At 39.9% G+C, this 275,704-nt stretch overlaps 1 protein-coding gene across 11 annotated transcripts; it reads left to right on the plus strand.

The window, feature by feature from the left end:
* The first annotated feature begins 84,838 nt into the window (after positions 1 to 84,838).
* Positions 84,839 to 243,308, plus strand: COBL (cordon-bleu WH2 repeat protein). 11 transcript variants are annotated; one of them, XM_061369623.1, is made up of 16 exons: positions 84,839 to 85,232; positions 127,070 to 127,276; positions 134,169 to 134,379; positions 135,127 to 135,355; positions 137,421 to 137,465; positions 139,787 to 139,881; positions 143,204 to 143,287; positions 166,872 to 167,066; positions 190,371 to 190,509; positions 193,463 to 193,636; positions 218,030 to 218,342; positions 230,045 to 230,148; positions 231,373 to 233,396; positions 234,048 to 234,167; positions 236,304 to 236,567; positions 241,978 to 243,308. In XM_061369623.1, exons 1-16 carry the CDS (start codon positions 85,189 to 85,191, stop codon positions 241,993 to 241,995), a joined length of 4,266 nt encoding a protein of 1,421 aa, XP_061225607.1. In that variant the 5' UTR covers positions 84,839 to 85,188; the 3' UTR covers positions 241,996 to 243,308. The 11 variants fall into 11 exon arrangements, with proteins under 11 accessions (XP_061225607.1, XP_061225610.1, XP_061225609.1 ...); XM_061369616.1 differs by having other exon boundaries at positions 84,956 to 85,232; positions 231,376 to 233,396; XM_061369619.1 differs by lacking the exon at positions 84,839 to 85,232 and adding an exon at positions 123,258 to 123,362.
* The last annotated feature ends 32,396 nt before the right edge of the window (positions 243,309 to 275,704 follow it).

Consider the following 275,704-nt stretch of genomic DNA (forward strand, 5'->3'; position numbering starts at 1 on the left):
ACACTGTAATGCAGACTGTCCTGATCTCACTGCCAATTGTGGAAGGGTGAACCACAAAAGTGGAACTGCTGGCAGGTGATTTTCTGTGATCCAGAGCAGTGTCTCTCTGAGGGGGAATTTGATGGCCTTGGATGAAAACAAAGTGAGCTGGTTCTCAAGCTGGCAGTTCTCTCAGGACCAGCAGCAAAGTCCTGCAGCTCTCAATCTTAAGAGTGGCCTGGAGCCTACCACACAGCTTGAAAACTCATGGGTTTAGTTATATTTCTGAAGTCTGCATATACTTACTTTAAGCATTCTTTTGAGCTGGAAAAGACCAGAATACCTATGAAGTATACTAGCTTTGTATATAAAAAAATACTTGAAAGCAGCATGTTTGTCCACACATTTATAATTATTATTTCAAAACCAAATATATCTAAGGTCAGCATCACTGGAAGATGCTCAGATGCATGTCTGCTATACATAAACCAAGCTGCAGATATAAGGCATTCTATGACTGCTTATCTGTGTGTTTGCTCTATTCTTTTAGGCAAATGAGCAATATTGGACAATGCAATCTAAAATCAATAGCATTTAAGAAGGGACACTGGGGGCAAACTGCCCCCTGGCAATGTACAGTGTGCAGCTACTTCAGGGAGCTGAGCCTCTGATTTCCAATCTAAAGAAATAAATGTCAAAAGACAGGGCCTGCTCCTCTGATGCTGCTTTAATTACTTTATTTGATTAGATATAAAATTCTATTTAAATGGTGGTATTTCTTCTGCCTATTTTTGTTTTGACCATAATCAAAAGGAATATATGTAGACTGCTATCTGTGGTAAGAGCATCTTGGAGCCTCTTGGCTTTTTCATATCAAAATTGACTTAAAGGAATCCCAGGGAGTTTCATGGTATTGCATCATCATGTGATGCATCAAACACTGCCACTGTGCTAGGATGAATCGTAGAGTTACACTCTGTCCTGCAGCATGACAAATTCTGCATTAACTGACTTCTCACTTCCTATCTATGGAGAATTTAAAAATAAGGGTCTGTTTTAAGAAAAAAAAGCTTCTTTCTACTCTGGAAGAAGGGTAATTCATCCCCTATGTACAAATAAATGACAGCAGAGTATCTTTACTTTCAGATAGGAAAGACTCCACTAGTCAATTCAATAGCATAAGTTAGAAATTTTATCTTTATTCAAATTGCGCTGAGGTGTGAAGAAACTGTTGTTGCTGGTTTTACTAAGGGTTTTTATTTCCTATCACGGTTAGCCTGAGTGTAAAACAAAAACCTTATTCAAAATCTCATGAATATGGAGATTTTTAAATTAGGACAAGGTGATTAATTTTTAATGTTGTTATGTTGTTTGAATGTACACTGAAGCTTTTTGTTTACAGCTTGGACCACAAGCACAAAAGAAAGGAGAGAGACTGCTGGCTATCTTACTGGAGTAAAGTTCTCTATTTTCTGCTGTCAGACAATTTTCTTACCTTGTATGAGCCAACTTGAATCATCAGTACCTATGGTTCTCTGTAAGACAAAGTTTGCATCACTTTGTAAGTAAATCTCTCTGAGCACTAAATAAACACTCAAGACTCATCATTTAATTTGTGAAACATTCTAAGGCCTGTTCATGTAAACCTTTCACTCAGCTGAATATTAATAAATACCAGAAATACAGTCTGAGAAAATACAGCCACTCAAGATTTCCATGAAAAGTGGTGCTCAGACAACCTGTAGAGTTTTTCACTAAGCCAAAGAAACATCTCAAGTTTTTCATTGGTAATCCTATTGTGGTAAAGGTAGAATAGTTCATGCTCTCAATCTGTAGGTTCAAAGATGAACATGCTTGTCTGCTCCTTCTGAAGCTGGAAACAGCACTTTCCAGAGAGGAGGGATACACATACGAGCTGTTGGAAGGTTCTGCTGGCCCTTATTCCTTATTTTTCCTTTCTTCTTTCAACAGTTCCTACTAGTAATGTTGGGATACTGATTTTTCATTTCTATTCACATTGCAAAATTACATAATGAACCCTATCATGCGAGGTGCAGCAGAACACGATACAGTGTTGACATTAGGCTAGCCTACAACATGAAAGATAGAGGTCTCTGGACAACCTCAGATGGGAAAATTAATTGGGGAAAATTAGACAGGTCTTCTGACCAGTGCTGAGTAGAAGGGGAGAATCACCTCCCTTGACCTACTGGCAATACTCTTCCTATTACAGGCCAGGATGCCATTGAGCAAGTGTGAATTGCTAGCTCATGGTCAACTTTGTGTTCCTGTGTCCATCAGGACACTCAGATCCTCTTCTGCCAAGCTGCTTTTCAATCGCTTGATCCAAGCCAGTACTTTTGCATGAGGTTATTCCTCCCAAGTTACAGAGCTTGGCATTTTCTTTTGCTGAACTTCATGAAGCTTCTGTTGTTCCATTCCTGCAGACTGCTGGTGTCCCTCTGAATGGCCACACCACTGTGAAGCGTATTAGCCACTGCTCTCAGTTTTGTGTTATCTGCAACCCTGACATAGGTGTACTCTGTGCTGTCATTCAGGTAGTCAGTGATACCTTTAAACAGTACTGACCCCGGCATCAGCCCCTGAACTACATCATTATGGACAAAACTCAAGCTGGAGGTCATGCCATTGATCACAGTCCTCTGAATCTGGAAGGTCAGGCAGTTTCAGTCTGCCTTGTGGTCCATTTATCTAGCCCATTTTTCTCAGCCTGCCTATGAATAAGTTTTGAGACACAGTCTTACTAAAGTTGAGATACATAATATCCACTTGCTACTTCATTATTTCAGTGTACTGACTTCGAAATGCAAGAATATATGAGATGCCATAGGGGAAAATGTAATAAAATCTCTAAAATTGAGATGCATGACCTTTCTTAGATTTGCTCTCTCCAACACAGACAGTGTTTTGGGATAGTCCAACTAGGTTTACTGACATGCAACAAATTTGCCTGATTACAAAAGATGAAAAATATTGCTTAGGCAATTGAAAGTGATAGCCGACAAGGTCATGGTCCTGATTATGAAATGCTTTTCAATGGCTCTCTCCTGATGTACTAAGTTGCTATAGTGATTATTCATCTGCTTTTACAGCAACTTCATAAACATCAAGGAAAGCTAATCCATTTGCCTGTAATATTAATTCTGACTATTAAACTGTTATATGAAAGAGAGTGATACTTGATGCTTCTAGTTCATTAAAGGTTTCCCTGAGCAGATCTGAAATGATATTGCAGGGCATTATGGGCTGCAGACAAAAACTTTTTCAAACCTGCTAAGTGAAGTAAGAAAATTACCAAGAAGAGCTGATAAATCTTACCCAGAATATCTGAATTAAATTGTTTGTTTGTAGTATGTATACAGCCAAAGGAGACACTACAGTGTAGTGTTTATTCTTTGCAGGGGGTGGGTATTACCATAATACAGTCCAAGCGCACAATTTGAGGATCATGTCTCTGTTTTAATTTAATTAAGGAGCTTTGCATATTAGGACCTGCCATCTATTAACCCCATAAAGGGTGTAGATCCTATAATTCAGACAATAGCACAAGCGTCTCAGTGGACAGGGATCCTTTGTTCCCTTACCTTGTTGTGTTTCAGTACCCTTTCTTTGTAGCATAAAGCATAGACAGTAAAATAGAAGAACCTTCTCAAGCTCTTGCAGAGCACTTCAATAAGCAGATATCCACACATTTTGCAAGTAGACACCTCTCCATTGTTGCAAACATAGTACAGTGGATCCTGGAATGACATATAACTACATAGATATATGTATGTTTGTGTAGGTAATCATGCAGATAAAAATATTTTGCTTGTTTCTTTTAGAACATTGGCAGGGTTGTTTTAGCTCATAGTAGTTATATATTTTAACTTGAAATTACTCTGCATAGGACTTTGGAAATAATAGCTAAGTTTTTCAGATAACTCATATTAAAATAAGTCATGCTGTGACAGATAATTTCAATGACAAAGAGGCTTTCTGGTTTGTGCATGTGGCTTCTCACACAGCAGGATAAAATTCCAGAATTGGAGATCCTGAACACCCCTGTGATGCAATGAATAAATAATAGTGGCTGATCCAAAACCAATTAAAAACAACTCAGCTTTAAGTCATGCTGAAGCACAAACAATAGGTTGGGTACAGATCATAGCATCTTGCAAGACATCCAGCTGTTAGATCTTGATAAATATATTTCTTCTTACCCAGGCATTTCATAGCTTATATTTTCTCCCCAAGCTCTTTAGGAAAGTTGACAAGGGACCTCTCAAGAAGTAAATAATGTCTCCCAGTCCCTAAAATGAAGGAAGGGAAAAGGAACAAGAAGCATTTCTTGGCAAGTTGTCAACAGCAGCTTGATATTTTGCAGCCTAGTCTGAGGAACGTAAACTACTGGAAGTATCTAAAACTGTACATCTTCCCTTAATGCAGGAAGACAATCAGAGTGGGACTGTGTAAAGTAGGATAATTTTAATTTATTAGAACACTAAAATGCTTAAGAGACAGCAATCCTTTCTCGCAGCTAAAGACTTTTTAGAGATTTAAACCACTCAGGTAAACTGAATTTGTACATCACAGAGCAAGAACCCTGTCTCAACCAGGATTATATAACACAAGGACACGTATACATAAGAGCGAATTCAGAGATTGGTTGCATTTTTGGGAAAACCGTGCAACCTAGGAGAACTAGCTATTCATATTTGCTTTTTTTCTTTAGTCAGTGCTAAAAACAAGAAGAAATGAGGGAGAGCTTCTCACTAAGAGAAGAGATGTCTGATCTCCTCACCCTGTTAATCCCTTATGGTTTTTGATTTTATAGAAGAAAAAAGGCAGTAAGACTGTACCCAGCAAGTGGGCTTGTGAGAAATACATAAGATGTTGTGAGTGAGTGGGTACTTGCAGGCTATGGAGCAGGCAACTGGCATAAAGGACAACAGAGTACTTGGACAAGGATTCTATGTAGGAGATTGTGGATTTGCTTATGATAGATGGTCTAAGGGTTGATAAAATCAGGAATGTATGGCCATCTAACAAAGATAGCCAACTGTCCATATTCTAACGGCAGCAGAAAGAAGATGTATAGAAGAGATAAGAAGAAAAAAGAACAGAAGATGGGCTCTTAGTGCCCTTAGGATTGCAAGGCATCTGGAAAAGCATTTGGAGGCCCAGTGGAGAGAATATTTAGAAATGCATGCAGAGATGCTACCAAATCTAAGACCAAACTGTCAGCGCTGAGTTTTGTGATGCCTACATATGACTGCCTGGGAATGATGGCAACTAAATCCTACGATGAGGCATATAATTAGCACATCATGAATGTTTTTATTCACTATGAGTTTGCTAAATAGAAAGCACTTAATTCAGCACAGGAGCTGGTATTGAGTAAAGACGATATTGTCAGGTAAGTGGAACACTAAACCAAAGCAGCAAGACAAGAAATAGGTATTTACTTACCCATCCCATTATTCAGATATGTCAAGCAGGGACTAAGAGGCAGTGGCTTATCCTTCTCCTCACTTAAGAAGAAAGATAAAAATTAAATTAACCTATCTCAGCTCAGAAAGTCTAACTAATTTTCTGTGTTTGGCTATCTTTGTAAAGCAAAGAAGTCTCCTAGGACAGGAGATAAATCAAAATCATCTGGGTTTGCACTGGAAGAGAGTGGTACAAAGGCAAAATTCCCCAGATACGGGCCAGAAAACATGGTTTGGTTTGTTCCCATCCGTATAAAGGAAAACAAGTTTTTGTCCCTCGGTTCTGTTTTTTAGGTTGTTACACTCCTGAGCTGTACTATGGGCACAGCTATCATCAGCAAACAGCCTGAGCCAGTGTCACACCAGGACGAGTACCATTAAACTCTTACCTTTCACACAGTTTGCAAGCTCGCAGTGTTTCATGTCGTAAAAATACTAGGCGTTTGCAGGTACTCTCCCCCTTAACTGGCCTTTAAGTCCATTCACTTGGAGAATTACATGTTAACAGTGTTCTGTGGTCAGATATCCCCTGCAGCCACATGTCAGATTTCTTGTCTCTCCACTGACTAGCACTGGCACAAAAGGCTGTAGTTAGGGTTCTTGTGTTTTTTTCTCAACTACCTGTCCATCACACCTGCTAGCACCTTGCACAACACTGAAACTGAACACTGAATAGTGCCTTTTGGTGATACATATTTTACAGCAATGCAGCCCTTCCAAAGGAAAAAAAAAAAAAAGTTTTTTTGGGGTTGCTTTGTTGGGGCTTTTGTTGTTTTGTTTTGCTTTTTGTGGCTGATGTTTGTATAGCAAAATCTGCATCTAAATCAGGAGTTTGAATTTTTCTGAGAACTCTGTTTACCCATGGTTCCCCTTTTGCACTTGATACAGGTCAAAAATGCTCAGCAATGTTTTCCATCATCATCAGTAATTCACAAACTATAATGGAGCTAAGAATCATTTTTTATTCATAAAGCTTTTGTTTTTGCGTGGGAATTTCAGGCTTGGTTTGTATATGGCAGGAATAATGTATGACAGGGTGTGAACTTCAATGGCTTATAAGAGTATGCAAGCCTCAGATATGTTGTTGAGTGGAAGACTGTGAGGCCACTTGCACAGAAGGGGAGGATCTAACTCATTAGCACCGCAGACTCATACACTGTGTGGCTGCTTACAGAGATATATTATTTCCACTACATTGACCCTGTCAAAAAGTGTAGGCTTAACAGCTCATCTGCTGGTCCCTAAAATGTTAAGACATAGTCAGAGAATATGTCAGAGAAAAGATACATCAATATTGCTTTCCCTGAAAATACCTCCTTGCTTGGAGCTAATAGCCACTTTCAACTCAGCAGCAGTGAGAGCCTAGCTGACAGCATATGGCCCCAGGGTCCTCAATATCACACACTGGGGCAGGGAGCAACCCAACAGAATAACTTTGAAATGCAAGAGGAGCTAATGCTGTGTCTATATGGTATGGCCTTGTCTGGCTGCAAGGATATCAGAAGTCATTGACACTAATTTTGTGGGCTGTGATGTCCTTGCACAGACAAGACCAGAAGATGCAGGCATATGTCTGGTATCTTTAGGAGCTATGTGGCCACGTGAATCATGTGAGGAATCATCTTACATTATAGGGTTTTATATGAATGCATGACTATGAATTAACATCTAGATGACAGGAAACAGTCCTCCACCTCTGCTTTTCTCTCCACTGAGGACTGGCCAAAACTTATGGTTTAGATGATGATCTGTAAGTGAAGACAAATATTACTAACGTACCTCTATGTTCTCCACAGCTGCCCTTGTAAGAAAACAGAAGCCCTTGACCTAAAGATGTGATTTACGATAAGAAAACTTGAAGCCAGCTGGATTTTACGAAGCCCATTTTGCCATTTGTTAACTGACCTCTCTAGAACACAGCAACAGCTCACATCATTATTCCTGCATATAACATAAGCAAGCAATAAAACTCCCTTCAGCTTAATCTGTTTTACAGTGAATCTAGAAAAGGGACTTTTTCAGCTGTCTAACTAAGCAAATGAGAAGCTGAATGATATGTAACATTGTTTACTGTAGAAAATAATATTATGTAATCATCAGTCATGCAGTTTGCAAAGACAAATAATTGGTCTGCTGTAATTAATATCCTACTGCTTTGAGGCCTAGCCTATAATTCTGCCAGGGGAAGATGAACAAATTAAGCTATTCAGTTGACACATGGAGTTTAGCCAGGTCATCTCCCCAAAATTTCTCTGTTACTCAGTGGTGAGGCAAACGCTCTTCCTAGCAGCAACAGAGTACCAAAATCTATTTTCTCCACTGAATCACCTCTGGGAGAAGCCCATTTGAAGTCTAGTTGCTCGAAATTGTATTATTTTCTTATTTCCTTATATTTAATTACACTTAAATTTGGACACCATCTCAGTGAATACTCCCTGATATGTTTGTCATCAGTTTCAGATTAACTCCTTTCCAGAAGAGTAGAATCAATGAGTAAGGGGCTGATGCTGCAATCCTGGCAGTCAATTCTGTGTTCACAAAAAAAGAGAGAATGGGAAAGTTTCATGGTGGCAGTCCAAGCAAGAAAGTCTTTACTTCTGCAGTCCCCAGCTGCCAGAATGATGCTCACCAGGGAAACGTAACAGGAAATGCTGAAATTGTGTGTTCCTAAACTACAGGACACTTATTGAAAATCTGCACATATTTGACTGTCAATCATCCTATTAAATTATTATTTTATTTTATTTTTAACTCACAGTGCTGCTAACTCACCTTTCCTGCAAGGTCACTTTCAGCTAAATTTTTAAGTATTTTGAGAAAGCTACATATGTTGGATTGAGCGAAAAGAGAAACATTTGCTGTTTGTTTTTCATGAAAGACAGAAATACTGTTTGGTTCAAAATCTTACCTTGAGTTAAGCCATTTACTCATGAGTCATGTGTCAGGACTTTGCTGAATTTCTCCAGGGGCTGACTTTGGGGTTATTTGGGCAGCAGATATTCTGGACCACAAGTAGAAATAGCTAGGGACTGATGAGAACTACTGAGCTTGAAGGAAGCAGAGAGAGGGCAAGTCAGCACAGAATTACTGCTTCTTTTGTCTAGGGATCGAAATTGCCTGCTCTATCCCCAGTGCCTCTAGTCACCGGCTACACATGTAGTCTTACAGGCCTGGAGCTAACAAAGCATTTAAGTGTGTTGTCAGAGAGGGTTGAGACTGCACATAATTCACAGCCGATGACAAGATAGAAAGGAAATTACTTGCAGACTCAACCTGCAACGCTGACAGTCTGAGCAGAGGGGGTCACAGAGGAGACTACTTTAACCATATTCAAGTTACTCAACTTTTCTCTTCTGCCTGTTTCTAATCAGAGAAGCTGGTAGTCAGGTAGGTTTTAAGGAATATAAATGAGTCATCAGTTCCACTTTATGACTGTTTTTAAATCAGTCTTCTTTGTTATTAGGATTACCATGTTCTCAGAGTTTTTACTGGGATGTTATTAAAGAAAATTAAAATAAAAAAGAAAATCTCCTACAAAATCATCTAAGCAGGACTAAAGGCTGTTGCGCTCAGTCAGAGACAAGGTGAATGAAATATCCTACACTAAGGAGCTGTGTTGCTGTTCAGCTGCCAGTAGACAAAACCAAAAATCCTCCCCAAACCAGTAAAAACGAACATTGAAAGCAACCCAGCAGTACTAAATTCATGATCCCTGCTCTGTCACAGGTTTTCAAAATAATCTCAGCAAGTTACTGAGCCTAGATACTCTAAAGTGTTCATAGGTGTCCAAATCCCGGGTATGTCACTGGGAGTAATCATCATTTTGTGGTTCTGGGATTTAGTTTCTGTGTACCTCCTATCTTCATTTGTGAAATGAAATAGAGAATCAAGTTTTCACTGTAGCTTCCCCCTCCCAATGTGACATTATGAGATTGATCAGTGCAGAGCTGGTTAGCTGCTCTGCTGCAGCAGAGGAAACTTCCCTGGACTCAGTGCCTCCACTGCCTAACATATCCCTGCTCACCAAAGCACTTACTTAAGAACATATCCAAGTCCTCTTCTGAATCATAGCCTCTGGTACAAATTGGGAGGGGGGGCAGCTTTCATCATATTCTTCAGACCTCTGAGAAAAATGAGAGATGATACTGAGGTGAAGTGACTCAAATGAGAAGGTAAGTAATCAATACCAATGCACATCAATATAGCACAGTCCCAGATTCCTCCCCTCTGGAAATAATACTCATGGCAATCATTTGAAAGCAGACCAGATGGAGATCGTAGCAGCTGAGGAGAAAGAAGAAATAGTATATTTCTGTCTTTAAAATCACAGAAGAGGCAGAAGCTTAATTTACAAATAAAATATAATAATGTGCCTGTAAGTAAGCTGTACATTAGTCAGCGGTGCTCTGCTCCATAGCAGAACTTTGTGCCCGTAGTCACTGAGGTTTTGCTATATTTGACAATGATATACAACTACTAGTTAAAACCCTTAACTACTATTTTCTAAATCTGTATTTATATTGACACAGATTATTTATCTTTTTGACAATATTAATCACCCAAAATATAATCTGTAAATTAAAAACTATAATATTGTTATCCAGAAATACTGCATCCAGCTGAGAACATTTGTCTTCTGTGTTGTTTCTCTAATAGAAAAAAGTTATTACATGATTCACTTAACTATGTCTGTATTAATTATGACACAATTTTGCTATAGTTTTCTCAGCCTTCTGTAAATTAAATGAAAGACTTGACTCCTTGAAATCTTCTGCAACTTCTGTTGTTTGAGATGGTGGTCTTTTTTGAAGATTAATGTGTATCACAGAGTGTTAGAATATACAAATATTTTAAAGCCCACAAATCTTTACTAAGCTGTACAAAACAATCTAAAGCATTGAGCTTAAAGCTTCTGAGTAGCTGTGTTGATTAACATTCCCATGGGCCATTACCATACTGAGGGCCTAGTATAAATTATTTCAATAATGCATCATAGATGCTGTTGCTACTTTGCAACAATTTACATTTTCTCCATTTCTGCCACCAAAGCAGATGTTCTGTAGTTGGATCCAAGAAATGCCCACCTGTCGCCCTAGAGCAGTAAGCCACTGCAGAGTCCTTCCTGGACATCTTTAGGATCACATCACAATTCGCAAAATTATCAATAGGAAAGGAAAAGAACTGATTAAACTTGCAGGCTCCTACTTTGTCTCCAGAATCATCCAGTAGAAATCTTGAACATTTTCCTTGAAGCCTGAAAAAAAAAAAAAAAAGAAAAGAATTGCACCTCCCCCCAAAAAATCACTGCATTACCACTCTCTTAATCAGTTAGAATTTTATATGTAGCTGCACCATAGAATTTGAAGTCTTTGCCAACCTAAGTGCAAAATAGATTACAGAGAGAAACTGTGATTAATTTGTAATCTTCAGGCCTATCACACTAAATTCTGATTCCTTTTCTTTCTTTTTTTTTTTTCATTTTAATAGTAATTTTTGGCTGACAAATATCAAAGCCCTCTGAAGATTTCAGGAAACAAGGTTGATCTTTAGCTTGAATAATATGTTATGCCTATAGGTTAGAAATGATTATGAAGTGCTATGTAAAGTGACAGATTTTCTGTACTTTCAAAGTGCCAGCCTGTTTTTCAGATAATTTACTGTCGGTATGGCCACATTCATTCTCTGGCATAAGGAATTAGTTAGCACCGGAAAATATTCTTCACCAAGTTGGTTCTTTTAAATTGTTAACCCATTAGAACTGCCATGTAGAGAGCTGCTATAAAATAAAATAGTGTCTGTGCTTGTCAGGTCCAGTTCAAAGACTAAGTAGGAAGCAAATTAATAGAAGCCAGGCTTCATTTGTACTTCTACTGAGAGAGCAAGGAATTAGCTTTCAGATTTTAATTGTAATTGCATACTCAGCTCTATCTTGACCTTTTTAAAAGTTTAACATCCAATTTAAACAGATACTTGTGGCTTTGCTCATGCTGTTTTGCCGACAACTAGCAAATGCATGGTCCTCATCTTTTGCAGTTTCATAGATTTATAGAATTCAATGCAACTATGTTTGGTTATTTAGACTCCATCAAATTTCAGAGTCTGGTAAAATCACTTCTATAAAAGAGCTAGGTGTCTTTTTCTGTTCAGGTTTTTATCCCTCTGTAAAAGCTGCAAAAGAAAATATTCTCCATTAGAAGCCTAAACAAACCAAAATTTGAATGCTTAGCTGACCACAAAACATGAATGGTTCTAACACCTTTCCATCACTACTCTTGTGCCTGCTGAATGGGACAAGGAAACCCTCCACTGGTCTCACTAATCCCAGTGCTGTATTTTCATAGTGCACTCTGTAGTCCAGGGATTTGACTCAGTAGCCCCTGAGTATTGCTCTCTGAAGTTAACAGGATTTGTTTCAAAGAACTGAAAACCAATCTTAACCAGATTGATGAAAAAACATTTCAAAGCTACCTGTAGCTGTCATTTTTTTGCCTTTTTATAATCACTTTTTTCTTTATTTTGTACCACAAGCAAATTGTAAAAATCAATATCACTAATTATCTTTATTAGGCCTGATGCAATAAATAATCATGTTACTCTCTTTTTTCTGCCTCCTTTGGTTCATTCTTCTCCAACCTAAAGTTAATCTCTTTTCATTGTACTCAATAATTTTATTTGGATGTGAGACTCAAGGTGATTCAATTATGTTAAATCATTATTTTATTATATTTGCTCTCCATGAGAGATTATACTATTACTCACATGATTAGTTCTGCAAATCAGCAGTTTGCAAAATTTAAGACCTTACAGAAGCAGTTTGTGTGTACTTCATTTTAAAAAGTATAGTCATGAATAGTTTTTGTTACGCTATGTTATTTTTCAACATGTATGTGTGAGACAGTTGGGTTCTTAATAGGGGTCAATCAAAAGCCCTCCCCAAAAATCTCATGGTAAATTCAATGTCAATTTTATGTCGGGACATAGTACATAATCTACATTGAACACTAGAAAATATAAACAACATTGTAATGCTAAAACTTATCTATTTTCCTGAGATATTAAAGGAAAAGATTTCATAATTCTAATAGCTGTAATGAAAAACAGTATCTATGGATGAATTTGTACTCATTTTCTGTCAATTTATATAAGTGAAGACAGATTTTGGCATATATACATGTATGTATATACCTACAAATGAGGTATCTAGTGCACTGTGTGTTCATTCCATAGCTCAGCTAAACTGTAATAAAAATTCCAACTTTCAACTACCTAGTCAGTGTGAAAAGCTTTTAGTTACTCTTGTAGCTTCAAAAGATCATACTAGAAGAGGTTCTTTTTGAATGCCTCAGAGATGTGTGTCCATAAATCACTATGATCACAGAACTGAAATGATCATGTAAGGAAGGTTAATATAGATGCAATGTATGGCAAATATACTCACTTACTACCTTAAAGGTAAAATATCAGAAAATATCATTAAAATAAACAGAATAAGCATGTGTGTGCCTGAATATCTCCAGTGTTTGTTAGAAAAAGGTCCTTCTGGTTTGCTATTGTCAGAGTATTTTCAGTACTGTGTCAACAATCAGTAAAGAACTTGTGGAAAAGTATTCTCTTTTTAATCTAGAAAAGAATGACAGCTAAGCACAGGAAAACAAAATCTACCTGCAGCTACCGGTGGACAGCTCAACATAGCTTGTTGAAAGAAGGGCACAGACCTCCCATGGCCCTCACTGATATCAAAGGGAGTAAAGTCAGCTAAGAGACAGCTGTATGGGAGAAAGTTCCTTCAGCAAGCATCTTTACTTCCTACTGGCCGTGTGTAAGGCAGGGAGTAAACTGCTTTCTGGAAAGAGGTTGTATAAACTCTTCAGTTCTCTCTGTAAACCAAGAGTTGGGAAGAATATGTAAACATTCGTCCTCTGGTCTGCTGTTCAGATGGATTTCAAAGTCCTGCTATAGATCTTAAAGCTTAACTGGATGTGAAATGGTAGCCCTGCCTGAGGGCAGGAATATTTCAAAAAGGGTGAGGTAAAAACAGTGGTTATAGGGATTATGAGAAGCTCATGAGGTTTTTAATTGGACACTTGGGCACTCAGCCGCAGATCATTTAGCCACATGGGAATCACTGACTTCAGAGACGTTAAGCATCCTAAGTATCTTTGATGCTGTAGACACAGAGCAGGTAATAATAAATGCAGTGCCTTATTAATGCAGTGTCACTCTGCTAATGGGAAGTGGGTCCTCTTTAAATTGAAATAGGCCATGCCTTTATAGGGGGAAGGAGATGAAAGAGGTCTGGGGTACATTATTAAAAGGAGTACAGAGACTGAAAGGAAATAGGAATCCATGTCTCCTCAGTTACGTGGGATGCAGATGAGAGACAGGAAGAGCCAATTAGAGAGATTTGCTAATTTGGAATCAATTTTAGTAATGTGCATGCTTACTGGCTTGTGGGAAGTTTCTCAGCTGTGTAGGATATATTAGAAATTGTTATAATTCCATAGCATGTCCCCTTTCTTACTGACTTAGACAATTGTATCTCAGGAAAATAATGTGTAATGGCTATTATTGAAGAAGGGTACTGGAGTCCCCTAAGCTTCAAATCAGTAAAGCTTTCATTTTAACTCCCAGCTACCAGCAAAAGTTTTCATAGCCTAGCTGATATGAAAAGTGTGGAGAAAAAGGCAGGTGTTTCCTGTGAATTCAGTTTCACTTTAATCATGGGGGTTTTTTATGTCAGCTGATGAAACCAGACTGATTTCCACAGCTGAGGAGTGCCCCAGGATACTACCAATTTACTTTTCCATTGAAGCCACTTTTTTCTTTCTTGGACTGAGTTAGACATCCTGTGGAACTGTCAAAACGATCAGTGTGATCAGCAGATTGCAGAAAGGTAGTTTGGGCTTTTTCTTCAGACTGGTCTTCTGGAGACCAAGTTCACCTCAAACAAGTTGTGCAGGTTTATACTGTGGAGGAAGAATTTTTTCTAGCTTGTTTGATTATTTGTATACTACTTAAAAACTGTGGAGTGTGGCTGGTACATTTTTCTTTTTCCCTTTCCTTCTGCTGGACCTAACCTAACAACAGGAAGAATTTTGTCAAGGTATTAGCATGTAATAGACCCTATTTTTGTCCTTGTAGACATTTTAGTCACCAGAATTCCAGCTTGATTCCAAGCTCTCCCACTCTCACATTTAGTAAAACATCATTTGAAATCTGATTTGACAAACTGAGGAAAGAAATCACTTTATTCCAATTGTTCAGAGATTAAAGCCCTCATCCAAATTATGGGAGACACCCCCAATGCCAATAAAATCCCTTCCTCTCCCACAAAGCACTTGAAACTCATGGCTGGACTTAGCTACAAAGTGGAGCAGGTAATAAGAAATTGTGGGACATAGCTAATGCAAATGGAGAGATGACAGGGTCCTCTACCCCTTAGGAAATCCTTTGTTCTTTGAATCTCAATTTCTCATGAGAGTCACTTCTCCAGTACGCTGAGTTGACAAGTGGAGCAAGAGGTCAGAGATATGCTCTGTGTTGTTTTGTAGATGCTGTCCTGTAATTCAAATATAAAAAACAAATTAAACATTTGTTCAAGCTGATAGTTGGTGAAGTATCTTAACCTTCCAGGCTAAGGAGAGAAACCTTTCCTCTTAACTCACTCTGATCTCCCAGATGGACATTTCATAACTTTCTTTCTGTATAATGCTAACCAAGTTTTCTAAATATTTTTTAACTTACTTGTAGAACCACAAAGTTATTTTTTCATAGAGATTTGACCAAAAATAACTCAAATTGGCCTTGAGAAAATACTTTGAAAGGCATGCCAAAAGTAGCTCCTCAGTGCTGAAAGGTAAGACAAACCACAAGATATCTGTATCTGTCACATTTCGTTATATCTCATTAAATGGTCTGGCCACATACTGAGGAGCAAGAATACATAACTCTAGTAGTCAAGTACAAGACAGTGCACAGATATGTCAGCTTTTAGGCGGAAAGATAGGGAAGCAGTGACAGTAGAACACAGGTGTCAGTCATGTCACCACAGAATCAAAGAATCATCTGCCAAATCCACAAGACCTGACAGATCTGCGCTCACCTCTTTGTCACTGCTTTAAAATCCTATTTTTTTGTTTTGTTTTTCAGCTTCAGTGTCTGTGTGTGGTTTGCTGAGGTGTTCTGTAAGGCATGGCTGAAGGTCAATCTCCACAAATCCATTATCACATCAAAGTGACTGATTGCTGTCAAGCTGGCCTGAGTCAAATGTCAGCAATGTGCTGCATTTATTTATCACGCTGAGTGTGTGCAAAGTGTGGGGTAACAATAGGGAATGTAAACTCAAAGCGTGCATGGGCTTCAAACTGTGACAAGCATTTCATCAGCCGAGAAAGCACATATGTCCCTCTGTAGGCTGATGACATATTGATAATTCAATTAATCATGGAGATTTTCAAAAAGGGCATTAAGTAATGGCACAAAGACAGAAAAGCCACAAAACAGGAATATCCAATTACTTTCTACAGAACTTGCAGAATGAGCCCACTTTAGAAAAGGAGGAGAAAGTCCTGCTGAATTAGATCTTAACACAGCAAGATGCAATATCACTCTTCTTTCAGCTATGCATTTTCCAACTATAATGTCCATATTTGGATTTCGTAGCCAACTTTTTATTCTCTACTTACCTTAATCCAACTTAATATTGAAGGTGATTTCAAGGTCCTAGCAACACAAAGGTGTTGTTATCCATTCTTGCAGGTCAGTGATCCTTGTATCAGGGGACTGGACTTACCTACTTACCTTAATCCAACTTAATGTTGAAGGCAATTTCAAGGTCCTAGCAACACAAAAGTGCTGCTATCCATTCTTGCAGGTCAGTGATCCTTGTACCAGGAGACTGCACAGGATGGCAGTGCTCTGTAGCCAGTACTTTGCTCCAACAGACAAAAAAAGCAGCTTCTCCATGTACTTGCTGGGTCAGGGAACTAGTAAACATAGAGTTTTATGTGGCAGAAATGACCTGCTGCAATGGGAGTCAGCTTGGTGAATTCCCTGGAAGTGGTCATTGTGGTCCCAGCGGTCCCAGCTACCCTTGGGAGTTCATTTCACTGGGAGAGTGTGAAACAACCGCTTTATAAATTAAAGCAATAGAAGATTTTTTAAAGTGAGCCATACTTGTAAGTACCATCATTTTAGAGTGCGACCCAGCTAGACATCCTTTCAAAAAAGTGTTTTAAGAATGTGCTGCTCCATTTCTCCTTGAACTCTTCTGCCTTTAGATTAAGTCACATACGTTAAAACCAGTATACCCACTATTACCTGTGACTTATGAAGGTCTGAACCATAGAGATAAATCTTCAGCTATTGCCTAGGGGTAAATGGATTAAGACAGAACTTGGTAGGTAAGGATTGTTCCGTACACAAAGGAGGTGAAGCATCAGTTAAGGACTGGTATGTGACAGCATAATCCTACATTTACTCCTTTTACTGCAGAAAGGTGTGTGATGTAAGAAATCCTTGTGGCCCGTTCACACAGTTAAGTATAGAATTGAAAGTATGCTTTTTTACTTCCTCATTTTGAACTTTCTTCCCTTTTAATAGCTTCACACATAATAACTTCAAACTTTATAACCTAGGAATTGCCACAAGGAAAAAAATAGGCAGACAAACTGTATCCTTATTCTATAAACCTGATTGTCTTCACATTACTACTTACATATGTATATATATGTGTGTGTGAGAGAGTGTTAAAATTATGTAATTGCTATATTTCTGAGTTCTATGATTTACTTTAAAATAAAATGCTATTTTTTAAAATACATAGCATAATATAGATGTATGTATATATATATGTTTTACTCTGTTCCTCTTGTTATTAATACTCTTGAATCATGCAATCTGAAATTAGAGGATTGAGCCTCTTAAATGATCAAAGAGGGTGAAAAGGTGGTTAGCTTATTTATTTTCTACATCAAACAGAGCTTTGTTGTTCTAAAAATGAGCTGAAATCATTTCAACTGTTTATTCTCCCTCTGAAAGCTGCTAACCACTTCTTTTACTATTAAGCAGGAACTGCTTGCCATTTTCATTTACAGTCGTAGGTAATGTTAGCAAGCTCTATATTCAGTGGAATAGCTTCACTGCATTAGCCTGCCTTCTGTTGTTTTATATGGTTCTGCTCTTTCAAATACTTGTGTATCAAAAGGCATTTTCTTTTTCTACTAACCTGAATCTCCTACAAATGTCACCTTTTGTCTGTGGCATCATAACTACTCCCACAAGGGGAAGTTTTTCACAAAGAGTTGTGGTCTTCGCATTAATAAAGTCTAAATTTACGGACATACAAGGAAAGAGCACCCATTTACAATCATCCATCTTCACTAATTAGCCACTTGTAGGAAAACCAACCCTCAAATAAATGATAGATCCAAATGTTTCTGAAACTTGACTGAGCTCAAGAGTTCACTTCTAAAATACTCATCCTGCTGTCAAAGTGGTAATAATACCAAGAGATTGTTTTCAGAATCTGCACCACAGACATTGTGGGGTTTTTTATAAGAATAAGCTTTTCATAATTCTTTTCATAAGAATAAGCAAAGACTTTGAATTTTGGATAGTTATTAAAGGACCATTAACAGAGCAACACCTGCATTCAGAGGCTTAGGTATGTGCAGTGCCTTTTCAGTGAGTATATGGATAGTGCTTTTATTCAGTTGCTGTAGCAAAAGCTGCAGCAATAGTGATTGACTGACTGATTGATTGATTGATTGATTGAAGACACTGATGGTGTTGGAACAGGACTTCAACTAGCATAAACCAAAGTGACTGAACTGAGAACTCAGTCCATTATTTCAAAAAGCCTTTGTTCTTTTTCTCTACCTTTGGTCTGCTGCCAAATACTCTTAAGATTGCACTGATAACTGTATAAATTCAGCTGAACAGCAGCACAATACCAAAGCATGGCAGGTGACACAGAAGACTTGGAAGCAAGCAAGAATATCTATAGAGTTCATATGTCTGTTTGCCCAATGTTAATTTATCCACTAAATAATTGCTGTAGTTGCTATCAGGATGTTACATGATTGCAAGCAAATGAGAATGTGCCTGGGGCAAAGGGAAAGAGAAGCATCCACAAGACAACATCTGCACTACAACGTATTTTATGCTATTGTTTATGTTCCCCTACCTCTGATATTCTGTGCTTACTAAGGAGAATAGGAGTCTGTTTTAGGAAAATTTCTGCTTTTCAGTTTCTACACATTATATTTGAGTATACACCTGAAAATATTAAAACATAACGGAATTTGTGAATAGCATTAACTTTGTTGCGGTATTCCATGGCACATCAGGAATAACACATTAATGGCTACCGGGAATAACACATTAATAATGATACAAACTGCAGCAAATAAAAATAATACAACACTGCAGCAGTGTTGTAAATAGAAGTCATTGTTATGCTATGTGGAAAATACGTGCATACCGAAGAGATTTCCCTATCAATCACTGAAATAGAGCTTAGACACCCAAGGTTTTTCTAAAAATTTTCACTTTATTTTCAAATAAATGTTTATGACCCATACGTTCAGTACTAAAATATTTCTTCCTCAAATATGGATATGAATGCTTATACAAATGATTTTTACTATTACATTCTCACAGAGAGGCTAGCAAACATTTCCATACTAATAGTAAATTCTCTGGAAAATATAGCTCAGATATTCCAAAAGTATTTGTGAATTTACACTGAATTCGTTGAATATTTCCAGCTCAGAAGAGATATTCAGTCACAGAAAACTGATGGAGAAGGAAATGTGTGAAAAGCCCAGAGAGCCTTGGGGATTGTGTCTGATGGGGGAGGAACAGGAAAGGATGCAGGGGGAATTGAAGGACAGTAGTGGGAAGGTTCAGCTCAACCTCACCCAGTGATGTTTTTCATATTTTTCCAGCAATGCCATAAAATACATCACAGAAGTATTAAGATAAGCAATTAAACCCTGTTACAAGAGCAAGCATTTCCTGAGTAACTGGAAAGAAGCGTGCTCCAATGCCCCTTTAAATGCTATTATTAAGCTCTGCAGCACCAAGATGTGTGGTAGGGAAAGAGGATACAGGGGTTTGAGTTGGTTTTGGATGTTCATACTGACAGACAACAGAACAAATTACTGCAGCAATTTTCAGAGTATTTCACTTTTCCCCATTTATATTGTTGCAGTATATATCTGCCCAGGCTAATTCTGTGTTCCCTCTTTATTTCCTTGCAGCTTTGAACAGGAAAAAAAATGACTATAATTGCTTTGCCAGGTTGTTAAGAGGAGCAGATCTGCTGTCCTTTATATACCGCTTTGTAGATCAATCAGTGTTGCATGCAGTCAGCATCCCAGTAAATGAATAGGGTAACCATTTTTACTACACCTGCAATTAGAGGCAAAAATACCATATCTTCAGCAATTAAATACTTATTAGTGAGTCATCATGCTCATGAAAGTCTATTTTTAGATTAAATATTTGTACATACAGGCATATATATACAGACATAAAGATATATAAATATGTAGAATGAAGTAACTTTCCTAGAAGTCCTGTCAACGTTGTGCTAGCCACACACAGTGTATTTATGATTCAGTTTCAGCAAGGCTAAATGCCCACTTCAACTGGTAGTTTATTATGATTGCAAACTCCTTACTACAAACCACAGGCCTGACCCTCCTGTTATGCCAACATTATCAGGTATTTCCACTGCAGCTGCTCCCGCCTGCCAGTGATCTGCCTGACAGGCAAATGAGAGCCCCTTTTTCTCTGACAAGTTCCTGTACTACACTGTGGTAAGCCAAAGCCCAGTAACAGCTATGAGCAAAGAGCAGCAGCAGCAGTGCAAATGGGGAGCTGCACAGCCCTGCAGCATCTACTGTATGACAGTTTAAAATCATATTGATTGCTCCAGGGTATAGTAACGACTTGAGAACAAAGCTGTATTCCTGTCTATCTTTCTTGCTGTATATCTTTTCCTGGACTTTAAAAAGCTAGAACTAGCTGTCTGTAGGACCTGATTCTCACTGAAGCATCGAGTTCAACTGAAATATAAATAACTAGTAAAAGTAATTTTGAAAGCTCTGTGAGAAAAAGTTAAAGTTGGTACAAAACACATTTAACTAAATCTTTCATATAATTCTGTAAACAGTGAAGAATTTTACTTCACTGAGTTTAAAGTCCTGTGAAGAGACATAGTTCAGCTTCATCTTGGCCTTTCATACCTGTGAGATTTCAAGCAAGCTGCAGAGTATCAGCAGCAGAAGCTTGAAGCTCATTAATCAACATATTAGCATATTCCAGCAGAGCGTTAACAAAGCAGGGACTAAAATATGCAAACCAACACTAGAAAGGAGAGGTTTCAGCATACTTATGTTCTGCAAATGCTAAATAGCACTCAGAAAGTAGTTGTGGGTCTTGGACATAATCCACATGTCTTGTTCTAGTATTAGAAGTGAATTGTGCAAGTCTTTATCTCAGGAACAGACTGATCAGGATTTCCTTGTAAAAAATGAAAGACTCATCACCTGTTGCAGCTGTCTTGAGCTTATTTGGCAGCTGCTTATCCTTTATATAAATTTCAAGTGAAAGGAGTTTAGCAGCCAGAGAAGGTCTATGCAGCTGAGCCTGGTGGAATTGTTTATTAAAGGCACTCCAAAAGGTTTCCAGCTGTTTCTTCCACCTGTTCTAGTCTAAAGCCTAGTGCAGAAAAATGGGAACAGCTGAGACCAGATGCCCATTCTGGGCTTCATTTCACTGTGGATCAGCACAAAGCATCTTGGGCTTACACCCAGTGTAAGGTAGCTGCCAGTGACTCATTTGCATCCTTTAGATGGCACATTCTGATGTTTATGCAGGGAACAGTGAGTGAAAACTTTAGCTGCTTTTACCAGAATGTTCACTACATTGGCTGACTTTAAAGCAGTCTTAATATTGCAGACTGATACTCTCCCAGTGCAGTCTGGAAGCTAAACGTTTTTCCTCAATGTGATGAGAACAGGTATGTAAATGCTATATAATCTCTTTAGGGACTTATAAATGGTCCTGCTGAACAGAAGATCTGCAGAATAGGGAAAGAGCCAACAAATTTTCCCAGCTCCCTGGGGTGAGTTACAAAGCCTTGAGTCCAGAGTGAGATCCTTGCTGGTGGAAAGTACCAGGAGTAGCTGAACTTAAAAGGGCCTTCCTGAATGCAGAGAAGATCTTTCTCTAGAAATTAAAATAGCAAAAGCTGACTCTCTTTCTGTGTATGGGAAAGTGACAAAGTCTTTAATACAGCAGTCTAGATTGTCTGACTCTTCTGTTTATGAAGTCCATTAGTGAAGCTTTTAATTAGAATGGGTGTTGGTAGGGGCTAGATCAAGACCAGGTTGCTGCAGAAGGCAATCACTATCACTTAATCTAATGAGAATTATTAAACAAAAAACAAAGGTCATTACCTGGTAGATACTGATTTTCATAAGATCACAGCAGATATATACCAAATTAAAAATAAAATGAAAAAAAATTGTCTCTGCACTCATCCTCCCTATCAACAGTTTCTATCATTGTTAGTACCATTAGAGATGAATAGACTGTTTCTCTATTAGATCCAGTCTCTCCTGCTTGGCAGCTTCTTTCTCTGGATTTGTTATTTTACTTGGAACTTTGCTTTTCACTCTTCATTATTAGCTGTCTGCTGAAGTTTGCTTTTTCTAGTATCTGTTTTTCCTTATATCACTGCCTAGTATTTTCACACTCTCCTGTACACTCAGCATCTTTCCCTTTGATCTTTTGCTTTCTGATCTCAGTCTTCTCTCCAGTGCAAACTAATCCTCTCATTATATAACCACTTCTCAAATTTATACATCTAGTTTCTTATTCTGTCTTATTTCCTTCTGTCTCATACATTGCTTTTTAATGTTTTCTCATTGTAACTTACCTTTTCCCTACTTTCCTCCCTGCTGCTCAGAGTGCTCTATATCTAGTGCATTGACTTTAACCTTAGCTTGGGAAGGGCTTGCCCAAAACTTACTTATTTTTATTTGCATGTAGAAGTTTGTCAGTTAATAGCTTGTTTTATTTAAGATCAAGATGCAACAAGATTTGAAAAACTTCAGGTGTAATGAAAATATGGGTATTCTAGTAGGTATAATAATTTTGTTAAATAATATGCCACCTTCCTGCTTCTTTAAATATTTAAAATCACTTTGCAACTCTTTCCACACAGTACACAAGCAGAAAGCAATTGGGAAAAAATAGCAGTCATTAACTTTGGAGATGCACTAAGCACAGCAGGTAGTATATATGATTCAAACTCAAACTGCTACATCTCAGAAGTGAAGTTTGGAGGGGTTATGGTTTCTGCAGTAGACAGAGGAGGTGTCATCTGAATGCTCATAAAAGTAAAGCATAAGGACTGATCCTCATATCTTCACTGGGGTAAGAAAAAATTAATCTGGGACTCAGAAATATTACACTTAAAAGGAGGGGAAAAAATCTAAAAAAAAAAAAAAAAACCTAAGAAAAAAAATCTAGATTAATAAAATAAACCAAATATTAGTTAACTGTATCATATACTCAAAAGGATGGAAAGTTGACTTTTGCAAATGTGTGGTAGATAAAAGGTATTTTGAGGAAAATTGATTACTTCCCTTTTCAGTATGCAGAAGTAAAGTATGTATTAATCCAATACTGGTTTTAATACATTTTATGTCTCTTGAGGAAAAGATACGTGGTTCATATTTGTGACAGAACATAACAAAAAGTATGCTATTGCTTGGTCTTGCTGGTTGCACACTCTCTTTTTGCTATATTAGTTACAGTCACTGTCCTTTTCCACCTGCCTCATAACTCAGGTCAGAAGTTAAATTCCTGTCCAAGCTCGTAACCAGTAAATAGACCCCATTAAACACCAAAAAAATAATTTCCTGTGAAGGTCAGGTTTGGGTCCCTCATACCAGCAGGCCTGACCACAGTCCAGCTCACCAAAGCTACTCCTAGGACGCACAGGATGTTTGGCAGGAGTACAGTGACTCCACATAATTGGACATTCAGTGGTGCCATGAGCCTGTTGGGGAGCTCCAGGACACAGAAGCTACCGAGTTGCCCAAATTTGTTTCCATCCTGCATGACAAAACCAAGAAGGTTTTATTGCATTTCATATCCCTTGATCTCACAGAATCTGTGTTAGCAAATTTAAAAGTAACCACAACTGAAAGTGGGTATTCACTGTGAAAGTCATCATGGAAATGTTAATGAGACTGTAAGGACAGGCTGGACCACAGGCACAGCAGGCTGGTGTTTTACGTAGGTGCATATGCCATTCAGATGGGATTTCTGCAAAGCACTAAGAAACTTCTCTGTGAGCTCTGCCTGCCCCTAGCCATAGGGAGAATGTTGTTGTCTGTAATGCTACTTCAAGTGATCAAAAGACTGTCCACTAGCCTGGGCTGAAATAGAATGTGAGAGAGGGAAGGTTATCTTAGAGTTGTTTGGTATACAGAAAGTTAAAAAATGTACTGATAATCAGACTTTGAAAACTTTCCTGCTCAGAAGCCCCTTGTGGTGTTCTCCGTTATATGAGAAGTGTGGCTGGGTTTAGTCTCCAGCTTTGCAGGCAGCTTTCACCAAAAATAATAATAATAAAAAAATAATCCCAATTGACTTTCCTTGGTTGCAGCCTCAACAAAAGGTCAAGGATTAAAGGAAGTTGGGAAAAACAGAACTAACCTTCTGCTTGCAAGGGTGCCCTGACTACATATGGGAGGAAGGATGGTAAAGAGGGAGTGGAAGAAAGTTCACTTGAGCCGTATCCCATAGCTGCAGAAGTAACTGTCCCAAGGAAGGGACTAAAGGACTTCCATGTACAGGGAATTCAAGGCTTCACCTTTCCTGAGCGCTGTGTTTCCCTTATTGGTTTTTGTAAATAATTGTCGACATGCCATTAGCTATGGCATTACACAGTAGCCTTCACCAAGTCATCCCTCTCCATCTGTATCAAGCAGGATAATGTATTTCAATGTCAAAAGGAAAAAAGCATTAGGCAACATGATGGCAACTGCAACCCTTCCAGATATATTGCACCATAAATACTAGGAACCACTACAGTAGAGCTTTTATCAAATCCTGGGCCTGAATGTAAGAGACTGTAGCTTCCACAAATCAGAAAAATGGTACAACAAATCACTCTTCCTGATGTCATATTATTCTGAGCTGCCATCCCTAAAGAACACGGGATGGTCAATAGTTGGTATGATAAATGGACCAGCCAAGGTAGTATCTTTGAGACATACACTCATCCCAGGTTAATCAATGTAAAGGGAATAAAATATCCAACTCTTTGATACTGTTATCCAAAGCTCCTGTCTGGCAGAGTACTAAAATATATATGGCTAATTTGGAATTCAGATTACCTTCAGCAGCAGCCTTTCTCTGATTAAAGGTAGGCATGTATTTAAATGCCTTACAGAAATGGAACTTAGAAGGGAAAATGGGCTAATAAACATTTAGGATTCTGAGCTGACAGACTGACCAATTTCAAATTCAGACAAGCTTGGTGCTTTTCATATTGTAAGAAGGAAGGTACATATCGTTCATGTTTGCTACTTTGTAAGCAATCATACTTCCTCTGTTGGCACTGCCATTCCATAATTATTCCCCCTATCAAATTAAGGCTGCAGCTAAAATTCACCTCATAAATCTTTTGCCCCCAAACAATTCAATTGCTTTTCCTTGCCTCCACTGCGATTAGCTGAGCATGCACTTTTAAAGCCTGCTTCTTCTCCACATTCAAATGTGGGGTAATGTGCTGACTTCAACATGAATTTTCAAGCAAAATTTACTGCCACTTTGGCTTCCATGAATGGGGCTGTGAACCTGTGAGACAAAGCCATCATGTAACCAAGGGCACACAATAACAGTGATACATTTAAAAGAAATACAGAGAGATAGTTAACACCAACTCTTATGCAAGCATTGTTCAACAGCCCTGGCTACCTGACTACTCCGTGGCCAAAGTTATTATGGAAGAAGGCTTAGAAATGGGTGATGTAGGCTACATGCATGTTGTCTGAAACAGAATGGCCTCCACATATGTGTAGGCTATTATTTGCTAAATAAAATTTAGAAAAAAGCTTGTCCTAGGAGCTGTGACTCATCATCTCTATTTGTATCTAAATTCATACCAGCTGTTGTATCACATCAAACCTGCCATTTTTCAAATTGCTGGAATGATACCAAAATGAGGTCCAAAAAATGATGTATCTATTCTGTTGTTTGGGTGCAAAACTATAAAAGCACTGCAACAACTCTGTATGCATCACTTAGCATAAATTCCAGACAATGCATTTGGGAGGGTCTATTTGATATAAAGCAACCTTTGAAATTGCAGCAGTCTATGGAAATTTAAATAACTACTCTGTTTTGTTTTTAGGAGACAGACAGAATTTGCAGGGCTAACAGTGAATGATGATGGAGAAAAAAGCAAAACTTGTAATTTTATATGTAGAATGAAAACATTTTTATAGAGAAAAAAGTGTGTGAGGTGAGGAACTTATTACTGCATGGTACTCTTTCCGGTGTTTTTAAGAGATGACCCTAGATGAAGGGACATATTATGGAAAGGAAATACACAGCAATAAAAATATTTTATATATATTGTTGTACCAAATGTAATTTCTCTGGCTGATTCTTCTGAATTATGTAAAATAATACAGCAAGAACATGCCTGTTTGAAAGAGTGTCCAACTCAGTAACGAAATTAGAATCATAGAATCATAGAAGAGTTAGGGTTGGAAAGGACCTTAAGATCATATATTTCCAACCCAAAATGAATGGGTGCTGAGAGAAAACACCAAATCCTATGTTTTGATGGCAGCTCCTCCTGGTTTTAGCCATCATGATAGCTGTGCTAATACTAGCTCCTACAAATAGGACAGCCTCTGATTTGTTTACCTTGTTTCAAGTAGGGAGAACTTGATAGACAACCAAGGATCTTAGCAGGCTTAAAAAAAATAAGAAAAGATCTTTTTTTCTACTATGTTTTGAAACACACAGTAAACCAAAGAGTTTTTAAAAGGAAGAAGGGCACTAACTCTAAATAAACTTTACAAAATACAGTATTTTTCAAAATATGGCTTGCAAAATAACTGTTGATAGCAATAATTCCCACTTCATTACATTCTTACTGATGCTGAGGCATCTTTCTGTGGGGTGAGATAATCCTCTCATTGGAGGGTCAGGAAGAATGGTGGAGAGTGGAGAGTTTTGTGTTTGGCTCCTGCATATCTTCCAGTCTTCAATTCTCAGCATTTTGCTCTTATGGCTCTACAGTTTTACTATTTATGTGTGCTTTGATCCCATTTTGAATGGGCCAGTCTTTAACTTGCTCTCATCTTGAATTTTTCTGAAAAAGAATCCTTCCTCTCTTTTTTTCTTTATTTATGGAATAAAAACTAATTCAGATGGTTGTCTTTGAATGACTCTTGCTTTTTAAACTTGCAGTTCTGAAATTAATTGGTTTATTGAGGTGTGTCACACTGTTGGAATATCTCAAGCAATTCCATAAATTTTGTAAACATATGCAATTACTTGTATTTTAATCAGTGACCACGTACTTTTTGAATTACTATAAAAGACAGTCAAGGATCGTAAGGTTTTATGTCAAAGTATTTTTCCTTTGGGAAAATTTTGTCGACATTGAAATGCCTGAGAACTCTTCAAATCTGATACGCACAGACCTTTAAGTATTCACTGAGGATGAATGTGATAATAGGGAAAAGGAGTGAATATATTATTTGAGAGACCAAGGGACATAGCACATAAAAGGTTATACTATCTCTATAAAAAATTTCACTGTGACTGTGGCAGAAATCTTGTATCCAGGTTTGGAATCCACAGTTCACGGAGATCAAGAAAAAATTTTGAGGGGAAAAAAAAAATCCAAACCCTAAACCAAGAAGACGCTTTCTGAGTTGTTAAATTGCTCTATGCTAACAATTCAAGTTGTCAAGTATCAGAGGAATGTGGGAAAACTGATGGAGTGAAATGATCAGCGCCCAAATGGGGAGCATAAAGGTGGTAACAGAAAAGGTTCTTCAGTCTTACACATTCAACAAGAAGTAAGACCATATCTATTGGAGCTAGAAAAACATTCAGATTATAATCTTTAATGTTAATTAAATACTACTAAGATTTTTGTGAATTCTTTCACTGGCAGATTTTTCCATCAAGATTGACAGTGTGTGCTATAACTTGTGTTCTGTTTCATATGATGGCCTCTGGCTCTTTGTGGTATCTATTCTTTAGAATATCATTCTTTAAATATATGTTAGTATCAAAAAGTCTGAACTGAAAGGAAGCGTTTAAGGTGGACCATTTTCTTAATAAAGGTGGGTTTTTTAAGAGATCTCCACGTTCTTTCTTTGCATTCTTTGCATTTGCAAAGAAAAATTGCTGAAAATTTTACATTTTCTGTGAAAATTGTGTTGGATTCCCTCTTTTTGATAAGCCCTTTGAGTGAAACCCTCTTTAAAGGCTGTATACTGAAGACATTTTGAAAAACATAGACAGAACCACAACACAGTGAAGCAGTCACCCATTATGTATTCAAAGAATGTATCTTTCTCTCCTTATTTGTGTTTACTGTATTTGTTGGTGTTCTAACACTTGAAAGAGTAATTTCAAGTATGGTTATGCTATACTGACACCTTCATGACACAGTATCTGTCTTTTTTAATAGATGTTCTAATTTGTTTGTGATATATCCTCAGCAGTATTTATTGTGTTTTCAAGGATTAATGGAGGGAAGCCAGATTTGAAGGAGTAGGGTTTTCAGTCCTCAGTGCATGCAAATATTTTCCTACTGTGTCACAATCTCAGACTATAGTTATGGTGTGAATTTTATTGGGAGTTTTCTGTTTCATATTTTACCATGGAATGCTTGGCACATATATTTTCCTTTTGCTTTTTCTAGACATATTTCTAGCATCTCTGTACATTGTGTGATTCTCTAGGAAAAAAAAAAAAGTAATTGATCATATACTTTCTGCTGGCCTTAGCTCTTTTTCTACTCCCTAGTTTATGTGCCAGAGTTCAGAGGTGTACTCCATTACCTGTTTTCTGTACAACTACAGTATCTTACCAGTCTGTTGAAAGTTTCTCTCTTCCATACTGAAACTATAAGGTACCCATTTACAGCAATACCTGAACAGATTTGACTGAACTCTTGATTTTAATCAGATTCCCAGATCCAGATGCTCTTTGGGGAAAATTTAGGTTAAGCTCTACACAGTTTAGCATGGGTATACATGGGTTTCAAGTTCAATTTATAAAAACAATTTATATTACAAGTAATATTTGAGTCTAGTTATACTCTACACTTATTTTCCTGCTGATCCCTTTCTGGCCAGCTAGATGCAAATATCCATGCTTTTACCTGCATGTGGAAGAATCTAACAGATGTCTGGGTCTGGAGCACAACAGCTGTTCTCTGACAACTGCTCATTACCCAAGTAGAAACTTAGGCCTCTTCTTTTTGAGAATCTGTGAATAAGCTGATAGAGAGGAAAGAAGGTCTATAACCCTGTATGAGTAAGATAGAAATATTCCTTTAGCTCTAAATGGGTTTTGATTTGAGCACTCAGAGCTGTGGAGCATCCTGGGGAGTTGTGGGTTAGCTGGAGGCTGCAACTTTTTCAGCAAAGTGGCAGTGCTAAAGACTGAAACAAGTGAAGCGTACAAGAAGAAACTGGAATTAAAGGGAGCCCAGAGAAACCGCTGTTGACTTTTCTGGAGTGAGTGGAAAGACTACTTGCTACAGTTAGAATATGGAGTAGAAAATTAGCACACTGTCCTTAGTTGTGAATCAAGACACTACACAAATTAGGATGGGACAAAAAAAAGAGGCAGAAAACACATTCCCCAGTTTTAAAGATGTTTGACCAACAAACAGTACTGCATTATGGTGCTCCGGTAACTGAACTGGCTTGTTTGCCACTGATGCAGACCAACAAGGAATTGGATCTGCTAGTTACGGTACCGCTAGCTCCAAATCTTAACTAATGAGACACCATGCAGTCCACAAGTATTTTCATGCTGAAATAAGACAGGAGACATCAAAAGGGTGCAGCTCTGGAAGAAATACAGACATTGGGCAAATAAGGCAAAAGGCAGGTTCTGGGGGACTATAACCATCTTACAAGTCAGGCAAGGAATTAATTTTCCAGCTGAAGACTGACGTTAAGTTTCAAATGTTGCATTGGCCTATATACTGACCTTTTTCTAATGAAAGGAAAGCAAGGCTTGAGACTCTCCCAAAGCAAAACTGTTAATGAGACCTGGCTCAGGAAACAAAATGGCAAAGATTTCCAATGGCTATCAGAAAACAGATATAGACACACCCTCTCACCTCACAAAAAGGGAACCTAAATCCTTGCAGCAAAGTGGGAACTGGAAGTCTCAAGACGAGGGGCTGCTGCATTGTGTTAACTGGGATTTTAGAAAGACTACTAATATGAGAAGTAAATAATTTCTTTTGCACAGTATTTCAAGATTTTTAAATGTAGTTTCTTGCAAATGAAATTTTAAATGCTGGCATTTTCAAACAAAAGGAAAATAAGGAGATAGGACAGCAAGAAACTTAAGGTGGGGAAAGGGAGCTTACTGAATTCTTCCTGAATTATAACTATGTCATCTTCCCAGGGATTTCAGATACTCCAAGATCATGAAGCGATGCTGTATAAGGCATTGATCCACAGCTCTTTAAATTGAGGATTAACATTTTTCTTGGTATGTCCTTTCTAACATGCATATTATGTACAATCAGTCCACTGACTATTTGGGTGAACCTATAACTACAACTGGTTTAGCTCAAACTACCACTGTAATGATAGATCTTGCTTTCAGGTTGCAGGATGAGCCCCTGTTCTCTGGCAACAGTTTTCAAGTTACATGCACAGTACCTCAAAAATGAGAGTCCATAAATGGAAACAGTAAATACCACATATCTTTAACCCTTTTACATTTTTATTTCCTTTAATTTGGAACTTCTGTCATTTTTTCAAAACCATTGCATCCTAGTAAATTGATAATCTGACGATGGTTAAAAACAAGGAAGTGCAATGATTTCAATTAATATAAACATCACTTGTTTTTTAATCCTGCCCCAGTGTCACTCTATTCAAAAACTCTCCTGAGCACTTACTGCAAAATAACATTCTGTATTTTAGAAGCTTCCAGAGAAATAAGCCAGTCTAAATAAATTAGCTATTTCAAAGATACCATTTACAAGCAATATAGAAAGTTTTTTTGAACTTGTGATACTAATAACAACTGCTGTTTGTTGAACAAGCAATTAAGTGTTTTCCCAGTGAAGCACTACTCGGAGCTGGGGCAGATTATTTTTAGTGCTCACAGACCTTTGTATATTTATTACACCAAAAACGCAGTCAAGCAGTGACACCCAGTGGCTCCAGAATTCTCTCTTCATTTTCTATCACAGAGAAATATTGGTTATATCTCCTCGTTTAAAATCCAGTGTTACTCAAAATGGGTAAACAATTTCCTGTTGAGGTAGTCAGAATCCAGTAGTTATACATGGTAATCTGGACTTCTCTGCTTGACTAGGTAACTCTACATGAAATATTTAACTACCACAAATAGGGATACTAATCAACTCTGTGCATTCAGGGAGTTATTCAAGAAATACATTGAAATACACTGTGCAAATAAGCATTTAAGTCAGCCTTTGAATGATCAAGGGTAAAAAAATCTGTGCTTAAAATCCTTCACCTGTCAGAGACAGAGAGAATTCTTAAATACTTTTAAAGCCTTTGAAATTCATGAATGGAGAACACAGTGTAGGTGCAAAATTCTATTAATATGTATGATATCAGTAAAAATAAATAAGAGGTGATATTAGTACTGGCAGTTAGGATGACAACTTGACATTCCCGAAGTCATCTGGAACTTAAACTGCAAAGTAAACCAAAATTCTGACAAAACAAATTTTCCTATCAAACCTGACTGAACTGTAATTTCCACAGAGGCATACCTTAAAAATAAATTGTCTGCCTAACATGAGGAGTAAATATAAGAAATCTCATTTTGTAATCACTGTGTCTCCAACATAAATATGACATTTTTCTTTCTTCAATCAATAGCCTTGCTTTATCCAAACAAGCAAAATGTCTTAGTCACATAACGCTGATGACCACAAGAACAAACTATCAGATCAGACAGCCTTTAAAATATGGTCCAATAGCTGTTCTCAGTCTATGTCTCTGCCTAGGTATTATATGAAGCATTTGTAACCCCTAGAAGGTGCAGAAGAGGAACCTTAGCAGACTTTGTTTTGCAGAGATGCTTCTCTAGCAGTTCAGTGTAACCAGATAGGTGTATGGAAACGAAGAGGTCCAGTATAGGTCTTCCAGCTATAGGCTATATGATCTGATAGAAGTTTTACTAACTGAGCTCAGGATAAAGACAATGAAGTTCATGTCTGTTACACTCACACATCTGTCTGGATGCTTTGCCCCTCGCAGCCTCTGCAGAGCACAGGGGTCTGTGCCATTTGCAGGTGCTGGGTCAGTGCAGGGGGGTCACTGTTGATGCCATCTCATCCAGAATAGTGATAAGGTGGGGGCTGGAGCACAAGAGGGGAGGTGTAGAGCCTCCCCTGTGGAAGGTGGCCTCTGTTCCATGATCACCAGCACGAGTGACCACAACAGAACCAAGGCACACCACCATCAGCAACAGCCCCATAGGTGAGCCTTGCTCTGCTGAGCACGAGCCAGTAGTCTTCCCACTCTATAGTCTCCCCCTGCCCATGCTTCACTCCTTTGCTATTAGGATACTGTGGGAGACTGCCGAAGACAAGGTAAATGACATTCACTGCTCTACTCTTGTCCCACTTGGGCCAGCCAAGCAAGCTCTTAGGTCAAGCCTAGCATGATCCGCTCTTAGTGAATTCTCACAGGCTTCCACCATCTGATAGCTGCTGCTGGCTTGGGCAAATGTGTTTCCATTCAAAGGAAGCCAAAGCATGTCACACCATGGGTTGCAGCAGGTAACTTGTGGCTTCCCTTTAACTTCTTCAAACCTATTGCAATGTCACAACAGCTATATCTTCTTTTTTCTCCCACTACTTGAGGGCAAATTTAACTTCTGAATTATTGTGACCATAAGAGCCATCCATCCAATATTTTTATCAAAATAGGCTGGAAAGCTGTTCTTACCGCAGCACAGCTCGTAGTTCAATCAGAATGTGTCTTTGCAAGCCCATCACCAAAGGAATTTTAAAAATTTAAAACTAAAAATATGTGTGTATCCTACAGCTATTTACAGAGAAATGGATGAAAACCACAGGACAGCACTGAAGAGAAAAAACTCACTGAGAATGGGTCTTGGCTTGCTCAGAGTCTTGTTAGATAACAGCTTCAAAGGGATGTCTCAGGATAGAAAAAACGTTTGCTGACTGCCCTCTTCCTTTTTCTCTTCTCATAGCTAAAAGGCAGAGGGGACTGAATTCCCTTTAATGTGCAAGGTTTTGGTAGCTGGAGGAGGCTGCCAGGTGTCTGAGAAGACATCAGGAGCTTCCCCCATGTTGGACAGAGTCAGTACCAGCTGGCTCCAAGACAGATCCGCTGCTGGCCAAAACTGAGCCCATCAGTGATTCTGGTGGCACTCTGATAGCAATGGGAGGGAACAGTTGCATCTACTTAGAAATTCATACCAACTCCCAAGACAGAGGCCTGAAATAAAAACTCCCTCTTCTTATTTTTCTTCTTCAAAAAATACAGTGGAGTATTTGCTTTGGACAACAGATGCTGATAAGGCTTGTTTTATACTGAAGTGCCAGCTGTTCCTTATGTTCCAAAAACAATGCCAAACCTGCTGTTATGAGACTTATTATAGTGTCTTTTATCCAGGGGTAGGTTGTTCCAAGTGGGCAATTATTCCCACTGAAGTTTTTCCTCTTTTTAATAGACATGAGTTTTTATGCCAGAGGTCACTGCTGTTCTCATTACCTGTAGTGACTGGGTATTTGGAGTAATAAGCCATATGGCATTCTGTAAAGCAGAACTACAAGCAAAGAGCAAACAGAGCATTAAGTGAAAAGGGAAGTTTGTATTTCCATAACTGTAGCTACATTTTCACCTGTATTGATTGTACAAAGGTGGGGATCATGGTACAAATGCTGCTTTTAGAGAAAATCAGCTTTGCTTAGCAGAAGCGCAAGCTCTTTCCTGTGTACAGGAGTGCTCTCCCACCTCCGTAAAAAGACAGAACTTACGACCTTGCAAGAAAAGCATCAGTTCTCTCTGATTACATCTTCACAAAGAACCAGCTCAGAGAAAGCCTTCATTCACACATTTGATTGATCCCGTCTCTCATTTCCAACCTACCCCCTGCCCCAATCTCATCTATAACTCACACAACCAGTTTCTGGGGTGGGTTCAGTTTTTTAGTGTCAAGAGCTTGGGGCCCCTCACAATATCTGTGCTAGTACGATTCACAGCAACTGCCAAATACCTGGAACTCATCCCTCCAACCCTCAAATGTCTACTCACAGTCCAGTCACTCCAGAAGTACATACCCCAAGAGCCAGGTCCCTAGAGGTTTGTGAAAATCTCCCGAAACATAAGGTCCTAATTGTGTCTCTTTCGGAGGAGTTCAAAACATTCTTTTATACGTAAGCAGCTGTTTTAAGAAAGACAGCTTCTGTAGCTTTTTTGCTTCTCAAACTTGTTCCTGCCAAACAAGTCAGGATATTTCAGGAGTTTCCCAAGTGACTTGCTTTTCCTATTTCCATAACAAACAAATTTGTTTTCAAATGGAGGAAAAGCATTTTTTGTCCAGGAATGAAACCTTGGAAATATCAGTGTAGCAGATGCTAATAACTCAGGTGTCAGTATTGTTGGTGGGCATTTTTCTGTAACACTTGGGCACAAACATAGGGTAAAAATGCAAATCCATCTGTTTATTTAACAAAGCTCAGCCCAGCAAACATCTGATCCTGATCTGCATAGCTCTCTACTGGAAATTACTTGAACTACTGCTGTGGCAAAGACAGCAAACAGATATGAAGCCCTGGAATTAGTAAGGTATAACACCAGCTGTAATCACTGGAGTTTCTCCTCCTTAAACTCAGCCTGCATTTGACCACTTCCATTAAATGATTTCTCTCCTGAAGCTACAACATGCAATGCTGTCACTGAAAACGCTGAACTAGCTAAAGATACACTTCAACACTATTTACCTGAGGCTTCATGACTAATAAAATGTTCTCCTTACATTCTGCAGTATAGCTTCTTGCTTCAATCATGAATATTTGAGAAAGAACTGCTGTACCATTTTAAAATATGACAAACATACATAACATTAGGATGATCACTAGCAGTACCAATACACTTTTCAAGTTAGTGTACGTTATTTATACAGATTTTACATCCAAAAGAGGACAACTACTATATTCAGTGCTTACCTTACTTATGTTTGCAAGAAAATGGATCAAAGCAGAACACCAGCACATGTTCTGAAAAGAGGCAAACTCCAGGATTGTCATGTAATTCACCATCACTTCTTTTCAACTCCATTTCCTTTACATTGTTAGTGTAAACCTTACCACTTTCTCAGTCAAATCCCACATTTCTCTGGGCAGCAGAGACTTCAGCAATTTTGGGGTCTATATGCATACATACACCAACCCATACCTGAACAATCTCTTGTAGCAACATCGTAAAATACCCCAAAGGAAACAAACAAAACCATATAAATAAAAGTATCTTACAAATGGCTTTTTATTTACAACAAAAGAGGGACATGGACCTGCTTGAGAAAGCCCAGAGGAGGGCCACAAAGATGATCAGGGGGCTGAAGCACCTGTGCTATGGAGACACACTGAGAGTTGGGGCTGTTCAGCCTGGAGAAGAGAAAGCTCTGGGGAGACCTCAGAGCAGCTTCCAGTGCCTAAAGGGGGTCTAAAAGAAATCTGGAGAGGGACTTTATACAAGGGTGTGTAGAGACAGGACAAGGGGGAATGGCTTTAATCTGAAAGAGGGGAGATTTAGGCTGGATATAAGGAAGAAGTTCATTACTGGAGGGTTGTCAGGCCGTGGCACAGATTGCGCAGGGAAGCTGTGGCTGCCCCATCCCTGGCAGCGTTCAAGGCCAGGTTGGACAGGACTTGGAGCAACCTGCTCTAGTGGAAGGTGTCCCTGCCATTGTGGGGAATTGGAACTGATGATCTGTAAGGCTCCTTCCAACTATAACCATTCTTTGACTCTATGATATTTATGATACAAAGTTATTTTTCCCTCCTCAAGCACTAAGGTTTTCACTGCAAAAACAAAAACTGGACAGGACTATATGGTTTACTGAGTGACACATCTACATTATGAGGAAAGGAATGTTTTTGGCAGTTAAAATGATATTGCTTCAAATCTATGGCTATTCTCAGCTGGTTGGAGCAAGAGGCAATCAATGTTTATTTAAACACACACCTGAAGTGAATGCTATTAATGAGGATAATTGGCTCTGATTGAGATGACCAAGATCCTAGACTCTGTCTGAGCAACAACCAGAAGTCAATGTGAACTACAGAGCATTGATGCAAGCTTATGTGCTGGTAGATTGTTTAACAAATGATTCTGTAGCTTATGCATTTACATTATGTTTTCATTGTCATAATAAGTCATAGCCTAAAATACAGTACTCTACCGCACTGTCTGGAAACACACAGACATGGCAAAGTGTAAGCAATACTACAACTGAGAAGAGAAAGTTTCACTGGACATCCACGATGCCCACAATTATCTCTCCAAACTTTAGTAGAAAGAATCTACACTGAGAGTAAAATTAAAAGATTTGGTAAAGGAAATTAAATATGAACCATAAAATCTTTTCCAGCTCCTTCAGGTGAAAGGTATTTTTGACTCAGCTAAAGCCAAATGCAGTTGCCCCACCTTCAAGCCTAAACAGGGATTCCTACATGTAAGTCACGTCTTTGTACCACCTGGGTGTCCCAAGAAGTGGTGCTGATAAATGGTGGCTGGGTATTGTGTCCTCCTTTGAAAAACTGTTACAAGAGATGGAACCCGACATCATGGATTGGATGAACTCATCAGCTTTACAGAGATTGGTCCATGCACTAAGGAATGATCTCTCTTGTGTGTGGGGGGATGTATATATATATATATATATATATATGAGACAAGAGTGATGGTATATTGAAAAATGTGAGATCTGAGCATGACGTGAATTGAATAAGGGGTGGATGTTTTCCTGGGTTCAGCAGTAGCAGTCATTCTTCTCCTTCTCAGTAGCTGGTGCAGCGCTGTGGTTTTGACTTTTGGCCTGGGAACAGCATTGATAACACCGATGTTTTTAGTTGTTGCTCAGTAATGTTTACTCTGACCAAGGCCTTTCTGAGCTTCATGCTTTGCCAGGGAGGAGGGGAAGTCGAGAGGAAGCAGAGACAGGACACCTGACCCAAACTGATCAAAGAGGTATTCCATGCCACAGCACGTCATGCCCACTATATAAACTGGGGGCAGTTACCTGGAAGGGCTAGATCACTGCTCAGTCTGGCTGGGTAGCAATTGGCGGGTGGTGAGCGGTTGTATTCTCTTCCCTTGTTATTTCCCTTATAATTATTATTATTGGTGGTAGCAGCAGTCGTTTGTGATAGCTTAGTTACTGGACCATTCTTCTCAACCAGTGGGAGTTACATTCTTTCCATTCTCCTCCCCATTCCTCTGGGAGCAGGGGAGGAAGGGGTGGGGAGTGAGCAAGTGGCTGCACGGTTCTGGGTTGCCGGCTGGGCTTAAACGGTGACAACATCCTTCTTAACTTAGCTAATAGCTGTATTTCATCCAATTTTTGTCAAATAAGCACTTGCAAAGTGAAGCCCTGTTGCTTCTAGATATAGAGATTTCAGATGAAAGCCCTAATCTTTGTTATGACAAAGGTTTCAGGTGAGATTCTGTTGTCTTCTGTCGTGAAGGTGGGTCAAGAGGAGCTTTGTTAGTAGGGAGCTTCTGGTACTGAATGCAGATAGAGTTTGGAAAAGGAGCATGCACATGCATGGGATAAAAAGAAAATACAGAGTAGTATAGGCTGCTCAGAACCTGGTAAGGAGACATTTTAGTCTTAGTATATGAGTTTCTGTAGTTCATGTGAAAGCCCCCCCGGTAATCTGGAAAATCATAAGTTGTATAAATATTGAGAAAATGTGAGCAAGTTATCAGAAATTGGATATCCTTAAGAAACTTTTTTTAATAAGCAGCTAGTCTGCATTGCAGTCAGTATGGACTGATTGAAAAGGCCATCATTTAGAGTTAAAATAAAAAAATCTCAATTTTATCTTAACCAAAGATGATTTAAAAAATAAGTTGTTTTCTTCTTTTTCTGTAAATTTTATTTTGGTTGGAAAAGATATAAAATAAGCCAGAAGGCCTGCTTGTCCATTTGAATAGAAAGCAGGGAGAAAAATCTAACTGGGGGGAAAAAAATAAGGGAGAGGAGTAGTTCAAAGAAATCATCTTACACAAAGTGCTAAATCCTTCTTTAATACTTCATGGGACTAAATTTTGGGTGGCTGTTGCCTAATGTTAGTTAGCTAGAAAATGCTGCAAAATTAAAGTTAGCAACAATACTCCTGTAGGTGATGTTCCTCTTACTTGCATTTGCTAAATCCAGCCCTAAAATCCTTCAGATTAAATTCATCATACCAGTAATGGTTGTTTAAATAGAAATTGCTGTTCTGTAATTACCTTTTGCTCTTTAGGGTAGAAAATAGTCATGTTTATCTAATGTGAGTTCATTTCCTAATTTGCCTTTTCATTCTTTTCACTTCTAGCACTTTTACTTGCTCTTGAAATTTATGTTGTTAGTTATTCTGAAACATAGCTACCTGTACAAGTTTAAAGCAAAAACATTTCTAACGCCTTGAATGGTGTATTCTGTTATTGGCTGTGTTATAAAATCATGGGGATTAAAAAGGAAAAAAAAAAAAAGAAGAGAAAAACCAGTTTATATAAACAGCTTGATATTTTTAGAGCAAAGGGTCAAGCAGATCAGCTTTTAATTAGAAACAGATTAAACTTTGATCACTCCTGCAGAGCTCTCCAGCATTGACTGAAGGTAATCCTTACAAGCTGTGGAGTGAGTGCAGTTTGCCAGTGACTTTATATCTAAAATTGAAGGTCAGAGAGTCAGCACACTAAAGCTGAGAAGACTTAGATCCTAATGGGGCATGGACACAAATAATGTGCTGCTGGGGAACAGAAAAGAGCAGTCCAAACTACAAATCAAATGCTAAATTGCTCCTAAGATCTCAAGATCAGATCATTGATTTATGGTAATGTATGACTATATCTAACTGACATAAAACCGGGTAGTACTGTAGCTCATATCTGAGGAATGGAAATAATAATATCTATTTCTGTAGGTTTTGGTCACATAAGATAATGGTAGCTTCAAAATAGAATGAAAAGGATCAGGAGATTTGAGTAACTGTGTATATATGTCATCTGTCTTAGTCATTGAGATGTTTATGGTGTTTCTACAATGGTTAAATGCTTTAAATCATTCCATCCATTTTGTTCGATGTAGCAAAGCTAAATCTCTGACACTGTTAACAGTGAAAATAAAATAACAGAACTTTTGAAGAAAGCACAGTCCTTTGTGCTTTTAATTCATTATGTTTTGTCTGTTTCTGAAAGGTCTCTCTAAATGTTTAAACGGTCCCTGTGCTCATGGGAGCATACATTACTTAATAGTGCATACTGTGAATTCTCACTGAAGTTTTCTTCAAAGCAGTGCAGCCCAGTGCACAAGCCTGATGTGCATAAATTCTGTACCCAGCCTGGGGCAACAATTTTTCTTATTTCAGTTAAACTTTCCTTGGATACCTTGCCCTGTAGGAGTACCACAGGTACATGGATTTTAGGGGAGTTATGTTATTCCTTGCAGGTAGATGATATACTGGCCTATTTGGCTCTAACTGAAGTAGTGATTAGGTAGCACAAACGGGCACAGGCAGTGGTGACTGCTGTAACCCTCTGAACATCTTCCACAAGAGAGGTAGTCAGAAACGCATAATCAGGAAAGCACTTGCCTTGGTGCTTTTCACTTACCTATTCAGACTCAAATGCACTCAAGTACTTGAGCTTGAATGAAATTACTTCTGGAAGCAGTCTGGGTTGATTAATTAATTGAGGGTGTTTTTCAATGTGTATGCAGTCCTGTCAAGGTGCTGTCAGACTTGGGTAAGGCTACCTGGCAAATTGTGTGTGAAGTGCTAGAAAAACGCATCTGTTGACATCCTAAAGTGACCTGTTTGGTTCTCAGCTTTCTTCAATCTAGTATTAATCTTTCATGTTGATGTTTTGTATGTTAAATTGAAGTGAATTTAAGTTGGGTTTGCTTTCTTTTTGGGGGTGGGAGAAGGTGGTATTGGTATCTACTCTCAAGTTATCAGCCTTAGAATACACGAGTTAAGACTACAGATAGTAGTTGTTCCTTATACTGAGCTTTCCCAGAGAAAAATCTGACTTCACAGAAGCCAGGTACTCTGCTTGGTAAGAACGAGATTTTCAAGGATTTTTTAAAACCTAATTTTACAGGAAAGGAGGAGAAAGTCTGAGCAGAGTACATGCACTGAATTCCAATTTAGTTTTTCAGCAAACTGCATAGAAAGACTTTGAAGGATACACAGGCAGATGAGCCGGATTTCTTTCACTCTTCTTCAACTGCACGTTGACAGCAGTCCCTGGTCTCTTGTTCAAACCGATGCGCTATGACTGACGTTTCACTGACTTGCTCTACTTCACGTTTATATTTGTGACAGTTCCTTCCTGGCCGTAAGGCCGTCTTCTTCCACCTCAGGGCCTCCCGATAAAACCAAGTGTGGGGAGCGGTCCCTGTCACTAGAGGGAGCTGCACATCCAGATTTTATGATTCCTATTTTCCCTCCTAGGTAACTGACAGGTAGCGCTCTGGGGTGCGGTGTACCCAAGGCATTTTGCTGCCGTTGTGGTTCTGAACGTTCCGATTAGTTGTTGGATGGGTCTGATGACCCTGATAAGAGAAAAATAAGAGACTTGGAAGTGGATAGGGGATGTCTCTGCCTAGACAGAGTTTGACTGGAGATGCAGTGTGATTTTTATGAGCTGTTTTCTTTGAGCTTTGCTTAAGTATTTGTCTGCCTGTGACATCTTCTGGCTTTTTAAAGTATACATGGTTCAATTTTTGAAAGGAATTTTCCTCTAAGTCATTGAAGTATAAATAGGTTGATATTTTTAATTAGGTTCATACTTTCTTCCAGAAATCTTTTTAAGTAACTTTTGCATATGCCTAGCACAGCTGATTTTTCTGGTAATGTGCAACGATGGGCAAAGCAATTGCTCATGCTTATCATAGTGACCTGTATGTAAATGTTGTTACTTAACTCCTACAATCACCTACTGGTGTGTTACAGCAAAACATATTGTATCTGAAAACCAAGAGACTGAGCTATGCTGTGGAACAAATTAGATGCGCAGCTTGAAAAACACCTGAACCCAATATTATTTTGTTCCTTTTCTGTCACCACTTAAAGCAAGTATTTTCTCTTTCAAGCAGACATTAGCAGCAGTATGAATATGGCCATGTTACAAGATGCCCAAGCCAGCCTGAATGAGTTTGTATGGCTGGACAGCACGGGTGCTCCTATTCGAGCAATCTCTGGGAAATTTAACATAGCTGCTGATGTCTGGGGCTAACTTGGCCTCTGATAAGATTTGACTCTTGGCTGCAGTGAGTTACGTTTTGGGGAAAAAACTGATTGACGTACTGCAAGGGTAGAAGTGTTGGCACTCAGGTTGCCACAGCTGCAGGCCTTTCTAGGTTAAATCCATAGATCTTAGGGAGATGACTGACTGGGGAATGGTAAGGCTTTGGCACCCAGTTATCTTGGAGCTTTTGTCACGATTTGAGAAATAGGAGTATGTTGTTACTGCAGGGTTTGCTGGGTATCTCCTTAAGCTATCCCACTGCATCACTAGCTGAGCGACCTGGTGATTTTGTGCTGACTGATGCAGTGGGATTCCCAAAGTTCTGTACCCAGCCAAAGCTTGGTTCCCTGCTTTGCACTAAAAAACTCGGGAGTACACCATGGCTGTTGGGTGTTAGAAAATACTGGATTGTTCTGGAGCTTTTCTTTTTTAATACATTCTTTTCTATAGATTCAAGTTGGCTGTAGAGCTATGCTTGGGAAATACTGCTTCCAGTACAGTCAGGATACATTTCCCTTTGTTATATAAATGAAATGGGCATTTATCTAGAGAACTTCATGCAGGATTGTTCCATTGGTGAGGCACAGTCATGTTGAAGTGTATCATCCCACTTCCTCTTGGGCTGTGCCTAGAGCCCACACTGTGCTGGTAAGCAGCTTGTGTCCCTGCTTAGCAGTTTCTTCTGTCTGCTCCCTCTGTACTTCACAGTTAATTAGCTCTAATGGAAAATAAACAGAGTTCTTTTTGAACAGGGCACAGATTCTTTCCCGTACCTAGCAAGGCCTAGCAGTTCATGTCTGTTGTGTGCATGTATGCTGCGAGAGTTTGGCCTCTTCCTTTCCACGATAAAGAACAATAAATGCTAGACGAGTTTGCATACTTTCCCCCTTTTGACCCCAAGTCTGAAGTTGCTGTTTACAGTTCTTGTATCCTGTTTCCATTAGGTTTGTGACAGGTAAAGCAGCTAAGTGATGACCTTGAATCAGAACAGATATCACAAGCCCAGGTATTTGTTTCCAGCACTAGTTAACACCCACTGTTCGCCCTAAGACATCAAGTTAGCTTTTCTTGTGTTAGTTTTTCATCTAGAAGCTGGCCTGCAAACCTGATCTGATGCAAGAAAATAAGCTAAACTATGGAGAGGTTGCAGATAAAGTGAAAGCAATTTTGGTGCCAAGAATAGCTTAGACAGGATCCACATACCAAATCTTCCTGCGTCCTCATGGCTTGGAGCAGGAAAAGATTCAAGTGCTTGGTTAAGATTCACCTTTGAAGAACTGCTTCAGAAAACAGTTGACTTGTTTTGCTCTTGCAATGTGAATTCTGAGGAGAGATTATCATCCTTAAAGGATCTAATGGTTTAGGCTCTGACCACCTGGGCAAAACTTAATCGAGGAGGTGAAAAATAGGAGTCATCCATGCCATGCAGGGTTTTGGTACTTGGTTTTGAGCGTCCTGTGGTAGGAACTTGGATTTCCTGAGGTTCAAGGTCTGTCTTCTTGGATATGTTTTTTCCTCAGGAGTGTGTGCATGAAGTAGCTAATCAAAGTTTCCCTTGGGCTTGGATCTGAGATAGAGAGATTTATGTAAACTACCTCCACAGCTTAGAGTGGTACTCACATTTCACAACAGAGAAATAAACTGAGGGTAAGGAATGACTAATTGAAGCAAATCTCTGATTTGTTCAGCTGAAACTGTTGTCAGAAAGTCTTTGTTTAAGATTAAGGGGTTTGACAATTATTGATATTTCTTATGTAAACTTTGCCTCAACTGTTTAGTGGCTTTGTCAATGAAATTTTATCAGTGATTTTCTCATCACTCTCAGCATAATACCGGTTTTGTCTACTGAAGACTTTCTCTCAAATGGGAGCTTTCAAGTCTTAATCCTTGGATCTTGTTCAACCCCAATTGATTTGATTTCACATGAATTAAGCCCTTTTTTCACTAAGAAAAATAAATCTGGGGAAAGTGATTTTCCTCAGTACCCTCTATAATGTTATAATTGTCACTCGTCTGTAAAAATAATAATAAAAGCACATCACAGTTGCTAGCATATCATGACTGAGGCAATGTCATCCAATGCCATGAGCTACTACAGCGTAGGTCAAGTAACTCTTTTTGTTCCAATAGCATGCCTGCTTCTGCTCTTTGGCTTCATTTCTCTTGCTCAAAAATAGTGGATACTTCTGGACATTAGGGTATTCACAGAGATGCAGAAGGAATGGGTTCAATTCCTACTGTATTTGACATAGATAAGTGTCAGATCTATTTTTGCATTTGCTCTGATGGGTATTTTTGGGATGGCTTTGCTTTGGATTGGAGCCTCCTAAGAAACTGTGTCATAACCATGGTCAAAATTACAACATCCTTAGAAAAAAGTTTCCCTATCAAAACAATACTATCTCGCCTGGGGGAGAAGTAAAAAATTGACCAAATCTTGTGAGCACTATAAACTGAGGCACCAACTTTCCTCCATGTATCTCAGGTACTTTGATATTCTCTGGTTACTGTATTAGGACCTCCAATTAAGAATAAAATCAAACAGCCCCTCTCCTTCTACTCTGGTGGCTGGACAAACAACAAAATTTGGAAGTATTTACTGGTGTCTGTTGGGAATTCAGGGTAGTGAGAGATGCTTCAAGAATTACCTTTATTTCTATGTACTTTGAGTAATGGGCATTTTCCTGATAGCTTATGGCAGAATGTTCCCTTACTGACCTCTTTCGGCACAACGCACTGCATTTCCTGAATTGCTTTATTCTCTCTTTAATGCTATTAGTCCAACTAGCGTGTTCTCTACTGCCAGTGGAAGTGACTGGTGATAACCTTAAAATAGTGTAGCCTGACTGTACCTGCTGTCTGTTTTACCATCTATTGTTTTTGTGGGCCTCTGAAAATTGGGGCAGGTAAGCATCACAAACCCTATCTGTCAGTTGGCATGGGAGCAGCCCAGCTGCTCAACACAACTACAATGGGCGAAATGAGCTGTGCCTTGAAAAATGTTATCTCGTCTGTGAGTGATTAGTTCTGCAGCTGTACTCTCAAAAGTCAGGTACGATTCCTCTGAATATGAGACAGAAGAATTCTTTTGATCCACTGTGTAAATGCTTTAATTTCTTCTAACTTAATCAAAAGTGAGCCATAGCAAGTTTTAGCACTCTCCAGGGGAAAAAAAATGCAGTCAGTATCTTTTGTCATTCAGTTTGTCACTCTTACCTATGAGGTTGGGCCTGGTTTCACTAAACTTCATTAATTTCTTTTACAGAATATTTCACTAAACTTCATTAATTTCTTTTACAGAATATACTTGGACACCTCAGTGAAAGGTGCTTTCCTGTATTGTTTGTTTCTAAACACAACTGCTGATTGCCTAATTTTTTGGGTTTGGGGGTGTGTGATTTTTTTCTTTTGGCTTTTTAAATTATGATGTTTACAAGAACAGCAGAGCTGGGAGGCTTTGGAGCATCACCAAATTGCACCATCAGAAAGCCTCTGGATCTATATCCTAATTAACACGTCTCAAGAGGAGGTGACTGCTCAGAATTGACTCTTCTTGATGCTGTGCAAATAAAGGAAAAGGATTGCAGGTTGATGATATGGCAATTTTGCATCAGTAGACCAACGATAACGAAGGGAAAGAATCAATTCAGCAATTGACTTCAGAAGAAAAAGACTCCAGTATCTTTTCTGACATATCTGCTGCATCTCTAAATTTTTGAGATACTTGGGTTTTGGCTTTTCAGGGTAAGACTGCATCGTAGGAAGGGTCTGAGTCAAATTAGAATCTGTTGTTCTACCCATATGTGCTCTGTCTTTTTCAGTGTGATAGGCTTTGGTCCAAGCTGACCCCTAGGTAGAGGGTGACAAAAACTAAGGGGAGAAAGCATGGGAATATCTCAGCAGGAGGCTTCATACTGGGGAAGGATTTGCTTTGGCTGCTTTAGTTCTGTGGCCCTTCTCTGCAAGGGAGGGATCAAAAATCTGCCACTCTGGTTGTTCTGTCTGAAGCACTGGAAAGGATAATTCCACCTCCCTCCCCACCTCCTCCAGTTTATACAAACTTTCATTCCTCATGGCACACAACAGCAAGCACAAAGCTGTGAAAATGAGCTTCTTTCATAAAATGAAACTTGTCAATTCATCTCCTCCACAAATCCAAAGTGTGATGGTGCAGTGTTGGTCACTTTGTTGCCCTGTGAAAAGAAGCCTTTGTTCTTCATAGCAGTCTGGAAGCCAAAGGTTAAAGGCTGAATTCTTCCTATGCCTTTTCTCAGGCTGAATGTCACACAAGAGATGAACCAGATCCAGGCTTTTTGTCAGAAGCCCTTGCAAAAAAAAGGATGAGCTCAACTCTGGAATATGTGAGAGAAGAGAGGAGATAAATGATTGATAGGAGAAAAATTGTTTTTAACATCTCTTTCACTCTGACATATAAACAAAGCATCTATTTGTTCATTTAAGTTTTCTTTTTATAGTGTAAAACCAAGTAACAGAGAGAAAACTGTTCAGTCTCCTGAAAGTGATATTCCACTTCCTTGCAAGTGTGCCTGGAGTACAATATCTCTCCTCCAGCGCTACTCTAGACCCTCACAGAAAAGCCCTGGGTCTTTGAAGTTCCCTGTGCACCATTGTGTTTATTAGAATAAGTTCTCCTCTTTTGTTGTCTTGTTTTGTTTCCCAACTGAAATGGCACCTCTGCCACTTAAACACATCAGAAATGGTTGCTTCTCTCTTCACTGAAAGGAAGAAATGATACTGAGGTTTGGTCATCATCACTTCATTCCAGCCTTTCTGCTATTTTTGGACTTGTCACATTCAGTCTTCCTTGAACAGATTGCATGTGTGTACAGGTAAATGATGTGCAGGTAATTAAAAGCCTAAGATTTAAAACTAAGCTAATGTTTGAATTCGCGTAAGCTGTCTGTGCTGTGCAGGTCTTCAATGCCAGTCAACTTCAGGTAATAACAAGTGATGCTTGAGGGTGAAACTTTGCATCTTGCTATTTATTAGTAACTTCTTTTTACAGTAGCTAAATCTGTTTACTTGTATTCTTGTGGAATCTCAGGCTTGGACTGAAATAATAAATACATCCTATCCTCTGAAAACACTTTAATGCGTTATTTCTGGAAGTGGTCCTTGGGGTAACCCTGTAATGAAGGCACTCTGATTTGCTGCCCATATGGCTTTCTGGTGAACAAACTGTTATGAAATCAGAATAAAAGCTCTTCTAGAATGATTGAAATGAATTTAGGGAAAGGCTTTTACCAGCCTGGAAACAGGACACTTGCCAACTGCATCCACTAACAGCTGCTCCTGAACTTTTTGTACAGCATTTTCTGAAAATGGTGTATTAGATTATGTAGGAGTGCCCATTCTTATACAAGTTCCAATTTTCAGAGTAAATGGTTATGTTGAGGCTTGGAGTACTAAATTAGTAAGTAGAGCACTATAATACTCCATTAGCTAGTAAATACAGACCCTTTGTATTAAACCTAGAGCTGGAATTCAATAAAGAATTGCAATTTAAAGGACAGTTTGAAATGCATAATGTTTTTATATCGTAACAATTTCCTTGTGAAGTTTTATCTTACAGGCAGCATAACAGCACTGAAGCAGCTGCTCACATCTGAAAGAAACTGTGACACAGTATTTATTGATGGGGTTAGCCCCTTTTTAAAAAACAGTGCATGTATGCATATAAAACCCCCATGCTTTTGTATATAAGTATATATTTATACATATCAGCTGTCATAGCACTCCCAGAGGTCTAATTGTGAATTTTTAGCTGAATTGCATCTGTCTGGAAGTTCATTATTCAGCAAGTCCATATGTTGTTGTCATCCACACCTGAACCAAATGCAGATGTGCTGGAGCCTCATGGCTGTCTGAAAACTGGATCTCTAACAAGGGTCACAGTTTCTCTTAATGAACCCTGTTATTACACAGTGAGAGATTACAAGGCACTGTTGGACCAGAAGGCAGGCAGTGCATTTGCTGGAGTATTCAAATAGCAGATAGTCATTCAGGGCAACAGTGTGCCAAGGACTTCTTGTTATCATTTAAAACTAATAGTTAGGATGACCACAAAACAAAGTGAGAGGCACCATTTTTGCTGCTCCTTCAACTTTAAGCTTACTGGTTCATATTGATTAAAAAGATATGTAGTTTGATTTGGTTTTGGTGTGGAAAATTTTTCCTAAGCATGACAGTTGGCTTAAAATCTCTGCAGATAGGAAGACTTATAAAAATACAACTGCAAGTTACAGCATACAGCAACTCATGACTGAAGTTAGGAGACTCAGTACTACTAACAGTTTGTTGACAAACACCTGCCCATTAAATTACTTACCCGTCTGCCTGGACAGCACCCTTGTAAGCTTCCAATGTTTTTCTGGGCTAAGAAAAGCTCTTAGAGATGATTATTAAAGTCATGGGGAAATGGAGACCAAAACTTCATGCTGAGTCTTATGGAAATTCAAAATACCATTTGGGTGAGTTTTAGGGTAGAGGTTTATGATTCTTTCTAAAGCTTCTCAGGCTAGCAGTGTTGGGGCACACATGGCATCATAAACCTGCGCTGTGTACACAGCAGAGTAAACTAGCTAGCCTGAGGCCCAACAACAGCCTGGTGTTTCATCTTGGTTAATTAGATCTGCTTCTCTTCTAGTTGCCCTATGCTGTCCTATATGAGAACAGTTTCAGGTACCCAGATACCTGTGCTAGTTATGAATGAAGTTATCACATCGCTTCTGAACACAGATGTGTACAGAAGACCCAGTATGAAAGACATCCTGGTACTGTCTGTGTTTATTACCCTTTCAGGCTGTCAAATGAACCTAGTCTTGAATTACTGTTTTTTTAATGTTTTCTAGGTTACTTTTTTTTAACCTAATAAATTAAATATGCTATGGAAAAGCAAGCAGAGATTTTCTCCTTAGCCCAGGAAAACATACTGTAAGCATACAAGGGTGCTGTCCAGGCAGATGGGTAGGTAATTTATTGGGCAGGTGTTTGTCAACAAACTTTATTAGCAGTGCTGAGTCTCCTAGCTTCAGTCACGAGTTGCTCTATGCTGTAACTTGCTGTTGTACTTTTGTAAGTCTTGGAGCAAGGTGTTGTGTGTAGGACAAATACTACTTTATGTCCTTGCTGATGTCTGTCATTTGATTAACTTATGTTGTTTAATCAATCTTGGCTTGAAGGACAAGTCCTGGTCAGGTGATGTTGTCAAACATAGAGTCAGAGAGTCCTTGGGGGAGCAGGGGGAAGAAAATGGCAGGTTCTTTATTGTTTCTCTCCTGCCAAGAGATAGAGTTAAAAAAAGAGGGAGTAAAAATACATGTGAAAATCTTAAGCATGATCTCTATCACCCTTGCTCAACTGATGTTTATGAAAGTCCATTATCTATTGTGCATTTATATACTTTCTTTTGAATGTAAGACCACAATTACCTTGTAGTTTTAGAAGAGACCAGAGATTTGTTTTCAGTATCCTTGTCAGAGCGTGCTGGCTGCCAGATAGTCTTCAGGTATCAAGTTATAAGCAGAGAAGACACCAGACATGTAAACTCTGATACCACTTCAAGTTGGCTGCAAAGTGCAAGAGGAAACAGGGGAGAGATTCAGAAGCAAGTTCTGGGAAAAAAAAAATGTATTAAAAGCAGAAAATGACCTGTAACAGACACCAAAGCAAATATCCTATAAGAACAAGTAAACAAAAAAAGCTGTTCTAGGGTATTCCTGTGGTCTAGTTACCTTAATATATGTTTGAGGAGAACATCAGAGCTGTGGTAAGATTGGACACCAGATTTTGTCAGTCAGGAGCTGAGTGCACCAGAGATCCCCACTGCAGACAGGGGCACCCCTGGGTCCCTGCCTGCTCTGCCCCTCCCTGCCCGCTCCTGCAGAGTGCCATCAGTGCTGAGCCGTGGACTGAGCAGCCTAGTGTTTGTCTGCAAAGAGCAGCACTGAAAATGTGAATTGACAATTCTTGTCAACAAATTAGGTTATATCACCATTGAAATTGGGAGGACCAATGTGTACCTGTGTGAGCTGACAAAGAGAATTACATGCTGACAGCTTCATAGCTGTTAAGCAATGACACTGAGAGTTAACAATGTGGGCAAACTCCCAGTCTGCAGCCTGAAAGGCCTTTCACCCATAATGGAGAGGACTTGGAATAACCTGGAGAGGTGGGTGTTTGCATAGCGGTAGGAAAGATGCAATCCAGATCAGAACAAGCAAAATCAGAATCAGGCAAAACTAGAACGAAACATGCATGAAACTGTACAGACATGGTGAGACTCAAATATTTCAGTGTCTTGACTTCTGACCTATTTTTCACATCTGGTCTTTTCACTCTATAAACCAGCAGTCATACATACAGAGGCAGGGAAATGCTTCTATGTGGATTATGCCATTTCACTTTGTATTTGTTTTTTCTTGGCAAGAAATCTTCAGAAGAAATATAGTAATGTATGTAGGTGAGGCACTAGCAATAACAAATATGCCTCCTGGATAGAAAACTCAGACTACCTTTGACAGCCCTCCAAGATTTATGCTACCAGCCAAATTAGTAGTGTTCAATTAAAGCTGAAAGGTACACTGCCTAGCATATCTCACAGTTGTGAGGTAGGGTCTCAAAACTTCTCAGAAGTCCTCTGTGGTGGCTGCTGCTGCTCAGTGACCTGAGCAAGCTCATGCGTTGCAGGCAGCCAGGGTAAGTGGTAACTTCTTTATCCCTTGCCACTGCCTCTGTCTTCCCTATCCTTGATGGACCTCCCCTCCAAAGGTCAAGAAAAGAAGTTCCCTGGTTTGGGATTTTGTAGGGGTGGTTTTGTTTTGGGGTTTGGTTTTGTGTGCATGTTCTTTTTTTCTTGGAGGGGAGGGATGGCCCCATACCTAATGTGGTTTAACCTTTGAAACCAGAGGAACTGCTCTGAATATCCAAACGTGAGGAAGGTGCTGCCTTTGGACGCCTGAACTTGGATGCCTTGGTGCCTCTTTCTTAAGCCTTATGATTTGACTTGAACAGTTACTGATGGTGGGAACCATAGCCGGACAAACACATCTTTCCACAAATATTTATATGAATACTTACATGTGCTTTGTACTTGAGTCCTGTTTCTGTTTCTTTTCAGTAAACACACAAGCAAGCAGTATTACTTGCAGGAATATACTTGGGAACTTTTAATTCTTAAGAAGGGATTGGAAAGAGTTCACAGAAAGCAAGGTTTGATTTCAGAAATGCAGTGTTTACAGAGCAAAAAAAGGTTAATCATCTGAATAGGAAAATCGACATGTGCCGGGTGCATTTTCACAATGCCTTATATTTTAAGTATGGCTCCTGAATTATCCACTGGACAACTATTATACAGGATTTTTGTTAAAAAAATTAAACACAGAAAAAAACTGCTGAAAGAACTTTTTGACTGTATATTGTTGTTCTTATTTCATATCCTTATTTTAAATTATTTACATAGCTCTGAAATCCACTGTTTAATAAATGAATTATATTGACACACCAATAACATTTTTCCTACACAGGCAAAGCTACTTTTACTGAAGCTGAAAACCTGTTCTTATATGTCAGTAGTGGTTTTATATACTTTTAATACGATTCATAGACATCAGTGCAACAACAGCTATGAGAAAGCAATATATCTGCATAGCCTTTCTCCCTCTCAGTCTCCATTCCAAAGACAGTGCAACACATTTGGGAAGAGATTCGTCTCTTTCCCAATCACCAGTGCACCAAAAAACAAGTGCTTATTTGCAGACTGCCTACCAGCACTTCAGAACCACCTGAAGACTCAGCAGCAGCCATTGAAACTCGACAGAAATTTCTACTTAAAGAAACATTAAAATATGTTTTGATTCAAGTGGGGCTTTTAAGTAAAAAGAGTCCAAATGAACAGTGTGTTCTGTTCACAATCCCAGCATGGGAGTGGTCTTGTCACAAAAATGAATAAAGAATTGAAGATGGGTTTGCAATCCTGATTGGTCCAAGTTTCAGTGAATTTTCTGCTTTAAATCCTGTGCTAGAGCTTCTACATTTATTTTGTTTTTCCTGAAAAATTATTTGAATTCCAAGTCCCCGTATTTGTTGAAAGGATGCTCTCGCTTCAAAGATTTTAGAAGTTGATTTTGTTCTTTACCTGCATGTCATTTGGTTGCATTATTTTGAACAATACTGCCTTAGATCTCAAGCTGCTTTAGACCTCAACAGAATTCTTGACTTCCCATGCTGCTTACATGTTTTTGTAATAGATGTAATAGATGACGCCTGGCTCCAATTCTCCAGAAAGAATCTAACAAAAGTTTTTCTTAATGAAAACAGGTTGGTTGGATGTTTTCAGGTTGGCTTTGATTTTGTTTAATCTACTTTTGAAGAGTAACAGTTAAAACTATAGGCCATATTGTGGCGAGAAGCAAAAGTATGCTGGGTTCTTTTATTTAAAAATGACAGTGTAGATTAATTGCTCCTCTTTACTGAACCTTTCATGATAGCCATAACTTACTGATTTTTAAAAAAAGAACTTTTGCTGTGTATGAAAATATAAGCCCACAAGTTTGATTCTTTTCCCTGACTTAAAGTTGTTACTCTGATGACTTTCCACTGACCACCTATAGGTACCTCTCTTGCTGGTTCCATTATACTCTTTTTGAAATCAACATTTCTTCCAACATTTTCAGTAAATTCAATATTTATCTGAAAAAAATTAATGTGAGAAACGCTGAACTGCCAGCAGAGCTGGGTATTCCAGGGAAGCTGAAGGGTAGTTTCTTCCTTCTCTGCCTCCCTTTGCTCCCACTGATGAACAGTGCATGCCTACTGCAACTCTTGGGATGACAGAGATGCAGAGCCACCCCATCCTGATGCTGCTAGTTCACCTAACCCGCATATGCTCTGATATTTGTCCTATAAAGGAAATCCCTGGAGAACTCCCTTAGTGATGCTGATGGTGTGCCTCTTGGCTGGATTCCCTTGGATCACGAGGAATGCTGCCAAAAAAAAAAAAGAGGCTATTGAAAATCCATCAATCTATATGTAATAAAAGGCTGACTTTTTAAATTCTTAATTGTGGTACCTGAGGCTCTAGAGTAGACTGCAAAAAAAAAGCAGTGAAGGCTTTTCAGTTCTTGGAAAGAAGAGGGACTTGGGCAAAAAGTCAGGTTTTTTTTAATCAGAATTTGTACCACCTTTGTAAACAGGATGGGGGGGATGTGTAACAAATGTAAGTCTACCAATTTACAAGGTAAGTTTAGTAATTGAATCATTTACATTCAAGGAAAGAAGTAGCTGCAAGAAGTAAAATGGGAAATAAAAAAAAAAAAAAAAAGAAGTGGGAAACAAAGACTCTTTGTGGGCTCTCAAGAGCCAAAGAGAGTTTGTTTAAACCAGTCGGGCAGGTTAAATGTAGAGGTGCCCTTTCTTTCAACAAGAAATCCCCCAGAATTGTCAGTTGCCCTTAAACCTAGATAGTGAGTCATTGTCCACTGAATAAACAAAGTGGAATAAACAAAGAAAAACAGTAGTGAACATGGTGATAAAAATACTTTTGAGAAAATCCCAGGGTCTGGAGGGCTGAGATACAGTGCCAAACTGTGATCCACCTCCAGCCTTAGCTTTTCAGTAGCTCCCAGCTTTCCTCAAAACAGTGCAGGAGTTCTTTTCCACCAGGCACTGTAGTTTAGTATCCACTTGACTAGCATTGAATCAGGGATGCATTAGACGGGGGGAGAAAAAATGCCTGAGAAGAACATTTTTTAAAGTTGAAGGTTTCACAGTTACTCCACCTGTATGCTCACTGAAGGTCCCCTGATGTTTGCACAGTGCAAAACCAGCTTCTATATTAGCACAATGGAAAACAAAACAAATCTCCAAATGATAGTCCCATTTCAAAAATGGTCTACTCTTATCTGAACCTAGCTGGTTCCTATTAGTTGATTAGTATTTAAATCTAGTGATAAAAGTGTGGTGGAAAGAATGAGCTGTGCATTAGCCATCTTGATACAGCTCCTGTTAGATATTCTAACTTGGAGTGAATACAGAGTCAGAATACAGGAACAAAGTACTTAAAAACTTCTGCCACCTCTCAGGAAGTGAGCACTTCTTGGCAAAAAGACAAACTGTTCTTACTCTGGGCTGTCCTTTTTAGATCACTTAATAGATTAAAAGAAGAGAGGCTATTTCTAGTCCAAAATACACTGCCTCTTTGTAATGAATATTGGTGGATCTGGGAGAAATGAGTAAATATCTGTCAGGAGAAGTGTTATATTAGAAAAATAGGAATGTGTACATTAATCTCTGTGCACACTTCTTAAAGACTTCTTCTTATTATTTCAATAGTCAGAAAAATGAGGATTGAACCAAACACTTTGTCACAGTGCATGAATTCATCCCTACCTTGAGGTGGAATAGTCTTCTGGTACATAGAGCTCTTCCTGCCAGTGTATGAAAGAATCTATTCAAAACAGAGGGTTTGCCCGTCTAATGGATAGACTGAGTATAAAGTCTGAACAGATCTTCCAGTAAACAGTCTCCTTCTAGGCAGTACCCATTATCAAAAAGGTGCTCCTCTCTTAGCTATAAGAAAAGGTTATGTTACATTTTGGACAATGTAACATAACCTTTTGTAACAGTAGAAAAGACTCCTTTTCTCACAAAAATTCTCATGTGCGTGGAGAAGAATAAAACATTTCCTATTGTTATCCAGAATTCCTTGCCAATTACTGGGGGCAAGACATTAGGTTCACAAAGAAAAAAGTTGGTAAAATAAGGGAAAAGAAGCACTACTGAAGTATTCCACAGCTGGTTTGAGAAGCATGGGTGTCATCTCTTCATTCCTGATTCATCAGTCACCTTGAAACAAAGACCTCATGCATTTGACCTGCTATATTTATTTTTCGTTTAACTTTCATGACAAATCCAACCCTGAAGAGAGAGTGGATCAGAAGTCTGAGCAACTGTACAGTGAGATTTTGCTAAGTGTATGTTGGGTTAATAGAACACTCATTTAATGTGCCAGTGAATAACAGAATAATGGCAATAAAAACTCAATATGACAAGTTGTTCTCAAGCTCCAGGCACAACAGTCTTCTGATGAAATAAACTGCCCTACCCAAATTGTATAATGCCATTAAAGATTTATCGTTTGTTGTGACTAGGTATTAAATTATAAAGAGAAAGCTGGAAGACATTATGTAAAGACTGAAGCTACTGTTTCAGTGTCTTGTTCAGGCACTGCTCACCAGCTGATTTACTTATGCCCTGTGCCAAATTACGTAAGAATGTACTGAAGAGACAAGAGTGGGTATTTTCCTTAGCACTTGTAACTGGTTACAAACATACCAGAAAGTTCCCTGAGACCCAGAGGTATGTTAGTCTCTCTTAGGCTTTTCTTATTTGCACTTGACATGAAGAGCTTTTATTTTTAAGGGTGAAATATCAATGGTGAAGTGCTTGAGAGGATGCAGATACTTTTTTATTTGGTAGAGGCAGAACACAATGTCAAATGCTTTTAGCATTTTTCTCCTTGCTTGCTGTGTAGTTAATAGTAGCCAATACCATAATGAGCTTTGTAAAAGCCATCATTTTCACCATGCGAGTTTTTCTTCACAATTAAAGGGAAGAAAAAAAAAAAATCAGTATGTGTATACTGTTTCAAATTGAAAACTAGCCCACTACACCACCCACCCCAAATAAAACCCCTCTGAACATCTTTTCCTACTGCCTTGAGAACTCAAGTTCTCCGCTGCTTTCAGTGTTAGACACCATAACAGTTAAAGCAATATAAAAAAATAAGTTCTTGGCTGTTTGTTTTTAGATGCTGATGTTGAGGGAAGAACAAGAATATACAATCAGATTTTGCCAGGCACAAGTCAATAGGATCAATACTTGGCAAGCTCACAAAACTCACAGTGATTTAGATTCTAGACTAAATTAAACCTGAATTTAAGAACAATTACCTTCATTGAGAGCTGCTGACTTACAAAATCTGATCTGGGGACTGCTTTTCAGAAGTAGTTAATTACGAATGTTGCAGGCAGTCAAAACTGGTTTGGTGCAAGCCATGTCTGGCCAATACGTAAGAGAAGTGTAAGTAAAATTGCATGATTGGTTATGAAAAGGACAGAACAGCAGCATGTTTCAATCTCTATCCTCTTGGAAGTTTATATGCTGCTTCTGCAGTTCTACTTCAGTTGCAGGAAATAAGTAAGATACCTTACACCCAGTTCTACTCTCTTAAAATCGCAAAAGTTTCCCTTTCTCTTCCACTTGTGTTTGGGAAATGCAGTGATTGCCTCCTTCTGTTGTGTGCTAGGGCTGTTCTGCTGGCAAGTGTAAAACAATCCAGTCTTACAAGGCAAGAACAGCAGCCTTTGGGGGAGGAAGGTGTCTTTATCACCCAGTGGAGCCAGTAAGACCTGAGGTGATACACGACATTATCACCTGTATAAAGATGATATACAGGGCCATTCTTTGCCGCATGGAGAAACTCGTGTTGGGTAAGTGACAGATGTTCTGTATGACTAAACAGTTGAACATCTTGTGATTTTACTTTATTTTCTTGTTGTTGTTTAACTATTATGTAGTAACCAAATGCAGTGTTGGTCTGAACAACAGAAAGAGCCAAGAATATATGTTGCTTAATCCGTTGTATCTTTCTTTTTACTGATGTTTATTCTGGCCTGCAGTGATTAACCTATCTTTATTGGCTCACTTTTCTCTTCTGGAAAGCTGGCAAAATTCTCAATACCTGTACTGCACCATGAAAATATTCTGAAACTCAGATAAAGTGTTAACTGAGATGTCTTGTAAAGCACATGGACAGTCACCACTGAGAAGTGCTATAGTCACTCTGGACATCATTAACTTTTTGAAGGCCACCTGTACTTATTAAGATGATAAGCCAATGAGCTGAAGACTACAAAATAGAAACAGAGGTCCCATTGACATGTGTTTGTCTGTAAATTAGTAGGAAGCAATAGAACAACTGAAGAAAGCACTTAAATAAAACCAGATTTCTTATTCCCTAGTGTTTCACTGGGTACCAGCATGTATTTACAGCTTCGGTTAGGCTAACTTTTCTGGAAAACTGTAATGACTCAGAAGCCTGCAGGAAGAAACAAGTTACTGTAAGATGAGGTAGATCTTTGCTTCAGAAACTACTTTTTTATGCATGTGAAAATTGGTTCTCTTCTTGGTGCTTTACTAGGAAATAATTGCAACTCCGACAGTTTTAAACTTTCTGTTTGTGACCCAAGTTTCAATTTAAAACTATGTAAGTGCCATCATTCCAATACACACCTTTTGTTAACTCTTTTTTTTTTTTTCCAGTGCCTTCTACCGTATTTTGCCTTTTTGCTGCTTTTTCTCACCACTTAAAAGCCATTAGTTTCTTTTAAACAGTCACTCTTCCAGCTGAACAGATGCAAGCGTCGCATGAAAGCTGTGAGGAATGTTCCATGGCAGCATCTGGTGCTTCGCTTTAAAGTTTATTTTTAACATTAAATACTTATGAGTGTTCATTTGTAGTTGAAATGCTGTCCTGTCAAAGCAACGCAATTATGTCTGACCCTTCAACAGGAGGGACAAAAAATACAGTAATAATGTGTTAAGGTAGACCTGTTCAGGGCAACCCAGTGACTTTGCTTTGTTATTCATCACATTTGTGCAGTGGTGCCTATCTATGTACCTTCTATGCTAAGTGCATTCTTTGAAGCCAGGTTGTGTCATGACAAGCTGCATCTTCGAATCTTATCAACAGTTTTGGCAACCTGTTTTGGTTGTGTTTCTTTTTTAAAGTGTTTCTTATTCTAGCTTTCTTTTGTTGAACAAAATTTGGTGCTGTTAATATACAATTATCTCCTTTTGTAATCTTATGTGATATCACAGTGCCATTGAAATCACTGCTACTATTGCTCGGCATAAAACTGTGATGTCACAATGGTAGATATGATGACATAAAATGAGAACTGAGCTCCTTGGAGGAAGGGGGAGGCAATAATAACGGCTTTATGGTAGTTAAAATTCCTGGGGAATCAGTGTGAGCCTCAGCATGGCTGGAGCACTGGGGGAATGAGCTGCTGGGGCTGCTGGGGTGCTGCAGAGCTGCGCCCTGACATGGCTTTCCCCTCAGCTGTGCCCTCTCCATCAGGGCTGTGAGAGAGAGAGGGTCCTCTTACTGCCTGGAGCCAAGCGGCAGCTCCCATCATTCAAAAGGGAATCCCACACTATGCCTTACAGCAGTTTTCCAGTCCTCTAGTGCCAGGGCTGGTGGAGTGAGAGAATCTCTAGTCCATTATTTCCAGCCCTGCAAAAGGACTGACAGGAAACATATTTAAGCAGATGTCTTGTGTTTTAACAAAGTCTCAGTGAGTCATCAGCACACCCTTAGGCATTCAATGCACCAGACAGCTTTTTAATGGCTGTGGCATCTTGCTCACAATCTAATATTATGCACGCATTCCATATAGTTAAATAAAACCCACATCTTCTGCTGGGGAAGGTCCATAACACTTTGCTAATGCTGGTAAATGCGCTGTGCAACTGATGACCTGGCACAAGAAGATGATGCCCTGTACAACCTCAATCTAATTTGGTGTTAACAGCCAGAACCTGATTCTGGGCTGCAAGTGGCATCACTGTAGCAATCTTTTGGGCCACCAGCATTTGACATCTTCAAACAACCCATGCAGACAAAAGGCTTTTTGTGAGCTGGCTGGCTGCCTGTGAGGTACATATGCAGCTGTGTGCTACATTAATTTTCCCCTTCTTTGTCCCAACATGCCGCTTGGGGACTGACTCAAAGTAGTTAAAAGAAGAGAAAGATGTTATCCACATTAGTATTTCAGTTGTTAACAGCAGTAAGCTCTTTTTTTTTGTCTATGGCTGCAAAAATTAATGTCCTAAATTGGGTGAATCATTACTGTGTTGCATTTGACAATACAGTGGAGCAGCTACTGAGGGTGATAGAGAAGTTTCTATTTTTCATCTGGCCTTTTGATACTCACTTGTGCTCTCCTTCTCCTGTGAGTGAAAATACAGCCCCATGTCCTGCAGTCTCCAATTAATGACATCTAATTAATCAGTCTGATGCTAAATGGAAGCAGCAGAGGGGAGGACATGTATCCAGCTAATGATTTGGCTACTGAAAGGTCAGGTAAAATATTTACCCACAACTGTGGCTTGCACAGCTGGTAATGAACAGTCCCGCCTACTTGGTCCCATATTTCTGGTCTGCCACTAAGCCTGGATGTGAAGCTGTGTTTCTGTATCAGCAAGAGCAAAGCAAAGCCTCATTGGATGATTGCAAAACATTTGTTTCTATGTATATTGTCTGTTTCATACACCTGATAACCTGATGCCATGAACTGACATGAAACCATTGCTAGAAATAAACCCCAGCTAAATCAAAATGTATTACAGGAGCATGAAAAAAAAAAAAAAAAGAAAAAAAAAAGAATCCAACAGTGCAAACTTGTGTGAGAAATAAACAGAGGAATTTATGGCAATATTATGTCTAAACAGAATCTTATACTGTTGCAGAGCTGACCTTGGATTAGTATATCTGAGGAGAGGGGCTTCTGCAGACATGCTCTCCCTGTTTCGTGCAAACAACTCAATCACTTCCTTTGAAAAGAGAAATTAATGTTTTTTCCAGCCACTTTTTCCTACTTAGTCTGTAAAAATAGTTTTCATCAAATGTCATTTTTACTTATGATTATTATACCAGACTGCCTAAAGACATTGGGAAGTACGCTGTACTGCTATGTTTATGGAGGAGGATAACTTTGGAGACTGCTTTGCAAGTGCTGTTGTCTGGGTTTAGTGAGGATTTTTTTCTTAGGTGCACATTGCCTTTTTAACATCCATTTCAGAAGCATAGTCCATGTACTACAAAGAGTTGGTCAATCAGCCTCACGTAGAATCAAGCAGCCAGGGGTACTTCTTCTCCAAGGAAACGGGGCCTCTTCATTTCACCCTTTGATTAATTTGAGATTAACTTTAGTGGACCTTGAGCCTTGACTAGACTTTTCTCTGGACTCTGTGGGAACACTGCACTGCCTCAATGGTGCTGAATTGCTGATGGTTGCTTTCTCAGATTCTCTAGTGTCCTGAAAAGAATTTGCCTTAAATCCTAAATTGATGGAGGAGTGATCTTGCTTTCACCTGCGGAGCTATCAGACCTCTTCTCCTTGAAATCTCAAACTGCTGCAGCCTGTTCTGAAAGGTTTTGACTTGCAAATACTGTTCCTACATTGGAAACTGAATTATCGCCATGTAAGAGGATGGCTTGTCCTGCTATGTATTCTTTAGAGTTTTAGGGAGGAAAGCACAAATCCGTAACGAACAGGGGCGTTATTGCTGCTCTTGTAAAACTGAAATCATTTCTTACACATTTACTTTTGCAAAGTTTGTTGCAACATAACATCTGAGTTTACCTGTACGAATGCCTCATGCCAGTGTGCTTTACTGGCAGTAATGGGGAATCAACTTGCCACATCAGTGAAAAATAAAAACATCACCTAGCCTTCCTTGCTGTTGAATTGATTTGCTATGGAAGAGGGAACAATAATTCTTTCCTGCATGTTGTTTTTGAGTTGTTCTCTTGCTATGAGAAGGGGGATTTTTTTCATGCTGTGATTAGTAAACAGGTAGTGTAACTCTCTATATATAGTGTATTTCTTCATTCTTTGGTATGAAACTTGGAGTACCAAAGCTTCTACACACTACAGTAAGCAAATGTGTTAGGGACCATGAGGTATGTGGCATTTTAAAAGATGCACCTGAATGCACTGGTGGTGACATCCTTGCATTGTGGCAGATCAACAGCTTCAGCATTACATCCTATACTACAATTTTAAATACCATAGCTTTAATAGACATACTTTAATTCAAGGTTGAGTTTTCTTTGCGCTTGACAGCAATCATTATGGATTTTTTTACTCTGCCTCTGAAGATGGCCAGGAAACCTGGGTTTGCTGGTCTATGTCTGGGACCTATTTTCTGTTCATACTGATGACAAACGGGGCACAGTGGCTTAAATATTTTCCTGAAGGAAAAAAATAGTCAAGACTTAAATTGTATTTACTCTGAATAGAAACCTACTCAGTGAGGTCCTTGAGGACACTGTGATTATTCACTGAGTTGGGTGATACTTTGAATGTGTAACCCCATCTTTTTCATATTAAACAAAGGTAAAGAGATACTGGTGTCTGGCCCATTAATATCCTTAATCATGGAGATTCTGCTCAATATGATTAAGGCTGATGGAACCAGGGTCTTTGTTTTGAAAACAAAGCTAAACAAAATTACAAAACCCCACACAAACACTGAACTAATTCATCAAGCAAAGATACATACGAAGCCTAAAGCATCAACAAAAGGGATACGAATGGGGAGAAGCTTACTAGGGCATCTGTAAACTCATTGTCACTTGACAGTAATGATATATAAAGGCCTCATAAATAATATAGCCCGCAAGTACCTCTAATATTTATGGAAATTCTGCAAAGGAAGCTTACATAAGGGAACTGAAAATATTAATAGGAAGAGTAGTATGCTTTAAGGAAGCAAATGGAAAGATCATGAAATTTCAGGAAAATCTGAAACTTCACAGAGCTATTAGCAAATTCCACCCTGGGTTTGAGTTCAAATGTTTTTGTTCACACAATGTTTAGTGGAAAACAACTTAAGCAAGATGCACCATGCATCTATTGAAAAAAATTACATTAGCTGTGGAATCTGTTAGCTGTATTACAGAGAAGAGCAATATTATCCACTACGTTCATCCTTCAGCTGTTTGGAAATCAGCTGCTGCTGGAAAATATTAACTGGGAAAGAAATTTTGTGGCATGGTGCTGGTTTTGATAAACAAAAACGAAGGAGGATATCAGAAAGAATGTAAAACACCACACAAACCCTCCGGTGATTTGGGAGAGGATAAGTGCACTAGATTCAGTATCAGGGACTTAAAATCAAGGTTTCCTGCATTGACACTAGAGTCCTAAGAAAAGGGCAGGGTAATTGTGTGGTGAAATATGTCCCTCTGAGAGATGTTCCCTCCAAAGTTGAAAAGGCTTAAGTTTCTAACTAATGTAGAGCATAAACACCTTTGATATATGAATTTGTGTGAGACAGAAGTATTTAATTTCTGACTCTACACTGAGTACCAAATAACTGTTTGCTATACTCTTGCTAATATCCAAAGAGCCTGCAGTGATGCGCTTTGAAATTAATTCTGTTCTGATTCTCAGCAGGACTAGAGTGACAATTCTGTTTACATATGATCAGCTCTTTAATGCCCTTTAGTTTTTGATCAGAAGCATCACAGTATCAGAAAGACATACAGCTGAAAGCATCTAATCTCACACATGCAATAGGTAAACTTCAAACAGCATTAACATGTAGCATTATATGTCCATCATTCCTTAGAACTGAGGGACTCAGAGCTGTAGGACAGGTGTTAATTTCCTGTATATTGTGTTCTAACAGCTGGCTGGCAATTAATCAGTTTTCAGTGTCTGAGTAACAGTAAGCCCTATGTATGCACTTAATACTTTAACTCTGTAAGGACTGGCTTGAAAGTAGCAGGGTTTCGGACTCATTTCCTGAAATGTGCATCTCGGTGGGATATTGATAGTGACTATCTTTTGGCTAGAAGCTCTGAGTTAGTTTGCATTAGGAAGCTGTTCCTATTAAGTTTAATTTTTCTCCTTTTTTTTTTTTTCCATTTGTTTGTTTTCAGTAGTTGCTGTACAGATGTTTCCCTTCCATATTATTTGAATTGGTACCCAATGCTATAGGTCCGATGTTTTGTGGGTCCTAACATCAGCAGTAACCTAATCACTTTGTGGAGAGGTACGTCTATGTTATGGTATTCTTTTCTTTTTTTAATACCATCACTTCTGACAGACATCCTTGAATTACCGCTTGTTGAATTCATTAGGGAACTGGTGTTTGTTAAACATCAGATTTGGTTAATAAATGTTTTACATTCTTTTCAAGTCTTTTAAACTATGATCACGTTTATAAATGTGACTTATTTGCAAATCAGATAAGGCTACAAAGACTCTTTTGCCAAGGAAAAGCACAATACAACAATATTCCCTTTGCCAAGAAAAAGCAAAGAATGGATTGAGTTGAAAGACAAGAAGCTAAGGTAAAGGACTGTAACATACACTTTGTAGGCTTGAATGAACTTTCTTCCCTTTCTTATGCCCTAAAAAATCTTCTGGCCTTCATTTATTTTGCACCTTATTTGGACAATCTTTGCCATTTGATATGACTGAAATTTCAAGGATATTAGAAAAGACTTTAGTTTTTAGGCAAGTGACTTGCCAAAAACTGCTCTCTGCCTTTCTCACTCCACTTCAGTATTATCTGGTCTAAATTTTATTTATCAACTACAAAGTGGCTCTGACGCATGTTCTCATCCTGTCTAATAAATACGTCCTCAGCTATCGGAGTGATATCTCCCTTATACTTAATGGTGAAATAAAGAGTGATTCATCTTTCTCTGCAAACCAAGAAACTGGTGTGCTCTGAACTCAATTCCATCTCCTGGAGGCAACATCTAAAGTAAGAGAGGATGAACTTAGTTACCTAAGTTAAAAGCCTGAAGGTAACGATCCCATAATACCACTCATTTCACTAAGAGTTGAGAGTATTAATTAGCACCTAAGAATTATTCAAGTCTTTGAGAGCTCTGTCTGCTATTGAATAACTCAGATAACCAGCAACTACCCTACAGCAAGCAAGGCTTACTCTCAGAGCACTTGTACTTTACATGTATTTTCTTTTTCCTGTGGGAAGTCCAACTTACTTCAGAAGAAAACCCTGAACTATATTTACTGCAAAGACCAATGCAACCAAATACCAGCTCTGCAGTCACTGTCAAGCCATACATGCTGTTGTAAGATAAGGTCAATGAGGGCATTGCTTTTCTCTGCTTCTCCCTTCTCTCTCTGATGCAGTAACTTCAGGAATAAAGACTTTTTGGAAGGATCCTACACAATCTCTTGAATTTTAAATGAGCTACAGATTACTGTATTTAAAACTGTTCTGAATGCTCACCATAAATTTCATTCACTTTACACATAAGAGCTAAAGGATATTTTCCTTGTAGCTTTAGTCATGTGTAGGAAGAACAGGGTTATATGAGGTTATATGCAATGCTGTTGCTGCTATAAAGCTGAGACTTGCAGGCTACCTGAAAGAGTAAGGTTAGCACAGGAAAACTAAAGCAGTATTTTATAGCTGTAGTGAACCTTAAATTAGAATTATTCCTGTGAGCAAAGCATTTTCTTTAAGGAATACCATTTGTCTAAAGGTGATACACTGGGCTTCATTCTGCCATTGGATGCTTATGACAAATCCTTTTCAGCTATGCTCTTTTGGGTCACAGGGGCTGTGGTCTTCTACTGCAGGCAGGGATATATTGACTGATAATATTGACTGGGCAATCCAGAGAGTCTCTTCGGTATTTATGCACCTGGACTTTTGTGCGCATCTGCTCCCACTTTTCAGCAACTATGCATGCTGAAATGACTGCAAGAAGATGGAATTATGTTTGGGATGTTGCTGATTTTCTTATTATACACTGAAGAAAGCTGAGTACCCATGAGTGTGCATATTACCAACAAGGCATATGGATTAATTACTGATCAAGAGATTAAAGGTGATAATGCACATGATCCCATCCAAGATACTGCTGTCTGAGGGTTGATCAACAGTTTACGTGTTCATTTGGCTTCCATGTTCAGGAACTGATTGTATGCCTGGAAGCATACAAGTGTTCACTGTTGCTGTGCACCTGGTACAGAGAGCCTACAGGATTTATTTTTTATGTTGTTTGACTGTTTTCTCCAGTATGTGTTTCCTTACTGCCACGCAGAGGTGTTTTCAGATATATCTGAATGGGGCTACCCTCCATCAGCTCTGAAACATGAGCTAGTGAAATAAAAAAGATAGCTGTCTTGTTCTCTACAAACACATGGAGCTGTCTCCCCCTGACAGACTGCAGCTGCCTGCCTGGGGATGATAGTGCTGGGTTTGCTCTGTAGGGTTTGAAGTGATTTTGTCCAGGCAGTACAGGCTTCTTCCTTACTTACTAGTGAGGTGCCCTACTGATATTCTTAGGATTAGTCATGGTACCTTAAGTGCTTGCTTCTGTAGAGAAAAATTGAGGGAGAAATGGCAGTTGCCAAAAGAGTGTGACTCTTGGCTAATACTCCTGACAGCCCAAAGATGAATAATTTCAGAAGTGACATGAGCACTAAGCACACAGATGTGAGCTGAGTGTGATGTGATGTCTGCACGTGATCTTATCTCACTGCTTTCGGAGAGAAAGGGTTTTTTTAGTTGATGGGAATTTGATACCTAGGTCTCCTGAGTATTTGTTGGAAACCTGACTGCAAGGCTTATCTGAGTAGGCATGAATTCAGCAGAAATTAGTTTTGTTTGTGGGGTTTTAGAACGGGGGGATTTTATCTGACTAAGGACGGGAGAGGGGTGGGCTCCAAATTTCAAAAGCATATATTTATGTTGCAACAGATTCACTCACTATAAAATATAAAGAAATGCAGCTCACAAAATGTCCTTTAAATCAACAGCTGCCCCTCTGGGGAATTCTGACAGCAGTTATAAAACATTGCTGCTTACCTTATGGACACCTAAGATGTGGGGAAATTGTGCAGTGTGACTACAGCACCTTTTTTATGATGGACAATATTTTATTTTGGCTGTGCACAAAACATGTAACCTTTTCGCATAAGCCAAACAATGGAAATGGAAATATATTCCCTGGAGAAAGAGAGTAGCTTGTATCTACTCTGGTCAAATATGCAGTCACTATTCAAGTAACAAAATCTGAAGAGTGTGGTACTACTTCTGTGAGTGTAGTAACAGCATCTCTTTTGTATTAGCCTCTCTTTCTTGTTAAAACCATAGTAACCCAAGTCTCTGTATGTATTTTTCTACTGTGTAGAGAATTAAGAGATAGGGACCATTTAGCCCCATCCAGAGAGCTGCTTTTAGATCCTGAAACTGAAATTAGGGTTTTGTTCAAACCACTTCTGCCACTTCTGAATGAGGCAAAAAGTCTGAAAAGGGCATGGTAAAAAGCAGGTGGGACAAGAGATATGCATGAAATACCATAAAACATCATCCCTCTTTTCTGTTGGGAATAGAAGTATCTCACTTGTTCAGTCACATTGGTTGCTCAGGCATCAGACAAAGCTGGTATATGCAGACTGTTATGCATATGAGAAGGCTCCAGTTTAAATTTGGTATGCTTTCCCAGTGTATTCCTGATGACAGACAGGACTTTTTTCCTTGAGATTTCAATGTACTGGCTAGATGGGTTCCATTTGTCTTTAAATGCCACAGAACATATGCTGACAGTGTTATCAGTCACAGGAGATTATATTTTTAATTGAACTTAATATTTCCAGAATGCTTGAGTACTCTGTGGTGCTCTCAAGTGCTAATGTTTGTGTTAAGACACCATATTAGCACATATGCAACGTTCTCCATTCCATCCATGATACCATCAGGGCGTCCATCTGCCTACTAACCCTTCTCAAATGGGGTAGTGGAGCAGCATTTATAGTCAGATCTCATTTCTGCCTGAAAACAGACGACTATAAGATGTTCATGTGCAGGGGTTTTACAAACAAAATCCCTCTGGATCAGCCCTGCCACCTTTGTGGAGATTTATCTCCTTGCAGAAAATAGGAGCCACCAGCACGAACTCTTGTCTGCACAATGGAAATATCAAGCTGATCAACATTTCCGCATTGCTAGCAAGATAATCCTCTGTTTGAGCTGCTTATCTGAAATCTGTCCCATGAATCTGATGGGAGGATTTACCTTAAGTAGTTGATTATGCTGTTGCTAAACTTCCTTCTCTCTCCTTATTCCTTCACTTTAAGAAAAATCATGCAACTATACAGACTGCAGACCTCAATTAAAAACAAATGCAACATTATCTATATGAATACTCATTAGAGCACCTGAAATTATCATTTTATTTTCGTCCTGATCTACTCTTTTCCCCAGGTGCTCACTGCTGGTGGCCTCTTTCAGAGAGAGGACAGGGGGCTAGGTGGATTTTTAGCATGAGCTTATCTGGCTGTTCTTACAAAGTGGTAGGGTTTGGGTTGGTTGGGTTTTTACCTTTTTTTTTTTAAGTATATTTGGGAGGTTTTGTTTGCTTGGATCTTCGGGTTGTTAGGTTTGTTTTGTTTTTTGTTTTGTTTTGGGGTTTTGATTTGGTTCGCCTTTTTTGGTTCAGATTGACTGAGGGCACTTAGCTGGAGAATTCCTTTGTGTCAGGCTAAGCCCTGTCTGTTGTCCTGGCCTGAACCTGGCTGCGAGGGAAGTGCAAAGACAGAATAAAGACGTTGCCAGATTAATTATTTCTAGGGCATGTGAGAGCCTTATACTCTTCTGCTCTGACTTAAACTGCGGAGAGGAATCATGGTTAAGGAATTTGTTTTTAAGGTATTTTGTACCTGATTGAGACTTACGAGGAAGCTTTAGCGATTAAGTGCCACATTTGACCCTTAATGTGATGATGATAAAGAATTGCAAAGACATGTTGTTATATATGAAGTAAAAGTACCATAATATGGGACATAGTTTGGGGTTCATTTCTCAGGCATATAAGTTTTGTCCATGAAGAAATGTTTCAATGGTTATTCATTCTCTATAGGAAGATCCTCTTTAAGTTCTGTTTGCACACAAACTTTCTTTTTGCTCAGGATAAGCTAGTGCAGTGAGAACAATATCGTCCTCTTGGTGCAGCTACTGCATACAGTTCCACCATGCAAGCAGGTCTGGCTTAGGGTGAAGCTTCTTACATAGCTTAGCAAAGTGAGCATCTCACGCGTGTGAGAAAAAGACTCGAATTCAAGTAATAAAAGGCATTTTCATACCCAAGAAGAGGTACTCATAAGTTCTAAGTTTTACTCATATAGTCATAAAAGCTTTCATTCTCCTTTCACTGAGCTGCTAAACAGGATCACCCTTGATTTCATGCAGCGCTGCTGCGGCTTCCTGGGAAGCTGTTGGACATGGCCTTCCTTGAAAGCTCTCCTGCCCACAGCTGGGTGTACTGCTCTGTGCAACACAGCCCCCAGAGAAGGAGGAGCAAAACGTGCGTGATAGTTTGGGGCATGAAAAATAACAATCTCTGAGGAAGAAATGGCTCCTGTCCAACCTCCCCTCCTACTAATTCCTGAAAGAGGCTAAAGTTTCTGCTCAGAAGGTTTAAGACTTTGGAAATGTTCTGAAATTGCCTTTCATTAGCTTTGCAACTATAGGTTAATTCTGTGTGAATCACAGAAGTTCCCACTAAATCCTCAGGAAGTTTTGGGCTCTGGTATTTCAAAAGCAAAAGCATAAGTAAATGTTTTATGAAGGCACCTGCTTAGGTATTTTTTTCGTATTTCTTTTATATTGTTTTTCCTTTGCTCCCCATTCCCACATTTATCATGACAGGTTTTACACAGCTACCTCTTTCTCATGATCCTGGCTGCACTAAAATTTTTAGAAGCCTTTTCATATGTAGTCTATAGAATTTTCCCAAGTGTGAACCCATTTGAACAAATCAGTGTTTCTGACTAATTCCCTCAAACCAACACTCCCCAGGACATGCTGAAGTGTTGCAAAAGCTGTGCTTAAACTATGACCATAAGATGGTTTATTCTCCCCCTAGATTTTGACAGTATTTTTGTGCACAGCCATTTACATCACCATGTGCATAAGGCCAAGTACTGAATTATGACAGATTTAGCATGAAACACAGCTTACAAATTGTTTTGCATTTAGTTTCTACTGACATCTGTGCTAAGAGACTTTACTAGCCCTGAGGCAGTAGGATCCTACGTGTGACACGAGTGGTTTGATGTCCACAGAACTCTTCAGTTCATGGAAACCCATGTGGGACTTTGCTTGAAATCCAATTATGGTTTGGCATTTTTTTTAACTTCTACTGCTCCTTGCTACACAGGGTTGTCTTTTGATATTACATTTCACAGCAGTTTTGTAACTTGAGCAACAGATCCTGAAAAAAAGAATGTGAGGAAAGAAAATTACTTTTCTCCAGCTTCTTGTACTAAGAAGTTATTTCCTTAGGCTATCTGCTTAACTGCAGCTGCTGTCTGTGCATGGAGATACTAGAAGAATGGACATTATGGTTCAGCACAGCAGTTTAATCTCTGGTTTCGATTTCTTCTTTATTTATCACCAGGTCCTTTGGGCTGAGATTGAGTAGAGTGTTAAAAGCCCATGCAGTGGCTGCTTTTTTCCCCTGAACTGTTTTTCATGGTTGGTGGCAGGAAGGTTTCTTGCCACTCCCTTGTCTGAGGTTTATGAATTGATCATAGTCAGTGCTTCCTCTGAACTTGTTCCAGTTTGGCAGAGCTCTGCTGTTCCTGAGTCACCGTGACTCCCAGAGGAATATTTCCTGACTTCAGACCTAGGTAGGTAATTTCTCCTTAATGTGGGCATTTTGAAAACAGTCCCCAACAAGAATCAGGCTCTCAAAAAGATACTGAAACAGTGCCAATGTTCAGGCACACTCTGAGGCTGTAGAAGCTCAAAATACGGACCAGCTCTGAGTCTGGGACATCATGCTGAACTTGCTGCTCTGTGTGTTGTGCTTCACTGAATGAGATACTTGCTCTAAGTACATATTCTAGATGCCTCTGACTGATAGGGTCAGTGTGAATCTCCTTACATAAGTGTTTCAAAACATGTTGTCATTTATGCACTCTGTATTGTGTGTTTTTTTCTCATGGTCACTGATTTGCTTTCCCACAGACAAGTTCTAAGTGTATCACCATTATCCCAGCAAATCATCAAACTAAACCTTTCACCAAGAACCAATGATAGCAGATGTAATACTTCTTGACAGGTAGCTCTACCAGCTGCTTTTCCTGGAAGCCTCTAGGTACTGAGCAGATCAGCACGGGATAACACTGAAAAGCAGCCAAAGACTCTGCAAATTGGAAGTTTTTTTCTTAGTGATTACCAACATGGGGTAAGCAGAAAGCCAAACATACTGTAACAAAACAAGTAGTAAGACCTTGCAGTTGCCAGAGGATGTGATACTCTGCTGGCAGTCTGGTGGGCTTGTTTCACATCCAGTGGGTTTTACAATGAGGGTGCTGAGGCACTGGCACAGTCTGCCCAGAGAAGTTGTGGATGCCCCATCCCTGGCAGTGTTCAAGGATGGGGCTTTGAGCAACCTGGTCTAGTGGAAGATGTTCCTGCCTGTGGCAGGGGAGTTGGAACTGGATGAGCTTTAAAGGTCCCTTCCAACCCAAACCATTCTGTGATTCTATGAAAGCACTCCAAAGTAATAGACCTTGACTAAACCATAAAATCATCCCCACCCCAAAAAACACCACCCAAGTCTGTGTGTGGTTTGGACAGTGAAGTGCATTTGTCTAAGCATCCCCCTTGAGTTGTAACTGTAGGCCAGGCAGGGCTGCTTGCTGGCAAAAAGGTAACTCCTCTTTCTTTTTTTAGCTTCTTGAGTCTCTTTGGGTGTTTCTGATTCACTTCCTCATCTCCTGAAACAGAAAACTCGGCATACATATAACTACTTCTGCACTCACTCCAGAAGACACCAGCAAACATGGATATTCATTCACCCTCTAGCTCTCTGCGGAGAATTATTCCTTTTTCCTTTCCACCAACAGGTGGAGCAGAGACCTCTCGCCTATGCTGCTCTCGACAGGAACCTTGCATTAAAAACAGTACACTTGCTTATGTCCACAGAAATGACCCCAATCTTTAGGTTATTTCCCTGGCCTTTCCTGCCAACTTGCTTTTACCACATGTGATCTGTTCTCCACTGGCAGAATGCAAGCATACCGGATGGGAACAATCATCAAGGTCTTTTTTGCTCTCCTTCTAATAATTCAGTGGTTGTAACAAAATTCAAGTCACCTCTACTAAAAAAACCCCGAAAAGCCAAAACCAAACCAAACCAAACAAACAAACAAAAAAAACACAAACAAAAAACCCCCCCATAAATTAAAAAATGAAAAATTATTCACTCATTAATGTGTGTATTCCTATATTTTGTGTAGGAAAATTCCTGCCAAACCTATGATTTAATCCTAAACTACCAAAAGTCTCCTTACAAATTGCTAACAGATCCAAACAGCAGGTAAACAGGTTGCACAACATACACATTCCTATGAGTTAATATTTAACAGTAGAGTACCACTACTGAGATCCCTTTAAACAGTGCTTATTTATATGAGAACCCTTTGCATATCTCTGGCAGTGAAGAGAGGATCTCAGTAAAATTTGCACCCAAGTTACACTTAGAGTTGTTCAACTCTTCTAGAGCAGGAGAAAGCCTCCTGCAAAATGAGCATGTGACCTCAGAAATAATTCTAGGGGACTTTTTGTTCACCACTCCTTTATTTGTAATTTGGTTTAAACTATCCTAAATAAGGCTGCTGGATTTCAGCTGTATTTTGTGCAATTACCTTAAACCAAGAATAGAGTTCAGCTGTGAGATTGAGGTTGCACTCACGAAAATGCATATACACTTAATGAAAAGTAGAATTAGGTGTACAGACATGGGCACATACTTTGTCTCTGTTTGCCAAGTTCAGCTTGGGCTCCCTGATGAGGATCGACAACATCAAACCATTAATTGAGGCCAATGTCCCATTATAGTACCCAAAGATAAACACAGGGATGGAGGGGTGTTGATATCTTAATGGCCCAAACAACATTATAATATCTATATGAAAAAAGCACCCTTTTCTCCATGGCTACAGTAGATAGCATTTTGCTTGCCTGCATTTGGACAAGTCACCAGTGGATCAGGGCTGATGGGCTGTGACCTCTAGAAGTTAATATGTTACACAGCAATAGCATAAAAGTGTTGAGGAAGCAAATGCTGGAATGAGTGCTGACTCCAGGGGGTTTCAAGTCCAAGTGTCTCAATAAGCTCTCCTGTTTGACAGTACTTGGGGTATATTGCTGTACTGTCATCACTCCTTAAAGATGTCACTTTCACCACCCTCCATCCCCACCCCAAACCAGGAAGCCTATTTGGGATAGCAGAACCCTACTCTGCTGTTTATGGGGTATTTCCCCTGCTGTTATTAGGATAGATGTAACCTGGAAGGCATCATGAGGAAGCTGTAAGCATGCTTGGGAGCTGTAAGTGTACTTGGGAGCAGCAGAGCTGGTCCTCTAGGTGAACCACCTGCCCCATTGCATGCCACACAGAGACAAAGCTGCTCTGCATGTGAAGGGGGAGGAAAAAGAGGGAATAGCTTTGCTGGGGCCAGACATGCAGGCTAGACTGCTTCTTTCATAAACTGTGCCAGCTTAGATTAGCTTGAAGTGACTATGAAACTGCAGTCTAAATTAAGCTTCATCCCATGTACCTAGCATTATTCATACTTCATAAGAAGGAAAGAAGTTGGTTGGAGTCTGGGATGGTGTTTAGTTATTTCAATACATTGCCCTTTTTTCTTCCTAGATCTCCTTGTTTGCCTCTTTTTCTAATTAATAAGGTAGACTACAACACCTTAGTATATCCTCAGACTACATTTCCTTCATCCTACATACCAGTGGTAGCCGGGATCCTCTGGAAAAGGAAGAGTGCAGTCATTCCATTGGAACACTGCTCCTGTTGTTTAGAGGAAACCTTCCTGCCAGGATGTGACTGGCAGCAACAAAGTCTGGGTTCAAATTGAAGGGAGTTGCTCACAAAGTGGTCACTTGAGGCCACACCTGGACAACTGGGAAAATTATACTGAACCAGCTAATTTCTCCTATTGGCAAATATGAATCAGCTAACAAAGTTCTGGGTTTGGTTGGGTTTGTTTTTTTTCTAAGAGAGGGCAAAAGTATGACCATATAGATAACAGAGTGATAGTAACTGACTGTTACAGTTGTTTTTTGACTATAACAGTTCATAGTCTTTTCCTCTGAGGATGCAATTTGTAGCCCAGATCTTTTTCCATAATCTGCTGTAAGTGAAAGCTAAGATTTGCTGGGCAATACACTGCTTTGTAAAGTGATGCTCTGGCTCAGCTCTGCCTGCTGTGCCTCTTGCTGCTTCATCTCCATGGGCCCTGCCAGCTCTGCTTAGAGCCCCTCTGCTCTCAGCTGGCTGCTCCCAAGATGGCACAGCCACCCAAGGGACTCTGCAGCTGCAGAACTTCTGCAGTGCTTTAATGCTGAGAACTACCCACAGCCATCAGCTGAACTGAACTGAACTGAATGGGGAGAGGACATGGATCTTCAAGGAGGCATGGAAATTGTTATTTTTCTGCCTCCTATGCTGATTCAGTCTGCAGGACAAACTATTATCCCCTCCCAAGCTAGCTAAGCATAACCACTAGCTTTGCACTCATAGCTGCACATTAGCTATTGCCTTAGGTTGCGACAGCTGCTTACCCAGATAAATTTCACAAAGATGCAAATAAGTTACAAAACTATAAATATCATCACTACAGCTACAAACTTTTCCCTAGTTTGTAAACTGTTTCTCAGCAATGTCTCTAAAGTGTAGGAACACAATGTACAAAAAACATATTTAGGGCATGTCTATTGGGGCTTTCTGTTTGCCTCCCCCTTGCCCCACTGGATGGCAAAAGAGCCCTTCTCTGGTGGGGCTTCCCTCCCTGCTGGGGTTCAGAGGTGTCTGAGCAAGAGGTTATTGATTTTGGGGCCCAGCCATCACATTCAGGACTCAGAGGGACTGAATTGAGGACCATTCTGCTGTCCAGGTGTTTTCCCTTTATGTTTCTTTAACATAGAGTGCCTGGTCATACAAGAGACAAAACCACAACTCCTTCACAAGCAACTGAAATTGTTTCCCCACTGATATCACAGCTGACACCTCTGGCTGTGGGTGGGTTCAACCTGGCCACTTCAGGTCATCAAAGCAGCCACGAGCTCAGGAATTCTAAACCCTTTTGCTTGTTTTTGCACCTCTCTCTCACCAAAACTGGAAGCTTTGAGAATAAAACTACACAGGCCGTCCTTTCAGCTCCCTGCTGCAGCTTCGCTTTTATGATGGTGTTAGCAGGATCTTTCATCGTCCGCCTCCCCAGAGCGTCCTCTTCATGCCCACACAGCTCATTCCCATTTGAAGTAAAAAGTAAAAAGCTGTTTGGCTTTGTTTAGAGCATAGCTGGGGATTACAAACTCAGATAGCATGATCAAAATAAAGCCAGTCTGTTCTCTTTTCCAGGAGGTAGAGACACCCTGCTCACTTCACCACCTTGGGAAAGGAGTTTACCTCTCCACCCAGAGCTGCACTGGAGAACTGTTTAGCCCCATGTCCCTAGGGAGCTTTGCCAGAGGCCTCCCAGGGGAGAGCTGCTGGATAAAAATGTTTTAAAGCCTAATTGTGCAGTAAGACCTTGGGGAATTTTTGTTGTTTTGGTTTGGGTTTGTTTTCCTGCCTATTTCTCTCTTCCCTTTCTCAATCATTAGTCTTTTCCAAGCCTTAATCCAATAACTGAAATGTTATTAAGACCTTCATTGGCTGTTTTCTTGTTACAGATTGTCACAAGACTGTTAAAGAAAACCATGCTCATCAAAATCTCCTCTCCTGACTTTTCCACAGCCTGTTTTCTGATCATACTGTTGCTTACCAGATCCCTGCAGAACCACAGATTTAACTTTGAACTTCTGTGATACAATTTAAAAAAGGGACAAATTCCTATCTATTTTGTCGGCTCAGCTGCTGTACTCTATTTTGATTCCCTTAGGAATAAGTGTTCTGAATCCTGGTGTTCAGTTATGAGTTGACCTCAAACATCCTGTTTGTCAACGATGAAACAGATACTCTAACTTGAGTGCACAAACACAGATCCAAATCCTTACTTGGGCACTCAAGAATCACAGAGTGGTTTAGGTTGGAAAGGGCCTTTAACAATCATCTAGTTTTAAACCCCTGCCATGGGCAGGGACACCTTCCACTAGACCAGGTTGCTCAAAGCTCCGTCCAACCTGGCCTTGAACACTGCAAGGGGTGGGGCAGCCACAGCTTCTCTGGGCAACCTGTGCCAGTGCTTCAGCACCCTCATAATGAAGAATTTCTCCCTTATGTCTAATCTAAATGTACCGCCTTGTAGTTTAAAACTGTTACCCCTTGTGTTATCACTAGAGACACTGGTAAAAATTTTGTCCCCATCTTTCTTATAAGCTCCCTTAAGTATTGAAAGGCTGCAATAATGTCTCTCCAGAACCTTTTTTAGGCTCAACAATTCCAGTTCTCACAGTCTGTCTTCACAGGAGAGGTGCTTCCTCTGGTCATCTTTGTGGCCCTCCTCTGGACCCACTCCAACATGTCCATGGCTGTCTTGTGCTGAGGGCCCCAGAGCTGAATGAGGAACATCTGGTCAGGTCTCAGGAGAAGCCCCAGGCATCTGGAGCTTCCAAGTTAGTATGCAAAAAAAAAAAAAAACCAACACCCAACCCACCCCAAAGAAAACAAAATTCTAGAATTGTGAAATTATGTATGTACGGATAAATGCATGTATTTTGGAGTAGATGTTACATCCATCAAAAATTCTAGGTTTAGCCATGCTTGATCTTCATTCATCAGGAAGGAATGAGGTGTTCATAAAGCAGTAGGGTAACAAATGCAATTGTCAAGATCTGTATTAGACAGCAGTTTGGAAATTCAATTGTAATGTATAAATGAACAGTATTTTATAAATTTGTAAGGAGCCACATTAAAACTGAAAACATGGTAACAAAGTGTTTGAATTTGCAGTGACACTTGCAAATACCATTCTTTCCTGAAGGGTTAAAAGTGCCACGCCTCCAGTTCACAAATACTCCCCTATGACTAAGATCTCACAGAAGGGGAAGGTTATACCTGGGCTGGGGTGACCGTGCTCTGGAGGCCTACCTGTTGTTTAAGATACGCTGTGAGCTTGGCAACAGTTCAGCTGGGATTGGGCAACCCAACAGAGAAAGGTTTCAGTAGCAGTGAGCCAAGGCTGTGGTGGGAAGGGCATGGACACCTTCTGTTTTTCACGCATAAACATTTGCAGGTGGGAGCTGACCATGCTCCCTCAACAGGGCAGGACCAAAGGATATTTTCTGCATGTGCAAGAAGGAGGACCAGCACTGAGCACCCTTAGAAACCTCCACAGAAGCAATGACTCAGGCCACAGTGGTTGCTGCAAGATCCACAGCTGGTCATTCTTGTGCACACCTACAGAGTCTGACTCAAGCCAGCCTTCGCTTCGTAACCACTGGGGTGTTATGGTGTGTCAAATGCAAAGTATACATGAACAAGTGAAATGTCACCCTGTGACCTTTTGTTTTCTCTTGGAAGCTGTAGACAGGCAGACAGGTTTCAAAATACATCTTGAGTGAAAGTTTGCAAAGATTTCCATGTGTATTTTGGTTCATTAATGGTCATTAATGTGGGCTTTTGTGACCCGTGGATTTAAAACACCAGCCAGTGCTGTGAAAGCACATCCATAGTTATCACAGGCATCGATCTAATGCATTTTAGAATTATTTACACCTGAATTTGTTATATTCCAGTAAAAGAAAAAACTGTATGTACAGCTGTGGGTTAATATTTCATCATATTACGAGTAAGTATAAAAATTAACCAAACCAGTGTATTCCTTTAAATCTCTATGGACATGTGCCTATTTCCTAAAGAGATAGTTGTCTATATGCTAGACCCTTTGTGACTATTAAGGCCTTTCTGTGATAGACAACTTGCACTGGGAAAAATGGGTCTCTGCAGGACTATTGTTCTCCCTTGTCACGCATCTGTGTTGAGAGAGGGTAAGGTGGGGAAAAGGTGGGGCTCTGGTTGGCAGCCTGCTCTGCTGGAAATAAGACTTGTGCCAGACACCAGCTGCTGCAAGGAATGCTCTTGCCATGGGGCCAGAGGAGGAACCAAGCATCAGTTTGCTTTCTGGGCTGTCCTTGAAGCAACGGTGGCAGCACACCACTGCGTGTAGCAAACCCACAGGAAACTTTTTAATCTCATTACTCTAGTCTGCGACTGTGAACAGTAGGAAATGAGCTGTCTTTGTAAGTTAGAGGCGCTCCATATTTATTTTTCCAAAGGCACTCTAAGGACCTACTTTGTATTCCTAATGCCCTGCTAATTTTCACACTGTGCATTTTCTGGATACCTGCAGATGACTCACCTGAAGAAAAGGGAGTGTTTCATTTTAATTATGTCATAATTTATACCCCTCCCCTAGACTAAGATTGCAGGGTGAGGAGAGCTGGCAAGCCAAGAGAAGACAGAGAAATAAAAAGGTTCCAAAGGTTCATCAACCACCTCATGTCAGGTACAGTGTGTTTAAAGCACGTGTCAAACTTTTTACCTTCATGCTGTCTTTTGGGGGCCAGCAAACAGCAGGTTCCTGTGAAGATTCATGTAGCACCAGTACAGGTGGCTAGAGGTAGGATTAAAATGTAATTAACCACACCTTGGAGAGGAAGAGGGGAGGAAATGAGAGAAGAAAGGTTTTGTAAAACACCTTGTCATTACTGCTCATGTTTGCAAGTGATGTGAAAGATTTGGAAAAATCAATCAGAGCCAGTAGAAAACCCTTCATTAATATTCAGGCTTTTGATCAGGCTGGTGATGTTCTTCAAATAATCCGTATTTCCTTCACCCCTCTTCACTGACCAGTTTATCTAATCCCTTCCTTATTAATTCAAGGAGAGTTTTTCTTTATTCTATTTATGTTTTGCTTACAGGAGCAGGGTGAGGAAGGTGACTGCAACCGTTTCTAAAGACGGAAGCATTACCCTGTCTTGTCTACGTGACTGCATCTGTCCAATGACACTGTGGTGAACCAACTGTGTACTTCATCTCAGCCGGAGTTCTCCCGGATTAGTACCACTGGACATCTCTGGAAGACCTCCCTTCCTGTTCCTTTGACATACACAGTTAACCTGTATCTTCTGGAAAAGAGCAGCAGGATTGATCTCAAGGTATGCCAGCAGAAAGAAAAGCATTACTATTTTGTCACTTGTTGATATCAGGGTGTAAAGCTTCTTAATGTATGAAGGGAGAGTTAAGAAGCCTTTGCTGGCCTCAGGGGGATGTATGTTGGGGAAGCCACTTTTGAACCACTGATGGTGTCCTGACATGACGGTGGCTAGAAACAGTTTATTGTGCATGATGTCAATTCAAACATGCCCAGAAAGAATTCTGTAAAGTAAATTATATCATTATTTACCTCCTCACACTTGTAACCTAGGTCTGAATTATACATAAGGCTTTATAGATGTCAGTCTTCAGACTTCATCTGCCTTCTTCATATGCTCTCCTCACAATAGCATCCATTAAAGTTCTATCCTTCTGGGGTACGAGTCTCAAATTAATGTAGCTCAGGGATTTCAGGTTCATGAGGTCTACATTTGGGGTGGGAATGAATAAAAGGAAGGCCTTTGGGGATGCATGTAGTAGTTTAACAGTATGCAGGTATCCAGGTCCCTGTTCAGTTTACAGAGAATTCTAGAGATTATACAGTATGTCAAAGTGTCTTGAAAAATAATTTCTAGAGGATTAACAAACATAAGTATAATATTGGTGAGCTTCCATATGCATGTAAATCTTTTTGTGCTTTGAGGTGTTGTTCAGCTAAGGCAATCACAAATAATGCAACTCAATGGAAATAGCAGCAGCAGCACCACCAAACCTGCTACTTTTCTTTTTTTTCCCTGAGTACATAGTATTTGTCTTTATCTGCAGTGTATTAATTTTGATTTAAATACAGAACCAAACCCTGTTTTCATTTATGTTGCTATCAATCAGGATTAACTTGGAAGGTGCATCAGATGATGCAATTGTGAAATAAGAATTACATAACTATAAAATTCTACAAAATCTATGCTGTTACTTATCTATGCTGAAACTTGAAAATGAAACCTTGAGATATCACTACCTCCTGACCATAGAAACTTCCTAAATTTCATTGAAAGACAGTACTGAAAAAAAATCTATTTAGAAGTGGTAGAAGTTTAACACAGTCTGTGAACTAAAAGATAGTTGTGGGCATTGTTAATAAAGCTTATCTCATATGTGTTAAATATTTATAGAGAGTAAGTATAAGTAGATATAAGTAGATATAATTCTTCTGATTATAGCCTCTCTGTATTATATACATGAAAATAGAAATAGCCTTCTACAAATAGAAACCCTGGTATTCAGTATTCAGTACAGACATAGCTCACTTGCGAATTGTTTTCTAAAGGCATTTGGGTACTGCAGGGACTAACTTTAAGAGCAACTTCAGCAGTTAGTAGCTGAAGCCTCAGATGACAGCCAGCATTTCAAGGGCAGCAGGCACTCCTTGCTTCCATTGTGTGCAGAACCATCCATGCATGCTGGGAGAAGAGCTGGGAGGAGAAGGCTGTTTGCAACAGTGGAGCCACATGGTGTTGTGTGTGGTGTAAACAAATCTGGGAACATGCCATGTCCATACCTTACAGAGAGGGAGCTTTCTGTTTTCTAAATTGCTGCATCACCTCTGTGATGTCAGTCCTGCCTGGCTTTATGAAAACCTGCCCTGTCCTGTACCCCACTGACTGGAAAAGTGTCATGCCAAAGTCAAGTGCTCTGCTATGGCTTCATTCCACTTCTAAATGAATTGTTTTCAGTTCTGTGAAAGTTATTTATGCAGAAGGCTCATTAATGTTCTCTTTCAGCTAGTTCTGCTGGGCTGAGCTGCCCAAGAGCTCTACTTCTCTTTCACAAAAACGCTGAAAGAGTGGGTAATTCTAAGCATAGTACAACTTATTTTCATTAGAGGAGGCAGAAGGGGTTTTAGTGGTACCAGCATCTGGAAGGCAATGAGTCGCTTCTCTGAAATGTTGCTTTAACAATCTCAGTCTCTCCTTGGCATGGCAAACAAAGAGCAAAAACCTCATAGTGAGGAATAGCTGTAGCTGGGTTTACCCAGCTCAGTACAATGAAGATATATTTACATAAATTAGCTTATATTTTAATTCAAATTTAATTTATAAGCTGGTCAAGACTGCCCAGAGGCTCTTTTCTGTCATATAAAGTGACATGGACTTCAAGGCTAATTTTATATTTTCCCTGGATAATGGTGTTATCTTCTCTAACACTGTTCTTGGATGAGTATGACCCATGCAACTATTTTGATTTTGGGAAGCATCTTATATTACCATCTTGCCTAGGAATTTTCTCACAGCTGAGCCCAAGAACACACCAGCCCACTGGGTCTGTCCAGGTAAATATTCTTTCACTAATGTCAGTTTAACTGCAGACTAGGACTGGGGTTTCAAATCCTGACAAAAAAGTGCATGTAAGAGGATTAGTAGAAAAGAGAGGAAATAGAAGTCTACTTGTCAAAAATATATAGAAAGAAATGGTAGGGAAAAGCAACAGACTTTCCCCCAAAAGCAAACTGTTGGTTGAAAAAAGAGGAAGAATAAGCATGTAATCAATACTTACCCTTTAAAACAAAAAAAATCCGCGAAGTTCTGTGGTGCTTACATTCAAGACTCTGTCAGCATATTACAAAGACATATCAGCTTCAGTCTGGGTTATGTCTCATGTCCACTTTTAGCCACATTTAAAATAACCCGGTTTAAATTTCCTAATGACTGTGTCATTCACAGAAATTCCTCTTATTCTATTCTCATCCTGGTTTTAAACCATTTCCTCATCACTGTTCATGTACATCACATTCCCCGCTCTGCATGTGTGCTCTGAAATCCTGTCTAACGCAAAAAGACCCCCTCTTTCCATAATATTTTTACCTGGCATGACAGTGCTCGATGTGCCTCGTGAGTACTGACCGTCAGTGTTGGGCTGACAATGCATCATACCTCTGCTCATCTCTGTGCTGTGCTGTCCCTCTCTCCACCTCACCCCTTTCCAGACCACACCACAGATTGAAGGCAGGAGTGCACAGTCAAGCAAAGCAGCATTTTCCATGCAGAGACTTGGAAAGAGCCTCTAGCATTCTCCATCACACTCCTAATTTATTTTTCTGGGCATCTTAAGGCCAAATGCCCTCCTAACCTTCACTTACTTCAGGAAGTTTTGGGAGACAAAATCTCTGAAGGGATCTATCTTTCAAAACAAAACAAGTTGAGAGACAAGACAAAGGGCAAGCTTTAGTATTTCTACATATACAGGAGGTAATTACTTGGTAACTCAGAAATAATATAAGCTGTCTCACCTAAAGCTATATAAACCTATATCTGTAACACATGCTGTTTCAGATGGCTTCTTTGTCATGTTTTTGGATAATTGGTATCTTTTCGGGGCCTTTTCTTGGAAACCTCTACCGGTATCACAGACTTCTTACATGTAAGTCTCTAAAGCCATGCAGAAAAATAAAATCTCTGTTCCAAAAACCTCAGGTTGCCCAGGGTAGGAAGTGTCTTTGCTCTCTTCTAGATGCTGCAGAAGCGCAGTTTGGCACTGAGTCACAAAGGAGGCTCCTCAGCATGACACCAGATAAGTAAGAGAAAAAGAAGGATGAACTAGAAACTTGTCCATGATTTCCTATATGACTATGGGCAGATCCAAGCACAGGATCTTTGTTCACCCTTGAGTGCCCCACTTACGAAGTCATGGTGCCTTTCTGAAGCAAACTCAGCCTCTTCAGGGGTATTTGATAATACTGTGTTAGTCTTGCCTAGACCAGCAATGATGTGATACTTGTTCAAACCTACTCATGGTTTTTATTTGTTATTTCAACATGTTCTTCTAAAATTGGTATCATTTGCTCAGTTATTTCAGGTTCCTAATAAAAACAATAGGACCCATAGGGCCAAATCCCAAAACAACTTTCTGAATAAAGGATGCTCTGGGACTCAAGGAAATGGTCTAGCAAGGCCTGAAATTCTCATTTCCTTTTTTTTTTTTTTTTTTTCTTTTTTTTTATTTTCCTTTTCTTTTTTTTTTTCTGTAGATAGCAAAATAAAAATTTTGTGAGCTTGAGGCTACGCAGCTCCAACTGTTGTAATTACACAGCCAGGAATTTTGCAATTGTACAGTAAGTCAACTCTCTGATAGAGACTAATGGTTCAACTGCAATTTCTAGATTGCTTAGGATTTATGTGGTTTAAAATGTGTGTTTGCTACTAACTAGATGTAACTACAATAACTACTGCTCACAGTCTTTTTCTGCTATAAATTCGGGTTTGTTATGTTTGCTTTGGTTTTTAAGCTCAAATCTGGTTTCCAATTCTAGGACAGTCAAACTGCAGGAAGAGATACATGCTAGACTAGAGAGAAAGCTCTGGTTAACCAGTGCTTTTTACCTAATGATGAGTTATTTATTTGTTTTTTTCAACAAGAAACAAATTCTTTGGTATTAGACTTGTCCTACTAGATTCCTTACGTGTTCAGTTAAGTTTGTACTATAAACTCAAATTCCTGAAACACCGCAGGCCAGTTTTAGCAGAAGAAAAATGTAACCTTTAAGTTTTGATTCAGTAAAACTACTAACAGTGAAGGTGAGGAAAACCAGGAATAATGTTTTGAAGACAGTGTAAGAGCAGAAATGTGAAATTGCATTGGTGATTATTTTTATTTTTTTTTTAAAGGTCTGAACTATTTTAGAGCAAGGATTTTGTCATCTAACTGACTTGACTTTCTTAGGAAGTACACTGAGGAGGCTCATCTAAATCGAGATGAAGCTATACAGACAGGAAAAGGATAAATGCAGCCCAGGTGGGCTGAACATAGTCCTAGAGACATTTTATGAGATTGGCAAATACTCACAGAGCCCCTCTCCAAATGAATGCCATTTGCCTAAAAAATGAGCACAGCACCCCGATTGTAGGGATTACAATGTGCATAAGAAATGCCCCCTTTGCCCTTTTTTTGGAAGCTGGGCCCGGTGCCTAGGAGCTTGGAGAAAGGCAGATTCCTGTGCTGAATCTCAGTGTGCTCAGTGCATTTCACCCAGCTATTTTATGAGCTAAATGAGACTGAAGAACTGGGGCCATGGGCCGTCAGTGCTGCCGGCACTCTGGAGATGTACAGGATCATTATTTCAGTGATTAGTAGGGTTTCACCCTTGCTGTGCTATATAAAAAGTGAACATAATAAGCAAATACTATTTTGTTGTTTTGTGCTTTACACCTCTGCTCGGCTGTGTCACTGTAAAGCAGAAGTTACAGATGAGGCAAGGGAAGTTCTTTCAGGTTCTTGAAATATCTGGAGAGGTGTAGTTTGCTAATGATGCAGACAGGGGAAGGTTTGGGGGTTTCCACAGAGGTTTTGTGCTCATGAGTCTATTTCAGGATAGGAAGGAGTTCATTTAGATTGAGGTGAGATGAAAAATGACCAAATAGCTGATGAACAGAGCCATGAAATCAAGTTTCCATGACTTAACAGATCACCGTTCATTCCTGAAGCTATGGTAACTGACAGTGAGCAGTGTCAGAAGTAATCCGCTTGCAAAATGAACTATGTAAGATAGCCTATTTATTTTCACGAGGGCACAAATTAGGAATATGCATGTGGCTCAGATAACCAGGGTAATTACTAAACTGTGGCAACTCAGTCAACTTCTACCCATGGTAACACAGAAATTAGAGACCAGTGTTTTGCTTCTACAGATCTGTGTATTTGTTCCTCTACACACAGCTAGGACAGCCAGCTGTCTCTTGCCCTTCAACATCTGTACATATCAGGGATAGAGAGGAAGGAATTGAAAGGAGCATTCTTAACTCAGCTGAGAGAATGGGAATTAAGGGGAGACCTCAGGTTGTCAAAGTGAGAGATGACAAAATTACAGATGACAATAAGTGTGCTGTAATATGTTGGGGTAAATGCATGGAAATAAATACTTTTATAATAATGCATAAGCCTTGGTACAAGACAAAGGTAAAGGTTTACAGTAACCTTTCATTCATGTAGTGTAGAAAGGGTGATTGCATCCTTTTCCATTCTGTTACTGGCAAATTAACCCAATGTCTGAATGTTTCAAAACATTTCCAATCTGCCTTGGATGCAAGTTCCTTGCAGGCAGCTATGCCATTGCTCACATGCAGCTTTCTGACCCAGTTTTGCCAACTCTTGCTTGCTGAGGAAGAAACTCTTGCCTTTGGAACCAGAGCAGCTGCTTGCATTTACTCTGGTCACTGAGCTAGGCAAGACAGTTTCAAATGGGCAGCATATGCAAAGATAGGTGCTCAAGAATATGCTCAAAGACATATGCTTCCTCGAGGGGAAGGAAACATTTGAGGAAAGGGGTGAGGAAGAGAGGCTGAGAGAACTGGGATTGTTCAGCCTGGATTAAAGAAGGTTCTGGGGAGACCTCAGAGCAGCTTCCAGTACCTAAATAACTCTGGAAAGGGACTTTTTACAAGGGCATGTAGAGACAGGACAAGGGGGAATGGCTTTAATCTGAAAGAAGGTAGATGTAGATTAGATAATGGGAAGAAATTATTTCCTGTGAGGGTGGTGAGGCACTGGCACAGGTTGCCCAGAGAAGCTGTGACTGCCCCATCCCTGGCAGTGTTCAAGGCCAGGCTGGATGGGGCTTTGAGCAATCTGGTGTAGTGGAAGGTGTCCCTGCCTGTGACAGAGATGATGGAACTGGATGAGCTTTAAGGTCCCTTCTAATCCGAACTTCTCTGATTAACCAGAACCTGTGGGACTGTTGCCAAGGCAGATGGGTGAAAAGGCAGGTCGGGCAGCATCCCCTCCTTCCCCTCACAGTCCCCCACCTCAGTTTTTCATCATCACTTTACTCAGCTTGCTTGCTGAGTCCCCCCCATCTTGCAGTCCTCATGTTGCCTGTTGGCTTGAGCCCTCTTCCATCATCCTCTCATAATGACCAGGAAAGCCAGGGGAAGCAAAATGGAGACAGCTTGAGGGGAGCAGAGAAATCCTTAAATGTCCAAGAGAGGCCAGGGCTCCCAAGGCTGGGCACAGCGGACAGCACTCACGTGCTGCAGTAACGCAAGCCGGGCTCCCGCCTCCAGCTGGGTTCTCCTTTCACACACAACAGTTGCTCCCCTGGGCAAGCGGCAGGACGGGAATGTCTCTGAAACGGCACCCCAAGACTTCAGCGTGCTGTGAAGGCCGTGCCGGCGGGGCCTTCACACACTCGGTGTGAGCTCTGCCTGGGCCGTGAGGCTGTAGGTGCAGGGGGTCAAACACCCCTTAGAAGCCTGCCCTGCAGCCCCTCTCTTGACCAAAGCCACTGCTAATGGTAAAAAACTTGTGTCATCTCTAAGAAAACAGAAAAAACTCTGTGAGAGTAAAAGTAACGAGAGCCGAGCCTCAGGTGGCTTCACCAGGGGCTGGGCAGGGCGGGAGGCTCAGGAAAAACTTCCCGTCTCCTGCGGGGCTCTGCCTCGGGCAAGCTCTGGTTTGCCGAAGTTCATAGCGAAAGGGGTGTAGGGGGTTTGGTGCAGGAACTGGGCTCCGTCGCGTCCCAATCCTCCAGGTTTCCCATCTCCTCCTTCTCCCCTACCGCGGCGGGGTCGGCCCGGCCGGTTACATGGAAACGGGCTGGCAGCAACCCACCTTCCCGGGCCATTGAGGGGGCAGCGCCCGCCCGCCCGCCTCCTTAGCGCTGCCCGCCCCGCCGCTGACCCCAGCGCAAGCAGCCCCCTGGTCGGCGGTCGCAGCTGAGCCCCAGCGCGCAGCGCGACGTTACTCCGCTGCCGGCCTGCTAAGGTGGGCGGGCGGGGGCCGCTGTGTGCCGCCTGGGCAGGGAATCTCATCCCCGCCCGCGGGAGCGGTGGGTGGCGGCGCCCTGGGCAGTGCCGCCCGGCGGCGGGGCGGGGTGCTGGGCCGGGCGGAGGGGAGGCCGGCGCTCACTCGTTTTCTCGCTTCCCTCCCTCTGGATCACCCCGCTGCCGACCTTCGCCGCTGCCCCGCTGCCGGCCCGGTCCGTCCATTCAGAAGTGGCGAGAGGGGCGCAGCCATGGAGACCCTTGTGCGCCCCGGGGCCTGCAAGCCTCCCACTGGGTAAGCCCAGGGCCCGGGCCGGACCGGCCGCCGCTAGCCTCCGCGGGCAGGAGCGGCTTCGGACGGCGACAGCGGCCGTGGTGGCCGGCGGGCTGCGGTGCCGTGCCTTTCCTGCCTCCCTCCGCAGCCGGCACGCAGGTGTCGACTCCGCCGTGCTGAGCACAGCCCTGGGGGGCGGCTGATAGGGGAGAAGGGGACACGACGGGGAGTGGGGCAAGCGGCGGCACGCTGAGCAGGGCTGCAGGAGGGTGGAAAACGGCTGCTTCGTCTTTTCCTTTTGCAAGGGGCGCTCCGATCCCGCTGCCCCTCCGCATGGAAGACCGGGGCGGCTGGAGAGCGGGGTTTCCTTTGCTTTGGGGGTCATGTCTTGCAGCGGGCTGTGGGGCTGGCCAGGCGCGCCACGGCGCTGAGGCGGGCAGGAGGTCGCCGCCTGCACCCCTCGGCAGGAACCGCCGAGGTTCGGAGCTGGGGCAGTGGCTGGGGGGAGCGGGAGGGTCTCGGAGCGGGTGCACCCGGTCCGCCGGAGGGACCCGGGGCCGCAGGGGTCGGTGCGCCCGCTGGCCTGGGTGGTGGCGCGCAGCCGCTAGAAGCCTCTGAAAGGGTCATTCAGCCGTCTCGGCCGCGGGTCCCGCTGCCCGACCGCAGGGCCTCGGCGGGGGAAGGAGAGCAGAGCGCTGCCGGCCTCGAGTTAAAAGTGTCCCAGATGGCCAGAGGTTGGTGTGCTGGGCGGCTGTAGGTGCCCCCCGTGTTACGTGTTAGGCAGCGCTCTCCTAGCAGTAGTGCTAAATAGCAGTCAGCCCTTGGGTAACCCACAGGTGGATCTGGATTTTTATCAGGCAAACGCAGAACACGCTAGCAGTGGATTTGTTAGTCTGTTAATTAAGGGACGAGAGCAGTAGCAAGATGAAGTCCCAAGCGGTCTCTTGTCAGAGCAGGAGCTGGGCAAGTTTTAAGAGCTGCACTGTCTGCTCGCTTCAATTTACTGCTCTACTTCACACTGTCTGTGCAGGCTGGAAAAAGCTGTGATTGCTTCAGCAGCTTTTATAGTTTTACTTCTAATGTTTATGCCCTAAATTTATTTTCAGCGAAATAGAAAACAGCTTTAAAGTATGTTATGATGGGCTACCAGAATTTTGTTAGGTTTAATTTCCTTAGTTTCTGTGTTTGACAGAGAGTCTTGCAGAGCCTAACTCGGAAAGTAGAACAGGGAGCACTGTGTGAGGGAATTACGTTGTTAGTGCTTTAGTAATGAAACGGTATGTGTTCAGTGTTTCTTTGGCTTGCAGAGCATGACATAACTTGCTGTTTTTTTTGGGGTTTTTTTTGTTTGTTTGTTTGTTTGTTTTTGTGAATAAAATGGTTAACTCAAGTTAAAAATCAGCCTGTTCGGTTATGACCTTTTATGCTCACCTTCTATGAAGAGTAGATGCAATGCACCTCTCTTCTCTGTGTTTAGGTGATATAATAGTACATCTGCTTTCTAAAATCCCAGTAAATAAGAGATCTAGGATACCAATTTACATGTGTGCTTTGAAGAGTCCCTATCATTTCTTAGATGCAGTGCTGATTAGCAATTTGCCTCGATTGCTAGGTATCTAAAGATTGATTAGAGTTTGAATTTCCAATGAGAAGGTGTGTTGTCCCTGTATCTCAGAGATGAGCACTGGTGTCTGAGGACGTTTCTGAACAAACCTCATGAATCCTGCATAGCCAGTTTCATCTGTGTAAACCTGTTCACGGCCAGATTCTGATATCACATATATGATCAGAAATTACAGTAACTGCATTAACTTCAGTCAGATTCCTCCTGACGTGTTTCAAGGAGGCAAATCCAGTCCTAAGGTGAAGATATTCTTGCAGTATTGTGTAGCAAAGCGTGTGGGTGCTAATCCGCTTCACTGGAAGCTGATGACAACGCCATCATGTGCACCAGTGGGGATTTCCTGTCTGTTTTGTCTGAGTTGGTTTCATGTCTTTAAATACTACTTGTTGCCTTTTCTTGCAAGTCACAGGTTCCCAGCCTAGATGTGTCAGTGCTGTTAGCAGTGAGCTTCACATAATGGTTTGTAATTCTCTGAGTTGCTAACATCCATACTGGAAATGCGTGGACGTTTGGTCCCTGATCAGGTTTTACTCGCTCAATGAGGAAATCAGCTAGGGCCAGGGAAGTGTGGCAAGAGGACAGATTCGTCTGCCCTTGTTGGTGAATACACATGTGAGCTACATCTATGGAGCGTGCTGGGGAACACTAGCATTTAAGGCTGCTGTGGCAGAAACACCTTCCTTTCATGGCAGAAAAAGTGCTATGCACGTTTCCAGCTTATTGATTGCAGTTATGAAAGGGAGGTTAAGATGACCACAACTTCACAATTTTTAACAAAATTTAGGCAGACTTGTTTTGTCTCTGTAAATCATTAACAGCAACATTATGAGTTTCCTCTGTTAAACAGTGAACAAATTTAACATGTTGCTTGGTACAGGGTACAGTGGCTCTGCTGTCCTTTACACAGATAAATTGACTACGTGTGTTTCATGGTGCAGCTCTTTGAGAACTGCATTTGAAAGTAGGATACTATGGTGGGATTTTTTTTTGTTTTAAATGGCAAAGGAAAACTGCAGTTTGTACTGGTCTTGCAGAGCTTTTCCCATTTCTCAGCATCAAGGATTTTTATTACTACTAATTGCTAGGCATGAGTTTTCTAAAGCTTTACTAAGTCCACAGTGCTTTATTTAATCAACATTTATTTTGACTTACGAAGGTGAATTTAAGACAATCAGTAGAAGCAGCAGCAGCTGGAATTAGGATTTATTCTATGATAATGAAATGGGTGCTAGAAGAGAGAAATACACTTGTTTAAAATCTGCTGCTTTGGTGTCTGCGTCTGCTTTTACTCAGAATCATAGGAGAGCAGAGATGGGCTTCTCTGGATGTTTTGATCAGTGACTTTTTTGACCATAACATGGGAAGACAGACATTCATTGGTCATAAGTGGCATAGCAGGCCCAAGCTTAAAATGAGGACTTGAAGGGTCAGTTCTGTTTTGCCCTGTTAGGAACCTCACAAAGTGAAGAGCATCTTCCCCTGTTGCTGAAAGCATCTCCTATCTCTCATGCAAACTAGCCACAGTTCATGGCTCCTTCTTAATGCCTTTATGTCTGAGTGCAGAAGAGCTTCCTATGAGGGTGGTAAGGTACTGGCACAGGTTGCCCAGAGAAGCTGTGGATGCCCCAGCCCTGAAAGTGTTCAAGTCCAGGTTGGATGGGGCTTTGAGCAACCTGATCTAGTGGAAGATGTTCTTGCCTGTGACGGGGGTTGGAACTAGATGATCTTTAATGTCCCTTCCAACCCAAACTGTTCTGTGGTTCCTCTGGTATCGAGTAAATGTGGGGAAAGCCTCTGTGTTAATATGTATGAGTGCTTTCTTTAAGTAGGACCTTTATTTTCTGTGCTTTAACTCCTTCCCTTTCTCACAGGACCTAATAGTACTAACAAAGGCAGGCACACATTAGAACACCTGCTTTGGAGGGACTTACCTGTGGGATTGAAGCGGCCCTGGAAGTCAGATAAAGGCTATGAAAGGTCAGTAATGTTTACATGCAGAACTAGGGAAAGCAAACCCCCAGATGCAGAGCAAGTTGCGCATCTCAGCTTGTTGAAAGCTTTCCCGTTCTTTTATGCCCTCTCTGCATAGTTAAGTGGTCTACTTTGTGAAACTGCACATCCAGCTTAAGGGGAAAAGAAAAAGGTTATTTTTTTAAGTGTTTTCTTTTTTTTTTTTTTTTTTTTTTTTTATTGTGCCTGTGCTCAAGGTATTATTTGTAAATGTCTGCAAAAGCCTGGAGAGCAGAGTTCTCAGCAGAACATCTATGTGAACGTCTGTAACACTGGTTACACTATATCTTGCCTTCAGATGTTACAAGATTTAGGGTATAAAGAAACAATGATGTAGTTAATTTTTTTAATCAGAATTGGGAAACTGAGCTATCTGCATATGTTTCCTCTGTTTTGTATTAATATGAGATTTCTGTATAACATGCAGAGTACTGGATGGCAATGGGTGATGGCTGCAGTTAAAAATGTAGAGTAGCAGTGGAGTACTGGCTTTGGAGATTGCTGCTTTGGCTGGCTGCAAGGTTGGTGCTTGTGCTTTTGACATTATCCTTTATGCTGTGTCCCTTTTGGTATGTGCACTGCTCCCACAGACTTCAGGCAGTGCTTCTTATGTGTACATCTGAGATAAGGAGTTTCTCTGTAATACGTTTTTCTGGTACCACAGGCAATGTCAGCCCTATCTTCTTCTCACAGGTAGTTTGGGTCCAGAGTAGTTTTTTCTGTGTCAGTGGAAATACATCACATTAAATAAAATTCTGGTAATGGTGCACAAGAATTGTGCATGTTTTTCTGTAAAATGGAACAAGGCAGTTTTTACTGTTTTGCACCTCTGTGGGTATAACTGTTGAGGTGGAAGACATCTGTGTTTTCGGTCATGACTAATACCTTAGGATTGCTGAAGATAAGCAAGGTAATTGTAAGAAAAAGCTAAATGGTGAGTTAAAATGCAGTGTAATCCCATCCTGACAGCTGTTCTTTCTGAATTCCAGTGTCCCATTTCTCCTGTCTTTCTTTCCCCTTTTTTTCCTTTTGATTTCTTTCAGCAAACTGTTAGTTTTGTACTAGAGTACAGGATGAAATAGATGGCCTCTTAAAGTCTCTTCCATTTCTGGGCTGTCTAGAATATTCAGGGTTTGTTTTCACCTTCGCCATCTACCACTCATGTCTCTCATTATTTTCTTTCCTTGTGATATCTTTTGTAATTTTTCACCTTGTTCTTCTATGCCACTCCTGCTACTGTAAGATGAAATTGAACCTTCTCTTCCCTGCCGTCACCTGTCTTGTTTGGTCTTCCTGTCTTTCCCTTGTAATTTCAGATTCATTTGTCTGCAGATTTTGCTCCTGTAAGTTTACATCTTTGTTAAATTGCTTATCTTGATGAAAACACTTTACTGCTCTCCTGAAGGTAGCACTATGTTTTGGTGGGACAGATACTACTTACCACCCCGTCTAGGCAAGTTGCACTGAGTACGGGGAATTTCAGCATGTTGAACTAGATAAAGGTGGAGAGAGAGGGGTTTAGTTATAACTTAAAGCACTGTCACCTTTAGGTGATGGTGACCGTTAAGGAAAACCAACTACTGACATACCTATTTTGAAGTCAGTTCCCTAAACAGATGGCTGCTTTGTGTGTAGTTTAATCTTGCTAGGGAAGGGGTATATTGCTTTTTGCGGAATAATTCAGATCACAGTGCATGATTATAGCCAGAGTGAAGGGATTTTTCTTTTTGCATTCAAAGGAATGAGAATTATCTTGAATACATGTATTTATCCTTAAACATCTATGGTATTTTAAATGCTTAAAGACTCCTGTTGTCATAGACTTGAATTTTCTTACAAGCATTTGTGAAGGCTTCCTAACAATATTCTTTTGGGTTAAAGAATTACATGTAGGAGACTCCATTTTATTTATATAGGCAAAACACATTTGCATGACGTGCTCCAAAAGCAGCCAGGAGGCCTGTAGCAGAGTTAGGGAAGTACCTCATTTCTCCTGAATCGCAATTCAGTGCCTTAACAAGTATTCCCCTGTGTCTGGCCTTTAGCTACTCTGTTAGCATCAGCAAACACTTGATTTCCTGGAAAGCACTGTGTTCTGTATACTGCGGTTTTTGTGTTGCTCTGGCATTGTGGTTTCCATGAAAATTGACAGCTTCCACACTTTAATGCTCCTTCTAAGAGATTGAGGGGTCTTTAGAAATTTATTTTTCCATAGCACATTAAGCCAGCTTCTTTATTAGAGACTGGGAATTAGGAGAGACTTAAAATCTGTGTTTCCAGCTAAAATTATGATATAAGGACCTTTTAAAAGTAGCTGCATTTCCAGCTAATGGAAATTACAACCCTTATTAACATATTAAGCCTCTTACTGTATAGAGCGTTTCCAGAGCTGTTAGTTGCCCAGTGAGCCAGGCTGCTTAGCATTAAATAAGCGATGCTGGGAATAGTGTATTGTTGTCATAGTTTCAGCATGAGAGTGTCAGCGATGAGCTGTGGACTTAACCCATGCCAAGGGGTGAGTCACAGAGATTGCATGGCAGGGCCGCGCTGCGATGGCAGTGGCACACAGTGTCTCCTACCCACTGTAGTCCTCTTGCACCACAAATACTGTCTTTTTGGTTTCATTAATCCCCCAGCTAATGAGCTGCCTAAGATGCTGTGCATTTGTGCAGAGTAGTTGTAATCAGAGAAATGGGGAAGAAAATGGATTGAGAGCATTATTTCTGTGTTCCTTGGCTGTTACTAGAGCTCAAGGACTGGGAGTATCTGTGGGACACAAAAATTAATTTCTTACTGCTGGCCCTATAATTTCAAACTGGTATCTGCATGTTAAGCTGTGTTTTGTGTGTTCATCAGATGCGTAGTATGAAAGAGAGCTGTTGGTCTCCTCTGACGGTTTCAGTCATGAAATGTGAGTTATAAAGCTTTCTTTGGTAGTCAGTAATAGAACCTGGTATATGATTTCTTCTTTAAAGTAGTGAGGATCATTAAGGCAGGTAGGAAAGTTGCAGCTGAATTGAGAACTTGGTGTAGGCTGGGCCTGAGGTACTTGCAGAGGTGCAGTAGATGTGACTGTGGCTTTGGGTTCAGTTCTGTGTTCTCCGCTGTCTTATTTTTTATTAAAGGTGATTGACCTGTGCATAAATTTTAAGGTTGATCTGTGAGTTTCTCTGCCTCTCTCTGTGGGTTACAGTGGTGCATGCAGAGTGGAACAGATAAGTAGGCATGATGGAGAATCCTTCACCTAAGTGATCAGCAGCCAGGTAATTACGGAGTTTGCTTACAGAAAACCCACAGTCAAGGACCTGCTTGACACAGGAAGGTCTGAGGATTAAATCTGCAGTAGCTTTTACTACACCGAATTGCCAGGACCACCCAGCAGCCTGGAGTCCTCCTTTTTCCTTCAAGCAAGAAGCTGGCATGGAGCTTGAGCAAGAAAATTACATTTTATATTATCACTGCTCTAAATATAGTCGTACTACAAGGTTCAACAGCAAGTACCAATCTACAAGTACTTAATCAGATAGGTGATACTTTGTTTTCACCAAGGGCGACCAACAAGCAGTACAATTCTCTGTTTGCCATACCTGTCTTCCTTGCTGTGTGTTGGGTTTTATTTATAGAAATGCATATTGATCTGATCCAACTGTTAACTGATGTTTTGTTGTGAAGTTGAGCCAGAAAGGTAGAACTCTGTTGTTTTTCAGTAATTGAGGGTTAATGACTTACTTATTTTCCAAGACCACACAAATGCATAGAGATTTAAAATGGGTAACATTGATGGTTGATGAGATGCATTCTGAATTTTCAGATGTTGTTTTAATAAATGTATAAGCTGCCGTGCATCGTAAGACCTCTTTATAATTAATATAGATGATTTATAAATATTTATTATTATATAATTTATTATTTATATATTATTTATATGTGACTATTTTTTCAATGGTTTAATTAGACTAGGGGACAATGAAATTCAAGGGCTTGGGTACAAATGCGTCATTGATTGGTTGTTGCCATCTCCCAGGTCTGAGAGTTGTTCCTGGTAATCTGCTGGTCCTCCTTCCTCTGAAAAGGGAAAAGGCAGTTTGTTTTTTTGTGAGTGAGACTTCTCCTTGGTACTTGTGTTATGTGGTGTCAGGAGATGGTGTGGTGGTGACGTGAGCAGGAGTTTGTCCTCCTAGGTTGTGTGAAGGTCCTCATGCTGCTGTGTACGTAAGATCCACGAGATGCAGAAATCAGCTCTGTCAAATCAGCTGACTTCTCCAGGGACACAAGAGGAAAGCTGCAGAAGAGCTCTGGTTTAGATTATCTAGATTACTTCTGTTTTAAAAACTTGCCTCTTCCTTCCCACCCCACATACCCCACAGTGGGCATTCTTCTGTGCTCGTCCTAGAGGTCTCTTGAAAAAAAAATAAAGTAGTGAATTCTGTGCAAGATCCTTTAAAATACTACTACACCTTTTATTTCCATTGTGTAGTTTTGTTGAGTTACAATAACAATCGATTTTTCCTGCTTTAGCATGTTCCAGAAAGATAAATAAAACCTCCAAGTTATTTTATAATAAAACATTATTATTTTTTTCTTATTTCTGTGATTAAATAGCTTTTTTTTCTGCATTTTTCTTTTTTATTTGAGGTCAATGTGTGGCATATGCAGCAAAAATACCACCTATGTAAATATATCAAGAATGGCATGTGTGATCTTACTGTACAGAACTTGTATTTTCCCTTGTTTTTGTCTAAGCATGCCACAAGTGTTTGTCTCCAAAATCAGTAAAGACTTTCAGCCAAATTTGAAGAAAAAACCTGTTTTCTGTGCTTTTCTTTGATCTCTCTCATGGGAGTGCTTTATTTCTGAACAGCACAGCAGTGTTTCTGGGTGCTGATGAGAGAATGTCTGGGTGTGAATCCAGATGCCTTCTTTGTCTTGTCTTTTTTTTGAGTAACTTTTCATGGTACTTGGTACCAAGCTTACACTTTCTTGGATACCAGTTAAATTATTCCTGGGTTCCCTGGTGGTGCAGCTCATGTTTCAGTGTCAGCACAGCTTTCTCTGCTCTAGTGGAACTTGCGGTGTTGCTCCCAGTCACTTCAATGTTTGCTTTGATCTGGGACGTGGCTTTCTCCTTGGGAAGGAGACCAGCCTTTCACTTCTGCTGTGATTAAAATCTTGCTGCTGTGACACTTTCAGGTGCTCCAGAGACTGACTCTACCAATTCATTAAATAATAGCTACAAATAGGTCAGATCATGTTGCTAAACTGCTGGTGTTGTAATTAACACAATTATTAATTTTCTTTTGCTTTTAATTACCTCTGCTGCTTTGTGTGTGTTGAACTGGAGAGACACTTGGTCATCTCATAGCAACACAGAGCAGCATTGCATACTAAAATAGTATTATGACATCAGATGTGCATAGCTTTCTGCTTTTCAAGACACAGCCTTTTTACTGTCTTGTTTTACGGCTCCTTAAGGTCTGTTGTGCAGCTTCATTCCCTGAGTGTTGCCTTGTCCAGAGTGGAACAAACTGGAACCAGTTTCTGTCCTTACTGAGTCCTGAACCCTGCCTGTATCCAGTGAAGCTGCAGGTCCTTCAGTGCTGGGCTTGTGTTTTAGTGGACTTGCCTAAGATCAGCCTGGCACAGGGATGCTGGGAGGAACCAGCATGTCCTGAGACATCATCCTCAAACTCCATCAGGACTTCTATAGGCCAGAAGGTTTTTTTATGCCAATCCTTACATTGCTAAGTGGAGGATTGCTATCTTCAGATCAGATCTGTTACTCCTGAATATAGTATGGTAATGTAGAATTACTTTCTTCTTATCAAACCTGGCTTTTCCATTGTGAGACAAACACAGATGTATCTGTGTGTGATGGATAGACTCTCCAATATCAAACGTAAAAAGAAAGAAAAGTAAACAACAGTTATGCCTCACCTTCTGTGTGTAATTACAGGACAGTATTTTATCTTAAATTCAGAGATTTGTGGATTTTCCAAATTACCGTGTGTTTAGGAGGAGGATAAGAAGTTATACTTTATACAGTTTTAAGTAATAAATATAATTGGCTTATTTTGTCCCTTCATTTTAAGTCCTGAAGATTGTAACATCTTTGTAAAACTATCTAGAAAGAGACTATGTAAGCACAGGCTTAGAAATACATGTTGATGGTTAAGCTATTTCATGACAAAAGTGAAGTTGCTGTTCTTCCTAACTTCTAAATAAATACAGTTAATTATATTCCCCTTCCAACTCTTGCATGGGTTTGTAAGAAAAAAGAGAATACCTTCCTGAAAGAGCAGTTATTCTGGAACTGGCATTTACCCTGTTTTTAACCTCACAGGTATCGGGAAACATTAATCTTTCAAAGAACATTTATTATACTTATGGTGAAGATTTTTTTTTAAAGGTTTATTTTCCTCCAGCCTCATATAAGGCAAACCAGGGATTTGCTGATTAACTTTTTTTTTTTAAGCATCCTTTTTTAATATATATTTTGTTTATATTTATATATTTTTTTTTTTTTTTTTTTTTGTAAAAGGCTGTTAGCACAGTACCAAATGACCAGTAGAGGCTGGGCAGATATCAGTTTGTCTGTTCCCATGGTTTGACTCTTCTGGGACAGAGACTGAGAGTCTGCTTGTGCTTTCCAGAGAGCGAAGAGCAGAAAAAGCACTGGTTAATTGTTTAATGCAATATTGGAAATGGGGCTTTGGTCAGCTGCTCAGAAGCAGCTTGAATTTATATGACCCATTTAGCATGGAGGAGGGCGGGCATGGCTGTGCTCCCGTTCTGTTAATATTCAGCTTTCAAGCCAAAGGGCCCATGGGGTTCGTATTTGCTGTGCTTTACTTACCATGCTGAGGTGTGCAAATCCCAAGCAGCTCAGCTGAAATCTCTGGGTCTGCTCCTGCATCAAATAGGTGGGAGAGGGACCAGCATGAACATATCAGTAAAACAGTTGTAAGTGCACACTGACCTGGTCTGTTTACTGGGCTTCTGGTTTATATTTTATGTTGCCATAATAAAATCTGGGTATCTCATTTTAAAGGAGAATATGGGTGAGTGTGTTTAGGTAAAGACAGGTGAATTCAGTGTCTATATTCCCCTATATTCTTTGCCTGTGGTTGCTTGTATTTATTTACATGATGGTAGACTTCAAAGTGCCAACTTTCCATGAGTATTTTACAGCTAAAGACTTCTTGGCCACTAACAATATTTTCATACTGGTTAAGTATAAGGAGGTCACTTGTTTCTGTTCTCAGTTGTTCTTTTTTTGTGAGACCAAGTAGTACTAATATTTTTGTGAAAAGCCCACAGATTGTCATGCCATTATGCCAGCCTTATTTAAGAATACTGCTCATCTATACAACTGTTTATTGTTTATAATTGTGTATTCTCAAATTAGCCATAGTTATTTTGGAATGAAAACTCTTTGCATTCAAGTGGTTAAATCCCATACTTTAACCTATTAAAAATGAGATCCAGGTTTACCGGAAAACATTTTACAAACATAAAACTGCCTGAAGTATAAAACCTGTTTATAGATACCATAGGTTTCTTGCCATGAAAAGCACCGTAAATTCCCCATGTGCTTCATTTTCATAAGCAGCTACTTGGAAAGAAATATTGCTTGCGGTGCATTGCCAATTATCTATATACTAATTTGCTACCTGAGAATAATGTCAGATTTTTAAATTCATCTTAGTATTGAATTTGTAGGGGGGACAAAAGGTCCTAAACTACTTAATATTTTACAGTTTGGCTTAAATTTACCTGAAAAGAAACTGGCAACGCTGACATTTTTTGCGGGGTGTGGATGTGAGAAGGAAGGAATTAACCTTTTAAAAAAGTGGTGTATGTATGAACAGTTTTCAGTCATTATTATGTATGTAAATTCCCACTTACCTGTGTTGTTACAGGTTAAACAACTGTTCTGTATATAGAATATTAAGCTGTCTTCACTTAAGTAGTCTCTGTGTGCAAAACTTAGGTGCCAGATTTGAATAGCAGGCCAGGTACGAGGACTGGGAGCAGAGCTCTGTTCTGCCATTGTTCGAGGGGCACTGGTAGAAATCAGCCCTTCAAGTGAATGATCCAAATAGCTGAAAAGGGGAAATACATTCTCTTGCTTCTCTTTTACAGGTTATCATTTGTAGTTTGTCCTTTTGATTAATCTCAGAGAAGTAATGTAGCCTGTGCTGTTTTTTTCTCTAGCAGGTGTTAATGAACATGTCACTAGTGTTGAGACTGAATTTGCCTTTCCAGCTTGGCCAGGAAGGGGGTGGGCCGAGTTACTTGGGAAAACATAATGTGGAAGCTCAGATGTCACGAGAAACCCCTCATACTCCACTTAGCACCTGGCTATCCCTGTGCAACAGTATTTAAATGTTTATAAATCTTTCATAATCATTGTTTATTTGAAAACAAAACCCCAAATCAGCAATAGGGGTTTCCAGCATTAAATTGCTTTCACCAAGCATTATTGACAGTTAAATGTTAAAACACCCTAGGAAGTCTTTTCTCAATTTTCTATACTGCTTTTCCCTTTTACCAAGGATACTGTCACCATGTATAGAAAGAAAAAGCTGTAAGTTCAGTGACATTCAGTTGTACTGTAGCCATGCAGAAGAGACTAAAAACAGTATTGTTCCAGCAAACAGGTAAATTTTCTAATAAAATTCGTGGAGCTAAATGAATTGGAGACTTCACATTCCTTCATTTTCCATTTTCTGAGGTGCCTGTGATTTGGTCCTTAGTGCTTATCACAGAAAAGGCCTGAATTCTTCAGATTTAAATTGTATGAGCTGCTTTGTGTGATGTTACTAAGTAGTACACATGCAACTAAGTGCTTGAGAGTGGTGTTTGGAAGAAAGGATTGGGTATAAGTGCTTCATGCACAGCTCTAGTCCTTGCATACAGGTGGTCTCAGGAGCAAGCCTTTTTATCAGTGGGTACAGGGGAGAAGGGGCACATATCATTAGTCTGTTCTGCTGCTCATAGAAAAAAATAGGTTTTCCTTTTATCCTCCTGGGTTTGTAGGCTCTCTCAGCATTTAAAAGCAAATATGTGCCTATGTTAGGATTCTTTGAAAAATTATGGCCTATCTTTGAATTAATGTGTTCGTATTTCACATGTAGTTGCAGGTGGAAGATGAAAAGGTGTGCTTTGGGCAACGTGTGTTGAATAATATTGGAAATAAATGCTACCACATGGGCCTTGCTTCTGGAGCCAGCATGTCCAGTGTGTTGTACAGCTGTGCCATTCCTTCCAGAGCTGTTCTGCAATCTATTTACATGGAGCAAATGTTGCACTCATGGATGGATTTATGAGGATACTGATCTGGCAGTCCGTGCAGGCTTGTAGATTATAAAATTTGCTGTACACAGGGAAACCAAGTGTTCCCAGATAAAACTGCCTTTTTTTTTTTAGGGAGGTGGTACTGTGAGTTGAAACAAAATCTGGGACGTGGCATGTGTTCCTCAGAGCATGCGTGGGAGATGAAGAATGAGGGATATCTGTTTTTATTGCTGCACAGTAGCATGTGGACGTTTGATGAAGGCGCAAAATTGCCCGAAATTCTGGGTTAGCTTGTACAGCTCTGTGCTTAAGAGACATGGTGAGAGTGTTTCTGTGGTTTGGCAGTGGTGCCTGCAGATTTCCTGGTTTTAATAAGTTTGTCCTAATGCATGTATATGTCCCTGGAGCTCAGAGTAAATACAGCCCACTTGGAGAAAACACTTGGAAGAAATGAAACTGTCCCTTGATCGTGAAGTTTATTCCTCTTGGCCTTTTTTAATTTTTTTAAATTCCCCCTTGAAAGTTTCTGATTTTGCGGCATAACAGAAGAGCAGAGTTGTATACTTGAATTTGTATCTGGAGTAAAGTTACTGCAGCTTCGGAACTGCGTTATGAAAGTGATGGAAGGAGTTTTCTCTGCCATGGCTTGCTTTCTGATGGCCACGCTTTGCTCGGTCTCATGTGCTTGGGTCCTTCCAGGTCTTGTCCACAAGCCTGTAGCTCTTGGCAGAGCTGTAACCCCCCCCCCCCCACAAGTAGGCTTCAGCAGCACTTTGATCCACTAATGGTGTCCTTACTGCTGACATTGGACCATAAGATCCCGAATCCAGCAGACCGAGGGAGTGCATGTAGAGGGTGTATGGTAAAGGAAGGGTTTAGAAGTGCACAGATATGTAAATTGCTTTCTTCAGGCTGCTTGTATTTTTTATTTTTTTGTTTCCCTTGTACCTTTCAGTTCTCTCTGGTGTCTTCTGTCACTGGGGGTTCCTGGGCAGCAGAAAAAAGAGGAGAAAGATGTGTTCACAAAATAACAAGTTAACTTGTGTAGGTATAGTAATAATCATAAAGGTTTACATTATTAGATGTAAATTTTACAACCAGTATATTAGAAGAAACACTTAAAAATCTTAGATTTAGCTTATTATATGTAGGATTTAGGTAAGAATAGAATTATTTTTTTTCCCTACTTAGTCCCTTAGTTTTCAAGCTTAGACAATATAAGTGTATTCTGATACACACCTTTGTAATTACATAAAATTGGTAACATGCCATATGACCTCTGGTTACAGATCTAAATATTGGCATAAATTCATTTATTATGTTTGTGTGTGTTCTTAAATCAGTCTGTAATTCATAATGTGCCGTCTTTATTACAGTTTGCATAAAGTAATGTATTCTAATAGGGCAGTATTTCAATGAACACTTAAATGAGAGAACTGAGTAGGTCATAATACAGTTATTTTTTTACAGTGAAAAATGTTTTCCTTTTTAAATAGCATTTAATACTTCATTGCATTAACCTATTTTTGTCACGAAGTGGCTCAGTTAGTATGTACATATTCAGTAGATGGAGTTACATTGGTTTAGTACATTACTTTTTCACCCCACCTTGAAACTTCAAACAAAATCAAAACAAGTACATGTGCAACTTTCCGATACTGTTATATAAGTCACGAAGTTCCGTTTTAGTAATGACATTAAATGTAAGATAGAAAGAGCAGGGACCTTTTAATCTACAGAATTGACTTAGTCTTAAGTTAAAGTTCTGAACTGTACTGGTGACAGTTTCATTTTCCAGCAAAGTTGAAAGTAATGTTTTAATGTCTGAATCAATATTTTTTAATACATTTGTGAAAATAGGAGATTTTTCACTTTATGTAGCAGAAATACATGGCATATCTTGCATGTTCTGGTTTCATAGTAAAGAAATTCTAGTTAAAATAAACTGCAGTGACTTACCTTTTTGAGAAGGGGAGAAATGATTTTTTTTTTCTTCCCTTCTAGATCAAGTTTTAATGCCCAAAGGTTTTTGTCCTCTCAAATCTTTCCTGAAATGACCAAATAAAATACACTTCTGTTTTGCAAGGCCTGCTTTTGATTAATTTGATTGAGTTTTATTTACTCACTTAATCTGAACCATGCCTCCTTCTTATCATGTAAAGTCGCTTACTGTTGCTAAATATACCCGTGTAGTTTAAAGAAGCAAAGCTGTGCGTGAGTACGACCCATTCAGAGTGGGGTTGTGGGGTAGGGAGGGACCTGCTGGTAACCCGAGAGCAAGAGCAGATGCTAAATTAGCAGCTGGATCATTAGTAACAAGTCCACAAATGTCTGCTGGGAAATGATCTTCTTTGGACGCATAGTAGTGTGGGTGTGTGGGTTATTCTGAGTTTCTAGCATCTAGTTGCTCATTACCCATGATTCAAAGGAAGGTCGTGGAGCCATGAGGATTCTTATTAGTGGCGTGACTGGCAACTTGTTTTCATTGAAAGTACAGGCTGCATTTATAAGTTCTTATTATTGTGTGGCATATTTTTATTAAGACATCAAATTGGAAAATGACTGCATGTGCAAGGAGGTTGCTGGCAGTATTGTAGTTACAGACTTAAGTATAAAACCCCACTAAAAGACCTGTAGAAAAGCAAAACAATACGATAAAGGTGTCATTAATAATCCCAGGGTTATGTTCCATTTCCACCTTTAACATAAACAGGTATTGACCACTGACTGCAGTCCGCAATAGATGATTGTGACTGGATGAGAAACGAAATCATGACTGAATAACAGGGAGTAGTAAATGATGTGTGGTAAGTGGTAGCCAAGCAGGAGAATTGAAACAAATAAAAGATCAGCAGGGAAAAAAAGAAAAAAAAGCCGTCAGAAAAGTGTTCTTTATTTGGGAGACAAAACTTTAAATTAAGTTTATGTCTAAGTCTCTTGCTAGTACATGCTTTGAAATCTATCCGAATATTTAGTGTAGTTTGCCTTCAGTCTGCCCTTTATACTTTGAAAACCAGTATAGTTCTTTATTCCATAAATCAATGATTATGTAAATGTGTGCACCTACAAGTCACCATTTCGCACGTTGAAGAACACGTTTTTTATTTAGTGAAAATGATTCAATTTCCTAGTATAAACAGGGACAAAAATGATAGAGACAGATGGGAAAATGCCCCATGCCACGGCCCTAGTGTTAATGAAAAGGTTTGTGTTTTCTTCTTTAATTGGGGAAAAAAAGCCTTGTTGTGGAGGGGGAAAAAAGACTTCCAGCTGACTAGTGTGTCTATCAGCCTTGTCATCAAAAGGGTTATACTCAGTGAAGTGAGTTTATGGTGTTCGGGGACAGTGTCTGTGATTTAAATTGCCCCAAAACCTAAAACTCCCGAATGAACCCCCCTCTGAACTTTTGTCTAGACACCCCACAACAGGGATTTAACGACTGAAGGTGCTGTACCCCGTTCAGTTATCGTCTTCTGGTATTTCCATTCCAGTGCCAGGAGCTGAAGGTCAGGCAAAAGTTAAGGCTTTAGGGCTGGCAGTGAGGTTTTCGGAGGGCAGGAAAGGCTCTGTAGGTCATAAAGATGATTCTTAGAGGAGCCCCCTTCTCTATGCAAACCTCTCGCTTATTTCAGAGGGAGATGCACAAGCTGGATCTCAGTTTCAAGACTTTGCTATTCTGGGAGAGGATGAAAAAGAAACTTTCAAACAACCATTTTCATTTTAATATCCTCTGCTAAACAATCTGGCAGCTAGACTAGATCTTCTCTCGCTTCCCTGAAGAATTAAGGATTGTTGTGGAAGAGGGAGCAGGTTGAAGTCATTTGGTTACTGTCTGAGTACAGAAGCCCAGGCAAAAAAAGCATAGCCAGTTTTGGACAATGTAGTGGCTATTTATGTTAGGCTAATTATGGTAGAATATTGAGTTCATATAACTTGGCAGAAAAAGGTGGAGATACTGCTTGGGTTTTGTGTGTGTGTATATATATACATATCTAACATTACCAAGTTCTAATTAACATGTTAATGTCTATGGTAGAATAGTGCGTATGCATGAAGGCCATATAGTGTTACTCAGTTCCAAGTACACGTGTGGGGGTGGTTTTATTTTGGGAAGGAAGAAAAAAAAGTTACACTCTGGTAGGTGTTTGACAGGGAGGTTAAGGAGTGTGATCCTTTAGTTGCCTTTTGGCAAGGAGCTGTTTTTCCATCTTCATATACATGACCATAATGAAGCATTAATGGAAAAACAAAGTAGCTTGTTGTAAATCCTCCAGACAATACATCCCATTCTAGTGGAGATACAGAATGTTCTGCTGCATAGCTGATGTGCTGGATGAGGCTGCTGTCTGTTATGAAGCAGGTGGAATGGAGAAAGAATAGAGTTCTTTGTGGTAACCAGGCTAAGGGCAGCTACAGGTTTGGTGTTTGGGATTTGTTTGTTTTTAATATATGTTAAATATTTTTTTTTAAATAAATTCGTGTCTTCCCCCATACAGCAGTTTACTGTGAGCCTTTGTCACTAGCAAAGAGGATTCTTCAGAGTGCCACTAGCGCTCAATGAGTGGTTTGGCTGTTTTCTGCTTACAGTTGTACGGGTTAGCCAGTTCACTCTGTGTACTTTTGTCTTGCAGTATTTTCTAAATGGCAGTTCCATGCAGTTTTCTTATCTATACACTACCATGCTTTAAGCCAAAAGAAAAATTGGCCTTTGCATTACTGTCTGTAAAATCATGTAGTAACTCAGATAGTCATTGCTGCATTGATTTGTATCTGCTGTCATGTACCTGATGTGTTAGTTTTGAAGCTTAGGGTAATATCTGCTTTTTTTCATTTCCAGTGTTTAATGTGAGGTCTGAGTATGAGAATGCACTGCATAGTCTCAGCATGTGAGCCTCTGTATTCAAGTTTGATTCTGCTCGGTTTCCTGAAAGGCAGCTCATCTCCAATGTACCTTGACGCTTCTTGAACAATTTTGGTTTTGTCATAAACAGATCTTCTCTTCATTCAGAACCTGTTTGATCAAATTATTCTCTGTTTATTGGTACCAGTGTGTGTCACTTTCTAGTGCTTCCTAACTTCATGGATGATGTGTAATAACAGCATCATGAATGATCTGTAAAGCTCTGGATCACCTCCAAGTCATTTTATAGCAGACTGCTGTCCATTATATGTGCAGGGAAGAAAACAACCTTAAGCTTCACTCTTTGCTGATTTATACAGGGGTAGATTAGGAAGATTTCAGTCTAAATTAGTGATTTGAGAGACAGTGGTCACTGTGCTTTAAGTGTTGTGAACCCTTAATAGAGCATTTTAATATAAATTATATAGTAATTTTAAGAAAGCACTATTAATGCAGAGAAAATGTTTATGGTTTATCATCATTAAAGATCTGGGGGGACTGTGGGAGCTAGCCTGGAAGGCCTGACTCTCCAGCCTGAGGATTTGGCCTTCAACACAAGAGCTTGGGTTGTGTACAAAAACCAGCAAGATCAGTCTGCAGAACAAACCTTTTAAGATCACATGGGCATGAGTTTAAACAGCATTTGGGATTACACTGTTTTCCAGGTGTATGCCTCTGTATTCTGTCAAATTTCATATCTTTTTGAAATTGTGGTTAAAACAGACTCTTCTTTGGCAGTGGCTGATTGAAGTAAAGTCTCTCTGTGGATTTTTATGTAAAGACCCAGGGACTACTTAAGTGCTGCATCTTCTGGGAGAGAAGCAATGCAGAAATCATAGGGATTGTGTGGTTTGATGCCTCCTTTATCCTTATTCTAGTTGCTGAGCTGCTGCCTAAGCTTAAATACCTCAGGTACAAGTTAGAGCAGCCCCTTGGAAAGCTTTATTTGTACATCCAGGCATTGTATATAATGATTTTTTTTTTCTTTTTTCAGCAAACCCTTTGCATTGGGGTTGCAGTGGGAAATATTTTCCCTTAGCAGACAGTCTAATATATTTTTGTAAACCTTTTTTGGAAATCAGAATTGCTACACAAGGGCTAAGCTCAGAGGGGAATCAGTTTGTGTCTCTAGGACAGGTAGATTCTGTGAATGCAGGCACAACAGGAAATGCCCTGTAAACCCAGGTCCCACACAGCCAGCTGGTTTCTGTGTCTGCATTGCATCTTGCTGGTTGTGGATCTGGGACAGCTTATTACACAGTTCTGGCCTGCAAGTCTAGATTAAAATACAACAAAAATGAGCAAAATTCACTCCACCCTGCCACTGCCATTGGAAAAGGTGAACAGTTGCTCACCCTGTGTGTCTTTTGATGTATCTATTCAATCCAATATAGTATTGTCCTAGCCACCTACCTACTACCACGCAGTAGGTATCTAAGGGGTGAGTAAAGGTGCTGGTTTTTGCTGTTGGAAATTGCAGTGGATTTTTCCCACAGATCCATCTGCTGGGAAATCCAGTTTATGCATTCAGACAAAATCCTCATGTATTCTAACACATGTGAATGTAGGTGTTGAAGGCCGAAATAAAAAAATAAAAAAAGGCGGGGGGGGGGCTGGGGTATGCCAGTTCTAAGTTGTTTGAGTTTTGTTCCAGGTTTCTGTGTACAAAGAGCAAGGAGGCCTGACAGGGCTGAATGAGGAGGGAGGGTATTAAGAAATGCTCGTTAAAAGGTGTCATAAACCTCTGATTGGTATGGGAGCTTCTGCAGATACTCCCTCCTTAAAGGTGTTTCAGTGGTGTACCCATTTTTTTCTGCGTGTTTTAACACAGATCCAGTATAAGGTAGGATTTTTCTTCCTCCCCTTGCTTCCCCAACACATTTCATACCCATCGTGTTTCTCCTGCCAACTATATGTCTGTGTCCTGCTTTTTCACTGAGCTGGGTTTCTGGCACGTCACACACCGTGTGTTACTGGTTTGACTCCCTTGCTTCATGGTAAAGCCCACTTGATGCTGAGTTCAAAGCACCCATCTGGGTGATGTGCGCCTCTGTGCTCAGCAGGCAGGTGTAAAAAAAGTCTGCTCCTCTGTGCAGGATTATTCTTGGCCAGAGTGTTTCTAAGGTAACACAGGTGTTGCCATGTATAAACCCACTTCAGAGGGGAGGGTGTGAGCGGGCTTCGAAAGAAGCAGGGCGTAAACAAGGCAGATCCTGTACATTTCTGTGGCATTGTGATCCCATGAAACCTGCCCAGAAGAGAATCCAGCTTGTGGAGAAACTGCTTCATGCTGTGTAAACTGAGGTTTGCCTCCAGGAGAGTATTCCTTTTTTCTGTTTTTTCCTTTATTTTTTCTTTTCTTGGGGGTTGTTAACTTCTCTTGTATATCCTTGCTGACTGCAGGCAGAGTAGCTGTTGTGATTTAGCTACCAAAGACTTAGTGATCACCAGCTATGAATATAAATCCAAGATCAAGAAAAATAAAGCAGGGCTCCAGTGCCAGGACAGAAATTGTTTCTGTTTCATTGCCCTGGGAGGATGAATGAAGGAGGTGCGATACTTGGGCAGTTTGTATTAAACTGCTGTTTGGAGTGATTTCAGGTAAAATTTTCCCCACGTAGGTCACATGGTGCACGGTATCTACCTGGAAATAAAAACACCATTATAGGCAAAGTGGTATAAACGTGCACCCTGAAATGAGTCACTTTAGAAAAGAAAGCTGGTCTAACTTGTCTGGATTTTGTATTTGAAGTAACATATACAGCGATACACCTGAGATAACAGGCGAATGAAGTCTGTGCTTTTTCACCCACAGTTCAGTTGTGATTTCCAGCTTTCAGATTCATACTGATTTTTGTATGATGAGTTCCTCTAGTAGCAGGCAGGTAGGTACACATGCTGACTTGTAGGTTTGTGTTGAAATACAGCGGTGAGGGCACAAAGGAAGGTGTTCAGAAGCAGGCTGCTGCTCATAATAATAACTGATGTGCTTTGAACATCTTAGATCCTCCAAGTATGTGGGATTTTGATTTGACTGGAAAGGGTAGTTGAAAGCAGAGATTTTACAGAAGGTGTCATTTGCCAGTCTCAATTTGACCAGAGGTGAAAGCACATTGACAGCACAGAAGACCATCCACAACCACAAAACAGGCAATAATTTTTGTCCAGTGTCTCTTGGTGACACTACTGTGAAAAGCTAGGGGTTTTATTTTCTGATGCTGAATCACTTTGTGAGACAACATAAACAAATACTGTCTCATTAATGTTTTTGGCATTTTTTTCAGTTTGAGAAAATAAAACACGTGGTTTTTTTTGTTTGTGTGGCAGCTGTTACGTAATTTGTGATAGAGTTGTCTGTCCTTGCTTAATGCTAAATTTTCATCATAAAATACAGAACTAGTACAGATTGTCTTGGAGATTATGACAGATGGGGATTCAAAACTTTATATACAGACACAAACTTCGGAAGCATTTCTAAAGTGGTAGTGTTCTGTATTTAGTCTTAGACCAGACTGGTAATGGGAGAGAATGTGGTGCTCACTTCCAGGCATTAAAGCAGGCTAATGGAACCAAGGTTGCTTTGCTATAGCAGAATATCAGATTTTTTTCAAGGATAAATTTTTAGCTACATAAAAGAAACACTTCAGTGGGATTCCTTTTTGGCTCTTGGTAATAGCTAATCCATTACCTCATTGTGATCTGGGGATCCTTGTTTTAGCATATATTGTTTTTGGGGACTTTCATATACTTCACATGCTGTGTGCTTTCTTGATGAACTTGCAGACCAGAAGCTTAAAGAAATCTGGCTGTTGCTATTAAAAAACCAATTGTCATTTTGAACTAAGCCTGCAATGTGTCAACAGGGTTCTTTAGTTTTCAAGCTGCAGATCTGGATCAGACTAAATGTTTTATTTCAGTGTGTCAGAAACAGATCTGTACCACTGCTGTGACTGGTGAGAGCATTATTTCCAATTGGACAGATGTCAGATCTCTTTCCTTCCATTAATCCATCTTTCAGATCCTCTGCTAGTGCACTTTTTACAGTTTTTCTAATAGCAGAATGGGAAAGAGCAGTTTGTTTTAGGGTATCCCTAAGTGCAGAAACTATAAATATGCCTTGTTTTTTTTTCCTCTCCTTTGAAACTCATGTTCAAACTTGACTTTTCTATTAGTTTTCTATCTTAGTAGCTGGCATCAGATGGAGAGATATGAGAAACATGAATTATGAGGCTGATTGACTTCAGGTCAGACAGTGGCACTGCCAGGATGTCCTACTGTCTAGAACAAAAAATGAGTTCAGGATTATCTAGTCAAGAGTTAAACCAGAGATGAGTAAATTGATGTAAAGAAAAATGAACGACCACTGCTTCTGGATCTGGATCTAACTGTATGACTGATACAGAATGAAGTATTTTTCTGTCAGTGAGCACTTTCCACAAAAATACTAACAAACATTCAGGAAGTTGAATATTCTTTGTCTTTATTTAATAAATGAGTTTCTTATTCTCAGCAACATGATGCATAATCCCATTATATTGACTGTAAAAAACCTGCTTCCGTTTCCCTTTCTTGTTCCAAAACGGAGTACTGTAGAATACTTACTGTATATGCCACAGGAGGAGAGACAGTGGTCTTTTTTTTTTTTTTGCACACAATGGCTTACTTGTGATACTGAAGATTAGCTTTCAGCAGATTACTGACAAAAGAACAGATACACTGGGTATCTGTCAGTACTAGGTTTCTCTGGAGGCTCTTTTCATCTGGAAAGCGTGGCACTTTAAACAGCCTCCGGTTAGGTCTGTTGAGTGTGACTTCCATAATTAAAAACATAGAAGTGAGTTGTTTTTAACTGAGGGCCAAGCTGTGGAATGACAGGTTTCTTAGTATTAGCCAATGAAAATATTTGTAGGAGGTTAAATTCCGAAAACCCCAACTCTTGATCCTCCAGAGCAGCAAAATCTGGTAGTTTATGCATATTCTTCTGTCATCCCTGCTGTTGATTTTGGGGGGGAGGCACATACTCCCCACTCTTCTCAGTGTCTAGCTTACAAAGCTGGATAGCTTGCCTACCTGTTATTAATGGCTACAAATATTGCTGAAAATGTAAAACGTTACTCCGTACTAGGACACAGATAATTAATAGACATAAAATGTGATGACAGTGAGTGGTTCTGTAGTAACATATAATGCAAAATAATGAACACTTTCAGAGGGGACTTATTTCCTCTTCCTTGTTTCCCAGCTGGGTTTAGGCTTTTTCATCCTTTTATCAGTTCTTCAGCATTGTAGTACTCCACCGTTCTTTTCAAGCATACCTTTTTACTAGCGGTGGACAAGAGAGGAATGATGATGTGGCAGGCCACATACCTGTCTCTTCTTTCACTTTCTGTCTGTGTCTTTATTTTTATTGGTTTTGTTTCTGCAAGTTAACTTTTCATCTTTTTCCAGTTTGTACAAATACAGTGTTCATATTCTTTCATTTTCTCCTGATGCCTTCCGTCCTAAAATTGTGATTCATGTGCTGTTATTCTATTGTTGTACAATCAGGAAATTGTTATAAAAAAATCAACCACTGCTTTCCCATTCTCTAATAATGAAAAGATATAAATATATTTCATACATACATTTTTTTAATCATATACATTTTTAGTTCTTTGGTGTGTGTAGTAACTGGAAACAGTTGTAAACATCCATGCCTTGTGTGTAGTTTCCGTTAATAAATTTTGTGTGATTATTTTTTTTGAATATGTAAAAATAAACCTCTCAATGTCACTGTTAGCTTGACACACAGCCATTTTGCTCAAAAATAAAGTTTGGTAATAGGATGTGTGTGTTAAAGAGATTGCAGGGGCAGTTGCTTAAGTTAGAGTTAACATAATGGACCACGCTGTTCACATACCAAGGGGATCAAACATTTATCAATTTATTTTCTATAAGGATTGTTAACAAAACCCAGCCAGACTGTTGCTGTTATCCCCCTGGCTAGCCGAAATGCCTGTTTGCCTTTTGTGATTCGTGTCAGTATGTTCTAATGATGGTGTAATTAGCACAGTTTTGCCAAAGGAAAGGGGATTTCTCTTTTGGCTCTCGCATTGTTTTTCATGTGAACAGCAAGAATACATTAGCTAAAAATAGTGTTTAAAAGAACTGAAGCTGGAGCGGCCCCTCCAAAACCAGCGGAATAGTGCAGGGTGTGAGCAGCTGCTGCCAGCCTGCTAATGCTTGGGTTTAAGCCCAGGCAGAGCAAAGCCTTGATGCCCGCAGGTGGCAGGGCTCCCCCAGCCAGCGCCTTTGCTGTGTCTGTGTTTGCTCACATAGGTGTGCTCAATGAGAACTGCCCTCAAACACCTGACCAAATTGCTAATTCCTTAAAAATACTTAACCAGCAATCAGAGACAAGTGTTCACTATCAATATGGATAAATACTTCGTTAAATTTTTTTCCTCTCTCCTTTTCTCTACTCTCAAGAGAAATACAAAGCTCTGAAAACAGAAGCAATGGTATAAACATGTCATTTAAATATATATGTACTCCTTGATAATGTTTTACACATCTGTTTTGCCAACAGATGGCTATGGAAGATGATCAGGAAGCTCTCTTGAACTCAGTTGTGTTTGATCCACTTTAGCTCTCTTTTCACTCAGAAAAAGTATGTGAGGATGGGAGCAGAAGGATGTCTGCAGGAGTACAGATGTCTTGCTAGCAGTAGCGGATACCTATATGTTGTGAGGTGCCTTTTTTCAAGTGTCATGTTTTTGAAGAGCTTGAATTTAGTAGGAACATCAGAATTTGGCTCTTTGTTTTCAAGACCACTGCTGCTGACTTAACCTGTGTGAGAAGTTAGTATTTTAATGCTTCTGATCATCAGTTTACTGACATTTATTCGGTAACAAGGTAACTGAAAACCTGAAGTAAAAATGCAGGGATGGGGTTTGGACATCTGGGACAATATACAGAGCCTGTCTGTCACCATCCAGATGTGTTGCTGCCATCTCTGTATTCATGAAACTTCTGTAAGTTCATTTTAATTAAAGAAGGCGTCTAGCTTATTTGAATGGTAGACTTTTGAAGTTTGATAAAAGTTTGTCTTACAGTATTCATAACTGATCACTTAAGAGTAAGACATTACTGTATCACTGGCATGCTAGATTTGAGTGAGTGGGGGACAAAATGAGGGCAAAAATTAAGTTTGAAATACTTGGGGATTCTGTGTTGATAGTTCCTCTGTAGTTGTATCACCAGCCAAAGGATACAGGTAAGATGGAAGCCCTCTTGCCAGAATTCTGAGGCAGTGTGTGTGATCCTGCAGTGGTGGCCTTAGAATGAGGAATTCTGCCATTTCTGTGCTGCAGGTGAAGTTTCTTGTTGCCCTTCACAGTTTTCTTGTGTGGTTTCATAAAGCATGTATGGCATTCAGCGTAAAGCAAAGGTGAACTGAGTGGCTCAGTGGGAGATATGAACTGGCCCTAGGAGTTCTGCATAGTCTTTAATGTATTGTTGTATATGACCTGGATTTTAGTGGGATCTGCTGATCAGCTGCCCCTCTTGGTTTGTTTCTCTATAGCCAAAGGCTGTATTGCCTGACACAAGGCTTCCTGCTCATAAACCAGACACTTAACCATTTGTGGGCCTCAGGCAGCCCAGGTGCTGCAGATTGCCCTCTCAGTAGATCACTGAGACATCGTCAAGAAACCTCTCCACTTTCATTGTGTCTGTGCACTTTGTTGTACTCTGTGTGTCGCCAAAGGAGGAGGATGAATGTGGAGGGATCTGCCTGGGTTACAGAGGGTCTGCCTGCAGCAGAGGAATGGATGGGACCTTAATGTCCCGCAGCCTCTACTTGTGCCTCAGCTGCTGAGTCCTGGGCAATTTCCCTTGAGTGGAGAAGCTAGATGGAAAGGGAAGCTTCTTCTCTGATTCTTCATTTTAGCCAGTGGTGCTAATTATTAACAGTCCTGTGCATCACTGCAGGGAAGGTGTTGGGGCATGGCCTGCAGGGGCATTCCTTGTGTGGAGCGGTCGGGCTGGGGCTGCCTGTTGCTGGACACAGCTGGTTCCGGCTGGTTCCAGCTGGCTCCAACAGCCCCATCACAGGGTGCCACTGAGACCCTCAGCCACAGGCAGGCACCTCAGGGAATGCCTGACGTGTCAAAGGGCAGGAAGAGCTGAGCCAAGGGAGTAGTGGGGCCAGTCCTGCAGGAAGCACCATGGCTGAGGTGGTGGTGGCCTGAAGGCACTGCAGCCCATGGAGGAGATGAGTGAGGAGGAAGACAAGAGTGAGGAGGAAGGCGGTGGGAAGAAATGGCTGCTCACAACCCCTGTGCCCCGTGCCTCCCTTGCAGGACCAGTGTGAAGCCGTCTGGCTGCTGTTGGCTGGGCACTGGGAGCAAGATTCACCTTCCTAGTTATAGGTGCAGGACTGTGTATGTGTCCTTTAAATACTCTTCCTATTCATCCACCAATTTACGTAAAGAAAAGACCTAGGAAAATACTTGGAAATATGTAGCTGTGTTGGGCTGTGTGTGGCTTTTCTTCAAACTGGCTGAAGCAGAAACTGCTCAGTGGTTGAATTAATTAGCTGCACAAGCTACTTGTAGAATCATACCGTATGAAGCCAGAGGAGTATTTCTGCTAGCATTAGTTGTTTCTTCTTTCAAGTGAGGATGTTTTAAGGATTGACAGAAATTCCCTTTTAGTATGTGCGTGCATAATTAAAATGCAAAAGCACACTGCTTGTCTACTTGATGTTAGTTCCTTACGGGTGGAAGTTTGCTGAATCAAGGGAGAGATTGCTAACTGAGGTTAAGGTTAGGCTATTTTATTTTTATGAAGTGGTGTTTTTTCATGCTAGCACTGATTCTTTAATATTAACATACACATAGTTTTTTTTTTTTTCCCATCCTAAGCCTGTTCCATCCTCTGCAGCAGAAATTAAAACCAGTATTACGCTACATACTATTTTCTCATTAGTACCATGAGTATAGAAAGTTTTTTTTGTCTTTCTGTTTCAGATTTCTTCTGTCTTACTAGTGCCATCTACTACTACCAGCTATGCAGACTGAGTGCATGAAAAGGGTGTGTGGAATTACTTTGTGAGCCCAACCCAGATATTTTCAATTGTTTAGATTCTTCCAAGTTTAAAAATAAGCAGTTAGACTTGTTACGTGACACCGTGCATATATGTTTAATTTAGTTGTCATTTGCCATGATTATCAACATGCGGGGTATTTGTGAAAGATTAAACTTCTAATTCATTATTTGTTTTGAGAGAAGAAGTAATGGCAAAATTGAATTCTCACCCTTCTCTTTCTACCCCGTCTCTCTGAATCTAATCCTGTGGTCAAGGACATATATGATAAAGCATAGCTTGCTTTTAAAAGCAGTGTGGTTAGGATAATTGGAGTAAGACTGGTGCATTAATAAGTCTTTGGATATTGACAGAGAAATGGGACTGTTTGCAAATAGTATTTTGGCTAATCTCTGTGCATGTGCATTTATGTGTTTTATTCACCTGGGGTGGACTTTTTGTGTTGCTGCGTGTGTCTGGCTTACGTTAGGAGGAATCTGCTTCTAAGCATTGGTTTTCTGCGTCATACAAAACACAAAGGAGGACACACGATGTTTCATACCAAGTAACATGCTTTTTTGATGCTGTCAGGCCAGGCGAAACCTTCAGTGTACTCAGTTACTGTGCTTATGGACCTAGCAGACCAACTGCTCTGTCAAAACCAGCACATCCTCTTGTGAGAATCTGATACTGGCTGTGTAGCCAACAAGTGACTTCATGGTGTGTAAACGCCTCCAGTGTCTCTTCACTAGCTCTGAATGTGGGCAGTGATGACACATGGGTGGTAATGGATCTCATGTCTTCCATTATTGTGTGATAATATTTTGGTGTATAACAGCCTAATCAATCAGGGTGGGAGAAAATAAGTTGGGTCAAGCATTTTCCTGGACATTTCCATCCTTTGCTGTCTCATCCTGTTTCCTGATGCTGTGATATTGAACTTAGCCTGCTAGGAGGCCTGGACAGGCAGGGGCTAGTGTCTGCTTTGGAAGCATCCTTGTTTTGCCAGCATCATTCAGCGATGTTCTTCCATCTAGCAACAAGGAGCAATCAGCTTGCTTTGCTCATACTTGCATCAGTAGATGTCTCTAATAATTTCTTTATTCAAAGTACTGTAGATGAATATTGTATCAGAAGTTGCATAGAAGAAACAATGCTGCACAGAAATAGCTGGATCCAAATAATGAATGCAACTTACATAGTATTTAATACTTCTCATATATTACTTCTGACTCAGAAGCAGAAACAATAGCATATAGCCCGGTAACATTCTTACTACATCAAATACATATACACTGTATCATTTGTGTAGGGGGAAAACAGCATTTACATGCTGTATGTCCTGTGAAGGTGAGAAGCAGGCCTGTACTCTTCCCAATTACAGTATGCAGCAGCTACAGGTGTGAGATGCTTTTGTTTCCCTGAGAGTACAACAGAACTCTTCACCCTTCCCACACTGGTGTGAGTAGCCCTCAGTCATTTAGCAGCATTTACCCTGAAGGGCAGGAGCTGGATGAGCTTGCAGGAGTAACTCAGACAGCATCGCTGTTATTTCTTCAGGGCTAGAATTAGACTTAGGACACAAGCTTCAGCAGTGGTTGGTGTCCTGTGGAAAGAAGCTTGGTGGTCCTCGTGCCTGTGTGTCCTGGGTTCAGCTGTAGCAGTTATTTTTCTCCTTTCTAGCAGCTGATGCACTGCTGTGTTTCAACTTTAGTCTGGGAACAGTGATGATAACACACCAATGTTTTAATTGTTGCTGAGTAATGGTTACTGTGATCAAGGACTTTTCAGTCTCTCATGCTCTGCCAGTGAGGAGGGGCACAAGAAGCTGGGAGGAAGCAGAGACAGGACACCTGATCCAAACTAGCCAAAGGGGCATTCCATACCACAGCACATCATGCCCATATATAAACTGTGGGGAGTTACCCGGAAGGTCCAGATCGCTGCTTGAGTCAGGCTGGGTATCTGTTGGCAGGTGCATCACTTGTGCTTATTGTTTTCTTTTCCTTTCCCTTTTAGTTTTATGTTCTCTCTCCTTGTTATTTCCCTTCTTCTTCTTCTTCTTCTTGTATTAGACTTTAGTTATTGGACTGTTCTTATCTCAACCTGTGGGGTTTACATTCTTTCCTCCCCATCCCACCTGGAGTGGGGGGGGAAAGGAGGAGTGTGAGTGAATGGCTGTGTGGTTCTGTGTTACCAGCTGGGCTTAATCCATGACCCTATGTTAGTCAAAATTGATTCTGACCCCTCCACCTCAGTCTGATTTTGGTCACTCCCTGCTTTTCTGTTGGTTTCAGGATTCATTTGGCAGCTTAGGCTGATGACTGGTCCATGGGGCTAAGGCTGGGTGCTGCTTACCTTCCTGCTAAAGGATTGTGTTAATGATTCATTGTAGGCAGATGTGTGTGCCACTAGGTGCATGTACTCTGTCATACCTGTTAACCAGGTAGCCTGCAGAGGAGGAAGTTTTGGGGTTTGGTGCTGGTAAGAAACTGAAAACAAAATTTACATTTGTGTAATGAATGCTATCAGTGTTTTTGTTTGTTTACAAAATACATGAGCCAATACATGAGCCTTACAGCAGAACTGTCTGGGAATACGTCATGAGCCTGCGGTAGCCCACAGTGAAAGATTTTACATGGTCTGTTTTAGTAAGATAAAGAGAGGTGCCAAAATCTTGAAATAGAACTCTTGCAATAACATCGATTTTAATTAACTTGACCACTTGAGAAATCTACCTTTTGAAGGTATAATTTTGTGGAGAAAAATTGTTTTATTTATATAAACCAGTAACTTTTTTTTTTGCTTCGATTTATATTACAAAAGAGGGTGTGAGAAGGGTAAAAGCTGTATGCATGCCTTTGCTATGGCCTATATTCCAAGCATGGCACTCAAAAGAACATGGTAAATAAGATCTTACACTGGAAGTTATTACTTTTTCTTTGAGAAGTGAGGAAGAATATGCTTTTTTTTTGGTTTAGTTTCAAAATAAAAGGAGGTAGTCTTTCTGGAGGATCTGTCAGAAATACTGGAGCTCTATGTTACTTGTTGAGGGGCCAGCTATGGCTTTCAGAAACTTGAAATGCTGTCTTCAAATCTTTCAACTCCCTTTTCACCATCTGTGTCTTCTGTATTCAGGGTGGAAACCTCTGACTTAGTTAGGAAGGTGAGTCCCTTTCACTTTTGTTTTGGTAGATGTTACTCTGTGTTTCTCCTGCCTTGCTGCTTTGCTTTGGGTGCAGTTTGTGTCAGGCTCAGCAGAAGCGTTCGGGGGACCTTGCTCTATAGGCTGCATCCAGGATTTTCCTGGCCAGTAAAGTCCGGTAAACATCAGAGAGGATGCTAGATTTGCTAGCTGTTGAGTGCACTCATCTCTCTTTGGGAAGAACTGTGCCAGCATGTGTCAAGTGAGCTACTGTAAGGCCCTGGCTCAGAGAACGCTCTCTGTATGCTGATAATTTCACCAATTATCACTATGCCAATGACCTTCCTATTTCAGAGGAGGCGACCAAAGAGGATGTGGTGTGGCCGTTCTGACTTTATCTTGTGTCCTCAGATTTCCTTGACCTCTCTGACTCATTTTAGAATCGGAAATGATACAAGGTCGAGTGGTAACACAGAAAGATAGGCTTGCTTGTCTTTTTATTGGATTCCCCCCCTTCCTTTTCTTTAATACATTAGTTATATTTGATAGTGTCTGTTTTCAATAAGATGTAGTAAGAACATATTAGAGAACTTTGCAGATTTAAAAGGCAGCTAGTTAGATGCCCAGGGAAGTACTATGCAGTTGCCTTCAGCATCCCAAAGCTTCATTAGATGCCATGCTGCTGCTCAGCTTTGTCCTGGAGCTTGGAAGTTCTCTTCAGGCTGGGGCAGGCAGCAAGTGGGACTGTCAACACAGAGCTGAAACTGAGCTCTGCTGAGGTTCTGCCAGGCTGAAAATTGGGCTTTCTGCAGGGTCAGTGGTAAAACTCCCATTGACTTCACTGAGTCCCAGATTTCTTTGTTTTGGTTTTTATCGGTTGTGAGGAGGAAACTCTGTAGTTAATCCCTTCTTAACTCTTCTATTTCCATTGAATTTTCCCAGGTAGTAGCTTTCAGATAGGACAGACACCCCTGTTTCAGTATAGTCTGCCAACAGCTTGCACAGCCATGCAATGCCAGATCTTAATGTGATTTTCATGCAAGGGGAAGTTTATTTGATGATATTTTTTGCCTGTATTTTCTTGAAAGATAATTGATTATTTGTTTTTTTCAGCCATTAGTTTGATTTGAGTTTAATAGACAGAGGCAGAGATAAGCCTAATACAACAGCTTTTTATAAGCCTGTGTAAAGTTGGTGGATGGTAGAGGGAAGAGGCCTTGTAAACCACCCTACTCTGATGTTAGCAGCAGGATAAGGTCCAGAGTTAAGGCAGGCATTAAGTGCTCCATAATGGGAAAAAGCTTGTGAAACTTCTTACCTTTTTTGTTATCAAAATCAGTCCCAAGAAGACAAAGAAACCAAAGGGAATCAGACATTGTTAATACTGCTGTTTCACTGGTTTTGTCAAGGAGATGGAAATCTTTTCTCTTGGTTGAAAGAGTAGCTCTAAAGTACAATGGGTTTTGGTGCTTGCATTCGAGATGTGTCCTTTTTCCATTTCTAGTGTAACCATGGCAGTTCATGTTATAAGATGATCTGATATACCCTGCTTCTTGTGTGGGTTTTGTAGGCTCTGAGGAGTTTGAAGCTAGCTCAGGCATGTCTGCACAATCTTGCTGTCCCTGCTGTGATGCCCCACCAATACTTACAGAGCAGCCTCAAGCATGTTTGCATTGGGTTATCTCTGAGTAGCTTTTAAAGCTCCTAAGTAGTGGATACATCTGCTCTCTTGGTAATGTTTTCTCATTTATATCAGGTAACACCATTCCCATGGCTTCAGTCTGCTGATGGAGATGATGCAAGGTCTTGGTTTTACCCTAAAGTACATTACAACAGTGACTCTTGTCTGTCTCCTGTGTCCGGAGACAGTGCCACACATCAGTAAAATGCCCAGAATAATCATCCCTGATTTGAATGTGTGTGATAAAGAAGGAGGGTATTTGGCTGCTTCCTCTCTCATTTGATACTGTCTGGGTGTGTTAACATGCCTGATTTATCAAGATTTTCTTCATAGCATGCTTTGCACTGTGTGAGGCTGTTAAGTACTCAGTTGATATCACATCCTTTTTTGTTTTGCGTGATTTAAAATCTGTTAAGTACCACATGTGCCTACAGGATACATTAAATGGAATTTTAAATGGAAACTAACTAGACAAATGGGTTTTGCTGACATATAAAAATCATTAAAACATTTCTGTTCTTACTTGATGAATCAAAATGAAACTTCAGAGTCCTACTAATCAGCTGTTTGGCATTGTGAGTGTATTTATCTGTGTTAACATTTGCAGTTTTCTTTTTCATTGGACTGTCTGGTTTTATATTAATGTAGGTTTCTCAACTGCAGTAGAGTTGGAGTAGGGTTTATTGCTTTACGTTTAATTTGTAAATTTTCTTCTAATAAATCAAAATACATTTCAGTTTAAACTAAGAAGTATTCCTGTTTCACTCAGAAAGAAGAGAGTATTTTACAAGTGAAGGCAAAATACATGAGATCCTCATAAGAGATTCTACTAAGTCAGTCAGTACGAAGAAGATACACAGAAAATCGCCTGAAGCAGTTGGATTTCCTGATAAAAATACCTGTAGCATCCCATAAATATGGGGTCTGAGAGCAGTTTAGTGTTGTGTTGAAACTATGTTTCTATATCTCATTGACACTGAGTATTTGCTTCATTAACCTTTTTTTTTAATATATTGATGCACCTGATTTCTTACTGTGTGATGGAGTATGAAGTAAGACTGAATTATAAATGCTAATTAAGAAGATAATTAAGAGAAAGGAATGTTGTAGCATCTCTGATCTATTTCTCTACAAGTGAATGCAAAATGTATCTCATGAAAATTGTTAAATCTTTTAGGGAATTTGTTTTAGCTCTGAAGATAAGCTTGTCATCCCTGTAGTTATGGTGCTGGCAGTTTCCCACTGAAGAGCCCAGTAATCATAGAGCCACAGAACAGTTTGGATTGTAAAGGACTTTAAGATCATGTAGTTCCAACCCCTTGCCATGCAGGGACACTTCACTGTCTTATAAAACTAGGAATTAGCCAGCATAGTAAATTGCATCAGGATTTCACTAGCAATATATATTGGTTTTATCTGATTCTTTCAAAGCTATTCCATCTTCTGTGTCCCTTGTAAACAATCAAGAAAGCACTTTGCTGCAGTAGGGCCGTATCTACTGAGTCTTCAAGCCTCTAGCGAGTGGTTCATTCTTGGTAGGTAGTAGTGAGGTTGTGAAGTCTGTGTGCACAAAACCAAAGCACAGTCTGGGATACATTTGCTCAGTAATGCAGTGTAAACGTGTCTTGGAAGTTGCATCTTAATTGACAGTGGAAGTCACACTAGGAAAGCTTGTAAATCAGTGTTGCTTAGCAATATATTTTATATTTGTTTATTTAAATAGCCTTATTGAAGGTGGTTGTTGATAAGAGATAACAAAGGACAATCACACTGAAATATGTACAGCACCTATAACTTTAAGGGACTTGGCACGCAGTGTATTTCTGAGCTAGCCTCAGGCTTGTGTAAGCATATCTTTATTCTTTGACCCCTCTTGAAACAAATTATCATCTCATTGAAGAGAATTATTCCCATGGTTTACTATTAGGCCAGGTTGGACAGAGCCTTGGGTGGCATGGTTTAGTGTGAGGTGTCCCTGCCCATAGAAGGGGGGTTGGAACTAGATGATCTTAAGGTCCTTTCCAACCCTAACTATTCTATGATTCTGTGAAAACTAATGTAATTATTGGGTGCTCATAAAGCCTGTTCAATTAGTAAGTTACCTTTCCAGACCTTAGAGTGTTACTGGAGAGCTCAGTGTAGAGTTGTGGCATGAGGCACATGGGTGACATTTGTAGTGCCCTTGCAGAAGTACACTTGACTGGTAGCAGAGTGAGTGCAACTGAAGGATGTATGTTTACCTGCAACATGTGGAGGGTACAATGCCAGGAGTGATTTCAGCTTGCTTAGAAATGCTCTTGGCTTTGTTTCCATGCCATTTTTTTTCCACAGGTGAGCATGGTTAGTTAGAATGCAGTTAGCCAACATGAATCTGACTATAATTTCATGAATAATGCTAAAGAATCTCACTAGTTGTCTTGCTAGGTAAATGATTTGACCTTGTGATTTCTGCAGCTCAGCCACTGGATTTGCCGTCTGCAGGGAACTGGGTGTGCAGTATCTGTCTTTGTGGTTGTAGCCTTCTGTCTGCTGATCTGAGCATCCTTAAAACAGCTCAAGTGAAGATTTGAAACCACTGAGAATAGAACAGTGCCCTACACTTGGAGTATTAGCGTGGATACTAACCAATAACACTGTGCTTAAGCATCAGTAACATTAAAATAGAATCATTCTGTTTTCTTATTTAAGCATACCAGTCAAAGCAGCCTGATTTAGTCACAGTAAAGGAACTGAACAACGTTTCACATGAGCGTGAGCAATGTTTTCATTATTATTATCAATCATTTCTATTATCATCATCATCATTACTATTGCTTGGAATGGAGTGAGACTAATAGCTCAGTACTGTGTAAGTGGGGAAAAAACAAACATGTGTGAATAACAGAGGAAGAAGTAAAAAATACTGGTGGGAGTCAGATTGGGTAGTTGGTTACTAAATGCTTTGCAGTAGCGCATTGCTGATTCCCCTCAAGTCACTTTAACAGCCATTGCTTGGCAATCTTGATTTTGGTCAGTGTGAAACAGAGGTAGTTTTTGCTCAGGTGCTGGTGGCTAAACATATTTGTGTCCTAAAGCCTAAATGTCTTTTGCCTTTATCTGTGTTTTGGTTGATCTGGACCTTCTCTGACAGATGTCCCTGGGAAAAGACCATGGTTTCACCATCCCTACCTAGTGTGCTATTTTTCTAGGTTTGCTTTTCTAGACCAAATTTTTTTGAAGGCATGTTACCCAACCTCCAGTAGGAATTGTTAGTGGTCTTTTTTCTGATCACATCTCCTAGGCTAAAGAGTTGCAACTGTTGGTGTATCTCTGACTCAGATATGCAGTACTACTGCAGTTTAGATTGCAGGAATTTAATGTTCCAGAGTAACTCATCTATGCTTTCTTGCCTTTAACCGCAGAAGACTTCTGTTTTTCTTCAGCACATGTTTCAGCAGATGAGGCAGATATTTACATAATGTTACCTGCTCTCCCATTTCTCTCTTCTTTACTGATGCACAGCGTGGTGGAATTGCATGTGATGGCACCAGCTCGTAGTGTGGTCTTTGCCACACACTGAACATGTGGGTGGTATCTCAAAAGTCCTGTGATACAGCTATTAGTGATACAGACCTCACAGTGCTTATTCAGTCATTAACTGAAGTGGGCATCTGCCCAAATCCTGGGATTTGGCTGCTTTTTAAAAGATTTTCTCTAGGGCTTGTGTTCTATTTGTTTTGGGAACTGATACAGGTAGATATGTTAGGCTCCCTAGTGTGACTGTGATTAACAGGTGTGAAAGCATTTGTATGCTGTAATACTATTCTTTGATCAGTTAAAGCTCACCCAGCGTACAGCTCTATCCTTACTTTTATTCTGAGGGTTCTCAAAAGGAGCAGTGAGGTGAATTGCACTGCAGGTAATCAAGTGTTTGTGCTTATGACTTCTGGCCCTAAAAATTGACTGTATCATAAAACTGATACATGAACTACTTTGTACTGGATCTTGAGGGAATGTCTCAGTGACTGGAAGGAGGATTAGTCTTTTATTGGAAGATAATGTACTTTTAACCTAAAATGTGTTTGATGTATAAAAAATAAGTGTATTTGGGGATACCAGCCATAGACTAATAAGTCATTTGGCATTCCTGGCAGAGGATGAGCTTTTGATAGTTCAGCCACTTAGTGTCACTGCTGGAGTCTGCAGTCCCGGGCAGATAGAAGCCGATTTTCTCTTGTTTGGCAGGTGTGCAGTGCTTCACAAGAAGTGGAGCAGTCAGATCTCTGCCATATGTTGGGACACATCTCAGCTTCTCATGAAATGGGTCACATCTGGGGAGAGATTCATGGTAGCAAAATTTATAATAATGAGCTTACTCACCTTTACTGTTGAGACTGGGAAACTGCAGCACCATGTTTTTTCATGATTGGTTGGTTAAGTTTGTGAAATATGAAATTAGAGGTACAATGTTAAGGATTACTTCCGTTGCACTGTATCATCTCACCTTGACTTGTTTATTTTTCTCTAATTTTACCCTTGGGCAAGCATGGTCATGTACTTCCACCCCTGCTTCCTCTTCTGCAGATGCTTTCATTCAGTTTGCCTCTGGTCTTTTCTTTTTTTCCCTTCTGGCATTAAACCTGTTTTTAAAATACATAAAGCTGTAGGGTTTCTCATCAGTATAATCAAATGGAAGATTAAAAATATAATTAACTTTCATTTCTTTGCCAAAAACAAATTATTTTTTCTTGTCTATTTTGGGTGACTCTAGCACACCCACAAGGGAATCATTTCATCATGTCTGTCAGTGTGATCCTGCTTTAGAAATTGAATGATCTTTTTAAAAGTAATATGAAATTCAAATAAATATTACAAAAGAGAAAAGTGTGAAATAATTATATGTACTGTAGTACCCAGGAACTCAAATAAAGACTGCTTAAATAAAACAGTATTATTTAAAAAAATAAAGTAGCGTAAGGAACCATAACTGTTCCCTGAGCCATATCCACGTGGGAGTAATCCAATTCATTAGATCTTAGTGTCTGCTGAAGATTTCAGATGTTTAGAAAGTGCTGTACTTTTGTAATATTATAAATGTTACAAAATGTTGGAAAATAATGCTGGAAATAAGTTACTATAATATATTTTAGACCTGTACTTTACTTCTGTGTATGAGACAATTAAAGGCTGGATCAGCTCCTGCCTCTTTAGTAGTTATAGACACTCTGGTGCTCTCCTAGTTTCTCTTCTCCATCTCTGTCGGATTTCTTTAACTTTTGTTTTCCATTTTCAGAAGTCCTAAGATAGTTTCACACTGGTGCTAATAATCTGTCTGTATTTCCTTTACATTTGTATTGTGTTGTACTTTTTCTGAGCTGCTGCATCTAGAAGCTGGAGGGATTTTACTTACGAAGAGGAAACTTGGCTTACTATAAAGCAGGTGTCTTTTTTCCAGCCTATGATCTGAGTTTGCTTTGCCATAAGCAGCAAAGAGTTAAGAAGAAATGTTCTCTGAAGGTAGCTGCTTTGAAGGCTGGATTGCGAGGCAGGAGTGACTTCTGCAGTGCTGTGTGTGTCCTCATGGTTTGGAGTTCAAGGTGTGCCTCATGGCTGGGTTTCTAGCTGTGCAATGGAAGTCACCGGAGAGGGAGAGTGAAGGTAAGGTATTCATTGCCTTTTTTTTCCTCAAACAGCAATGTGCATGGATTTCCCCTCAAAAGACTACAGGAGTGCGACCACCTGAAAGCTAAGAATGTTTACTCCGTTTTCCACCCAAGGACACGCTGTGCTTAGCACTGAGCATTCATGCTTATTTGTGCCTTCTGATTACAAGATGGGACATACGTGAATTTCACAGAGTAACCCTCTGTAACTGTTCCAGGCTTGTGCGTTGACAAGACTGCAGATTGACTTGACCGAGTTGGAGGTCTTGTGTTAGTTGTTAGCTATGTCAGAAATTAATTTTGCCTGTAATTCTGGTGTGTTGAGGGTTGGTTGCTTTTTTTGGTTTGGATTTGATTGGGGCTTTTTTGTTCTTGTTTGGAGCTCTTGCCGAATTCCTGGTGATATCCATGGGTTGAAGTCTGACTTGTACCTGTAAAGCTGCCTTTGCTTTACAGGGCAGGGCAAAGAGGATTCCAGATTTTCTTGAGCATGGTGTGTGTCTGTGCACATTAGACCTTATGAGAATAAAGACAATCTCTGCATAGCATTCCCATGGGGGGTGGAAGTCCCAGGACCAATTCTGTTTGAAAGAGAGATCACCTTTTTGCAGGATTGGATTGTAAAGTCCAGGTTGCATCCTATTACTTGGTAGTTACATATTAATAAAGTGTAGGTCCAAAGGGCTTGTGTTACCTTGCCTTAAAGTTCTTCATCTGGTGAAACTTTTCTTCATTTTTGTTGCATTTCTTCTATGTGCTGTGCTACAGAAATACTGGTCTTATTGGTCAGTTGGCTTATTTTTCCTTTTCCATTTTGAGAATCCTGATGGTGTTTCTGGGACTAGTGCTGGTAGGTTATTTATATATTCTGCCTAATTATTTCCTGGCTATTTGCATGTTTTTCAGCTTATGGTAAAGTGAGATGAACTATTTCAAGCCTCAGAAAAAGGCACTGTACATTTGTGTATTAGAATCAGCTGATTGCTTTTACTGTGTTTTCCTTACGCTGAGTTGAAGCATTCGTGTAACCATGAGTGCATCATATGTTTGAAGTGTTCCTGCTTGTAACTTCATCTACAGACAGATAGGGGTCTTAACAAGTATCTTAGGACTGAGCAGAGGGAAAGATGTTTGTGGAGGAAAAATTTTTGTTGAGCTGAATTTACTTTGAATTTAACTTGTACTGAAGAATGGCGTGAAACTTTTTTATAGTGTGTTTTGTTTATAGAGTTGAAAGTACCCATGCTTAAACAGGCTTTTAAATCACATGCTTTCTCTGTGCATTTTAGTGGGGGGACAAAAAGACTTTTCTTACTGAGTGCTTTTTTATTGTCCTGTATGATCATTGTGACAGAGAAAGAAGGATTTCTTTTCTCACTCACATTCAATAGTATTAACAGGCTTCTCAGCACCTTCTCACTGCAGTTGCTAGAGCCTGTCAAAAGGCAGCTGCTCATGCAGTACCAACGTAGAGTTAGAGCTGTGGGTTTAAGTGTATGCCTGGTGGAGTTAGTTTCTGAGATGGTTCAGAAAGTTGGCTAGCAAATGCAAAACTGTGCCATGTATCACTCTACAAATGTGAACTTTAAAGGGATCTGCTTCCACTGAACTAGTTTGAGATATGTCATTTGGAAAATGTTGAAAACCAGTCATTTAAAGCAGTCACAGTGTTTCAAGGGAACATGTAGTTTCTATTGTGGAAAAGTTCATAAGAGGTCACCTGAACTGTTGCTAGGTTAGAAAGACTGCAGTGGGAATGTTTTCCCTTTTCCTTTCTCTGGTGTCTCTGAAGAAAATGGACCTGCGCTGTCCTTTCTGCACAGAAGAAAAGGGAAACTGACCATGTAGTGCCAAAAAGAATATGCATTGTTACAGATCTTACTGAGGTAAAGTGAACATCACTGGTCAGTGTGTAGCTGATGCTTTTGATGGTATGGTGCCTGATTTCCTGACACACACTGCCCTCCCTAGCCCTAAGCAGTGTTGTACAAGGTCTAGAACTGCAGATTTGGCTGTAGGGTACATAAAAAGTAGCCATATAAAAGTTGCACTCCTGTTTCAGAGCTGTAAAGTGGTATTGAAGTGCCTGGCCTTGTTTGCCTGTTCCTTCAGAAAACCAGGTGCGGCTTTATGTTATTGCTAGGGAGCAACCACTGCAGCATAATCACAGTTTACTTTCAGCTCCTTCATCAGGCTCAAAACTCAGTCATTCATCATTTCTCCCCTGAAGTTTGAAATCTCTTTAGTTTCAGCTGCTTTCAGTTTCATGTTTATTTTATTACCGTTGCTTTATTTCTTCTGTCTCTGTTCACTGTGAGGTCTGGAATTTACAAGTCCAGGTAAACCATAATTAAAGACCCCCTAGTTCTGCCAGGCTCAGGACACTTGCCGGCTTCTTTTCTTCCCACTGCCTTTTGTACTTTGGCAGAAGCACTGTATTGGAATTGTCCCCTCCCACATTATAGGACAAGCTTTAAAAACGAAAGAAAAGCTTGTTTTAAGAAACAAGCTGATGTGAATCTCTGTGACTGCTTATGTGCAGTTTCTGTTATGGAGAGCAAGAATTACATCATTTGTAAATTGATCTGAAGCCCTTAAATATTGCACTGCATGAGTAAAACTACTCTGGCACGATCTAGATTTATGCAAAACTCCTGTGCCTCTCCCCACCTGCTTACAAATAAAAACTTTAGGCAAATGTAAAGGGATCTGAGCAGAAGATGAAGCTGAACATACAAGATCAAGATGGACTTAGAAAATCAGGGTAGCTTGACAAACAGTAAAGGCTTGAACTTTTTATCACCACCTCCACGGGGAGCTGCAAGTTAGTGACTGATGACTGTGTGACTCATTGGGTGTATACAGGATAAAAAGTGAATGTTCAGGGAAAATTTCCCATGGAAGAGAGGTTGCTGTAAATGTGGAATGTGGAGGTAACTCTCCCTTTGTATTTGTAGAGGAATGCCATTTCTTATGCACTCATGAAATGAAAGTATCGGTATCACTGCTGATTTTGTAGTGTCCTGCTGGGATCTCACTGAAGAATGCATTTGCAGGGCGGTGTAGTGATTTTGTGCAAGTAGAGACATGCCATAGAAATTGTTGGTCAGATGCAAATGCTGATTAAAAAGTGTGGGGGGTTCGGCTTGTTTCTGAATTCTTTTGCGCGCGTGTGTGTGTTATGTGATGTAGCTCTTACTTTTTTTGGGGTTTTTTTCTCTTCCAGAAGCTGATACTGGTAATCCAAACTGTGTGTTAGTCTGTTTGTCTGTGAGAGTAGAGGTTATCTCTAATTAAAGAAGTGCTGGTTTGGTATTAATTCTGTTCAGTTTTTAACTTAATTTTTTTCTCCCTGAACACAGTTTCGCTCTTGACTGATTCAACCATTAAGCTTTGCAGGGTATTAAGCATAGAGTGTTTTCTCTGTACTCCTCTCTTCTGGACCTCTTTTTGTGTTGTTTGCAGGGTGAAAATGATACGCAGAATCATAGTCTATTCTCTTCCTGCACCCTAGAATCAGGCAGATTCAAAAATGCAGGCAGTAAGCCTGGGTAATAATTTCCCAGTAAATATTTTACTGCTTTTTCCATCTGTTACACTAAAATCTGACTTAAACTAGGCATAAATCTAGTCAGAAGAGGTCACTGGGATATTAATCATCAGAATTAATCCTCTTCAGACATGTGCTTGGTATAAGGCCAGCTATTCAGAAGTTTAACAGTACACATATGGCGCTTATCTCTCTGGCTGCTTGCCAGTGAAGTAAACTTTGAGTTTGTGGTGGTTATATAGCTCCGTGAAGTACACTGCTTGTTTGGTGCAAGTTATGCAGTTTTTCTGTGTTGAACATGGCATATAGCCTACTATTGGAGAATGAGTTCTCTTCAGGGTGCTTTCAAAAAGTTGTAGTCTCTTAGTATTAGTTGCATGGTAAGGAATGATTCCATTCACGTTTGACCTTTCCCTGCTGCTTCCCTATGAAGTATGATGAGCCAGATTTAATACTACTTAGAGCAGAGGAAGAGATGATACTTCACGTAGAGTAATACTGTGGAACCCAAATATAGCTGGATGAAACTTCACCCTACTTCCACTCCTGCTGCTCTGACTTGGAGGAAACATTCATGTACATAAATACAACTCAATTTCTTGAGTCAGGTCTGGACTGGACCCAGCTTTTCTGTTAATCTCTTCAGAGGAGTATGCTTCATACTCAACAGAATAATGATTATTTCATATCCTAATTATGGAACTGATTCATCCCCTGGGGCATGGAAAACAAACAGTAGGAGTGAGTGCATCATTAAAAAATTAGCGTATTTTTAGAGAGGAGGCAAATGCAAGTCCATTGAAAAGTTTCATTGTAAAGAAGAGTTGCTTGGATTAGAGAAGCTTTTTTTAAACAATCTGAGATTATGGCTGAAAGAGCATTTTTTTAATGTATTTTGCTCACAGGAAGTGATTAATTTTCTTCTTGTCTTTATTTCTCAAGGAGAAGAATGAAAGCTCGTGCTCCTCCTCCACCAAGTCAACCTTCTGCTGCAAGTAGAATTCAGAGTGAGCACAAGTCACCCACAGAGACAGCTTTGATTTCTGATCAGAGCCTTGTGAGCGTGAAGGAGAACATGATAAACAGATTGGTGGACTTCACAGTCATTTTACCCAGCGGGGTGGAGCAGAGGAACACAGTACTAGGAAGGTAAGGCTTTGATTAGTTCCCGCTTTCTGGAGCCCTCTGTTCCCAGTGGTGTACTTGCTGGTACTAAAGTCTCCATTTCTGAGTTGATGGAGTTTCTCTGCCATGCTTCTCTCTGCATTATTGGCAGCTTTTGTAGGAAGTCTTCTGAGAGCTATGTATAAAGGGCCCTTACTGCTGGAGCAGGAAGGATTTAACAGTAATTTTGTCACTCTCTTCCCATACATGTATGGATCTGTCTTTTCCATGTAGTGTCACTAGGCTAGTGTTGAGTTGTATCACACTGGATAATACAGAGTGGGTTTGATACAGTGAAAGTACCTGCTTCTGGCAAACAGAATTCCTGACATAATGCCTGTCTGGAGTCATGCCGAGAAGCAAGTTCAAAAGATGAATGATTCATTGCATTCAGAGCTCCTGCCTTCACAAACACGTTGTGTAGACAGCAAGGCATCTGCTGGTATTTAGGAAGCCTTTTTTGTATAAAAGTGTATTGTTTTTTTTTTCCACAGAAAGACAGATTCTCCTTGTCATAAGGTACAATCAAGGGCAAACTGTACTGGAAAGGCAGTTTTGAGCTAATTTTCTTCACCATGGGAGCTCTTCTTTCTCATTCTGTCTGTAAGAACTGTTTTGAAAGAGGAAGACTTACTTCAAGAAAGAATTTGGAAGTGTTCTAAAAATATATTCAATACTATGATGAAACCGTAGCAAACGACAGTATGGTCAAGAAACTGTACAAAGGGATAATACCAGATTAGGAGAATATGTAGATGACTGTTGATAAATCAGGGTCTGTGCTTATTTTACATTTAGGTTTTGCAGTAGTTTGTCTCCACTGCTGTGAAATTACTCCTGTTGGTCTGATATATTAGTCTGTTTTGATGGTTTGTCATCTAATGTGTATTGATGGCTGAGAAAGATGTGTATAGCAGAGTGCAGTGTCTGGTACTTTATTCTTCACCCTGCTTTTCTCGTAAGAATTGGTGTTTGCTTAGAGACTCTTAGGAGACAAGTGCAACCTGTGTGGGTCAGCCCCAAAACCAGAGTGATGTTAAAAGTTTTAAAGGAAAGCAGTGTTTATCAGAGCTCTCAAATTATGCATTCAATCATTGAGCTTTTATGGGGAGATTTGGACTTATAAGTGAAAGAGAGAAAAAGCCTAGAAAGTAGAACAGGACATGAAATGCACTGGTTGTTGGGTCCCAAGGAAAGGTAGTGCTATATTGGCAAATACAGGTCGCCTGGGAGCTAACAAGAGGCTAATCTTCATGCAGCATTTTGTATACTGAGATACATAATTGTCATATGGTTAGAAAATACGTTCTTTTCTCTGAGAAAAAAAACCCCAAACAATCCCAAGACTACAAGAGTAGTGTTTTAATGTGACCTGTTGAAGAATGTACAAGCTACAGGAGCAGAGGACAAATGGAAAATCCCTGTCCAAGAAACACACTGTCTCTCACAGGTGTTTTTTATTCTTGCCATTGCTAGCTGTCACATACACGGAGACTGCGTAATTTATTTATTAGAGTTTCTAGTTTGTGGACTAAAACCTGTAAGAAATGTCAAAAATTAAACCTTAGGCATTTCTCTGGCATTATTTGTATGGTCTATGTTAAACGCTCTAAGCAACCAAAACGTTCTCTTGGTTATTCTGTGAAGGTGCCCACTTCTCTCCATTGCCTGCATGACAGGTCTAGGCCCCTGATTTATTAAGTTCCTGCTTGTGCTGATTATCACCAGTGCCTAACCCAAGTAGTAGGTATTCTCCCCCAGTGCTGTCTTGAGCACTTGGAATGGAAAGTTAGTGACAAATACCAGGCACTAATAGTCGCCTGTGGGAAATGGAAGATTGTGGAAACTGAGCAGGGAAGTAGATCATCCCAACAAGTTATTAAATAAGGGTACCCTGTATTTAGCCCTATATTACAATTGCATCAGTGAACAGACCTCGTGTGCTGCTATTCTTTCTAACCGCTGCAACACGAAATTCTGTGTACATGAACACTGGTTCATGTTCTCAGAGATGTGGAATACAACAACAAAAAAAAAAAGTGAAATGCATCTGAAATATTTAGGGTATGGTCTGTCTTAAGTGTCCAGGTTTGGGTGAAAGTCCAGGCATTCTCATCTTTCTGCACTGTATTGACATGGCTAGCTGGACACCTACAAAGTACAATGATAAGCAGAGGTAAGCATTTAATGATGAAGACACTAGATTAAAACAAAGAAGTGTTTCATTTAGTCTGAAGCAAGTTTGGGAGCTAGTGCAGGTAATAAACTCTTTTTCCATGTTCATTCGTTTTATCTATGGTGATATCATGGAAGGACATTTCAGGCAAATTCTGCCATTGCTTATAGTGCTATAAATCTTGAGTATTTTCATAGCCATCATAAAAAGTGCATTCTGCAAAATCTGTTCTTGAGTACCCTGGGTAAATAGCTTCTCTGTTGCAGAAAAGCTTGTAAAACCTTGCCCTGGGCATCATCATAATGAAAAATGATTCTGTAATTTCAGGAATTCAGTTCACAGAAGTACTAGAGGATGTTTGCAAATAACTACTGTAGTTAATTAGTATCATTTAAGGTTCTTACAGATGAACCAAGTTAAAAGTCAAAAATGTATCTTTCGTTTACTGTACGTAAGCAAAGCAGCATGTTGTTAGTCTTACTTTGCTTTTTATAAAGAAAGTTCCTATAAATATTAGCAACAGGGTAGAAAATTGTCATTAAATTTCCTTGAAAGATAGTTCAAGAAAACAAGAAAATGTGTGCTATTTAAAGGTATTTTATTGTGATCTGGAGTTTTAACGTAGATTTATTTATAAAAGTTAACTCAAGCTGACAGTCTCTCTTTAAGAGTTTATTGCCATCCTGTAACAAACAGTTTATTCCAGATTTTGGAAATACATAGTACAGCTCGGTATTTAGTGTATACATTGCTGGTTGTGTAGGAAGACTTCTTATCTTTCCATGAAATGCTTGCTTTGCTTTGGAGCATGAGAAGATAATAATGACTATTTTCTGTTTTTAAATGAAGATTGTGAAAATATCAAAGACTTAGGTCATCCCCCTTACACTACTGTTGTTTTTCCAATCACTGGTCAGTTTAGATTGCTAATGTGTGTTTGGCATTGACTTAAATAAAGAAGATTCTTTCTTCCAGTTTGAGATTGGTTTTTAATGGATATCTGTAGCATGAAAGTTGGAGAGGAAAGTCAGTGTCATTTGATAGAGTACAACTTATCCTACACTTTATTTCCTAGATGTACAAGGCTATATTCTAAAATAGATCTGTCTGTGTGATCTAAGGAGATCAAGCCAAGCCATGCTCAAAACAACTCAGTTGCTTTCTGCCTCTTAAACTGTAGCTGTCTTTTCTCAACAGGACACAAGTGACCTGATGTGCTCAAACTTCATCGTGACTTCAGCCTGATAAATGTTGCTGACAAAGTAGTTATTCTTTACTGTCCAGAATTGGTGTTAAATGTCAAACAGCTTAGTAAAGAATATGAGAACAGAAAGTACTCTCCTTTGCTAAAAATAGTTGTCTGAATCTTAAATTGGGTTCATCCTCCAGTTTTATTGCTGTGCGGTAGTATTTGCATATCAGTCATTATTGCTTGGTGTCTGTCACCATTATTGCTTGGTGTCTGTCACAGTGTTTGGTTTCTCCAGCCAAAATTTCAGCAACATTTTATGAAAGTAAGAAAGTAATGTGTTTCTGAGTAGTTGGAGAGGCAGGAGGCATTTAACTTACTCATTATGGCTTTAGAGTTAATCCTTTATGATCAGACCTGCCTGACTTTTTAAAAATAATTATATACAAATAAATATAAAAAAAATAAAAATATCAGGTCTCAAAAGCAGGTTAAAATAAAGTGCAGATACATCTGAACAGGGTGGAAGCATATGAAGGAATAACTTTGCATCTTACAAGAACTATATTCAGCCCAATGTTAGACAGAAAAGTTGGTCTGGGACAGTAGATGGCTCAGTACCATTCTCTTGCTGTGCTTAGTGGCTTCTATGTGTGGCATATACATAGAGTTACTTAAAATGAAACTGTACTGTATTATAGTTTAGAAGGAAAATTTTTCAAGTTGCTGAAATTGAAATCTGATATAAGAATAATTTTGTTGCAAGGACTTCTCATACCTCTTACTTCTCTGGAAATGCATTAATTTTGAATTATGTTTGTAGAAATCCTCTGTCTCCCTCCTTTCTCTTCCCTTCTTCCCCACCCCCAAATTTTTTTCTATCCTTTTGAAGTTTCAAGGAAACTATTTTCCCAAATTTACATTTTGGGAAGAGCATGCTATTCACTTTGAAGTTGTTTCAAAAGCTTCAGAGATACTGCTTAGTTTGTATTCTTAAATGGTACAGACGAAGCCTGGGGATGCTTCTCATGGAGGAGTTGCATGTTGTGAGCAGCATGGCTGAGGATGGGATCTTGAAGACTTCCTTAAGTGTTATATTTAAAGCACATCTGCTGTGTTATCAGCAGTAAGATGAAACTTCAAATTTGGCTGGATTTTTGAATCATTCATTGTCTGGAAGAAGATTGTTTAACATGGGTGATTGTCTGCAACTTACTTTCTCAGGTGGCTGGTGTGGATTCTAATCTTGCAGTTGTATGGTTGCCTCTGAGCATATTTCATAGTTTCAGTGGAAGGTGCATGGAATCAAACTGTTATTTTGATGAACTATATTTAGAAAAAAAGTGCTGATCTTTTTTTAAAAAGTCTTTTTTAATAAAGTAGTTTGCATGAGGCAAGATAACTGTCCAAATTTGCATGAATTATCACAATATTATGCATTCCACTTTAAATAGAAATGTCTAGCACAAAAACACCATGTATTGCGGTTCTGCCAGGTTATTTGCTTTTGTCTGAAACAGTAGTAATAAGGCTGGGGGAAAAAACACATGAAAATTTTAGTTTAAACGAAATATGTGTAAGCAGACGAGCTAAGATTTATATCAGGTGGACTGACACTTTTTTAAATCCTGACTGCTGCACAGCTGAATGAATGAATATTCATGTAAATATTGGTGTAGGTGGGGCTCTCCTATAGTTTAGACTTAGAAAGTGTAAATGTTTCTTTTGGTTTGTGGTGTATTACATGAATTGAACATGGCTATGAAATGCAGACATTTGCAACTTGAGAACAGTGCCAAAGAAGTTATCACAAAGTGACCAGGTACAGTTTCAATTTAGGGAATACACGTTTCTATTTAGATGCTCTCTACGATAGCAGTTACCACAGTGCTCTGTTTTTCTGAAGCCTCCTATACATATTAATGACATCTGTTTTCCTTGTTTGATCTTCAGTCATCATCTTCTGTGTTCTTTTTTCACTGTGATCACCTATTTCAGAATTTCCACCCTTTGCACTTTTTCAGCTCACACTGTGTAACTCAGTTAAACTTGAAATAGGTTACTCTAAAGAAGATCCCTTCTTGTCTCATGAGCGGGAATAGTTGTCACCTACATGTGTTTTAGGCTTTCAGCTGTTAATAAGGGACTTCTTTTGTTTTCCATTCGCGTCATCTTTGCCATTAGCTCTCCAGGGTTCTTCACTAACTTACTGAGCACTTGTTGACCAGCAATATATACATAGAAGAAGATGGGTGGCAGCAGTTTCTCGGATGCCAACAGCTTGCAGTTGAGGGGCAGTGCTTGAACTACAGATACAATGGTGGTAGCCAATGACCTGTGAAAGGTTTTGTGTCTTTGACTTTTGCTTGTGTTTTGATTCTGTGTACAGTTTTTCCAGTTTGCACATTAGAAGAGATGCCAGCTCCTTTGGCAAATATGCTGGCTATGCACTTAGTTTCACTTCTGCTAGAAGAAAAATATCTCATGTAGATGACAGGCTTCGGGTATGGCTGGTAAATATTTTTTTTCAGTTTATATTGTTTTGTTGATGACAGATACTAGTTTATGAAACAAAAAGATTTCAGAAAAAACCCCTCCAGATTTATTAAACCTGTTTTCTCTGATCCTGGATGGAATTTTAGGAAGGAAGATTGAAAAAAACAAAACCCTTCAGTACCTTGGTAGAAGAGAATTTCTGGGGTGTGTAAGAACATGGTTCATATCTGCTATGTCAGGCAGTATCAATCTTCAGTGAATGTTGAGTTAGTGACATAAAATGGAGTAGCTCCATGCGGAGGTATGGAATAAGAGAGAGGCAGTGACTGACTCTTAACCTCATGGGTTAAGAAGCACATCTGCAGTAAGAGTTCTTGATGATGCAAATACTTGAAACCAGATGTTTTTATGCAAGGCTAATATTCTCACCAAAATAAATATGGAAAGGATCACTTGTACTTGGAAATATTGCTGGTGTCAAATGGATTCAGGGAACTCAAGTTGTAGAGCCAGAAAAAAAAAAAAATCCTGTCTACCTTTTGTTTCAAATTTAAATGTTCCATTTTGAGTTGTGCTATGTGCTATGTGATAGTTCAAATCTAGGTAGAGTTTACCATACTGGGAGTGCATCACTTACTTATATCTTGTCTTCATGTACAAGAACACGGTTTGAACTGGCGAATTTAATGTATGGATTTAGCTGTTAAGATGCACTTTGTCCGCTTTTGGCTTATATTTGTTAGTACTATTACTGGCACTGTTTTCTGCCTCATAGCAAATAGTTAATTGCCAGCTCATAAATGCACACTGAAGTGCGAGTATATTTAATTCCTAACAATTTATCTGATCTGTTTAGCATTTCAAAGCATTAGCACTGTTCCCTCCCAAAGATGGCTAACTAGTGACACATCCTCAGCTTGTGTTGTCTTTTTTTTTCTCCCGCTGTAAAACTGAGGTAAATTTTTTAGCTACTGCTTTTTCTCACACTAACAGTAAATGTTTTTTTTTCTGTACAGTAAAGCTGTGATGGATCTCCTGGTTGATCTATGCAGCCAGTATCGCTTAAATCCATCACAGCATAGCCTTGAACTGAAGTCTTCAGGAACCCAGCAACCTCTGAGTTACAAGCCAAACACTTTGATAGGAGCACTGGACGTAGAGACGGTACTTCTGAAAGAGAAGGTTCCTGAAGAGAAGGTGAAGCGACCTCTGCCAAGGGTCCCTGAGGTTGGTATTCTGTAGGGCTAAAATGGGACAATGAAACATTATTTCATTCCTGTGATTTCAAGCAGTTCCTCCAGTTCTTGGACCTTCAAACCAGACGGGAGAGGCTTGAGGTTGACTATAACCTGCTTTACTAGCATAACTGATTTCAGTGCAGTCTAGCAGGTGCCGGTCTGGACTCCAGCATTTAGACAAAATGTTACATTGAACATAGATTGAAATCTGTTCTTATAAAGACCCTTGATTGAAGATGGGGGTGATTGAAATTTGCAGTAGTGGCTGAATTGTGAGGATTGTGAGATTGTGTGGTGGGAAGGTAAGGTTTTGGTGATATTTCGTTTGCCGTACTTTGTTGAGGATAGGGGAAAAGACTTACTGCTAAAAAAGATATTTCAGACTATTATGAAAATTCAGAAGTAGCCATTTTCCAAATATGTTTGCTGAATCAGTATATGTAATCACACTGCCATGCCTTTCAGAGTGATACTTGTAAACATTCAAGGATTTCGTCTGCTTGATTCCTTTTCCTTATTTGCCTGTCCCTGTGAGTGTCTCCTTAGTGACAGAGGAGTTCTGAGATTTTTTTTTTTATTATTATTCTTTTAATAATTTTTTAATAGTGTGCATGTGCGGTAAGTTTACCTAGGAGTCAGGACAATATGGAAGTCCCTAATGCCTTTCTCACTGGGGAATGAGAAGAAGCCTAGCCATCACGGAGGGAGGGCTGAGAGTTTGTGTTTGTTTCTGCAGAAATCTGTGAGGCTGGTAGTGAACTACCTGAAAACACAGAAGACTGTAGTTCGAGTTAGCCCGGAGGTGCCTCTCCACAACATCATCCCAGCTATTTGTGAGAAGTGTGAAGTCAGTCAAGAGCACATTGTTCTTCTGCGAGATGGCATCACTGGGGAGGAGCTGGAGCTTACCAAGTCCTTGGAGGAGCTGGGGATAAAAGAGCTGTATGCCTGGGACAGAAAAAGAGGTGAGCTGAGACTGAAAGCAGTCACTGCAGGGTTAGATGATGTGCTAACAATATTATAGGTGACTTAAAAGCATTTATGCTCTTCTTGCTTTGGGGCCCAGCTGAAACAGCAGAGTGACATCTCAGTCCTGAGAGCTGCCTGGCTTTGTTCAGTGAGCCGTGCCCAGAGCGGCAGCCAGGACAGCAGTGTGCCCAGCCATCCCTGGCTGCTACTGGGCCTTGTGCCAGGCTGGGCTGTCCCCTGGCAGGGTGCAGGCTGGCCTGGGGCAGGGCAAAAGGAGGAGCTCTGCTACCTCCTGGAGCTGCTGTCAGTACAGGTGTGTATAACACAGAGGCCTTGTCCAGGCAGAGCTGTTGCCTACCTGTGCTGTGAGTTGGAGGGGAAAAAAGAAGCAACATGCCATAGTCATGGCACCTGCGAAAGCTGAGAGGCAGAGGCGACAGACCAGGGTTTATGAGAAGCAGACTGTGGGCAGGTCATAGAAAGTTCCTTCGAGCAGCAAAGCTACGGATGGTTTAGTGAAGAGGAGCTAAGAGGTATTTGTATTTTAAATTATATTCTCTTATTTATTCATTTGCACTTTCTGTTCTCATAGACAATATTGTAGCCTCAGCTTCTTGGACTCGAGTTTTATCAGCCTGATTGTGTATTCAAATAGCATAATTGTGTCATGTGCTTTAAAATGCACCTGCTTTAAAAATGCACTTCGACAAGCATTACTTCCTTTTGAGGTCAGAAAGTGATATTCATTAAAATTGTCTCCTGCAGTTTGTCTCTACTGATATGACTTGCAGCACAGTAAATACAGTAAATATACTTATTTATTGTTTAGCTAATGTCAGTCTTGTAGGTGCTGAGCAGCAGGCTTATTTTTTATTTATATACTTACTTATTTATGTTGACGTTCTGTCTCTTCTTTCAAACTCCTTTGGTAAGTGACGGTTCTATCTCTGTGTAAGTCAAATGAACTTAGACTTTTAAGTAAACCAGATGTCTCCTTTTCTTTTGAATTGCTAGGATGGTCAAAAAAGTGGCTGACAACATGTCAGAACTCAGTTGCATGTTTGTTCTTTAAGATACGTTTGTTGTAACTAAGCTAGCCATTTTGGAGCAATGTAGCGAGCATGCTGAGTATTCAACAAGATTCATTCCTCATAGTTCAAGGACAACGTCTACAGTAATTAGCCTAAGCCTTCCTTAAACTCTTTTCCTTTAAAATGAAAGCGATGGTGTATATACTAGTGTAGTAGTGGTCCTTGAATCCAGTTGTAGCTCATACAGTCAAAACTAAGACTTCAGTGCTGAATTTATAGCAGAAAATTATCTAAATTGCTTTCTGCATCAGTTTTTATATATATGTGTGTGTATATATATATATATATATATTCTTTTTTAACCTTTCAGTATGCCTTTCATTATAGTGAAATCCCCCTTATCCTGAGTATATTTCAGCCTTTTCTGCCTTCCTCTTTACTTTGCCCCATGGTGTCTGATGTGAACACTGGTAAATACACATAAAATTTACAGAAAGTTTTCTTTGTTCCAGCAAATTCCACCTTCTGTGTTCTCATCTCCAAGAGGAATAATTCCATTGTTTTCAGCAGCAGTTGGTGTATGAGTTGTGCACTGAGTAGATGTTCAGTCTGTTTAGTTATCAGAACAGATGGGTTCTTAAAACACATTCCCACTGGCAAGTAAGGCATCAGACATGCTGAAAGCCTAGGCTGTGCTTGTAAAAGCTGGTTTGAGAAAAGCTTGTGCTTGTCATTCTCTTCTTCCCTGAAACAGATACACCAGGGGCTGACGGAATATTAAAAGTCAAGCTCTGCTGCCACCTGCTTACTGAATTCGATTTAGCAGTTGAAGCAACTTCACAAGGGAATTAATATGAATGCAGATAAACTGCTTCTTGGAGCAGCTCTGCAGGACTATTGTCAGTCAACGTTTTTTTCTGTAGTATTTAGGAAAACAAGCAGTAGGAGTAATTAATGAATATTGTGGCTTATGAGGCGAATTAAACTTTAATATGTCTTCTCTTGTCCTTTCCTTGCCTACATTTTCCAGTTCCTCCATCAAAAACTCAGTCTGAACCTTCTCTGAACTACAGAGGTACTGTACAATGCTGCTGAGGGAAAACTGTATTTCCCTTCACACTGTGTTTATTGTGGGTTTGGTAGATGGATCTTTAAGAATGTTGCATAAAATGCTGTAGAGAAACAAGCTATTTTAGATCTGTGTTGTCTTTTTGCAAAGTGTTGTTTACATGTCTGTGCTTTCAATCAGAAAAAACACGCTTCTGTGCCTACTGCCTCTTCAGTAATTGCCATTAAAATGTCAGCAATTAACAAGTCCTGTCATTTAACTGTTTTGTGGTATGATGTGTTTCTTTATAGATTTCAAGCATTTTCAGGTTGCCTAAAGCATGACTAGTTGAATTTCAGAAATACTAACATTTCAGAAGTCTCTCGGATTCAAGATTTATTTAGTAGCAAATACATAATATTTTGAGATCTACGAAGTCTTCCACTGAATTCAATTTACATGCAGTGATGCATTTTAGTATCAAACCCATGTATGTACTTTGAGTAACTCTGAGTAGATTCTGACTTCTGAATTGCTATGGTAGGTGGGGTTTGATTGGGTTGCATTGGTGCTTCTACTTCTAGCTAAACAGAACATGTGTATATCCTTTCCATCACTAAGTATGTTATAATATATTGCTCTAATTATCCTCAAGAAAGGTATGGTTGATTTTTAATTGGGTTTACTACTTTGCATCACTAGTAAACACAGCATAAAATAAAAGTGTAGATAAATTCTTTAAGTTTTCAGGAAGGAAGGAATTCCACTAGCAAGCACATATTGCCTGAGGGCCTGTTATCTCTTGACTTCACCAATGCCAGTACTTTTCCTTCTAATCTTATGTCATTACCTGCTATACCTCTCTAGTACTATACAAAGCATAGTACTAGAGAGAATATCTACTGTATTTATTTAAGAAAAACTGATGCAGATTTATAAAGATTGTTGTTTTGAGATTACAGGCTATGAATTCCAATTTATTGGTAGTACACAATGTTTAATGGTCATGTTGATGATCAGCTGCTACTGGCATGGCTTATGCCAGCCTTTCATGATTATTGTCATAGTCGAAGACTATGTAAGGGAATCATGATCCACATTTAGTTGCAGCCCAGCTCTGAGCAGAAAAACATGAGTTTCTGGTAAATGAGCATAGGCAGCTCTTAGGATTCGAGGAAGGTATTAACTTATTGCTGTATGTTTTTTTTCAGTGGGGTTGCAGCCTTTCTTAAGGATAGTTTCTCCTTATTTTCCTCTGGATTCATCATCTTTGCCCTTCTGCTGTGCTTTGATCTACTGTATGTGCTTAACACCTTCTAGTACCTGACATTGTTGATATGCAAAAGTGATTTGTGTGAAAATCATGTGCTTTGTGTGAAATGCAAATCAGTTAACGGGACTTCTGGGATGAGGATTTTTTTTTGTGAAATAAACCTTTATTTTGTGTCAACAAAAAATTCATTTGCATTAGCTTCTTAACTCTTACTAAACAAAGCAAATATTTACAAGAGAAAGCAATTTTTTACTGTACATTAAACTTTCTGTGTGCTAGTGGGATACTCTGATACTCTGGGAACCAGGGAGAAATCTTTATAGCATTAGTGTCCACTAAAAAAAGCGGGAGAGCTTTACAGTCTGTACATTGAATATCAAACCAGTGGTTGTTCCCTGCAATGCATGGTTTTACCATTTTGCTTGGCTCATGTGGGGGAAATTGAAGGGAGACTAAACAATCTGAGAATTCATACAGTTCCTCAGCTAGTTCAAGGAGGACATGCATATTTGAGCTCTTACCACCTGAAATACGTATAAACTCACCACTTTTCCATCCAGAACTGGAAGCGCCAAGGTGAGAAAAGGAGTACAACCAGCTGGCCTAAGCTGTAAGGAGAACCCTTTTTCCAAATAAAAGGTCTTTTTCCTCTTCACGGAACTTTATCCAGATCCATTAACTTCACTGTGCTAAGTCAGCCCTGTGAATTGTTAAGGATACTTAACCATCAGTTCACCATTATCTTTTTTTGAAGGTCTTTGAGTACTCCAGGAGTGTTAAGTGAGATATCTAACCAGCAGCTCTGAAGACTTAGCAATTTGTTTTGTCTTCTGATGATTGCTAAATTGTGATTGAAAGCGTACTACAGTTTATTATTCAGTTATCCTCCATTAGATTTCAGAACAGCAAAAGTTTGATGAAAAAGAAAGTGCAGGATCTGCCAGTTACTGGGTAATTCAGTTCATAATATCTCCAGTTCATAAAAACACAGCTTTAACCCAGGATGTTTTAAAATACTGATCTTCTGAATCTTTATGTCAGAAATGTAAAAAATATTCCATTATAATTGTTTCAGAACCAAGTCGAAAGACTTCAGTAAGCAGTGATGCAATAGAAAAAGAAAAGACAAGACTTCTGGGATTGTTTAATGCTGATAGAAGAAGCAGCAAGGTAAGTATTCAATTGTGTACTACCTCACTAAAATGAATTGTTTCCTTTTCAGATGTATTATGTCTGTGGGTGATGGTGTTTATGGGTGGGTTTTGTCTTCCCTCCCTTCAAGGAGTAATCTGCATGAATGACATTTAATTAGTGCAATCTGATGGAGATATCAGCTGCTTATTGAAACAGCCAGTCACATTTACCATTTACCTTCTTTTTTAATTCTGTGGGTTCAGTAGGTGTTAACAAAGTGCAGGAGTTTCAAGCAACTTACGTCTGCTTCATAGTGCTCAGATTACAAAATGTGTTTATGAAAGAACTGATATAATATAGAACAATTATGGTATCAAGTAGAAGTGTCTTATTAACTCTGTTGTCTGTGGATGATAATAAGTTTTATGGCATTTATATCTTTAGAAGTTCTGTGTAGTCATGCTATTGCCATCTCCAAATCTGTAAAACCAAATAATCAGGTGTAGAAGAAATAACTTGCAGTACTAAACTGAAGAATCAGTATCTGATGGCGCACATTAGGCATTTTTAACTTTGTTTTTAATCCTGAGTTGGAAAATTAAAACCAGAAATTTTGTATAAAATAATTCTCTGCTGTTGAGGTGCCTTTATGAAAAATGTGTCAGTCATCACAGATTAAATACAGAAAAACTTTTTAACTGAAGGAAAACACCAATGGACTTTTGCCTTCATACTTTTTGCAGCCTTCACTAAAAATTTTGGTGTCAACTGATTTTGATTCTAAAGTATCCTATACTCTAGGATATAAAAGTAAAAAGGGAGTTTTCTTTTGTCTAGTTTAAAAAAGCCCTACAAGGCTTTTGAAGTGAAAATATAAAATGTGTGTCTAATCAACTGATACTAAGAAACTCATGCTTGCTAATGGACCAGCATTTCATCTACCCTTCTAGTTTTCTCAGTCATGTTTTAAAAATGAGAAAACTTTCCAAAATCTTTATTAGTAGTCTGCCCTTTTGGTTATGATCAAATTTGGAGTGCTTTTGCAGGGGAATAGCTGAATGGACACTGTTGAAAAATCTGATCTGTCATGAATGCTCAGCTATTCTTAACACCTTATAAAGGACACATGCAAAATATTCTATGAGATAGAAAGTCAGTCCCTTTCAGAGTGTTTATCCTGTGTAAGAAAATTATTTCCCCTGTAGAAGGAAACAAAAGCATAACTGAAGCAGTAATGCTGTATCTGCCTGGAACAATTGGGTAAGCAAGGGAGCTCAGCTTGAGCCTCTAGAGCATGCTGCAGGGCTGTAGTTCCCCTGGAAGAATTTGAGTATACTGCCGCATGCAGTTTCTGAACTTTAGTTTGTTCTCTGATTCCATATTCCTAAACTTCAGTATGAACTGTGTGCTCTTGGAGTTCTAACTCCTGCTGCAGCTCAGGTTTAACTTGTAAAAATATTTATGCTTGTAGCCTTAAAAAAAAAAGTTACTATAAAGCATCCCAATTCTGTGGTTACTGCAGTGTGTTTCTCACATCTGAGTTCAGGGTGATTGTCAAAAGATTGTAAACTCCTTTTTTTATTATTCTCTTCTTTATGCATGATAATCAAACACAAAGGAGGTGATATCCTGAGGATTTAAAAAATACTAATTTTATTAGATGCCAAGGATATTGAGGATTAATTAACAAGTTACAAGTAGTATTTGACCTTGGGAAAAGTAAGGACTCTGCAAACAAGTACGTGAGCTTCTAAATCTGAGGTAAAGGTGTAAGTTTTTCTTGCCACTAGTTCTGACAAGTTAATTGACTTTTCTTGGTCATTCCTTTTTTCGACTCTTACTTTCAGATGGCAAATACTCTGTAGGAAAAGAAACTAAATCAGTCACTTGGTTTAATCCAGCGAGGATGTCATTGTTGCCTTTTCAGTACAAACCTCTAGGAGTTTGAACCCAAATAGATAGAAGGGGTACTGAAAACTGGAGAACAGTGCAGCACACAGGAGCTAGCAGGTGTTAACTGGCCATAATACATCTGGGGTGGTACTGCGGAAGATTTCCAGCTAAAACAGCAGTGAAACTGCTGAATTTAACAGAATGAGGGCGAATTAAATAAGTTCTTAACAGAAGGATCTGGTGGGTTTATGAAGGGATTATATGATGGGAAGCCCAGTGACTTCAGGGCACTGAAAGAGAAGGCTCAGAGCTCCTAAACTCTGCTCTTCACATTTATTCTTACATTTTTTACTTCTCCACAAGACAAGTTGGCTCTTCTTGTTTTATTTTCTTTGTTTGCATTAGCAGCTATGCTTTCTCTCTGTGTGCATGTATGTGGTCACGCATAGTCTGTATTTTAGAACTATTTGATAGCAAGAACTGTCCAAAGTCTTGCACGGTCATACCACTGCAGAGCTGCAGGCATTTACAAGGGGAAGGCAGTTTTATTTTGCAAGGGAAGAAAAACATTAGCCCATGTTGCTAAGTGTCCTGGATCAGGTGTCACTGCATGCTACAGGCCTGCGCTCAGATTTCCATGCCCACACAAATGCTTTCTTTTTCAGCTAGCTCACTGAAAGCAATAGTTGTGGTATGACAGTACACTAGATCTAACTTCTTGAAAGAAATTCTACTATATTATAAACACAGACATAGACTGAAAGCAGAGTCCTATTCTCATGGTTGATACAAATTTCTTGAAAGTATTTCTTTGGTTAACTTTATACTGGCAGGCTTAATGCCAGATCAGGTATCATCTTGTTCTCTCCATTCTAATTTTATGCTGGATCAGTTGCTCTCTGTTTTTCTGCAGCTGGCATAAAAAACATAAAGGTGGCATGAGCTCTCTGTCTTTTTGATGTGAAATGTAGTCATGTGCCTGAGGCTGTACCCAGATAAATCGACACTGCTAAGCAATCCAGTAGAGGCAGAGGGCCTGGGCAGACAGTCATGGGTTGGCTTAATTAGGTAAGGTATACAGTAGTGCACAGAAACAGTCCCATCACTGACGAGGGTCAGGGAAGAAGTTCTCTACTTGTTCCCCTCGGTCTGTGGATATAGCAGAGACTTAGGCTTGGTCCCTGGTGATATACAAGTTGCTAACTACCTGTTTTCCTCCTTGCCCAAGAATTGTTCTGTTTCTTTGTATTCTTTTTCTTAAATCTTTCTGCTGATGGATTTCTTAGGGCCCTGCCTACATTAGAGAAATATTTCAGACTACTTTCAAGTTTCTCAGCAATCAGTTACAGCACTACTCAGAGTGTTTGTCTTGGTTCTGTGATGAGGTCTGGTGCTTTGCTGTGGCATGGGTTTGCTCCTTTCTTTCCTTTGCTGCTGCTGTGTAGGATACTTGTTTGTGTTGCAGACAGAAGAACACTTGGGGATGAACAGAGATTGTGGTGAGGAGGATGCTTTTAGTTCTGCATCTACAAGTGAAGGAAGCTTGGATGTAAGTACTAACACAGCTTGTAGATGCTATTGCATTCCTATTAGATCCCACAGTTTAAAGAAACAAAACCCACTGCTATTCCTGATGCTTGGCCAAGTAGAGATAGCTTTCTTCTTAGCTGGCTTAGTTATGTGAGCACACTGTTCTTGTATCTTGATGAACTTAAAATGCAATGCACTGTCTTCATATAGTACTTGTGAGCTTCACTATAAATAAAGTTTCTTTCAACAATAAATTCTAAGCAGTTGTGAGCAAAAAGTGTTTTAACCAAGGACATAGGTGTTGAGACTGTAAGACAGTGACTACTGCATGTTGCAAAAGTATGTTTGACTTATCAGTGACATTTAAAGGGAGCTTTTCTTTTATAAAAACACACCTCATACTTATCTCTTTGCATGTCTTCTGCAGCATTGCAGCATTCCATTTGTTTCATGAGTAGCTTGGAGGTGCAGAGCACTTTTTTTTTAAATACTGGAAATAACAGAAATAATTTTCCTGAAGTATTTCAGTAGGTTTTTGGGATACTAAAATCCTGTGAACTGCATTTAGGAAGTTTTTTTAAGGGCCTGACGGACTGCTAAGTTGTGAGAATTTAGGTATCTAATTAAGAAGTGTGAATTGTAAACACCTTTGTAAGGTTGTTCTGGTGGATTGGTGATCATAATAAATGGCATGTCTTTTTGTTGCCTTTTTTAATTGCTTGGCTTTTTGTTATCATACTTTCAAAACCTGGAGAAGATTCTGTTGATAACATGGTAGAAGCCTGAAATATAAGGTCCAGGTATGAATCCCCCTTTCACAAACAGGTATTTGGAAAAGGAGTGCTGATCGGTAAAACATACAGCCCACTAGCTACAGAGGAAGGTGACAGAAAATTGTGGAAAAAAAATGGAAGAGTGAGAGAAAAAATCCCAGATAAAAAGAAGTCAAAAGGGAGAAATGGATGGAGAAATGATTGGCTGTGAAGTTTAAAAAAAAAACTAACTTTGGAAATCTGTGAAGACTTCATAATGAAAGAGTGCTGAAAAGGAAAGCTGCTTGTGACACTAAAAATTTGGGTAACACTATAAAGAATGAATGTTTAGGGAGGCAGCTTTGTTAACAGAGTCCTAGTAGAACGTGATGTGGGTAACTGAAATATTCTAGGTAAAAATGTAGGAAATTAATTGGAAGCTCTGCCAAAATATAATAATCTCGTGGCTTATATTCACTGCCATTAAATGTTAATCTCAATATGTTGATACCCAAGTACTAGAAGAGGAAGAGAAGGGATTCCAAGTGAGGATAAGAAGATAATGCAGATACCCTGAACTAGCTTTTACACTAGTGTTCAGTGTTTTCCTCAGAAAAGAGGCATCTCAATTCATTTTTGGAGATAATCTTAATGGGCAAATCGTAAATGAAGATCTGGGTTTTTTTCCTTTGATGTTGATGAAAAGTTTTCATTACTGTCTTGTACATGTAACTGTCTCCTAAAGGCACAGGTGATAGGGAGAAAAGGGAACTGTTTTCTCATTATTCAGTTACATGAACATTCCAGAGATTTAATTCTTTTTCCCTTTGCTCTTAAGAGCAAATAATCTTCAAAAACAATGTAGCCCTTGTTCAGTGTTTACGTCTTTCACTCCTGGCTTGACACCTTTATTTGTATGAGCACCGATCCTGCTAAGACATAAGTGCATACTTAAATGAATGTGTTGACATAGTTCCATTTTAACTTGGTACGATTCTGTTAAAGCTTGCAGAAGATGTATAAATGTCTAACAGATGCATTCAGCAGCACAGAAGGTCCTTCCTTTGAACAGGTTAGATGGGCTTCAAGAAAAAACTCAAAAATTGTGACTTCTTAGATGTAAAACTCTAAAATGCTGTAAACTTGGCATAGGCAGTTGGCATAGATAACTTGTGTTGACCCAGGTTAAACTCAGGTGGAAATGCCAATGAAAGTACTTTACAATTTTTTAAATTCAACTTAACAGTTCCATATGGGCTAGACTTTGAAACCCTTGGTCATTCTGAGTAATTATTCCACTTGCTCAAAAGATATCCTCACTTACTTTGATGGAACTGAGTATCCTATTTAAAATAAGTGGTATCTTATATAGCCATATATATGTGAAATAGAAATTTAGAGCTCATTATATAGAATCCTGGAATCATAGAATAGTTAGGGTTGGAAAGGACCTTAAGATCATCTAGTTCCAACCCCCCCACCACGGGCAGGGACACCTCACACTAAACCATGTCATCCAAGGCTCTGTCCAGCCTGGCCTTGAGCACCACCAGGGGTGCAGCATTCACAGCCTCCCTGGGCAACCCATTCCAGTGCCTCGTCACCCTCACAGTAAAGAACTTCTTCCTTATATCCAATCTAAATATAAGATAAATAATAATAATATAAAAGTTTCATTAAGCTGGGATAGGACTTTGACAAAATGTCATCCAGTAGAGTCCTCCTCTTTAGTAATTTCATCAGATTTACTTTCTGTTTACTGTTTTGTGTCATCTGAAAGTATTTTGCATTCATTGTGCAGGTGTCAAAGCCAAAGTCTCAGATCTGTTTCGAAAAGAAAGTGGTTTGCCATTGCCTTCAGTATAGTGCCTGACTGTATCAGGAAAAAATCTTGCCTGTAAGGAAATAGGCAACTCATGAAGTAATACTGAGATAAGGGCATTTAAATCCTTCTCTCATTGTTACGTACTGGTGATGTGCTCTGAATTGTAGAAAAAAGAATTACTCCATTTTGCGTATTGACCAGTGTTTTTTGAAAACGGGGGATATGAAGGAATAGAATAAAGGTATAAGAAATAAGAGATCCTTAGCACAAGTTATATTCAGCACAAGTTATATTCAGTTTTTAACCACTGTTCTCAGAGCCATATTTACCTAATTATTGTTAGAATTATTAATGCTTCTAAAAATACTTTGGATTGTTGATGAGGAATCAGATTTTCAAAATCAAGATGGGAAAGACAACACTTAAGCTTGAGGTGAAAGGACATTTGTTCACAGTATCAGCAAAAATAAAGGTAAAAAAAGAAGACTTTGTTAACACCTTAGAGAGTGTAAAAATGCAATGGAATTCTCCATGACAGTCCTCAAGAGTGCAGCAGTTCATTATACCATACACAGGATCTGAAATGTAATGGAGTACTGTAAATGAAGCAGAAATCTTTTCCCTTAATCTGTTCCAGTTTTGTGTTAAGCAGATGAGCTTTGTATCTGGGTTGACTTTTCACGAATCAGATGCTCTTGAAATACACTGGTGTATACGTACCAGCATACAAATAAAGGAGTTGGAAGTTGCAGCACAGTTAACTGTGATCTGCTTTTTGTGTGCCAAAGACAGACAAAACTGCAATTTAAAACAGCTGGGGGGTGGGGGGGGGGGGGGGGAAGTAATTTAACTAATTTAACTCTGCCGCTTGGTGTCACTGTCCTCAAATAAACAGTTGATCAAGATGAAATTGGGTATTTGGAACACAGTACTAAAATTAGATGTTTTTATTTTGGGGGCCTTCGTGTTTTCATAAATCAAGGCCAAAAAAACACATCCCAGGTCCTGAATTACATGTAGCTCAGAAGTGGACTTTGTTTATGTAATAAATCAGCTTGGGAAAAAATATTTAGAAGTACATCCAGGGACACTTATCAGAGGATTTGGAACTTCAGCTCAAAGTCTTATCGCACAAGGTTTCCTTAGTTCACACAGGACTTCAGCACAGCAACGTTAGAGGATTTTCATCAGGACCATTTTTCAAACATCTAGTCTTCAGTGATTGTTTGAATATTGGTGGTATTCATAACACAATCAATGAACCAAAAACGAGGCTATAGTTCCCTGCTTAATGAATCTGTCATGGCTGTGATTATAATTGTTCATGAAGAAAACTGTCAGGGAAGAAACAATAGTATTTTAAATTCCAGTTTCAGATAAGTTTAGGATATGTATATGGGTTTGGGTTTTTTGGGGGGTTTTGTTTTGGGGTTTTTTTGTTGGGTTTTTTTATCATTATTTTTATTTTCACAGCACCTGTATAATTGCAAAATCATGTTCCAGAAGAGAATACTGTTACTAATGTTTGTAAAAAGTCATCAGGACTTCTAGTGCATTAGTAACCTTGCAATCACTTCTTAAGTGGTGGGAACAGCTATTTTCCCTATAAAGGCTTTTGAAAAATAATTTATTTACATTTTCAGGGCCTCGTTTGTCGTAATGTACTCTTAAACTTTTATGTCCTTCTTGATGGCAGGACATACCATTCATGATAAACTTTCCCAGTTCAGAAGTGGCTGGAAAGCAGAAATGAAGTACAATTTCACAAATGCTATTTAAAATGTGATTTCCCTTTACCCATGTCAGGTCCCAGGTGATCAGTTAATACCATCTACTGTCCAGGATTTCACCTCTCATGCCCAGGTGTTGTTGAGGGCAGTAGGAATAAGAATGCTACCCATGTCGTCTAAATGGAAGTTAACAGCCATCTACTTTTAATATTGCCTTGTGGCTGACAATCCCATTCACTTCAGATTCCTGTTTTCATATTCTTGCTTCTTGGTCTCCTGGCAATGCTTAGGATGATGTTGTTTATATGTGTTTATTTGTACTAGCAGAGTCAAATCCTGGGCGAGTTCTGTTGCGTTTTACCCAGTTATCTACGTACACTGTCAAAGGTGTAGGTTGTGATCTGGCCTTGGAACAATTTTGTTTACTGTGGTTCTGTTTGCAAAACATAAAATTCAACAAACTGAGTAGGGAGAGTTGTCTAAATACTAAGGCAGACTGGTCTGTTTCCCCCAGTCTTTTGTTATAGGGTGCCTGTAAGCCCTTAGTTAGATGCCAGGGGATTCCACTAGGGAAGATACAGTATAGTTACATAGTTAAATGTTTTCATTTGTGCAACTGTTTACATAATTAGAAGAAAAATAGATTTATTGAATACCAAATATCTCAGGATAAGGTTCACTGTCACGGTACAGTTACTTTTATTTTGAGATCCTGTGATACTCTGAGGAAAAAAAAAATAAGAAATCACTTTACTGTTAACTTTCCTTGATACGAAGAAAGGTTTGCCAGAGCCAACTAGCTTGAGACTGGCATTCAGAGAATGCCGGTAGCAGAGATGACAGTAGTCAACTTTTCCTCCTTGTCTACAGAGGGCAGGACAAGAAGTAAATTCCTTTATATACAGCAGTGAAAATTTAACAGGTTTTAGAGAGGGGAGAAAAATCTGACTGCGTGGAGGTTTCACAAGGGAGCAGGGTATTAAAGAGACTTATCATCGTTTAATCTGTAAAACCTCCAAAAATATCTAGAGGATGAGCTAGATGTACTTGATTCTTCCTTGGAGCAGGGGGATAGACTAGGTGGATGGTGGAGGTGCTTTTCAGCCAGATTATAGCTGCTGAAGAGATGTAGCTGTACCCACCTCCTTTTGTGGTGTACACTTACAGGATACTAAGTCTTTGATCATGTGAATCGCAGATACTTTCATGTAATATATCTTCAGATTCTTGCTGTATATGTGACATACGTGTATGTGATATGTGTTACATGTGATAGCAGAAGGCGAGACCTTGAAATAATGGTTTCAGTGGCATCAGACTTCAGTTTCTTGGTCGAGAGCGTGGTGTTACTAGATCTCTCCAAAGAAAAGATCTATGGGGTTAGTGTTTAGAAAATTAAAAAAAAAAAAAAAAATAAGATAAATAAATCATCCCAGAACCAGCTGAACTTGAACTACTCTCGCTAAAAAAAAAAAAAAGGGGGGGGGGGAAGCCTGAGGCAGACACCTGGAATGGAAAGCCTCAGCATCTATGGTTAAAGCATGGTAAAGTTACAAGCTATTAAAAACAGTATCTGGTGAGGAGACATGTCAGCTGACCCCTGTTGTCTGTTCTGCTTAGCTTGTACTACCACAAGATTGGCAGCTTCATGCATTGAAAAATCACTTGTCAGCTCTTGCCCTCACCACACAAAAGTGGCTTAAGATTACGAGATTGGAAAACAAATCATTTAGGGTGGACTTCCCTTCCCTGTCTTGGCTTCTCAGTGCTTTTTGTAGAGGTCCCATTTCTAGGCATTTTTTTTGCAAACATGGAGGTTTGATTAAAATCAAAAGTTTATCACATAGTTATTGGTTGCCATAACCTTCATCTTTACATAAAACTGCATGGCTCAGAGAAAAATCACTACAATGCATTGTACTGAAGTTGTTGCTTTTAAAAAGACAACTTGGAAACTTCAGTTTCTGCAGTGATTTTTACAGGATGTTTTGCAGGAAATACGCTCATGAAATGTTCTGAGATGAACAGAGAGAAATGGATGAAGTTGAATTGAAAGGGTTTGGGTCATACCTACAGAAAGAACTGGGCACAAGTATGCCTGGCAGTGACTGCTTTAAATGCTCATCAGTGTGGGCTTCTGTTGGACACTGGATCTAAGCATCCCAAAGTCAGATTTTTCAGGTTTTAAGCCACTGAAATCTGCACAGCAGGAGCTGCAGGTTAAACTCTGCACATCCTCTGTGTCTGCTACCTGCCTCTGCTCAAGACTGAAACCTTGAGTCAGCTACTAGATTTAGGCATTTTAAGCTTTTACTCTAAAAGCTCACCATCCACCACTGTTAGCCAAAATGTGAGAGTGCCAAAATGTGAGTGCGCCAAAATGTGAGAGTTCTCTACCTTTAGAGATACCAGCCGATTTTCTGTCTCTCTCAGAACCTTTATTGAGAGATCTACTTCCTCCTTTGCAAAGAAAACCAGAAAAGTTGCTGTGCTGGAGACTGCCTGGAACAAAGCTGTGAGGTATTCTTGATGTGGGAAGCACCCTTTTGTGAAAATACCCAAATATTCAGTGACTCAGAAAGAGACAGCAAGAGCAAGCTGAACTATTCAGACCAGTAACGAAATAACTGCGGTGGCAGCTCTGGGTTCCAGTGCCAGCGCTGGAGATGTTTTTCTATGTTTTATGCTAAGCAGATGTTAGATCCAGCAAACAAGTAGTCACTGGAGCCAGAACTGGAGGAGCCACATGACTTGCTCCCTGCCCAGTTGAGTGTCCTGATCTCAGACTCTTTCTAGCTATATTCCTGTCCTTGAACAGAGAATAATCTTGCTCTGCTCATGAGAGGGGGAAGTTTGTTTTGTCTTGGCTAGAAGAAGGTTTTGAACCTGGATTTACTACATTCTTATTGAATCACTGAATCTGGGGCAAGGGTAGGACAAGAGAGGAGAAAAATACCATAGCTGCTGCTTCTAACAGTTTTATTGTGGAGCCAGGTTTCTTAGTTTTGCTTTAAGCGCACCTATTGGATCCAGGTGCTGATGAAGATGGAGAGATTTATCAATTTTATGGATCTCAGTGGAGTTCAGGCAGGGGTTTAGAAGCATAGTTTCTCAGCAGTTTTCACACTCGGCACACCCAGAAGCAGAATTCAAGCATCAAAATGGGAGTAAGCGTATCAGAAGGGTAAGTGTCACAAACTTATTGAAGGGAAAGCACAACGTAGTGTGAGTTAGGGAGGCCCAGCCTAACACGAGCACAGTAAGTTAGGCTAGTGTGAGGCAACTGAACTTCCAGTCCTGAGCTGCATGGCATCGTTCTCCATACTGTGGATGTACCCAATTGGTCTGGCTTAAGTTGGCTCAGATATCTCCCGCGGATGTTTAATTAAGACCTGGTGACACACCCTTAACCACCCAAATCCTTTAATGTCTGATTCATGTTTTGTAACTGATTTCACTGAAAAGCTCTGGAAAAAATAGAATAAAGCAGCAGCTAATAAGAGCAATGGCTTTTAATTTGCATTAATAAAAGAACATTAAAACAAAAAACAAAGACAAACTTAAATTCCGTTTGAGATTTTTGTAGTGACATCTCAACCACTCAGGCTTTGCTTTCTTGGCTTTTAATATTACCGGAGCCCCTTAATAGTGCATAATAACCTTGTAATTCATATTCGCTCATAATTCATTCAGTATATTGTTCTTAGTGTAACTGGTAAGCATGTAGTGGTGTGGAAAATACCACCTTTAAAGAAATGTTTATCCCAGGATCAGGCTTTTCTACCTGATTGGATAAGCAGAGATGTTCCTTAAAAAAGTCACATATTTCTGTGTACGTAAAATGCTTTTTATGTTTAAGTCTGGGATGGTTTGGGAATGAGCCGGGGAATTATTAATTCCACTACAAAGTCCATTTCTGCTTTATTTAATGGTGGATGTCCAAATATTTCTTGTAAAGCTTTCAAGTATAACTACTGTAGTGAAAGGATTAGTGTGTATTTATGCTAATGCCCTTTATTAGATGAAATCAGAAATGGCTACTTGCATGTCATGGACTCCATATTTCTAATACAATGGAAACTTTTTTTTTTTCATACAGTAACACCTGTTGCTATAGAGGCATAATTCGAATCACATATAACCATAGATTTATTATATTAGTTTAAAATCCTATTAGCATATATAGATTTTTAGATACAGTGGAGATTTTCAACGCCAGTTAAGGTATAATTTCTTTCTTTTGCAAGCAGTTTCTGAGGCATGAGCACTAATAGGATTTGGTTCTTTTCCAGCCTCTTCTGTGGACAGTGAAGACTCGATTTCATTAAAAGTAGTGGCAAACAATATTTCTTTTAATTAGATGATCTCACGATTTCCACACATATTTGTTCTGCGCATTATTGTTCGTTGGCAAAACTTTGCTGCTTGGTAGCGTGTGAAACCATATGTCTCAATAACATCTTATGGCAGGTGAGGGAGGATTTGCAAAACAACATTTGCTGACAGGACACAATGCATTTCACTTTGATGGGGAAGTTTTCCTTAGTGAACTTTATGGCTTAGTTTTCTCATGCATAGTCAAACTTATGTGAGACTTAGTGGGCCTTGCAGGTCTCTCTTTAACTCAAAGAGGAGTTCTGTGAAGCCCAGTCTGACTAGCACAAAGTACTGTGCGTGCAGCTCATTTCTTCACCACTACTAAAAGACCTTTTAATGCCTGTAGCACGTGTTTCACATTCTTTCCACTTTTCTAACAAACAACTGTTAAATTGGATTTTATTGGTCTTCTGTGTGCAGCTCAAATACAGATCTTCCCCTTTGAGCTTAGCAGAAATGATTACAAGTAATTTCAGACATGGCTTTTTCTCTGGCTCTCCAGTGTTTAATATTTCATTTTAATTTTCATCAGCATTTTGGGATGCAAGCTGAAGAGGGGGAAGATTGACAAATAGCAGTCAGTCTTCTTAAAGACTTTTACAACATCATGAAGTAATAATAGCTCCAGTCAGATCTACTTTCTTCAATTATTATTATTTTTTAATATCATTTACACTTTTGAGCAGATCTCAAAATATATGGAGAAACTAAGGAAAGCATTGCTGGGTTTAGAAATGGTCAGCTGGAAGGCCAGAAGAAAAAGCAGATCAAAGCAAATAGCTGGAGGTAACCCTGCAGAGTTCTTAAATAGGTGAGTAGCTGTAGATGTTGGACCCACTGACTTTTTCAGTGTCATACCAAGCACCTGCTTCAGTGTTTTGCTGGTTCAGTACCTCAGTGACCTGGGTGAGAGCACCAGGTGCAACCGATGTCTAGGACATGAGCTGTGTAGGCAGGCTCTGAAGTATACTGACATGGTGAGATGGAGAGATTGCCAGTAGATTTATGACTCTTAGTATTTGGTTCCCCCACGCTCCCCTCCTCCAGTTATAACATTTTTTCTTTCCATCCCAGGAAAGGCTCAGGTACACATGTTGATTTTGATCTCTCTCAGTTTCAGCACAGAGATGGTGTGATTTCACTGCCTCTAAATGGAGCTTGTTCTGATTTACAGTTGTTTGCATAGGACAAGAGTCAGCCTATTAAAGTGCACTGTGGAGGTTTGCCTTATAAAAACTTAATGGCAGCAGATTTGACAGCAGGGGGAAGGGAAGAAGAAACATTTAAGACTATTTATTAATCAAGAATTCCAGGAGTGAGGCTTTTCTTGCCTTGACTCTGGCAAATGTACAGATGAGAGATACTGTGCAGGGACTGTTTCTGCAAAAACAGAGAAAGCCCTTTAAACGTAAACATTTGAGCAGCTGGCATGGGAGATTAGTGCAGCAGTGGCGGGAGGGGGTAATAGTGGATAGTGGTGCTGTCTAAATTTAACAAACGTTAAGCTAGATACTTGTTCTAGTTGAAGGATTACAGGTCAGAAAGACAATATCAACTAAAAATACTAGCAATTGTACAAGACAAAGTCATTAACTAGTATTTATTTAAAACAACTTGCCTTTCCAAAATTGTGACTCCCCCAGAAAGGGGAAAAAAAATGTTTTGGGAGAAAATGTTCTATGCAACTGGCTTGAATTAAGAAAAAAACCAAACAAACCCCATGCTTTATTTTGTCTATGGAAAAGCAGTGCTTTGAGACTCCTTAATGTTTTTTCTTCGGATTGTGAACTGTCTTAATGTAATTTTCTACTTTTAATTTCCTGTGGCTGAATATTATATCAAAAGAAAGCATCATGCTGATGGTGAAAGTAGTGTAGGGCCTGTTAGCTTTGTAAACGTGTTCATATGCTGTTTAACATCACCTGGGGGGGGTTCTGTTTTGTTTTTTTAAACCCTCACCTAATAGTTATGCAACTAGGCTATACATCAGGATATCTGATCATGCATTGGGGTTTTTGGTTTTTAATTTGTGTTTTGATCGCACTTTTAAAACAACTCCTTGGCTGTTAGCTGTGATCAGATTCACATGTGTGTTTTGTTGGAGGTGCTTTACTTTATTTCTTTAGCAGTAGAGACTAATGGTTTCTGGAGCCAAATTTTATGTTTAAAAAATCAGAGCTATGCTTTGTGTGCTGGCGTTGTTATGATTTTCATTGAGTTTGAAAGTATACTGAAGAAGAAGATCTCCTGGAGAAATGACAACAGCAGCACAGTTTGGAACATTACTGTCTTCTGGCACTGTAAAGTCGGAGTGACCATCCGAGACTTGATGGAGAACTCACTAGAGCCAGCGGAAAAATTCCTCATGGTTTCAGCTGGCTTTGGACCATGTCTTTTATGAGTTGTTGGCCATTACCTACATTAGGCCATTTAAAAATCATTATTTTGCTACTTCAGGTTCTCTTTTGCATGGACAAAGGTCCTCTGGCACTTTCACTGTCATCTTTGAAAAAGTGAACCTTTTCTGTGGACAGTTGACACACATAAACCCCTCAAAGCTTCTTGATTTGCACAGCATTTTCTCACTAGGGAAGGAGAAAACCCCAAAGTAAACATGTTAAGTCTTGTAGAAGATGCATTTCAAACAGTGGCAAAGGGAGTGGCTTTCACCAACCAATAATTTGTTGCAAAAGCAGGTTTTTCTTTATCTGAAGCACTGCATACCCAGAGAAGTAAGCAGAATTCTCAGTATGGCCTGCCCTGTTTAAAGGTGTAATTGTGCCAGTGAAAGTCCAAGTGTAGGTATATGTTGTAACTATTTACAGTTTTTAACTTCCCTGTCAGTTAAATTTGGGACTATGTTTGAAGAGTTTCTACTACAGCTCCTCACTGGGGAATGCACTCCAGTGCATTGAAATACTCCAGTTAGCAGGAATACATAGATATGAGAGCTGCGATTTTTTTTAATTATTATTTTTCTTTTGTATTTCACAGTTAATTCTCAAAAAGAAAACAAGTCTATACACAGTGGGAAAATTCATTTCTTAGGAGTAACAAACATTTTAGGAGCTAGGCTCTGGTGTCCTAAGGACATAGTACTGAATTTTTAAACTTGGAGAAACTTAGCTGGCTATAGTATACTGCAAAGAAGGATAAAAATATGAAATTATATATACGTGTATGTATATTAAGTGGGAAAAGGCTGAAGTAACTTGGGCTCTGGCACACCTGTACTTCCGGTCACTTTGCAGTATTCTATATTTTCACTTTATTTTTATTTAGAAGGTGGGGTAGCCTAGACAAAGTTAGAGTTAAAAGGATAATATTGCATGCTCACAATAAGAAAAAATAAAAAGGCCAAGGATGTTTCAAATAATGTTTCAGTATAATTTAAGAAAATTCAAAGAGGTCTGCTTCTTTGTTCTTAACCTGTTCTTCTGTGTCCGGTTACTGAACTTGCATGATTTTTGCCAGCATGTACAGGATATTGATTATCCTCCTAAGAGGATAGCTTTTCAAGAATCCTTCAGGATGGAGAAGAAACTTGAATCTGAATTTCATGCTCTTGCAGGATTGAGGTCCAGAAATTAATTTCCTTGTGACTTCTTTGGAGTATAAGCATATGTCTTTTTCTATCCAAATTGCTCATCTCTTTTAAGGAAATAAGCTTCATTTCTGTAGGTAATGATCTATGGGTATTATGAAATAGAAAATGGATGTGCTCTATCCATTGTCCAGGAGGGAGAGTGTTGTCTTTGAACCTTTTCTTTACCCCTGTACTCTTATACCCTGTCCTCCTTAGTCCTTCTCTTCACCCTTGTACTTGTGATCAGTAATGTTGGTCTGGGACTAAATATTCAGCTGTTGTAATCCAAAATGGTTTGTTGGCATCAATACCTCAGCATCAAGCTGTGAGCACGATGTGTTTGTCTTTTTTAGGTTTTTTTTCTCTTCTGCAGCAAGCTGTCATATCTTCTTAAGGGGTTAGTCTGTTCCAGTGCTGTTATTTGCAGCCAGAAATTCTCAACATGAAAGCTGCAGATGCAGTCTGGGGGCTTGCTTACGCCACCCCTTAGGTTTTCAGGCTCAGCCTATTGTACTCAGTGTATGTAAGTACGTGTACATACAGCCATCTGAAAGAGCTAATTGTACTAGCAAATTTTGCCTGTATTTGTACCTGTTTTTTGTATGTAGCTACATGCATGTATACACACAGGCTATATGCACATACGTGCACGTATGTAAGAGCTGGTTGAAACAGTAAAATTCCTGGCTGTTGACTTCTGATTCATGTTGCTAGAATCCTCATAGTGACTCTGTAATTATGATTTGTTAACATTTGCACTGATTTCAGAGTTCAAAAGCTGAGTTGTTCTTCTAATTTAAGTTTTAAAATCTTCAGAGCTTGCACTGTTTTTCAGTAATATCTTTGGCAGTGTATTATCATTAAAAAATGTAAAGCTTCCTTTTTGAAAATGTGCTTTGACAGTTGGGTAGTTTTCTCTCCCTCTAGCTAAGCACCTACAGTTACCATAGACTTCAAAGGGAAAAGTAGTTGCACAACGTCATTCTAAATTAACAAAGCTTTTGTGTCAGAATCGGATTATGAGGATTGGAGCTAGAACTCAGTTCCTTGAGCTCACTGAAAATCAGAGCAACTCCTTTGACTTTAGAGAAGTTCTGCAGATCGTGGTGAAAATTTGCCTTTGGATTTGAGTACAGATTTCCCCCATTCATCAACAGCTATAAGAAGTAGAGGTTTTTCAGAGGCTGAAAGTCATGTGTGTTAGAATTTCAGCAGACACTGAAAGATTATGAGAATTAATAATGAATGTCTTTTCGCTGGAGAACTAGTCTAAGGAAATGTTTTCATTAAAATGGGGAAAAACACTTTACCTGGAATAAAAATAATTTTAATAAAACCCAGAAATAATTTCTTCAAAACTGAACAAATACACAGCCAAAAAATTCATGCCAGGAAGCTATTCCTTTCATAATTCTGGTCCCCATAAAAACTGGCTATGCAGACATTTAGAGCAGATATTCTTAAAATTGTATGTTTTATGCAAGGTTTCCATCTCCTCCTCCAGTAAAAATGGGCATATCTACAACGAAAATACAATGAAGATGATCAATTCTAGTGGTTTGATAGTTCCTGTATGTTAAAAGAACTTGTATGAGAAGTTCTTGTCAGTAGTTTTTCAAAATATTTTGAATTTCAGAAGGACATATATTGCAAATGTAACAACTCCTATCTTCAGTGAACCAAACGCATTAGCTAATTGATTCAAAAGAATGAGTAAACCTAGAGAAAATAAATCCGTATTGCAATGATGAATTCATTTTGTCCCAAGACCTCTGATCCTTTTTGTGGTTATTTATGGTTGATGAATGCTTAACACCAGTGTAAATTACAAAAATGCCTTTTTTTTTTGCTGTTGTTGGTCTTTGACCTTTTGAACTCCCTGTTTCCTGAAGTCTCTTCCCAGGGCATTAATAACAACAGATTTTAATTTTCAGCTTGGTTGTTCAACACTGTTTGATTGAGTTAATCTGTTTTCCCATAGTGCAGGAGTGTAAGCGAAAGGAGAAGCCAGCCTTTTTAGACTTACAGAAATTTGGCTTTTTTCATCCTCACACTTCCAAGATTGCTCTCACTAGATCTGCTAATGGCCTTCCAAGGCCAAGTGTAATTAGCCTCTTTTCAAATATTCTTTCTTTGTTTTCCTTCTGGCTTGATATTTTCCTATCTTCTTTCTATACCGGGTTTGAATTGAATTTTGAAGTCTGTGTGATTTTTCCTAAGTAATTTATTTTTTTTCAGGTTTCTTTAAAATGCATTTTTCCACTAGGGTCTGTCATTGGCTTGTGGGCAATTTTTTTGGTACATTTTAAAATGTTTCTGTGGTTATTTTCTTCCATTCTGCCTCATTCCATATCTTAGGATGCAATAAATCCATTCCACAGAAATATTTATTATGCATTCACAAATCTATATTTTAATCCCCTTTCAGTACTAAATCTTTACCAGTTTGAGTTCTGTTCATGTGACTCTTTCCCCACTGTCTCCCCTGCCATCTTTCTGGGCTCATCTCAATGAGCAGCCATTGAGTTTTCTTACAAAATAGAGTTTCCGTCCTGCACAGTCTCTGTCATTCATTGTTCCTTCTCCAGGATATGAGCCAGTACTCTTGCCATCATGTTCACTGAAGTCTTCTGCTTTTTGTTTTGCTATTCTCCTTTTCCAGATTTTTGTCTTTCAGTTTCTGAAAGGACTCCCACTCTGATCAAATCTGGTGTTCATATTCACTTCATTTTTCACCATAATGACTGTGGTTTTGTTTCTCTCCTCACTTCTTCCTGTGTTCTTTCCTACTTATTTTTCATCTACTTTTGTATCACTTTGACAAATATCCAAAAGAGACTTGTAGAGTTTTCCACATTTTTTCTCATTCCCTTTTATAATTCACCAAACTCCCTGCATGTCTCTCGCTACAAGCCCGTCTTCTATCCCCATTTGATGAGACATTTGATCTTTAAAAGGTAGCACTTATCTTTATAAATTTTATATATAAATTTATTCTGGTACTTTCCCAAAATGATATTTAAAACAAAAAGACAGTATTCTAACAAATGAGACACAGAGTTGTCCACACACTTCCAAAAGTCAAGATATAACATTTTACACTTGCGTTAAATGCAAACAAACCTTATCCTAAGCATCTGCCATCATCCCAGACCATGTCATCCTGTGGTGCAGCTTGACTGTGGAACTCACTTTAGATTGCATCTACATCCTGTACTCGTACCTCCCACCGAAGTGGTGGACAGCAATGTTGGCATTAAACTAAAAAGTAGAACAGAAAATATCCAATGTGGAAATGTTGTCTGCATGTTAATGAGGAGGTTTTCTCACTAGGAATGTGTTGCCCAAGGAAGTTGTGAGTGCTTCATCCCTGGCGGTGTTAAAGGCCAGGTTGGACAGAGCCTTAGATGACATGGTTTAGTGTGAGGTGTCCCTGCCCAGGGCAGGGAGGTTGGAACTTCATGATCTTAAGGTCCTTTCCAACCCTAACTATTCTATGATTCTAGGGTTTACATATAGGGAAATTTAGAATCTGGTGGAAAGCAGAATATTAAGTGGAAAATATACTGGCTTGTGTGGTTATCAGCTGAAGTTTTCTTTTTTGAACATATGCCTACTTGCTTTGCCACTGACATTAGTTCAGAAGAGAATGGTCAGCAACCCAGGTTTCTTCCACTTGTGGCTGAATAGCTTCAGAGTTCAGCAAAACAATTTTTCATCCTTCATAGGACATGCAGTGACAGAAATTAAACAAATTATGCATTAGGAAAGTCCGTAGCAAGTGTATTTTCACTGCATTGAGGCTGACTTGTCAATGCTAACAGCTCTGAATCAAAGAAAACTTTCTTTTCTTCTGAACAAGTTGCTTAGCTCTGATTCACAAAGTTCACAGGATATGTGCTTGATGGTTACTGCAATGACGTCAGTGTCCAGATTGATAGGAAAAGACACAAATGATTTGTGTGTGCCTTCCAAACATTGATTTATACACTTCGGTCTTCTCATCAGCACCAGGCAGCATTCCAAGTTGTTGAAACACAGCTCTGCCTTCTTTCCCTTTGTCCCACCATTTAGAAAGGGAGTGTCTACCTTCTTCGGTCAAGAAAGTTTATTTTTGTTCATTGTTCATTTGATACACCATTATCACTACTGGTGATCCTACTTTTTTAAAAACTACAAATTTATTTGGAGCAGGCTGTCACTTAAACTCAAATGTAAATCAAGTTAGTGTCTCTTCCCTTCTCTGCATGTATTGCTGCAATGGAAAAAACATTGCATCTGTTTCCCTTGCTACTATGACTGTCACTTTCATTCTACCAGGGAGACTTCTTCAGCTTGAAATGAGCGATTTGGGGTAACAGCAATAGACAAAGGTTTTGCTAAGCGTGAAGTGTAATGTGTCTTGGGAAAATGTGAAGAGCAAGATGTGAAAACAGGAGAAATTATTTGAAGGAAATACACTGAATTTTAAATCACTGAAGGTGATTTAAAAGTTTCTATTCTTGAAGCATTCAGGAATCAAATTTATCATAAAATCTCTGAGTTACTTGAATATATTATATATATATACACACATACGTATATAAACTCATTGTTGGTTTCATATATCTGTATCCCACTGCTTTAGATGTGCCATGGTAGTTTATTCACTTTTGGAGAATTCACAGTAAACTTGTGATCTCAGACTGGCTGAATACTGAGGGAGGTGGTAGTAGTAGGTGTTACTGATATTAGCACTTAGGCTTGGCTTTACTGCATCAGACTATAAATTTGCAAGAATTTACAGGCATGTTCATGCTTAGCTGGAATGCCTGTATTCCCAATCCATGTTTTCTAACCTACAGATGACTTTAGTTAGATTACTAAATTTCAAAGTAGACTGTTTGAATGTTTACAAAAGAAACACTCGACTTACTTGTGATTTTTTCATATTCATTCAGTATCCATCTGATTTTCAAATGGATAAGGACTTCTGAATATTGCTTCACACACAGGAAGTTTAAGAAGCACTAAAGAAGGTTCTTGGAAACTCTCTCTGGTTGGGCACCCTCTTGTGCACTGTCTGCAGTGTAGTGCACAGGGTTTGAGTTAATATCCACACTTGTTCCCTCTTCGAAATTCACAAACAGTTAATTGAAGTTTCTTGGTCTGTTTCAGAAAGCTTTTTCTCTGGAGGCTTCTACTTTTCTAGTTCCCTCCCTTGGGTGGTTGTTCTTTTAGCTTTTCTACTGCAAAAGACGTTGCACACCACGGGAGGTGCGAAGTGAACATAAAGCAGTTGAAGCTGGAAATCAAGGTCATGCTCCTAGCTGTAGAGGTGCTTTACATCATGTGACCTTACTTAAATAAGAACAGTAAGTAATCAGATAAACTTCTAGGAAGGGAAATTAAGGTGCGAGGAAAAAAAAGTAATGATAAGGATAGTTAAGCAGTAAAACAGCATAATTGCAGGTAGCGTGGACCTGTGTCATAGGAAGGTCTTAGTAACCTCTGCAATGACAGATTGGTCTTGCTACTTCAGTGCTGGGAGATAACATAGATGACTTTATAAAGGAGGTGACCTCCTTGCACCTGGCACTGCTCTGATTTCTGTTTAACAAACTGTATTAAAATGAGAGGAATGTGGTCACCTATGGTGAGGGAGAACTGACATGGGAAGGGGAACATTCTTAGGCATTTCTGATTCTGGCTGTGTTAATGTCTGGTGTCTACCAAATGGGTCCCAACCACAAGATCTGGAATTGCTAGCTAGATACTACAGTAGACTTGTACAAGTATAAGATAGCACCACAGTTGTACAAACTTAAAAGTATAACTTAAAACTTTTACAGTAAAACATCAAAAGCCTACTTGCCAGACATACAAAATCATCATGGTACTGCCTGTGCGAGTTACTGTTCTGGAGATGAAATAGTTGTTTCTTGTTTAATATTGTGATGGGTGACCAGATCATTTCAGTGGCAAAATGCAATTAGAAAATAAAGCAACATAAATAAATTACATAAAAAATCCCTTTTTTTTTTTTTTTTTTTATCTTCGTTCAGAGCAGGAGCTTTCTCTTTCTGCAGACTGTATGCAAGTACCAGAATCACTAGTGCTTCAGGGAGTACAAAACCCAAACCGTATTCAGTGTAGCTGGTTAGAAAAGCAAATCTGAGTAGTTAGATTTTGTTGGGTTTTTTTTAACTGTCTCCAAGCAGTCTTATGACCACAGTATCATGCTTTGCTTTGGAAGCAGAGGCTTAGATTAATTCAGTTTTGGTGTTGTCAGATTTAGTTCTAGTATAAGGAATTTCAGAATCATGTCAAGGCAAGCAGCCTCTGACTTCAATTTCTGCAGTAGATCTGACATAAACTACCTGGTGTTTCAAGTGGTGAGTTGTAATCAGTTGTGGTGGTGTCATTCAGCAAATCCATAAAAGTTCACGTTAAGTTTTGACATTTGGACTTTGAATGTCCAATGTGCATAAATATTCTTGCTGTCACTGAGTAGATGAATTTGTCTGCCTGCTCTAAATCTTAGCTTTTGTGTTTACCCAAGGTAAAAAAAACCACCACCAAACGTTATTTCCTGCATAACACTTTTATTCTTATGTTTTGTCTCTGTTTTGGAAAAAATAAAACCCCTTTTTGATGATGCATACGGTACTTTGAGTGTTTAAAAACAGCTCAGTTGACTACTTCTGATTTAAAAACTTCTCAGAAGGAAATTGCATAACAAGACTGGGAGTCAAATATGTTGAGCTTTGGCAAAGAGCTGCGGAAGAAGGGCCTGGCTGTAGCAACCTAACAAGAAAAGAACTTGACATTTTGAAAGATTTTTATTGACCGGTGTGGACAGGGAACGGGAAGTCAGATCACTCTCACAGGCAAGCTGCAGTCTCTTCCTTGCTGACCTTTAAATGCCACTTAGTGTCATCAGAAAATCAAGGAAATGCTAATAACAGGGCTTTGGGTAAGAGAGTTATGTATGAGGGATATCTTCTGAAAACAAACATGAGCTGACTTCCATTTTTATTCACATCTGTTTTTGTAAGGGGCAATTCTCACAGCAGTGCACTTTTAATACATTAATCTTGCATTATTATCATTACAATTTTCAGATGTATCCATAAGATGTCAGAGTTTTATAATTGCATTCTAGGTTGACCTTGGAACACAGACTGGCCTCTGCTTTAGGGTCTTAATCTAGCTTGTGTTGAGTTCAGGATGCTATGGACTTTTGTAGTCTTGTAGAAAGTTGACTTCTCATTGTCTTTTGAATGACTTGTATGCCTCAATCACCAGATTACTCTGAGTCTTTGTACTTTTGCATTTTTAACAGCTCCTCTTTGCCATTCCAAGAAGTCTTTGGAAGCTAGATTTCAGCTTCAAGAACTAGCAGGAAAAAAAATCCTAAAAATAAACTGCTAAGCCCCAAAGAAAGCATCTTGTGCATTAGAAAAAAAAAAAAAATCCTTAGATTTCAGCAGTTTAATGAGAGGGAGAAAGCTAGCCGGCAAGTGCAACATGGAACGATGGATCCATGAAACCTGATGGCACTATATGTAGGCATTGCATATTATTGCCTCCTTCCAACATCTACTTCATGGAATTGAAATGAATTTAAGGCCATGGTTGTGATTCGGTACATGTTCAAGACCCTTGCTCAGCTAGAGTCTAACTTGACTGTTGACTGTGCTGGTGTATCTGTGTTTATGCCGGGTTTTCTTTGGCTTAATAAAAAAGAAAAAAAGGGAAGAAAGAGGAAGCTATTTCTTTTCTCTTACTAGCTTGCGTTACTTGGTTGTTTTTTGAATTCCTAGGAAAGTGCTCTAATCCTAGCGATCTACCAGACACTGTGATTTTACAAGTTGGGAGACAGTTTTGAAAGCTTGCTATTTAATTCATTGGCATGAATTTTCTTTTTCTGACATGATTTTTCTTTTTTTTCTTTTTCTTTTTTTTTTTTTCACAATACAGTTACAAAACACAGATTGTAGGAACTGATTTTGACTCTGAACAGAACATTCATGCTAACCTGTTTTTCAAATGAAACAGAGGATAAAGGCTGACTTTTTTAGCTAGCTACATTGGCTGCAACACTTCAGCTTGTCTTTCCTCTATTACACTGCTGTAATTTGAATAGTTCCACTGAAATTAATGCATTGATACCAAAATTAAAACAACAAGAAATAAGAGACAGTTTGGGTAAGTGGCATGTACATACCAGGTCCCTGCAAGTTTGCTTAATTAATGTTGTATGTTCCTAATAGTTGCCTTGCTAACCTGCCTGAACCCCAAACATCCAAAATCCATTGATTTGGAAAGAAGCTGCACTGCATCTAACACAACATAAAATAGAAAAGCTGGGTAAGCCATTGTCTATCTAGATTAGGTTTACAGCGAAAGATGAGTCATGCCAAAACCACTTGTGTCAGTGGTTTGTGTCCAATGTGTTGCTTTTTTCTTTTCTTCTTAAAGCCACTAGGAAGCACTACACATGTGGAAATCTTGGAAGGTCTGCCTTCATTTAGACAAAGCTCTCATTGCTGACTGATGGGGCTTTCAAAATGACTTTGAAGTTGTGCCTCATTTCACTCCCCTGGAAGCCAGAGCAAGTTTTTCTTTGAGGGGAAGAGTCTTAACATGAGCATCCTTGAAATGCTCACTCAGTATATAATGGGCTTGATATAAAGGTTGGACTTGGAAAAGAAAACATTGATGAATTTTTCCAAATGTTAGGCTGTTGTTTTTTTCCTTTCATTAAAATCTTTTTATTATAAACTATTGTCCTACATGACAACTATTTATAGTGCCATGTAAGAATTGCATTTTTTTCTTGCATCTTCTGTTAGAAAATCCAAGCTCAAGAAAAACCCAAACAAAACAGATTTAAAACGGTTAGTTGTTCATCACTGTATTCCTTCACAGTGATCTGTTGTCTAGAAAAGGATTCTGATAGGTCTTCAGCCACAAGGCCTAGAGGTAGAATTGAATAGGATGGTACTTTAAAACTGGATATATCTTACCTTCTTACTGGTACCCTGTATTTGTAATTCTGTGAGGGAAGTCTTAATGGGTTTTTATTATTTCTATACATATTTATATCTCTTCACAAAATTTCTCAACCTTTTTATCCAGCAAGGAAAATCAAAGAACTGTCACAGAAGCATACCTATAGAATACACTTTAAAATTATTTTGTTCTTTCATTTTATGAGTTTGTGAAAAAAGAAGAATACTTTATATTTCACCCTGTGAATCTTGTCATTTCTTTAGGAGTAAACAAACTTTATTTGATAGAACCAGGTACAGTGTGCACTGGAATGACGTGAAACTTGTAGGTTACAGATGAGGTCATTATTTTTTCCACTGCCTAAGATACAGGGCCAAGAAAAGAGTATATTTCTTTATAAGATTAGACCTAATCTTTTAAACCTCACCTTCCACTTCGAGCTTTTGTCTGCATTTGCTAAATAGATGAAGAAGCTATTGTTGCTATTCAGTTCATAAAAATTGTCAACGAAGAAAATGTGGCAAATACTGCTTGACATTAGTCAATCGGAGAATACCAGTAGCATGCCCTGTTTGTGCTAAATATGCTAGTCCAAGATGTAGTCTGCTGTGCAGTGTGCTACGTAAAAGATAACAGGCGTCCAGCTGGTAGTTTTAACTCAGTGATGGTTATGTAGTCAGTTTTCTGTCTGCATTTAGCACTTTCAGTTGCTGTTATAGGAATCTGTAAACCATTGAACTTCTACCAAGCAGTCAAGATATGTACTACATAAATCCTTTTGCACTGTTACTTTTTTTTTTTTTTTTTTAGCTTTTTATGCTTCATCAGTGCTTCCTCAACAGTTCTGAAATGGAAAGAATTGCCTTTTTGAGCTTGCTGACCCTTTTTTTTTTTATATTTTTATCTAAGATTGCACTTGGCACTTGTGGAAAGGAATTATTGTGCCATGTCACTAATCAAATTCACTGAAATTTACATTCTTACAGTAAGCCACATATCCACCACAGCAATGCAAAACATTTTCCAGCACTTTCCAGGCTTGAAAACTTAGTTTTAAGGAATTGCCTCTTTTATTTGGAAAGTGATGGGATTTGTGGTGGTCTCGAGTTTCCTGCCTCTATGTATTCTCTAGTTTTGAACCAAATTCTGCCTAAGAGCTTTATGTCCTCAATGAGTGAATTTTGTAACTGTGGTTGCATGTTCTGTTGTGCTAAGAACAGCATTATCAACCATGGTCATCAGCCTGTGCTTCCGGAATTGGTATCCTGCTCCAGCTCGTGGTGAATTGGTATCTGGTGATTTCACAGAAGCCATTTCTGAGAAGCGACCGTCTCATAACTTAATTAAAAAGTAAAATCTTTAATTTAATATGGATGCTTCTGTTAATTAAAAATAGCAAAAGGTGACTCACAGGTTTTGAGGGAAAAGTTTTTGCTTAGGTCTTTATTAGCAGATCCAAAAAATTAATTATGTTGAATCTTAGTGTCAAAACTAAATTAAAAATGCACATTTTAAAGCAATCATGCTTCCCAGTCTTTCCTATTGTAGATTTACTGCTATAAGACTGCATATATTTCTGTATCTTGATATAAAAATATATGAAGGCCTGAGTCTGAAATCAGTGAAATTTTTTCATTGGTTTCATTAAGTTTTTAGTGAGAACTAAAGTAATTTTTAACATTAAGGAATAATTAAATATTTTCTGCTCTTCTTTCCTCTGGGGTTTATTAAAATCCAGAGTGGTGCCTGTCCACAGGGCTTCTTTTGATCATGTTAAATAGTTGTTTTCAGTAGACTGTGAATTATTATGCTTGATCATGCGTATTGGAAATTGATTACAGCAGAGTTTCTCTTACATAAATCTGCAGAGAAGACTCCAGTAAATCAGGCATATTGATAATAAAATAGACAAGTCTGGGACACAGACAGCATGTGATTAATACAGTGTTCCAATTTACGAGCATATCTTGACTTCAAAAATGTTTATTGTTTGTAATTTAAATACAGCTGTGAATGCATTTGGATAACCATAACTATGTATCCTGATGAAGCATATATTTTAAATGGCAAGCAGCAGTAGTGTTCCCATCAATACTACTGTTAAACTGCAGTAGGTGCTTATCATGCCTCCTGACTTACTGCCTATAAGCTTTGTTCCAGTTGATCTTTAGAAGTTCCCAAAAGTTACAGTTTGCAATTCAGCAGGTTTGGCAGAGAAACATACATGATTATTCATATCACTGTTTAAACGCTAACCAGATGTGTCTTGTTTTCCTTCTTTCTTTCCCATTGTTTTTAGAAAGTGATGTTAATCCAAGATGTTAATCCATTTACAGGGTTTTTCCACTGCACCAAATTCCCCTTCGGTGAATTCTCGTTCCAGTAGCCTGGGTTCATCACTGTCCCTTGGTAACATCTCAGGAATGACAGCAAACCCAGAAGTGAAAAAGCGCAGAGCACCTCCTCCACCGGTTGTGACACCTGCAGTGCAGAATGTGGAGATGAGTGGACAAGAAAAGACGGCAGCACAGGTAACAGTGACACCGCAGAATGAGCTGCTTTGCTTGAAGTGCTGGCTACCATTAGTTCATTTGTCAGAGCTAAAGTAATTCGCAGATACTTTGGCTAGCCATTAGCTGCGGCTCACCAAAACTCTTGATCTTACAAAATAAAATTAGCAAAAGTCTTGGAGTTCTGTACATATTTACTGAGCTTTCTTGAGACTGCCTCAAGTTTTATCCCATGTCAGGACTCTTTCTAAATCATAGAATCGTAGAATAGTTAGGGTTGGAAAGTACCTTAAGATCATCCAGTTCCAACCCCCCTGCCATGGGCAGGGACACCTCACACTAAACCATCTCACCCAAGGCTCTGTCCAGCCTGACTTTGAACATCGCCAGGGATGGAGCATTCACAGCTTCCCTGGGCAACCCATTCCAGTGCCTCACCACCCTCACAGTAAAAAACTTCTTCCTTATATCCAATCTAAACTTCCCCTGTTTCAGTTCAGAAACGTTTTGTGAGGCCTTAGGCTAAAAGAAGGAGAGTGAAGAAAAAATAAGGCAGAAAAGCTGGAAATTGCATCTTGGTATCCTTGTTGGACAGGACAGTCCTTGAAAATGGGTGACAGTTCTAGTGACTGACAAAAATCTCCATTGTACCTTTTGCCCAGAAACTTGTTAAGGCCTACATCCCTGTTTCGGGTGCTACTGTGGGATACCAGAAGATCTGCTCTGCTTTCTGAGTCGTGCCATGTGACCTTTCAAAGCAGTGCTCTGGTTTTGCTTTTAGAAAAGGTCACTTTTCCTCAATCCAGTTATCAAGAATTAAACAGAAATGGGGGAAAACCTTTCAGAGGACGTAACCCTTTGAAAAGAATAGAGTTAAGGGAAAAGGAAATTGTTCTTGTTTTTATAGTGACATTCAGGCATGTATGTTACTAGGAATGCACAAGCACATTAAGACTTCTGGTTCCACCCTCAACAAAAGTATTACATTCTAAATATAATACTGTAAAAGTTAGTATATAAAGACCTGCCAGATAAGAGCGCAAGGAGCCAATACCTTCAAGGTTGTGTAATGTGGACTGACTCTTATCTGCTTAGGACTTATCACCTCTATAGCAGACTGATCTTTTGAAAGCTGTCTTAGTGCAAAATGGAGTCAGGAATGAATCTTTTGAGTTCAGTATAGAGGAGGAGACTAGGGCTCAACCTCACTCCCTGTGACTCTTGCATATCTGCATTAAGACATACGGTAAATAAATGCCTTCTCCAGTGAATCATTGTGCAACTGAAGTCAGTACATGCTCTTCGTAAAGGACTGTGGAACCTTATTTTCCCATTCTTAAGATCTTTAAAAGTATGATTGCTGGAATATACCAGTGTTTTATCTTTCAGAATCGGACTAGGTGCCTTTGAAATAGCACTCATGTATAGACACAGCTGAAGAGAAACAACAGTGTTGCAATGTTTGGTGCACTTTTTAAAATTCCCTTTTGAAATTCCTACTGTAAGTATTTTGACGAGGTTTCCTGTGTGTCGTGGTTCAACCCAACCAAACAGCTTGTTAACATACTCCCCCCCTCCCCCCTTCTTGCCCTCCCCCTACTCTCAGAGGGACGGAGAGGAGAATCAAAAAGAATGCAACTCCCACGGGTTGAGATAAGAACAGTTTAGTAACTAAGGTATAACACAAATCACTACTGCTGCCACCAATAATAGTAATGATAAAGGAAATAACAAGGGAAGAGAATACAACACCTCATCACCAGGTGACCGATAGCTCGCCCCCCCCAGCCCGATCAAGCACTGACCGATACCTCCTCCAACCCTGCCGTCCACTCTAGCCCCCTTCCCAGTCCACTCCCAGTTACATCCTGGGCATGACGTGCTGTTGTATGGAATACCTCTTTGGTCAGTTTGGGTCAGGTGTCCTGTCTCTACTTCCTCCCGGCTCCCCCTCCTCCCTGGCAGAGAATGAGGCCCACAAAGTCCTTGGCCAAACCAAAACATCATTGTTTTTCAGCTCTGTTCCCAGCTGAAAGTCAAAACACAGCACTGCACCAGCTACCAAGAAAGAGAAAAATGACTGACACTGCTAAACCCAGGACACTGTGTTTTCCAGAGTTAAACATTATATTTGAAATAAATAGATCTTTTACTGCAAAAGTACTATGGCATTATAACTCTTAAGTCTATACAGGTATGATAGCCACAGACTATATAATTTTGCGATTCTCTTAGGCTCATCTCCCTGCAGTGTGGCCATGATATCTTAAATTCTGTTGCACAAAAAACCTGAAAATATAAACTCTCTTTAAACAAGTTAATGTTTATATTTCCAGCATGGCTGCTGATAGATTAAAGTGCTGACTTTCTGAAGGCATTAGGAGGAAAGTACTTTATTTATCACAAGTAGCGTACAGTACAGTGTCAATTTCAAATTCTCTTAGTCTAAAGGAAAAGCCATTTTGAAGAAGGGAAACAGATGAAGGTTGCATCAGAGGTTTTTCTGTGACAGAGTTAATTTTGGGCAATAGAAATGTCTTGTGTAGTTGACAAAGGCAATGAAGAGCAAAGCATATTATGGGCACAGTTGTTAGAGTCTGGTTGCATCTGTTGGGTAAAGGACATCTTTCTGAAAATGGTTGCATAGGTCAAAATATTAAACAGTTATGGTGTGCCTCTGAAGTTCCTAGGCTGAAAGCTGTTGCAGTCTGCCCTGCAGTTTGAACAGAAATGTGTGGAGTACAGTTGAAATGAAGCACAAGTTCCATGAACCAAGTGAAGAGATTAAGTATTCAGTATTGTGTGGCAAGGTAGCAACAGAGGTATTGTTACAAGAAAATCCAAATAGTTCTGTTTTATCTACGTGCAGACTATCCAGTTTGCTGTGAAAATAGAGGAAAAAATCTCAGGGTGTAAGTTGATTTCTTTAGTTTATGGGAAAAAATTAGCAGTGGTCTTTTTTTCAAGGAAGGACGTCAATTCCTTATTAATGAACTTCCTTCCATAAAAAGATAAGATGTTTGTTTAGAAAACTTTATTTATGTGCAACTGTTACTAACAGGAAGATCCTACAAAAGGGGAACATGTTTATTTCCAGTGAAGCTAGCACATTAATAGAAAATGAAAAAGGTAGTTCAGAATGTTTTTACTTTTTTAACTATCTGATCCCATAAAGCTGTGTAGAAAAGCAGATACTGTAGCTGTTATGAATACCTGTAGTTTTACTTCCCAACACAATACGCCTGTTATTTTTAACCTGTTGTTCAGCTTCAGAGCATTCAATTTTCTTTATATCAATGGATTCCTTGAGGAATATGTATCTCATCTCCTTGCCTAGTGGTTGCAATCAGAAATTTCCATGTGTATGAAGACTGGGGTGTTTTAATTTATGCTTTATATATTTAGGTTTTCTCCTTTCACTTTTCTGGATAGGCGGACTGCTGCAATATAATTTTACCATATTGCAGCTTTTGTTTATGTGGGGCTTACAGTAATTCACCTCCTTGAGGGCAAAGCCCCTGCAGTAACTTTAATTACTTTTTAGTGCAGCATCATTAGTTTTCCATGTCTGTTTGAAGGTAGTGTTTCCTCTGTAACCGTTTTAAATCTCCTCTAGAAAATACTTATTTCTGGTCAGAGCACAACTGAACAATGTTTCAGTGTGCTGAACATGCATCGAGTAGTTTGCAAAGGAGTGCAAACTCAAAGAAAAGAGTCTGCAGATTTCTTCCCTGGAGACTTCCCCCCTGCTTACCTTAAACATCTTCCAAGTGATGCTATTTAGGATAATGAGAAGTCACTTGAAAAAAAATGGTCCTCAAAAGAACAGGGTATGGCAACATTACCAGTATGAAAATCCAGAAGGCTGGATACTTTAGAAGCAAGGAGGTTCGCTCCTTCCTTAAGTTGGGAGATGAAGCCCACGCCATTCAGAGAGTAGAGCCTGAGCAGTGCAGGAGTGAGGAAAAACTGGCTCTCCTTTGCAAGCAATACCTTTTCTCTATCACAGCACTTTAGATGATGTGCTAGCAGAATTATGAAGTCTCCTACACGCACAGTGTAAAGAGTCTGTTATAAAAACACACAGTTTTCAGGTTTATTTCCATGTTTATATAGTTTCCTAGGTGTGCTGTAGATAAACTAACATAGGTTCCTCTCCATCCAGCTCTCAAACTTGGGCTGCTGAGGACAGTTGTTGAGTCCCCATTCTTGGTCAAGGCCATATCTTTAGAGAAGACTACCTGCCCTCTGTGTTTGATCACGGCAGATGTTTTCTCACCAGGAATAACTTAGCCATTGAAGAGGTTTACTCACATAAATAAAAAGGAATATTGCAGCCAAAAAGAGTCATAGGCTTGCTCAGATCATTGCTGACAGGTTTCTTTCTTCCTACTTCTAGTTTATTTTTCACCAATTTTATGCCTAAATGTGAAGTTCAGCTTTAAGAGAATCATTTTAACATGAACAAATATAAAAGAGACTATTATACCTTTTCTGGAGGAGAAAAGGTACACACACTAAAAATTTGCCAAATTTCTTGTTTATAAAGAGGTGACCACCACACAGGATTTTTCTCTTTTTTTTTTCCTTTTCAAGTGTTTCTATACTTCTGTTGGAGATAGCAGCCTCTTGCGATGTGTGTTCCCCTGTTCCCAGTGCATATTGCACTGAAAGAATTATGATTCTGCTGGCAATCGTTGTTAGGAGTGCTGCGGAGCTGGCAGGACACTGGGTTAAGCATCCTAGTTATTTAGTAGCATTTTTATGCCTTTGATAGGGTTGCTTTTCTCACAGCAGAATTTGTGTTACAGTACTATTCACTGTCCTTTTATAAATAAACCAATATATGATCAAAAGCTTAGGTCCCCTCTGGTTAATTGAGAATTTTAAGACTGTGTCAAAAGAAGGAGGTACTCTAGTGAAATGTCCTGCTGAAAGCCATTGAGCCCATATGCAGGCAACCTTGCAGGCTTTAAATGACATTTCATTTTGTTCAGCCTAGAGAAGAGAAGGCTCCAGGGAGACCTTAGAGTAGCTTCCAGTACCTAAAGGGAACCTATAAGAAATCTGGAAAGGGACTTTTTACAAGGACATGTAGTGACAGGACAAGGGACAATGGCTTTAAACTGAAAGAGGGGAGATTCAAATTAGACATTAGGAAAAAATTCTTTATTGTGAGGGTGTTGAGGCACTGGCACATGCTGCCCAGAGAAGTTGTGGCTGCGCCATCCCTGGCGGTGTTCAAGGCCAGGTTGGATGGGGCTTTGAGAAATCTGGTCTAGTGGAAGGTGTTCCTGCTTGTGGCAGGAGGTTGGAACTGTATGATCTTTAAGGTCCCTTCCAACCCAAACCATTCTAAGATTCTGTGATTTGATGGCATGGAAATGATCACAGCATATAGTGGAAACATACCTAGAATTCATTCTGCCAGCAAGAACCATGGAATAATGTTCAAGTAGTAAAAATAAAGGACAGGCAGTGAACGAAATACATGAATGAAATGATATTGGAATCATTATTAACATACTAAATTTGTTCAAAGCATTATTAAACCATAGGCTCACCCAGATTTCCAGAATCAGTCCCTGAATTTGCAGTTCTCAGATTTCCCACGTGTATGTGTCTATGCTACAGGCATGGACTTGGAAGCCACCTGAAATGTGACTCATTATCTTCTTTATAAGTAAAATGTATTCTGAAACAGCGGCCAAGTGTTTTAGAAATGGTTAGCTTAGCTGTCCATAATTAGGAAGCTGAGTTTGTAGCTCGAGGTTTTCTGAACTTTTAAGATGTCAGAAGCTACGTCTGGTTGCTCAGCAACTCGGTATCTGGCCCCTGTGATTTTAATATCATATTATTTTTCACTATGCCACCTTCTGTTGCAAAAGGAGTTTAAATTGAGATTGTTAATATAAAAATTTGAGCAAAGCCAGCATTTCTTCCACTAATGTTCCCCCAGCGCAGCGGGGTTTGGGTTTTTTTTTGCACAGATATCTTTCTTTCATGTTTTCACAAAATGATTATCATTCTTCCACCTTACTTCTTCATAATTTAATGCCATGGCTTTGTGGTTAGCTGACTGCAAGGATAATCTTGATCGGTATTAGGTCACACTGTTACTGCTGTTCTCCTCAGGTTTTCAAAATGACACATTTTCCTGTGGCTGCAAATTAATCTCTAAATCATGAATACAGGTCCTGTAGAACAGCGTAGAGTAAGGTATATTCCTAATATGCACATTTGTGTCGGTAAGGATGCCATCAGTAGAGCTGTCCATCTGTGTGCCCTCTGAGTTAAAGTTTCTTAAATCTGCGTTGAATCTGGGTTTTTTGGGTGAATCTGGTATTTCAGATAGTAATAACACTGCAGTTGGCTTTCCTTCTAAGAAACAGATGAGTGCTTAGAAAGAGCCTGTGTTTGTATGGATGACAGACTTTTTTACTCCCAAAATTTTCTTTGACTATCAAAAGCATTGTTTTATGGGAGAGGCATGGTACCAGCAGGCAATGCAGTTGTAGGAAAGTTGAGGGACAGAACAAGCACAACTGGGTAAGAACATCTACTATGGTTTCCTACAGAACTGAGATTTATCATTCAGGTGTCTAAATCTGCTTGATTAACATATGCTGTGAACACCTCCAGAAGCACCATACTCTCACCAGCTTACTGCCTTCTACCTCTTCCTTTGTGCATCTGCTGTAATTCCTTATTGTGAAAGCTTTACTCTTATCAGAGTCCTGTGTCCAGAGAAGAAAAGTTTCAATCTGCTTTAAGTTTGCCTAGTTGGTTAATCCTGGTTTTGTAGAAATAATTGTGGTTGTATTTCAGGGAGGGGTTGTTTGGATTTCATACTTCAGCAGAATAGCCTTATGCTGTAGGTATTTTCTTCCCTTTTGCCTTATGGGTTTTTTTTCCGTATAAGGTGAAGTGTGTATGAATTCTTGTATTATGCTGCTTTAAAATGTGGAAAGTAGGGAGCAGTTCATGGTGGAGACCATCTGACAGTTGTATTCAGCTTAAATTAGGAGCCAAGAATTCAGTAAAAGGCTGGATGGACTTAGATTAGTTATCTCCCTTTCTTAGGTTACACCTAAGCCAGAAATGTCTACTAGAAGTCAACAAGATATGAGTGCATGTTTTTTTTATCATCTTTCAGAGAGGAAGGGAGGTTTCTTTAACTCAGAGGTCTTCTGGGTGAGGTCTTCTCAACCTTTCTCTTATGACACATTTCCTTTCTCAAGTGTTCTGTGAATATATTTTTGTTTTGCTTTGTTGTTTTTTTTTCTGTGGAGCATCCAGAAGTCTCCTTTGAGAATAACAGCTACTTTTTTCACATTCTGAGGAAGGATGCAATGAATCAGTTTCTGCTGTAGGAAAAAGCTGGTTTTCATAATGTCTTTTACTTCTACAAAATACTGCATCTTCTAGGTTATGTCTTAGGTTTTTGTAAGTTCCCTGAGGATACGAAAGCAGGGTTTGTTCCGAAGGAGAACACTTGACTGATTTTTTAATGTTTTTTAAAATGTTGATTTTAAGTTATTTAATAACTGGGTTTGTTCTGGTTCTGGTTTCATTTTCTTGTTGTGCACAAAGAAGTCCTGAAATGTGTATGCTGTGTGTTTTTAAAAGCTCCTTAGCCTTTGTTCATTAACTGAGGGTACGACTTTGTTGCTCAGTTTTCATGGTAGACTTGCTAGAGTTCCCAGGTGATGTGTGGTATCTCTTAATAGCATGTTTGTGATGAGGGCAGGGATATTGAATCTTTATGAAAAATGCTTTTTCTCCAAAATTCCCAGAGTTCTTGAGATGATAGAGGGGTAGTACAGCTGCTAAGAAAACTTGTTAAGTCATGCTGCCTTCCTAGGTTTTGTATTACAGTTTGGGTGTTAGTTGCTGGAGTGCACATAGTACTGCTGTGTGATACCAGACTGAGAGGCTGGGGACTTCTTATACAGTTGGCATGAGGCAGTATTTTGGTGAGGTCAAAGAGTATCTGAGTCTTTCTGTGTATTGATATATATGTAGTTAATAGGTAAACCTATTACAAATTGAGATTGCATCTATTTCTCTGTATTTCACATCAAATTCATGTAGCCGTCACTTAATTTTGGATGTACTAGGCTGTAAGTACTTTTCATTAGGTTTTGAGTATCCATCTCTCATTGGGGCTTTTATTCCAGTTATTCTGTCTGAAATTTTCCTTAGAAGCTTTTTTACTTAATTTATGCATTTCTATAGATGTTGAGAGTTTATGGGGTCTTTTTCATTTGCTTCATGGGGTCTTCTTCATTTCCTCATAAAGACATCTATTTTATAAATAAATATGTATTTTATAAAGAAATAATTAATTTTGCCACACAGATGTAAACACTGCCTTGCTCTTTGGCTAGAGAGTTGCCTACTGTTCTCCTAGGATGATAAAGCACTTCAAGTTTGCTTTACATTTTTCACAGGTTAAGGTTGTCCACATAGGCAGATAATGAACATGGAGCTTGTCCAGTAACATAGATAAGGAACATGCTTTAGTTCCTTTGTCTGAGGAGTGTGCTGTAATTCCTTTGTCTGAGCAGCAGCTGTGCAAAGTATTCTCAGGATGATGCACCAGAGACTGCAGTGCTATCTGAAACAGAAAAGATTGTACAAAATAACTGTGTATTAAGTCTCTTTCTACTGTGTGGAGCACAGAAATAGAGGAAATAGAAGAGTGTTGCTAAATGCTACCAGTGCCACATTTTGGGTTTTCATAGCGAAATTCAGAGGAGGAAAAAAAAAGTGAGAGTTGGCATTTACAAAGTTTGCAGGAAATAAAACCCTAAGTCTTCCAACATGGCTTATACTGGAAAAATTAATAGAAATGTAATAGAAAATTTAACTAGTTGTTGTCTGTGAAGATAATGAACAGGGTAAATATAGCTTTATTAAACCAGAAACCCTACCTTACAGCTCTCTAAGAGTGCTCTTGATGCATGCAGCAGACAGATGGATATGTGTGATATGGTTGATACAGTCTGTCTGGGTTTCTACAAAGCTTCCACAAAATTCCCTAACCAGGGATTTCTTAAGGAAATCAAGTCTCCATTCTGTAAGGAGGATGGTCATTTTACTTTTAAATAACTGACAGTAAAGAAGAGAAGAGTCATGAGTTAGGAGTCCGCTCATCTAGTGGTGGAACGTTGCAACAGCTTTAGGGTATTTAAGGATCCATGTTCATCATATTAAGAAGTGACCTGGAAAAAACAGTGAAGTGCCAGTTTGTTGCTGGTACTTTAATTATTCAGGTAGTACAAAGGCTGAGAAAGAAACTGTTGAAAGACCATATGAGGTTGACTGCTGGTAGCACTTGCAGGTGAAAACCAAGTAAAATTTGATGGAGGTATGAAGCGATATACATGAGAAAAACACCACTCTGAATTTTCCTTAATACCTTGTAAAATACTGGTCTCTAAGGTGTCAGTAACCAGTTAGGAAGATCTTAGGATCGTAAGACATACTTCTTTGAAAAAAAGTCAGCTCAAACATCAACAGCAATCAAAAAAGCAAATCAGATGCAGAATGTTTTAGGAGAGGAAAAGAAGGTAAAATCAGATCTTTATTACACCACTGTATTGTGAGCTTTATTATGCCATCTTAAATACTACAGTAGTGTTCCCCTTGTTTCAGATTTTCTGTATTACAGAATGGGAAGAGTCTCATGGAAGGGCATCAAGTGTAATCGAAGGCGTAGAGTAGCCTAATACAGAGACAGCTAAGTAAACATTCTTCATTTGACTCTTTGAGATTTGACTATTCAGCCATTACAAGAGCATTTGAAGATATTAAGAATGAGGCAAACCCCACAAAGCCAAAGCGTGTTGTTCTTTATGCAAGCAATAGATCCATGGAATGCCTTGCCAGGGGGTGATGTGGGTGCTAAAAGTTTACTTAGGCTCAAGAGGAGAATGAACAAATGCTGCAAGGACGACCAGTCTGTGTGAATCTTTAAATATAAACCACACCAGGAAGTCACCAGTACAAAGATGGTTGGTAGATGTAAAAATACTAGGGAGGAGGTAGTAGTGAACATACCTTCCCTTCTCCTGCCCTCCAGGTGCTTGCTGCAGTCTGATACAGAAGCCTGAGCAGAACCCTTGATCTAACCCAGTAGAGCTATTTTTGGAGAATACTGAAGAGATCTGTATCTAAATATTTGTCTCATATGATCTCATACCACTCCAGGAAAGTCACTGGCAGCATTCTCAATGACTTCACTTGGTCTTCTTATCACTGTAATTTGATAACAAGGCAACATGTCTCTTCTTAGAAACAGCTGTCTTTGATTGCTGGTCCCAATCATTGCTCTCTTTGTTTTGTGCTCATAAGTGCAAAACTTTGCACTTGCAGAATGAGGCTGTAAGTTTTGCAAGAAAATCATATGAGCAAAAAGAATTTTCCAGCATGAGCCCTAAAGCAACTTGCCTGGTATACATGTTGCAACTTAGTATTGTAAGTGCAATATCAAAGAGCGTAACTCTGAGGGTCATATTTGCAGCCCCCTGGATTGCATTTCAAAATGCTGGGATGCAGGTATGCGACTTAACTAACAGGTAGCTGGGATCTGTGTGAGTGATGTCTAGTGCACTCTATTAGACATATGCCTTTCACTGACAAAATAAAAAGCAACATGAAAGACTTGATCCCATTCTATTTGCAATCAGTATCAGAACCACATGCATGTCAGATATTCTCTAGTTTCCAAGTCCTCTGAGGAAAGAACAGCTGGGACACTTCTGTCTTGTGCAGTGATGAGGCTATTGTTTTTCTTAGCAAATGATGATATTTCTACCTTTCAGGAGATAGCAAGTCAAATTGATCCTCTATGGTGTGCTGCTTTCCTGGATCTGTCCACTTGTGCTCAAAGGATTGGTCAATATTTCTTTAAGAAAAGTGTGTAATGGTGGAGCTTTTCTTATGACTTTCAGTTAATTTCCTTTTGTTGAAAAAAAGCCATGTACAAACTATTGCACTTCATAGGCATGAAATTCTGTGATGACATGCATTAAGTGTTATAGAAACAGTCAGCTTTGTAACCAGTCGTAAACCTGAAAAATGTTATCTTTTTAGTATTTCCATTGGAGCTGAACATGGCTTGTGCTCTCCTATTGCAGATTTCATTATCAAGATGTACCAGAACCAGTAGTAGGAATAAGAGTGAGTAGTACAAGAGGTCTGTGGTCCTTAAAATGCCCTACATCACAGTAAATGCCTGGGAAATTAGAACAGAAAACAAATAAATTCAATTTGAAGTTATCTGTTCAATTTTCCCTAAAGAGCTCTAAAGCTGACATTCAGTTAGCTGAATGAGAGGTATCCAGACTTCTTCATGTCTGACAGAGCAATGCTCACATGGCAAACATGAAACCAGCCAACAGAACATCAGATAGTATTTACTGTGCAATCTTGATGCTTTATTTCATTGAGCAAGTACATTCTAGTTTTGGTAAAGGATGCAGGCCTAAATTAAAAGAAAGTAGAGAAATGTGCAGTGGTGGCTGATGCTTTGTATGGTGCTTTACATGATGCTGTTATGTAAAGCATCAAATTTAGGAAGGCTCAAAAAAAAGCTGCTAGTGAGAGGAGTAATTTGTACTTCTTTTTATGAGAAAAACAGCTGTAAAAATTAATTCTGGTATTTGTGCACTTAACCAACATGTTAATTCTTTAAAAGTAGTTATCAAAGGCTACAGCTAGATGACACATGCACTGTAGTAACTACTTTTTCAAAATCTTCAAAGAGTGTTAGTTAAGGGTATGTTACATTTTAATACTACTTCTTTGTACATCTAAAGAAATTCCATAATTTCAGTCCAAATTACCACCCCTCCCGTTTAGAGCTCCTAATGATCATGTTGCTGCACATTTGTTTACTAGCAGAGCAAGTCCCATTTTGAAAACAAAGTTCCAGAAAGCATTTTAATAACTTTAGGCAAATGGTTTTTAGCCAACCAACTTATTTTCCAAGAGGTGTTGTGTAATTAATACCCTTATTTTCCAACTCTTTTGTCCTGTAATTTTAAATAAAGTAAGGTGTCCCAGTGTGATGAATTAATTAAAAGGAATCTTAGTTTTCTCAGTCAAGAAGTGATTAAGTAGAGTTGATTATATTTTTCTGAAGTTTGGACAGTATCAACAAGGTGCAGAATGTCAGTGGAGGTTTTGATGCCAGCCAGAGAGTGCAGGCTCTCAGAAGTGCAGGGGGAAGTAAGACTGCATTTACACTGACTCTTTGAGAATCTGTTGTAACGTGGTTTATGGTCAAGTAACAGGTTTTGCACCAGAATAACTTAGAATTTTAAAGTCTGCTTTAAAATTATGTCTGTTTCTAAAAGAGTACTGCTTCTTCAGCCTCTGGAAAAAAATCTGCTGCTTTGTAAGAGGAGTCCACTGTGTGTCTTTATTGCATTACTAGAAATAAGTTTTTTGCAACTTTGACCATAAAATAGTAGCAATGTAAGTTAAGAATAAGTTTTTTTGCAACTTTGGCCATAAAATAGTAGCAATGTAAGTTAAGAGTGATTTAAATTGCTTATCTGCTTTAATTGAAGTCTGGACTGTGTGAAGAGCTGAGTGTTTCATGCTTTGGATGTAGATAGGCAGTTACCTACTGTAGAGGGGTGGAAGAGTGTAATTTCAGACTTCTGGCAATTTCCTCCATGGTCTGTTGCCCTGTTTTTCTCTGCAAAGTAGTCCAGTCCTGCACTCTTAACCTGCGTAGGTATGACCTCTGAATCAACATCAAAGTGAGAGTGACCTGGTGATCCTTGATATGTGTACAAGAACCCAGGCAAGGTGGCTTGCAGTGTCTTTATTTTACCATTTCACGTACATCACATAATAATCATGCAAGATATGAGATTTGTTTGACAGGAGGGCTTCTGATTTAAGATAGCAGTTAATAAAATAGATCCTTTTATTTTTTTGCAAGAAAACGTACATCTTCAGAGTTGAGTCATAGAATTATGTGCAAGAAAAATTCTCGGAATAGTCTTTTCGCCAACATCAATAGCATTTGTGATCTTTTGCAATAATCTAGTTTCTTCTGGCTGTGAGTTAGTTCATGGATCACCTGCCAACTGGTACTAAACAGACTATACTACCTGCCTTGGGAATAATACCACAACTTACCATCTGGTGAGATCATGATACTATCACTTGACCTCCACATGTGGTCTCTGTCAAGCACTTCATTGAAAACTGGAAAGACATCAGGGCCGGAACATACTGTTCTATGCAGCCCTGAATTTTGGCAGGGTTGCAACATTTACTAAGTAAACTTCATCTGGCTTGCAAGTTACAGACAAATAGGACAGGCTGATGTCATCATAAGCTTTAACTCTCATTAAAAAGAAAGTATGTGTCAAGTAATTATTAGGCTTTGTTGGGCAAGGTATTTAGGGGAAGTTAATAGACAAAGATGATTTTAAGCAGTGAGGCTTCTGAAGAGCTGGCATTCAGTAAGCAATGAAACATGACCCTAACCCTGTGCTTAATTTAGAAACTGGCTTTGTGTCGCTTTTCACATTTTGCTTGTAACTCCACCTTTCTTAGATCCTAAATTAAAATGGTAAAAAATTACAGAATAGAAAAATTAACTATGTAAATGCATTCTGTGTAAATCAAGTTTTATTTAATGGCTTAATAGCGTTGCGTTCAGGTCATTGTTTAGCCAAATAAAAAAGCAAGGAAAAACATCACAAGTATTATCTAATAAAAACTGTTCTCTGCTACTTCAGGCTGTCGTTTGAGTTATATTCACAATAATACCCAAAAGTAAGGGGAGAGGGTAACACCAATACAGTTCCTCTTACTGCATATCACTTCAGGTTTTCACCTTTACAGGATGAACAGTGCAGGTCACTGGGAGAAATAGGCACCTCATTTTGTTTGCAGCATGCTCATCTTAATCAGAATATCATAGCTCAACAGACAGCCCGAGTCTTGCTCAGCTCTGTGTTGCTGACACTTCCAGGCAGGGATAGCAAGCAGAATGCCATGGTGGCATTTTCTAACATGTCTTTGCAACAGAGTCTGTTTGCAGTTTTGGATGATAAAAATCTTATACTTGTGGGAAGGCAGCTTGATGTAGAGCCATGTTACTTTACAGTCCTCATTAGTATTTAGTATTACTTATTGACGTCATGGTACCACTTTGCTTATTCCCCTCTCCCTGCTTTCTGAAGATTGTAGAAATAGAGGCTTCTGGCTGCCCTTAAGTGCTGGAAGGAGCTAGACTTGAGTGGAAATTTGCAGTGGGGCAGTAGGAAGGGATGGCAGGGACTAGATGATTCTACATTCTCTGATTCTACAAAATTGGTAAAGAGTTGGAAACTGTGACTTGACTCACCACCCAAACTAGGTTTCCCAGGCATTCTGTGTGCCTGCAGATGCAGAGGGCTGATATAAGAGGGTTGAACAGAGGAAATAAGTCAAATATGTTTTTCTCTAAATTGAGAAGACTTCTGAGGTGATTGCCTAGGACTTGGTGCTAAGCACAGAAATTCAACTTGGCTATCTCTACAGAAGAAAATTTGAAGTGTGGAGGAAAGCTTAAGCTCCAGGGAGGTATGTCGCTTAGTGGCAATAGAAAGGGTATGGTTCTCCTTGTTCCTGGTCAAACATTTCTGTGATTGCCTTCCACTTTCTAGCCATAGCACATCTAAGGCAACAGCCCATCCTTTTGGCAGAAAATTGGACAAAGATGCAGACTAAATTTTGCAGATCTTCACTTGACTCACAACATCTCTGTGTTTTTTAAGGGCAAGCAAGCAGACCAATCTGCCAGCCTGTAATCCTGGATGTGACACTGAGAAAGAAAAAATGGTATAGAAAGCCCTTCGGCCAGTGCCTTTCCGAAAGGCAGTGACTCACAGAAATTACATTGGTCATGTCAAACTCATTGGCAAAATTATCAGAAGAAATACGAGCTGCAGTCCTGCTATGTATTTTAAACTCTTACTAATGTTCATTTGTTGTATTAATTGTTTCGCTTTAACTAAAAAGATAAGCAGAAATATGAAATGAAAATTTGGAGGTTTTTGACTTTTTTTGTTTAACTTCTCTAGAGGAGAAATGAATCTTAGTAGCAAACTGCTTTGTGGTGGGTTTAAAGTGTAATTTTTAAGTGAGAGTTTTTTTGTTGTTTCCTCTCCCGCCCCCCAATGAAGACATAAATGAGGAGGATTAAATTGTATTCAGAGAAACAGAGGAAGTTCAATTCTTTGCCAAAGCAAACATCCGCAGACTTGTGTAGTCTACATGTTTCAATGCATGTGAAAATATTTGGTGTTGTAGAGTGACTTCCCCGAGTGGAAATAATATTGCAGCAAGCAATGAGATTTTGCAAAAGAAGGAAATCACAGCTATCTTAGTAATTTAACATCTCAAAAAATCGTTTATAGATAGTTTCCTGTCTGACACATGGAAGTGAACAAGTTAAAGTGTTTAAAGATTAGAATGACATTAATTTTTAACTGCCCTTGACCATGACTTTTCACAAAGGGTGTGTTCAATAAAAACAGATGGAAAAATGAGCTTGCCCCTTCACCTTGTAGTGGCTTTCATGTGTCAACTGATTTAGCTTTCTGTTGCCAGTCAGCTGAGTATTCAAGGACATCCTTGGCTTTCACCTTTTTTATTTTATAAATAAAATGGCAAGAATGTAGTAATTTCTGTAAAATCCAGCAATGCCATGCTTTTTTTTTTATGAAGACTGAGATATTTTTGCAGTCACAGCTTTTTTTTTCCTTTTTTTGATAATGACTACTAAATTTCATTACAAAACTCTAATACCAGAATTGACTAATGCAAAAAAATTAATTTGAAACTAAGCAGCATAAAAGTAGGCAAAGCTATACAATATTTCATGGCATCTGATTAAAACATTAATTACAATGTATTTGCAGAAAAGCAATTCAGTTTTCACTCTATAAGATAGACTTCTCACTTAACACAGTGCCTGACCCTTGCAAAGCAAGCTCAGAAGCTAAGGCCATGAGTATGGTCAGGGTGCAGCCACCACGTTGTCCAAACACAGTACAGGAAGGCATGGTGCAGAGTTTGAAACTTAGGAGGGAACACCCTGATACAAAGCAGTGTTATGTCAGAACGCAAACGTGGTTGTCCTGCTTGAAGAGTTAGTTGGTGTTATACTGTGGACTTGAACTTATGTTGGCAGCAGCTTGGGCATCTCTCATCTAACCTTGTTCCATGTGAGAGTGGTGTGTCCAGAGTAGCACAAGTTATTGGGTCTGGTCAGTTCTTGCTATCACACCATGCTTGTCTATACAACTTATTTTAAATATCCCTTTAACTTTATGATTTATTTTATCTTCAGGTTTGTGAGATCTAACACTGAAAAACAAGATGTACAGAACTAAAATTGCCAGCGAAATTGCTTGCTATTTGTAAAGCATAGTTATTTTATGCATCTTATCAAATTATAAGTTTTTCAAATAATATCCTCTTTTAGTATTGTTTCCATGTTCCAGATTTTTTAGTATCTCTGTGTATTTTGGTTTTGCATTATGTCTCTGGATTGCATGGGATCCTAGTAAGCATTTTAAATAATCCACACAAATTCATTCTACAACATCAGAACATGTTTCGGGAAAACACCAGGCTGCTGTCTTTGAATGCCATTTGTAATGTATGTGTGGATTAAACACTCAGTTTTTAATCAAATGAAATGGGTACTACTCAATAAGGAAACAAAGTAGAGAAGTGCTGAATAGACAGTTTAATACAATGAAGCTCACAGTGGTCAGCCTCATGAATTGCTCATGCACCCAGTTTATTTGAGAGCTCCTTGAATTTTCCTTTGTCAGTGTATGCTGGCGAAAAGCCTAATAATGTATGACCTGTCCAGGGAATATTAGACATATGAGTAAATGTTGTTTAAGACACATTAACGTTCAATTGGGACTTCTTGTGGTTTCTAGTGCTAGGCATGTTGAAGCATCTGTTGCCCTGTGAAAATGCAGAATCAGCTGGATAGAAGCTTTTCTATCATCAAGTTTAGTGGACAGATTTATGTCTCCATTCTGCAGCTGAAAGATTTATCTCTCTGGTTTTCTTAGAACGGCTCCTCTTGGATCAAAATATTTTCTTCTCAACTGCTTTAAATTATGTACAAAATCGTAGCAAAATATTGTTAAAAACTCTCAAACCATAAATCTTACTGACATACCAACCTACCGCTTGTCTTTCATACAGTGCTATAAAGCATCAGTGCAGTTATGGTTATATCAGGAGTTTAAAACTGGTTAATAAAATACGTGTATTTTCTTCTTTCTTTACTTATAAAATGGCTCTTAATTATGTCAAGATTTCTTAAATTCTTTATGAAGGGAAGAAGGTTGGGATGGTCCCACCCATAGTTTGGGATGATACCGTTGTTTGTTTAGTTACAAATTAGCTCTGATTTTTTTCTGCGGATCATATTTAAACGCTCTTGTAATTCTGCAGGCATTCTGACCCCACACGATATCATCACCAGCAGGTGTATCAGAGTCTGGCCTGCTTAAATCAACGTGTGTGTCTAGTCAGTGTTGGATGATGGAAACCAGTTTTTAGTCAGGGCATGCTAGTGATTGAATCCATGTGTTCTTTTTCCAATCCTTTTTATTGACTTCTAAAAATAATTTCTGCAAACAATCACTCACTGATTCCCTGAACAAGACACTTTTGTATACAAATCAGACAGAATGTATTCTGTAACACAATAAAAGATCCTGATGTGTAATATTGCACTAAAAAAAAAATAAAATATAGAAGCAAGAGAGTATCTGAGCTGTCTGAACACAGTTTATATCATATGCTATGTAATTTTTTATTTGTATGTGCTAAACCACCATGGGATATCCCTTAAAAACAATCCTTTCCAGACATAACCCTGTTGCTGATAGAGTATGTTTATTGCCTGTAGCTATGATGTATGAGCAGGAAGAAAATAGCTGTAAGGATGGTTTTGTTAAATAGGAAACCTGGAAAGTTGCTAAGTTTTCAAGTTTCCATTTCTCCTTTTTTATGGCAAAATAATAGCAGTGAGACTAAAGGAAAAATCTGTTGCCATAAGACAAATGTTTCTTGTAACGTTTGTGAAAATATTGGAAAGAGTTGTTTGGATTTTGAAGCACAAAGTATGCACTTTTTTTGTAACATCACAATCACATTTTGACTAGATCCACTGAGGAAGTTTCTGTTAAAGCATGGTTAGAACTGCTTAGATCTGTCAATTATCCAGGGTTTCTCCATCAAGTCTGCATGTCAGCTACTACACAAATACCTGCAGTTGTTCAGGGAAAACCTGTTCTAGGTAACTCGGGAAGGTTCTGACTGCTTTTAGTGTGCAAGCCCAAGAAAGTCTTCCCATGGCAATTTTTCAGTTGTTCTTGTATTCTTAGTTGTGTTTCTGAGCTGATTGCTCAGCTTTTTTTCAGGCTCTTTCTCAGACCTGCAGAAAGTACATGTCTCTTGTATATCTATGCTTCTTCTAAGATGTCAGCTCTCTTTTCCCTTGTTCTCCTGATGTCTGTGTCCCAACAGAGTAGTCCTTGAAGAATATCAAGCCCCCTTCAGCTAAATTCAGTAAATGGGCAAAATGTATTGGTTGAAAGGCAGTAGCTCACAGAAGGCATCCAAGTGGCCTTCAGCATCTAGTTGAGAAGTTAATGTGATGTTTTTCTAGTGTTAGCTTAAGAATTTTTACCTCACTGTATCATCATTTTGGAGCACCTTAGTAGTTGCTATGTTCTTTACTAATCAATATATAACTGCAGTTAAGAACAACATTACAGTACTTAGTTATTTAATAGGGATGCACTGTGTGCACTTCCCTAGGTTGCATTAAGCCCAGTCCCTTTTTCTTTACCATCTATGTCAAGAATGTGTGGGCTGTCCTTAGCAGAACACATGTGTGTATGTGTGGCTCTCTGATCATACTGTTAACGGAGTCTTTGATCTGTCTTTGGAGGCAGTAGACTGAGATTTCCTTCTTGGTCAAAGTACTGATTCAGACAACTGAGATACGTAGTCAGTATCATCAGGTGGGTTGCAAATGTTAGTAGGTAGTGGAGGGACAGAAGAGCACAAATTCGTGATACAGTTTCTGTCTTACAGAAGGAGGCTTAGCTTCAGGAGTAATAAATGTGCAGCAGATAGGCCTAGTTTGGACTGTGAATAAAGGAAAGCTGGTATTTACCCCATGACTTAGGGGTTTATCTTGCATTACTTGCATGATAAACATTTCCGTTAGAAAGATTAATAGGAAGGGGTCGATACAAAACCCTAGTGTCTGACTTCTAAGTAGAGGACAGGCAAGGCAAAGGAGTGGAGCTCACATTGGATATGTGTGTGAGAACTTCCTTGCCTTCGAATGCTTCATGAATTGGTGGTGGTGGTGGCTTTTGCTTCTTTGGGCCTCCATTAATATTCTTCATGAATCCATATTCAGTGAAACTTAACCCAAAGAAAATATTGGCCTCTTACAAAATGAGGAAACTCAAACTCAGTTTATGCATCCACTCTTGCAGTATGCGCAGACCTTTTGCAAGTAACATGACTGTCAAATGTTACTGATTGAAAATTTCAAGAACTAGTGGTTTAGGATTCTTTTCCACACAGTTTTGACACATAACCTCCCCGTGACATGGTTTTGGTCTAAATATATTCTAAAATCTTATCTAAAGCTCTCAAATCTTAATAAAGATGTTGAGCTTTCACAGAAGGAAAACACATTCAGCACATTGCTCAGATATTTTGTCTGCAATATTTGAAGTGGTTTTCAAACAGCATGTGAGCCATGACAGTAATGTAATGGAAAATTTGTTTTTTGTGTCATATATGGTCTTAGCAATATAAGAACAGAAGTGACACTGTCTGAACTAGGTCCTTTTGGCCCACTTTATTCATTTCTAGCTCACTTGATGGTATTAATTATAGACAAAGAACACTTGCTAATATCTTTTAAAAATATGTATTTGTTACGTGACAGAAGCTGGCCTAATAATTTCTTCTAGTTAAAAATGCTACATAGGTGACACACAGGTGTTGAGACTAGGAAATACTCTGCTACATCTACAGAGGAGCTCCTGTAACAGATTTTGAATGGAAAATTACTTTGGGTAATGTTGTTAAGGCTTCACTTCTTTATAAAAGAAGAGGCCAGCCATAACAAATTATTTTCAAGTTCAATTGGTTTTATATATACAATTGCAAGAAAGAAACAGCATGTTCTTTGTGTGTTTTTCCATTTATGTTTAGCATCATAGGTTTACTGAATTTGGCGTTAAAGAACTACTTTTAACAATTTTTATGACCTGTTCTTGAACTAGACACTTCTTATATACGTTGGCTTTAAACAAGCTTTTCATCTTCTTCATAGTGTTTTTAAAGTGCACTCCACTTAGCTGACAGTAGGATAAAAGCATTTTTGTGTGTGTATTTGACCAAACTTGCGTTGTTGTAGTTGTGCACTGGCTATTTTCTAGCCTTTTCTTTAGCTGTAGCAGCACGTTCATCCATACATCTAATGCTCCTTGACAGATTCAACTAAATAGGAATGCATAGAGTTGAAACGCATAAGCTGCCTTCTAACACAGATCCGTTCTTCTTAGTAAAGCAGTAATGTATCTTTGAGGAATTTGACTACCAAAGTAACATCCTTTACTCATCTAGTACTTGGGGAAAGGTGATTAGTGTTCTCTGTAATTTCAGGGGGAAACTCAAGTTTCCTTACCTTCTGCCTTGACTCTCAAGATTTCTTAGACTTTTGAATCACGAACCCATCATTTTTTTGTCCTCAAGTAAAATGACCTTTCTGTCTGGAGAGACAGGAGTGAATGTGAAAACTGCAAAATGCCATTAAATAACAGCTAAAGTTGTGATTTGTGCTTGTGGAGTGTTAGGGAGGTTCAGATGCTGCCGGTCTCCCAGATGATTGAAGTTCTTCACAGCTACTGAATTTTGGAAACTTTGCAGTCATATTAATTGGAGTCCCCACTTGGATAATTTTCTCTTCTTTTGTAATGCAGTATCCTGAAGAATCAAGACACGGTATTAAATGCTCATGTCTTCAGTTATTTGAAAGGGAGTGCAGACGAATGTAATTTTTTTCCAAGCACCTATTTGCCTCCTCTGTAAACCAAAGCCTGATGAGTCTGTTCAGTTTCCCATGTTCAGCTCAATACTGGGTATTCTGTTTTATAGGAACTGGGGGGCGGAGGGATGAGATACAACTTCAGTCAATTCCAGTCAGTTCCTAATCCCTGGAGGGCAGTTGCTTCATCAGGAGAGGTGATGCAGATATTCACTTCCATATTTGCTTAATATGGAGCAAATTCAGAGCAGAAGTTTTTCAGAGGAGCTCTAAAATTTTGCTGTACCCATTCCTGAACATTTAACCTTGTACTGTTTTCTGGGGATAAGTAGAATTTTTCAAATTCCATGCAGTTTTGTGACCAAAATTGAAGTCTGCAGTATCACTAGTTACTGTTAACATTCTTGCTCATTTACTGTGCCTAAGTTTATCTAGATTGGCCTCACTGGTTTTATCTAGTGGACATTTAATGGAAAATGCAGAAATAATACATGGTACTAGGAAATAAGACCAGGACGCCTCACTGTGAGGGTGGTGAGGCACTGCACAGGTTGGCCAGAGAAGCTGTGAGTGCTCCATCCCTGACAGTGTTCAAGGCCAGGTTGTACGGGATTTTGAGCAACCTGGCCTAGTGGAAGGTGTCCCTGCCCATGGCCTAGATGATCTTTAAGGTCCCTTCCAACCCAAACCGGTCTATGATTCTGTTCTCTAACACCTTTCTTTCCAAAGACCCAACACCTTTCTGTCCAAACATCCAGCCCCTCGGTCTTATAGAAGCTGTTTGGTACAAAGGTGCAGCACATCTTGGTTGATGTGCTCTATTGTCAGTGCAATTCATTACCAAGTTTCTTCATATACAAGATACGGGTTCACCAGGAAGGGATAGAGGGTGTCCATCTGTCATGTGGCACATTGGTTAGAGCATTATCCTGAAAGGTGGGAACAGAATGTTTGTAGTTTATAACCTAACACCCTCCTGAGTGCTTTTAAAAAGTAAGGGAGGCTCTATTCATGTCCCCTCTTTGTAAAATTCATTTATTCTCAGAGTTTTCACCCAATGTGGGAACAGATGCGTATAAATTAGTGCCTTTCCTCTTAATTCTGATAATAGCTTTGAGCAGCGTAAAGCTATTATTTGTTAAATGAAATCTTCCACAACAAATGTATTTTAAGGGTTCATTAGTCCTCTGGATCAAAGAAAATACTATTGTTGTTGCTGAGGCCTTTGAAATACTAGAAAACCACCAGGCAGTTCTGTATATTAGATATCTTATGCTATGGGGTGTATCAGGATGAACAGAGCAGTGAAGTCACGCAAGTGAAGACTCAGGAACACCAACAGCATGCCATGTGTGGGCAGCTCCCATTGCCCTCTGCCTCAGCTAAGCCTGGTTCCGTCCAGTGTTGTCAGTACCCTTCAAATATAAGAATTCAACAGATTTTCCTACATGGTTTTGTTATTATTATTTTTCCAGAAAAAAGAATTAAGAGCTAAGTTACAACAAGCTACAGAAAATATTATGCAACCCAGTGAAACCCAAGTCTCTTGCAGTAAATTTTGTCATATTTTTAAAAGCAGCAGAAATAGCAGTGAAGTCTTGGCTTGCCAACCAGCATGTTGCCGTTGTTGGAAACTGAGGTGTTACGGATCTTCAGAAGTATGTCTGTGAAGTCCAGTAGGCATAAATAGAGTACAGTATGATCTCATATCATCATGCAAGCAAACTTTCAGTTATGATTCTTCTTTCAGAAGTCCTTAAACAAAAATTTGAGAGGGAAAGAAAGGGAGTTTATTCCCTACACATACCGATTGGATTATTGAAACATAATTTAAGGTTTGAAGAAACCAGTGGAAAAACAAGATTATGCTATGGCTTGAGCTTAGCAACACATGTAGTGTCATTCTATGCATTGTTGAATGTTGGGCTCTCTAGTTCTCTTTTACCACAAACATCAAATGTCTACCAGATTGGTGTTACTGATGGGACATTCATCTGCAGTTCTTGTCCCTTTCCTTCTCCAAGTTCAATGTTATTATACCTCTTCTGTCTTTTTAATCTCTTGTTGGCACTATAAATGCTCATTATAAGTATACTATGCTCAGAAATTAGGTCTTAACGACAAATACTTTGTTGCTAACAACTTACAACACCAACAAAACGTTTCCTTTACTGTGCCTATTCCAACTTTGCTAGATTTCACAAGGAGGATCCCTAAACGATTTACAGAAAAAGAAGAGGCGTGCCCCTCTTCCACCCACCACATCTGCTCCACCCACTCCTGCCATCCCAAACAGGACAGAAGAGAGGGAAGACAAGAGGAAGAGCACAATGGGTGAGAGGCGTTCTTTTCTGCTGTGTAATCACATGCATGTGCTTTCGGTGCTTTCTGTTTGAAGTTTCCTTAATTCTGTTATGCTGTGCGTTTAGAAACTTTTGTAACTTGGGGGAAAAAAAGCCACATTTCTCTGCAGAATGAAAGTCTGGAAATAAGTGCTTTTGTATTACCACCTTTTTTTAATGGCACCATTCAGAGTACCATAGGTAGTAAAAGGTAGCTAATACTCATCAGATAATTTGAATGTTTGGTGCAAGCTGCATACCCAAAAGCACTAGCTTTGGGCCTATTCTGCACCTCTAAGGTCATGGTGGTTTTGGTAGCAAATGGTAATTTGGAAATGGTAAATGGAAATGCTAGTAAATGGAGATAGGCCAGGCAATGCTGAATGCAGCTGAGGCCACGGGGCTTTGTTAAGAGTAGGAAGTATTACAGTCAACCTTGTTCATTATCTCCCAGTGTTCTTAAAGCCTGAAGACATTTTCTTTTGCTGAAGTCCTGCAGCAGTTTGATATCAGCTGCCCATGTTCAGTGAGGTTTTTCCTTTTGAATTTGGTCCTCATATTTTTAATCAGTCAGTCAATTGATTAATCAATCAATCTCTGCAGAGTCTTTAGCTAATCAGTAGAAGAGAACTGGTGCTCTCAAAGGAGTGCTTACATGGTTGGGTACAATAAAAGAAACTCTAGCGCTCAGCTGTTCATGACACCATGTTTACTCCTATCCAGGAAGACTGAAAAACATTCTCCCAGACCTCTGTTGTTATCTGAATGTTAGTTTGATCAGATCAGTGGGAGCTTTGCCCAAGTGAGGACCCCAAGATTATGCTTTTAGCAAACAAAGTGATTTTATGGTGGGTAAAGATATGAGATAATAACCCCACATATTGGAACTCATTTTTCAGTACATTAAGAAAATTGTTCTTCAAGTGCCGTAACGCACGCGGTGCACTTCAGTTTGTGCCTTTGACCTCATGTTTCGTAAAGTGCCTAAGACATACAGATATGACATCCTGTCATACATAATTGCTTACATTACAAATGCCTCACAGTTTAGAAAAAAACCTCTTGGCTTTGTTCCAACATTTATTTTCAGAGAATGCCTCACATTTAATGCCTCAGCATTTATGTAGCAGCAGGAGTCCATTATCTTGTGACATGTTCGACTCCACTGACATCTCTTACTTAAACCCTCTAAGGGGAACGTTATTGCTGTGCCATATAACACAGGAGTTTTCAGCAAATTGGCTTACTTTAACCACCACAGATGTCGGTCTGATGCTCCTGATGCTTTGCCCTACTGCTGGTCACTTAGTGATGACACTTGGTGCTTAAACTTTTAGCGGTCGTTTTATTTTGTATCTGTGCTCAGTATGTTACAGATGAAATAAAGCAGAGCAGAGCCACTTCTAGTCCGTTCAGTAGTGTGTATATAAATGCTTGCTGGACAGACTCTGCTGATGCAGGATTCTGTAGTATCATTTACTTTAATGGAGCCTTATTATTTTACACCAACAAAGAACTTTCCCACATTCGCCCTATCTTCAGAATTTTTTCTGTACATTTTCTGCTACTTTCTTGAATGAATGCGTTCATTAACAAGAAAAAGAAATGTTAACAGCAAGGGAAGTTTGGTAAAACAGCCTCTCTTCAGGGTCCTTGCAGGAAAACAATGAGAAAGCACAGATGGCTCTGAGAGCGAGAGAGAAAAGCTGTGAAAAAAAAGGAAGACTGTAGTGAAGGGAAAATGTGCTGCAAGAAATAGGCAGCCACATGATGGAAAAAGGATTATAGCTACCTATGTATCTCCCAAGTTAGCTACATGAATCAAAGCAAAAGATCGTACCAAAAATACTCTCAAACTGGCAAATTCACTTCAGTATTAAATACTGAATCACTTACTGTGACCCTGAACTATTGTGCTCAGTTTTCTTAAAGCAGTAAAAAGAAGTCTGCACATTTGCCAGAATTAATCTGTGTTTTGAATTTCTGGAAGCTAGCAACTAGCTAGAAAATCATAATGGTTTAATCTTTTTTCCTCCCTCTCAGTTCTGCTTCACTTTTGAGCAGCACAAGAGCATGAGCTTTAGAGTATAGGAATGACCAGAATGGATCAGACAAGAGATTTTCAGCAGTGACGATAGCAGATGCCTGAGTCAGTGTATGAGAGCAGAATGAGCAGGTAGTCATGGTTCTTCAGTGTAACCGCAGCATCTAAGGACTTTCCAAATTGCAGTAGCTCTATGTTTGTACACTAGAAACTAACAGCAGGTTTTTAACATTGCAAATGGTTACCATTGTATAGTGCAAAGTTGGAAGTATTTATTTAGTGGTTGCACATAGTATTTAAATAAGCCCTCAGCCAAAGTTATGAGTATTTCTTTTGATAACTTAAACACTTAATCATTTTCACAATGTCAAAATAATAAAAAACCTACTCAGAAAAAGGAAAGAAAAACCTGTCAAGATATTTCAAAATACTGACCTGAAGTATCGTCGTCTTTCTCTCAAAGAGTCATGAAAACAGTCATGTAAACTATCCTAGAGGTCAACAAATGCAGGCAATTTGGCACTTAAGAAGATAAAAATAAACCACGTTTTCACATTTCCTTACATAGCTTATTTCTTTTTTTTTTTTTAATTGAAATTTTTTTCTTCTCCTTTATGTCTGCCAAAACTGATTCTAACTGTTAGTTCTGATGTGCACGTAGGCCCCATGCTTGATTCTGGTCCTGTTGCTATTGGTTTAAAAGAGACCTTTTCCTTCTCCTTAATTATTTGGGGTAAATAAGAGCAGATTTAGATCCAGAGAGATTTTGGATGTGGGTAAAGGAATATCAATATGTGTTTGAAAATAGTAATTTTCAATAAAAATAACAATTAAACAAGGAAAATTAATGAAATATTCATTATCTTGCAGTGAATTAACTAGCCAATTGATCCTCCTGTAGGTGATGGACGGCAGGTGCCACAAAAGCCTCCTAGAGCTAGCACCACTCGAGGTCCACCCCAGTTAGTGATCCCCCCACCCCCACCTTACCCTCCTCCTGACAGAGACATTGTGGATCCAACAGTGTGTTACAGAGAAGCAGATGTTACAGCACCAACAGAGCTGGTACCTAAACGTACGTTTGAAAATACATGTATTTGCATTTCCAGTCCTTTGATGGTTACTGTCAGGGGTGGCTTTTCCAGACTTTCCTCTCTGCTGTCTAGACATACATGTCTGTTTTTTTCCCTTTTTATCCAGCCTGTTGTTTTCTAAAATGTCCAATGCAGTGTAACTAATTAATACAAAGTAACCAAAATGTTTGTTTGGAGACACTTTTTTGGATGATACCTGGCCATTGTATGGAAATATTTAAAAACAACCGTCAAACCTTGTGACTTTGTGCAGCTGGAAGCAAAAAGCTGTTCTCTTGTATTAGTTGTCCGTGTTTGGTTTTCTGGACTAATGTATTTTCTGTCTCTGCAGATGAGAATTCCTTTGAGAGTCTATAGGTCTGTCAGTCTAGGTTGAAAACTACAGGATGTTTCCGTAGCAAAATTAAACCATTTACAGGAGGTGTATGCTGTTAAAGGCCTTCCTGTCCTAATAGGTACATCTTCCTTGCGGTCTCTGGGTAGTCTTTTGTGTGATTCTACCCCTTGTGGCATAACGGGTATCAGACAAAGAAATACGCTCTTTTCCACATCCTTGTGTATTTGTGAAAAGCATGTTTTCATGCTACTTTTTTGTACTTATCCATTGATTGTCTTTAAATCTTTGTACACAGTCCAAGTCTTTGATCATGTATCGTGTTCCCTGTGGGCTTGCCCTGCACACCCATGTAGATCCTGTAAAGGCAGCGAAGCTCTGCATGTTATGGCTTCTCATGAACACGCTTTCTTTGAAGGTCAGGAGGGTGTTTCCTAACCATGGTGTAGAGAAATGTCTCTATTATTTGACAAAACTTTTTCCAGGACATTTTCTTTACCAAACTTAATCTGCAGGTAGCAGTTCTCTGCTGCATGAATGTTGGTGTCGTGTTGTTGGACAGCCGTGAAATCTGTAGCATTATTTTCAAATCTGTGCTGAGGAAATACAGATTGACAAGTTTTATTGGTGGGAAAAGAAGGAAATTAAGGAGATCATGCTGACAGGAAACCTGAATCTTATTGAGGATTAACCCTAACTCATTTTTACTCACATATGCACAGAAACCATATCATACTTAAAACCTGTTTTTTTTTTTTTTTTTTTTTTTTTTTAGATACCATCAGCTTCCCTAAAATATTTTTTTTATTAAAAATCCATTGTGGCCTTCTTTTCATTAATATTTATACTTCATTTGAGTTTCTACCACTGTTATTTTGCAATGCTTTTCTCATCTACTTTGGTGATCAGATACCCTTTAATCAATGCAGCCCTGATTTTATCAGCCTTGCCGTTTGCTCTTAAGCACAATATCCCATCTGAAAGGATTTGATGAAGCTTGTACATGGAAGCATAGCATGAGCTTTTATTATTCTCCAAGAGCAAAAAAATAGTGCTTTGTGCGTACTTACTTTAGACTTAATGCATGAGTGTTGAAGAGAGACAACTTAAGCTTTGTAATTACACTGTGCTCTACTTAGATAAAGATACGTATAGAGATTTACACAAGAGAAATGCGTGTAGATGTACCCATGAAAGAAAGAAGCATGTATGACAGATGCTAATTATATTGCCTAATGCCATTCAGAAAGGTGCTTAGATACTGTAGTGATTGAGCAGTATAAGAACAGAGTTTTGCAATGATGTTTTTTATTGCCTGAGAATGCCTCAAGCAGTGCAAATAGGACTTTGGCGGTGGATTCAAAGAACAACAGTTTTCAGTCTTCCTAACTAACCTCAGTAAACGTGTTTTCTCATAGAACAAGGTGGTAAAGTGGATAAGCTACTGATATAGCTATTGATGAAAGGTATGTTTGTTCTAAAATCACTCTTAAAACAGCTTTCTCAGATGAGGATTGCAATCTTCCTTCACTGAGTGGGTGACTGTCAGCAGCAGTTTATCTTTCACAAGATGAAATTCCAAGTCAGAAATTAAAATTCTGTAATCGTGTGGAGTTTAAGTTCCTGTTCTGTACCATCTGCCACTGTCTGTGGGGCATTGTGCTTCACCCCTTGTTCCTTCCCAGCAAACACACAGTTGTTCCACTGTGCTCTGGGAAACCCGTGTTGAGGAACTTTGATTTCATAGAGAATGGTGATAGTCAGTCTTCATGGAGTTTCCCAAACTTATATAGAGTGTAAGTCATTCATGAATAGAGCTTTTAGTAAGATACTTGGGCTTTTTTGACTCTAATGGTGAGAGTCTTTTCTACAAAGCAAGAGTGCAACTGCTGCTCATAGTTTTTAATCTTTCTGTTCTCATTACGTGACCTTTCCTCTTAACTTTAGGTATGGTAGACCCTTAGCTGCATGTTGTATACATGTCTAAAATGATACGGGATCCTATCTCTTTCCCTGTCTTACTAATCAAATTGTTCATGACCTGTGATTCTAAGACTAACTGCACTTTGGGAATGCAGAAATGGAGATTGTCAGCTCTGTTGCATGGTGTTTTATTATGTCACATAGTTTGTGAAGTTCCCACTAAGTGAGTCAATCGTAAGCTCTGTGCTACTTACCTCAGGTAAAGAATGTACATACTGAAAGATTGCTGCGCCTGGCCAAGCAACAAAAACATGCTGCCTTGAAACGTTTTCAACTAACTAATTAGAATAACTGCAGTATTCACGTGAACCCACGCTTAGCCCTTTATTTCACTTATTATGAGCTATCATTAAAAATTGCACTAAGAAGTTAAAAGCTGTTTGAAAAATAATAAAAAAAATCACCTTCTTTTAGAGCGAGATCCTGAAGCTAGAAGTTTTCACTGTGACAGTGGGTAAAGTGCTAGTGAATTCAGGGTTCACACTGGGTAAGGGTTTGACAGCTGTTTGATTTTTAAATTGCAGAATGTGCTCTGTCCTTAAAGAAGTGAAATCATGATTTGAACCTGTCTTCGGTTTTAACTATAGATGAAAATAATCAATCACCACTTAACCAGAAAATCTGAAAAGGATGAAGGAGTAGGTATAAGCATTTACCAGTTGTTTTGAAGAGATGATATGTCTGCTACTAGTTGATGGATAATAGTAGGTTAACAGAAAGGAGCCTTGCCCTCATATCTATTTTTTAATGTTTTTCACTGTATCCTTGATATATTAATAGGTAATACAAGGCAGTTGACAAAAGCTGTGACAATTTCACAAGCAATTCAGTCATATTTCATCAGTCACCTTAGGTATATATCTAGTCTTTCACAGTCATTAGGGATAGTTTGTAAGGGTTGGACTTCGTTAACCTGAAGCAAAAACAGGTAGAGAAACTCATAGAGAGGAAACTACATTTTCTTACCAGTGGTTCTAAATTAATTGAGAACTGCAGGCTGCTGTGTAGGTAATGTTGTGGGTCCCTCATAGTGCACTGTCTCAGAAGACATCTGTGAAGTGACCCAGCCTTTTCTCTTGGAGATGGTCTTTAAAGCAAAAAACTTGCAAGTGTGGCTTAGGAGACTTACAGCACCGCCATCACTCCATCTAATCATCCAGCCTGATCTGAGGCTGAAGAATGGAGTCTGCTACATCATCTATCTTGTACCTTCTGGAGCATGAAAATTCAGGCAAAGTAAAGAAGAATTCACAGACATGTTGCGTATCCATAGGTGTGTTGTGCTTTTGGGACTGAGTTAGCTTGCGCTAAGGGAGTTAATCTCAGAGCATCTGTTGAATTTTAATGCATGTATCCACATCCTTTGGGTGTCTGATTCTTTAATGTTACTAAGCATCTTAGCCATTCTGCTGTCTCACCTACACAATATTTATAATTTTATCCTTTTACTCTTTTCCCCCAACAGTTTACTGTTGTGCATCATTCCCTTCATATACCAAGCGAGTCTGACAGACCTTGCCTCTTCTTATGATCTTCATACCTCTGAACCTTCTGTTGCCTCTGCTACCCTGATTCTTCTGTTGCCTTCCTTCCTCCCCTGCTGGAAAAGAACCCTTTTTTTTTTCTGACTGAGATTTTGGCTTCCTTTATTTTTAAACTTGCACATTTCCAACCCTAACTATTCTATGATTCTGTGATTCTCTTTTCATTACTATTGATTATTTTTGGCTGTGGTTCATACTTATTTGTGAGTTGTACGCTCCAGAACTGAATGCTGTGTTACATAAATCTATATATCAGCCTGAAAAAGGTTATCCGCACATTTGTCTGTTCTTTTTCAACAGATTCTTTTTATTTTGAGCCATGTTTAATTTGATTTGGGTTTGCAAAGATTGTGTTTTGGGATAGGGGTCTTACTTTCAATACTGTTTAAAGGTTTAATGAAAACTTCTTAAAAGCATTTTCACTTTTTTTCTATTAGCCTAGGTATAACATTTTACATTCTCTAACATGTTCTATTTTTCCTTCACTCAACATGTTTTGTTCCTTTGGAACAAAATAAGAACTGGGCATGGCTTAGTCAAGTTGAAGTGCAAGATTCTTTCTATATCTTGGCTATTAATCAAGCTGCCAAGAAAAAAGAAACAGATCTGTTGGATCTGTAAGGGGCCTAAAAGGAATACTAAGAACCACTACCAAATGCACTGATTCATAGGCTTTACTTCTGCTTTCATCCTGATGCTTAAGATGAGTAATTTTATCTTGATGATGGAGACATCCTGTGGAAATCAAGGTGTGTGTTCTATTTCTGTACCAAAAAATGCAAACACTGTTTGCTCAAGATGTATCTTGTTCCACAAGTCTGCTTTTTACAGTTGTACTAGGAATACTCAGTGAGTTATAATTAAAATATCAACAATAGGATTGTACTTACCAAAAACTTCTTTGTGCTGAAGAAGGTCCTTTATGTGAATGGCCTGTAAGACATGTATTTTTAATCATTCTGAACTATAAACATGGGTTTTATGAGTTGCAATGGTGCACACACCCAGAACTATTCTGACCTCACATGTACGGTGATTTAAGACATTTATGTTATTTAAATGAGTGAGTTGCGATACATAACTCTAATTTAAATAATGAAAAATTATTGTTTTACCCTCAAGCAAATAATCATGCTCATTTTGAATCCTTTCCAGGTAGGCAAAATGGAGAACAAGAAAGCAAAGCATTCCTACAGATAATGCGAAACATGACTAAAAAGGGTTTTGACAGTTTTTAATACAAATATAATATGTTAGTTAATAAGTGATGCTTCAGAAAGTATACTTAATACCCTAAGGGTCTTCTAATAAAACTGGAGCAGAATTGAACTCTCTGTGCTGCCAGCTACTTTGTAATAGCTTCTTAAGACAGGACAATGATTTAATTGTAAGTCTTCTCTTTAAAAAAAAAACTTAGTAGGTGTTCACAATGTGAAGATTAAGAACCTAATTTACCCATTCTTATTACTCTATTTACATCCTATTTGTAACTCCATAGACTTACATGCCCTGTGGAGTTCAGACTAGTATAAAAATGGCATAACGAAGTGGTGAAACAAAGCTTCTTACATTGTGTACAAGTGTGTTGTAAAAGCAGCTCTTTGCATTGACACCAGTTTAACTTAAAGGAGGTTCAAGTTTTCAACAAAATGAGATTTTTGATGAAAGTTTCCTTGCCTTGAAGGAATACAACTACGCTCCCTCTCCACAGAGCAGACGAGTTTGCTGTGAAAAGCTCTGATTTCAGGTGGTCTGCTCAAAGTCGTAAATACTCTTGGTGAAAACTCAAAAAGTCCCTTACTTGTCCTTAACTTAGTTTTGGGTTTGTTTTTGGATTTTGGTTGGGGCTTTTTTTGTTTTGTTTTGGGTTTTTTTTTGTTTTGTTTTGTTTCTAATTAAAATGCAAAAACTGCCTCTAAAAATACGTTTGTGGGGATTATCATTTTCTGTAAAATTCCTGTGTAAAATATTTTAATGACCAGTTTAAGCTAGCCAGCTCTCCCTTTCTGAACTAAAAAAAGAAATTCCTTGCTTGTGCCAGTTCATATCCTCTGTTTCATAGTTTCATAAGTGCCAGGTATATATAGTATTAAACAGAACTTTAAAACAAGAAAGAAAGAAGAAAACAAATTATACTTGTAATATTAGTATGTTAAAAACCTCCCAATATTATATACAGTGTGGGAAAAACCTTTCAGTGACACTCATAAAATCCAAATCTGTTCAATGGAATTGCATAGGTACTCTGTTTCACAACTGTAAATTCATTAATGGTGTGTGTGTGCTTAAAGTGTGTTTGTGGGAATGTGAACTTGCTGGAAGTTTGGTTCATGAGCATCAGCTCAATGCTGAGGTGCAGCTGGGGAGTCCCCAGTTGTTCCAGGCTTCAACCCAGGATTTCTAATGTTGCCTCAGTTGTAAACTCACAGTATGCTAGAGATTGGAAGGGACCTCAAAAGATCATCTAGTCCAATCCCCCTGCCCGAGCAGGAACACCTAGATAAGGTTACAGGAATGTGTCCCGGCAGGTTTTGAATTCAGATTCTGGAAGAGAATGAGAGTTCTTCTATCATTTCCAATGAGAGGAAGATACGTCAGTTTAGGTCAGTTTGGTGGAGTCTTAGGTTAGCATTGATGTGAAAGGCCACTGGTTTTACTCCCTTTTATTTTAACCATGGACACACTAGAAGTGTAATGAAAATGGCGTGGAGAAGTTGGTAACAAACTGACTATTATACTGCAATTTTTCATCAAAATGCGCTTACCAAAGTTAGTAAGAAACACATTTAATATATTCAGGATTTATCTGCACTACCAAACAGCATTGCTCAAATACTGTCCTTCATGGCAAAGTACCTGGGTGAAAAACCAATAAAAAATAAAAAAATAATAAAAAAAAAACCAACAAAAAAAAAAAAACAAACAAAAAAAACCAACCCAAACTGAAAAACACTGTTGAGCCCTTTCAGGACAAGTAAATGCATAGATAGCTTATAAATCAAAACAAATTCCAGTATTATGACTCCAATGGCAGTGACATTCAGTGCTCATAGGAAATAAGGGCAGATGTATAATTTATGATTAAATCCATTCTGATACCTGATGAATGGGCTCAACTCCTACGAAATCCAGTGAACTAGAAACAGATTCAGTTTCCTGGTGCACAGATTTTACTGAATGACCGTATAAATGTTTTTTATGTTGACCACCAGAGGGAGCCGATGTTGTCACACATCTGTAGTAGGTAGCAAGGAGGAATAATGCTAGAGTTGTAAGCTAATATACCGCACTTACACAGAGATTTTCAGTTCTTTAAGTGTGCCATGAAATTAAGCAGAATTTACTGAGTCGTTTTGTTCAGCAACCAAAAAGAAAAAATACCTGTTTTTTTTTTTTTTTTGATTTTTTTAATCAGTTTCATTGCAAATAGAAAAATTAAGATAAAATCATATTTGGAGGTGATGCCACAGTGTTGGCATCTTCCAGACGTAATCTCAAACTTTTGCTCTAGGCATTCTTGCAAGGGGTGGTGGCATGTTGGGTTGGTTACTACATTACATAGATATTGCCGGTGTATTTATGGCAGCTGTGTCCAAGGTGTGGAAATTAGTGCATATGGCTGGTGTCTGTGCTTCAAAAAAGTGCACAGGAGTAGGTCAGGTTTAGTGCCAGTATAGGAAGACATGTTCTGCTTGAAAGATTTATCAGCTTGAGTTTTAGCATTTTAAAAGCATGAGCAGATTGTGTTAGTATCTATCCTCTTTCACAGAGAAATGACTTCATTACCAGCACTTCAGTCATTCACAGGCTCAAATCTAGAATTCAGAGCTCTCCAAACATCCTTAAATGCCTTTTCTACATGCAGTGCTTTCTTTTTTTTTCCCTTAAGATTGAAATCTTTGAGGATTGAAATGAATGTTGTCTTTCTCACTGAGCAGCTGGATTTTTTCATTTCAAGTGACAAGGATGTAGAATATTAAACTTTGAACTCATTCCATTTTTATCTTTAGAAAATATGTTACTGGTCCAGAACTAAAGTTTTTTTCTGAGCAGGTAAAATACGGAGAAAATATTCTGAATATATGAATGGAAAAAATAAATATTTCTCTTTTTTTGTTCATTTTTAACTGGAACTATTTAAAGGTGTCCATGGCATCTAGAGTTCTCAAATAAGTGCCAGGGGAGAGTGACTGATATAGAACTCATCCAGTCCAAACTGTGTGATGAATTGCAAAGACCTACGATGCATTTAAACATATGGCCATGCAATCTATCATATGCCCATCATCTGTCCCTGTATTCTGCATTTATAAAGTAAACTCTGTGGTTGTGATTCTCATACACTCATCATTTAAGTTTACAGCCATTTTAAGCCCTCTTTATTGTTCCATCCCAGTATAAAAGTGCCTCTTTGTGAGAGCTGGGCCGTGTGTGTGTGTATAAGACAACAGTTCTGTCTTCTGTACTTGGCTTCCAGTCACTACCGTGACTCTCAATATATATTTAGTACATGCAGTAGGCACCATTTAACTTTCCATACTAAAATACATGTTATTTTAGAAGACAGAATGTAACTTATTCCATCCCTTGAAAATTACAGCCATGTTGTTTTGTAATGTCACTGCAAAACTATGAGCTCCCCCCTCAAGGACAGTGAGACAAACTTGCTGTAACTGTTTACACATTTCTCATTCAGGTATCTCATATACGGTACACAGATAAGCTTCTGTATTGCACCTTTTCTATGGCTAGAGAAGTCCACTGTTAAAATTCATAAGAAGTTGAGAGAACACAATGTGACATAGTTAATTCTTTGTTTATCCAGAAGAGCTTACTCATAATAAGCTCTGCTGATTTTTGCTGAAGTGGAGAAGGGGGAAGGTGATCCTGTATTTTTCTATGCAAGAATCAGCTCTTTATTCCTTGATTATTGCATATTCTTCTGTAATGCTCTGACTTCAAGTGGTAAATGAATGTTGAAAGGACCAAGCCCATTAGCAAGAATGAACTACTTTAAAGTTAATAACACACTGAATAGGTATCAACTACTGAGTCCTTTATATCCCTTGAATGTTCCTTGAACATGAAAGTTTGTTGGTTTTGGTTTGCCTTTTTTTTTTTGTTTTGTTTCCTGTTCAGTTCTAATAAGAAAATTATAAGTTTCGGTCAACAAATCTGATTCATTTTCTCATGCCTTGAGAAAGTTCTGAAGCAGGAGACTCCGTCCTGGGTAAAGGTAACACCAGTTGAAAAGGGGGTATTTTGTATTCACTCATGTGTTCACTCTGCTGCTGCCTGTATTGGAAATAATACCTGTGATTCTGCAGACTCTGAACAAGAAATCAGTCCTATTATAAGAGAGCACAGTTCCTTTGAATATAACAAATTATTTTCTGGTTACATTTACTAGACTTCAGTAAATTAAATAGTCTTTCTATCCTCATTTCCTGTTATTTAGGGGTTTAAGTGGTCATTTATCTATTTCATAGAATGTGGAATAAATCTTAGCTTCACATTTCCCATCCTGAATAAATGTAGAGACATTTCTCATATAATTCCCTTGCAGCCAGCTCTGAAATCCAACTGGTTTGTGGATAAACTGTGAAAGTTTGTTCTAAGTATAACCAAATCCCCTATTTTCCTCTTCCTTAGTTAAAATAAGAGTAGCTTAACTATGTGAGCTGTACCTTCGATAACTGTCATCTTAAACATACTCTGTTGTACTCGAACAGTGGAACATGAAGAAACCATCACACCCATACAAATAGAGACACTTACGGTTTATCAGCACCAAGCTGGACTAAACGTCTGTGTCCATTCAAATACGTGCATGTGTTGTGAGTGTATGTGTGAGAACTTTAATCCTGGGTAAGCATTTGAAGTAATGCTTGAGCTACACGTTATGTGTTGGCCAGATCAAACTGAAAGGTTGGCATTTGGAATGGCACTGAAATTTGTAGTGTGAGATCCTACTGGTTCAAATGTGGGCAATGCACAGAGAGCTACATAAAGCAAACTGTTGAAAGTTTTTGTATTCTCTGTTCCAGGTAGGTGATAACACCCATACCAGAGTGCTTGTCCATCTTTAGAGGTGCTTGTACTCAGCTTTTCCTATTACCACTTCTATGCCAGTAAACACTGACTAAAATGCCTGCCTGCTTTCTTCTAAGAAATTGAGAATTCTGGCCATGCACATTCACTTCTGGGTTTTAGGGCCTGAGGGAGCAAAAGGCTGAGAGCAGAGACAGAGTCTCTTTTGTCAGCTCCTTTTGTGGATTCCATAATTGGTGCCTGGCATGGATGAAAGAATTACTTTCCAACGTACTGTACCAAAAGCAAAGGTGGGGTGTAATGGAGGACAAAGACCTAAACCAAAAGAAGACTGAGGAAAGAATGAGAAAGGAGGACTAAGACAGACAATTATTTTCTTTCTTATAACACTGTTGTAGTTAAAAGGTGAAGGTAAAGTTGCTAAATGTATGGTAACCTCCCATGAGCAGTGAAGGACTGATAGTGGGGTATCTGCTTACGTATTAGAGCAAACAAAACAAGAGTTTTTTTCAGTTAAAGCATGTAATGAAAATTATCATTGATACCTGATTTTTACAACATGTAGGTTACCATTTTAGTTCTTGTCTCTCCCATGATTGTTCCTTTCGGCACTTTTTTCCTTTGAGAAGTTAAAACCTGAAGGGGAAAATCCTTTTTCATTTGTAAAATCATGAAAATTAATGAAGAAATATTTTCAATATTTTTTCCATAACTAAGCAAAAACGTGCCACAACTCTGTAAGGTGTGTGTGTGTATAAGTGAAACAGTCAAGACTTGAATGTAAGAATTTGAGAATTCTTCATAAATTATAAGAATTATGAGGAATTACAGAATTATAAATACTGTAATAAAAACTAATCTACTAGCATTAAGGTCAAGATGGTAACTTCCTTTATTTGGCTTCTACTTGTAAGCTTAAGATGAAGCAATTTGGAAGCTAAACAGACTCTCATACTTGATTTGTTCTACAGAAAGCCTTACAGTGGACTGCTAAGGGCTGTAGAAGGCTAAGCCTGTATCACTTGCTAGTGTTGCTGGAAGTAGCTATGACTTTGGGGACTGTTGCATGAATGCACTGATATTTTGGTTTTATTCTGAAACCCTGTTTGGGTACTACCAGTCTCTTGGACGTGTTAGCTCAGAAGTAACACAGTTCTTTTTTAGCAGATGTCCTGCTTTCTCCCCAGAAGGAGGATTACACACACACACACACACACACACACACGCTCCCTCCCCAGATAAATCTTGTTTCAATTAAATAAAACATATGTAAATATTTTATTGATTATTTATAACTTTAAAGTGTATTTTTTACCTTTTAAAACCCTTTCCTGCTTGGTTTAAGAAAGCGAGAACAATATGCTGGTGAACTGACCAATCACTTAAAGAAATTTAGAGGTTTAAGTGTCCACGTTTTCCAAATGAACACATTTAAAAAAAAAAAAAAAAAAAAGCCTGCATATACTGCAGTTTGTTTGCTCCCCTCCCCTGTGGACATGCCCAGCTTCCTCTGTACCTGGCAGCTTTCCTGTTCTGTATTCATCAAGCTCATCAATGTGTTTCAGGTGTTCCTCAAATAAGATCATTTGTCTTCAGCCTGCTCTTACAAAGGACACAGATTGTACTCAGGTGCTAAGAAAGCTTTTCTTCACTTTCAGGGCACATTAAATACATCACCATTCATAATAACAAGGCTTTGGCAATGTATCGATTGCATTTTTTTTTACACAAAAAATCCTCACACAGGGAAACTCCTTGTGGTTTTTCCACAGAGTTAAATTAGTGCCTGTGAGAAAATGAGCAGGCTGAAAGCTATGGAGACAGAAATCTTTAAATTTAGGTGCTGTAATGTGAAGAGTTATAACAAATCACAGCCTGATTCTGTGCTGGTCTGACAGGGCCACTCTAAGGTGAGAGGAGAGTTTTAAAATCTCTTGCTGAAGTTATAAGCAGTCAGGAGAATGAAAATCATGTTTAATGTTTGAGCATTACTGTACAAATTGTACTGGACAAAGTTGAATAGTAGCCAGTCACACCTGCTAAAACTTTTTCTGAACACAATCCTTGCCCTTTTTTTTTAAACTTTTTAGGGATAATAAGGAGAAGAAAAGAGGATAGTAAAGGGATAATAATAGATAAAAAAAAGTAAAAATAAATAGATGGGAGAGAAATTCCTAGAAACTTCAACATTTTTTTTCAGAACCAAAATGATGTTAGACTTTGGGAATTATTTTTCTTTTCCCCCTTCTTTGTTTTCTTCTTCCTACCTTTCCCTGACCCCATCAGGTAATTCCCGAAGCATTTCTTTTAGACTTTTACTTTAATAACTCAGTTCTCTGGTACCTAAACCCCACCACCCTCTTGAAACTTTGCTGTTGTTCACAGCATCCTTCCCTCAGGTATCCCTGGTAGGTAATAGAGAATGAGCTTTTATGTCAGCGCATATATGAAGAAAGTCTCCTTGTTCTGTCCTTCTACCTCTTTTTGAAACTTTGGGGACTGAACTTTAGACTGTATCTTTCCTGACTCATTCAGAAGTTGTCAGCCAGTTTAAAAAGTTACCGGAGGCTTTCATAGACTTACAAACCTACAATAGGGTGACCTTCTCAAATCTAATATCTATAGGAACTGAGGCTAAAAAGAAAGAAACTCAAAGACATTTCCAAATTTCTGGTAGGAAAAATGACCTTTTATGCTGATCCTAATTAAGCCCATTAACTCAGGTGAAAAATTCCCCAAACTAGCTTGTCTGTTTTGAGGGTATGATGATACTGAACCTTCAAATTCTAGAAATGGCCCTGATCCAACAAAGCACTTAAGCATGCTTAATCAGGTACCCCATTATACAGCATGCACGTTATTATTGAATGAACTGTGTAAATGAAAGCCTTAAAATGCTTCACATGAATAAAAATGCATACAAATTTTCCCTGTGGGGATTCATCCCATGCAGGAGATACCTGCAGCTTTGCATTTTAATCAGTGAGTGGTCCAATCCTGCTCCCATTGAAGTCAGTGGCAAAACCCAGCTACTGAAGTGTAAGCAGGATCTGATGCCAACAGCGCAAAATACGGAAGGGGAAAATTTATTCCAAGTGGGTGTTCAGGTGGTGACCCATTTCTTGCATCAGGCTACTGTTCACCATAGCACCAGAGATGACACTCTTAACATTTTACTATCTGAAAATCAGTACAGAGCATAACATCCAGTTACCACTCTTGCATGTTTGCATTTCTTCAAGTTAATAGGGAAAGAGAGCCCCAGGGCAAAGCACGATTGATGAGATAATTGACTTCACAAGAGGACTAGGAAAGAGCGGGCCAAATCCAGCTCTGACTTAAGTATTCCATCTCTGCATATATCTGAAATAATCTGATCTAGTCCATCTGCTGTCAGAGGAGTGGTGGCATGACAGCAGAGCTCTCCTGTGAGCACTTTGTTCTGTACCTGTTGGATAATCCCCTCCTTATCAGGCTCCCAGGGAGAGCTTCAGTGCTCGCTGCTAAAAAAGATAACCTCATGGCCAGAGCCAGCAGTGGAGTTCTTGATAACCCTGCAGTTGATTCTTGCCCGATGCAGTGATTTCTTGGCTAGGTCTGTGTTAGCAGAAGAGAAGTCTGTTTCTTTACCATTCTTCCATACAACCAATTACCTTAATGGGATTCTTCACTGTGTTTATGGTGCTTTGTTGCTAGCATAGCCCACAGTGCCTGGCAGTGTTTCAGGTGGTAAATGTGCTTGGCAGACACTGTCCTGGCCTCACTGCTCTTGATTTGCCTTCATCCCACCAGGAAAGTCTGGTCTTCAGAGCGCATAGGAAATGTCCTTTCAAAATGGTATGATGCCCCTGTGAAGGGTACCTGTCTCACACAAGATGTTGAGGCAGTTCTCTGGTCCTCACTTTTGTTGCCTGCAAGAAGAATGCTTTCTTCACTAGGCAGTTTCAGAAGGCAGAATGTCTTAATAATGAGAAGTGTTCAGGTAATCCCAAACTGTGTCCCTCCAGGTATATACTTTTATTGGCATCATTGGACATCTTACAGCTGTGAGAAATGTGATAGCAGAGTAATTGAATGTGAATGTTCAGTAAAATGTCTAGCTAAACTCAAAAAAGAAGCATGGTCTTTTGGGTTAAAATATTTTTGGAAATATAATTGCCAAAGTAAACCACCAGCCTAAGTGTCTTTTAAAGCCTGTTGCTAGAATGTTGGAGAGGGAAGCAGGTCCATTGGTCAGGAAGTCCAAGAGGAGTCAGTTAATGTACATCAGAAGAAGTCAGAGTAGACCTTTGTGTCTTTATAGCACAGAGGTGCACGAACATATTCTCATATCTAAATTTGGAGTTACCTGCTGAAAAACTTCTGTGAAAGTATTTATGTTATTGGTGGTTTGGCTGAAGCATGTCCAATTAAATGGAGTTATTTTGTGCGGTCCTAATTGTAAGTTAGACAGGTGGTTTGTGCATGAAACATTTAATTTTCTCAGGGCTCTGTCTGACTTCATATGATGCTACAGATACTAGCCTTCACAGGAACAGAAGGTGATGTAAGGGAAAATGATGTGTGGGGGAACCGAATGGCAGCATCACAGATCTGAATGGACTGAGGTGCTGCAAGAATGGATAAGAAAAAAATATGCAAGAATGATGAAACCCCATTTTATTAACCACCACTCCAGCCTGGAGTTCACCCTTAGCTTTTCATATTAAGCAAAACCAGTATTTGTTGCCATTACTGCCTAATGTTGCCATTAATGCCTAAGTCTGCATTGTTAGGAAGGTTCAAAGACTGTATGTTCTTATTTGTGCAGCAGTTCTCAATAGAAGTGCCATATGCTCAAGGCAAGTATACTTTGTACCCATAAATAAACAGCAACTGTTAAAAGCTTTTATTTTTATGTAATACCTACTGGTTTCAGTAATAGATAGCTTATTACAGATTGACCTGATTCTTTTCCACACTTCCTGACTTTTAAATCAATTTTAATCAAGCATAAATACACAGCTGTGAGTGGCATGGTGTCTCTGTACTATGGAAAGAGTTCTTAAATCCCACAAAAGTGTGTGTGTGTTTGTATATGTGTGTGCGTGTGTTTGGTTTAGGGTTAGGGTTTTTTGTCTCTTTGCTGAGTTTGCTGGCAGCTAGTCTCTGGGGAAGGAAAGTAAATTACAACACAAAAGTGGTTTATGTCTTTCTCTAGATTATGCTAGAAATACAAAACTGTAGTAGAGATTTTATGAAACTTTTAACAGACAAACTTAAGGAAGAGAATGAACTGGTAGAACAGAGTGCACAGAGGATAAAGATGGTGAAGTTTAAAAAGAAAAGTTGAGCAAATGGCCTTTTTTCTGTGGTCTTAAAAATCACCTAATAAAACATTGTTTTATTGCATAGGTGCACTAATCATTTCTGGTTTTAATCATTACACCGCATACGCTTTTCAGGCAATTTTATAGAGTGTGTTCTCTAATGTGGCTCATGAAAATCACCTTCACAGTCCATTTGTTTAGATTCTGCAGTGTGCTTGAATGGAAGCTGATCGCCTCTGTAAGGGGTGCTGATTGCCAAAATCTATCACTTAAGACTAGTAATTCCCAGCAAAATGTGGAAAGCGGTTTATTTCTTCACCAGGTTCATTATATTGGGCAGTGCCTGGTTTTAGATCTAGGTTTTCCTTTCCCACAAAGCCTCCAAAGAGCCCTGTTATTGATCACGGCATGTTACCAGTGTTACACATGGTGATTTATGAAGTGCAAATCTGAAGCTATCTATTATATGCTCTTAAATATATTTCCAAGTTATCCTGCTCCTCTAATCTACGTTGTCTGCTTTTTGAACTTAAGGGTTCAGGCACAATGAATGCCCCTCTCCCCACACCTAATTAAAGGACTGACTAGAGCCAGGACAGCACCTTGTGAGTCATTTTAGCTTGCTGTTAATCTCAGATAGTGAACACCAGGAATTGTTGTGAAAGTCCCACCATCATGCTTTATTGTATAGGAAAGGAAATGAACAACTCACACTACTGATTCACTTTTTAAAATCAATCCTTCTCTAAGCCAAGTGGCAATGTTCTCCGGTTAATCAAGGAAAGATCTACTTTGACACACGATCCTTTTCCTGTCAAAGAGCATTTTGCTCTTTATGTTGCTTTTGCGACATCTGATCCCTTTGAATAAGGAAGGCTGGTTACTGGCTATGGTGTGGAGTTGTCAGAGCAGCCAAACAAGGCTTTTATAAAAGCAAGGAACTAGTAGGTTCAAGAGAGTGCCAAAAAGGAGAGGATGAAAAGCAATTTAGCAATAGCAGCAGCATTCTAGGTCAAATGGGCTTTGCAGACATCAGAGAGGCTTTTTTAGTCATTAAAGAAAGGATTGTGGAAAAGAAATGGGGATAATAAAGTCCAGTATGCTAATTTTCCCCTTTCTGAAAATCTGTGTTACATTAGTTCAGAAATTTTTATTTGCTTTTTTGGCAGGTGGTAAAAATAAAGGTCTGAAATAGAGAGGGTAGCAGGCATTTATGTGAAGTGGAAGTTTCCTCTGAGTCTTTGAAGAGCCAGCAGACAGTCTTACTTTAGTGGTGTTGTGAGAGAGAGGTACTTCACAATAATTTTCAGCATAGGTTTGAAAGGAAAGTCAAACATTAGTACAAAGACCTTCACAGTTATTTGTATATGGGAAAAAAAATGGAGAAACTAGTAGTATTTTCAGTTCCCACTCCCTGGCTTGATCCTATTTTGTCTTGCCTCTGGTATAGGAAACACCACTGCCAAAAAAGCTTTTGTAAAAGTTACAATACTTTTGTGTTGTGATATAACTAACAGCAGACAGGTTAAACCTCAAGAAAAGTGCTTGCTTAAGTACCTCAAATTCATAAGGCAGCTTAAATAAGTCCACATCACATTTATTTTTCAAACGTAGGAGAGTAGATTCAGGTAGCTAGGTTAGTTGTGATTAGCTTGGGATCAATTGTGATTAGCCTGGGTTGGTTGACGAAAAGCTCAACATGAGCCAGCAGCATGCACTTGCAGCCCAGAAGGCCAACTGTATACTGGGCTGCATCAAAAGGAACATGACCAGCGGGTCAAAGGAAGGATTCTACCCCTCTGTTCTGCTCTCATGAGACCCCATTTGGAGTATTGTGTACAGTTCTGGTGTCCTCAACGTAAGAGGGACGTGGACCTGCTCAAGTGAGTCCAGAGGAAGCCATGAAGATGATCAGAGGCCTGAAGCATGTCTCCTATGGAGATAGGCTGAGAAAGCTGGGCTTGTTCATCCTGGAGAAGAGAAGGCTCAGGGGAGACCTTATAGCAGCCTTCCAGTACCTAAAGGAGGCCTACAGGAAATATGGACAGGGGCTTTTTACAAGGGTATGTGGTGACAGGACAAGGGGCAATGGCTTTAAATTGACAGAGGGGAGATTTACATTAGGCATTAGGAAAAAAATTCTTCCCTGTGAGGGTGCTGAGACACTGGCACAGGTTGCCCAGAGAAGGTGTGGCTGCTCCATCCCTGGCAGTGTTCAAGGCCAGGTTGGTGGGGCTTGGAGCAACCTGGTCTAGTGGAAGCTGTCTCTGCCCATGGCAGGGGAGTTGGAACTGTATGATCTTTAAGGCCCCTTACAGTCCAAACCGGTCTATGATTCTGTGATTCTATAATCAGAAATGCTGCAGTTTCACAAAGTGTATCTAATAATACTCCATGTTCCATATTTCTGATGATAGGTCTAGTGAGGCATGTCTTTTGTGAGGCTTTGGCTAGCATGTCAAGGAATGGATTTAATTCTCTTTGCAGGTTTTGTGCAGCAAGAATCACTGCAATTAAACAACCTGTTGGAAAACATGAGCAAGGGGCGTAAGACTAGGAAGGAGACTGAAAATAACTATTATGGGAGTCACTTGCAGAGCTGTGTGAGTCAGCACTGTGCCCTTACAGTGATGAAGCACTAACCACAGACTGGGTTGCACTAGCAAGAGCATAGCCAGCAGATCAGGGGAAATGATTACTCCCCTTTATTTGGCTGACACAAAGCCACATCAGTGTCCACTGTCCAAAAGTAGGTTCAGTTTTGAGTTCTGTGGAACAAGATAATGACAAACTAGAGTAGGTGCATCGGAGTCTAGCAGAATGCATTGAAAAGGTACATGGAGGTGTTGAGGCAACAGGGCTTGTTCAGCCTGCAGAAGAAAAGGGTAAGGAGAATTTGAATTCTGTTTTGCATCTGATGGAAAAGTAAGAGGAAGCCAGACTGTACTCTGAGATTCACTGCAGAAGGAGGGCAAGACTGCAACAGTGACAAGTTGCAGCTGGAAAATTTTCCATATGGCATTAAAAAAAAAAGTTCTTTATGGGAAGAAGCATTAAGCGTTTCCCAGAGAGGCTGTGGAGTCCTGGTGCTTGGAGATTCTCAAAACTCAGATGCTCAAGGCCCTGAGCAACCTCATCTAATATGGAAGTTAGCCTTGCTTTGAGGAGGATGTTGAACTAGGTGACCTCCAGAGGTTCTTGCCAAATTAAATTATTCTGTGATTCTATGACCTAAATGAGCTGAGCCAACATTAATCTGCTCTACATCCTCATTTTGGAGGAGGGCTGAAGCTGCAGAGTGTGGTTCCTCACCTCAGCAGTTCCTGGCCTCGCCTTCAATTTCTGCAAGGCAGTTACAGGAGTTGGGAGAGGAGTGCCTCGGAGCCTGATCTGTTCCCACATTCGCTATGCTATAGTTAATATATGAGTGGTCATTTTGTTTTCTCTTTGTTTCTGTTAATTAAAAAAAAATGAAAGGATGGATGTAGGCTCAAATATGCTAAGAATTATACTTGAATTAAAAGTGTCTTAACTGCAATACATCCCCCCATTCTGTCTTCCGTCTTGTGCTTCAGCTGCTCACTGAATGGTTTTTAATACCTTTCTCTATGTACATGGTTTTGTTCAATGAGCAAAATGAGTAAAATATTAGCAGCACACATGGTATGTGTGCAGAGATTCTTAAACTAATCCTGTGTTGTCTCTATTAATCTCTGTTGATCACTGCCATAATAAATGGTATCTTTTTCCCATTTCTTCCATCAGCCGCCTTCCAAGTGCAGGAAAAAACGTACACTTCCTTTGTGATGGTCTACCTTTTTGCTGCCAGTGCAAATAATTAAAGCAGCATTTATTTCTCTTGCTAGAAGATTTAACTACTTTTAGTGAAATAATTATGTTGTAACTTTGGGATCATTATAAGAATATTCTTTAACATCATGAAGTTTTATTTTTTTACAACTGCATTGTGATAGACCATTCAAACTACAGCAAAGCAATTTTAGTCCATGAAAAGAAAGTTTTTTTGGCAGTGGAACAAGTGATGAAAGAAATTAGAAAATAATTACCAACCTCTTAGCAAGAACTCAGAGGAATTCTGAATTCAGAACTCTGCATCTCTAAAATCATTATAAGGTTCAGATTACTTGCATCAACATGTAGGGGTTAAATAAAGAGTTACTTCTTCAAAAATGCTCTTGAATACACAGTTCTTGTCATTACTGAATGTGACAGTAAACCACAGGCAATGCTGTAAAAACAGAAGGTCGCAGCAAACAGTTACAGTCTGGCAAGACTTACACCCTGTGCCCATTGGACTTGGAAGGAGTGATGGCTTGTGGTTTGATAACTGATTTTGTAAGTCTGGGTAGGATATATGTCTTTTGAATACTTAAGTCTGATTCTGATCTCGTTCAAAGTTGGTGGTAGTAGTAATCCAAATGGGTATGCTGCTTACAGTAGTTGAATTAAATCTTCATTTCTGAAAGTGCTGATAAGCATTTAAACCAGGTGAGGTTTATCTGTCTCCCCATCATTGGCATTCTGTATGAGTAATGTGTACATATATGTGATATCAAACTTCATAGTGCAGATATGACTCCTCTAAACTCAGAGTTCAGTGTTTTCCTAATTACTTACAGCCTATTGAGATTAAAGCGACAAGATCTCTTTTGTGTTAAACAAGAAGCTCACATTCTTTACTGATGAGCTACTCCCCTCTTTCCCTCTTGATGATTATGGGCAACATTCTTGCAATCAGCTATCCCAGTCCCCCTGCAAGAAAGCCTTCGTAACTTGTGGTTGACCTAATTGTGCAGTGACAGTGATGCTGCTTCTAAGCAGAGGAAATCCCTGTATGGCATTCATTTGGGCTTTGCAGAGTCTGCAACCTGGAGCAGGAGGTTCAGTGACAGTGTAGGGCATTGAAGGACACTGTTCAGTTTCACTTCTGGGTGAGATGTCCCACAGAGATTTCAGTATGACTTCGAGACCGCAGGGCAAGTTCTACACCCCCTTCAATGTCACACCCCACCTGAAGCCAGTGAACGGGGCCACATGTTACTGAAAAAACAATCATAGCATTTTTACATACTTGGAAGGTCATTCTTACGAGGTACAGCAGTGTTTCAGTAATATGTTATCTGCAGCAATTGTTACTTGTGTGGCCAGTCCTGAAGTACTTGCTGAATATTCTGTCTTAAACCTGGATGTGTCTACATGAGGTCTTGAAGATCAGAGTCTATATTGAAATCTTCTTTGTGTCATAACAGAATAGAGAAACAAGTGTTGACATTTGTCTTTATTCAACCAACAAATAACCTCAGTAGATGCTATTGTGATCATGCTGTGCTTAGTGTGTGGTGGTGTTCTGCATGTGTGATCTGATAAAAAATACATAAAAATCCCAAGGCAGAATCACATCTACTACTGCGTGTTCTACTACCCAGTTCTCCATGTAGAATTAGAAAGTTATAAAAGGTATGTTCTGACTCCTGGAGTCAAGAACACTCAGTAAAGTTGAGGTAAGCTTTTTTTGTATCATATATCATTACCCAGTAATGCCCATCCATCTTCAGTTTGCACCAGTGAATTCTTAATCAAGCATGCAGAAGGAAAAATAGATTCTTACTTGATCCATCCAAGGATGGCTCAACTTTAAAACGGGGGTCTTTTAGTGCTGTTCTTAGCTGAAACAAGTTTGTTAGCATGACACAGAACTGTAACAGTTGTGGTTTTACGTGCGTGCTTTCATGTTCAGACAAGTAGAAGTGGCAATCACCAGGGTTTGCCTCAGCCAGCAACTCTGTTCAGTGCCATGTGTTAACTGTAAAAAATTAATGGATCTTCTTGATGAAAAGATTATGAAAGTGCTTTGACAAACTGATAAGGCTTGAAGAAGGGGGTAAATTCTGGTTTTGCTTGAGCGCAGGGAATTTAATTACTGGATAGAAAGATGTATTTCTGTAGTTCTGTGCTTCAGGATAAAACTGCTTCTGAATGTGGAGGTTCTTACACTGGAGTGGATGATTCAGCTGCTGAGATCCAGATGTAACTGATAGGGATCAGTTCACACATGGACCCTGATAGTAAGAGAATTGGTTTTCTTTTTGTTTGTCAACGTGTAGGAAGAATGGTCTGGGGAATAGACCTGCTGTAGGTAGGGCAGCTTGCTGAATCACAGCATGAGAGAATTTAGTGTTGTTCCTACGGTAGGCAAGTAGGGCTGTGGGACCAAGTGGATCTAAATCCTTGAGCTGAGAGATGCAGGAAATGGAGGGTTGGGCGGGGAATAACTTGATGAAATATAACAAGGGAAAGTGTAGAGTCCTGCATCTGGGCAGGAACAACCCCAGGTTCCAGTATAGATTGGGGAACGAGCTGTTAGAGAGCAGTGTAGGGGAGAGGGACCTGGGGGTCCTGGTGGACGACAGGGTGACCATGAGCCGACACTGTGCCCTTGTGGCCAAGAAGGCCAATGGCATCCTGGGGTGTATTAGAAGGGGGGTGGTTAGTAGGTCGAGAGAGGTTCTCCTTCCCCTCTACTCAGCCCTGGTGAGACCTCATCTGGAATATTGTGTCCAGTTCTGGGCCCCTCAGTTTAAGAAGGACAGGGACCTGCTGGAGAGAGTCCAGCGCAGGGCAACTAAGATGATTAAGGGAGTGGAGCATCTCCCTTATGAGGAAAGACTGAGGGAGCTGGGTCTCTATAGTTTGGAGAAGAGGAGATTGAGGGGTGACCTTATTAGTGTATATAAATACATAAAGGGGGAGTGTCACGAGGATGGAGCCAGGCTCTTCTCAGTGGCAAACAATGAAAGGACAAGGGGTAATGGGTACAAATTGGAACACAAGAGGTTCCACTTAAACTTGAGAAGAAACTTCTTCTCAGTGAGGGTGACAGAACACTGGGACAGGCTGCCCAGGGAGGTTGTGGAATCTCCTTCTTTGGAGACATTCAAGACCCGCCTGGACACGTTCCTGTGTAACCTTATCTAGGTGTTCCTGCTTCGGCAGGGGGATTGGACTAGATGATCTTTTGAGGTCCCTTCCAATCCCTAACATACTGTGATACTGTGATACTGTGAAATACTTGCAGGTAGGCGAGAAGAGGATGAGGAAATGAGAGAGAGAGCAAGGGAGGAAAAGCCTCCCATCTTCATGTCAGGAACTGGAAGTAGGCACTTTGTTATAAATTGCTGTTCCAGCTATAGGGTGGAGGTTATTTATGGCATCCTGATGACAACAGATGTGGCCTGTGTTATAAAGGTCTCTCTGCATCAAAGTGTACTGCATTGTGCATTACTTCAAAATCTTCCTGTGTGTGTCCACTCTTCAGCTTCCACTCTTTCAGCTGATGTCTTTACTATCCTACTTTGTTCTGGCTTTAAGTCGTTGTAGCTTTTACTAATGCTTTGATGGTGGGATTCTTACTGGGGCTTTTTGTGTTTGAAAGCCTAGCAGGCCATGTACTCTTGCCTGTTCGTTTACTGTCTGTTTTTCTTTGGTTTTATTATTTGATGTTTAATGTCAAATTGTTCATATTTCTCCTTGTTGATGGTGTTTTCCTAACTGTAATTCTGGCATGCACATACTCTAATCCATTCAGTGGCACATACTTAGTTCCTGTAATTGCCATTTTTAGATGGAATGATCTCCTGGATTAAATCTGGAACCTAAAGCTAATGTTACAGAAAATAAGGTCAAAGAAATCAAACAGCATTACTTCCAAAGTCACAATAGAGTCTTTGGATCATCTTCCATCATTAATATTGATGCTTGACAGCACTTACAACTTTAATCATGATTTGTAACCCTCTGAATTTTATTGCTTCTGCTGTCAGAAATCAATTTCAGTACTTAATGGCATCTTGTAACCTCAGCCAAGGAGAATGTTGGTTTGGTTTTTATTTTAGTTTTACTCAAAGCTTCACTGCTAAGCTACACCCTTACAAGATTATTTCTATGACATTTTTTGACAAAGTTGTTTTCCTGTATTTTTCATGTATGTTTCAAAAAGATTCTGCCCCTAAAAAACAGTGAAGTGTATGTTTAAACTTAGTCATGCTTGTAGACCTGGGACTTCTCATTTAATTAACAGGCGCCCCAAGTGTCTGCTGGATCAGGCCATAAACTATTGTTTAATCTTCCTTTTGCATACTGAGGTTGAAGAGAATGGAGCACGCTTGTAATTTCCAATTAAACATTTAGATTAGTCTGCATTGATTTCTTCTGATCAAAAGAAGTGTGCTTGGGCTTGATGCTGTCTTTGGTCACTCAGTGGAAATCATTGACCTCGTTGGGAGTTCCCCTTTAACGGCATACTCTGCAGGATGGAGCCCAGAGTTGTATGTTTCTTAAAGAAAATAACACAATTGTATTTTTTTGTCAAAATATCCACTCCATAACAAACAAAAACTCAAGTAGCTCATAGGAACCAAACTAAAACAGAACAAAAATTTGTACTATGTCTAATCTTCTCTCAAGATTTGCAACTTTTAATAAACATGCAAAGGGTATATCCCCTGATCTCCTTTATAAATGACTTAACCTTGGAAAAGGTTCTGCTTTAAGCATTGCAGTGTCTACTTTTCTGTACTCTTGTTAGTAGATTTTGTATGCTTTGAGACATTTGTTATTCTCCCACTGAATGGATAAGAAATAGAAGGGCAGTAAAATAAAGTTACACCCAGTGGGCCAGCAGTAGATCTAGTTTACCAATTCAGTGTCCTGACTGGGAAATGCTGCAGATTTTTACTCAAGTATAGATTTATTATTGGGACTGTCATGATCTGTTTGGCAGCATGGGAAAGGAATAATGAGATGGTGGTGTCAGATGCGATAATGGGAATGATTTCTTACACCACATCTGTTAAACTTTGGTCTAATTGCCCAAGAAGCTGTCCCTGGAAAGTTGTTTCTTCATAGAAGTAAGGAAACTGATTTGCTATGAAAGTTATAAAACCCAAACTCCTCAGGACAGGCATAGCAAACCACCTTTTCACATCATCATTATCCTATATACAAATATTAAGCTCCATCCTACTATTTCTAATGTATTTCATGTGTTTTTTCCAGTTACAAAGGAATAGCTCTCTGTGTTTGATTTATGTGCTGATGACTTGCAGCTAACTTTCCTTGCTATATTTCATTTAGAGAGCCTGCTGCCTACACATGATAATGTTTATATAGTGGATGACACGGTGCTGGAGCTATCAGAGGTGGAAGAAACAGCATCAGAAAGCAGCTGTTTCGCATCTGAGGACACCACCGAAGACTCGGGTGTTGTGAGCTCCCCATCTGACATTGTATCTTTGGATTCACAAAATGACAGTATGAAGTTGAAAGACATCAAGATGGTCAATGGCTACATGGAGTCAGCTGAGGCAGATGCAATGCATGGCACAGAGACATGTCCTTTAAAGAATGCCTACTGCAATAGCATGGAATCTGACAGTGCTCCACAGAGGTAAAACGTTTATTTGCAGTCAGCTGTTGGAAAATATCTTGCATGTCCTTCTTATAGGGAATCATTTAAGAAAACCAACTTCTGCTTTCTTCTGCTCTTTCATAAACCAGTATGAATGCCAAGTGACTCCTCCCAGTGAAAAGCTCACTGCCAAATCCCCTCCAGTGACATACTTGTAGCAACAGGCAAAGGTCACTTTTCTGTTTGAACTTGTAGTTACATTTCTTGCAAAAGACCGCTGCCCTCCGGAGTTGATTTCTCTAAGAAGTCTGAAATAATTTAGTTACAGTTTGGTTTATTTTGTCGTTCTGATAGCATATGAAGTGCTTAAAATGTTACTATATATTGATCTAGAAAAATGACATGCAGGTCATAAAATGGAAAACTCATAAAATGGAGGAACTGAAACCACTGAGGGCCAGGAGGAGAAGGATTGTATTCAGTGAACCTTGGAGATTGGTTTGTGGATGTGTGCATGCATATATATGTTCAACTAATGCTAACGCCCACTGGAGTTATACCTTGGGTTTAGGGTGTTTTTCCCAGCATATTTCCTTTCTTTTTTTTTTTTTTTTTCCTTTTCCCCCATAAATAAACATTTTCCTGCAGTTTTTGCAAGAAAATACAAGAACCTGAAATTTAATTAGAAACTGCCTTCAAGCACAAGTGACTCTGACACTGTTTGTTTGCCAAAACTCACATAGTTGGTGGCAGGACTGTAAAGGGAACCCAAAATTTATAAGACTTTTCAAATACAAACTGGCCAAATAGGAAGCTGTGCTCCAGCAAGGAGGGTGGCCTGGTAATACTGACAGGGATCCGCTCTGTGTGATGCTGCAGAGTCATGGGACAGGGGCCAGAAATTCCTCTGAATTCTCAGTCGACACAAAGTCTGTGCTTTCTGGTCTCTCTCCATTCAGCTGCTAATCTGTAGCCCCTTCATAAGAGCATGTATCATGACCTAGTTATTTCCTTCCACACATTTCTGAGGGAGAACTTCATCTTGGATCATGCAGTGGGTGATAAATCAGGGATAAATTAGGCCAAAGTTGGTATTTAACCTATTGGAATGATTTTTTCTTTATCCATCAATATCAAAGGAGACAAGGTCAAGCCTCACTTAGATAACTTTCTCAACAATACATTTTTCTCATAATCTGTCCTTTTACAGTTTCTTAGGTCCTGATGCAGTCTCTATTTGGAGGATTAAATGGACTAGTATAGTAACTGTGATTAACATTCCAGACCTGATCCAAAAAAACAACCCATTAATTTCAGCAGACTTAGATTGGGTCTTGTAAGATAATTAAGCTGTCCCAACTTTCCTCAAAATGCAGGATTTAAACTGATTACCATTAGCATAATGTTGAGCAGAGGCACCAAAGCAAAGCCCTCTAAGAGCAGTACTGATCAGCAAAAAAATATTTTGGATGTTTCCTGGTTGTTTTGGTGTTTTTTTTTTTATCAAATAAGAGATTGACCACAGCTCATTGTGACACACTCCCTCTTGGAAGTCAGTAATTTTTCCATCTTTCACTTCAGCCAAAGGTATGTATTCTGTACATTGCGTTGAGACTTACCTTTGCCACACAAACACACAAAATCTTTGGTAGCTGGGAAGAGTGCACACAGGAGACACAAGGGGATATTTCATAACCTGGCCGGCAGTACTGCTGCTTAGGGGTCTTGCTGAGCCAAAGGAGTGGAAGTTGGAAGGATGGTGTGTTTTACTGCCCTTAGCAACCAGGGAGGTGATGACTTGCCCTTGCTCAGCTGCTGTGAGGCCAGTGCTGTGTGTCCAGTCTTGGGTCCCCAGTGCAAGAGAGAGGCCGGCAAACTGGAGGAAGCCCAGAGGAGAGCTATCGAGAGGGCTGGGAGGCTGGAGCACAGAGTGTATGAGATGGAGGGAGTCACCTGTGGTGTTCACCTTGCAAAATCAGTGTGGGTGAGGAGGGACCTGCCTGATTTTCCCTGAACAAAAGCAGAAGTATGAGGCTTCTCAGGGGTACACAGTTAAAGGACAAGAGGCAACCATCACCAGCTGCTGTAAAGGAAATAAAAATTGCATATGAAGAAGAAACTCCTCAAAACAGGAGTGGTCAAGCAGTGAAAGTTTGCCCAGAGAGGTTGGTGAATCTCCCTGCCTGGAGGTTCTCAGACCTCAGACTGGCAGAGCCTTGGGCAGCCTAGTCTGGCTTTGAAATTATCCCTCCTTGGAGCAAGAGGTCGGGCTAGCCTTCCAACTGAATAATTTCTGTGATTTTATTGTGTTAAATGTTCTGTATTTATCTAATATGTCCATAATTTAAGAAGAGTGGGCTTAGACTGAAAGAAGAGACAGTTATTGTCGTTTGGGGAGTGCAGTTATTTTTCATAAATTCCATTTATTTTTTAAGCTTTGGGACAGCAAAATTGCTTCAGATCAACTTTAGGGTAGAACAGAAACTTAACATTTGTGATTTATTCTAATCTTACATCAGCAACCCTTTAGACTGCCACAGTAACAATGCTGATAGTAATATCTTTTTAATTTTTATGCTCTGAATGTTTGTAAACAAGGTTAAAAGTGGAATTTAGTTTAGTTTGAAATTGTGCTTGTCTAGATCCTTTGCAGGTCAACTTGCTGTTTTCAAAAGCCACTTCCTAAGTGTAGAAGCAAGGAAAAAAAATGTTTTTTTTTAAACTTATTTGTATGAATCCTTGTTTTAATGGTATGTAAATCAATTCTGAGTACAATTTTGAGTACAGCCAATTTGGAGAACACCAATTTCAATTCCCACTGTCGGAACAGCTGCCACCCCACTAATAAAACCTGTTGGGAGCTCTGAGATTGTGTGTAGTTCTTGTGATGAACAGACTACTTTCAGGACCACACCAGCCTTCTAAATTCCCAGGAAAGTCAAAGTGCAGTTTATGTGAATAATTGGTACCAGGCTACACAGAGTTTTACATATGTTTCATAAGCTACAAAAAAACTTAAAAGAAAATTTTGCATGGAGTTTATTCACTCCTTTCTATCTTCTGGTCCATTTACCAAGATGTAACTCAATTGTGAAAGGAAGATAAGAACAAAGAAATGGGAGAACATGTTGCTATTGTAAAGTAGCAGTGGTTAGCAGCAGTGAATGAGGAGTCCTCCTTGAGTCTGAGCTCCACTGAAGGCAGAAATCTTAGTGACTAATTTAGCCAAAGCTTGGAAAAAAAACATTAATAAGAATAATGGAAATATTTACCTTGTCATTTTAAATTTTAAAGCTGACTAAAACTTGGGCTTTTCACACAGTGAAGTAACTAATTCCTAAGAATTTATAATGCTGTATGCTAAAATCATTTTGTACTTTGTGGGCTCTGAAAAGTACTCTGAAAAGCAAGCAAATTATGTTTGGAGTGTGAAGGGCTATAATGTCCAAGAGGCATTTTTCACATACACTGTGGAGAAGTGAAGAGCAGAATCAAGTCCACAGTTCTTACCTAGGTTTTGTCCTGAGGCTTAGCCTGTGCTCTAAGAGATCAAGCATATTTTTCCATTTTGCTTACTTTGGTTAATTGTTTGTTTAGTTTTAAATTCATTTGTTCCCAGAGTTTCTGGGATTGTTTACTGGGTGGCTTGGGTGGTCTCTTTGTAGCTGAAATGCTGATAGCATTAAATTGCCACAGCAGGGTCTGCCCCTCATCTGCTGCTGAAGCCAAGGAAAGTTACAAGCATTTAAGGTGCAGTCTTCAATATGTGATGGGTTTGTCCGCACATAGCAGTATAGTGGTACGGCCAGGTCAGAAATGGCACGTACAGTGGGCTTTGCACACACAGAAGTGACAAGCACAGCAGAGCTCCAGTCTCATTCAGGTCCCAGAGCACAGAAGCAGAAATTTCTGAAGAAGGTCCCCACATTTCAGGGTTTCCAAGCTGGGGTCTTTCCTCCATAGTTTTGTTTCCCAGTATATGGGAGTAACTTGCAATTGCACTCTGTTGTGTTTTGGGATTCTTGTTCAAGGAATCTTAATCCTAATGTAGAATACCAAATCAAATATGGAAACACTCTAGTTCTACCCTTGGCTCTGTCTCTAACCTGTTAAACCATCTTTGTCTCTCCACCGCAGACTGATTTTTCTTTTACAGTAAAAACCATTAATGCAGCTATCGTATGTCGCGATATGTTTGTACAGTGCCTGGTGGAGCAGAATCCAGACTTCAGCTGCAGGTGCCAAGGGCTAACCCCATATAAATAATTGACTACATGCAGTGTTTGACTGTGAATGTTCTAATATTAACTGCTGACTCTGAACATTGTACTACATAGTTGTCTTCATATCCTTCCTTACGGTTGATTTCTTTGTGTTATGTATCTGTTCACCGAATTTTAATATATAGTGTTAAATGAGTAACAAGAAAACCACAGAGAAGCTGAAATGTTGCTTATGTAGCAGTAAGTACATCTCATGATCTCACAGTGTTGCAACTCTGTCCTCCCATACCCCCTCCTTTCCCATCCCTTGTGTGGTGTCATCACGCAAGCTCCTAGGGGCAGGGATCAGACAATTTTATATGCCTATAAAGCTTCCTACTGTCTGGAGCTTTATAAATAATTACGCATTAAAAATTATGTTAAAATAATATTATTAGGGATGCTAGGTCATGTGCTCAGTTAGGTAACATTAAGACTGTCCATGTAACCTTATATTCCTCCCCTTACCCTTAGTTCCCCCGTTTTTGTTCAATCTGATAATGTCTCTAGTTAAAGTGATCATATCCTCTTTCTTTCCTTTGTAAGTTTCAGAGCTCGATTAATAAAGCAGGCATACCACTGTTCATTCTCAGTTCAAATTCTCTTCTGGAGACAGGACCATTTAATTTCCTTTTGCTCTTTTTATCTTACTCATCACAGTAGTATCCATGTGCCATGCAGACTTTAATTCATTTCTCTGCACAGTACTCATGTAGGATGAAAAGGTGTCATTATCCTATTTTAGAGAAGGAGAGCTGATGCATGGAGAGTCAAGGCAGACTGGTAACCAGTTAGACCACACAGGACTCCATTTTTTTTTTCAGGGGACTGAGCATTAATGACATTTCATGTATCAGATCTCTTTTTCCTTCTAATTCTGTTCTTGGAAGACGTTTAACCATTTGGGCTGAAATAAAATAACGGAATGATCATGGGGATGATATAAACTGTAGCATTTGGACTGCCACCTAGCAAAGTTATATAATTTCTCAACGTTAGAAGCAACTGGAATCAAGGCTTTAAAAGGGTGTCTTAACAGTTGAAAATGCAAAACTGTCTTTTTTACAGTCTTGAAAAGATTTTAAATGTATTGCAATATTTTAAAGAATATAAGTGTTTTCAAATGTCAAGGGAACTTGGCAGTTACAAAGCTAAATAAATACACACTTATCTGGGCAAAAAAGATAAAATACCTTCCAAAGGGTCTGAAAGGGATTTTCCTCTCCCTTGCATTTCTGTTTCAGTAGCCATGAGAGAGGAATATTTTTTCACGTACAGCTAGTGGAAGGCATAGGGTGGGAGTGGGGGAACCCTCCTAAAATCAGTTCATGCTGTGGGTCTGGGATAATCCCATTTCCTCCCTTTCTCTTAGAAGATTTTGTTGCCTTTGGCTCTGGTTGGGGTAATTGAAGCTACTGGGAGGAGAAGAATCCTCTGCATTACCAACCTGAGAAATACTCTGTTTGCTACAAATCTGCTAAGGTTTTCATGAGTTAGTTTGAAACAAAAGCTTGAAAGGATAGGAGTGAACTTGTTCTGCTTAATTTTCAGCCCATTCAAATTCAAATGTTACAAGGCTTTGTATTCCAATTGGGAAGGACAGGAGGGAAAGAGAAGTCAGTAGCTGAAGAGAATTCAGTGATGAAGATGGTCAGAGAAAGAAAAAATGTAATAGTGAGTGGCAGAAGGCAGGCAGGAAGGAAAGAGAAAAACTGTGATGAAAAATAGCAGTGTACGTATGTATTATATATATATCTCTGTGCGCAAACACATTCTATATAATTACATGTCACTTGTAACTACCTCCGAGAAGTACGGGAAAGTTTGATTCTGTTATTTCTCTATAGGGTAAGTTCTGTTTTAGCTGGGTAGGTATGAGTTTTACCTTTTGAAAAAAAAAATGTAGTTTTAAGGGGGAAGAAAGTAGAGAAAGGGTTAAAGCGACAGGGTAAACTTCAGGGATGAAGAATTACTTAATTATGACCCAGATGTCTGACAGATTTGCAAGCCTCTTCTTACATAGTTTTACTAATTTCCTTCCTTATCTCTGGCTTTCCCTTTCCCCTTGTTCCAGAAAACTTTTTCAATTTGTATACTCTTCATGGACTTTTTTGCTGGCAGATCTTCATGGAGAGAAGATACTAATAATACCAAGATTAAGTAATAGATACAGTCGTTGCAGAGCAGGAATCCAGATTGGCCTTTCTGTTAAACTCATCCACTGGAAAAATGCCGTATCCTTTGGAGCTATAGAATATTTTGCATGTCCAAAAGCAGCTTGAGTTGCTAATGTGTAGTGCTGGCTTCCAGGAGAGAAAGGCTCTGGTCCTTGCTCTGTTTCTTATTTTTCTGTGTAAACCACGGGAAGTTATTTAACCTCACTTTGCCATCTTTTAACTCGCAGTGTTATATTGCACAGGTGATGTGTCAGTGTTAAGATTTAAATCGTACTAGTCCACTTTCCAGATTATTTCTGGCAGTGCTGTCTGCCTGCAGGCTTTCCCATTGAGAAGCTGTTGCCAGAGGCCCATGTGAGGAGCAGGGAGTGGAGGCATGCTTCCAGCTGTATAGCAACTACAAGCTGCTGCTTATGCAGCAGGACCCTGGAACGGACATATGTTGGGAGACTCTGGAAGCTTAAATCATTCTGGTGTGTAATAGGCTTAGAGATTTCTAGCATTAAAACACAAAATTGTACTAAGCCAAAGCATTTTCATTTGCTTTCTGTTTAGATTTTTGACCAGTAACCATGGAGGAAGACTGTAAAAAGACCATAAACCCAGCTGCAGCTGAAAAATTATTTCATTTTCTTCCCCATCTATATTTGCAAATTCTTATTTGTAACTGGGTGGTGGTATATCTGAAGGTACTGCTGGGCTTCTGTGTTGTAGGATTGGAAAACAGTTAATTCAATCTCTGATGATTTTTATTCACCATCAATATAAATGCAGTCTAAAAACCTTCGTAAGTTTGATGCAGTCTCACAGAACTAGGAACTGAACACAAACTAAAAAACTTGGAATGGGAATGATACCTGTACCTTGCTCTGAAAAAGTATGTGCATCTTTTTTTTCTCACTCATTGAAAAACATAAAAAGCAAGGTTATCTGGCATTCAACAGAATATGACCATGTGCTTTTTCCTTTTCCTAGTTGCCTGATACTTTCAGAAGTGTTGCATCAAAGACAGGTGATGACTTTGCATCTAACAAGTCCTAAGTTAGCTGTTCAGTCTACAGATTTTGTGTTTTAGCAGGCTTTGGTCAATCAAACATTAAAACTTCATGCTCAAATTCACAGGAGGCCACAGAAATGGAAAATATCTATGGTCAGGTCATATCTTAGGTGACCAGAAAGTCCACCACTTATGCGAGCTGCTCTCCAGCTGCTTTTATATTCGTCCCTTGGAAGGGAATAGAAAAAATGTCATCTAGCCCAAGAAGTGCAAAGAATGAAAAAATAGTCACTGAGATTTTGTAAACTACTGGTTAATCTGGAAAACAGTTACCTCCACTTTTTAAAAGTACTTTGCTGCATCACTCACAAAAACAAGTATGTAAACACCTTGAGTTTACTTAATGCCATCTTTCCAGCCTGGTTGAATATCAAGTTGTATTCAAAAAGCTTCAGCCATGCTTTCTACAACTGAAAATTGTTTAGCATCAGGCTTTTCTTTAATACCCACCTCAATGTATACCCAGGGTAGGACCATTTCTCTTTCCAGCATTTGTCTTACACAAAGGAGAATATTGTGAATTCATTTGGAAGAGGAAAACTCTGGATACATACAGATGGGTTAATATAATTCCACAGCATCAGACTGAGAATACTGTCAGAGCTGGGAAGGGAGCCCAGATGCTCCAAATCCCTGTTAGGAGTAACCGTATCAGGTTTCCATGTCAATAAGCCCATGATAGCTGCCTTAAGACACATAGGAGTAGCTAATGCTTTTGATGTCCATTGAACAGCCTCATAGCAATCAGGATGTCCTTGTGTGTGCTAGTGCACAGTGTGCCTGCCTGGATTTGACTCTGTTATTTGCAATGGTTCTGTCTTCCCTCCCCAGCTAGTATGCACATTCACAAGAGCCAAGTTCTCTTTTGATACAGCAAATACTGCAGAATGACTGTGTCTTTCAGGTCATACTCAATTAACCTGAGAGGTGTCTTCTGCCCATTTCTTCTTGCCTGTTGCCACTGCAACAAGGCATGTGTCTCCCTGTCTTCCTTATTATGTCTATGGAGTTTTGAATGTCCTACCATATTTCAGATGTCACCAAGTGCTCGAGTTTAGATAACTGAATATCTTCTTCAGTTCCTTCTCTGCAGTCTACATAGGTAGTGCTGTATTTAGACAGTTAATGTGGGAGTTGTGGTCTATACATCTGGTACCATACATGAGGCTCACCAGAACTCATGGGAAGTGCCTGAAGAGACTTGGGTCAGTTTTATCATTTGCAGACCCCCAGGTAAAGCTTCTTTAACTATAACAAAATGGCAGCTTCTGTCATTGCAAATTCATTGTCTTACCACTGGTTTGGTTTCTTTTTAATGCAGCATTCACAGCTAGGTTCATCAGAGAATTTTCTTTCTTTCTTAGAATGTAAACTTTCTTGTAAATACTTGTCTCCCATGGCACTAATTTGGTGAAATGCTGCTGTAACTTTCATTTTTGTCTCCAACTGAGCAAATGACTGCTGAGGAGTTGCAGCCTGAGCTCAGTGGAACACTAAAGGCTGTAGTTTAGTAATCGCTTTGCTCTGTTCTGTGCTTTCGCACAAATCTCTGCTAGTTCACAGAAGTAATAAGTGCACAGGCTTCCACAAACCATGCATGTCTGCCATTTTGAGCTTGGGCTAAATGCTTGCCATTGCTGTATTTTTAGTGCAACACATTTTACCAGAAAGGTAACATAAAGGTTATCAAGTTCTTCCCTAAGTCGGAAAAGTGTGTGTGAGAAAATAACACTGGTAATGTTTATCCAGAATATAAAACATGGTATCGGAATGAGTTATATTTTTCTTGAATTCTGGCCAAAACAGAGCTGTCAAGAAAAGAAAAGTGTGTAGGGTTAGAAGGGAAGAAAGTGCAGGATTAAAAAAATAAATAAATTGGATGCCTTTTTGTTTTCCTTTCCCAAATGCTGTTATGAGAAAAAGTTTTCTTAGGCATATTTGTAATTATGTGAGCTACTGGAAACTACCAGACCTTCACTTCACAAAACACATATCACATTTTAATTTCCCGATGCTAAGAATTTGAAGAAAAGCCCTGTGATTAATCTGTATCTTCTGGCTTGTTGTAGGTGAGTTTGGAGATGAATTGAACAATAGCTCTTTTAGGAATTTGGAAATGCAAAAGAAAAGGCCTTCTTTTTCTGAAGCTCCCCTCTGTAAGAGCAAATAAGAATCCTTTCATTTTCACTGCATTGTTCTCTTTCTTTCAGAAAAATTCTGTGAATTGGATATTATTATCCCAGTTGTCTAGATAAGGAGATGGAAGCAGAGATTGAGAGGCAAATTATGTGTAGTCACTGCATAAGTGCACCAGAGGATAATGAAAGAGACCTCTGCTGACAGTTGTGCCTGTCAAGGAGAAGATAATATTGCTATAAGGAGTCATTGAAAGATTCCCATTGATTAATGTGAGAAAAGAGATGGCGGACCTACACTGCATGTTTGGAGCCCAGGAATCCCTGTTCCAGTCCCAAATACATTTTCCTAGACAATTTGCCCATAAAATTCTCAAGCCAATAGTTCCTATTATTTCCTGGAGAAGGCCAATCCAAATGCTGGAGCAAGTTTAAATCTTTCTTTTCAGATTGCTCAAATGAGTTAATCTCATTGATCTCTGTGTGTGTGTGTGTGTGTGTGTGTGTATGTGTGTGTGTGTGCACTTCAGGGTACACAGAACTGCAGTCTAGCAGTGCCAGTTGCCTCTGCCGGAGACTTCGACTGATTTGTGCCACCTTTCTCTTAATCCATCACGGGGAGGACTGGGTTTGCCATGAGTCTTGAAGTGTGGGTGCTGAGCCTAAGCATCATCAGTTCACAGTGGCTTCTGAGGATGTTCAGGGCCTGTCAGTGCTCAGGTCAATGGCAAATACATGAATACAGCTTTCTAAGTGCAAGGCAGTTTAGGTGCAAGTAGAAGAATCAGGCTCCAGGACTAGTACAGAAGACATAAAGAACAGAGAGGTGAGTGCTAAATAAATAAATAAAAAAGTAAAATGAAATAAAATACCTGATGCTTCAACATGTGCTTTCAGTTGCTCCTGGTGTGAGCAAGAGAAAAATCGAGCAATAAAATAGCAAAAAAAGGAAGCTACATTGTTAGATACAATTTAAATCAATGTCAGGAAACATTCCTGAATTCCTGTTCATGTTACTGCCTTAAAGAGAAGAAAAAAAAGGCTGTGTTTGGTAAACAACCAAAAAAAAAAAATGTCATCTGTTCCTGGACTTATGCAATTAAGGATTTGATCTTGAAAAGGACAAATCTATGTCACCTGACCTGAGTTACTGTAAGTGTGGTTAGAATGGAAAATTATGTTTTCAATAGGCTAATTGCAAGAGCAAAACTTAGATACAGTGTCACAGACAGCAATGTCTTAAGTTCAGGTGAGGAACAGGTAGCTGGAAAAAATAAATTGCCCAGTATGAAATCTTGGCTTAAATGGTTTAGATAGAAAAGCTCTGCTGGTCAAGAATTTTCTTCCTAATAAACAGAAGATCTGTTGTGTAACAAGTTGCCATATGTTTTGGGTTGTTTAATTTTGGTTATTTTTCATTAGGATTTTTCTTAGTTTCATCTTTTTTATTATTATTTTAATAAGTCAAGACAACATTTGACACCTACTCTGATTTGAGACTTGAGTACTGATCACTGTACAACTTCATCAAAAAACATGGAGTTCATTTCTGGCAAAATCGGGCCCCTTGATACTTCATTTGAAACAGTTCTCAAGGGATTAGTTTCTCTTTCCTCTTCCCCTCCTTCCCCTCAGGATGCAGAGTGATTGTCTAACAGTACTTAGCTGTATTTATTTTTAATTACCATGCAATTTTTACTTAATTAAGGTGCAGATCTGTTGGCACAGAGGGTGCACAGGATGGCTAGCGGTCTGCTTAAAAATTGTATGGATATGCAAAACCTTGCCCTTGGCATATTCTGCTTTTTCAGCAGCCCAGCTGAAACGTGTACTTCGCAGTGGGGCCAGACTGTTTCTTTGCAACAGGCTATATTAATCTTCATCTTTTGATTGCCAGCACACTGAGCATGCTCAGGCACCACAGAGATCCTTTCTAGATGTGGATGTGTTGTATGATGGTTTGTGTCTCTAAGGCTGCATATTTCTCCCACTTTGGGGAATGAGTTTCAGAATCCCAGTAGAACTAAAGGGGCTAAAATGGTAGTGTATTTCAGAGCAACAGTGCAAAGCAGAAAAAGGTGACCCAACCTTTTTCTTCTCTTTAATTTAGCGGGAGACATGAAGAAATCTCTTTGTCTAAGCAAGAGAATGAGGATATACTCATTGCTGCACAGCTCCAGCAGACTTTGGCTGGCCTGGATGAACATTTAGAAGGTAGGAGTGTGTTACTTCTGAAGTACAAAAGAGAGGCATAGCCAGGAGATGCAGAGTCAAACTGAACTCTGGAGACATCAACAAGTTTCTCACTAAAATCGCTGGGAACAACTCACACGTTCTGTCCAGAATGTGGTCCACCCAAAGTGCTTGTTCTCCCTCTGCTTCTGGGGCAGCCTCTCTTTATAGACTTGCACTGAATATTTTTCATGCTGCTTATCAGATTGTGATTCAGTTTCGGTGTTGCTACCAAAAAGAGATGAACAGCAGTTTATGGACACATTTTATGGCCAAATTTGATGTCATTTTATTGACTTTAGTGAAGCTAAATCAGTTGTGAATTTAGCTCTGTGCTTAATGAGCAATGCCTCTGGTTTGTATTTTATCCTTATGAAGAAGAGAAGGGGGGGGCATTTTTGTACCCAATGCCTCCTCTGCATTAGCAGATATACTTTAGAGTTAAAATTTTGAGAACATGGAAAGAAACAGTGCAAAGAGATAAAGTGTCGTACTGTGCTCCTCTTTCTCCTACTGTGAATAAAAGTATTTTTCCATTAATGGTTTGTCACCAAATGATGGTGAATACATTTTTAAAACTTCCCATCTTAATTTCACTACTTCTGCAGTGGACTTGGTTCTGATTTAAATTTCGGTGAGCTTTCTAACACTGCAATTTCTTAGCTTCTGTGTTGCAACCCTTGATTTATACCAACAAGTTTGAGAGGAAAGTTAAGCTTCTTGCACAATGAGGCTTCTGGAGTCACTGGTAATGAAGGGTGAGAAGAATGGAAAAAAAATACAAGTACTGTTTCTTTGTTTGCTTGCTCAAGGAAATCCTTCAGCTGGGCTGTTATTACCAGGTCTGGGAAACATAATTTGGAGCTGCTTGCTGTTTCTCAGAAATGTTTCTCCTTTGGAGTCATGTGGTGAAATGTTTATCACTGAGAGAAGTTAGTCAAAGATAAGGTATGAACAATAGATGAAATTCTGCTTTCAGCTGCATTTGTATGTTTCCCACTGGCTGAAGCAGGAGGACTGCAGGAATATTTGGCTGATCCTAATCAGCAAGAGACAATAAAACAGACCCAGATCTCTCCTTTTTTGTAAGAGGCATTAGTGTAACTAAAATATCTGATCCGCTTAAGCTTTACTGGCTGTTTGTATAATTTAAAGTTATATTGCCTAAATACTCCCTATGCGTAACGTTATGTGTGTGTTTTGCAGCAGTGGATGGTATAAGTAACTCTGACTCCGAGTACATCAATGAAGTGTTGAGCCCACATACAAGAAAAATTGAAGCAGCCCAAGATGTTACCAGTTCTGTTCCGGTGACAGTCATAGATGATGTTCCAGAAGTTAGCACCTCTAACTCAGCTGGAAATCAAGAGATGGAGGCAAGGCTTTCAAAAAGTATCTCAGCTGACTCTGTTAGTACCGGAAACTTTACAAATAAGAGCAACAATACACGTTTCTTTAGTAAGGGACACACAGATGGTGGAGCTGTATGCATATGCAAGGACCTAATACATCAGCAACCATCTGAAAATGAATTTAGTCACTTGCTTGTGGAACAGAGGAGAGATATGTTTGAATCTCTCACATCCTCCTTCGAAAAAAGAAGTGAAAAGAACTTAAAACTGGACACCCCCCCCAAACACGGTGTGAAGTCTGAGGAATGTAAATCTAAGCTGACTGCATCTCACTCCAAGGCCATGGCTGAAATCAGTACAGCAAAAGAGAAGATAAATCAATTTAATGAATGTAGTAACAGGGAAAGATATCTGAAAAAAAGTAAATCAGAATTAGAAATCAAATGGCCACCAGCAAAAAAAAATGAAGTAGAAGAAGTCCCATCAACACCTGCATGGTGTCATCGTGCCCAGAATTCAGGAGCAAACTATGAACCTAAAATGGGTTTGACAACCTTTAAAGTTGTCCCTCCAAAACCTGAAGTAAAACAATTTGATAGAGGAGTTTCACTCTCCACTGGTGCCATTAAGATAGATGAACTAGGCAACCTTATAGGCCCAAACACCAGTGTCAGTAAGCACATACCAGGTAACGCTACTGATGAAACTGAGGAAATCTGTCTCGGGAAAGTGAAGGCATTCTGGAGATCAAGTTCTATGGAAAAGCAAAGTGATGACTCTGCTGAGCATCTTCCTAAAAAGTCAGCAGCCACCACAAATTCTAAGCCCTTTACAGTAAAACATGAACACAAACCTGTTTGTCCTGCAGCTCCAAAACCAGTGGCACCACAGACTGTTACTACCCAGGGAGCAGAAAGACAGTCTGAGAATGAAAGGACCAAACCACCTCTTCCGGTTACACAGTCTCAGGTAACATCATTAGTGGCCCCAACCATTCACAAAGACAAGCTGGAGCTTCCATTTGTAAAGCCACACAGGAGAACTTCAAGTCAGTACGTTGCCTCTGCCATTGCAAGACACATCAATATAACTACCTGTAAGTCTGACTCTATTATGGAATATCGCGAAAAAGATGAAAATAAGCAAGGAGCAGGAGAGGTTAAAACTGAAGCAGAAGGTTCACCAAAAAGATGTATTATTGTGGCCAAATACAGCCCTGTGGAAACAGAATCAGCAGAAACAAGAGAAACATTTTCAAGTATTTTTACTCGCAGTCAAAAAGCATCACACAGGTTTACATCTGGTGATAATTCTGGCATGGAAAACAAAGTAGTTAATATCAGGGCACCAAATCAAGCAACTCCTCTGAGTTTCTATAAAAAGAATGCCAGTGTCCCACTTACTAAATCCTCTTCAAAGGATAACAGTGCAGAAGATGATCATGGTTTAAACAGCAAACAGAGTATAGCAGAGAAAAAGATGCATCTGTTATTTGACCAGAAGTGTGAGACTTTGACCCATACTAATTCAGCCTCAATTCTTAAGTCTCCCGATCTCCAAGGAATCCCATCCCCTTTAAGCTCGTCTTTGCGGGTTGGTAAATGGCCACCTGCTAATGGTGCCCAAGTCAGTTCGCTTAAAGCTTCACCTGAGCTAAATCGTGCAGCTGCAAACATAGAGTCAGAACAGGAGGAGAAACTGGATGATTCAGATATCAATGCTATCAGTGAACTGGATGTTAATGTGCAGACCAATATCTTTGGACCAAAGAAGAAGTTCAAACCCGTCGTCCAAAAGCCAGTACCAAAAGACACATCACTGCACAGTGCCCTAATGGAAGCCATTCAAACAGCAGGGGGAAAGGAAAAACTCAGAAAGGTAAAGTGGAGACTTCTTCTAGCCTATTCAGACTGCAGAGCCCTGTATTCTCCCTGTCAGACATCAGAGGTTTTATAACTGGTACAGTTGCTAGAGAGCTGGAGTACACAAGGCATTTGAAAAATCTCTAATGGCAAAATACAGACCAAGCTACTGCTTATTCTGCACATCCTGTAGATTAAGCAACACCACTGCTGCTGCACTAGCCAGAAGAAGCAGAGCGTGCAGAGGTACAGCGTAAGGGAGAGGTAATTGAAGTTAGCCTGAGAGCTGAACCACATTTCATGTGAAATCCACATGTTCACATAACATGTGAACTCACAGGTTATGTGAAATCAGGAACACACAGCATGGAGAACACTTATAAATACTTAAATGAAAGAAAACTGCATTTTGTATCACTAGGTGATCCTAGTTTGCCATTGGCTTCATGCTCAGGGAATATGAGATGGCATCTGTAAGTACAGCATTACTATCTACACATATCCTCACCGTTCAGTGTGAGTAAGGGTTGTAAAAGCAGGCCCAAAAGAAGATAGGCTTGACTGGTCTCCATAGCCTGCATTCTGGTACAAGTGCCAAAAGTATTTTTAATAGTGTTTCCAAACTACCCCTACTGACAATGTGCGGTTTATTGTTTTCATATTCTAGGTTTCAGACAGTGCACTAAATGACAATCACATCAAACCCTCATATGCTGAGCCAGAGAATGAGCGCTCAGCCCTACTAGCAGCAATTAGAGGCCACAGTGGGACCTCAAAGCTGAAAAAGGTAAGAAATGAAGATGGCAAGTGATCTTCTAAGTGTGGTCTGTTCCTACTGGGTGTTTTGAATAAACCCAGATATGCCACAAACTAAACATTGTGCTGCAAAGAGAAAAGTTGAGGGGGAAAATAATATGACCCAAGATCAGATCTGACTTACGTAGATAGCATAGTGGGTCCAGTCCTATCTTCTGCTATAAAAAACAGTCCTTCAAATTGTGTGCTTTTAGCTGAGAGGGAAGCACATAGAAATCTTAAACTAATTACAGGGACTGTACATAGAAGATATCAGATGTTCATAATTTTCACATTTAAGTGGGGTATTTTTGTGCTTTAGGAGTATGCAGTTAGATCAACATATTTGCATTATCTACCATATGCATCAAAGCCCAGTTACCTGAAGAACACACTTAGGGCTGCTTCATGCATGCTCTTTATCTGTTAAGATGAGCTGATGCATGAAAGTTGTATGCAAGTAACTGATACTGATGGAACATCAACTTTCACTGCTGCTGAATGATTGCTTCTGTCTGAAAGATTTACCTAATCATTAAAGCATCTCTTATTCCTAATAGCCCAAAACTCCATTGTTCTAGCTTTAGTTTTCATTCAGTTTGCTAATTCAGCCAAGGATGTGTATTTGGCAAGGAGGTTCTTATTTCCCTCGTGCAGTGACTCATGCCATTAGCACATATCCAGATAGCAGGCCTGAGGTAGAAAGAATCTCTTGCCTGTGTTAGGAAATGCCTTTGTCCCTCAAACACCTTACTGCCCTTGCTGCAGGTAGGGTACAGCCTCCTCTGAGCCTGAGAGCAGGGTGTGCTAGGCAGCAGCCGTCTTTGCATACACTTAACTGCATTCTGCATTAATTAGGAATAAATGTAAGTTTGTTTAAAAGAGGCTCTGACAGTGAAGTGGTAGGGTATTATCACAGAGACCTTTTGAAATACTTTCCTCCAGCAAAGAAGCTTTTGCCATTATTTTAAAGGAAGTTGCCTAGAAACTGTGTGCTTCTTTTTCACACCATGTCACCTGTGCTAGTTAAATCACCATGTTTGTATGTGTACAGGGCGAGATACAGATGTGCTATGATGAAAGGGCTGTCCCTTTCATATTCTGTCAAATGTTCATTTTTTTACCTGACATGACATGATTCCCATATTGTGTGTGTGTACAGTGAAGGAAAAGAATATAGGTGTTTTCTGAATGTGGATTGAATGGGAGATGAACCCTTTCATTTTTCACTAGAGAAGTCTTGTGCCTCAGTTTCTCAGAGGAAGAAATGTTAATGCATCTGCTTGAAAACCTCCCATTTGGCACATGATATTAAATTTCCTAATAATTGCCAAATCATTGTAATTACCAACAATTTATCATGGTTATTACTAGTGATGTTGTTAATGGCAAAAATACTTGTTGAGGCAGTTGACGGAAGAGCTGCCTTAGTCTGAAAGATTGCCTCCTCCCCCTGCATTCACCTTTAAGTAGGCTGAATTTCCAAGCTGGTAATTCGTGCAGAAATTTTAGTATCAGAAATGTCACAAAAACATGTTTGGAAGAGCAATCAGTTGGTTTTGCTCTCAGAGCTTTCACATAGTTCTCTCTGGTCCTATTTTATTTCATTTTGGATTTTTATGATGGCTGGAGAGTTTAGCTTTAACAGCATTTTTTCAATGAAACCATGTCTGGGAGTTCAGATCTAAAAGAGCCTTCCTGTCATCTGAGATTATTTCTGTGCAGCCCAGACTGCAAAAAGTAACAAGATTCCTGGGTGGCTACTGCAGCCGTAATACATCTTCCTGATTCCAAAACCCTTGTGGTTGATTCCAAATGAATACCAAGTCCAACTTTCTCTCTTACCTTATGTGCCAAGAAGAGTTACAGGATCCTGGAGCTCACAGTATAAAGATTGAGTTTCTGAGACATAGTCAGTGCCAAATCCTTGATGCTGGTAATCAGCCCAGCTGAGTGATGTGAGTGAGTAGTAACAGATGTTCAGCCCTGTGAGCAAACAAAAGTGCTATGTGGTTTACATCATGCAGGCAAAGTGAAATTGGGGTACTGAAAGTGCATCAAATGTCAAATAATTACAGTTTACTCATGCTTGATATTAATCACCTCCATTCAACTGCGTGATGAGCAGATCTCCTCGCTGGCCTCTGAAGAGCTGCAGAGTTTTAGAAATACAGAACTGTCCTTGCAGAAGGCAGAAGACCCTCAGGAGCAGCAGCTTTATGTCCCACCTGCCCCTGCCCAGCCACCTCCGCCACCACCAATACCGTCTCCCTCTCAGCTGTCACAAGCAGCTCCTAAGTCCTCAGCCGTGGCTACATGTAACCCTGCGGAGGCAAGGCAAGCCCTGATGGAGGCTATTCGCTCAGGTGCTGGAGCAGCAAAGTTGAAAAAGGTAAATGTACTTCTGGATTTTATTGCGGGCGAAACAACCTCCACTTGCTCTGCATTGGGAGCCATTTATAAGCTGTTCTAGCCACATATTTCTTTCTTCCATCAGAAGAAGGTACATGCACTGTTTTCTCTAATGGAATCAAAGATTTCAAACCTTTGAACACCTATTAAAACATACTATTAAGACTAAAATAGGCTTGTGCATGTATTCAACCATGTGAATAAGCAATACTTTTTTTTTGAGAACAGCAAAAGGATGAATATAATTTCAGAAAGTATTTTCATGCCCTTTCCATTCTTGTGAATCTGAGGTAATACTGGATGTCTTTTAAACAAGATGAACTTAGAAAAGATTAGACATGAGACCCTGAAGCAAATTTAGAAGTATTCTCTCCTAGTATCAGTACTGTTCCCTAGACCTTGATTCCCAACATTCTTGGTTGCACGTCCTGAGAACTATCAATAAAACTCTGGGGTCATTTTAATGTATTACCTGAGCTTTATGAATTGGATGATACATATTACAATTCTGTGGTCAGCTATAGGTCAGTCATCTCCCAGATGGCTAAAAATGCTCAGTTGCCTGGGAGTGATTTTTGGAGTAACTTCACTTATCATTTTGGTTGAAATTTGTTCTTCCTAGCCTTGCGTTACACTGCATTTCTTGGTAAGAAGAAGCCAATTTTCCTTAGTGGGGTCATCCCAAGATTATACTGTAGTATCCAAGAACAGACTTTCAAGGACATTAGGGAATGTACAAAGCAGATGTAGTTTTCCCAACACGTGATTTTCCTGATGCCAACCATAAAAGTGTAAATAGGCTTTAACCTTGCTTACTTAACCTCTTTAAAATAATTCAAAAAGCACAATCCAATTTTAACATTAAATAGTAGCCAAAACAATCTTGTTTCTGATGAACTAGAAATTTCACAGAATCATACAAATAGCACAAACAAATCAGTGTTTCAGGGAGCTTCACATCAGCATGCAAGCAGAAAACTGGATGTGCATTTATTTTTCAGGTGAAAAATTACCTCTCCATTCTATTCTGAGTACTGGCTGAGGTCACCTGGCCGGTTCCGCTCGGAGAAGAGAAGCCTGAGGGGTGACCTCATCACAGTGTACAACTTCCTCAAGGGGGTCAGTGGAAGGGGAGACACTGATCTCTCTCTGGTGACCAGCAATAGGACACAAGGCAATGGAATGAAGCTGTGTCAGGGGAAGTTCAGATAAGGGAAAGGTTCTTCACTGGGCGGGTAGTTGGTCACTGGAACAGGCCCCTGAGGGATGTGGTCATGGCATCAAGCCTGTTAAGAGTTCAAGGAGCATCTGGACAATGCTTTTAGTCATATGGTTTAGTTTTAGGTAGTCCTAGGAGGAGCAGGGTTTTGGACTTGATGATCTTTGTGGGTCCCTTCCAACTTGAGATACTCTATGATTCTAAGACTATAAATTATGAAATAATTCCAAATCAGGCCTTTATTTCCCCACTTCACCAATTTACAGCAAAAAAAATGGGATTTTGATATTCAAGAATACTTTGTGCAGTTGCTTTCTAGTTCTTTCCAAATTCCTTGTTCTTCCAACTACTGCGCCCCCTCCTGCAGAAGTCCCTAAGGGGACCTATAGCTCTACTCATTAAAACAGGTCTTCATCGTATCCTTTGGGGATTTATTTCAAACTGTTGGATAGCCAGTAAAGGCCATGAAAGTAAGCTGGATATACTGATGCATTCTGCTAAGTACTGTGTCTGTGTTCTTTCATTTCTCAAGACACAGTAATTTTTGGTAGCTTTGACATTGAAATGACACTTTATGTAGGTCTTTTATGAAAATAAAAGAGACCAGTGTTTTGTCCAAGACAGAGTATGATTTTCTTATACTGTGTTGCCCTTTCAGGTACTGGATATGCAAGCTAAGTCTTGTATATGCCAAAGGCATGGTATCATTTGGACATCTGAGATCTCATGCCCTTGATAACTGATAAAAGCAAAAATGTCAGATTTCTCAAAGGCTTTCTATCCAGTGCATATTAATATCTCTTCTAGCTTGCTGTGTTAAATTGAGAGCCAAATTCTGGTCCTTCCCTGCAGCTGGACAACTTGTAAAAGCAAAAGTTGATTCCATAGAGGAGAGAGAATACATGATAGCTGCGTACCAGGGTTTTCTTCCTTTATAGCTGAAGAACTTGTCTCCAACAAACACTGAGGTTTTTGTAAACAGTGGCTGGCAGGTGGCTTTGTCCCAGGACTAAAGCAAACTTTTTCCTTTGTTTTGCCTCCTCTGTCAGAGATCTATGATGTCGTGATTCAGACATGTGAGCACAGAGCCAGTTTTAGCTTTGCCTTCTAGAAGATGTTGGTCACAGCAACTAGACAGCAGAGTAGATAGTTCAGTTCAGTAATTGCGTCTGTCTTATATCGTCTTCTCAAAGTTTCCTGGGACAGGGACTTCTGATGGTGAAGTCATCTATTTAGCTAATATTATGAAGAACTGGGAAGAATCTGCATTGCTTAGTTATGTGTGACTCAGTTTGTGCTTATTTATGAGGGGTTATTTGCAATGGAAGTGGATCAAACAGGACTGTCAGGAAAACCAAACGTAAAAAGCAACCGATCATCCAGATAAGAAGCATCTCAGCAAACATTTGAGCTCTAGTAATATCTGTGAAAAGGCAACTCCTCCACTCCACCCCTGATTACACAGCTGTTTGCTAAAGTCATGAACTTTAAGGTTAAAAGATCCACTGTGCGGGAAGGGAGGAGAGAAACTGATGCAGGCTGGTCTGCCTTGCTGAGAGTCAGGGTCTGCACAACACAGGCTGTAATTGGGTCAGCCAAAACAAACCAGAGCAAAAGTAGGTGCTTGAGGGAAGTACCAAGTATAGGTAAAAGAGCGTGTACATAGGTCTCCTGGCTGTTCTTTAATCCATTTCTTGGGGTACTGTGCCTGCTTTGGCAAATAAGTCATACTTTGTTTTGAAGAAATGGCTTCTGTGTTATTGCACACTGTTGCTGTCCACAGACTCCCAAAGGAAAATCCTTGTGGGTGCCAAGCCCAGTTGGGCCTGCTCAGTAGAATGGTTCATCCCCAGTACAGTGCAGTTCAGAGACCTGCCAGAAAGTGGTTACACTAGAGATCCTGCCCAAAGGGAATGGAGACACAGATGTCTTACTGGAATGGGATGAACTTACCGAACTGGAAAAGACATGGTGATGTGCAGGAAATAACCTCCTTCTTCAGTTTTCATAATGGTCTCTCAAGAAACTTGGCAGGTGTTTAACATGTCCAGACTATAGCAGCGAGTCAGGGAGATGGCATCAAGTAAAGCCAGCAGCCAGGGTGGCTGACCTAGTGCCTTTGGTGGTTAATTATCTTCAAAATGGAGCATGTCTCACTAGCGAGGAGCCTGTTTCCCAGCTATGTGGTCTGCCTCCTGTACAAAGGAGAGCCACATGATCTAGGAAATGAACAGCTGACCTGAGACCAAATTTTGTCTAGTGCTGGTGAGCAAAACTCAGGTCATACTGTTGGACCCTTTGTGCTTCTGGTGTTAAAAGTGAACTAGTGCTTTCCTTAAATTGTATCAAGCAATTTTTGTTACAATTTCACACACTTAAGATATTTTGTCTACTTTTAAACTTTTGGTTTCAGAAAATGCAAAATAACCTATCTAGATTTCTGAAGTTCTGTATATCGTTGCATGTGTGTTTTTTGTGTCTGTGTAACTTGCCTTGGGATTTACCATGATTATCTATGGAAAAAAAACATAACTACACATGCAAATAACCCGTTAGATGTCTAGCTGTAGGTATAGTTGCAGCACAAGCCCATGCAGGATTAAAACTCTTACCAACAAAGAGAAGCTATAAAAGTTGCCTTAGTATATATGCCATCTACTCATTTTAGGTAGAGTTGTACCCAGGGATTTGGTGGAAATATTGCAGGAGAATGTGTCTGCACAAGGTAGGGAAGGCAAGTTGTATATCTGCAGAGCAGGCTTTTGCTTATAGCAAAATTATTGCTGTAGACCACTTCTTAATGGTACGTGCAAGAAAGATAGTACAGACTTCACATATTTTCTAAGAGAGCTTGGAGCTGCATCTAAGCAGCTTTTTCTGTTTGTGATTTAAAAAATTAAGTTGGCTCCATCACAGTATCCAGAAATATTCGTGCCAGTGTTCAGCATCAGCATTTAGTCATGTGAACTTTTTGATATGTGCAGTGTATCATTCTGCTGGCAATCACAGGAGCCAGGTAGCATAATTACTGCACCCATTACAATGAGTCCCTGGTATATGCTGGGATAATTTGAAGTTGGTTGCCAACAAGTAATGCATCGATCTGAATTATGTCACAAAGATTGTCTTCTAGGAAGCATGACCTAGTTCCATACCTTTATGTCAGAGTGGTCTCTTTGTCTCACGTTATCAAAGATACATAATTGTGAATTAAGAAATACTGTTTCTTATCATCAGTATCTGTGCGTGCAATGACAAAGATTACAGACTCAAAGCCACAGCTGATGTTGGCTTTGCTATGCTGGAAATGAGGTAGGATGCCCCACTGAAAGGTTGGCTGAGCTTGATATACAGGTAGTCAAATGAGCCTATAAAGTGATTGTAGTTCCCATGCACAGTGAGAGGCAATCGTTTGCATGCTGTTACTGTATTTGAATTGAAAGATAACATTTAATATGAACTCTTCACCTTGCTAATAATTTATACCATGGCCTATTTTTTTCCTCAAGAATAAAGCTTCTGCCATGGATGCTAAGGCCAAAATGGAAGATTTAGTCTTGATCATATGCATTATTCTGCTTAGCTTTTGTGGTGATCTTAATGTATACCTCTCTGATAGAATCAAAGCTCAGTAACTTTGATTTTGGAAGAGCACCCTAGCATATGTATTTAATATTAAGCATATGTTTGGATGACCTGAGGACTAGGAAGGAAGATAAGCATTTGTTTAAGTATTTTCCTGAGTCAAAGCCCTTGGGAGTTCCCTTCATTCAGCCAGGAAGCGAGGTACTCATCAATTGATCTTTATGACCAGTGACAGCTAGCCAATACTGAACAGATTTTGACTATCAGATACTGTGTACTTGCAGCGTCTGTTTCTGTTCATTCCACAAAATGAGGGAAAAATACGTCACCTATGTTCCACTAAACATGTAATTGCAGCAATAATACCTAAGGATGTATGAGGTGTGGGGTTTTTAGGGAGGGATAACACCTTTCATTAGGCCAAACGATGCAGCTGGAAAAGAGCAGATAAGCTTTAAATAGTCTCAAGGAGCTGATGAAGAGACCAGGCTTGAAAACAGCCCCACAGGAGTATGTTTGGTTAACAATGTCAACAGTTGGAAGTTTAAAAACATCTTGAATGATCATGTGCTTTTCTTTGTTATAGGTCCCTCTGCTCGTTTGAATCATGTATAAGGAACAGGTAATTGGAAAATCTAATCCCATATGCACCCATGATCATCATTCAAGGTCTGAAGTGGCAAAAAAAAACATCAAGAAGTTTAGTTATACTCTTTTCTACAAGCCAAAAATAAGTTGTAGTTAATATTCTGTGTGTTCCTGCATAATGGTTCTAAGGGGAAAATATGTTGCTCTGCTGTAAAGCTTCTGTGCCAAGGAATTGTGTTTTGCCTCTGAATATTTAAGGTTGCCAATAAACTATTCTTGTTGGCAGGTTAATAAGAATATAAACACTGTGCAGTCCTATGTTAATACTTAATTGTGTTTATGGGCAAAATCAAAAGACTTCGCTAGCTATCTGAAAAGTAATACTCATTTCAAATTGTTAAGAATATGTAACTATTTCAGACTTTTTACTTGCTTCTTATTTGATTTGGAAAAGGGCTGGCTTTAAGCAGTTAGAGTGAAGACTAGGATAAACACCTATAAAAAAACAATCACAAGAAAAAAGTTAATGGTACATTATGAAGGATCTAAATTGTCATATGCTGGAGTCACTGGTTTTTAAAATGAGATGAACTTTGTGTCTCTGGAGGACCTCTGAGAAAGCAGGCAATCAATAATGAATGTGAGACAGTGTCTGTTGACAAGTTACTTATGGGATATGAAGTATAGGATGCTAATACGCAGAGGTATACTGAACCCTAGTAACATGACACTTTAAAATTGCTGGGATACCTTAAAGAATCTCTATTTGCAACAGACTGTGAAGGTTATAAAGAAGATTCGGAGTACTGCATAGAGGTCCAAGATTTAGAATTCATTCCTGCACTGCAAAATGAAGGGAAGCTGGTTTATATCAGTAACCAGGACTTTTGTTGTCTCTTGTCTCTTGTTCAGGTCATACATAAGTTGGCCCTTTGTTTCCAATTTGTATGGCTGTTGTATGTTGTGTCACAAGTATTTATAGCAGCATCTTTTTCAAATGTAAACTACTTTGGTAGGTGGTGTTGTACATATTTTGAAAATATTTCATTAAATTGATTAACTTAAAAAGGACAAATGAAAATGCTTTTTCACATTTCATATGTTGTAATGAAACTGAAGGAGAGGAAATCTGTACATTTACATTTTTATAATCACAGACTGGAGGGGTGGTAGGTTCTTTTTTTCTTTGAGCTAAAATATAAAACGTATAGCTATGTAATGTTGAAAGCACGAGAATATTTAGCCCTCTGCATTTAATGTGACTATATATTATATATTGTAAAATACTGATGTCTTAGTGCCACAAATAAAAAGAAAATCCAAACCTGACATTACTTGAATGACTTTTTGCCAAATATTTTCCATTTGCAGAAAGAAATTACAACTAGAACTTAAACAAGCCAGTATGCTCTGTTTGATATCTCAGGTCTAATATAAAACTTCTCAAGCCAGAAAAGAGCTCACAGCTAATAATCTAGGAACACAGTAGAAATCACCAACAAGAATGAAGATGTCAGAGATACACATTTCAATAATAATGCAGTACTGATAATCATCCCTTTCCTCATTAGGAAAGCTATATTCAGAATATACTCAGAATTAAGGTGCTCTGTCACATTCTAGGGTAAATAGGATCACCTTTGTTGACTGGTTAGCCTTCTTTTGCCTTGAAAAGTCTTCTCAGCATGCTTTAGATCAGAAATAATAACATGTTAAAAATGCTGTCGCAGGAAAGGATTCAATCACTCCTAAGCTTGAATGTTATAGACAGTCCCACCGGCAGCAAATAACAGCTTCTGTGGTTAGGTGCTGTAAGACAAACTTCAGTGCAGGTCTCCTTGTTCTTAGTGTTGCCTGAAGGCCCTGGCTCTGTAGCCCCTCCTCACTAATGCCCATTTACTTTAATAAGTTGTATGGGTACTTACTGTGGAATGTAAGGGATCCAGAACTGCATTTTGAGATAGTAAGATCCTCCAGGTTTTGCAAGGCAAAGATTCTGGTTCTGGGTGCTGGTACTGTATAGGACTGGAGTTTATAAAAGAGTTATTCATGGATAACTTTCTGAGTATCAGGTTCCCATGGGTAAAAGATTGTAAGAACAGCTGCAAGATGAGATGTCACCTTCACTGTGATAGCAAAAATATTACAAAAAGTCCTCCTGTCTCAGTCACAGCTCAGGCTAAAATTGGAGGGGGAGTTCAGCTGTCTACAGCAGGAAGCTGCACTGGATGTTCCGTCCCTGCTCCTGTTGATGGGAGTTGTGTCTGCTCTTAGATTGTCATCCAGGTGCTGTTGAATTCCTGGTAGCAGCTTAATCAAACCTTAAGTGAATGGAAATTTTACTATAAACACATTTATAATGATGACTAGCTATAGGTATGACCCTTCCATGTAATAACTTTATATTAATGCTCTTAGTAGTCTTTAGTTGGGAAGTAATCATGCGTCAGTGTTTTTGTACATATCTGACAAGCACTTTTTAATCTCTTCACCCCCTCATCCCTTCTTTTACACTGCTCTGGGGCTCAGAAACTGGGTTCCTACTGGATGAAGTTAATTCAGGAGACACACTCCACCACAGGTTGGTGTTCAGTCCATGGAACTAGGCTGGAGCTCATCCCAAGGTAAAATTAAAACCCTGAAAAGTGTCTACTGAAGACTGTCCTCGTCACCGAGTATGTTTATATCTGTTCTTACTGGTCCAGACTGTTGGCTGGCACAGACACAAGCTCTGTCTAGAGGTATACATGCCACCTGGGTTAGCCACTGCCATGTCCCTTCACGGCACTTGTAGCTAGACAATCTACATGCTGTTCTCTTTTTTGAAGGACTGAAAGGGCAGTGAGCTCCCCGTGTATCTCTCAGCCTAGATATACTCCACATGCTCTTACCTCAGTCCAACCAGAGGAAAGTCTGATATATGCCTTATTCTTCTGGTCCTTCATATTATTTTTTGAGTAGGAGGTTGAAATGAGGTGAAAATGGTATCACCAGAAAAATTGGATGGAGGGTTTGAATTTGGTATCTAGCACAGGTACAAATCAGTCTTCAGGACTTGGAGAAATCTATCCTGATGTCTCAAAGTTTGTAGGTCTTCCCTCCCCTTTTTTACATATTTTTAACTGAGCTCAGAGTATTAATCAACCATAAAGCCATCCTTAAATCACTCTGAATAGATATTTAATGTAAAATAATACTGGCTGTCTGCATGAACTATTTGACTTTGGGGACTTCATTATAGATTCATTGTACAGAAGCCTGCTAATGTTGGCCATGCAAAGTATTGGACCAAAAGACCTTTTGACATGCACATCAATCTACACAGTTTTGAGCATGGCAGGATTCAACTTCCCCAGCTCTACAAGTGATTTACACAATTTATGCTACGTTTGCCACAACCAAAGCAGGCACTTCAGTAGCATGTAGAAAAAAAAGAAGAGAACAAGAGATGCATTTATGAAACAATGGAAAATGCCACCCTGAGACAGTTTGCAATGTTTTCCCTCTAACCCCTCCAGAAAAGAAAGAAGCACTTCTGTTGTTTGGTGCTGCTTAGCATTAAGCACGTGGTTTAAAATGAATGCAAAGATCTGCACAGATCTTGATTTGAGTCAGTTTGTCTGAATGACATGTTAACAAATTGGTTCTTTGTTGGTGCAATATGAAAAATAGTTGTCTTCCTCAGCAGTTAATTAGGAACTTTTGCATATTTAGAGTATTTATTTGTGTGTACAGTTTCTCTACTCATCTCTAATCCTCTGTTGAGTTATATGTGCATTACGTGTACCAACATGCTTTGCCTATGAGACTTGTGTTAAGATTTAGGAGACTGTTCGTATTCTTACTCCATTTGTTGCTGTTGAGCACACACCATAAAATATGCTATACCTTTGCTAAAGCCATAGCTGCCATAGTGGCTGTGTTTCCCCACTTGCAGAAAATGACCTTTGCAATGACAGAGCTCCCTTTAAAAGATAAAGTGAAACAAAGAAAATCTCGTTTTTCAGTAATGTTCACCTGAGTTTGGTGCAACATCATTCCGATCTGCTTTGGTTTTTTTTTTTGCCAGTTAGGGTGTGGAGTTTGATTCATTGCTGATGTCTTCATTTGGCTGAAGAAAGTTTCCATGTAGTTGAATTCCCAAAGGTTGTTCATCAAAGTATGCTAAGATGGATGAACCTTTCTAAGAGCAAAAAGGTACTTTTTTTTGGTTTTGTTACTGTTGCTAAATATTCTTAAGTATTTGTTAAACAAATATGATTTGGTTAAGTGCTAACAGGCTACATGACACTGCACCAGATAGGAAAGTCAAGACTCTCCTGTGTTGGTCTACCAATTTGTGTATTTTTTTGTTCTTGTTTGGAGTGTTTTCTGATTTGTTTCAATCTTTGAATTCTTTAAAAAGATAAAATAGAGCTACTTAACAGGAATATTGTGGGTTTTACACTTAGGGAACAAGTGTACCCTACTGTTACCTGTTCCCTCCCATCACTCACTCTATGTGTATAGGAGCACGCGCACACACAGAGTCTTCTGCATAGTTTCACTAAGTCAGGGGTAGTTAAAAAAGCATCTTCACCATGGGATCCTTCTTCCATTTCTAACAGCAGCTTTTTCCGTCCCGTAGAATAGGAACTCTCAGAAAGTCATGGACTAAGTTCTGATGCAGTCACAACAGCTATATGTATTCACTGCTGGAAGCAATGTCAGATCCAGCTCCAGATAATGCTGTCTTCAGCCAGTTTCTTTTGCTTTTTGTCTTCTTTTCTGTCTGTAGATTGATAAAAATATGTACGTGCCATGTCTCTTTTCTGAGGTCATTATTGTGCTCGAAGCCCTAAAGGTTTCCCCTCGAACAAAGCATAGTGTTGTAGTTGACAGTCACACTGAAAGAGGACATTATTCATACACAAACACTACTGTCTGGTTTGCAGTTCAGGAAACCTTATTGAAAGAACAAGACTGTGGCACATCATTGTCTTCTGCATCATAACCTGTGTTTACTGCAATAAGAACAAAGCAAACACAGTGCAGATATGCATGGGTTTCCTTTGTCTCATTTCATGCATTCAACAGAGGAGTTTCTGTCAGAAGCGCTGGGGTCTGTCCCTTGTAGTGCTTGGCACGGGGAAGTGGGTCATGACTTGAGGGTTCTGGTTTGAGTGGCACCAGTGGTTGATTGTGTCACTTTGTTTTTTCTGCCTTGCGATAAACCAAAATGTGGTTTGATTTAGCCACTGCTCGCAATGGCAAATGGAGTGCTTCCACTGCAGCGATGAGCAGAGGCTCCGCAGGTGAATGCAGTTGAGTGACTCATGATTCAGCCTTTGCAGTATCCAGATCCCAGTAGCCAGTAATCTGTGCAGTTCAGTCTCCTTCTTAAACCAGAGGTAATGGTGAAGGGAGAGCAAAATAGATGTGTGTGCCCTGTGACAAAAGAGTGAGGCACATGTACCCCAAAGAGCTGCAGCCCTCCTTTCCATGGCAACACCTAACAGTGCGGGTGATGTACAGGAGGCACCTCAGTAAGCAGTAGGTCCACCAAAACTACTGGTACGTTTGGAAGTCACCAAGAGACTTCACTTCACTTGAGTCTGCAAGTATCTCTGCTAGTACAGCTCTGCTAATACCATGCTCAAGACAAGGTTTGAATGATCCCCATTGTAGACCCTTTCCTGATAAAATCCAGACCTCGGTTCTTGGATCAGCCATAGTGGTTGGTGGGTGTACCCAGTGCTTTCCTTCATCTGCCAACACTGAGCACAGAGCAGTGGTTTGGCTGCCTGCACAGTGCCTCTCCGCTCTCTCATTAACCTCACTGCTAATGTTCCAAACTTTCCAGCTTATGGAAGGAACTGTCAGAGACAATTTGCATATAGGCAGTGCTGCAGAAGTGCAAAGAGTTATATTTTTATGTGTTGATGAATAATTTAGCAACAGTACTGTAAAATTACTGCTTTAGTGCTGCTGGGGCCAGTGTTTGTACAAAGTGTTCTTCTAGCCCAGTTATACAGGTTAAAGCTTGCTGGGTTTATCCTGTGCATCTGTCGTTAGAGAGGATTTTTCCAGGTTCAAACTGGGAATCAGAGCAGGATTTTCATTCCAGGACAGGGCCGTTCCTCATTCTCATTTATTGGTCTGATTGTCCAACCTATTTTCTTTCAATAGTTGGTTTTGCGCTAGGTTGCATATATTAGTGCTGGTTTTCTCCACAGAGAAGGGTGCTGTGTAATGATTTTCCATATAAATACCATGGTTAAATTATCCATCCTCATGGACTTTTGGTTTACATTTAAGGAGCAATCTAAGAAGTATTTCAATGCAGAGTGACCACAGGTTTCACCCCCTACCCTGTGGAGGAAGCCTGTGCACTTACATGGGCAGGGAGCAGAGAATATGGACAGATTTAGATGAATCTCATTTTGGTTTCAAGTTGGAAATTGTTCCTTTGAGATTCAACCTCTTCTATGCTCAAATTGGAATTAAAGGATATGCGAATGAAAACAAAGAGGAATATTATTGCCACCCAAAACCATGCTTGTAAGGATAAGGTGAGATTGAAATGCTGTGGTAATTCAACACCAAGACACTTCCAGAAATGGGGAACCCCACAGGTTTCCTCAGGACTCTGCATCTCAGCTACTGCTCTGCTGTATTCTACAAGTGTTGCCAAGAGATGCTTAGTTGGAAATGCAAATATGTTCAAGGCTGAAGGATCAAAGAGCAATTAAATTAAAAACTGCTGACAGGTCAATCTTAATAGTCATTTCCATGCTGAAATAAGTCAATAAATCTTAGCTTGCAATAAATCTTACCACATAAAGGTGGGCTTGCATAACAGGAAAATGTAGTAAAATATAGCAATATATTTTATGCAAATGCTTTTTTAAAAGTAATGAGCAGCATGTTTTATTCATCTTGTCCTGGCATCAAAGCGGTCAAGAAGACATTGGACTTCTGGAATGGGTTAATCCTTTGCAGCAGCCGTATGCTGAGCAGGCAGAATGTCTTCTATTTATATTACTATTTACTTATATTTGTAAATACAAGCCTTAATTGAGCTCCTGAGCCCTGCTGTGTTTGGTACTGTGCAAACACAATGCTACTGTCCCTGTCCCCCAGACCTCTACAAATGAGAAGAGTCAGACAAGGAGGATAGGAGCAAAGCAGCCTGGTGACTTGCCTGAGGTCATCCAGGATGTCAGTGGTGGAGACAAAACTGGAGCTTGGAACTCCTCCTGTGTCATGCTTTGGCCCTGTTCTCCAAGTCACACAGCTTCCTGGCCTATATACTAAATACAGCAAGTACAGATCAAACAAGAAGCTAACTCAGCCTGTCATGGTTATAGTGCAAGCCTCAGAGAGGCAGGGAAGCTCTCTGCTGGCTTTCATACCAGACACTTTAGTGTACCCCTGTGTTTTCATTTGTTCTCCCAGATGTTCAAGGCCAGGTTGAACAGAGCCTTGGGCAACATGTTTTAGTGTGAGGTGTCCCTGCCCATGGCAGAGGGGTTGGAACTAGATGGTCTTAAAGTCCTTCCCAACCCTAACTATTCTATGATTCTATGTGTAAAGCATGGAATATTAGGTAATATTCCTAGGCACTTGTATCTATAACTAGACACATCTCCAACAAACACATAGTACAAGAGGGAGCTGGAATCCAGCTGCTAAATTTAAAACACATTTTTTGCATGGGAGAAGTTCCCTGATGGTTAAATAGCCTGTATCTCCATTATAGCTTCCTGCCCACCTGTAGCTATACTGCCCGCTATCCCCATAGGAAGACTGGAGAGGAGAAAGTTCCTGATAATACCGCTTCAACAGCGCCCAAGTGCTTTAACAAGGCTCTTTCTATTAGCCCCTGTATAAACACAGGACGGCAGCCCAGGCAGGCAGCTCCAGGTGGAGGGAGCACGGATCGTTTTAAATCATTTGCACGTTCTAAATCACTGGGCACGATCTGTGAAGAGTAGATCTTGTGTTCCACACTGTGCTGGGGAGGCAATGGAGACTGTTTCAGGCTAATAAAATTCCCCAAAAGTGACCGGGCACAGGAGAAGTCCTGTTCTCAGGGAAAACCCTCGCATCAGCTCAGGCTCACAGCTCACCCTTCTTTTCACAGTGGAAAGACTGGGGATTTTAATCCCAATTCTGAAACAAGTCAAAACTTGGTGAGCACAGTAATTGCACCAATAAAGAAATGGCTTGGGGACAGCCTGTACTTTCTCTTTTCCTTCCCCCATTTCTCTCTTTTTTTTGGTGCTGAATCAGAAGAGGTGTTCTTGGGTTTGTGTGGTCTCCAGCAAGATGCAGTACCTCTCTTCCAGAGTGTTTTTCCTGGCGCTAGCAGACCACATGGAGCCCAACCCAGGGTAACAATGTGCTGCATGTTCCCAAAACTTGGAACAAAAGGTGAGGATTTCTTGTTTTCCTCAGAATGCTGATCTGATGTTATGGTACCAAGGGTGCAGTGTGAATGAGATTTCAAAACTGATTTCAGCAAGTTGAAAGATGCCGTGTAGATGAGGCCCTCAGTGACATGGTTCAGTGGTGGTCTTGGCAGTCCTGGGCTAATGGTTGGACTTGATGGTCTTAAAGGTCTTTTCTAACCTAGTTGATGCTATGATTCTAACTTCACCTCACATACCTTTTATTTTAACCAGAAGAAAGTTTTCCACTGTTACCAAAAGTGGGGAAAATGTGCCTTTGTCTCATATGCCCAGGACACTAAATTGTCACCAGAAATCACAGGTGGCATTAGAAAAAATAGGCTGACATTCCAGGGGAGGTTTCTCCTAATATCAGGTAACGTTATCCTCCGCGGCAGCAAACCGGTCCAGCACTGGTGTCTGCCACTGAAGTACCAAACGGAAGGTGTAAACCTGGTTTTGTAAGAAACACGTCTCAGCTCTACCTGACCTGTGCCTAGGAGCGGGTTTTATTTTTAGGTGTGTGAGGCAGAATTATCGGAGATGAAGAGCCACGAGTCAGACCCGCAGGATCATGGGACCAGCCGCCGGTGTGATGAGGGTTGCATTTCCTGGTTTTTAAGGAAACAGGTTCTGCCGTGTGGTTTGGTCCGCCTGATTTCTGAAACTCCTCTGTCTCCCACTGGGTTGTAGGTACAACTGTTAGCACCGTACCCTCCTGCCTCGTCCCCCTGGCTGTGCTGTGGGGTCTGGCAGGGAAACCCAAACCAGCCCCAAAGGCAGCAGGTCAAGGAGAAGGGATCTTGTGTCAGCCCTCCTCTCAGCCAGCCCTAGTGAGCACGGCTCCTCACCCAGCCCCTGTCCACACCACTAACTCCACACTGGGTGTTAATTGTTGCTTAAAATGGAAAAGAACCATAATAAGAAGGATTAGAATACAATATTCCCTGCAAGCAGTGCATCATGCTGGGAAGCCTCCCTGCTTTTCGGACTACTGAATATTTAACCCACAGTTGCCAATCAGTACTGAAAGGTAATCCAAGCCAGTGCTCAAAAAATATCCAGCCAGATTACTTATTAGGATGTTTTTTTATAGTATTGAGGGGGGAAAAAAGGAGCCTGTCTTCTAAAGTTTTTGCTCAGGCATGGTCAACTCATAGGTTTTGTACTGGTACAACTATTTCTCTTAGAGGTGTGATATTTTTCACTGAAATAGATAAACCAATATAACCACTAGTTGGGGACACTGTTGTACTGGCACAAAGGGGCTTTATACCGCTACAGCTTATTTGCCTGCTTGTATGGAAATAGAAATTTCAGCATAAATAAGTATATTTATACTGGTATAACTGTTTCTACCCTAGGGAAATTATACCATTTTTACTATACCAGTACAGCTACCATTCTGTGTGTGGCCAAGCCTTCACAGTGGTACCCCTTCTGTGTAGGAAAGCCGTTGTGGTGACCAGTGACTTGCTGTGCCAGAAAACAGCAGAAAGTCAATGAGATTATTCAGGTATTAGTTATTGCACTGGATCAGGCTATCAAAATCTGGTGGAGGAGGAGGGGTGCTTTCGTTTACATTTGTTGGGTGGTAAAGTAGTCCATGTATTGACTAGCAATGGCGTTGCTGGTATCTAGGGCAGCATAGAGAGTCTGGAGAAGAGAAGGCTCAGGAGGGACCCAATCGCTCTCTATAACTACCTGAAAGGAGGTTGTAGTGAGATTGGGGTTGGTCTCTTCTCCCAGGTAATAAGTGACAGGACAAGAGGTAACGGCCTCACGCTGCACCAGAGGAGGTTTAGATTGGATATTAGGAACAACTTCTTCACAGAGAGGGTGATCAGGCATTGGAACAGGCTGCCCAGGGAACTGGTGGAATCACCGTCCCTGGAAGTGTTCACAAACTGTGTAGATGAAGGCTCTCAGTGACATGGTTTAGTGGTGGTCTTGGCAGTCCTGGGTTATCCCAGGTTGAACTTGATGAAGTTAAAGGTCTTTCCCAACCTAGCAGATTCTATAATTCTATGATAGGGGCAGCAGACAGGTAATATGAAAGTCAATCTTTTGCTACACATTACAAGAGTAACATTGACTCTTACAATGTCTGCCTAAGTTTGTTTTACAGAAGAATATAGTTTTGGTAGCAGAAGGGTGTTGCTGAGTGTCTCTCTGCTTTGGAAATGAGTGTCCTTCCCTTGCTCACACGTGGCTGTCTACAATTTGCCTCAGCACGATGTAGAAGTAGAAAGACATTATCCTGTGAGAAAGTTGCTTATCCAGTTGCCGTCACTTACAGACAGTAAATGCTAAGCAAAAAAAAAAGGAGAAATACAACTTTTAAGGATAGTCAGCAGTTATGTGGAGCTTTTCACCTTAAAATACCTTGCACACTCTATATTTAAACACATATAGCTAGAGTACATATGTCCAAGTCTATCTGTGTGGGTGCTCTGTCCTTTTTTATATACTCTACATAAACATACAAGGAAGATAGACAACACTCAGCAGGTCAGTATATGTAACAGGAAAGTAAATGAAGTGTACGTAGCAATGGCTAGGAAACAGTTGAGCCCCTGCCATCAGGACTCCTGTGGGAGGAGATGGAAGGGAAGGACATTGTCTCACAGCCCCTAGTTGCACTAAAAAATAGAGTCAGCCTCTCCATTTATGTGCTAAGAAAGGTAACTTGAAGAATGGGATTGAAATTACTTTTGAATACCTGCTGAAAGTGTGATTACTTATGGTATTATTGATAGAGTACGCAAGTTGGTGACCCGAGTCCTTTCCTACCATATTCAAGTTCACAGTTTTCCTCTCTTTGCCTTTAATAATTTAGAGGTCGTTTTGGCAGTGTGGAACAGACATTAATTCACCTGCTGTCCTGAAGGCCATTATGAGAAAAATCACAAAGTCAGAGCAGTGGTTTGATTTTTTATGACTGAAGTCTTCTGCAGGCATGAGCCTATTATTCAGCTGCAGAGTTGTGTGGCCCTTGAAGCCGAATTGTAGGGGTGAAGGTCACTGCTTTGCCAGTAATCACATTGCTGTTACACGAAGTTTTAATCAGTGAATACTGGGCAAATATAGCTCTGGTACTGTACTGTTAAATACAATGGAATTTGCCCCACAGATGACTGTAGGTCCTTGTTGTTGAAGCAGCTCTGCCTATTTACCTTTCAGCTGCAGCTTAAACATACGAAATGTGCCATAATCCAGCTTTCCCCACATCAGAGGCGTGAAGAAACCACTTTCCTGTAGCATTGCATATAAAGAGGTAACGTTTCTTTATTTGCCTCACATATCAGAATTCAAGACAATCAGTCATTCATTCTACATCATAAATAATACATGTACCCAACCAAACACAAAAGGCTGTACTTCTGTCTGCCTTCCCTCCGCACCTTAATAAGATCATCTGAATTTCAAGATGAAATGTGCAGTCTCATATTTAAATCATTAGGTCCCTGTGTGGTATTTCATTTCATTTTTGCAAGGTCAGGGTGACCAACATGGTCAAAGAAGGAAAGAAAGATAAAGCCATTATCAGCAGAACAAATGTAACTGGTTCATGTTGAAGAAGAAATGGGTGACCCATAGAGGGTAAAGACTTGCCAGAGATTTGCAAGGGAGCAATAAATCAGTGGTTTCAGACCTTCTCTGTGGTCCAGGGTCCAACAGTAATGTACCCTCAGCTCCTCTGTCAGCCCTTCCGCAGGTTCTGATGGGGTTTGCTGAACGGGTAGCAGTCCAGCTTCTGAAATGTGTGTGGCAATTTGGGGAAATCTGGAACAATCACCCAAAGGAAACAAAATTTCACAATCTCAGTATGTGGCCGGAGCTAAAACCTCCTGATTTCTGAGCAGTTTCTGGCTGTGATTCCCTCACTGGGACAGAGGATGGTCCTGAGATCACCTTTTACCTCCTCCTAGGCTTCCTCTGTGACCCAATCACCTCATTGTTGCACATCTCAGGCTATTCCCTCTGCTGGCCTCCCCTGTCCTATCTGTTTCAAAAGCAACCCTGCAGAGAATGAGTAGGTAGCTGAACTGCTGTCCCTTTGCTGAGCACTGGGGAGGTCCAAGTCTTTGGGATCAGTCGTGAGTCTCCCAACATATCACTGTTATATAAGGCAATCAATTTAACTCGTATATTCTAGCTTCCCTGGGTGTGAAACTGCAGGTGTTTATGGTGGGTTGCTGACTCATAAAGGTGTTGCGGGTAATGTTTGTGAGGCACTTCGTTGATTAAAGGTGCTAAGTGGTCTTTACAGCCAGAAGATCTCAGCAGGGGCTCAGGTAAATGCATTTAGGCACTAAGTAAATGTTTCAACTCTTACTAGCACATGCAGGAGCAGGACCTCGATCACAATCCAAGAGTGAGAAAAAATCTGGCAGGCAAAGCACAATATATTCTCATGTCATCTTTATATAACCATTTAGCCAAAAAAAGAAGGTCACCTATAAATCCAGATAGCCACAGACAACTGAACTATAAAGCTAGTTTACAGAAGAGGTTTCCAATGCCCACATGATCTTGTATGAGATAAAAAATGGATTAAAATGTTACCTTGGACCACAATAACCTGGGCAATACCAGGACACCTCTCAGCTGTGACAGCTTAGGCACAGGATAGCTGCTGAAGTCCATTATTAGAGCTCGTAGGATAGGAAACACTAGCAGAAGTGTCATGCCTTGCCCCCTAGTTATGCCCACGGTACATTTTTGTCCAGCTAGTTAAGACTTCTATGATGCCCAAAGCTGACCTCCCTCTTCTGTCATACCCCTTACAGTACCTTTCAGGAAGAAGAGAGGAGATCACAAATAGAAGACCTTTAATGGGAGCTACCTAGGTTGTGGTGGTGGACTACCAACTGCAACCACAACACAACTTTGATCCATGTAAGCTCATCATTGGGCAGGTTGCTTGTCCTTTCCCCATTTCAAGCTACCCTAGGGGCTCCCTGGTGAAGCACTGAGCAAAGCACGATGTTCTTTGAGCCCACCATCTTGCAGGCAGACCCGTTTCTAGTTGTGATGCTGGAGGCAGGAGCAGAGCTTGGCAGCGGGGACGGAGCCCATGGAGTCATTGCGTGGGGAAGAGGTCAGAGGTTTTCAGAATTCAGTGTCTCCTCACAGCCAGTGCAGCCAGACCATGGTGGTCAGCAGACCCCTGACCACAGAGCAGTCACTGGCCCATGCTGGAGATTATTCAGGAGAGGAATAGGTTGTTTTCCCCTCCAATTATCTTTTTATTGCTGCAAGCAAAATAGAAACAAAAATCCTTTAATGATACGTTTTTTCAAGTCCATGGTTCAAGATAAACCAGCAGGCTTAAGAAAAATATGTCCATAGAGGACAAAGTGAAGAATTATGACTGTTCACAACACCACATATCCTTTCCTACTGCTTTTTCTCCCTTCCCTAGGCTGCTGAAAGAAGATAGGCTGACAGACATGCGCCTGAACAACCCTTTGTACATGGCATATCTAGAAATTGAAATAACTATGTACAATGAGTTACATCGACTGCCTTACATCTAAATTAATCACAACCAGATGGAATGGGGAAGATGTTACACACGCACACACACACATACCTCCTGAGTAAGTTACAAAGGAAACCTACAAAGCGATGGATGAAAAAATAAGATTCCTCTCTACACTTGTTTAAATCTGCATCTTCTGCAGTGCTTACCTGAACCCTGAGCTCTTAGAGGTGCTGATAAATGAGCCAGACCTATTAAAGCCTCATTTGAACGTGCATGCAGCCCCGTGTCAGCTGAAACTCTGCTGTCCCCAGAGCCCCCAGGCTCATGCAGAAGCATTATCAATGTCTCAAGAAGCGTGGTGTGCTGCTTCGCTGTGCCTCACCACTTCCAGGCTCCCCACCCATAATCAGTGAGAACCCACATTTCCTCCCTCTGTCCTGCAAATACTGCTCAAGCATCCATAAATATTTTCTTGTCTTCAGATGTTGACTCCCAGCCCAACTGCATCCCTGGGTCTTGTGCCACACGTTTTAAGCCAAAGGCTGAGGTTTTCCTGAGAAACTCCCTCCACAGCTTCCCCTGCTCTTCCTGGCAAGCAACCAGCTCAGCTGCCAGGATAACCCTGGCTCCTCCTGGAAAACAACTAAACGAGCCTGGCTTTCTTCCTCCTGGAGGCAGCAGGTCTTTCCAGCTGCCTGGATGGCCCAGGCTTCCTACATTCATTCTGATGCCCAAGCAAATCTTACAGAGGGAAGTAGGAGCCACAAAAAGAGCAAGAGCTGCCTTTCAAAAGCAGCCCCATGCAGTGTCCCTTCTGGATTGTGGTGGGGCATTTGGGGGTGGCCTCAGAGCTGCTCTCACTGTCCCTCAGTGAGTGGCAGCCTTCAGCTGTAAAAGGCCTTCAGCCCTTTTTACACACACAGTCCTAGAGCCAGCTGCGATCTGGGCTAGTTTCTGGAGTACTTATGGTCCTAAGGGGTCATTTGATAGAAGAGAGTCAAAAGGGCACAGCAAGGACCTGCCCATAGTTGGTCTCACCTAAGCATAGTTCCAGTAGATGGAAGTTAGTGAAGGAGTCACAGGTGCTCTTCATGGCCTGTGGCCTCCGTTCAGTCCTGCCACAGGCTGATTAGTTAAAACCCCACCATGACTGGTTTACCTCACAAATCAGCTCCCCCGAGAGTGTCAACTTTGCCCTCAGATTGTAGACAAAAGTTTGTCACTTGCACAGCTCGCGTTTTGCTCCAGCTGTGTATGGATGCTTTATGAGCTGTCATTCCCTTTTGACAGGTCTTGCCTATGTGTTGGTCATTAGCCTGTGAGCTTTCTAAAGCAAAATTCTCCATGGGGATGAAGAGCTATAAAGCATTTAACAGTAAAGCCACACTTTACTGTTAATCCCATTCACAGACCATCACTTTTCTAGCACTGAGTTTTGGAGCCTTAATAGTGGCTGAAATGCTGTTTCAGTCCTTCCTACCCTTGTTTAAGGCCAGTCAAGAAGGGCTCATGAGCAGTTTATGTCTCTTCTGCCCTTTGGAAATGTTGGAGAAATGGTGCAAAACTTAAGAATTGAAACAAGGGCTAAACATTGCCTTTCATTGACTTCATCGTCAACCACAGCAAGCTCCCAGGTGTGGCCCTGCCTCTCCCCTGCAAGTTCAAACCTTATCCCCATGGCAGGCAGCTGCTGCAGCAGGACTGAGGGAGTGTTCTTTCCCTTATGCCGAGATAGGAGCTCGCTTGCAGCCGTGTAGCTGAAGAGTATTTGCACAGAAGAATAGCTGGTAGCTATTGTGGTAGAAATGGGCTCTGTAGTCTGCTCAGCCTTACAGGTAAGTACCTGCCTGTTTAACAAGCTGTTGTTTTGGAGCAATCTTGTATTACAATAGTCCAGGCTTAAAAGCTTTGATGTCTCTGTCATAGAAACTTCTGCTCAACACAGGGTTTTTTCCCTCCATTATTATTCTAAAAGTACATGAAGAAGTCCTAAAAGGTTTGCTTCGTTTTTCTGACTCGCAAGGTAGGTTTATGGTAGCCTTTTCGATGCCTGATGAAAGGACTAATGAAGCGGACTGGGAGATTTCTCTACCATTTGCTGCAGAGGCAAGGTCATATATTTTTTAAGACAACTTCTCACTCCACTGCTGGTAGCTCCGTGTGTATAAGCAATGCTGGGCACATTTGGGTTCACCTGCATGATTGCTCTGCTAGCAGTAGAAGTACTCCATGGGCTCCCCTGCTCCAAGGCGCGGGTGGTTGACTTTCCCAAAGTCCTCAGTGCTCACAAAGAATCATAGAATAGTTAAGATCCTCAAGTTCCAACCCCCCTGCCATGGGCAGGGACACCTCACACTAAACCATATCACCCAAGGCCTCGTCCAACCTGGCCTTGAACACTGCTAGGGATGGAGCATTCACAACCTCCTTGGGCAACCTATTCCAGTGCCTCACCACCCTAACAGGAAAGAATTTCCTCCTTATATTCACACTTATCCATACATATATACTTACATCAAGTAAGATAGCCATGCCTGAAAGTCTGAGCTGTAAGAAGGAAAAAACAGAGAGAGATAACATGGATTTCTGAGCTAAAGCTTAAAGAAAACAGAAGAAAACAGCTTTCCTATCTTCTAAGAGATGAGAGAAGCAGCCAGACAGGTAGACTGAATTTTTTGTTATGGTTCTCTTCAAGGCCTTTAAGGAGTTGAACAAAAGGCACAGTCTCCTATCTCTCTTGCTTTTCTAAGTATACTGAATATAATGAGTGGTTTTATCTGATTAAAGAAGCAAAATGCAGACAGTAGGGGAAAAGATGTATCATCTTCTGTGGGATTGCTCCCTGCTGGTTTCTGTAGCCCCAGCACCAGGCTGTAAGCCTTTGGACATGATAAACTCTGTGACCTCCTCGTGGGAATTAAAGGTAGTTTCATTTTTTCTTTATTCCCTATTTTTTTTCCCCTTACTGCTCCAAGTGATATGAAGCTTGGCTGGAGACATTAAAGAGCATTAAATTACTCAGTTTCCAGAGCTCACTTTCCTTTTTAGAAGGACTGCCTCTCTTTCTTTTTTTCCAGCTTGATAATTTGTTGCTGCTGTCTGGAAAGAGGTCAGGCTTGCTCACATTGTGCAGCACTTCTCAGGTTCCTGGGTATTTTCTTAGATAGGAAAGGGCTCCGTGCTAACACCCTCTGCTCTATACAGGTTCTGTCTTGCACTGAATATTGGAAAATCTCCTCATGGTTACATTAGTAGGATTTAATTCCATTTGTAGAGGAAAATTGCTTGTAGAACATATGCCGACGTGATTTCTGTATCAAATAGAGATGACATCTTAATTGCTGGTTGTGGGCAAAACCTCTACTTCTAGAGTAGAGGCATCCCCTGCTGAGTCAGCATTTGTCCTGACCTGAACACAAAGGCCTGAACTTGTCTCTCTGATTTGCTTCATCAGTTATATATATGATACTGGCAAAGCTAAAGCAGGGACCCTTTCTAGAGCTGGAACAGAGGAGGGTGCGGTGTGATAGCTTGGGTCCTTTCCTTCTAACACTGAACAAGGAATTGTACCAGGAGAAGGAAAACTGTGGTAAGCCCAAACTTGCTGTTTCCCTGCAGCACTGTAGTACCAGAGCTTTCCTGTTCTGATAGTGCTGGGTTGTTTCCTACCTATCCTCTACACTTCTTTACAACTCATACCTGCAAGATAGGCTTTTTAACATATCTTCAACATACCCCATCCATGGCCTTGCTGGTTACAGGACGGGACTTCTTGGAGCTTGCCCATGCTGTGCACATCGTGCTGTGAAGCAGCTCTGAACAAGGAGCATGGCCTCCTGCAAAGACTCAGCGCTCACAGCCACCTTGCTGGCTGCGCTAACAGGGAGATGCTGTTAGCTCCACAGAGAGCTGCAGCTTAGAAAGGTGGAGAGAGCCATTTCTCAAGAGATATTGAGGAAGAGGCAGAGACATGAACAGCTGATCCATAAATGTTGTGTAAAGACATTGAGCAGGAGCTTACACTCAGGTCTGGGGAGGAAGCACGTTCTGGGCTAGAAATGGATGAGTGGCTTGCTGTGCACTTTCAGCCTGGGTCAGCACCATGGGATGCCACATCAGTCCCATGGCTCTTGGCAGATCGCATGGTCCAAAAAGGGTTTTGCCCAACCTGACACAAATTTTCAACATAGGAAATGTGACCTATAAGGGAAGGGTAGATAACCATGTGCCTCTTCTCCTGTCCCTCCATCCCGCCTCCAGATACTCTATCACTTCTTATAGCCATGCCATTGCTTGGCCTAAGGTATATTGACTCTTTTCCACCACCTTCAGTGTCCCGCATTCTCATAGCCTTCCCACCTCAGCAGCATACGTCTGTCTCACTGCTGTGCCCTGACTCCTAGCATCCCACTCTCCCCAGGATTTCTGGAATGGGGTTTCCAGTGACCCTAGATAAATACTGGTATTTCTTGCAGGATTCAATAACATCAGGAAAATACTTGAGTTTCTGAAATGAGACTGACCGGTATGCTTCATCTTGTCAGCCGAAGTAAATAAAAAGTACATTAGGAGTTATTCTCCCAGATTAATGGGCTTAATTTAAAGTGCTGCTATTTTTAAAGTATGTATTTTAAGTTCTCTGTTTCTTTCTTCATTTTGGAGTCCTTTCAGTGCAATTGGGAAGACTCAGAACTACTGTTTCAAAGATAAAAGTTGGTCTTCAAGTGACATCACTGCATTTCTGAGAGCAGAAAAAGAAAACCGTAATGAAAAACTTGTGATGGCATTCTGAGCTGTCAACATCAAATACTTCGAGCTAATTAGAAGACCAGACATGTCCAGCCCAAATGGATATTTGATTTACTGCATGCCATCACAAATATGGGTTGTTTAATCACTGTTTCTCAAGCAAGGTAGGGACAGCAGTAACTGCAGGCAGGCATACTGTGTAGTGGAGATGGGGTTGGGAATGGGAATTGAAACCCCTTGCTCTTTGTTGATTTACAACAGAGAAGCCACCAGGAAGCAGAGTAGGAATCAGGAAATCTTGTTCCCATCATCTTTCACTGACGCTTACATCTTTGGTAACCAGATAACCATGTGGCTGAGCTTTTTGCAGCTAAAGCATTTTGGGTAGCCTTGAAGATGGGTATCCCTGCTCTACAAAGAATGGTGGTTGTGCTGGAGTTCCCTTGCATGGAGCACCTGCCTACACTTACTCCTCATGGCAAGACCACACAGTTTGCAAGCAATGGAAAAAGTCTCCACACAAGAAACATGCTGCTCTGTGGCTTTCACATCTGCTTGGTTTTAATCCCAGCTCTGCCCTACTGCCCCTTCTTCAAGTCCATGAGTAGCAGGGCAATACTTTGGGGTAGATGAAGGGTTTCTGCATCAGGAGTTTCATGCAGTTTTGTCACTGGATCTGTGTGGCTCTGGATCTGTCCCTGGCAATTGTGCCCTGGGGGGCAGCAGACAGGCCCCCAATGGGCAATGGGAGAGCCAGGGGAAGCGTTGGGAAGGGGGAGGCTCCAGCAAGGGCCATGGGAGGAAGGCAAGCCCCAGCGAGGCACTATTTTCAGTGCACGCTGTCAGGCAGGATTTGCTGAGGACAATATATTTCCCCATGGTGACAGCTCTGGCAGGCGGTGTGAGCGTGGCTGGTCCAAGCCCTGCTCAGGGGCTCGCTTCCTAATTAGGAAGAGAATTTAGGAAGAGATCCTGAATTTTTGTTGTTGTTTACCAAAACCTGGGGGGGTCACCTTGCTAGGGCAAAGCAGTCCTGCAGCATGGGCGCCTTTGGTAAACACCTGCCACAGCAAGGTTGATGGCCAAAGTATCTGTGGAATGAATGGTCACACAAGGACTGTTTACACACAAAGGGATGCACAGGCTTGGAGCTGACAAATGAGCAATGATTCTGAAGATGTACTTAAAGCAGAAGACTGAACCTTATAGAAGAAGTAGCCATACTCAGAGTGCAGGAGCATGAGAGAATCAAGTGAATTAGGAGGCAAATGTAAGTAAAATACAATTCTTTTAAGGAAGGTGCTTTATACACAACCAATAATTAACTTGTGGAATGTACTGCCCCAGCTGCTATTATTGAGGTCAGCAAAGAAATAATAAGATTTAAAAAGGCCCATGAATAATAAAAAACACTAAACATTTTACTCGGTCGAATAACAAATTACAAGGGATATAAATCACCACACTTTAGATCATAAATAACAATAAATTTCCCAGCGATTAGAAGGCAACTTTTGCTAGGGGCAGGTTCCTTGGTAATTGCTCATTTTAGCACTTCTCACCCTCTTTTTTTCCTCCAAGCATGTGGTGCTGGACACTGCCTCAAAAAGAGAAATGGGTTTAGACAGCAAGCAGGCATTTTCTGTGCATGCTGCATTGTAGTGAGGAAATTCAGCTTCTTCCCTCAGATAAGAACTATTTAAGAGAGAGTTTCCTTTGCAGGAACACTACAACAGTAGCAGTGTGCTGTTGTAAGCTGTGATGTTGGGAAGAAGCTTAAAGTAAATAAATGCTGCATTATTTTCATCTTTTTATCTTTCCCGGGATAGTTCCCAGTTTTTGTCATGATTTTGTTTGTTTATTTGTTTTGGGGCTTTTTAAAGTAAGTCATAGAATAATTTCAAGGTAAACACTGTGCTTAGACTATTGTGGTTTTGTGGCATTACTTCTGGCTGCTCTGTCAGACAAACTGATTTATAGACGGGATAAATGCATGTTGCTTCAGTTGACACACCAGAGAGCCGAGGTTCAAGCTATTTAGATTCCAGCTCCTTGCTAATAAAGATTAATACAGTTCTCTGAGTTAACATTTAATTCCTGGGCTGCCAAAAAGAAAGTAATTTGAAGCAGCTAAGAGACAGTCTTGGAGCTGAGCTGAGTACAAATTGAATCAAGGCTTTCAGAGCTCCCCTTGCAGAAGCTTTGCTCCCTGGCTTGCTTCCTAGCAGGATGCAGGGCAATGTTACTGGCACAGGCACTCTACAAAGACATCTTGTGCTGCTTCCCCATCCTGAGTTTTTCCATATGCTTTCTCCATACTTAAGGGGGGCTGAGGTGGCACCACCCCACTGCCCTTGGGATGAGGAACTTGTGCTTGGGTCAGAGGCTTTGTAGCTTAGGTCTGTCTGTATAGACCAATGACTGTTCTGGCCCTGTTCAGCTCTGCAGGGCATAGCTATGGGGTATTTGGCCTTTCTGCACGCATAGACCAGGCTCAGTCATCTTCCCTCCACTGGGCAGCCAAATTTTTGGTACGGTGAATACCAGACTCCTACATGACACCAAAGCTGCTCCTAAACTGCGTCTGCCCATTCTCTCCATGGGAAAGCATGATCAGTCCTGCCCCAGAGAGAGACTAAGAATACAAGTCTCCACCGTTTTGGACCAGCTGCTTTCCTAAAATTAAATGCATTGGAGTGCTTGGCGTTTCTTCTGAGGAAGTGTTTATAAATGTTAGGAAAGGACTTTGCACCACTGGTTATCATTTTGCAGGATGTGCTAATAAGGCAATGCTCAACAGAGAGCATCTATTGCACAAGAACTGGTGGCAACATTTGTTTCCTCAGAGTGGAAAAAAGGGAACAACCTGGTCGGTTTGGATTCAAACAGCAAAGACAGAAAAGAAGTACCTACACTACAGGCAGCCTGCATTTTAACTCTGTACTGATGTTATGAATTTCATCTTTTCCATAGTATTTTTCATACCTGCCCTGTTTTTCATACACAAACACACACACGCACACATATTTACTGTTTGGAAAGGTGGGATAGTCACGATCCTCTAATGACTTTCTGCAATTCAGGCCAATGCGGTACAGTGCTCACTGGCCAAAGTCAGCAGCTGGCTCCTGAGGTCTTGGTGGGAAGGGGACACAAGGGGGAACGGCTGTGCTCAGCACAGTGACCTCCTGGTGCCACCTTATGAACGGACAGCGTGTGGCCACGTCATATTTACCTGAACACAAATGTTCAGCGAGAGGCTTTGGTCTGTTTTACGTAATGCTTCTGTCTGACCACAGGGCAGTTATCAGTGTTTACCCGATTATGTGGTGTCAAATGGTTCTGCTAACTTTATTCAGCTGGGTTCTTCTCAGGGAAGGACGTCTGTTCCCATCCACCGAGTCCTTGATGCAGCAGCTAAGTCAGCATGATCCAGCCTTTTTTCTGGGCTCCAGATAGTGAGAAAGTAAATGAAAAAATAATAGAGCCTTGAGAGCAAAGGACCAAGACGGTTGTCAAGGTTAATGATGTCTTGGATTGAATCAACAGAATTTCGGTGGATCACAGGAGGAATTTATGGTACTTGGGGATGAGACTCTGCGCCCACACAGACAACTGGGCATTCCTCCCACGACTGTATTATCTGGCCTGCTGTGTGTAGCACATAAATCCACTGCTGGTTTTCTGTGCAAGGAATCCCACGCATGGGACCAAATAGGCTTGTGGCAGTCACTTCCCTGGACCACCGCTCCTCTTCCGAGATCCTCAGCTTTTGGTGGAGGTAGCGAAGCATGTAGGGCTGCAGGGTGCAGGTGTACCTACGTGGGTGAATGTGCACGGGGACACAGGAGAAAATGTGCTTGGAGGGTACAAAGGTTCTGTTCCAAACACCTCCTGGAACCTCTTCCCTCCTGTGCCACCAGTTTTCACTGCAGCTCTAGAAAATCTGCCTTTTCACTGTTGGCTGAAAGTTATTAAGAATATTGTAGCATTGACAATTGCTGTGGAAAGAAATCCTTACCATATGGCACTGCAAACTAGCTTAGAGAACATACAGACACAAAACACCATCCGCAAATTAAGTAAAGGAGATGGTTTAAAATGACACAATTAAATACTTTTTTTCCCCCTAACTGTTTTTAAATGAGGTTTTTCTTCATGACAGACTTGGGTTGGAAAAAGACTCTCTTCAGCTATTGATTGCAAACAGACTACCCAAAAATGCTCATTTATTTGTTTGTTTGTAGCCAGACCCTTTTCCCCCCCTAGAGAGTATGTAAACTGGCAAACCACTCATGATGACCATTTGCTCATCCTCATTTAAGGCCTGTAATTGATACACTAAATGACGTGATATGTTTCTATTCCCTTGGTGCTGTGATTAGACAACTGGATCTCTTTTAAACAGAGGAATAATGAAATAATGACTAGTGAAGAATAAATCCTTGTTTGCATGCTAATACTCTGTTGAATATCAGGTGTGGTATAAAAAGTGGCTATTCCCCAAACAATTTGCTCAAACAAAACCCTTGTTCTGAATTCAAACACTCTTTCTTCCATATCCAGTCATCTGTAGCCGGAGGCTTCACAGAGAAAGTGTGTTTCAAGGAATGATTTAAATGAAAATGGGCGGCTGCTTGGATCATAAAAGAGGGAAGGAGTTCCAAGAATGAGAAACAGCTTGGAAAAAGGGCCAAAATCATAAAATGTAAATTTGTGCTTTTAGGAATCGTTCACTACTTTTCAGACAAAAGGAACCGCTTGCCCTCCACTCGCTGGGAAGTGTGTCCCTGGCTCTAGGAGAAGGGGACGTTGTGAGTCAAATGGGAAGGTGATCCATATGTTAAAAGGGGAGCTCCAACCCAAGCATGTGCAGCCTCTGAAGCCCTGTGCTGCTGGCAGGACATGGAAAGGCTCCAATGCAAGCCCAAGGGCCTCTGCTTCTTCAGTGGAGCACACGAATTCTGCACCAGCGTGGCCTGTGAGGATTCCACTGCAGATATTATGATGGAGATTAAAGGGGAGCATGACTTCTTGAAAGTGTTACAGAATGCATGCCCATGCACAAGCACCGCAGGTGGAGGTAGCAGATATGATGATGTGCCTGTGGAATGTGGGTGCGTGAGTGTGCGTGCATGTGTATAAAGCATCAGACTGACAACTGAAGTTGGTTTCTAAGAAACAGTTTGTTTCTAACACAGTTTGGTGATGTGATAAGCCTGTCTGCTGAGGCCGAAGAGTTAAAATTGCTGCATTCTGTGCAAAGGATTTTTATATCATTATATTAATCTTAATTTTAATAACTTTATTAGATTTCCTTAGGTATCTGCTTTGTTTGCTTCATTGGATTACCCATTATGCGGACTAGATTCCCTTCAAACCTGGCGATACGCACGTTGCTATAGCTACCGCAGTTCTGGCTATTTTTTTCCATAAAGCAGGAGTTCTGAACAGCCTTCCTGTTCCAGCATCTGAAACAGTTTGCCCGTAATTTTTGTATTCATGTGTATCTTGCATTTAAGTCTTTCAGACTTCAGGAGTCTGCGTTTCATTTGCCTCTTGAGAAATAGTAAGGACCTTTATCTGAGGACATTTAAACTTCATGGAGGCAAAGCTGGGGACATCATAGGTTTCTGAAGAACGCCTTTGAAATTAAGAATTCCCAGAAGAGGCAGTGAGGAAATCCTCAGGAAGGAGAAGTAAAAACCCTCCTCTACAAGAAAAAACTAGCTGAGAAGTAAAGAGGAAAGGCCAACAACTAAAAGGCAGCAGACATGTAGCAGCTCAGCAATCAACCAACTGTCTGTAAGGTGTCATCCCCTAGGAAAGCCTAGCGATGGGTGAACACATGCACAGCTTTCTTGTGTGTGCACCAGAATCTTCTGAAGATGTTCTGTGGTCTCTTTCTCTGAAGAAAGAATCCTCTGAAGATGTTCTCTCTCTAGAGTGGCCTGGGTGCATGCTGAAATCCTCTTTCACAAGCAACCCTCTGACACATGTGCTCAGATGAGACTCTAAGGGAGAACAGAGGGCTGTGCAGGCAGGTTGGTGAAGGAAGGTGTGAGGAAGATGTTTTGTGACTATCATGCAGGCAAGACAGATGAGATTTTGCTGCCTTGGCAGCTACCCTCTATCCCATCTGCCATTGTGGCCAAAAATCGCATCTAAGCAATCCTTCTTACATGGCTCCTGGTGTTGCTTCATCTAGAATCAAACACAATTTATACCTCGGAGCTTCTTATGCAATGATCATACCAACAGGCTGACAGAGAAATATTGTGGAGTCACAGTATCACAGTATGTTAGAGATTGAAAGGGACCTCAAAAGATCATCTAGTCCAATCCCCCTGCCGAAGCAGGAACACCTAGATAAGGTTACACAGGAACATGTCCAGGCGGGTTTTGAATGTCTCCAGAGAAGGAGACTCCACAACCTCCCTGGGCAGCCTGTTCCAGTGTTCTGTCACCCTCACTGAGAAGAAGTTTCTTCTCAGGTTTAAGTGGAACCTCTTGTGTTCCAATTTGTACCCATTACCCCTTGTCCTATCATTGTTTGCCACTGAGAAGAGCCTGGCTCCATCCTCATGACACTCCCCCTTTATATATTTATATACACTAATAAGGTCACCCCTCAGTCTCCTCTTCTCAAAACTATAGAGACCCAGCTCCCTCAGTCTTTCCTCATAAGGGAGATGCTCCACTCCCTTCATCATCTTAGTTGCCCTGCGCTGGACTCTCTCCATCAGGTCCCTGTCCTTCTTAAACTGAGGGGCCCAGAAGTGGACACAATATTCCAGATGAGGTCTCACCAGGGCAGAGTAGAGGGGAAGGAGGACCTCTCTCGACCTACTAACCACCCCCCTTCTAATACACCCCAGGATGCCATTGGCCTTCTTGGCCACAAGGGCACAGTGTCGGCCCATGGTCATCCTGTCGTCCACCAGGACCCCCAGGTCCCTCTCCCCTACACTGCTCTCTAACAGGTCGTTCCCCAATCTATACTGGAACCTGGGGTTGTTCCTGCCCAGATGCAGGACTCTACACTTTCCCTTGTTATATTTCATCAAGTTATTCCCCGCCCAGCTCTCCAGCCTGTCCAGGTCCCTCTGGATGGCAGCACAGCCTTCTGGCGTGTCGGCCACCCCTCCCAGCTTAGTGTCATCAGCAAACTTGCTGATAGTACACTCAATACCCTCATCTAAATCGTTGATGAATATATTAAATAATACTGGTCCCAGTATGGACCCTTGAGGCACTCCACTAGATACAGGCCTCCAACTAGACTCTGCCCCATAGACTACAACTCTCTGGCTTCTCTCCTTCAGCCAGTTCACAGTCCACCTCACTACCCGATCATCCAGACCACACTTCCTCAATTTAGCTGCGAGGATGCTGTGGGAGACTGTGTCAAACACTTTGCTGAAGTCGGTGACACAAATGAAGAGTGTGGGGTCAGGGGGTGTACCAGACTTTCCCTATTTGTGCTTGACAAGCTGTGTAGACATAGCCTAGAATTATCACCATCCTCTACTCCATCGACATCTCTGGTATTTCCTCCAGGCCCTGCAACTGGCAGCGCTGGATTCTTATTTTACCTGGCATCTGTTGTTTCCTTCTGACCAAATGGTAGCCAGTGTGTCTCATACACTTTAATATCATATTAGCAAAGCCCCAAAATATGTTTGAATACTGGGAATGTGGCTTCCTAAGGTTACACTTTGTCGACTATTTCAAAGTGCAATTCAAGGTTTTTGGATGAGGTAAACAAAGAAGGGGAGAGAAAAAGTTTCTGCCCAAGAAGGAGTTTTTAACTGCCTGGAAACCATTGAAGTTGGTTCAACAGGGAAGAAATTGTTGGCTCTGTGAGGCATGCACTAACCCCCCTGCAGTGACGGGCTGCCTCACCTCAACCAGCCCCAACTGTTTGGACTGAGGAACTGACATTTAACCTTGATCTCACATTTTGTGGAATGCCAAGTCCAAAGGCTTTTATTATTCCACAGTTCGTCTCAGCAGCAGGGTGTGACTGCAGAAACTGAGATTTCAGACTTGATGAGTATCAAGTTACAGCCTTATCACAATCTGAATTACTTTACGATTTCTAACTGCACAGGGTAGTCTGCCCAGGATGTGCAGTAAACTCTTTCCATTCATCAGCAAATACTGCATATGTGACCTTATGTTCCTCGAATGAGCTGCAGATGCAGTTCACATTTCCCTAACCCCATCTCGTTTCTCCTGAGATCTCTCCCAGCTCCCTGAGGGCACTCTTTCCAAGAAGTAGGCAGGTCCCTTTACTTCTTTCTCAGGTATGAGCTAATGATCTCCTTACTTCTATCTCCAGGCTATACCTTCATGCCAGCTGAGCATGACACTTGCCCTTTTACATACTGTGGGACCTTCACCTGGAATTCAACTCATGCACTCAGTTAGGCATAACTCAGCCCCTTCTCTGAAAAGCCTGGTTACAGTTTGGGCTCAGATTCTCTGCATGCCAGCTTCTGCAAGTGACAATTTCCTCTTCCCCTCTTCCAAGAATCAGGCTCTTAGCAGAATACTGTCTTTCATTTGCTCTCCTCTAAGCTTTGGCAAGCAACTCTACCACTGAGCTGAGGAGCACAGACTGAGGAGTCACCTTGAAGCTGTAAATCTGTTTGAGGGGATGCTGCTTAATTAGGGGACTGTTCTGGTCTTTCCTGCATCTTTGTTTAGTAACCATACATGATCTAATGTTGATCATTCAGGTAAGGATCCTCTGCCACACAGATACACTGAGTTTGTATGATATGCAGTTAAGTAGTACATATGACAGCTCAAACTTTGTGCTAAGTAAGTAATGATCAAGTCAGCTATGTCAAGGACACCTTGATCTGGTAACCTTAATAGAGACAGCCTTCCTTTTACCATAAGCACATTGCAGAGGGCTGTGCTGCTGTGCCAGTTCCTAATAAAACATTAAAGCAGAGCTTTGCCCAGAGATCCCTATTTCTCCTTCATATCCACCATAAGCAAACTTGGTCATTACTTTCCACTCTACTTAGTCAAATGCCTTCTGATATTAAGATTCACAGTGTACAGGATGCACACCAAAAATCAATATCCTGCCAAAATGTAGCAGAAGCTGACTTCTGTGATCTCTTCTATACAGAGACATCTTCATCAATGTGCTTGAAAATGAATAGTTAGAAAGAAGTGGTGCCTTTCCCAGCTACTGATAACATTTTGTCAAGAGAGCTATTGCCTTCCCTTTTTTACCTATAATTTCCTGTTCGCTTCTCTCCCACTCTCCTCTGCTAACATCATTTCCTTTGGAAACAGTTCATCTCACTGGTACCCTCTTTTCTTTCGGTTGGGTTTTGGTTTGGGGTTTTTTTCTCCCCCTGTATATGTAGCCTTATAATACAGAGCACCTTACCTCTCTTATGCTCAGGAGATAACCCTTGAATAAGAAAAGATTAAAAAGCTTGCCCTTCCATTTCCCTAGCTCCATGATTTAAACCTGCTTGTACTCCTGGGGTCTCCAGCACAACATTTCTGCTCTGTGTTCAGAGACTTTGCTCATCTCTGTCCTTGCTTTGTAACCTGTATTTTGAGAACTAGCACTTGCCTCTATCAAGAAACTATGCTTAAATAGGGAAATACAATTTATTTTGAACTGCAATGATGTGAGATATTCAGCACTAAACTGTTTGAGAGAAACTTTGTTTTCCTTAAGTTTTAGGAACAGAGAAAAATATTCTTTATATTTTCTTAAAGCAGCCCCTGAAATAGAATAATAACATCTAATTACACTGGGATACACTGAGCTCCCAGCACACTTGTTTAATCAAAAGTAAACGTTGTATCTCCAGAAGTTTTTTAACAATGCGTTATGACTACAGCATGTCATATAGTATGTTATTAAATGCGATAGAGAAAGTAACATAAAAACATCTGTTCCGTAGAACAATGAAATTTTAACACAAATATCTTTCTATATCACCAGCCTGCCATCAAAAATGAAAAACTGTAATAAATATGACTGAATTATCTGATGTTTTATCTCCTATTTTCAAATTTGGCTCTGGCATCTTTCAAATTTCAACTACTGACTGCTCAGCATGGTATTTAAGTTACCCAAAGACATATTATATAATTTATTTATATAATTGGTTCCAGCAATATGCTGAGTGTTGTTTGAAGCACAGTGATAAAAACAGCCCTCGCCACAAATTATTTACAGTCTAGATAGAGGCATGGACCAATTCCCTCACAGCTTAAAAGCTCAAGGCACAAACAGCCCTTTAAAATGTTAAGGATCACACTGGTTTCCAGAAATTCTACTAAGTACTAGCAAGACGACCAAGCACCTTTTGCCCAAGGTCTCTATTGTGGACAGCAGTGTTACATGGGGTGACCTTCCACGCTATCTGATGTCTTCAGGCACCCTAAGTGTCTTGCTGATGTGCTCCAGAACTGCATAGAGGTGATTTTGGCTGTAATCCACCTCGTGTCTTGTTCTTGCATGCTGGAATGCAGGAGTTTGACTGCTCAGGAGTGAGGCAAGGACTTTCTTACACCAGTGAGGAAAAACTTGTGTAAACCATGAGGGGAAGGGACAGTTCTCCGCCTCAGAAGAGGAGACCTCTGCTAAGGATGGTGATTCATATAAAACACAGTTAACACAGTGGCCATTAATTAAACCATTATGCAAAAAGGGGGTTGCTTCAGCAATTTACTTACATCAGGCATTTCTAAAATACATGCTGTCCAACCCAGATTTTTCATGAGCTGTGATTCAGGACATGTCTTTATTACCAGCTGTGCAGGGGAGATTGCATTTGTCATGCGGCAAATCAGAAGCAGATGAGATGGAGATGATTCCTGCATGGCAGCTTAAACAGGTTACTGTACCTCACACTACACCAGGGGCAAGCCTGATCACAAGCAGAGCTTTGCAAGAAGCAAAGCTTCAGGATCACTGCAGCTTTACTCCTACATGAACCAAGTATCAGGCAGCACTCAGCAGCTATCTTTCTCTCCAAACAATGTTTAATTTATTGAATTGTTTCATTTATTACAACCACAAGGGTGTTTTAAAGCTTGAAATGTATTATGTCACTAAGAAATGCATGCTCAGAGAGAGCAAACTCTCCTGCTGTTGCTGTCATTACCACAGCTGTTAAATAAAATGGTCAGAGTTTTAATTGTTCCCCTAATCATTGCATCATATCTTGTTTGGGTTACAGCAAGATGCTCTATGGGCTGGTTGCTGTTCCAAAAAGTGTCAAAAATTAATCATTTGCTGTCTCACTGTGGCCTGGGGGCGCTGACCCTAAGGGAAACAAACCACAAATCACCTTTTCATCAACACACAAGGCTGCTGAGCTATATGGCTCTGATTCCTCATGTGCTGGTAAAAGTGGGCCTGACACCACGGACATTGATAGGGGTGTCCTCCACCTTGAAAAGACCAATAAACACACAAGCCCAGCATATGTCCCTTGCCCTCTGCCCACCAGCCACTAGGGGTGAAACAGAAAGAGGTTCCAAAGAAAAGGCTAGTTTTTTTGAAGGCACTGCCCAGGAGCTGAAGATGAGACCATATTGTTTTTAGATGGTAGCTTTCCAGAGGGAGTCGGCATGGGTTTTATCTGGCCAACTGCCTCAGAAAGAGTCGCTCTAAATCAGTCCCCTGGAATCCAGGCAATGTAAACCTTTCCTGTCCCCAGCACATGCCAGCATTCACAGCTGCTGAGATGTGGGCATACTCCTGCATCCCCAAAATAAATCGTGATCATAGCCGTTATGCCCAGCCCTGCACCCAGGGCTGCAACTGTCTTGGAGGCCAGCTGTGGAGAATGTGAGGCACTTAGACAATTAGGAAATGCTGGCTATAGAAGGGAAGAGCACACGGCAAAATGTTCTTCATCACGTCTGAGTTGAGAAGCCAGGGAGACAAGGAAGTCAGGGCATGAGCTGAGGTGGACAGAATAAAATGGTTCTTAGAGGGCAGAAAGTGCTGATACACTGATCTATCTCCAAACCATTGCCCGTGTCTTCTTTGGGTGGCTTTGATTGTGCTATGCTGATTTACACCTCCTAGAGGCTCTGATCCACGGGTCAGGTTGCTAAGAAAGTTTGTGCAATAATCTCTTAGTCCTTATGAGCTGAGAGAAGAATAGGAGAGTGGCACCCTGCTGCAGCCAGGCAAAGTGCCAGATGATGTAGAATGCCCACTGGAGTGTCCCACTTCTGAGGTGGTGGGCAGTCTAGTGACTTTGATTGACAAGAACTTGGGAAAAAGGGGTGAATAGTGATTACAAATGGGCACAGCTCGAACTATGAATGTGGTAAGAACTGTCTTATATCTTGAGAAATATTTCAGTTTCAGGAAAAAGAAATGATGCCCACAGCTCAGTATTCAGTCCTTTCTGTCCTTTGATCCCAAGATGTGGGATGATTGCCAGACTCCCATTTTGTACCAGTAAGGGCTCAAGCTGCTCAGTACCTCGTGGTTGCATATCCTTTGGCTGTTTATGAGGAACATTTGCCTGTATTGATAATCTTAACCACTAGCTGAAGGAATACTGCAGTCTGCCGTAGTCCCAAATGCATCAGATAATAATGGTAGTAAAAGAAAATGATTTGCTGGGACTGACTGCTTAAATACTTGGTTCTCCAACTGAAAGGAAATCTGCATAAAATACAGCTTATAAAAAATAATATATCCTGCAAGAATAGCCTAGACACCTTCTGTAAAAGACAAATGGTTTAATTATAAAGTGATGCTGCTCAGGGTACATTCTTCCGTCTTTACTGCTGTGATTCTTGGAGCTGAGGTTTCGTGGTTATTCTTTTTAATTTTCACTTTGGGTAGAAAATAACTGCTCAGAGAAGAAACAGAAAAGAAATGAGGTCAGGGAATTTAAGAGAAGACATCACACAGCAGCTTCCCTCCTCCTCCCAAGCATGAAATAAATTAAGTAATAGCTCTGTACTCAGCGTTCACCTTTCAGAGCTGGGGATGAGAGCTACACAGACCACAGGAAACTCAGTCTCCCTATAAAGTAAAGAAAATGACAGGGCAGGTTGCAAAATGCTGACACAGGCAGTAACTTGCTGCTCAGAAAAAAAAAGAAAAAAAAAAGACATGGTCAAATTGTGCTGGATAGAGATCATCAAAGGGATGAGTAGTCAGTTTGTGAAGTGCCTGAAATCTAAAGGCCATGTTCAACGATGTGCCCCCTTTCACATGTGCTCTGTTGTCTGACTTCTCCTAGACCCACAGTCTAACCGCATAAAGTACTGCTTTCTTTTTTTCCCCACACCTAGACTGCATAATTGGCAGCCATTAAAAACTTCCTGAGAAAATAAGCCAAATCTCAATTTCCAAATGGCATAAGAACCATTAAGCATAACCAAGGATCCTGAGAGAAGAATTTAATGTCAGTGCATGTGCTCAAACCCATGGTCTGTTTAAAACATGACTTTAAACTGCAGAAGTAAACCTTACAATAGTTTTAAGTGAAAAGCCCCACATCCTATCACGTATGTACCAAAGGCCTGTGTCACTTAAGCTGTGATGTGTAGAGTTATTTATACATTTGTAAATCAAGTATAGATCAGGAAAAATGGAGCCATTCAAATTAACAGCAGCATCTGACTATTCTTCCTGGATATAAATGACTCTGTTAGCTCTGTGTGTTGTAAAGGAATTGTTCACTTCACTGCTGGAAGTTTAAGTCTTGGAGTCATCGTGACCAGCACCATAATGGGCAGATAGGAACCAATATGGTGAAAGTAAGGCTGACCAGAAAAAGCAGTCTGGCCTCTTGCTTGGAAGGTGCACAGCTTCTTTCAGGAGGTTCCTCCACGAGGGACTCACTCACTGAAAGACCTTAGAGCCTGGAGATAACAAGTCAGGCTGATGAGCACTCTCTGAGAGACAGAAACGAGAGCGTAACATTGCCCATGCATGACATGCAGGCTGAAATGTAAGGCTGCACAAAGCAGGAGGACATACTGTGAATCTTGCGTTCACATGTGACAAAGGATTATGTCACCATAACTTCTTATGGCTTTATGTTTTATAGTTCTGACAGCTGTAGATATGAGTACACATGACAACATGGGTCACTGAGGCTCTCTTCATTTGTATGTCATAGATGTTCAGCTCCAAAATATCCAAAAGGTATGCATCTCCTCTTAGACAATCTGCAACATCCTAAAACAAGCTCAAAAGCCTTTTAGTTAAAACCTAAAATAAAAGCTCAGATTCTGCAAGAGGCAGAACAAAGAAGACCTTGATCATGGGGTTGAATTTCTAGCACAGATGCTCATCTTGGCTTCATTTCAGGATGCTCTGAGTGCACCATGCAATTAGGCAAACTCTTACCCGTCACATCCCAGCACTGGAGCTCTACTGACTTGTGTCAGACACAGATGATGCTCTGACCCTGCTCTCCAGCAGACTATCTCAAACTAAACAAAAATAAAGCACATCACTTTTCTTGTTCTTCTTGCTGTAGCTTTAAGAAAGATAGATTTTGAAGTGGACAAGATTAAATAGCACCATTTTGTTCTTGCTCTAGATCTGGTAGCTGCTCTTTGCTTCTCTCCTGAGCAGCTGGAGTCTCATGGGACAGTTTCTGAGACAGAGAAGCTGGAGCTGAACACAGCAAACTGGATTGGCAGGCAGTTTAGGAGACTTTGTCTTTCCTAAACAGCGACAGCACTGGAGAATACAATAGACATCCTATTTCCCTTAGCAATAATCATGTCCCCATTGTAGGGGTGAAACTATTCAGCCCTTCAGCATTTGTAGTTTATTCAGGCAGGAAACATAACGTTGCCTCATAAAATGGTACACCTGTCTCATAGTTCATTAAATATTAACAGCAACACCATAGATATGAACTGAAATAGTTTTATTATTGTGGGTATATCTTATTACAGTTTAGTGTGGACAGAACAGAAAGAAAATATGAAAACATGGATTTTATACAAAAATTACAGACTAATGTGATTTAGACACCACTGCATCCTTCTGGCAGAGGTGACAATATCAAGTG

Source organism: Neopsephotus bourkii, unplaced genomic scaffold, assembly GCF_033783945.1.
Source record: "Neopsephotus bourkii isolate Nb327-2 ecotype Australia unplaced genomic scaffold, CSIRO-AGI_Nbou_v1 NB_1508, whole genome shotgun sequence".
NCBI lineage: Eukaryota > Metazoa > Chordata > Aves > Psittaciformes > Psittacidae > Neopsephotus > Neopsephotus bourkii.

Excerpts from the sequence above, each read along its gene's own strand:
- COBL (XM_061369623.1), top strand. The coding sequence starts at position 85,189 with ATGGAGACCCTTGTGCGCCCCGGGGCCTGCAAGCCTCCCACTGG. Across the intron at positions 167,067-190,370 it reads AAGAAAAGACGGCAGCACAG|ATTTCACAAGGAGGATCCCT; the intron begins GTAACAGTGACA and ends CAACTTTGCTAG. Across the intron at positions 190,510-193,462 it reads CAAGAGGAAGAGCACAATGG|GTGATGGACGGCAGGTGCCA; the intron begins GTGAGAGGCGTT and ends ATCCTCCTGTAG.